At 46.0% G+C, this 259,879-nt stretch overlaps 1 protein-coding gene and 1 pseudogene across 1 annotated transcript; both read right to left on the bottom strand.

Moving 5' to 3' along the window:
- Positions 1-98,258: 98,258 nt before the first annotated feature.
- On the bottom strand, positions 98,259-231,135 carry LOC144148244 (uncharacterized; annotated as a pseudogene).
- Positions 231,136-236,622: 5,487 nt separating this feature from the next.
- On the bottom strand, positions 236,623-238,116 carry LOC144148243 (uncharacterized). Its single transcript, XM_077679812.1, has 2 exons — positions 237,372-238,116; positions 236,623-237,281 (listed from the first exon to the last, which is right to left on the bottom strand). The coding sequence occupies exons 1-2, from the start codon at positions 238,114-238,116 to the stop codon at positions 236,623-236,625; spliced, it is 1,404 nt and encodes a 467-aa protein (XP_077535938.1).
- Between the last annotated feature and the right edge of the window lie 21,763 nt (positions 238,117-259,879).

Below are 259,879 nucleotides of genomic sequence, written 5' to 3'. Positions count from 1 at the left end.
TTCCGTACAACACTGGTCTTGAGCGGCCTCAGTGAGGTAACTCCTACCCCGATCTTTCCCCCCAACCATCACGTTCTTCCTCCCTAATATCGCATCCCGCGTAATAAGGTTTGTTTATTGCAATTAAATTTTTTTTTGTCGTCGCAGTGTTTGCGCGCCAGCTGTAGTGTTAACAAGCATCTTTCTCGTGCTGCCTAAAACAGCAAGAGAGGTAGCTCCCTTCTTCTTGCGCTTGCGTTCATCTCGCATGAGCTGGAGCTCATAAGCACCATTTTAGCTAGGTATTTTTGAAGCAAAGCTTGTATAGAAGGACTTGTGTAGTCCAGCTGGCTCTGGTCTTTCACATAATCAAGCGCATCGAGAAAACAATGCTCCCGTGGTTGGAATCGAACCTGGGTAATCTTGCGTTGTGAAGCCGATGTCTATCGCGTTGCGTAATTCGAACACGGTATTCATATGCAAAGCTTTGGTGGCTATCCTTGCGCAGCAAATTTGCCGCGAATCTGCCGTTGCTATACCTCATGGAACTCCGGAGTTGAGCGGCTAATTTTGAAATAGGCGGCCTGAACACTCATGTCTCTCTTTACCCCAACGCTGTTGACACGGATGCTGCCGTTATTATGCCCCGCTGCATGCGGAACATGAGCGGCTGATTTGAAACTTGACAAGAGCTATAGCGTGACTGCAGATACGCCATCAGAAGTGAACCCAAGTGTGATGACGGTAATGGGTGACTCTTTGTGCGATCAGAGATTATTATTTATCTGCTGTACGTATGCGAAGTGTACATGCCGTTTGGGCGTGTGCGCGTGCGTGCGTGCGTGTACGCGTGCGGGTGTGTGTGACAGTGCGCGTGCGTGTGCGCGTTTGTGTGTGTGTGTGCATGTGTGGGCGTGCGTGCATGCGTGTGCGTGCGTGCGCGTGGTTGTCTGTGTGCGTGTGCGTGTGTGCGTGCGTGTGTGCGCGCGCGCGTGTGTGTATGTGTGTGTGTGTGTATGAGAGCGCGCGCGTGCACGTGCGTGGTTGTGTGTGCATGTGCATGATTGTAGATCCTCCGAGAGAAAAGATACTGAGTTACGACCTCGTAAAATGTTAGAAGGGGATCCCTGGACCACTCGGCTTCCCCCTCCTCCTCCGCAAATCCGCCGGGACCACCGCGGTCAGGCTCCGAGTTCGCGCTAGGGACACCGAGTTCACGAAGCCAGTTGCCGAGGTTTCTAGCGCGTGCTGACGCTGTCCACTTTGGGAGATACGGCAAAGGCTGCGCACAAAACAATCCCTGCTGGCCAGTCGTGGAGAACTTTCCTAGGCAAGATCGGCAATCCGTGCGATGTGCAACGGACATGTCTCAAACGACGGGAAAGGGGCCGCCTACCCCATTGTTTCTCCAGCCTTCCACCACTAGTGCAAGCTGCGATAGTTTTTTGTCACTTGTTATCGTAAAAACCTCCCCAACTTGTAACCTTTACTAAAGGATCGCGGAAACTGAGAGTTATGTATTTACATTTTGCCACAAGTGTGCATCGGGATTTCTTTGCGCAAACAACGTACGTGTATGGCTTCGTCCAGAAGTTTACTTTTTTAACGTTTCAGCTCATATACGCTTCAGTTTGTCTAACAATTGTGACTATTACACGGCACGCCGAAGAGAGACAGGCCAAAATATCCCTGTTTAAGTACTCTAAGAGAGGCTATCGGCTTAATTAGGGTGCGCTGCCTGCCCGGCCCGTGTCCAACGATCTGCCTCCTATTTAGCAAATAGTGAAATGAAGTTACTACCTCCAGTCAAGTACATCATTCCTTATATGTAGTGAACTGGATGAAAGGTACCGAATGCATACTCTAAATTCTGCATTGTTGGTATGCATTTAAAAATATTAGGCATAAAAGCCTAAAAAACACTAACAACTTTATAACTCTTTTTTGTAGAAAAAAATCTACTTACTAAACCTTGTGTGCATAAAATTTTTCCTTTCTATTTTCAAACTTCTGTACAATGACTTTTTTTTGTAATACAGGTTTAATTTATTATTGAAAATATGCTTTTAATGTTTTTTACAGCCAACTAAATTTTTAAAATTAAGAGGTGTTTAGATTTTTGTACGGTTTGTACGGTTTAATTAATTTTTAACAAAACCAAATTGGCGTCCAAAGCCTACAAATCAATCACTATACTTTTTTTTAATATCCAGAACAGTGTGCTGCGCCCTCAAAAAAAAACGTGCATCTTTACGAAGTGAATCAAGACTAGTAAGTAAAGCATTGGGACCTTTCTTATAGTAGATCACCCGTGATCGTGTTTACTTCTGTTAAAACGATTTCCAATCAAATACAATTCAGTTTATTCAATCCAACCAAATCCCAACACAGTTCAATCTAATCGAATCCAACCCAATGCTCCTCCGGCATGCGCGAGATGGCTCTCCAGAAGCACACTCTCTATCCCACTCTCTCCCTCTGTAAGATTTTGTGGACCTTTTATTAGGTTCTTGTTAACCTTTGTGAACCTTTTGTTCACAGATGTTTCGATTTACGTGGTGCTGTGCGTCTGTCTCTCTCTCTCTCTCTCTAACCTTTTGTGAACCTTTTATTTTGTTCTTATAATCTTTTGTGTATCTTTTGTTCACAGATGTTTCGATATACACGCTGTTGTTCGTACCTCTGTCTCTCTTTGTGAACCTTTTATTTTGTTCTTGTTCACCTTTTGTGACCCTTTTGTTCATAAATGTTCTGATTTACTCTGTGCTGTGCTGTGAGCACGGACGCCGGGCACCGGACAAGCCTCGGGCTTTTGGTGCTTCGCCCCTAAAATGGGGCGGAACAGACAACAAGGGGGGTTTTTAAATGCAGAGCCTTTCAGTAACTCACGATGTCACCCGCGTTGACGTCCGTAGTCGTAGTCCGCACCCCTCCCCCTACACTATATATATAAAAAAAAATACTATCCGGCGCCTGGTTTCCATCCCTCGACCCTGCGGGCGGAACGCAATGTCCATGGTGCTCTACCCACTGCGCCACAAAGCCGACACAGAATGGGAGGCTACGAACGCGCCTTATATCCTTGACTCATTCAAACTACGTCAAGAAGCTGCTGATACAACGCATTCCCCACCACCAACTCCCTAAACACTAAACGTTAACGCAATACACCCACCCCCTATGTGACGCATTTACTCGAGTCCCCCTCGCTGGGAGATGGGCCCAATTTTTGAACGACGCGGAGCATTTGCCACGAGTCGCCTGGTGTTAGTCGTACGCTGTCACGTTGGGTGTAATAGCTGGAAACACTGCCAAATAATTATGAAATCTCAGAAACGCGGTTTCAACGCAGAAATGATCAGTTATCTCAGCACCAGAGGATTCAGACATAGCGACCGGCAGCAATGCCTCTCTTTCTTTTTCTCTAAGTCTGCTTTGGCTGCTTCGTCTAAACGAAACTCTACCTAGGCGTTACTGAAGAGGAGAGAGACATGCGTAAATGATCCAATGCAACATTCGTCTTCATTACTATATTCAGTGTCCCTTTTTGTAGTTCCCGCGTTTCTCCGTATTCATCCTGAGTCGTCGCTTATTTATCCATAGTTGTCGTGCTGACACAATAACAGTGAGTTGCCACATTCGTTAATGGTTTCTGATTTGCCTTTGCGGAACGTTTCCCTAATGCACACGCAGCGATGGTGCTCCCACTGCTGTTGGTAATTACTCGCGCTGGAACATAGTAGACCGTGGCAGCCTGCATGAGGGGCACACACAGCCAGGACTTGATCACCGTTCTACGAAGCTCTTGGTTTTCTTCATCCATCCGTGTTCCTCGACTTTGGTTAGTGCTTCGTCGACATCAAGGTGAGCTCTTTTAAAAGGACACTGAAGTGATTTGTAAGCATTCCCGGATTACTAGCGCAAATTGTAGTCTGGAGTCCATAGTTCATGTTTCGACCACTCTGAACGTGTTTACGGGAATTTATTTATTAGAAAAATTCATTCGAAAATGTTGTTCTCCTCTCGCACCCTCGTCCATTTTCTGTGGCGTTTTCGTGTGACGTCGGGAGGAGATGAGCTGAAAATTGGCTGCGCTACTGCACTGCTCGCCGACCTCCCGACCGAGTCAGTCGGCCCAGCGTTCAGTCCGCCGGCTGCTGACGGGTCGTCGCCATTCGCTCGCTCAGTTGAAACTAAGCCACAACACGTTTGTGAATGGAAGAATGTGCCTTTCTTTACTTTGTTAGTTTGTACTCTGTAACAAGCTCCAAGTCAGGGTCGCTCCACACAAGCGCCGCACAAGTGCACATGCGACGCTTCGCTGACTTTACGCTAGTAGGAAAACCTAAGGCCACTTGAAGGCGAGAAAAGAGTCAACGAAGCCAATATGGGTGCTAAGGAAATAAAATTAACTGAAACTTTTACCGTACAGCGCAAAACTAGGTAGCAGGATGCACTTTTTTTCGCTGGTTGAACAAGCACAGCAGACAGCACCACGACCGCACATCTGCGAACGCTTTTCCGTCAAAGAAATGCAATTGCTAGACTTGAGATATTGTGGAAGTTTGGGGGACGCTTACTGCACGAGGTCTATACCACAAATGGGCACATAAAGTACTTGAAATGCTAAAACTTGATAAAAGTGTCAACTGGATATACAATATATACCATATATATCCCTTCCCGGCAGCGCCGGCTCGTGGCCGAGTGGTCTGAGGCGCTACGACTATTGTTTTGCAAGTCGCAAGTTAGAATATTGTTTTGAAGTTGCAAGTTTTGTAAGTTGATTTTTCCGTTTGCGGCCGATATTTTCCAAACTCAGTTCACCATTTGTGGGCCGTAAAATTCACTGCTCCGCGAGCGAGTTAGCAGAACGCGCGCCGACAGACAATGACGCGCTAGCTAGTTCTTGCTGGCGTGCTGTTGCCACAAGCATCGACTGCTTGCTGACAGTGGGCACAGGCCTGAATCAGCACACCCTTGGGCTGGTGCGAGCACTCCTTTTACGTTACAGGCATGCGGGAAAAAACGCGTGGCATTTGAGCGTCTGCGCTGACGCGGAGGGCGTTCATCCACTGCGTAGGCCTCGGCTGGTGATTTTTATGATTCCAAGCCGTCCTGGAAGGTTTATCTTAGGCTAAAGTGGCAAGTTTGTCTGATATTGTCACGGAGAGACGGTGACTTCGTCATGTCGCATACAAACTTTTGAATCGTGAACTGTGCACATTTTTACTCTAATTGCCTGCCGGGATTGAAGAATTCTACGTTTGCAACGCGGCCATGACTTCAGGACAGGACAACGACAAGTATACGCTGTGATGCGCCACGTGAAGGAGTGGCTGTTGACAATTTTTTCAAAAGTACCGATGAGACTGGATAGCACCCGTCTAAGTAATGAAGAATGCGCACGGTCTACGTCGTTGGCGGTAAACCATCCACGCATCAAATGTCGCTGTCTTATACGTCTACGATTTCAACGCCGGCCTACCGCATAATACCTACAATTACTGGAGAAAGACTGCCCTTATGAAAGTTCAGTCTGTTTCAACTTTTACTTATCAGTTGATTATTTTTATGTATGACAATCTCGTATGCTATTCCCCGCTGATAAAATGAGCAAGCGTCAACGTTACCTCCTTTTGTGTCTCTACTGCAAGGACTTTCTTCTTCCGGTCGGCGCGCATTTTTCTGTCACTCCAAGCCACCCTATTTATTGATTAGCAGTACGAAAAGTCGTATACTCGCAAAAGTTCACAACCAACAAACTCACCGTTGGTAAAAATTCGGTAAAAGAAAAATGAGCGTCCTAGTAGAGCAATCGTCAACCGTTTCGAGTTCGGTGACCGCGATCTGCTCCGTTCTTGTTTAGCGCGTTGAATAAATAATAAGGGCAGCCCTACTTCACACAATCAACAAACCAACACTTTCGTTGTTTTTGTTCTTGTAATTTAATATATCGATGCGGCGTATAAATACATAGCGCTGCAGAAAAAATCCGAAAGGAGCAGAGGCGGAGATAGAAGGCCCAGAAAATTTCGCAGTGTGTTCTGACACCAGACACCACCCCTGGCTGAGCCCCTGGTTAGAATACAGTTGTTTTCCGCGAAGCTTCCACGTGTGAGGCGTTTTTTGCCGAAAGTCAACAATAAACCACATGCCGTGCAGTGGACGTTTAGTTGGCATTACGTGCTTTAGAGGTATATTTATTCTGCCAACTTCAAGTATATATTGATCGGCAATTCTTCGCTTCGAATCGAATAGCAAAGACTGTTTGCGAAGTATTGGAAGTTTGGATTATTCGCGCACGCCAACGTTTTCCCCTCTGGATGGTTGGCTGGCACTAGATTTGCGTGCAATTAAGCAAGGAACTGAAGCCTGAGAAAAAAATAGGCAGTGCGAACGGCAAGCACGAAACAGCTAAAGGAGGCTGTTTCAGCACTTTAGCGTGTACGACGAAATTTGAACGCTTACACCTGTGAGAAGCAACGAGAAACCTAAACCCTGTGGTGTACTCTCAACTGGAACGCCTAAATAACACGGTATTCGGTTCTTTCAAGGGCATTTCCAGGCCAGGTAAGAATTTTTCTCGTTGATCATAATGCACAGATGACTGCTGAATTCGTGCTGGCGGTTTAATAGAATAAAATCACGTTCTTTCTTTTCAAATAAACTAGGCTCTTTCCCACGTAAAAAGACGCAGATAGGAACCGTTCATACTCGTGATACAAAGATGGCTGTGTTACTTGCGTCGATCGGTCGCCTAACCGTTTGCTAAATTACAAGGACACGGCTCTCAAGTGAGATAATAATTGGTTACTTTCGAAGAATAGTGACGGCGTAAGCCTCCTTGTTTACGCTTTACCCTTGACAATGCGGTACTGTGAACGGTCGCGCTCCTTGACACCTCGAAAACGTGCTTGCTGTGACAGTTTGACGCTCTTTTCTTCAGTGGAGCCAAAAAGAAATGGCTGAGGCTTAACTCAGCGAACCTTGGATATGCAAAGAAAAAGCTTGGCTTTGGCTGGTTGATTCTTGGTTTGACTTGGTTAACCATTGATATAGCTGTGTTGCCCACCACGGCTCAAAGCCGTTCGAACCAGTGCAACGCTCACAAAAGGAGGCCCGGTGAACGCGGCGAACCCAGCGTTCATTCACGGCGAACGCGTCTTTTCTTTTCGCCTTGTGCGAGACGAGTTACGTAGCCCGAGACGAACCAACAGCGCACCCATGGGAAGCTGCGGGGGTTGTCGGCGGCAGCCGCCGCTCATATGTGAACAACGACTGAATACGAGGTCTTGTGCACAGCGCCGAAAGCGGGCCGGTAAATCACGCGATGCGCTTCGAGGAGTGCGTGAGAAGGGGTGTGTCTCCGATCAAAAGGTTAACTTCCGCATCGTCCGCGAAACCACTGGATGAAAGTAGTAAAACTGCCCTTTAAAATCCGGGATCGTCGATACGGTGAAATCCAGCCGGTGGGAGTACACTGCTCGCCATGCCGAACGCCGGTACAGCTGACGGCTGGAGTCCCACTTCGGGACTCCAGAACGGCCGATGGTGGCGCTGACTAGGCGGAGCCGTGCGCCCTCTTTAGGTGTCGTACGCTCCCAATACGGATTCTGTTCCTGCTCTCGCCAAAACAATACCGCGCTTTTCAATGTTTCTGAAGGAAACATGTAAGACCAAACAATGTGGAGGGAAAAGGAGGAATGCCTTAAATGATGAGAAGTCAGCCTGGCAGAGAGCTTGGCTTGCTACTCCATATCAACATGAGAGGCGCGAAAGGTAAAGGAAGCGAAGACACAAAAAATCATATAGACACTACAAACACAAGCAAGAAAACCGAAACTGACAGACGCAGGTTCGCGCACACAGCACACGCACAGTAGAAAAATTAAAGCAAACTTTCACATAGTTTCGTCCAGGCCGGAGTCACAGAGAAATGTCACCAAGGCCCTTGTACTCCTTGATGCCGCCGCAGTTGAGTGCCATGCGCCAATGGCGTCTCAACGTTTTAGTGGTGCATCAGCACGCAGTGCTAAAGTCGTTTTCAAGGTTAGCCGTGGGGTGTCGTAACGGAGACACACACACAGTACATGTTAGATGTCCTCGCGAACACTGCATACGTGACTGTGAGGGGAGGCAACTCGGCGCTTCTTGTACAGGTAGTGGCCTGTAGAAGTAACGTTGAGGCGAATGCTGTGAACAGCTGCTTCTTCGCGCTTTCCCAGACCACACAACATTCGCAAACGGCAGGCGGGATCAATTCTGTACAACGGCTGATAATTGTTTGGTCCATGCATTCATATTCAGAGTTGTAACTGCCGCGCCACGTAGTACACAAGTGTCGCGGCGTCACCTCGAGAGAAAGGAATCGGGATGATGACAATAGATTGGGTGTGGGCCGTGCAAGCTGTTTTGTCGGCCACCACATTCCCATTCAACCCACAATGTCCAGGTAGCCACTGTAACACTACTTCATGAAGCAAGCTGGCAGCATGTTTATTCATCGTGTGTATTTCGAGGGCAAGTTGTTGGTGCGGAAATTATGTCAGTTGTTGAAGCGCCACCCTTGAACCTGTGAAAATCACCTACACAGAAGGTTCTCGGCCAATAACGTACTGCAAAGCGGAGTGCAAGGCTTGATGTTGTTTTGTGGCTTAACCTGGCCGCAATCGTGGTCCGCGTCGATGAAACCCAGATTCTAATCGCAGATGAAGTGGCTGCTACCGATGCATCTTCTGGTTACGGTAGCAATTCAACATGTGCTCTCGAGTGAAGTACTTAAGCGCTGAAATTGGCAACCTTGAATTATTGTTTATGCCCGGTACTGTGGTGGCAATTCGCCATGGGGAGTACATCCAGGGCGGGAGATAAAGAGGCGCAGGGTACTTCTGACAAAAGGGTGGTAGAGTGTCTTCTTTCTCTAAGGTGGAGCTAGAAACAAGGTAGCGCTGAACACCATGAATGAGTGGAGCGAGAACTCAGCGCATGTCCATGGGCCCTAGTCGCCAGCCGCAAAAGTGGGCGAAGTTGCTCCTCTTTGATCAGTACATTTGGTAAGAACTGCCTTGACTCTCGTATGGTTACTAGCGCAGACGTTGTCTTCGGAAGGCCTAAAAAAGCCACAGAGCGCCGGCCTGCTTACTTTCTAACAGCCTTGTGTTGACTTTGGAAAGAGGGCCGATTGCTAGGAAGCTGTATCGGAGCAATTTTTCGCAGAGTGCTCTGTAGAGACCTAGGAGGGGCCCAACAGAACATCCTCCTGAGCGGCTGGTCAGCATTCGCAACACCTGAGCAAAGGTGCCCAGCTACTCCTACAAGAGATGAACGTTAGGGGACAACGTCAGCGACCTGTCAAGTGTTACGCCCAGTAATCGGTGAGAGTCCACGAAGGGTATAGTCACTCCGGCCGCTGGAAGATAATAGAGGGAGACATCACGCCTGGTAAAGGCTATTGCCGCACATTTCCTAGCCGAGAGTTCAAGGCCGCATCTGGTCCCAAAGTCCGCTATTCAATTGATGGCTTTTTGAAGATGAGCTCGTGAAATTCGCTGTTTCGGCCAGAACTCCAGATACAGATATCATCGGCATAGAGTGATATTTCAACAGTGTGGGGCATGCAATTCTCAATTTCAATGAGGCTACAATAAATAGGGTTGTGCTTAAAATGATGCCCTCTTGCACACCTCGCATGACATTGTGAGAGGCAGTTTCACCGTCCTTCGTGGACATAAAGACACATCTGTCAGGCAAATCATCAGATATCCACGCATACATGCGACATCCGATGCCTTCCCACACTAATGCAGATCTTATTGCCTCATGTGCCACACAGTCAAATGCTGCTTTAAGTCAACGAACACTGTTAAGGTGACGCGACGCTGGGCTTTTGCACCCTTTATGTCATTGACAAGGGGAAGCATGTCGTTGATGCTGCTGCGAACCTTTCTGAATCCAGCCAACTTTTGGGCATACACTTAGGCTTCGTCAAGTTCCAGTTTAGGCGACCAAGGAACATTTTCTCCATCAACTTCTCTGCGCAGCTCAGGAGCGAAATGGGCCAGTAAGATTCAATTACCATAGGGATGTTGTGGGTATGAGTGCGGCAGCAAGGCGACCGCGTTTCCAGCCGGGTTCGAGGCGGCCCGTTTCCCAGCTGTGATTGTATGGGCTGAGAAGGAAGCGCTCTATGTCTCCAAGATGCGACAAAGATGCATAGCTGATACAATCTGGACCCGGGGCAGAAGCCTTCTTTACGGAAGACAAGGCCGCAAGTATATTGTTTTGCCATTGTGAATGGCTTGTCCGACGGTCAGATTTGTAGAGGGCAGAAAGACAGCTGTCACGCTGGGAGGTAAGATTAGAGCCGACAAAACAGTGCCGCATATTTCTTGGCGCATTAACCTTGGCGCATATTTCCTCAGCAACGACTAGATCACGGCTGTTCTGTGGAAAAGCGATTGAGTAGAAAGGCTGCAGAGCAGTAGGCGATGCCCGTAGGCTGCGTACTAAGCTCCAAATAATCGTTAGAGGTTTTCGCGGGTCTAGTTTTGAGCACAAAGACTGCCATTCCCGCTGTGGCAATTTATTCATATGTCTCTGCACGTGCCTCTGTGCGCGGCTAGCGGCTTGTATAACTTCAGACCTTCGCGTTTTGCGAGCACGCCTTTTAGCCCTGCGGCTCACTGCGAGGAGTCTTTGATACTTCGCATCGCCGACGGAGAGCCTCGGGGGTAAACAGAAAAACTTCATACGGGAACCTTTCGCCCATGTCATGGCGTTTATTAAGTCGCTGTAGGATTTCAAATTCCCATCCTGCTCCTCAATAAGAGCACAATATAGAGACCAGTCCGGGAAACGAATTTTTTTGTTGAATGGCCTTCCGCATAGACCATTAAGCAAGCTATGTGTAGGCAGGTGATCGCTTCCATGTGACTCGATGTCGATGTACCACTGGGCCCTGCATGACAGTCCGAGGGAGACCATGGCGACACTGTGTGTGCTAGATACTGCGCCCCGGCTAAATGTGGGTTCACCGGTATTAATCACAGTCAAACAGTTGCGGCAAACCGCGTTGAATAGGTGCCTGCCTCTCACTGTGGTCTTAATGCGGCCCCAGGAGGGATGGTGCGCTTTAAAATCTCCGGTTAACACGTGGCGGTATCGAGTGCGCGACTGGCTGGATACGATCCACGTTAAATGCAGCATCAGGTGTAATGTATGTCGCGATAAGGGTAGACTGCTTCGCATGAATTTTAATAGTCGCTTTGAGATACTCACTTGTGTCATCTGGAGGCAAAGTATTCTCCATGTACGTCACGTCATTCCTGATAGCGAGCACAACTCGTGGCAGAGCTTCACCTATTCCAGACTGCACAACAGTGTAGCCTGAGAGACGAATGTTTGCGCCTACCCGTGACTCTGATATTGCGATGATTGGAAACTAGGGCTGCTGTGTGAACCGTGGGAAGTCCGGAAGGCGGCTCCGAAGACGGCAAGCGTTGCATTAAAATACAGTGGCCTTGTTCCGTATCTCCAGAGTTTGTGGCGGCACAGCTCCTACCCCCATATTACAAGGTCAATGTTGGTGCCTATGCCCTTGGCCACCGGAGATGAGAGCAGAGCCCGGAAAACTCAATGGCTTCCACAACTGAAACGATGAGCGTACAAATGTTCGCAGAGTTTTGGTGAACACAGCGCCTGGGCCTGTTCTTATTTGCCTGCTAATTGGAAGACCCAGCTTGCGCTGTCACACTCGACGACGCAGCTGCAGGCGCTGTCACGCTTGAGTAAGCAGCTACTGGAGCACGCAATGACTCCACCGTCTCCATAGGTGCAGACTCAGTGGACGGCGTGGGTGTCCCTGTAGCAAGTGCCGCTACTTTCACTGGTCCGCAAGCAGGAAGGGGCGGGAAGTCATCGTCGAAGCTTGCATCTAAATTGCTGGAGACTGGCGCTTGCCTCTTGGCACCTTTCCGCCGCTGGTCATGCAGGGTCACCTTCGCTGACATGTAGTCAATGTTTCTGTCACCCTTAAGCTTGTGAATGTTCTTCTCTTTCCCAAGGACTTCACAGCGGCAAACGTCGACTCGTGACTGTTACAATGGTTAGGGCACCGAAGATTATCAGCATGACACGCAGAGCTTTCGTGACAGCCACCGCACCGAGCACAGCGCCTCGGAAGTCTGCATATTGTTGCCCCGTGGCCGAAACGCTGGAACTTGGTACATTACCTTGGCGTCTCAACACAAGGACATACGCGGTAACACGTGTAGCCTAGGAAAACAAGTTGAGGCGCTGTTTCAGTGGCAAATAGAATCCGCACGCTCTTAGATAACTTGCCTAGACGGCAGACAGATTTGACCGGTGTCTTCTGACCCAGAGCTACGAGGATTTCGGGGTCAGACATATCAACTGAAACATCCCTGATCACTCCTGCTGAGCACATACTCGAGTGAGGCTCGTATGCCTGGACAGGGATGCCCTGTATGGTTTTTATTTTAAGGAGACGTGCAGTATCGTCAGCGTTGCGCCTGTCCACTTCTAGAAGGTTCAGCCGATGGTTTGGTCTTACTTGAAGGACTTCATCTGGAGCCATACAGTTGTGTGCATGTATCCATAGCATTCCAAAAATTTTTTATGTTTTTTTATGTTTCTAGCGTTTCTTGTATCTATTCTGTACCTGTTTTTTGTACCTATTCTGTCTACAGAAATTAAATGGGCATGACAAAGGACACGAACGTCCCGCCCCCGTTCTTTTTAGCGCGTTTTTCTTTATCACGGCATACCAATGTGGCATGTCATTTTATAACATTTTCTTCAAGACCCTGTTGAACTGTTGTACTTAAGGGTGTATTGCATATGTGACAAAAGAGAAAGCAATAATTATTTAAACTACGAGGCAATTTTCACGGTGTTCAAAAGCTGTTGAAGGACTGATTATGGCGGTGACCTTGCTAGAAACCCATTCCAATCTGTTGCTGCCCCAAACAAGAATAAACCCGAAAAAGTAGCGGTGCCTGACATTTGGATATACTTGTACCATGCCACACGAGCACACCACACGTCACGCGATAAAGCGGGTGAACGGCTGAGTTGGTCAGTCCAAATTCATGGGTTGGATACCAGTGGCGGGGGCACGTTTTCTAATGGAGGCAAAAAGCGTAAATCGCCTGTGCCAAGAATTTGGCACGCGCCACTGCAGCTTACACGCGTGATAAAAGAGTCCAAAGGGCTTTTCACTGCATAGCAGCCTGCCCTTCTTCCTGCCGATTACAGACATGTAATGTTGGTGGCGTGTTTGTGCGCAAACCTTATGCGCCCCCTCCTGTGCTTCAACGGCGCCGTTGTACGTATTTGTTACCGAGTGAACGAAAGGGACAAAAATAAAGAATAGATAGAATGTTCAGGAGAAGCGGAGGAGTAAAATATGGCGATAGTGTTACGTGGGGGGTGGTATACCGAGACGGCACGAGACATTTTCACCGGTGGCCACCCCCTTCGAGATAACCGAGAGGACGAAGAGGCCGCCGAATATAGAGCGAGCAAAAAATCGGATAATCAAAGTATATTGAAGTACTCCGCGGTGAAGCGGTACGAGGCAACATCAGAGTTTATGGCGTCCCTTAATGTGTTTCCTGAGGTGGTGATCACATCCTGAGACACACCAGCTATGCGGAGTATTTAAGAAGACTGTATTTTGCCACGCTCTCAAATGTCGAATTAGCGAGTATCGTAATCATCAGCTTTTTTTTCTTGTTTTTGCCTCTCTACTCCGAAGTAGTTTGGTTTGCATACGACCTGTGCAAAGTTATCGAAACATTGAAATTCGCTACAGATTTGCGCCCTTTTACACCCCACTCCTTTAACCTATTTTAGCTCAAAAAAGCTTCCTCTCTCTCTTTCTCTCCACGTTTAGTAATCATAGGTCTCTCTCTACAGCGTTCACTGCGCCTTTGACCAAACACCGGCCTCGCCTTGTGTACACCGATTACAAAGTCATAATATATTGGCGTCGTTTAACTTCCCTTGGCCCCCTTCTCGTCAGGAGTCTGGTTTACAATCGGCAAGGAGATACGAATAGAAAGTTCTCGAAATATTGTTGCCTGCTACATGGTATACAAGCTTTGTCTCCGCGCAGGTCAGTACGTGGGAGGTCATTGGGCCTGCAACGCCTGGCTTTCTGACCTAACTTATCCGGCGCAGATGCGGAATATGCTGATCCAAAAACCGCATTGCTATAGACGCATGTGTTCTAAAAACCAACGGCTAGCACATAGACTCACAAATGCGTCTGAGAAATAGTAGGAGGTTCGCATGGATTTCTCGCTTTACATCTCTCTCTCCCGCGCCCGTCCGTTACACCGCCCCCGCTAAGTGAGCACTCCTGGGATCACGTTTTCGGTTGATCGCTATCGAAGGCAGAATAACAAGCAATCTCTCCCAATTGATGTAGTGTAATAGCGATTCCTGCAGCTCTCTTTGTCGCCAGTAGGCTTTGTGTGCAGACAATAGCATCGGCTGTGTCTGCTGTGTCTTACTTGCCATCTCTTACTAATTACTCGTACACTGAGACAGCTTGACATTTTAAAATGATATCAAGAATGCAATCCGCAAACGTTTATTCTTAAAGCCCGACCTTCTTCTTTAAGCAAGAGGCGCCGTTTTTCGCGCATAAGAGAGTGAAATGTACACTTCTCCCGGGTTAGAAGAAACCTGTCTTTTGCGCATTGGCGGCCGGCACAACTTCACCTACATTCTTCTTTATATGTTTATTTTTTTATTTTTGGGCTTTTTCTCCTTATTGCGTTTCCTTTCTTTTTCTACTTATTGCACTTTCTTATCTTGTCTTTCTCTTCCTCGCTCCAAGAACACACCCCATGCAGGTGATGAGTGTTGATATATCTATCAGTAACCGTCATCACGGACCGTTAGAAGGCCAAACTAGACAGGCGCAATCAGGTCAGGAAGGGTCTTTGTTCTGAAACAGCACTCCCACAGCACAAGAAGGCTTGGCCACCCTGGTGTACTAGCTGGTCCCCGCATCCAGTGACTGACCAATGCAACTATCGGTCCTCCGTCCCCAGCACCAGCTGAGCACCGGACCATGGCCACGGTCAGGCCGGTGATACTGCAGAGAGTGCTCTGAATCTCAGGGTCTGTAAAGGCTGAATTTGGAACTTACAACTTGCGACATTCCAAGCGCCAACGCTGTCTAGCGAGGTGAGCTTAGCTGCACTTCTAGAGGCACTCTCGTACATTAAATTAAATGTTATGAGGGTTAGTGACGTTAGGATAGCTGGAGAAGGCTTCATAAAATTAACCACCGGAAACATTTATGCTACCGAAGACCGCAACAAGACAAAGAGTGCGCGTAGGGTTTCTTAATCTACAGATAAATACCAAGGAACGTTAACGAATTCTTCACTACTAACGAAATAGAAGTCGTTCTGATCAAGCTAAACCAGCGATATAGTTTAACGACAGTACAAGCCTTGCGGCATCGCCTAAATACGATGATTATGCCATAGAAAATTTCTATACGAAAGAGACAATGTAGTCTAGACAGGCCCGTTGATAACCTAACAGGGGCAGTAACAGGATCAGAAGCATTTGTACTAGAGCAACACGTATGAAACAAACCTGAAGACCTCCTCTGGAACTAATTGCGAAACGTAAGAACGTGAAAGTGTACAGTAATGCGCACCGACCTGAACTAGCAGAGCTGTAGCATTTGAATAACAGATGTAAAACGGAAGACATTCGTGGGTACATCACCGCAGTGATTGAGGAAGCGCTGGTAACTTGGAGGGAGCATTAGAGTAACTAAGAAAAAGCTAGCTATCGGCAAAGACAGAGTCGGTCCAATCAGAGGCGAAAGAGTAATATAACACACAATCATGACGGAGGTAATAAAGGTAGATAAAAGATTCTACACCAGCTCTATGCCAGCGCCGTTACACCAGTACCAACTACTAATTATACAAGCTTAGTTTGCAATTTCTCTCCAGTAGCCAAAAGAAGTAGAGAAGGTTCTCAAATGCACGAAAAGAGACAAAGCTCCAGGTGGTGATGGCCTCATCGTAGATTTTTCAAAAAAGGTAGGAGGTAATGTACTGGAAATGCCGAATGCACTATACTCGGCGGGCTAAACATAATTCTTATTTCCAAAAAAGGAGATAGCCAAGACCTTAAGAATTACAGGCTCATCAAACTCTTCTCACTGTATACAGGGTGGTTACGAATTTTATAGTTAACCACTTAATTGTCAGTCTCGATCCCCAACAACCAAGATATATGGCTGAGGAAGGATACTCAAAAATCGATCAGATTCATGTCGTAAAACACGTAATGGAAAAATACGGAAAATATACTTAAGCCCAACACATGGCATTTATAAACGAGGAAAATTGTTTGATCTAGGGCAAACCGCAGCAGTGATGGAAGCATTATCACACCAGGGAAAAGAGGCGACCTTCAATAGAGTTCTACACGGCATATAGAAAGGGTGAAGGGGAAGTGTAATTCTTCAAAAGCAAAGTGACAAATTCCAGATTCCAAAGCGCGTTAGACAGGGAGGTACCATTGTGCCGAAACTATTGACAGCATGTCTGGAGGAGGTATTAGGAAGTTTGATTCGGAAAATATAGGACTATAAAGAAACTGCAAATAGTAGAGTGAGTTGAGGTTTACAGATGACATAGTATTGCTAGGTCTGTCTGTGCAACCACTGAAAAAATTGTTTCAGGCACTACAATCTGATTCCAAGACCGTGGAACAAAACATAATTATAAACAAAATTAAAGTGATTCCGCAGCAAAGTGCCAAGCGCGCCCTCTCAGCTAATGTAACGAAACGCTAAAACCACAAGAAGTGTATATAGATCTCGGCCACATTATCGGACCTGACTCCGATGACGAGAAAGTAACCCTGTACATAATAGATATTGGCTAGAGTGCTTTTGGCAATAATTCCACTATTGAAATTTAATGTACCTATATCACTCAAACAAAAATACAAGCAATCCATCCTGCCGGTGATTACGTACGAAGCAAAAATTGGACGCCTTATTAACAACTGGAACGCAAACTTAATTACGTCGGTTTAATTGTCCAGGTTACGAATAATAATAGGAGTATCACTTATGAACCGGAAACGCGCCTCCTGGATCAGAGAGCAAACTCGAGTAGACGATATCATAGCGCTAATTCAAATAGGACCAAAACGTCCTAATAGATCGCTCGCCAACAATCCGAACTCGGCAAAATTTAATCAGCAAACGCCTATTAGGTTTATTGGGCGAAGACCGAGATACAAGGGGGAAGCGTGAGAAGTGGTCGTTGAACAGAAAAGGGGTCAGTTATGTGGCAGGGACTAGAGAATACTGCCGTCGTTCCAAAATATTTGCAGCGAATAGAGAAGATACGCAGCCAAGTGTTGTTCAAGAGCAAACATTTTGCATGGAGTCCTCGCCATATGTGTTTGCTCACGACTCGGCAGGATACTTGATGCTTGAAAAATCTAAAAGTGAAGAAGTCTTCACCTCATGTGAAGAGCATTTAACTAATATTTTAGAAGACACTGCTTTAAAGGAAGATAATCGCCATAATATAGAGTACCGTAGCTCGTATTGCAATTCTGTTTAAAGGAACTGCCTTGCTTGTAACAAGCAAACGGTAATCTACTCATTTATAATTATCCTTTTCTATCCCACAAACTACATTTCACTTGGTGTGGAGTTTCTTAGCCATGTTAAGCCTAACATTAGTTTATACCCAATGAAGATACGGTTTGCGATAAATGGCAAACTTACAGGGTGATGCCCAAAATTTACCAAGTTTCAAACTTTGTAGTAACGCTCTTTTCTATAATGACAGCAAGATATCCAGGCATTACTGCAATGAATAAACCATAATAGCATAATCACCTTCCTGTTACCAAATAGAAAACGTTACGCGCGTGTTCATCATACACGCCACTGTGACATATAAGTGACACTTTTCCACAAGTTATATAGATGGTATGGGTGAATTAGCTTTTCACCTTATTAGAATACTAGCTTTGCATACAGAGCACACAACGCAGACGTTATTACCTCTCGCTCATATGCACGTTGGTATACCCCTCGGTGGAATACCGCGACCGCTTCTGTTTCCATTTATATCAATGCAACTGTACACTGAATGGGATCCGTGAATTGCGTTTTTATATTTGGACGAGCAAACCGTTTCCATCACGGGTAAAGCTAACGAATAGAATCTAGTGCAAACCAATAAATTATTAAGGGACTTAACGGTTTCGTCCGTAGCAAATTGTTTGGAACTAATACAGGGAAAACAAAAATTATATTCTCTACACCAACAGAGAAAACACAATCAGGGCGAATTTCCGTTTAGCTTGGCTAAGAACAGACTCACACTGTGGAATCAATAAAATCACTCGTAGCAATTATTTCCGGAAATCTGAAGTAGGAGGAACGCAGAATACCTCTCTTGAAGAATGTAATTTGACATTTTTAGGTGATGCACGATATAAAACGTTATTTCCACGCAACTAAAGATATTATTGTGTAAGTAATAATGTCTTCACTTATTCAGGACGGCAGTGTTGTATAGTGCACTGCGATATTTAATCCAAGAAAAAAATACGTTTTATCAAAAAGAGCTCCTTGATACTTGGCCAAACTACCCCTCGTTCATGCCACAAGTGATATTTTCTCAAAATTCATTATTCATATGTTTATACAGCTATAAATTTTACGAACACACAAGCTTTTTGTCACATGTAAAAATAAAATGATATTAGTTTTCTCTACTTTAGGAGACAAATACGACATAAAAAAGCTGGATACTACCGACTCACCCAAAGTAGTATGACAAAAAGTCCCCGAATTCACCTTGAAAGTTCTGTTATGCGAAATATTCAAGGGCAATTTGCCCCCGCTCCGAAAAGGCAGCTCTAGAATACGGGTGCTTCTGGAGCAACGTATTTCTTGCAGCACGCATTGACTTTCAAAAAAAAAAAGTCGGTGTGGTTATATTCTCGCTAGGTTGCGGATATTTTGCATAGCAGTTAGCGGTGTCATCATATTTTGTTATGGTTTTCTAAATTTTATGTGCCTATATAATTTTTATGCTCCTCTGTTTACAGAAAGGCTGTGTCTAGCGTTCCGTCCAGACAGAACGGCAGCTGTCACTAAAGTTCCGTCCAGAGGAAACGCAACTCGAGTTGAGAGCAGTCTCTCTTCATTTTTACCCAACCCGCCAAACCGCTACCGCTCATTGACTAGCCAGAATCACTGATAATTTTTAATCATTTTAATAATTACAGATGGTCGGACTAACTCTAGCTCTATCCGAACGGATCTCCAAGCCGCCACCCGACGCCCGCTTCACAATATTTGAGCGAGAGAAGTCGGTTTTGATTTTTACCTAACCGGCCAAACCGCTTCCGCTCACTCACTAGCCAGAGTCAACGTTAATTATTAATCACTGGTAATAATTACATGAGATCGGGAGTAACTGGCGATGGCTACTTCGGCCTTGCCTCCAGTGAGCGTGAGCGGTTCTGCCGCTTGAGTAAAAAACCAAGACCGACTGCTCTCACCGCGTGAATTGTAAAGAGGGCGTGAAGTTTTGCTGTTACAAAATGCTAACCACGCGGCCACACACACACACACACACACACACACACACACACACACACACACACACACACACACACACACACACACACACACACACACACACACACACACACACACACACACACACACACACACACACACACACACACACACACACACACACACACACACACACACACACACACACACACACACACACACACACACACACACACACACACACACACACACACACACACACACACACACACACACACACACACACACACACACACACACACACACACACACAACACACACACACACACACACACACACACACACACACACACACACACACACACACACACACACACACACACACACACACACACACACACACACACACACACACACACACACACACACACACACACACACACACACACACACACACACACACACACACACACACACACACACACACACACACACACACACACACACACACACACACACACACACACACACACACACACACACACACACACACACACACACACACACACACACACACACACACACACACACACACACACACACACACACACACACACACACACACACACACACACACACACACACACACACACACACACACACACACACACACACACACACACACACACACACACACACACACACACACACACACACACACACACACACACACACACACACACACACACACACACACACACACACACACACACACACACACACACACACACACACACACACACACACACACACACACACACACACACACACACACACACACACACACACACACACACACACACACACACACACACACACACACACACACACACACACACACACACACACACACACACACACACACACACACACACACACACACACACACACACACACACACACACACACACACACACACACACACACACACACACACACACACACACACACACACACACACACACACACACACACACACACACACACACACACACACACACACACACACACACACACACACACACACACACACACACACACACACACACACACACACACACACACACACACACACACACACACACACACACACACACACACACACACACACACACACACACACACACACACACACACACACACACACACACACACACACACACACACACACACACACACACACACACGGTGCGAGAATCGAACCACGGGCTACAACGACCGTAGTCCGCGGCAGAACCACTACAGCAAATCCCAGAACGAAAAATGGCGGCTAATCGGCTGCTTTTGATTTGCGTTCAGTCTGGACGGAACTTTAGGAGTTTTGGCGTTCCGTCTGGAAGGAACGCAAGACACTTCCTTAAAAAATGGGTAAACTACCATGTTTTTAATATATGCTAGTGGTCAGGCCATAGTGGAGGGCTCCGGAATAATTTTGACCACCTGGGAATAATTAACGTGTGCCGCAGCCTGGACACACGGGCGTTTCTGCTTTTCGCCTCCATCAGAAAAGCGGCCGACCCAGCCTGAAATCAAACCCGAGTACTTGCGGTCAGCATCACGACACCTTAGCCACTGAGCCACGTGAAAACGCGAGGCCATTATGTGGTACTGGTTTACTCCAGGGGGTAGATATCACGTGAAGCCTTCTTTGTAATGCGAAGGTTTCGATGCCTGACTTTCGGTGGTGCCCAAAAAGCGCACTGCATTAAAGCCAACTTTACAAATTGAGCTTCCACAAGTGCGACACTAGTTACATTCCCACACCGCATAAACCATTCGCTGTCTTTAAGTGAATAATTGGTTCAACTAGGAAAGCATTGTGACTTTTATCGTCATATTGTTGAGCGATTGTTTTAGATGCGACGCTGAGAGCATCTCTTGTCGCCGGCCCTTACCTCCCTGCGTTCGTCCGTCGTCGGCGTCCCCACTCTCCTCCGCTCACCCCTCTCTTCTCCGATAGCGAACACTCTCTCGCGAGGGGCATTGGATTGGATTCGATTGGATTGGCTTGGATTGCCTTATCTTGGCTGGGACTGGCTTGACCGGGATTGGACTGGATTGGATTAAGGTAGATTGTGTTGGATTGTGTGTCGTCATAGCCGCGGCAGACGCACTGGCGCCGGCGCGTGCCCAGGTGAGAGCGAACACTCTCTCTCAACACCTGCGGGTGTACGGCCCAGCGCGCTCTCACTCCACCGGTGGGCGGCGCTAGGCGCGGTGCTGCGCATCTGCAGTACTATCTCTCTCCGCGGTCTCCTCTCCTTCGGGCGCGCTGCGTATATAACCGGTGTGCCGCTCTCCGGCGGCCTTTCGGTAGACGGTTGCTCTCCGCTTGCGCTTGAACCCCCCTCAGCGTCACATCACACCAGGGTTCCCGCGAGGGGAGGTGGGCGTAATTGTTTTGGATTGCGCTGGTTGTAACACAGGATGGCCAAAAAATAAGGACACATACACTGGACGTAAACACTGCGCAGTCGTTTGACCACCTGGGGTTTCCGACATCGACGTTTCATGTCAAGTATTATTACTCTGGCTCAGTTTGGGCATTTTTGCGCGAAATTATGAAATTCAACAAGCAGGCGCGTTTAGGCTGAGGTCACTCTGTCGCACAGCGCATGAATCTTGCGACCTAATTTCTTCTGTATGGTGGCATCGGGAAAGAAGGAAAAATTATCCACGTAACCTGCAAGATGCTGAAAATGCGTTAGCTCATCTTCGCTCTCTGCATGCGCGACAAACACCAACTATCAATGTCGATGCGCGTGCATTTTAAGAAGTTGCGACCGCGTACGCAGCGTCAGAATGTGGAGATTTTGGTAAGGGGAAAGTACGTAAGAAAGGCGAAGTTGATTCTGCGTGGAAAATGGAAACGCGAAATGATATTGACCATGCTATATATACAGCCGGTGTTCAAACGGTTACGTAGTGAACCAGTTACCTTTATGAATTGATTTCGTTCAGTTACTGTTCGCGTGAACGTTGCTCAGAAATAACGGTATGAGTGCGGGTACACTTCTGAAAAAATGCAGATTCGGTTCCGCTCATCGTTTCTGGTTCAGTTCCTGTACGACACCCTGTTCAGCTAAACATTTCCTTGTTAGCGCCTGGTACAGCTCGTCCTATCCTGCGGTGTTCAGTCTAATGGCGTGATGCAGGGGAGGAGGATTGTGACAAATAAGTAGCGCTGTTTAAAAGCCATTACGAAATTAGACCAGGACGTGGGGACTGCGAAACTGTGATTGGTAGCAATGTCAGGGCCTCATCAAATTCTCACGACAAACTAAATTGCATTCGTAAAACTACATCCGTAAATAATTCCAATACAGCAATTATCTACCTTATTATACACGGTGTCGCTTTTTGTAGTTCCTGTGTTTCTACTTATAAGGACTCATTGGGAAACGCTACACGGGGCGCATCGAACTGATGTAGGACACTAACAATGATTCGTCGCACCGGATAGCGGAGTTTCCGGATTGGTCTTTAAGCAGTGTTCCTTCGAAGCACATGCCGCGACGGTGCTCTCGCAGCTGTTTGTAAAGAAAGGTACGGCAGATGGTAAGCCGTGCGATTCTACATCATGAGCGCACATACCCTGAGCCCATCCCTGTTCATGTCTAATGCAGCACTTGGTTGCATCCAGCCATCGGTGTTTTGTTGTTGGGTGATTCCCGCCACGTTGTAATACCCGGGAGCTTTTTGTTTTCGACGGTGTTTAATTTTATGCGTGTTGAATATGAACTGGGGAGTAACCGCTGCATCGCTGCCTGGTTCCACTAGAACACTACCATTTCCCATTTTTACTCTCCTTGTTCTTGGTAGGTGCCGGGTGATTTTATATCTCTTTGGCTTTGAAATTTCACCCTTCCCTTTCTCGCGGTTCCTATATTATCTTCTTTGCTAATCTTTTTCAGTAGACTAAGAACGGTATAGATATCATACAGTGTGATATTAAATTCTTGCGTGTGACGAGGAGGTGTACGGTTCTTTGGGATCTTTTTGTGGTGCTTGATTGCTCATTCGGTGAAGGGTCCAATGGCCGACCGCTATGCAGGAACCAAATCAAAGCGCTAAGCCGCATTTCCGGCAATTGTGTACGTAGTGTGCGTGGGGATCAATGCCAGCCTCCTCTCTTGTTACACTATTTTAGGCATGTGTTTGTCTACCTAACATATAAGGTAACCCTACTCTAATTTGTTTGCATTTCTTCCACTATTAAATACATTGGTAGCGCAGTCTACCAGCAGTATTTTCAGCATGTATATTAGGAGACCATAACTTACATCAGCGAAATTGAACCGGTCTGTGCTAATCTAATATCATAGAAACTGGTCCAAAAGATTTTCTTCATTCTTTAGGTCTGGGCATTGCCTGAACGCTTGCAAGCGTCCTTGTGCCGATATCGTGGCCGTTCGCTTGTTGTTTGTTAGTTGAAAGACCTGAAAAGATTCACCTCATTCTCCATTGTGGTTAAAATACACAAAACCTGCAAAAAGACGCTGTAAGCATAAAGACAACGCAAGAACAGTGACTGGAATACAACAAGTGTTTTTTGGAATAACTCTCGGAAATAGCTGTTACTTTGGTACGCCGCAGCAAGGAAAAGGGACTGCGATTCCTTTTGTTTTGCTCTACAGTTAAAAACCAGAAGACACAGGAAACAGCGAATTATTTCACTAAGTAGAGTACTTAATCGAATTGGGATGTTTTTACAAGCAGTTAATTCCATAAATTCAATGTTACAGGAATACCCATTCTTGCACCTACCATGACATCGTAATTACGGCGGCCGCCGTTCTCACTTCCGATAATTTAGGAATGATGGAAAAATCCCTGGTTAGAATAATAACAATAAAACCTAGTGGCACAATTTTATTTCCTCCCAAGAAAGGCCTGTGATTTTCTCCTGCATGCTCTTCCTTGGCATCGGGCAGACAGGCTTATCGTAGCACGCAAGCAATTTCAATACGTCCTCGCTTCCTTCGTGAGTCCAAGCAAAGCGCCTAAGCGAGTCAGTAGTGTCCGTAACCTGGCTTGGAGGTGGCAAAGAGTCTCAAGTTGTACCTAGGTCCCCAGCGTACCTCTTGAGCGTCCGAAACTAATTGTACGATTTCTTTTTTGTTCAAATCCTCCGTCGTGTCGGCTTCTGCGTCGGCGCATAGACAGTTGTGGGCGCATAAATCTGCTGTCAGCTCGTTAAGCGACGATGCTGTTCCCAGAACTGGTGCTACTTACTTTTTATTACTCGTGTTGAAAGCTTGCGGAACTCGAACTACTTTGGTAAATCGAGAATGACGTGAATCAATTTCGTTAGTCCAACCTCAGAAAATCATTTGCCCATACAGGCACCTGCGGGAAATTTAAATTTCTTGGTTATATCACAAAATTAGCAAGAATGGGTTTCGCTAGATCGCGTTTTGGCTGTATTAGTATTTTTATTCATGAGTGCACATCAAGGCAAAGAAGTCATTGGCTATTTTCAACAGTCATCAGCCCCTCCCCCTCCACTGGGAATCTTCAATTCGTTATCAATAAAACACAGGTGGTTGACTAACGCCATTTATCTCATCTTTTGTTATCAGAGGAGCTTCCAAAAATTCTCGCTCGCGGTTAGAGGCTCCACGCGTGTAGGCCAAATTGATGCCTGTACGATTCCTGGTATTAAAGCGGAGCTTTCAATGTCTCACTGGTGGAGCATATATGCCATGGAAAAAGTACTACAGGAAAGCCATCTTTCTGTTACAATGGGAATGATCGCGGGTGAAGTAAAAAAAACAACCGTTTTGGTGACCGGAATCGGAACTGGGTGCTATACGTTATGAAGCCGACGTCTATCCTGTTGTGGTATTCCGATTCTGTGGAAGCAGTTTCAATTTAAAAAGCGGTGCGTGAATGTGAAAAAAATAGCCAGAAAAATTGCGCACCCCTGCATTCAATGACGACGATAGCTGAGCGGGAATCTTTCGTCGTGCGAAATCAAATGGCAAAGGGTCAAAATCAGCGTCGCTGCAATAAAACTTCAAACTGCGTGCAAGTAAAAGCTAAACCCCAACAAGCCAGCCAAGAAGCTTCTCGTTAAAATATCATCGTCGTTAGCGGGCGGTGCGCATTATTTTTTACACGGTGCCAGAACTGTAAAACAGTTCTTGCAGAAATCGTACACACAGGCAAAACCTATCCAAACTACTGCAATTGGAAGAAAACTTCTGACTCGTGATCATTGCTCATCACACAACACGGTAGCAGTAATGGAGGCACAGGATAAATACACGTGGGATACTAGCATTTGTTCTTTCAATTAAAGTAGGCACAGATTTGTTAACCGCTCGCAGATTTTGAAAAGCGCGCCATGTTCTAACAGGAAAAAAACAGCTTGTGTTCGACCTCTATGCGACGCCTCAAGCTGAAAAGTAAACAAAGGTCCCAACAGATGGCGCGTGACAAGTCGAAGGCGGGAAAACTAAATTACATGAGCCCAACACTATTTCGTTTATCATGGGATGAGCGAGAATGAAAGCGAAGAATTGAGAAGTTGGCGGTACAAAGGGGAGAGTCAATTACGAGGCGTGGTGGATGGTAGACGACTGTTGTTTTTTGCCGACAATTGCAACTCAGCGAGTAAACACGCGGAAAGTTTCTTTTGTTTAGTTCTAGGTCGAATTTGGCATGGTAAAAGAATACCGTCTTAGGTTGAGGTTTTATCGCGGGCAAAGCATATATATATATATATATGCTTTTGTCCCGTTTTGTCCTGGTTTTGAATTCAGCTTCTTTCCCGGCTCTGCACCCTGTCTAAAATGCACGTAAGAAGTTGACGTGATGATGATTGCTTACCCAAATCGTCGGCCACAATAAGGACAATGTGGGGAGCCGGTGGCCTCGGCTCTTGCTTGGCGGAAGAGGCTAGGTGAATCAGGGCCAACTGTAGTAACACGAGCCCGCACGCTGCCATTGCGAGTTCTTCGCCACGTGGATTGTTGTTTCCCTCTGTGATATGATTCGGGCGTGAGCGATAGCCTTTCTCAGGAGTGTTTTATTTATTTATTTATTTATGTATTTATTTATTACAGCTACCTTCAGGGCCAATGGACACATCGGAAAGGAGTGGTGAAAGATAAGAAAACACTCGCGTATATATATATATATATATATATATATATATATATATATATATATATATATATATAATTTTTTTCTTTAAGAGGGTACTTATTAACAGCTCATTGCAAGGTTCAGTAACAAAATAGAGTGTGTGCCCTTACATAAATCTATCATACCGCCAAATGCTTTCGACAGTTCATTCTCGTAAGCTACACGAATACATTGTTAGAAGAGAAAAAAACTAAACTTCAAACATCTCGTCGGCGACGCTGTCACTGTCCTTTGCCTAAACCACGTATACCAGATAAGACACTCATTAACAGGTACCGGGATACGCTTATGATATTACCCAGCCCTACACCACGCTACCCAAAGAGCCAGTCGCCAAGCAAAGATGACCTAGATCGTTTCTTGCTATTCTCCACCACCTGACGGCCATCGCAATTTAAAATTTCCCCTCCCCCCCCCCCAAAGATCCTGTGATATTCATCAATCCTCACTTCATGGACACCCACACTATTCACCTTATTGCATAATTTTGTGGGTTCCAGTGCACCATCAGTCTTGAACGACTTGAATGTCCAAACGTAATCTCTTCATGGACAAAGAGCATTTAACCTATAGGCGTATCAATGAAGGTTTTTCTCACTCTAATTTGAGCGAGTTCCTAATAGCGGTAGGTCGCGATAACGCAATTACATAAGTGACCCTGGGTTTCTTAACCGGTGATACATTAAATGCTAAACCATCACATAATGAGTGTTTCTTAAATGTTAAATTGTCGAACTCGTTTGTATGTGATATGAAGAGCTCATTTACAGCCTCAGAAAAATGCAAGCAAAGTGTTCAAAATGAATTGTTTGGGTACTTCGGTTGAACGAATATATGTATACCTAGGTCCTAAATTAAACTGCAAGAATAATTAGCAGTGCCTTAGCTCTTAAGCACAATGCAGGTAGGACGCCGGTGTGCAATATCCTCTTAACGCTAAAATGTAATATGCTGCTGGAAGAGCACAAATGTATCGTTATGTTCCCGTTCTTTAAGCAACAAAATTGGAGCGGATGCAAGATGCAAGGTTTACGTCGTGCTATTCCAGATAATATAAGACCTCGGGGTTGGCATAATGCATGGAAAACAATCTCGTTAGTACTGGTTCCTGAAAGTCTTTTTTGTTCAATTAGTGCATGCAGCAATACCTTCTTTTACTTCAAGAAATATATTAGAGCTTGTGCCTAAGCTGGTGTGAGATCTACCGTTCGTGTTTCTGCCTGCTGGAAACAGCCATAGACTTTTTGGAGGGTTAGAGGTCCCATAAAAGTGACCGCCATAATTAACAATGTTCTGCTAAATCTGTATGTAGTTGATGGGAAACAGTAAATAAAAATGATATGAATTAGGAAAAACAACTCTCAGCTATACCTAATTATTAATGGTTTCTTCGGCTGTGCTCAACATTTCAAACTTAATTACCGGTTACTGTAGCGGTATTTCCTATGTACGCAAAACACACTAAACAGTCCCGGTAGTAGCTAACTATCTAAATAGCTAAATAAAAAAAACGGTAGAGATAAAGTTCTTCATTTTGCTTAAACTTATTTGCTGCCTTCAATTATGGGTCACCTGGTAGGCAAGATAGAGATCTGGTGTACGAAACCGCAACCTTCATTTCCGTCGAAAATTCCCTGCAGCTTCCCTTGGTTTTTGTGGTTTGTCGGCTTGGTTGGGAACATTTGATCGGTAGGACGAAATCACTTATAGTTTGACCGCAAACAAATGTCTTAAAACAACCAGCGCAGGACTTGTCGCAATCACAGCCTAAATTCAGAAACTAACAGGCCGACCTCGGGAATGCGATATCGCGTAGCGACAGAACTTACGAGCACGCTGGCGGCTCCACTTCCTTCTTCCTCGCGTGAACGGGGAGACGCTGCTGCTCGGTCTGATCGTACGCTGCGTCCAGTTGCGGGGCACTCACCCAATCAGTCGAGGGCGAGGGAAACAGCTCGCGGAAGAGGTCGATCGACGGGGCCCGCCAAGACCGCGCTGGCCTGCGATAGAGATGGAACGGACTCCCCCCTTCACCCTTTGCGTATGCTCTTTTCTGTATTCTTGTATAAAGCGACCGTGAGAGTCAAAGACGTCTTTCTCTAGTCTTCTGCGCTCAGTCTTGACATTCGTATTCGGATACGTAAGAGCGCGTTGGCTTTGTTTGAAACATCAGAGGAAGTGGTACATACTGGTAAAACGGAGAGCGTAAAATTTTTGGGGATTGCATTGCCTGACGGAAAAATGCGGCCCGAAACTGAAAGCAGTAAGACAGGTTGTTAGGTCCCGTAATACAATTCCGGGCCGGTTTCTTAGAAGGTAAAAGGCTTCTTGCTGTACTGCAGATGCGCAGATTGCGGATGCTTTTCGGCAAACGTTTTGTGCATTGCAGTGGAAAATTTTTTACTGCAACTAACCCCTCCTCCCCCTCAATTGTACGTATTGTCTTCACGCTGGCATAATAAAGCCAGGTTAGAAAGTTCGCCATATTCTGAATACGAACAAGGCTCTTTGAATGTGCAGGCTACAAGTTAAAACGTTACTTGGTGTGGTAACCAAACCATGTAATTGGCGCAGAGGAAGCAGTGCGAAGTTTCACTGAAACATTGAGGATATTTTCACTGTGTATTCCTAACAGATGGCCAAGGGAAATGGCCTAAAACAATCTCTTGCCATGTTTCAGGCCATACCTTAGTTGCGCGTGGTTTCTGTTTTATTGCTGAGCCCTTCTATTTTGTTTTGGCTTGTAGGGTGTAGCCACCATATCTTCATTTCTTGAAATTACGATGCGATGCAATGCTTCAATAATTGGGATTGCTCTGGTGTACGAGTTCTGTCACCGGCCACTAAATGACCGCCTTTTTGCACCCTTTAGAAGAAGTCGTGCTTACAATTTTGCGTCCTACGTGGTGGTCAGCGAGGATGGTGTCATGTAGCAAAGTACAGTAACGTTTTTTTATCATTCAGGGCGTTTATTTATTGAAGACTTCCGCCACGTTTTCGCCCGCGCACGCAACACGCCGCCTTATGGGCAGAGTGTTCGAGTAAAGGTGACAATGCAGAAAATCGGCGAGTTTTTAAGAATCTTACTTTTCAGAACTACTAGTGGTTTTTCCGCGCAGAGAGCTGCTGGCAATCAGTAATTTGCGTTATATGTAGGGGAGGGAGGCAACACAGGAGCGTTGACTTCATGATCTTTGCGAAATCCCCTTTCTTTGTTGTCCGTAGCAGAAGTCCGGTGCCGCAAGTTCTGGTAACATTAGGGTCACAGAAAGAAGGGTGCCCTTCATCACCTTATGTAGCCCTGGTTAGGGCTTGAAAACTGCAGGACTTTTTGTGTTCAGACCACGAACGAAGCACTCGGAGGGAAGATGCAACAACCGGACTTTTTAGTATACACAAATGTAATCCGAGAATCGCATGCGAGAAATGCATACGTGCACTACTATAGCTATACGAACTGCTAGAATTTCACTTGAACGTCGAGCTCCGTAAAGCACCTTGACATTTAGAACACGTTTCGGATATACCAGGAAGGCGAACACTTTTCTTCTTTTTCTCCGCCGCTTTATGTCCCTAAATGATTGAATTCCATTTGCAGAGTACAGGATCACTTTTGCGGGAGCTGTTTTCCCTCCCCGTGTTTGGTGAGTCACATTCCTCTCTGGATGTTTGGATGCGGAAATACATGGCTTTTTTTGTAAAATGCTCACAAACGCAATGTTCGGTGGCTTTTACTTTGGGGCTGTTATTATTGTCATCCTATGTACAAGCTAGTGTTCAGTTACTTTGTCACCAGCCTCTACACGTGCGCTTCCTCCCCACCCTCCAGTGCCTTCCCCCGCGCCTGAACGTCATCCTGTATAATTGATGTTATGGTAAAACGTACGCCTCAATATGGGAGCATGGATTCACAAAAAGGACGGGAGAGATAGAGAGAAGATTTAAATTGATGTGGAAGTGTATGTCCAAAGGCGATGGTGGTGACCTTTGAAAACGTACCGTTAAATAATGCGCAACAAAGAACGACCACTCAATGATCCTGTGTGCACTCAGTCTAGGACATGTAATGCATGTTTACCGACATGAACTATCAAGAAGCGTACAGCATGTATACAGCAATGTACTGTGTGTACGTACATTTTCTGCACCACAATAAATTTAACAAACCTTCGGCCAATTATTTAGCTCCTTAAATGCGAGGTTAAACTGTTCCTGTATCCTTTGGGTTGGTAGTAAACAGCTATTACAAGCAGAGAAACTTTTGTATGAAGAAACAGGCTCTGGTTCAAAGGCACCGAATTGTGCGAAGAACGCTCCTCCCCGAGCCAGGGCACCTTTAAATTGTGCACAAATTTTTGAGCGAAAATTGCCGCGTCATTTACGCTTGCATGTGGGCGGAAAACTGTTTTCAGGATGTTGCTTATTTGCATAGAAATTATGCAGTTGCGGTGCCCCAGAGGGGTTACAATAGAGTTCTAGAATAGCGTGCGCAGCCATAAGCAAACAGTTAGCGAACGCTATTTCCTTGCGTCGTTGGCACTCCGCATGCGCAGCACGCTAACCCGGTTTTGTGTTTAGCGGACGCACGACAAGCGGACGCAATTTCAGCGAAATCTGCGTACGCGAGACTCGGAGATAAATGCGTCGACACGCCCTCGCCTGCGCTCTCCGAAAAGGAATTGGTCTTATTTGCCGCCGCATTGCCGGTCGTGTAATCCCTGGTTATGCTTACGCAGACGCGATCGCCCTTTGTAAAGTTTATAAGGTTCACACAGTGGGACAATGAAATGTAGTTGGAAGTTTGCGCCGTGTCTGTGTGGCTTCACTTCGTCTGTGTCTCCGGCTTTTTTGCGCAAATATTTTATTTAGTTATGTAGTACCAACATGCGCAGGACGCTACCTTTACCAAAACCAAATTAAGTTTGTTTCTTTCATGTCCTTTCAAGCTGCACCCTGGTGAAGCCACTTTATGTTTGGGTTACGCCTTCTTACCGAGCAACACTCTGATGTCACTAACAGCGGCCACGAATTGGTCATAAAGGATCGCAAAGGCGCAATTAACAGAATTACCGCTCAAGGTGGTAAAGACGCACACGATTAACAGCGTCATCAACAGAGCACAGAAGAGCGCCCTATGGCCACTTAAATTCCCCCCAAATAAGAACAATTCGAGCCGTTGTGTGGACACAAAGCCCTCGAAAAACTAATCGAGAAGCAACGCACAGCGCATCTAGATCACTTCACCAGGACGGGTACCGGCACACGCCTACTAGATAGCCTGCGCATTTGTTACGAGGAGACCTTCCGTCACAACATCGCAGTCACCGCCCAACTCTGGAAGGGCATCTTCGTTCCGCCACTTAATCACACTCACCCGCTACACAAAGAGACGCGGAGAAGTCTGCAAGGCCGGGTGGTCGAGCAAAAACTTCGAGTGGATGCACAAGTTGTTTATACGGACGCAGCAACTTACAAACATTCCAGAACTATGGTTTCACTCGTTCCCTAATACTCGGGCAAAGGTCTCGGTAGCTGCCCCATCTAAAAGAACCAATCGCAGAGGACAAAGAACTCGCCATTGTGCTAGCCCTAGCGACAAATTATGCGGGGAAAATAATTAGCGATTGCCAGTCAGCCACCCGCTGCTTTGCACAAGAAATACTTTCTAACGTGGCACTCAGCATCCTTGGCAGCCGCGAGATGAACAAAAAACAAAAACCACCTCGGTGTGGACTCACGCACTCGCGGCACTAGAAGGCAATAAACGCGCCAAAGAGATGGCTTGAGGTGTCCCCGGCTAAATGCCCCTGCAACCCGCCGCATAATCTACTTACAACTCCAAAAGTCGCCACTGTACTTACTGAGCTGTGCTCTATCACTACAAAGAGGAAAGCCACCGCTACGCGGCTGCCAATCCTTTTCTCCTCGAGAACCACAAAGTCGCGTGCAGATGGCTCCAGGCGACCAGCTGTTGCATCGCAGAAATTTATCCGCAGTTACACTTGGAAATATACGACGGCGGATGTAAACACTGCCCCTAGCTTGCGAGCTTGCAAGCTTGGCTTGCATGCACACGTGCCCGTCGTTTTTTTCTCTCCCTTACAAGATGGATAGCCGGAGCCCCAAGATCCTGAAAGGTATGCCTAATACGACATGCAACGTCATACGTGAAGTGTTCAACCGAGATGGTGTACATGACCGAGCTCACATGCTGGCCCTTGTACATGGGGCAAACGGGCGGCCGTCTTAACGACCGTTGAGGGGAATAGCACTTGTAAATGCGCAATAAAACGGGCTCCCACTTTCCGCACCACTGCGAAGCTTCTTAAAGCAAGCCATGCGAGCAGATTCTGAACGTGGGAAGCAGAAGCCGAGACCGACGGCAAGGGAATTTATTGAGGCCTTCTTCATTCGAAAGAATGGAAATGAGTATTAATTTTTGAGACCTTCCATCATGTGATAAAGATGGTTACACAATTGCGCATGGGTTGGTATCGGTATATAAGCATGTTGAATTTTTCCATAAACTTTTTGTGAGTCTGTGCGCTCGTCAGGCCCCTTGTTTTCCCCGTCCCGTCCGTAGCGCCGTTTTACTCCTAGGCACTAGAGATCGCCCAGGAATACCTGTGCTCTCGATGCTTAGAATCCGCCCCAGGAAAATCCCCATACCTCTTGGTATGTAAACGAATTTACCAAAAACAGGATCACGCAATCCCGGATCCCAACCTACCGATCAATGGCCAAGCGGTACCCAAAATATCCCACCAACGAATTTTAGGCCTCAACATCCATAAGGACGGATCCATCTATTACACTATTTTTCCTCTACAACAAGCTCTGAGTCAGTTGGGTAGCATTACCCGACATATCTCTCGCCGGCAATACGGCCTTAAAAATAGCCAACACCGCAGGCGTAATCGCAGCTATCCTTATTAGTCGATTGACTTATGGTTCACGGTACGTAGGCCTAAAAAAAATCTGAAAAATAGAAGCTAAACATTATGACTAGGCAAGCCAACAAAACTGCACTGGCTCAACCCCCGAAATCAGCCACACGCAATTAATGGAAGTCTGACTTCACGACATGTGGGAATAATGTAAAAACCCACTATGTCACCAGCTTTCACGCCTCCAACTCACCAAAGCTGGAGGAAAAACCTTGCCCGCTTCGCATACACGGTCCCGCCACCAAAAAAGCCTAACAGCGCATTCGTTCTCCACATCCAGAAAACTGTCTGAGGGTTTCCAATACCTCGCAACGTTAATCCCATCTACATATCCAGGTACGTCGCATCGCCCGTTTCCGAGCCCTCAAAAATAAGTATGCTAGGCAATCGAACAACCGGTAGTGGGAGGCCTACCCGAACCCACACAAACGCGCTCATGCAGTTACCACAATTGACCGCCACGGGAAACACCTAGCAGCAACAACGATCCACACTATAAGCATAGAAACTGCAAAAGAACTAGCCATCGCATTAGCCGCAACTCCTGCTGCCACGGGGATGAAGATGAATTTCGTTCGATAATTACACTCTCACAGAGCATGCACAAATTTCACTATTGGCCAAATATTACTCTTCGTTCATCACATCATACGCTCTGCGAACACGCTATCCCAAAATCCAACTTGTCTGGACCCCGGCCACGAGTCCCTCGAGGGAACCGAAGCGACGCATGCCGTGGCCCGCGCATATACACTCTGGGCCATCTCTCAAGACGGCACATATTTAAAAACTGAACTGCTACTAAAATACTCCGACATTTTGTCTTACTACCACCGTGAGCGCATAAGATTCTGACCACCGATTCCCATACTAATTCGCACCGAGCCCATTAGTCTTAGCAAATCCCAAAGTCATGTGCGAGCAGCACCATTCTACACGCCATCCACCCCACCCTCTACCTCACTTCCTGGGATTTTCGCACCCAGCCCAGCACACTACACCGTATATTATAGGAGTGCTCACAAACCTCTAGCCTCTCCTCAAACCCCCACCCTAACTTCGAGCAGTTGGCGTCCCGGCGGCCCACGTATGTCCTTCAAGCCGCGAGACCTCGTACAAAGAGTTAGAGTAGTCTGCGAAGGCCTGGATTTTCCGGAGTATCGAAGACCCCCCATAGTGCACGTACCCCTAACATCAGCACGTAAACGTCCCACTAATTAAAGTCTATTCCACCTATCCCTCTATTCGCCGAAACGGTTGTCGACAGCGCTGGATTGTTTGTTATGTTTTGTTTTTATACCAAAGCTACTGCGGACGCAGAGGACTTGGAGGGCGCCACAAGGCACGCGTTCACGTGCACGAGGCATTTTTTCACTTCCCGGGGCTTTTACCGAACATTTTTTTGTTGTGGTTGCTGAAGTTATTGCACCTGCCGAGGACGCTCAGCGGAAACCTGAAGCACGCGCTCGCGAGCGCTCTGCCTTTTTCTGGGTATTTTTCCCGGCAACGACGAACTTGTGGTTTGTAAAGCAGCTCCACCCACCGCTGCCAGCATGTAGTGTTCGCGAAGCGGGAGAAACGTACAACCGGCACGTTCGGCGTTTAGTATGGGAGTGCCTTTATTTTTCGGTTCTCCTCCGCGGGTCGCGCCCTCGTGATTCCTTCGTCGCGCGGGTCGAGTCGCCGGCTGCGCTCCCTCGGCTCAGGTTTCCCCTCCGTCCCGACATAAACACACATCACACGTTTGAGTTATGTCATACAAGCGGTATACTTGCTATGGGCTGATTATCATGGCTAAGGCACTGCAGTCCGCCTGCTAAAGCTCCTGTACCCTCGCCCTGAAGAATTATTCTTGCAGCCTTTGATTATTCGGACGAGCACATCGGGTACTGCTAAAAAAATCAAGCGCTGGAAGAGGAAGCCATTGGTGGTTCCGCAAGAAGCGCTCTTCCAACTTGAATAAACTGCGCTCATAAGGTGGCTGAACACATGAAAAAGTCGATATATAGGTAAGGCGTGATTGATATTCTTTGCCCTAACCAAGTTGACCAGCCTAATGCCCCCCAGTTGACGGCAACCAGTGGAAGGAGGAATGTGGCAAAAAGCACACAAAACGTTATTGTGAGCAGTGTGATAATGTTATATATGAAGTCTCCGTAATGTTAAGCGAATCCTTCGTTGGAAAAACCTTAACGTGAACGTTAGGTATGTCAACAACCATCTAAAGAAGCATGCGCACCGCGTCAAGGATAATAGTTTTACGCACGTGCACCGCATTGTGGCGGCCTAACGGGTGAACCGCAATTCTGTGGAGCAGAAATATTAGGCTCAAGGTGGACCAGACACCACGAGAGCTTCAGATTTAGGCGTTTGTTTTGCAATGAAGAAGACCAGTGGGTGAGCCACACTCCTTTAAAACTGCGCATGACAGAGTGGTGTTTCCTTACACTGCTTTTAATGTTCCTCATGCTCATCTGCCCGTTCGTAGCAATATCCCGTCTTTTCCCGCTTTTATACTCGGGAGGGATCATTATTTAGATCAGTGCGCGACACGTGTGACCATAGCAGCTCTGTTTCTTTTGCGTCTGCGTCTATTTGTAGCAGATTGCAGGAAACATTTGGAAGTCAGCACCGGTCCTCCGTTCTCTCTCAGCCTTAGTCGACTTTGGCGCGTTAAAGTGACTGCCACCTCAGTTGCCACGTGCCCAACAACGTATTATTCTGACCCCATAATAATTTTCGCCTACCACAGAAACATTCATTTAATAAAGCGACAGCGTTTCTAGAGTTAATAAGGAAACTCTGCAGCACTTTATTGGATTTCTTCTAAATTTTATATGCTTGCTCAACTTAGTGAACGAACACATTCAGTACATGGATTACCGTGCTTGCAAAATATGTCAGCCATAAAATATCACCCTATGTCCACCAGATAAGCAAGGAACATCATGAAAAGTTTCTGTCCTGTTTCCCGGTCTTTTCCTTTTTTGACCGCTGCAATTACGTTATTGCTGCAGTATAGTAGCTATTGGTCGTATTTCCTTCACTTGCGGCAAAGGAGGCATTGGATAGCCACTTGAAAAGGAATTCCACAAAAGCAAAGAATAAACTGAAGGCGTATCTGCTGTGGCAAGCACGTCACGCGGTACCTTCCTGTGAGGCGACAACTGTTCTTTTTGCAGTATTTCGAGACGTGAAGAAAAAAGTGAAATCATTTTTTGCAAGTGTTGCAGAGTCCCTTTAAGCATTGCCACTGAGCAATAGCCGTTGCAGGAAACCCTGGCTATCAGTGTAGCTCTACAGACGTCTGAACAAGGCGTCATCAGAGCCAACCACAATTCGGCGAGGAAGCCACCAGAGAAAACCTCCCGCTTTCAAGGAACCTTGCACCACCTTTTTAATTTACCTAAATATAAACAATATAAGAACGTGGTTGACCCACACATCCAGTTCTTAGATTAGGACTCACAAAGTACTGAAGTCAATATTTACAGCTCTGTGCCCCTCAGACAAGACTTTCCAGGTCATGACGTTGTTCGGCCGGTCGAATTACGTAATAATGGAAATGTTGCGCCTATTAACTCGTTCCCTTTAAGTTGCCGCAACGAAGGAACATATTCCATCGGTACGTTTTTAAAAAGCCACAATATCAACGCAGAAATAAGAGGCACATATGCTGTGACGAGCACATCAGGCACTTCCACTACATTCTCGCGATAACTAAAGAATTCACAGTGGTTCAAGACTTCAATTAGAGAGTGAAAGCGTTTATGCAAAGCGTTGCAGATTCACTTCAACCTGAGCTGTGAAAATGATTGCTGGAGTGGGAAAGGTAGGCGGCCTAGCGAGAGGCTCACACAAACGGTAAATCAGCGAGGAAGCATATTACGGTGCTTAAACAATCTAGAATGCGCAGCAAAGCGACCACCGGCTCTCTCAATATCGATAGTGCCTTCGGATAGTCATCGTTTTCAATGGCGGCTGATGACGGGCGAGGTCGCTGTCAATATTTATTCGCTCTCGGTGGCCGCTAGCAAACGCTCTCATCGGAGCACCGATCTCCGTCATCAAAAATGTATTGAAAGGCTCACCTCATATGAAGATAAAAAAAATCTTGGCTTGCCCAAAGTGGATATACGCCAGAAACTGCGCAGGAGGCCGCCTGGTTCTTGCTGCGGCAGGAAACTAAACATCCCCCTCACGAGGGGCACGATCAAATGTAGAGCATTTCCGGGGGCGCACGACGTTAAGTAGTTTGCGTTACGTTAATGTTGTTGCACTTGTTGCTGTTGGTTGTTGTATTGTAATTAAATAAGGAGACGTAATTACGTGGTAACGTGACATCATTTATTAGCAGGTGGGTATGACATCATTATTAGCAGGTGGGTATGATTTTTGTGGCGCAGTGGGAAGACCACCCTGTACCTAGCGTTAATCACACAGGTAGCGATTGCGTTGTATCAGCAGCTTCTTGACGTAGTTTGAATGAGTCAAGGATATAAGGCGAGTTCGTAGCCCTCCATTGTGTGTCGGCTTTGTGGCGCAGTGGGTAGAGCACCATGTACCTTGCGTTCCGCACGCATGGTCGTGGGATCGAAACCAGGCGCCGCTAAGTATTATTTTTTTTATATAGTGTAGGGGGAGGGGTGCGGACAACGATGGACAACTAGAACGGGTGACATCATGAGTTAAAGAAATGCTCTGCATTTAAAAGCAAAATGCTATGTTCTGCTGAGAAAATAACCCTTCACGGCACCTCTAATGAAATCAGACAGCAATTGTGCTTCTCGTGGAACCACTGAGTGCTTCGGTAGCTGCAGCGGAAACGTGGCCTCAGTATCACCTTGTCTTCCAGCTTTGAGCACTTGAAAAGCATTGAGCATAATTGCACCAGCTCCATTTAAATATCGGCCGCGCGGACGAGCACGAAGTAACGCTATCAACTCTAGATCTGAAGACATAAATGTGGAATTCTGCTGTAGCTTGTATTTCTTTCATCGCTTTATCTAAGAAGAAATGTACAGCAACCCTATGACATGCCATGAAGTTATCCCGTGGTGAAACACCTTTAAATGTTTCACTAGGTTTATTAACTCACCCCAGCCTTCTTTTTCCCCTTTACCACGCCTGTTAATTGATTGATTGATTGATTGTAGGTTTTAACGCTCCTACGCAACGCAGACGATGAGGTGCGCCGTAGTGGAGGGCTCCGGAATAATTTTGACCACCTGGGTATCTTTAACGTGCGCCGAAATCTCGTACACACGGTCTTTTTTGCTTTTCGCCTCCGTCAGAAATGCGGCCGCCGCGGCCGGGAATCGAACCCGCGACGTTACCACGCCTGTTAGAATCTAATCAAAGCTTGGGCTCGACTCGCGGTGTTTTGCGGCTGCCTAATTAAGTCGCAAAACTGCATATCGCAGCCGAAGCAGCAGAAAACACGAGGTACGCTCTCATAAGCACCTGCATCATTAAATTCCCTACACTTCCGCGTAGAAAAATTTCAATAAGATATAAGGCCGGCACTATCGAACCCAGATAAATTTTTGCTATTCCCATGAAATATCTGCCATCAAATTTAAAAAAAAGTGAGCGAATAGTGCCTAATAGCTACAATTTTCTGCATTAGAGTTGTGCATGAATACAATATTGCGGAACGAACCCCCAGAAATAGTGAGAAAAAAAGACAAAAACCAAAACTTTCTCTTTTATCTCACAATTAGAGCAGCAGCGACACGAAGAAAGAAAAGAAAAGAAAACACGAAACAGGGTCATGGGTTATTTCCCCGTTGTGTTCGCTCAATATTGCAATGCTCCAGTTTTTAAAGAATATGCACAGACTAGGTTGTCCGAAGGCACAACAGTGTTCGTTCCTATCACGCTACAGTAAAAAGCTCAGTCAAACCACACCTGAAAAAAAACATTCTAGATCGTTCATGCTAGTTTTGAACCGCCTCCAGCTTTTTGCAAACTAATCGAAATGTTTTTCCTTCTTACCTACCCAGTATTCACAAATTTGCTCGGGTTTCAATTAAAGCCTAATACACTACAGTGAACACGGCGAAAAAACAATAAAAATTAAATTCGAAAAATTCTGACACGTATTCCTCATGATGAGAAACAGCGCAAAACAAAACTTGGACAAGAAAGATCACGGGTTGAAACACTACTGGCAACTCCGACCTTTACTGGTGACAATACTCAGCTAGATACACAACATCTAAGCCACCATCATCACAAAATGTACAGTATAATCTGTCCTCTTGCTCAGCCGCGGGGAACAACACCCAAAACACTGCATACAATCACACTGCACGTATTCAAACCCCGAAAGACCGACAGCACACTTTATCAAACTTTTTCCAAGAAAGCAAACTAAGCGTCTGGTAACAAGACCGATGGTTGGCTGACACAGGTGTCTCTTATTGTGCTCTTACGGCGTTTGTCAAGAAAGGTGGTGTATGGCAGGTCGGGAGGGCGTGCGCATTCCTTGCAGTTTTGGTCGCCATCAGTGAGCGTGAGTGGAAACTCCGGACGGCCCGTGCACTCCTTTCAATGAATGGCGAAAGGGGAACACGGTACCCTTTCAACGAGCTGTTATGCTCAGGAAGGTGAGAGTTCAGAGAGCGGCCAGTCTGGCCTATGTTCTTCTTTCCACAATTCAAAGGGATACTATAGACGACATGGCATGTCTTACCCACAACCATCCGTCCTTCTTTCTTTCTTATCTGCTAACCTTTGCACCGCAAGGCAAATCTTTGCCACTTTGATTTGGGCTCAAAAGAAGACGTCCATGCCATATCATGAAGCCACTTTCTTCAGCCAATGTGATGCATCGTGCAGGTAAGAAATGACGGCTATCTTATCGGGCACCGAACCAACTCTTTTTTCCCTGCCCGGGGCCACGCTTTCAGCCTTCTTAATTTCTTGGCGATTCCTTTCAAAATCCAAGACAACAATCACCTGGGTTCACGGCTGTCCTTAGCCTGTCTACTTGGGTGGCGACACTCCGTTCTATGAAATGTTCGCAGGATTGGACCAAAGCAGATTTAATGCATGAAATACGACACCGTTCTTCACCAGCTTCGAATAGGCTCAATCGTAACTTAGTAGCTCCTTGTAGACCTTGGGTGTACACTCAGCAAGAGTCGGTTGGCAGGAAAATAATTAATAAATCAAAATGCTGAAGTTCACGTTGCTTAGGTACTTCAAACGTGTACTCTAGAACAAAACTTACTCTTGAAGGTCTTCAAGACATCCACAAGCACGCTACAACCTTGGGCTTCTTTTACTAAAACATCAGGTTCGGGGCCATCAAGATAGGTCCTTCAATGACTGCGGGCGAGTGGCCTGCTACCGACAAGGTGTGAACGGGTACCGCCGCTACCAGGAGTAGACAGGGCTGTCGGAGAGCGCTACGGAAACCCTGTGGAACGAGCTGGGGCGGAACCTACCAAATAAAAGGGGACAAAAGGGAAACGAAGGCACGGTCCTTGTCCTGGGGGATATTGAACTGCCCGACCGACACAGGAAACGTCTGCTACATGGTGCCAAGTTCTGCGTGGAACTGGTTCTTGAACCCGCCGAAAATGTACAGCTCTCGAGGGCTTTGGCCCGCCAAGTGAAACACGACGAGAACCGAGGTGTGTTGCGGAATGCATTCAGGTTTTTGCATCTACCAATGCAAGACAGACTCGGTCTGATGGTTTCGGGCCTTTGATATGGAGTTTGGTGAATCGTGAGGCGGTTTTCGATAAATATATTTTTTTGTTGTGATGCGCGAAGAAGTTTTCCTTGAGAAGTCCGGAAAAGCTGTAACAATGAATTTTTGTGAGGTTCCAAAAAGGCCCCTTTAGTTGAGCGGTGCGCTCCCAAATCCCTTGATCATTTGAAGTTTTGGCGATTAATGTCGTTCGTTAAAAAATGAAAGGGGTGTTTTGTTAGCAGCGTTTTTCCCATTAAAAACGAAGAAGCCGGAATTTTCATGTCCCACCATTGTTTCTGAAAGGCGTTCATGACCCCACTTGGTGTCTGGGTATTTGCAGAAGAATCTGGAATCGCTTCGGTTATGTGATCCTTTTTTTGGTTCCTAACTCCATGGCAGTTGTAGATTACCGTATTTACCTGAGTTTAACGCGCACTTTTTTTCCGCAAAAATAGGCCGAAAAATCGCATGCGGGTTAGAATCGGATACAAAACCGAAACTGCCGAAACAGCGGAAATTTCGTCCGACCCATCGCCATCGCCATCTCCAGCTGGCGGCAAAGCTTTTACAAAGATTTTTCGGCCGGAGCAAGTCTAGGCGTTTCTTCCTCCATGGCCTAGGCGCCTAGGCCTTTCTATCGGCGCTCACACAAATCCTCATATCGTTTCACTTGCGCACTTGATAACAGCAATGTCAGCAGCGCCTCCCACGCGTTCAAAACGAGCGGTCGGCTAAAGAGTGCACCTCTGGAGAAGCTCTCGGGATGGGTGTGCAAGGGTTGGGCCACGATCCCATAGACCATGGTCGAACGTTCGTTCAGAAGTGTGGCATCACGAACGCGCTTGAAGGCACCAGGGCTGAGATTTTGTGGTCAACGGACAACCTCGAGGAGTGAGATGAGTGAGATTACGTCGGGAAATAAATCGCCCGTTTCTCTCACATTCGTTTGTCTAGGTCACAAAGTTCCGTGCGCGTTACAATCGAAGGTGCGAGGTTCTTCGGTTTTTTTGCCAGGAAAATCGGGGGCGCGTTAGAATCGGGTAAATACGGTAATTAACTGAGGACCGATGATGCGAAGGTCGGAGATACTTTAAGTGTGGATGTTGTTGACTTGTACTACTCCATCCCACATGCCCCTTTATTGCAATGTGTAAAGGCCTGCATTCTCGCAGATGACCATAAAATGATGTTTCGGAATGCCTGTGGGATTTCGGTCAAAGGTTTTTCAGAGTTGCTGGCACTCTATCTAAAGACTACTATGTTGGGGAGGGCGGCAAAGTGTACCTTGAGAAGGCAGGCATTTGCATTGGGTCTCGTGTTGCTCGGGTTCTTTCTAATATCTTTCTAAGCAGAGTTGACCGGTGTATTGACAATCAGCTGGAGGACATGAATCTAAAGTTTTTAGTTATGTTGATGCCTACCTTGTTTTAGTAAAAGAAGACCAATGTTGTAGCGTGCTTCTGGATGTCAGGAGCACCTTCAAGAAAAAACGTTTAGCCCCCTTAGAGTACACGTGTGAAGTACGTAAGCAACGTGAACTTCACTATTTCGATTTATTAATTACATTCCTGCCACTCCACACTTTCTGAATGTACCACCCAAGGTCTACCAAGGAGCTAATAAGTTACGGTTCCGTCCCAACACGGTAGGTAGCGCAGCAGGACTGGACTAAGCGGCGTTGGGCCGTAGCGAGCTTTGTTTGTTCAATCAGCTGGCGCCGCCAGTCACGCTAGTTACGAGCAGTGTACGTTCCGGTGAGAGCCCGCATTCAGGCCGCCGGCCGGTCCGGCTCCTCGTATTGTGAATGCCGGTGGAGCTTGAGAGCGCGATGTTTTCCTTGCTTCGAACATGAGAACATAGGGCGTTTGTGCAGTGTTCGCTTTTAATGTTGATTTTGACGCAACCAACGCTCGGGTGCTAAATAATATGCTTGAATTCGAGTAACCTCATTCCACAACGCAGAGTATTCAAGCTAGTACTTGATCTTGTATCTATACGGATTAATGCGACCGGTTCCTTCTGTGGGGATGCCATGTACCGTACGTATTCACCCCGAAGAGCGAGCAACGGTTTTGGCAGGACGATTCCTTTTTCCGAGCAGTTTCTCTGCCGCCTTAGGTAGGCGGAGCGCAGTGACGTTGACTTGCTTTGCAACGGGCGCTGGGGACATGACCAGCTTGTATTGCTGGTGGTTCCGGGGATGAGTGCTGCCCCAGACCGATTGGGGGCTCGTGGTGTAATGTATGGCCACCATCAATGAGTAACCGTTAAAGGCGGAAGTCCAGAAAAGACAGATATGCGTATTGTTGCGTTATTGTCTTGGCTCACCTTGGCCATACAGTCTGATAGGCTCGAAGATCTTGTAAATGATCAGCCTCAGTGTCACTGTCAGGTGCGATGTGGGACGTTCTAGTGTTTTTGCAAATGGGTTTCCCATTGTTGGGAGACACCTGGCCTCTAATGACCTTAGTCATGTGCCTTCACCATAATGTGGAGATTGTTCACCTGGATTATTCCTAGAGCACGTCGCAATACCACGCCCGGCTTATCCGTGGAGTGGCCCGAGCACTTTCGGTACGTACGACCGTTTGTACCGTTTCTGCCGACATCACCTTTGCGGAGTCGCCTGGTCTGGTAACGGTCGAAGCCGTATAATAACCCCGCACGCGTAGACCAGCCTGTCAACAATTCTCCCGAGATTTCTGGTGAGCCAGTTGACCCTTCCTCCTGCCCGCTATGTAAGTGTTTCTTAGTGTAAATTCTTTGCGGTGTTTTGTTAATGTTAGCGCGTTGTGTACATGCGTGACGCTGTTTATGTTGTTGTTCGTAAGGCAATGTTAGGAATTGTGCATTTCTATGTCTATAGTAACGGACATCCTGTGCAGAGCAGCCTAAAAGGATTTTAGTTTAGAAAACGAAAAGAAAAAAAAGGACGAGGCATGGCTGTTCCTTTGGGCGTAGAGGGGGAAGTTGGGGCTGTTGCTAGGCCGCCACTGTCCCCTGCTTTGGTTCTTGGAAATTCTGAGGGTGGTTTAGTTTGTATTTTGTTTTTGGTTTCTCCTCGGCAGCGAGACGTGGGTCAGAGCAGTAACGTTGGGTTAGAGAGGGTGATGGCCCCCTTACTTGGACATTTGTACTCCGTTTTCCCTCGGCTCCGCTCCTGGTTTCCTATCACCGCCGACGAGGGAGGGAAGATCGGGAGCGGCATTTTTCAGGGTATGGCGGTAGCATTTGTTGTCTCATTTGTTGTTGTGTGTGTGTTCATTTTGGGTGTGGAGTGAGTGATTTACTACCCGTCGGTTCGTCCAGCGCGAAGTCTTGGCCGTCAAGACGTTTGCCGCAGGTCAGGCGCGCAGGGGACTGTTTTCGTACTTTTATTATTCCGTATTCTCGGCCCGAACTGTGTGTGTGTGTGTGTGTGTGTGTGTGTGTGTGTGTGTGTGTGTGTGTGTGTGTGTGTGTGTGTGTGTGTGTGTGTGTGTGTGTGTGTGTGTGTGTGTGTGTGTGTGTGTGGGTGTGTGTGGGTGGGTGCGCGCGCTTTCTTTGGCGTCTGCTGTGAGCGAACTTTCATAGGAGGCCTCATCCGTTCGCCGCGTCTAGTCTTGTGCTTCTGCCACCTTGATGAATGTGACGTGTGTGCGCGCTTGCCGAGGGGGACCAGTGTGCTCCCCGTGGTTGTTACTACTCCCGCGTTCCAGTCTCGCCTACAACACCACAAGGCCAGCTTCATTCGGCCGAACTGTACACCCCGATGGAGGTGAGTGTTTGTGGAGCGTGCGCGAAGTCTTGTGGTGCGGCGGCATCGGGACCACTTCGGCTGGCTTCCAGCGGCCAGGGACCCCAACAACCGAGCGCGGAGGTGCCCTTCGTCTCCAGGAATGCGGGCGCTTGAATGGCGGTACTGACGTTGCGCGACCTTCCACACCCATCCCGCCGGGCTGAAGCTCGGGCCACTGCTCTCCTGGCGGGGCACCGTTAATCAGAAGAGTCCCAGACCCCCGTTTCCTACCGCAGGTGTCGGCACTCGCCTTGATGGCCCATTCTTGCAGGGCGACACGGCTCGACAGAGCGGTAAAATGGCTCCTGGGCATCCGCCCATTATCTGAGCGCCTCGAGAACTCTGCATTGAGAGACTCGATGCTAAATGTGGCTCCGTGATGTGACGCCCACGAACGCTGACTGCAGTAAAAACGTTTCGCCCCTTTATGATCCCCAATTGCCGAAGAATGTGGGAACCTCCGTGAACATTATTTGTACCCTGTGTAGTCTGTGTTTTCTTTCTATCCCAGGGTATGTAGGGTAATATCATTACAGGTATATCATTTAATTAGGTGTACCTAGTGTATTAAAATTAACCGTACGTTGTGTAATATATGTACGAGCTGTGTTAATGTGACATTGTGTACGTAGTGCTACCTTAGCTGACCTCGTGTACATAGCGTAACATAAGTTGCCTAACTAAGTAAGTAGAGTTTGGTTTATGGTGAACAGTTCTTGTTTCGCACCTTGTTCATAGTGTGTTTGTATATCTTAAGTATTTGTAGCGTTTGTGTGAATGCAGTGTTTGTTTAAGGGCTGGAGTAGAGGCTGGTGGGCACAAGCTTTGTTTTACTTACAGTACACATTTTTTTTTTGGATGAGTACCCGATGCCCGGCATTCCGACCGTCAGGGGTTATTTAAAGAGAGGGGGATGTGGGGGCCCAACTCCCATCGGGGCGAAGAGGCGCTAGCGACGTCCTCCTTCCTTGGTGGGGGCGAGAGCGATCCTCGCGCGCCTCCCTCTCTCCCTACGGGGCGACGGCGGATGCGCACTGGACACTCCCCGAGAGAGTCCACCTTTGGAACGCGCAGCGATTTCACGCTGCGCAAAATGCCTTTCGGCCACTTTTGGCCGTTTCTTGCATTGGCCGTTGTTTCCCACTTCAGTGGGTCACGTCACCCACAGCGTCGATTTGCGCATACCTTAAATTGTGTCAGTGGGTTTATACAGTATGTTCGGGGAGTCTCCGCGGGCATATTCCACTCCTTGGTGGGTTGCCCCCGCGTTCGCGATGTGACGGCTTGCGCCGTTTGAGGTCAGCAGACGAGCGCCGATGCCGCCCGGTCGAGTCCAGTGGCTTGAAATGTGTAGCGGCCACAGATAGCCCCCTTCCCCTATGTCAGCGAGCGTTGCGGCCGGCCAACGCCGGCGGACGCACACTGCTGCCGACTACGGGCTGGGCACACGCTGATGGGTGTATGCCCTAGGGGCTAGGTGCGTAGTGCAGTGTAATCGGGGTTGGCCGCGTAATAAACCCCTATACTATGAAAGGTATCGCTTCCATGTTGAGTGATTGACAACGTACACTCGCGGCGAGAGTCGTGGCTCGCTCTCGAAACCGTTGTGGGCAGAGTCTCTCGTCAGGGCAGTTCGGTGCTGCGCGCGAGCACTGAGAATAGCGACAGTGCGTTATTCTACTCTTCTATTCGGTTCATTATTGCTAATTGCAAGGATTACGGATAGGATAACGCCCACAAGTTCGAACGACGCCTTTCACTCCATGTGCACAGTCAGCCCCTGTTGCGTCTCCCCAACAATCTATGGTCTAATTAAAATCAACACTCCCCCATTTACACCACAGAATCGCACCTCAATTACATAACGAAAAACACTGCTTACTGCCGAATAAAGACAGTGGAATTATTCGCGTTTGAAATTTTTTAGAGAATAAATTTTATTATGGGTCTCAAAAAACAGTATATATATAATTTTCTTGTTTGGAATTAAAAAGTAGACAGTTTTTCAAATATTGTCAATTTAGATTTAAAACACGCAAACGTCTTTACACGGGTTTCCTTTTGAAATTACTAAGCCTATTTCTAAATGTTCTGAGTATCTTAGGCTTCTTCAAAGATTTAATTTTAAATTTTTGCGCGGTTAGTAAGATAGAAATAAATTTTAAGTACACGAATATTCTTCCAGCGGCTGAAACTCGCAGTATAGCTAATGTTATGGACCAGCATCTATACGGCTACTTGCCCAAAATAAATAGAGTGTAGCAAATAACAATAAGGGTTATCTAAATGAAGTAAAATAACTGTGTCTAACAGGCAAAATGGCGCGTCAGTAATAGCTCGTGTTCGCAAAAGTTCGTTTGTTTTGGTTCATTTGCCTGCCCGTGTCGGGACTAGCTACCGGTCTGTTAAGGAGCGCAGAGAAGCACTATAACTCACAGTCATGTTTTTTTACAGTGAAATACATCGTCCTTGCTAAGATAAATTATTAAACTGTTTTTTTATAATCTCTTAAACTAAGATAATTTATTAAACGTGGTAACATCTACTTTCCGCTGTAGTTAGGTACTAGACGGGTCGACGGGACACATGATATAATGATATATATAGTGTGCTAATAAAGAAAGTGAACAGTACACAAGTTCAGAAAGCACAAACACAAAAACCTCAGGGAACTGTGTAACATAACCGCAGCAAGTTATTCTCCCAGTTTACTTGTAAACCTCATTGAATTTGTATTTGAAGCTGTGCACAGTTAGCATGTACATCTTTGTACATGTTCTATTTTTCTTAGTAATTGCACTCCCAATGTAGGAAAAAACAAAAATAATTACATTTTTTTGCAAAGATACACTACATTCAAAAAAATTTTATGCGGTTTCGCACACACATAAAGGTGAAAAAAATAATGTAAATCGAATTTAATTCAATTGGCTTTTTTTCAATATTTCTGAAGTAATTTAAAAATGAATTTGTTAGTAGGCAATTCTGTTTTTCAATTGCAAGTTTTGCGAATATGGGTTGGTTTGTGGAAATACTTTTTCATTAAACGTGTATGAAACTAAGCGAGTTTTCTAAATGATGCGAAACAAAGCTCTTGGTTGTATGATACTATGTTCCCTGTAACGACGTTAGGCAGCGCCGAAAAATTTTCAGATTTGAGAGATGCGGTTGTAAAACCCAAAATTGTACTTACATCTACACGAGAGGTTTCGGAAATTGCAGTCCAAGCAATTATAGTCTGTTATGGAGCGCAGACTAGCACTATAAGCAACAGTCATATTTTGCAGTGAACTACATCGCACTTGCTAAAGATAATTTATTAAACATACTAACAGCTAATACCCGTTATAGTTAGGTACTAGACGGGCCGACAGGACACATGATTTATGCAGTGTGCTAATGAGGGAAATAAATTAACTGTACACAACTGCACCAAACATAAACCCGAGTGCAACACACAAGGATATGTACACAGTCTTCACAACTACTTAACTTATAACATAACACTCAGAACTCGCAACAACTCAGAAAAGGATAAATAACTTTATATAAGATTGTATATAATATAAATTCTGAGTAAAAAATGTAAGAAAAGACAAAAGTTGTTGCAACTTATTTTTTAGATAATACAGCATTTGCGAGTAGTTTTGAAATGAATTGGCATAAGCATTCAAGATTTCAAATTACTTTAAATAGGACTTATATATTTTTAAATGTCTAAAGTAATAAGATAGTTTAATGCAGGTATGAAATTATATTTTCTAATTACTATCAGTTGTGTTAATATGGGATTCTTTAGGTGTAATAATTTTTCACTCACATGTAGGTTTACTAAGGCTGGAAGCCACACGCTATCCAGTTATATTATCCAGCAGAGGTGCTGCGCCCTTTGACAATAAATGATGCTCAGACATGGAACAAAGCGATTTTTACAAATGATGCGAAGCAATGGTCTTTGTCGTCGTAGGATACGGTGTTCCCTGTACCGGCGAGAGACAGTGCCTAGGAATTATGGGATTTGAGAGACACGGTTACAATGTTACTTAAACACGAGAGGACTCAGAAATTGTTCTGGCGGCAATTTCACCGCACCGTAAAAATTTCAACAGGATCTTAGCATGACTGAAGCGTCCCGAAACTTGTGTAAATCATTCTAATTCGACCTTTATCTATATTACCATATACAGTGGCCCTTTTGTAGCCCTTGTGTTTCTCAGTATTTATCATGATTAATTGGGAATTCCTTCACGCGACGCAAAATAGTAAGGTGGCTGAGGTTCTGTAACGTCGAACCATAAGGATGCTTGTCACACACGTTACCAGAGCTTCCGACTAAGGTATTCTCTCAAGCTAGTTATAAAAGGCTAGAATAATTATTATTGTCTGGGTCAATAAAAAGTTCTCAGTTCCTAGTCAGCGCTTGTTGCTGGGCGTTCTTTCCTTGCTCATTTCTTAGCGCTTTTTTTGCCAGATTACACGAACTTGCCCATTCGTGTTTAAAGAATGTTTGCGCTCTCCGCGACAATACATATGACTGTACGTTAATGTTCTTGACGGGAGCATTCGACGTCTTCAATGCATATAGGCTGAACTTGATCATTATCCAACTGAGCCCCTGGTAACGTTTCTTTAATCCTGTGGTAATTCGCGATTGTACGACTCCAGTTCGTGGTAATAAGAAGGAACTTTTGCGTACCGGTGATTTTCAATATAACTCGCATTGTTCTGCATTCCGGGCTAGCTTTGGCGTTACTGCCTGGTTCCTCTACAATATTTAGTTTGTTCTAGTTTGTCGTATTCAGTTCCCGTATTCTTAGTGGAAGCCCCGACTTTCATTGTGCGTTCGACGATTCAGCACTGCTCTTGTCACGGTGCCCAAATGGTGTTCTTTAGGGACATTTTGCACTACATTGTAAAAATATTTGTAATTATTACCTACTGGGGTGACGAATTCTTGCCTGGGGTAAAATGCGTTGCGCTGTATGTAATCCTAAAGGGTTGTTGGACTGTTCATCCCGTGAACGTGCCTCAGGACGGAGGGCTAAACTAAATGTGTGCTCTGTCAAATAATAGATGCTGATCATATAGATCAATCAGCTGGCTAGTTTTTTTAGGGATGTGTGTATTAGCGAGGGAGGACCTTCCGAAACCACCCTTTTAGCACTGAAAGAGCGTATAGCCCAAAATATTGACTCTTTTTTTTTCTCTTGGCTTTTTCATCAATTTTATAAAAGTGTTCGATCGCCTTAATCACGATATTTTAATCAATAAACTGTCGTTTTATGGCTTACGCTGCAGCCCCCTAAGTTTGATGACATCCAACTTAAAATAGAAAACTGAATGCTTATGTACAGCCAATGAAAATTCATTGTCTCTCCAAGTACGGATCCATGTACCACATGGTAGTGGGCTGGGTCCGTTATTCTTTAACATTTACATTACTGGTGTAGTGAATATTCACCTCACTCCACATTACATTATATTTTCAGACGACATCACCCTGCTTTTTACTGCCAGTGACGCCGACTTCCTAATAATGCAATGCAATAACACTGCAGAAACTACAAAAATAGTCTGACTCCAGCTCTATTAAAATAAATCCACTAAAAACGCAGGCTACCTTTTTCAGGCCTAAAAATATGCTGTTCATCTTACATCCCAAAATATCGCTCTTTGACAAGGATATTAAAATTTTTGACGAACATAACGTAGTTTTAGTTACACTTTCTGGCAATCTGAGTTGAAATACTCATCTACAATCCTAATGTCGCGCCGGTCTATCGCGCGGCCGCATTGTCCTTCAGGAGAGCATTGCTGCCTGTTAATGTCAAAATTCCACTATACTATGGTCTCTTTGAATCTCACGCAAGCTACTGCAGCCTCATTTGGAGTTTGACTACAAAAAATAATATAGATAAAATTACTGCACTTCGGGAGGCACCTTTACGCCATGGAGCACGTGTTGACCGAACGTCTAGCACTCGAAAAGTAGTTCAAAAATTTAATATAATTCGATTTGAAACCACTATAGCTACAGACTTAAGCATTGATTCTTCTTCTCTCATTGTAAGAAAGATGATTTCTTAACACTGTTATCCTCTCTATGGAGACAAGATACAGCTGTCGACACTTGAGATTCTGAGCTTTGGTTCGTTCCTCGTTTTCGTACCAATATAAAATGTAATCGTCACATCATTTCATTTGTGGGAATGTGGTAGAGAATATTAGGCATTCAAAAAATACATGTCACAATATTCCTACTTGTATTTCTGTGGTTTGCTGGGCGCGTTACAACCCCTGTACTAGGTTTGATAGAAACAAAAGCGAATATGTCAACTTCAAGTAGGCAACAAACAAAAGGTTTTGCATTGTAGTACAAAAAGCTAGAGACGATTGGAAACCACCATGAACGGTGTGATATGAGTTTTAAGGCGTCTTTTGACTGAGCTGTTCCCAGTACCATGGCAGGAACTTACACTGCTCAGTATTTCGTCGAGGTATTTGGTGCATTTGTGCTAAATTGGCACGCAAAGCAATATTGAACGAACACAAAGCCAGAAAATTCCTATGAGCCTGTTTAGTGTTTTCTGCCCTCTTCATTACGGGCGGCTCCTCCTGTAGTTGCGAGAAAACTGTTAACGTTGGGGTTTCTGGTTTTTGCCTCAGTATTCATGAGGGTAGCCTCTCTGGTCCTCTAGTCTTGCACAAACCGAAGTCGAAAATTGTCGCTATCGGCCTCGTTTCACTGAGTACTGTTTTTCATTTTTGCTACATGTATTTCATAACGACACCAAGGAACTCCCTTGATTCTGTTATGCGGGCGTTATACCTTACGAAAAGTTTGCTCCGCAGAAACGATGTGGGTATCCAAAAAATATATAATTTCCTATTATGGCGGAAGTTTCCAACTGCTTCGCCAACAATAGGCAGTTCGGTGACGTAAGAAGACAACAGAAAAATACCGCAGGGCAAGGAAGATTAGATCCTCACAGGCGTGGTAGAGGGAGAAAGGCGGTTTGGGGCGAGTGAATAAGCCTACCTAATTATGTAACGGTGTGTCACCGCTGGATGATTTCATGTCCGATTATTGCGTGCTACAAAATCTGCAGTTAAAATGATGAAACTAATGAAAGCTGCTACATAATTCTACCTACATGTTTTCGATCTGACAGCTGATAGCATTACTTAGTTGTCGGCCTGGTGCACTCAGGCTCAATGGAGCTGGTGTACTCAGGCTCAATGCTTTTCAAGTGCTGAAAGCCAGCTCAGAAGGTGAGAATGGGGCCTCGTATCTGTTGCTGCGGCGAAGAATTCACTGGTCCCACAATAAGTGCAATTGGCAAATCCTTCTAATAATGTTGCCCTGACCTTTTGTTTGCTTGAAGGACACCAAAATTTGCTTTGGTACCTTTGTGTGATTAAGAGAGTGGTTTCAAGCATTTTCTATGACGGAAAGCGGCTGTCCGATGAAAGTTTGTAGGACCTGCCGAATACGACCTGCCGAAAAAGACACGCCGAATACGACGTAATTTTGAATTGTGATCGGCGTGCCCACCTCGTCCACCGTCTGCGTCGATCGAAAACAATGAGTCGCCCAAGCGACCACGAAATTGGAGGGCGTGTTGCTGCACATACAAAATGATGCACATAAATGATGAGCCGTGCCGTAGTGGAGAGTGCCAGATTACTTTTGACCACCTGGCCACAAGGTAGCGTACCTTTTGACCACAAGGTAGCGTACCTTGTTTTTCTTGGATGATTTTCATGGCCGGTGAGCATATCGCCACGCCACTACTTTCATACTCCAGTAGTCATTCTCTGGACTCGAGGTAAACGGACTCTGAAACACTTTGAATAAACGCTTTCACTCTCTTCTTGAATTTGAAGAACTGGGAAGGTTTTATTTATCGCATGCACGAGTGGCAGTGCCTGATTTCCTCGTCATAGAAGATCTGCCTTCCGTTTATGCTCTCATTTTATGACTTTTTAAAAAGCAGCTATCAAATGCGTTCCGTCATTGCTGTAACTTAAAACAAGCCAGAAAAAAGCCGCGTCATTTCCGAAAAGACATAGTTCGAGCGGTAGAACAACGCCATGGCCATGAAAGAGAGAAAGATTTTAGACCATGTGTGTAAGCTACTGATGGGAATACAGCGGTGAATTTTGACTGAAGTACTTTTTGACCGTTGGTTGAAATACTCGATACGTTGGTTGACTACGTTCTTAAGTCATTTAGGATTTATAAAGAAATGAAGAAGGTGTTGAAGGGTTTCTTTAAGGGGGTGTTCTTCTCTGGTAGATGACTCGCCATTTCAAATTGGGCACGATGACAACTTCCGCAGACGGCGGTTTTGCTGGGCTGATAACAAGGGCTGCAGCGGACGGTTATCGCTCACTAAAAACGACTAACGGGACTGTGAACACTTCCGATAAACATTTACACTCTTCTCATTGTGTGTGTAAGCACTGCAAAAGCAACAGTTGTCGCCTAGATGGGGCGGTACGTCGTGATTTGCTCGTCACAGCAGATAAACCTTCCATTTATGCTTTCCTTTTGAGCCATTCCTTTTAAAGTGGATATCAATTGCGTTGTTCTCCACAAATGGAGGAACGCTGACTAATACCCACTAAACCTCTCAAATGACGTAATCCCAGCGCTCAAAGAAAGCGAAGAACGGGACCGAGGAAAGAATTATTAAAGGAGGTATCTTAGTTATCTAATCAGCAGTAATTTCTGGAGAAATTTTTGGTAGATGCGTTATGCGACCCCCTACTCTGAGTACTGAATGTGTTTGTTGACTACGTTCTTGAAGCATACAAAATAAAAAAATCGAAATAGCGTTGCAGAGTTCCTCATTTATTAAGCTGTTCGTTTATTAAGAGAATGTTGCCGGAGTACATGAATAATGGTATTAGGGGTATGCATAATACGTTGTTTGGCAAGTTTAATCAGCTGCTAGATACCGTACAGCGCAAAAGCAAACGAAGGATGAGAAAGAACACGGGACCAGCGCTGATAATTATATAGTTTTTTGATGGCTAGCTGCCCTACATTATCGTGCAAATACACGCAGAAAAAAAAACAGACCTCGCAATGGCACTATGTCCCTCAATGTACAACCTTCTCATCTATACCCGAGTACACGAGCGGGAAATGCCCGCACAATACTAACAACCGAGCGAGAAGCATGAGTAACAGCTAAAGAAATGTAAATAAATACAACTCTGCCTCGTGCATTTTGTAGGAGTGCGGCTGAGCCACTGACCACATGCATTGAACAAAAAATATACAAAACGCTGCTAACAGCACCCGTGGTGTCTACAGAAGCTTCGCCACGGAGTCATTCTCCAGTGAATTGCAGTTTATACGTGCGGGCGACGCGTTGCGGGTGCATGTGTGCCAAACTATCATTCAGGACGCAGTTGGTATGCTTCCTCAGATGTCTGTTGACGATAAGCCCCGTGTGTCCAACAAAAGATTCGAGGCATGTCAGAGGGTCTTTATATACAATCCCTGTCATAGTGTCTACAATAGGGTTTTTTGTGCTTTTTCTGACGTTCCTCCTGCCGCTTGTTGCCGTCTTTATGCGGGTCATAACACGAGCCACTTTTTAATGCGGAGGATAAAACAGGGACGCTGTACCTATACGTCGCCTTTCTCAAGTGTTGGAGCTTCTTATGAATATTGTGCACTTGACATGGAATTTACAAAGGTTTCTCTTTAGAGCCGCTGAATGTTTGAGCTGTACCCGGTATGCTCTCCAAAGTCTGCAAGAAAACTTTCTGAGTGAACAGCAAAAGAGCTGTGCCAGAGCTCGCGGCTTAGCCATTTAAATCAGCCAAGAGTAACGACATAGCCTAAATGACGTCATACAAAAGAGCAAACAATGGTCAGACTGAAAAAAAAACACGTTTGAAGGTGCTGCAAATTCATCAGAGCGGCCTGAACAAGCCATGTTTGGCTACTTTACTTGTGGGTCACCGAACATACGTACTATGAGCGCTTCTTTGCTTCTTTACAACCGCATCTCTGAGTTTGGAAAATATTAAAAAAGCCTCTTACGATTTCTCTTGTCAGAGACATACATCTCTGAAAAACTTTAGTCAGCTGATTGATCTATTTCATCAGCATCTACAAATAGACCAAACGCATAATTGGCTTAGCCTTCGGTCCTGTGACACGTTCACAGGATGACCAATGCAAAAAGCCTCGATGATTACATAGAACGGAACCGCATTTAGTCCCAGTCAAGAATTCGTCTTCAGAGTTTGTAATACTGATAACCATTTTTACAATATAGTTGAAAATTCCCCGAACACGATTTTCGAACCGTGACCAGAGGAATGCTGAATCTCCGAAAGCAGAAGACGAAAAAGTCACGGCTCCCACTAACAATACTGGAAGTGAATCAGGCGAACTAAAACAAACTAAATGTTCTCTAGAAACGCGGAAGTAACATTAAAATTAAACCCGCAACGCAGGCCATAACGGGTTATATTGAAATTCACTGCTACAAAAGCGTTCCTTCTGATGACCATAGACTCGAGTCGTACATCGCGAATTACTGGTGGCGTGAAGCAACCAGGAGGTTAGTTGGATGGCCACAAAGTTCAGCATATATGCAGCAAAGATGCCGAATGCTACCGTCAACAACATGAACATGCATTCATACGTAACGTCGTGATGAGCACAATATTCTTTAAACTCGAATCACCAAGTTCGTGAAATGTGGCAAAAAAAACATCGCCTTGCAAGGACCAAGGAAACAATACACAACCGCGAGCGTTGTCAAGAACTGAGCACTTTTTTTTGAACCAGGCAATATTAATTATTTTAGCTCTTTTAACTAGCCCTAGTTAATACCGTACTCTGAAACTCCTTAAACGTGTGTGACCAATCATCGTTACGGTTTGATGTCAGAAAACCTCAGCCACATCACTTTGTTGCACCTCGTGCAGGTATTCCAAAATAATCTGAATAAATAAGGTAAAATATACGAGCTACAAACGGGACAGCGTATATAGTAATATAGATAAATGGCGCATTAGAATAATTTACACAGGTATCGGGAGACTTCTGTCACGCCGAGTTCCTGTGGAAATTTTTACGACGCGTTGACATTCCTGCCACCCCATTTTCTGAGTGCTCTCGTGCAGGTATGTGTAACACTTCTGGATTGTGACCGAGTCTCTCAAATCTCCCAATTCCTCGGCACAGTCTCTCGCCGTTAAAAATGAATACCGTATCATACGACTACTAAGACCATTGGTTGCATAATTTATGGAACTCGCTTAGTAGTTGCATGTCTCCACATTATTTATTTTGAAAGGGCGCAGCTAAGAATTCTGGATAATAAAACTGAAGGTATTTGGCTTAGACCACCTCCAAGCCTACATGCGTAGTCGGAAATTATTGCCACCGTACAAGTCCTATGATCGTAAATCTTGTGGCTGAGAAAATAAATAATTCCGATTAATAAACTTATAAAATATTACAAACTTTTAAAAAACTCTGCAAAAAATATCCTATTTACAGACATTTTTAGATAACGACTTGTAGTTAAGCACATTACAAATTGCAAAGCAGTAAAACAGTTAAAAAAAAAATTTTAGGACTAGTTTTTTTGAAGTTTTCTTCAACCCGTTTTCACATAAATTCAAACTGCTTTCAGAATACATGCCGTGAGATGTTCCTCACCCCACTGTTTTTTAAGAAAAAAAATTTAAGAAAGTTTTCCTGAATATTTCAGTAGAGTGTTGCAGTTGGCATTGTTTTTTCTGAGCTTTCCTAATTTCGTTTTCTCCGTTAGCGCATAGCATATATTACCTGTCCGATCGACCTGTCTAGTACCTACCTACAACGGGTCGTAGCGGTTACTAGATTTAATAATTATATTTAGCAAGTACAATGTAGTTTCCTGTAAAGAAATGGCTTTTGGTTGTAGTTCTATTCAGCACTCCATAACATACCGCTATACACGACATGGGCAGGCAGGGCTCTTTAGCAACAACGATAGTCTTCTGAGAGAGGCGAAAAGCGAAAACGCCCGTGTGTTAGAGATTTAACTCATGTTAAAGATTCCCAGGGGTTCAACGTTAATCGGCGCCCTGCCCTACAACGCGCCTCATCGCCTGTGTAGCTTCGGAGGCTAGTGTCTTATTAACAATGAATCGACAAAAACGGCAGTCTTCATCGCGCTACCTAAACTGGAGAACATTTGGTCTGCCCTCCTTTCTGCCTGTCTGTCTTTCGCTCGACTAAGCCTGCGGGCCAAAAATAAAACAATTAGTCAAAAAATGTATAAATTCGGAGACCCCTTCCAAACTACCAAAACTGCTCATCTGAGTCATACATGTTTATTTTTATTTTATTTTTTTTTCACAATACTGCAGACCAAGTAAATGTTCCAAGCAGGACGGGCAGAACAAAAAGAATTTTCAGGCACATACAATGCAATACAATGCAATAAAAGCAATGGGGTAACATCAACTCAGAATTCACTTGGAGACTACAAAATGAACAGGCGGCCACGGTGAAATTAAATTTTCGTACAAACATAACAGGATTTCCAATCGAAATAAAATAAAATAAAAATGAAGTGCTCGGAGTCACACTTAGATGCCGTCGCATTAAACTTGGACGCATGGCGTGAGTTAACTACTCCGGACTACCAGTGCTGCCAACTGTAGGAGTGTTATCATGCGTGTAGGCCGTTTTTGTAACTTTTCTCTCGTCGTAGGGACCTAGTGCCGTGGAACCGTTTTTTACCCGGCGTAGGGCGAATTTAATTTTTGTATATTTGAGATTGCAAGCTGAATGAATTCGTGAAGGTGTCAAATGGGTTGTAATACAAACATTGAATTCCTGCTTGTCGACCCCCAGGACGAAGAGCGACGAAAAATTAGGGTCATGAGATACGAATTGTGCGCGAGTGACATGCTTCAGGAGCGGAATGAAGTCAGTAGAGTGTAGTACGGTTATTACTAAATAGGCGGCAATAGGAATTTCCTTTGCTATCACCAATTTTTCCCTTTATCCGGACATTAAAACAGTGTAAGAATAAAGCAAAATGAGCAGAAAATGTTCTGTACACCTCTATGATAACGTGGTTGACAGTACCCTGCACGAATTTCGAGAGCACACGTTTCAAAACAGCGGCCTCAATATTTTCCAGGTGTGAGCCGACGCCCGCTTCTGAACTGAGGTACATACGCAACCTGTCGACGGGTGCAACAGCTGCTCCGGAAGTCACTGAATGAGGTGCGTCAGCGGCGTTACCTTCACTGTCTGAGGCGCTGTCATCGTCAATGGTTTCCTTTGCCGACACACCGCTGGGGAGTACATCAATCGAGAGTTCCCTTGTTGCCACTACGCCTTCATCCTTGATTTTGAAATCCACACTTCTCAAGGCGCGCGTCACAAGATTTGTAGCGCTAGCAGTTTCTCAAAGCTGCCTATGCTAATTGCAGCCGCGGCACCACCTCATGCGCCTCCGAATCACCTGGTACTGCTTCGTTCTCCGCAGCGCTGCCACACCTGGAGAAACCTGCTTTGCGGAAGCAGTGAAGCATCGTTTGCGACATCACGTCCCTCTAGTCTCCGCTTGCAAAAAAATATTCCCTTCAGGATCGGCACCTTTCGGTCTTCTAAGTTTTCAGCGCTCCGTATGCCGATGAGGAGACGCTCGATGACACGGAGGCGATAGTGGACTTTTAAGTTTTCTATCACACCCTGGTCCATGGGATGTAGCTTAGAGTTTGTGTATGGAGGAAAGAAAAGAGGCTCCACAGTGCTTAAATGTGCGTTGACAAGGTGTGCACTGCAATTGTCGAGCAACTACCGTATTTTGCGCTTCTCCGGGCTCATCTTCTTGTCGAAGTCAACCACCCACTGGCTGATGTACCTTATCATTCATGCCTTTAAGATGTGTGTGTCAGCTACTGGCATTGGCAGCACCTTTGCAAAACCGGGCAGGTCCTTAGAGATGGAAATGAGTAAAAGGTTCCGGTTGTTTTAATCGTACATACCTGCGCACACCAATAGCGTGAGGCGATTCTTGCTGTTTCATTTCCGCCGACACACTTGTCCGTCTTCGCTGCGATAGTTTTCTTTGGAAGTAACTGTAAGAAAAACAGCCTCGTTTTAACAGTACTGTATATGTCCCAGTCAGCTAAGCATCACCGACGCGGTCGCTGTTTTTCTCTATCCGACGCTGGAGGCCCTCCTCGACGCAGGACGCAGCTTCACCGACAATGCTTTCGCATGGGACGCCGTGGCGCTGTTTGAACCACTGCTGCCATCTGTTGCCTGTCTTGAAGCTGTCGTGACCAAGAACAGACCGCAAATTACTGGCCTTTTGCAGCAGGATCGACTCACGCAGCCGGACATTCTTCATATCAGGTATCTACAAACCCTTTGTAGAGGGCCTCTTCCCCGCCGGTATTACTCGCAGCGCAAATTCGTTTCGCTGACTGCTGCCAACGTCGCTATCCAGAATGGCGTATAATGTTTTATAAAGGTCACCAAAGTCGACTGGGCAATGTCATACTTGCGCGAAGTGTCCGCCTTCTTGAGCTTTTGCCGAACTTTATCTAAATGGCGCGTTTCTCTTTAAAAGGCAGCACCTTCGTTTTCACCGTAGACGTTTCGGCTGTCACTGGACTCGAATTTGCGCTTCGCCATATATATCACAAAGAAGAAAAAGTCTAACAATGCCAGGAGAATGCCTTAGAATCTCAACCACGAGTCCGTCAGTCCTAGCAACGATGACAGCCTAGTATGACTCACACGATGTGCCAGAGCCACTGAAGCACTGAGCGAGCGTGGTCAGAGTCGTCAGCGCTGGAAGTAGGCTGGGTGACTGGTCACAACGTTACTAAAAAGCTGTTCTAGTTGGCAGGCATCTTCATCCCAGCTTATCGGTTTGTTAAGCTGGTGGCGGCGCAAGTTAGAATAAACGCAATTTAAGAAAGAAGCTGCGCACCTGCATGTTTTGATTTTTGCCCGCGAAGTGCACCAGAAGCGGCGACTGGGGGCTCGGAAACATTTTGAAGATCCGTTAACCGGCGCTTATTATTGAAACAACGGTTTTCTTCCCTCCTTGTTTCAAATAAAGAAAGCGTACTCTACAGCGCGGGTACAAACTCGAAGGTTTTGCAAGCCAGAAACCGCACAGCCAGTGGTCGGCCGGCAGGAACAAAAAACGGAAGCGCTCGCTTGGTTTAAGACGGCGGTTCAGCAAAGCTGTCTGGGAGATTCGGGGCAATGAGATTTCGCGAAAGGTGCCGAGATGGACCTAAGGACAAACGGTGCTGCCGGAGGCGCCCGGTAGTAACGAGTTGGCGGTTTCTTAAGCTTTTATTCAGCAGGAGCCTAGAAACGGTATTTAAAGATAGTATTGTTGTTCCTTCCGCGAACAAAAATACTTCGCGATATCTGCGAATTTGCATTTTTTATTTCGTTAAAACTGGACCGAAATGGCATTGTAAGTGTTCAAATGGGAACGGGAATTCAAAATAATTTCGTTATAACCACTATTTCGCTATGTCGGCTTGTTGTAAGTGTTCTGCACTGTATTACGAATTACACACTTGGCTTCTTTTATTTGCCACTTCGGGCTGCTCAGAACTGCTTCAAAGCCGCTAAGTGCACTGGTAGTTCATCAAAATTTGCGCCAACATATATTGCAATACAACAAGGCACATTAACATGTATATATATGGTAATTTGTGATCTCGCTTTTTTTAATCATTCTGTCCTGCATCGAAATACCGCAATATAAAAACTGTTTGCCAGAGCGAAATTCGGTTCTTATTTCAGTTCTTAGTTCTTATTCGGTTGTTATTTGAGTTTTATTGCTTTAATCGCGAAATTGTGACCAGATTACCTAAATAACACAATTTCACAGAAAAGAGAGAAACGGAGGGAGTGGATACCGACACAAACAGCGCAAACTTCCAAATACGTTTTATTGTGCCACATTGAGAACCTTATAAACTTCAGAAAGGACCATCGCGCAAGCGTTACCATGAAGGCGGATTAAGCGCCCGGTGATGCTGCGACCAAGAAAACCAATCCTATTTCGGTTAGCGCAAGCGAGGGGGTGCTGACACATTTATCTCCGAGTCTTGCTATTGCCTCAGCTTCCGTAATTTCTCGCAACAGTGGCGCCCGGCAAAGGGGTAAAATAGTGCACTTTTGAAAAATAGTTTTACAGCCGCATTTAACAAATATGCAGCGAAGAACCCACCTGTGCCAGATTTAATGTTATTGCAGTGTTCGCGTAACCGGTCATTAAGGCAACGCCCGCTGTGTCCAATGTACTGCCTCTTACAGTTGATCGGGAGTCTGTAAACCACCCGGCCTGCACGGGTAACAAACCTTCTTCGTACCTCCTATTGCACTCCTGAGGATTGGGGCTATAGGGGTTCGTTAGTTTACTCAGCTCGCAAATGTTGGGGATCCAGCAAAACCACCTTAATGTTGTCTTGCTGCCCAATCTTGCAGAGGGGATGGGATATCCAGTGCATGTAGGGCACTAAACCAACGTTTGAGCGATTGCCGGATGCTACATCTTGAGCTGTTTGTTGAGCGCTGGATCTCGTCTCCCTCCACATTATTTACGCTACCGATATCAGCACTGGCCTAGAATACTCTGCCGAAGAACGACGCTCACTTTGCGGCTCAAAGCTTGAGCCCTTTGAGTGGAAGCAAGACTTTTTTAGAGCATTCTTATTGCCCAAAATGACGACTACCAGCTTTACAAGTCTAGAATGGGCCGATGTATATGGGAAAGGTGCCTTATTGGCTCGGCGCTCATAGGACCAGCGTTTACGGCTATTACTGAAGGTGAGGCGAAGGTCAAGTAACCGGATTGACCCTTCCGCTGGCAACTCGTTGTTAACATGAAGCGTGAGTAACATGTGTAACACCTTGTCTGTACATTGTTCAAGATGCAGCTTTGTATCTATTTTTGAAGAGTGTACGATTTTATCCTGTGGCCGACGGAACTTTTCTGAGAAATTACGAAAGCTGAGGCGGTAGCAGTGCTCGGCGATAAATGTGTCAGCAGGGCTTCGCTTGCGCTCACAGAAAAGAAATTGGTTTTCTTGGTCACCGCATAGGCGGGCGTTTAATCCCTCGCTATACTTACGCATGCGCGATCGCCCTTTGGAAAGTTTATAAGGATCAGAGAGGGGATCAATAAAATGTAGTTGGAAGTTTTTTCCGTGTCTGGAAGTCTTCAGTTCGTCCGTGTCTCCCGTTTTTTGCGCAATTATTTTATTTAGTTCTGGAGTGCCAACGTGCCCGGGACGGTATCCTTATTACGACCAAAAGGTATGTCACAACCTTTTTCAAAAATTTTTTTTTAATTTTAACACCAAAACTTTTATTTACATTGGCCTTATGAAAGACTGTTATAAGTGGTATTTAAAATAAAAAAAGAGTGAAAAAGTATATTGGCACTTGTTAGTGACGAAAAATTGCTCAACCTTAGTTGTTACGCGAACACTCATAACTTACAAAAGCTGTGCAGAAATTGTAAACTATTCGGCAAAGGGGTACCCAACTATGTAGGCTGTGCAACTAACTAGGATCTTTGCGATCCGATAAATGGGAATCAAGTTACAGCAAAAATTCCGAAGAAAGCGAAAAAATTCGGCTTTTTTTAGTGGATTCTGTAAAAAAAAACTTTATTACATAAAAACTTACCATTAGTTTTCAGTTATCCTAGTTCAATGCATACGTTGGTAATAAAGAAATGAGTAGGGAAAGTTTCATTGAAACTTCTGTATTTATTTAGAAGTTACGACTGTTTGCGTAGAAAGTAAGTACAAAAAATCACGTTTTGAGAAAAACAAGAATAAAGTTTTCCAGTCCATGAACAAACAAGAGAATCACATCGTAGAAAGTTAAAATCCACCAGGTTCATAGCTAGGGCCCTCGTTAGCTGCCACACACTCTCGTTTTGCTTTTGTAGCTGCCCGTCTTTTTTTGCAGAGTTGTTTTTCCTCATTCGTTGAGTGACGCTGGGCCTTCTTCACATGGTACAAGTCACTAGTACGACATGCTAAGAGAGTATGGTGGCCAGGTTCGATGCCTGCTTCTCTCAAAATATCAGCTGTGCTTCTGCTGACATTATTGAAGTTGCACACAGCGTCATATAAACCAAAAAGTAGGACAGGCAAGCCCACGTGGAAGTCTTTGGGTACCCGTTGCCAAATCAAACTGTTGAAACTCTCATTGGCATTTTGGGTTTTTCCGTGCAGGCACTTGCTTAGGAGCTCCTCCTTACAAAGGTAAGGCTACACTGGCTTCACTTGGTTGAGTACCTCGTCGGAAAGGCCTCCCTTGTGCTTGTAGCGTCAACCACCGAGTGCTTTCTGTCAATTAAACCCGCACAATCTCTCGGGACCCAGGGAACACAGACCATGCATTGGTGCTACATCTTTGGAACTGCAATGGAACAGGCTTGCTAATGTTGCTTGCTTCATTGCGTGCAGGTCTCCCACATTCGCTCTGATGGCAATACCATAGTAGTTCTGCAGCCGGTCGATGAGAACGTCGGTTAGCTTTCCTTTGCCTCCTAGTCCACGAACAGTTTTTTTTTCAACTTTCGTAGGCGGCACCCTACTCCTTCCGTACATGTCCAATGCACTCCAGTTTCCGCACGCTATTTGGGCCATATATGTCCTCTACTGCCGCGTGGCTCTTGGAGTCGCCATCTCCACAGAAGTCTACATACTTTAATTCACAACTTCTTTCTGCACGCTCGAACATACGGTAAAGCCCTACGGCCTCCATGCCACCAGCACTACCGGTGTAGTTCGCCTGGCACTGGGCATGGTTTGCCTTCCATTCCATAAATTCAGCACTTCTTGGGTTCAACTTGCGTTTCAAATGACATGCCCTACATTTACTTGACATACATTCTACGTCAATAACTTTGCCAGTATCAACAGATATCAAGGAGACGCAGCCGTTCAATCAAGAATGTCCACGCCTTTGCCAAGTGCCATCCCCTGATACACCACAGTCAGTAGTTTGCACAACACAACGCCCTTGAGCACCGGCATTTGCCATTGACTCAGACGCAACAGTCTCTGCCGCTTTACAGAGCTTGGTAGATATCTTTTGGTAGGCAGAATGTCAAGGCGGTGGTGGCATTTTCATTACTTTCGCCAGCGTTACAGCTCCAGAATAACCCTTGCCAAGCTGCGGCATAGCGAAGACAAGACGCAGGTTATTCTCAATAGCACTTCCAGCCTTTATTGATGATTGAAAAGAATGTCCAAATGCGCAGGCGTCACAAACAACGACGTTGAAAAAGATATTCTCTGCTGCGAGGATTCTTCCAATCGGAGTGACGTCGTCTTGCATTCTGGGCAGGCCAATTTTGCAAAAACAGACGACAGAATCTCCACATCAATAATCCTATTACCTTGCAGTAAAGGGTCTTGTAGGAGCACTTCACAGTTGTTGTCCACGTCCCTAAGCTTTGCAGCACTCACCGAAACATTGACGTCCGCATGGTCTTTGGTCGGAGCATTCACCCTGTGCCGAGTTCCACGAAACGTTCGTTTCAGTCGCCTTTATACCGGAACTTGGCCTTAACTTCTTATAAAAACGTTCCGCCAAAGCTTTACTTTCGCTAGTAAAGAGAATGCCGATCAACAGGATGACCCCGAAGCTCTCACAGCAGTAGCATGAAGCGCGCGCAAAGTGAGCACCTGAGACGCCTCTAGCGTCATGCGTCCCCCTTACGGAAGTTTAAAGCGATGTTTACAAAACGGAAAGCATCGCAAATTTATTCTGGATTATCTTATGTATTAGACCAGAACCTAACAGAAAAAATTGAATATACACCGCTGATTTTCACTGAGTTGTCAATTTTTGCTACCACACCACATTAGTTTCGGTTTCGGAACGGTTCACGGGCTGTTAGAAATTTGGCGGTAACTTTTTAACCAAAAAGGATAGAAACATAATTCTTTCTGCACAGCATTTTTCAATCTTTGGGTATTCTGGAAATCTAAAAAAGAAAAAAAAGACATTTTTATAAGAATATGCCTTTTCAAAGGTGGTGTGACATACCTTATTAAGTTTGTTTCTTGGATGTCTTTTCAAGCAGCACCCTAGTGAAGCCACCTTATGTTTGGGTTACGACTTCTCATTGGAATGATTCCACAGTAGCACTCTTTTGTCACTAACAGCGGCCACGAATCGGAAGTAAAGGGCCGGAAGAATCCAAAAGCAAAATTACCCCTCAAGAACGTAAAGACGCAGAATATTAACAGCCTATCAATAGAGCGTACAAGAGCGTCCTAGGAATACATAAACGCGCCCTAAAAAATGCGACGCCTTGTGTATACACAAAGACCTCGAAAAAGTAATTGAAAAGCAACGCACAGCACATCTAGATCGCTTCACCAGGACGGTTACCGGCAGACGCCTACTCGACAGCGTGAACTTTTGTTACGAGGACACCTTCGGCGACAACATCGCAGTCACCGCCCAACTATATAAAGGCATCTTTGTTCCGCCACTTAATCACATTCACCCGCTACACACACAGAAGTGGACAAGTCTTCTAGGCTAGGTGCTGGATCAAAAACCTCGAGTGGATGCACAAGTTGTTTATACAGACGCAGCAACTCACAAACATTGCAGAACAATGATTTCGCTCGTTCTCTAATACTCGGACATAGGTCCCGGTAGCTGCCCCATCCAAAAGAACCAATCGCAGAGGACCAAGAACTGTCCATTGCATAGCCCTAGCGACAAAATATTCGCGGAAATAATTAGCGATTCGCAGTCAGCCGCCGGCTACTTTGCACAAGAAAGACTTTCTAACCTGGCACTCGCATCCTTGACAGCTTCGAGATGAACAAAAAACAAATACCACATTGATATGGAGTCACGCACTCGCGGCACTAGAAGGCAACGAACGGGCTAAAGCGGTTGCTTGAGGTGTCACCGGCTGAATGGCCCTGCAACCCACTGCACAATCTACTGACAACTCCAAAAGTCGCCACTGTACTTACTGAGATGTGCTCTATCACTACATAGGAGAAAGCCACCGCTACGTGGCGGCCAATCGCTTGCTCCTCAAGAACCACAAAGTCGCGTGGAGATGCCTCCAGGCTATCTCCTGTTGCATCGAAGAAATTGATCGGCAGTTACAGTTGGAAATATACGACGGTGGATGTAAACACTGACCCTAGCTTCCGAGCTTCCAAGCTTGGCTTACATGCACAAGCACCCGTCGATTTTTCTGTCCCTTACAAGTTGGCTAGCCAAAGACCCAAGATCCTGAAAGGTATGCCTAATACGACACACAAGGCCATACGTGAAGTGAGCAACCGGGATGGTGTACTTGATCCAGCTCACATGCTGGCCGTTGTACATCGGGCAAACGGGCTGCCGTGTTAACGACCCTGTAGGGGAATACCACTTGTAAATGCGCAATAAAACGGGCTCCCACCCTCCGCACCACTGCGAAGCTTGTTAAAGCAAGCCATGCGAGCAGGTTCTGAACGTGGTAAGCAGAAGCCGGGAACAGGTGGCAAGGGAATCAATAGAGGCCTTCTTGTTTTCAAAGAATGGAAATCAGTATTCATTTTTGAGACCTTCCATAATGTGTTAAAGATGGTTGCTGAAGTGCGCATGGGTTGGTATCGGTACATCAGCATGTTGGATTTTTTAATAAGGTATTTGTGAGTCTGCGCTTGTCAGGCCTCTTCTTTCCCCGTCGCGTCCGTAGCGCAGATTTATCCTAAGCAATAGAGATCGCGCAGGAATACCTGTGCTCTCGTTGTTTAGAATGCGCCTTAGGAAAATGCCTATTCCTCTTGGTATGTAAACGACTCACCAAAAACAGAATCAAGCAATTCCGGACCCTGGCCTACAAATAAATGTCCAACCTGTACCCAAAATATCCCACCTCCAAATTTTAGGCCTCAACATACCGAAGGATAGACCCGTCTATTACACTATTTTTCCTCTACAACAAGCTCTGAGTCAGTTGGGTAGCATTACTCGACATAACTGTCACCGCCAATACTGCCTCAAAAGAGCGAACACCGCACGCGTAGTCGAAGCTATCCTGATTAGTCGATTGACTTATGGTTCATAATACGTAGCCCTAAAAAATCTGAAAAAGAGAAGCTAAACGTTATGATTAGGCAAGCCTACAAAACTGCGCTGGCTCTACCCCCGAAGTCAGCCACACGCAATTAATGGAAGTCGGAATTCACGACATGTGGGAATAATATAAAAAAGCCCACTATGTCGCCAGCTTTCACGCCTCAAACTCACTAAAGCTGCACGAAAAACCCTTCCCCGCTCGGCATACACGGTCCCGCCACCAAAAAAGCCTAAGAGCGCATTCTTTCTCCACATCCGCAAAACCGTCTGAGGGTTTCTAATACCTCGCAACGTGAATCCCATCTACATCCAGGCACGTCGCATCGCGCGTTTCCGAGCCCTCAAAAATAGGTATGCTAGGCAATCGAACAACTGGTAGTGGTAGGCCTACCTGAACCCACACAAACCCGATCATGCAGTTAGCATAATGGACCACCACAGGAAAGACCTAACACCAACAACGATCCACACTATAAGCAGAGAAACGGCGAAAAAACAAGCCATTGAATTGGCCGCAACTCCTGCTGCCACGAAGATGAAGACGAATTTCTTTCGATAATTACACCCTCATGGAGCATGCACAAATTTTACTACTGGCCGAATATTCCTGTTCGTTCACCACATCGTACGCTCTGCGAACACGATATCCCAAAATCCAACTTGTCCGGCCCCGGCCACGAGTCGATCGAGGGAACCGAAGCGACGCATGCCGTGGTCCACGCATATACACTCTGGGCCATCTCTCAAGACGGCAAATATTTAAAAACTAAACTGCTACTAAAATACACCGACATTTTGTCTTACTACCGCCGTGAGCGCATAAGATTCCGACCACCGATTCCCATACTAATTCGCACCGAACCCAGTATTCTTAGCAAATCCCAAAGTCATGCGCGAGCAGCACCATTCTACACGCCATCCACCCCACCCTCTACCCCACATCCTGGGAATTTCGCACCCAGCCCAGCACACTACACCGTATATTATGGGAGTGCTCACAAACCTCTAGCCTCTCCTCAAACCTCCCCCTAACTTCGAGCAGTTGGCGTCCCGGCTGCCCACGTATGTCCTTCAAGCCACGAGACCTCGTACAAAGATTTAGAGGAGTCTGCGAGGGCCTGGATTTTCCGGAGTATCGAAGACCCCCCATAGTGCACGTACCCCTAACATCAGCACGAAAACGTCCCGCTAATTAAAGTCTATTCCACCAGGCATTATTTCACTTCCCGGGGCTTTTACCGGGGATTTTTTTGTTGTTGTTGCTGAAGTTATTGCACCTGCCGAGGACGCTCAGCGGAAACATGAAGCACGCGCTCGCGAGCGCTCTGCCTTTTCTGGGTATTTTTCCCGGCAACGACGAACTTGTGGTTTGTAAAGCAGTTCCACCCACCGCTGCCAGCATGTAGTGTTCGCGAACCGGGAGAAACGTACAACCGGCAGGTTTGGCGTTCAGTATGGTAGTGTCTTTATTTTTCGGTTCTCCTCCGCGGGTCGCGCCCTCGTATTTCCTTTGTCGCGCGGGCCGAGCCGCCGGCTGCGCGCCGTTGGCTCAGGTTTCCCCTTCGTCCCGGCATAAACACACAGCACACGTTTGAGTGATGTCATACAAGCGGTATACTTGCTATGGGCTGATTATCATGGCTAAGGCACTGCAGTCCGCCTGGTACAGCTCCTGTACCCACGCCCTGAAGAATTATTCTTGCAGCTTTTGATTATTCGGAGGAGCACATCGGGTACTGCTAAAAAAATCAAGCGCTGGAAGAGGTAGCCATTGGTGCTTCCGAAAGAAGCGCTCTTCCAACTTGATTAAACTGCGCTCATAAAGTGGCCCAACACATGAAAAAGTCGACATGTAGGTAAGGCGTGATCGATATTCTTTGCCCTAACCAAGTTGACCAGCCTAATGCCCCCCAGATAGACGGAAACCAGTGGAAGGAGGAACGTGGCAAGAAGCTCAGAAAACGTTATTGTGAGCAGTGTGATAATGGTCTATATGAAGTCTCTGTAATGTTAAGCGAATCCTTCGCTTGAAAAACCATAACGTGAACGTTAGGTATGTCAGCGACCATCTGAAGAAGCATGCGCACCGCGTCAAGGATAATAGTTTTACGCACGTGCACCGCATTGTGGCGCCCTAACGTGTGAACCGCAATTTTGTGGAGCAGAAATAGTAGGCTGAAGGTGGACCAGATACCACGAGCGCTTAAGAATTAGGCGTTTGTTTTGCAATAAAGAAGACCAGTGGGTGAGACGCCCTCCTTTAAAACTGCGCATAACAGAGTGGTGTTTCCTTACACTGCTTTTAATGTTCCTCATGTTCATCTGCCCGTTCGTAGCAATATCCCGTCTTTTCCGGCTTTTATACTCGGGAGGGGATCATTATTTAGATCAGTGCGCGACACGTGTGACCATGGCAGCTCTGTTTCTTTTGCGACTGCGTCTATTTGTAGCAGATTGCAGGAAACATTTGGAAGTCAGCACCAGTCCTGTGTTCTCTCTCAGCCTTAGTCAGCTTTGGCGCGTTAAAGTGACTGCCACCTGAGTTGCCACGTGCCCAACAACGTATTATTCTGACCCCATAATAACTTTCGTCTACCACACAAACATTCATTTAATAAAGCCACAGCGTTTGTTCAGTTAATAAGGAAACTCTGCAGCACTTTATTGTCTTTCTTCGAAATTTTATATGCTTGCTAAACTTAGTGAACGAAGACATTCAGTACATGGATTACCGTGCTTGCAAAATACTTCAGCCATAAAATATCGCCCTATGCCCACCAGATAACCAAGGAACTTCCTGAAAAGATTATGTCCTGTTTCCCGGTCTTTTCCTTTTTTGACCGCTGGAATTACGTTATTGCTGCAGAATAGTAGCTATTGGTCGTATTTCCTTCACTTGCGGCAGTGGAGGCATTGGATTGCCACTTGAAAAGGAATTCCACAAAAGCAAAGAATACACCGAAGGCGTATCTGCTGTGGCAAGCGCGTCACGCGGTACCATCCTGTGAGGCGACAACTGTTCTTTTCGCAGTATTTCGAGACGTGAATGAAAAAGTGAAATCCTTTGTTGCAAGTGTTGCAGAGTTTCTAAGCATTGTCACTGAGCAATAGCCGTTACCAGAAACCCTGGCTATCAGTGTAGCTCAACAGACGTCTGAAGAAGGTGTCATCAGAGCCAACCACAATTCGGCGAGGAAGCCACCAGAGAAAACCTCCCGCTTTCAAAGAACCTTGCACCACTTTTTAATTTACCTAAATATAAACAATATAAGAACGTGGTTGACCCACACATCCAGTTCATAGATTAGGACTCACAAAGTACTGAAGTCAATATTTACAGCTCTGTGCCCATCAGACAAGCCTTTCCAGGTCATCACGTTGTTCGGCCGGTCGAATTACTTAAAAATGGAAATGTTGCGCCTATTAACTGGTTCCCTTTAAGTTGCCGCAACGAAGGAACTTATTCCATTGGTACGTTTTTAAAAAGCCACAATATCAGCGCAGAAATGAAAGGCACATATGCTGTGACGAGCACATCAGGCACTTCCACTACATGCTCGCGATGACTAAAGAATTCACAGTGGTTCAAGACTTTATTTACAGATTGAAAGCGTTTATGCAAAGCGTTGCAGATTCACTTCAACCTGAGCTGTGAAAATGATTGCTGGAGTGGAAAAGGTAGGCGGCCTACCGATAGGCTCACACAAACGGTAAATCAGCGAGGAAAAATATTACGCTGCTTAAACAATCTAGAATGCGCAGCAAAGCGACCACCGGCTCTCTCAATATCGATAGTGCCTTCGGATAGTCATCGTTTTCAATCACCGCTGATGACGGGCGAGGACGCCGTCACAATGTATTCGCTCTCGGTGGCCGCTAGCAAAACGCTGCCATCGGAGCACCGATCTCCGTCATCAAAAATGTATTGAAAGGCTGACCTCACATTAAGATAAAAAAAATCCTGGGTTCCCCAAAGTGGGTATGCGCCAGAAACTGCGCAGGAGGCCGCCTGGTTCTTGCTGCGGCAGGAAACTAAACATCCCCCTCACGAGGGGCACGATCAAATGCAGAGCATTTCCGGGGGCGCACGATGTTAAGTAGTTTGCGTTACGTTAATGTTGTGGCACTTGTTGCTGTTGGTTGTTGTATTGTAATTAAATGAGGAGACGTTATTACGTTGTCACGTGACATCATTTATTAGCAGGCGGGTATGACATTTATTAGCAGGTGGGTATGATTTTTGTGGCGCAGTGGCAAGACCACCATGTACCTCGCTTTAAGCCCACAGGTAGTGAATGTGTTGTATCAGCAGCTTCTTGATGTAGTTTGAATGAGTCAAGGATATAAGGCACGTTCGTAGCCCTCTGTTCTGTGTCGGCTTTGCGGCGCAGTGGGTAGAGCATCATGTAGCTTGCGTTCCGCCCGCACGGTCGTGGCATCGAAACCAGGCGCCGGTAAGTATTATTTTTTTATATAGGTTAGGGGGAGGGTTGCGGACTACGATGAACAACTAGGACGGGTGACATCGTGAGTTAATGAAATGCTCTGCATTTGAAAGCAGAATGCTATGTTCTGCCGAGAAAATAACCCTTCGCTGCACCTCTAATGATAGACAGCAATTCTGCTTCTCGTGGAACTACCAAGTGCTTCGGTAGCTGCAGCGGAAACGTGGCCTCAGTATCACCTTGTCTTCCAGCTTTCACCACTTGAAAAGCATTGAGCATGATTGCACGAGCGCCATTTAAATATCGGCCGCGCGGACGAGCACGAAGTAACGCTATCAACTATAGATCTGAAGACATAAAGGTGGAATTATGCTGTAGCTTGTATTTCTTTCATCGCTTTATCTAAGAAGAAATGTACAGCAACCCTATGACATGCCATGAAGTTATCCCGTGGTGAAACACCTTTAAATGTTTCACTAGGTTTATTCACTCACCCCAGCCTTCTTTTTCCCCTTTACCACGCCTGTTAATTGACTGATTGATTGTAGGGTTTAACGCGCCGACGCAACGCAGGCGATGAGGTGCGCCGTAGGGGAGGGCTCCGGATTAATTTTGACCACCTGGGGATGTTTAACGTGCGCCGAAATATCGTACACACGGGCGTTTTTGCTTTTCGCCTCCGTCAGAAATGCGGCCGCAGCGGCCGGGAATCGAACCCGCGACCTTACCACGCCTGTTAGAATCTCATCAAAGCTTGGGATCGACTCACGGTGTTTTGCGGCTGCCTAATTAAGACGCAAAACTGCATATCGCAGCAGAAGCAGCAGAAAACATGAGTAACGCTCTCATAAGCACCTGCATCATTAAACCCCCTACGCTTCCGTCTAGAAAAATTTCAATAAGATATAAGGCCGGCACTATCGAACCGAGATAAATTTTTGCTATTCCCATGAAATAGCTGCCATCAAATTTAAAACAATTGAGCGAATAGGGCCTAATAGCTACCATTTTCTGCTTTAGATTTGTGCACGAATAGAATATTGCGGAACGAACCCCCAGAAATAGTGAGAAAAAAAGACAAAAACGAAAACTGTCACTTTTATCTCACAATTAGAGCAGCAGCGACACGAAGAAAGAAAAGAAAAGAAAACACGAAACAGGGTCATGGGTTATTTCCCCGTTGTGTTCGCTCGATATTGCAATGCTCGAGTTTTTAAGGAAGATGCACAGACTAGGTTGTCCGAAGACACAGCCGTGTTCGTTCCTATCACGCTACAGTAAACAGCTCAGTCAAACCACACCTGAAAAAAAAACGTTCTAGATCGTTCATGCTAGTTTTGAAGCGCCTCCAGCTTTTTGCAAACTAATGGAAATGTTCTTCCTTCTTACCTACCCACTATTCACAAATTTGTTTGGGTTTCAATGAAAGCTAAATACACTACAGTGAACACGGCGAAAAAACAATAAAAATTACATTCGCAAAATTCTGACACGTATTCCTCATGATGAGAAACAGCGCAAAACAAAACTTGGACAAGAAAGACCACGGGTTGAATCACTACTGGCAACTCCGACGTTTACTGGTGACAATACTCAGCTAGATACACAACATCTAAGCCACCGTCATCACAAAATGTACAGTATAATCTATCCTCTTGCACAGCCACGGGGAACAACACCCAAAACACTGCATACAATAACACTGCACGTATTGAAACCCCGAAAGACCGACGGCACACTTTATCAAACTTTTTCTAAGAAAGCAAACTAAGCGTCTGATAACAAGACAGATCGTTGGCTGACACAGGTGTCTCTTATTGTGAGCTTACGGCGTTTTGTCAAGAAAGGTGGTGTGTGGCAGGTCGGGATGGCGTGCACATTCCTTGCAGTTTTGGTTGCTATCAGTGAGCGTGAGTGGAAACTCCGGACGGCCCATGCACTCCTTTCAATTCATGGCGAAAGGGGAACACGGTACCCTTCGACGAGCTGTTATGCTCAGGAAGGTGAACGTTCAGGGAGCGGCCAGTCTGACCTATTTTCTTCTTTCCACACTTCAAAGGGATACTATAGACAGCATGCCATGTCTTATCCACAGCCATCCGTCCTTCTTTCTTTCTTGTCTGCTAACCTTTGCACCGCAAGGCAAATCTTTGCCACTTTGATTTGGGCTCAAAAGAAGACGTCCATGCCATATCTTGAAGCCACTTTCTTCAGCCAATGTGATACATCGTGCAGATAAGAAATGAGAGCTATCTTATCGGGCACCGAACCAACTCCATTTTCCCTGCCCGGGGCCACGCTTTCAGCCTTCTTAATTTCTTGGCGATTCCTTTCACAAGCCAAGAAAACACTCATCTGGGTTCACGGCTGCCCTTAGCCTGTCTACCTGGGTGGCGACACTCCGTTCTATGAAATGTTCGCAGGATTGGACCAAAGCAGATTTAATGCATGAAATACGACACCGTTCTTCACCAGCTTCGAATAGGCTCAATCGTAACTTAGTAGCTCCTTGTAGACCTTGGGTGTACACTCAGCAAGAGTCGGTTGGCAGGAAAATAATTAATAAATCAAAATGCTGAAGTTCACGTTGCTTAGGTACTTCAAACGTGTACTCTAGAACAAAACTTACTCTTGAAGGTCTTCAAGACATCCACAAGCACGCTACAACCTTGGGCTTCTTTTACTAAAACATCAGGTTCGGGGCCATCAAGATAGGTCCTTCAATGACTGCGGGCGAGTGGCCTGCTACCGACAAGGTGTGAACGGGTACCGCCGCTACCAGGAGTAGACAGGGCTGTCGGAGAGCGCTACGGAAACCCTGTGGAACGAGCTGGGGCGGAACCTACCAAATAAAAGGGGACAAAAGGGAAACGAAGGCACGGTCCTTGTCCTGGGGGATATTGAACTGCCCGACCGACACAGGAAACGTCTGCTACATGGTGCCAAGTTCTGCGTGGAACTGGTTCTTGAACCCGCCGAAAATGTACAGCTCTCGAGGGCTTTGGCCCGCCAAGTGAAACACGACGAGAACCGAGGTGTGTTGCGGAATGCATTCAGGTTTCTGCATCTACCAATGCAAAACAGACTCGGTCTGATGGTTTCGTGCTTATGTAACGGTTTTTGGTGAATCGTGTGGCCGTTTTCGATAAATATATTTTTTGTTGTGATGCGCGAAGACGTTTTGCTTGAGAAGTCCGGAAAAGCTGTAACAAAGAATTTTCGTGAGGTTCTTAAAAAGGCCCCTTCAGTTAAGCGGTGCGCTCCCGAGTCCCTTGGTAATTTGAATTTTTGACGATTAATGTCGTGCATAAAATGAAATGGCTGTTTTGTTAGCAGCGTTTTTCCCATTAAAAACGAAGAAGCCGGAATTGTCATTTCCCACAATTGTTTCTGAAAGACGTTCATGACCACACTTGGTGTCCGGGTATTTGCAGAACAATCTGGAATGGCTTCGGCTATGTGATCCTTTGTTTGGTTCCTAACTCCATGGGAGTTGTAGATTACCGTATTTACCGGATTCTAACGCGCACTTTTTTTCCGAAAAAATAGGCCGAAAAATCGCATGCGCATTAGAATCGGATACAAAACCGAAACTGCCGAAACAGCGGAAATTTCGTCCGACCCATCGCCATCGCCATTTCTAGCTGGCGCAAAGCTCATAGCAAAGATTTTTCGGACTTAGCAAGTCAAGGCGTTTCTTCCTCCATGGCCTAGGCGCCTAGGCCTTTCTATTGCCGTTCACACAAATCGTCAAATCGTTTCACTTGCGCACTTGATAACAGCAATGGCAGCAGCGGCTCCCACGCGTTCTAAAAGAGCGGTCGGCTGAAGAGTGCACCACTGGAGAAGCTCTCGCGATGGGCGTGCGAGGGGTGGGCCACGATCCCATAGACCATGGTTGAACGTTCGTTCAGAAGTGTGGCATCGCGAACGCGCTTGAAGGCACCAAGGCTGTTGTGGTCAGCGGACAACGCCGAGGAGTGAGATGAGTGAGATTACTTCGGGGAATAAATCGCCCGTTTCTCTCGCATTCGTTTGTCTGGGTCACAAAGTCCCGTGCGCGTTACAATCGGAGGTGCAAGGTTCTTCGGTTTTTTTTTTTCGGGAAAATCGGGTGCGCGTTAAAATCGGGGGCGCGTTAGAATCGGGTAAATACGGTAATTAACTTAGGACCGATGATGCGAAGGTCGGAGGTGCTTTAAGTGTGGATGTTGTTGACTTGTACTACTCCATCCCAAATGCCCCTTCATTGCAATGTGTAAAGGCCTGCATCCTCGCAGATAACCATAAAATGATGTTTCGGAATGCCTGAGGGATTTCGGTCGAAGGTTTTTCAGAGTTGCTGGCACTCCATTTAAAAACTACTATGTTGGGAAGGGCAGCAAAGTGTACGTTGAGAAAGCAGGCATTTGCATTGGGTCTCGTGTTGCTCGGGTTCTTCCTAATATCTTTCTAAGCAGAGTTGACCGGTGTAATGACAATCAGCTTGAGGACATGAATCTAAAGTTTTAAGTTATGTTGAAGCCTACCTTGTTTTAGTAAGAGAAGACCAATGTTGTAGCGTACTTCTGGATGTCATGAGGACCTTCAAGAAAAAACGTTTAGCCCTAGAGTACACGTGTGAAGTACGTAAGCAACGTGAACTTCACTATTTCGATTTATTAATTACTTTCCTGCCAATACACCCTTTCTGAATGTACCACCCAAGGTCTACCAAGGAGCTACTAAGTTACGTTTGCGTCCCAACACGGTAGGTAGCGCAGCAGGACTGGACTAAGCGGCGTAGGGTCTTGGTAGTGCAGAGGGGAAAAATCACGAGACAGGAATGGGCGGCCTATAACAGTGTGGCCTTAAAGGACCTTGCTTCGGGAGCAGCGCATGGACGCAGCGGTGTTGCGCGCCGTATTTCACTGTACAGCCGCATTTGGAGCTGACTGCTTGAGAACCAATGGGCCGCCCCTATACGAAGGACGAGGTCGTCATCTGTTCAGATGTTCTTTGATGTTCGCCGTTAGTTCTCGCATGTAGACTTTCATTATAGTGCACATATATTGTGACATTGAATTCGTCTGCCCTGCACTGCACCTAATAGACAGTTTAAACCTGTCACTTGATTTAATGCCCATTTTTTTCATTTTCAAATTTCTCGCGTCCCACAAGGTGTTTCCGGCGTCTAGGCGGATTACAGCTACCCTGTGGCGCAGAATACTTTTCCACCTTGTTAAGAGAGTACCCATGCGCCCATTTGCCAGTAACGTCATGTACTCTGTTGGTAGTTAGTTTATGTGCTCTATTACTGGGTTTTGCTACGAAACTCTCATTACTTGGTGTTTTGGGTTAATTGCGCCGTACTTGGCAGGTGGAAATTGAAAGGGAGCTGCCCATGTGCTGAGTCTTCAAGCCTTACCTTGTCCCTAGACCTTCTACATCGTTTATATGTGTACGCGCCCACGAATTCCAGAGGTTGTGGGGGCCAAACACCGATGGGAGAGGAGGCGCAAGCGACGTCCTCTCCTTGGTGGGGCGACGGCGAACCTGGCGCGCCTCCCTCCTCTCCCTTCGATGTGACGGGGGATGCGCGCTGGAGTCTCACCGGGAGCCCCCACTTGGGACGGGCAGCAATCGCACGGTACGTAAAGCCTTTCGGCAACTTTTGGCTGTTTCTTGCATTGGCCATTGCTTCCCTCTTCCATGGGTCTCGACACCCGCCGCGTCGATTTGCGCATGCCTTGATTTACGTCAGTGCGTTTATCTAGGATGTCCGGCGAGTTTCCGCGGGCATATTCCACTCCTTGGTGGGTTTCCCCCGTGTTCGCGATGTGACGGCTTGCGCCGTCTGAGGTCAGCAGACGAGCGCCGATGCCGCCCGGTCGATTCCAGTGGCTTGAAATGTGTAGCGGCCACAGAGATCCCCGTTCCCCTATATAAACGAGCGTTGCGGCTGGCCAACGCCGGCGGACGCTAACTGCTGCCCGACTGCGGGCTGGGCATATGCTGACGGGTGTATATCCCCCAGGGGCTAGGTGCGTAGTGCAGTGTAGTGTTTGTATCGTGGTTGTCAGCGTAATAAACCCCAGTACTATGGAAGGTATCGCTTCCCTGTGAAGTGACTTACAACGTACACGCGCGGTGAGAGTCGTGGCTCGCTCTCGAACCCGTTGTGGGCAGAGTCTCTCGGCAGGCCCGTTCGGTGCTGCGCGAGAGCACTGAGAATAACGACGGTGCGTTATTCTATTCTATTCTTCAATAGCAAGGATTAAGAATATAGGATGATGTTGACATTTCTGGCGCCCAACGAGAGGCACCGTTTGATTGTTCATTTGCTGCCGTACCGTAGCGAGCTTTGTTTGTTCAATCAGCTGGCGCCGCCAGTCGCGCTAGTTTCGAGCAGTGTACGTTCCGGTGAGAGCCCGCATTCAGGCCGCCGGCCGGTCCGGCTCCTCGTATTGTGAATGCAGGTGGAGCTTGAGAGCGCGAGGTTTTCCTTGCTTCGAACATGAGAACATAGGGCGTTTGTGCAGTGTTCGCTTTTAAGGTTGATTTTGACGCAACCAACGCTCAGGTGCTAAATGAGATGCTTGAATTCGAGTAACCTCATTCCACAACGCAGAGTATTCAAGCTAGTACTTGATCTCGTATCTATACGGATTAATGCGACCGGTTCCTTCTGTGGGGATGCCATGTACCGTACGTATTCAGCCCGAAGAGCGAGCAACGGTTTTGGCAGGATGATTTCTTTTTCCGGGCAGTTTCTCTGTCGCCTTAGGTAGGCGGAGCGCCATGACGTTGACTTGCTTTGCAACGGGCGCTGGGGACAGGGACCAGCTTGTATTGCTGGTGGTTCCGGGGATGAGTGCTGCGCTAGACCGATTGGGGGCTCACGGTGTAATATATCGCCACCTTCAATGAGTAACCGTTAAAGGCGGAAGTCCCGAAAAGTCAGATATGCGTATTGTTGCGTTATTGTCGTGGCTCACCTTGGCCATACAGTCTCATAGGCTCGAAGATCTTGTACATGATCAGCCTCAGTGTGACTGTCACGTGCAAAATGGGACGTTCTAGTATTTTTGCAAATGAGTTTCCTATTGTTGGGGGACACCTGGCATCTAATGACCTTAGTCATGTGCTTCCAGCATAATGTGGAAATTGTGCACCTGGATTATCCCTAAAGCACGTCGCAATACCGCGCCCGACTTATCCGTGGAGTGCCCCGAGCACCTTCGGTACGTCCAACCATTTTGGGCGGTTACATTGTACCGTTTCTTCCGACATCCCCTTTCTGGAGTCGCCTGGTCTCATAACGGTCATAGCCGATTGATGACCCCGCACGCGCACACCAGCCTGTCAACAATCCTCCCGAGATTTCTGGTGAGCCAGTTGACCCTTCCTCCAGCCCGCTATGTAAGTGAGAGAACGCATGTTTGTGATTGTAAATTCTTTGCGGTGTTTTGCTAATGTTAGCGCGTTGTGTACACGCGTGACGCTGTTAATCTTGTTGTTCGTAAGGCAATGTTAGGAATTGTAAATTTCTATGTCTATATCAACGGACATCCTGTGCAGAGCAAAGTAAAAGCATTTTAGTTTTGAAAACAAAAAGAAAAAAAAAGGACGAGGCATGGCTGATTCATTGGGCGTAGAGGGGGAAGTCGGGGCTGTTGCTAGGCCGCCACTGTCCCCTGCTTTGGTTCTTGGAAATTCTGAGGGTGGTTTAGTTTGTATTTTGTTTTTGGTTTCTCGGCAGCGAGACGTGGGTCAGAGCAATAACGTTGGGTTAGAGAGGGTGATGGCCCCCTTTCTTGGACATTTGTACTCCGTTTTTCTTCGGCTCCGCTCCTGGTTTCCTATCGCCGCCGACGAGGGAGGGGAGATCGGGAGCGGCATTTTTCAGGGTATGGCGGTAGCATTTGTTGTCTCATTTGTTGTTGTGTGTGTGTTCATTTTGGGTGTGGAGTGAGTGATTTACTACCCGTCGGTTCGTCCAGCGCGAAGTCTTGGCTGTCAAGACGTTTTCCGCCGGTCAGGCGCGCAGGGGACTGTTTTCGTACTTTTATTATTCCGTAATCTCGGCCCGAACAGTGTGTGTGTGTGTGTGTGTGTGTGTGTGTGTGTGTGTGTGTGTGTGTGTGTGTGTGTGTGTGTGTGTGTGTGTGTGTGTGTGTGTGTGTGTGTGTGTGTGTGTGTGTGTGTGTGTGTGTGTGTGTGTGTGTGTGTGTGTGTGTGTGTGTGTGTGTGTGTGTGTGTGTGTGTGGGCGCGCGCGCTTTCTTTGGCGTCTGCTGTGAGCGAACTTTCATCGGAGGCCTCATCCGTTCGCCGCCTCTAGTCTTGTGCTTCTGCCGCCTTGATGAATGTGACGTGTGTGTGTGCTTGCCGAGGGGGACCAATGTGCTTCCCGTGGTTGTTACAACCCCCGCGTTCCAGTCTCGCGTACAACACCACAAGGCCTGCTTCATTCGGCCGAACTGTACACCCCGCTGGAGGTGCGTGTTTGTGGAGCGTGCGCGAAGTCTTGTCGTGCGCCGGCATCGCGAACACTTCGGCTGGCTTCCAGCGGCCAGGGACCCCAACATGTGAGCGCGGAGGTGCCCTTCGTCTCCGGGAATGCGGGCGCTTGAATGGCGGTACTGACGTTGGGCCACCTTCAACACCCATCCCGCCACCCTTTCGCCGGGCTGAAGCTCGGGCCGCTGCTCTCCTGGCGGGACTCCGTTATTCAGGGGAGACCCAGACCCCCGTTTCCTCCCGCAGGTGTCGGCACTCGCCTTGCCGGCCCATTCTTGCAGGGCGACACGGCTCGACAGAACGGTAAAATGGCTCCTGGGCGTCCGCCCATTATCTGAGCGCCTCGAGAACTTTGCATTGAGAGACTCGATGCTAAATGTGGCTCCGCCATGTGACACCCACGAACGCTGACTGCAGTAAAAACGTTCCGCCCCTTTATGATCCCCAATTGCCGAAGAATGTGGGAACCTCCGTGAACATTATTTATACCCTGTGTTGTCTGTGTTTTCTTTCCATCCCAGTGTATGTAGGGTAATATCATTACTGGTATATCATTTAATTAGGTGTACCTAGTGTATTAAAATTAACCGTACGTTGTGTAATATAAGTACCAGCTGTGTTAATGTGACATTGTGTACGTAGTGCAACCTTAGCTGACCTTGTGTAAATAGCGTAACATAAGTTGCCTCACTAAGTGAGTAGAGTTTTGTTTGTGGTGTTGAGTAGAGTTTTGTTTGTGGTGTACAGTTCTTGTTTCTCACCTTGTTCATAGTGTGTATGTATATCTTAAGTATTTGTAGCGTTTGTGTGAATGCAGTGTTTGTTTTAGGGCTGGAGTAGAGGCTGGTGGGCACTAGCTTTGTTTTACTTACATTAACATTGTTTTTTTTGGATGAGTACCCGATGCCCAGCTTTCCGACCGTCAGGGGTAATTTAAGGAGAGGGGGATGTGGGGGCCAAACTCCGATATGGGCGAAGAGGCGCTAGCGACGTCCTCATTCCTTGGTGGGGGCGAGAACGATCCTCGCGCGCCTCCCTCCTCTCCCTACGGGGCGACGGCGGATGCGCGCTGGACACCTCCCGAGAGAGACCGCCTTTGTAACGCGCAGCGATCGCACGCTACGTAAATGCATCTCGGCCACTTTTGGCCGTTTCTTGCATTGGCCGTTGTTTCCCACTTCAGTGGTCACGTCACCCACCGTGTCGATTTGCGCATGCCTTAAATTGCGTCAGTGGGTTTATCCAGGATGTCCGGGGTGTCTCCGCGGGCATATTCCACTCCTTGGTGGGTTGCCCCCGTGTTCGCGATGTGACGGCTTGCGCCGTCTGAGGTCAGCAGACGAGCGCCGATGCCGCCCGGTCGAGTCCAGTGGCTTGAAATGTGTAGCGGCCACAGACAGCCCCCTTCCCCTATTTCAGCGAGCATTGCGGCCGGCCAATGCCTGCGGACGCACACTGCTGCCCGACTACGGGCTGGGCACATGCTGATGGGTTTATGCCCTAGGGGCTAGGTGCGTAGTGCAGTGTAATAGGGGTTCGCCGCGTAATAAACCCCTGTACTATGAAAGGTATCGCTTCCATGTTAAGTGATTGACAACGTACACTCGCGGTGGGAGTCGTGGCTCGCTCTCGAAGCCGTTGTGGACAGAGTCTCTCGTCAGGGCAGTTCGGGGCTGGGCGAGAGCAGTGAGAATAGCGACAGTGCGTTATTCTACTGTTCTATTCGGTTCATTATTGCTAATTGCAAGGATTAAGGATACGATAATGCCCACAAGTTCGAACGACGCCATTGACTCCATGAGCACAGTCAGCCCCTGTTGTGTCTCCCCAACAATCTCGTGTTATTAAAATCAACACTTCCCCATTTACACCACAGAATTGCACCTCAATTACAAAACGAAAAACACTGCTTACTGCCGAATAGAGACAGTGGAATTATTTGCATATGAAATTTTTTAGAGAATAAATTTTAACATGGGTCTCAAAAAACAGTAAATATATAATTTTCTTGTTTGGAATTAACAAGTGCTACAGTTTTTCAAATATTGTCAATTTAGATTTAAAACAAGCAAACGTCTTTACACGGGTTTTCTTTTGAAATAACTAAGCTAATACTATATGTTCTGAGTAGCTAATGTTTCTTCAGAGATTTAATTTTAAATATTTGCGCGGTTAGTAAGATAGAAATAAATTTTAAGTACACGAATATTCTTCCAGCGGCTGAAACTCGCAGTATAGCTAATGTTATTGTCCAGCATCTATACGGCTGCTTGTCCAAAATAAATAGACTGTAGCAAATAACAATGGGGGTTATCTAAATGAAGTAAAATAACTGTGTCTAACAGGAAAAATGGCGCGTCAGTAATAGCTCGTGTTCGCAAAAGGTCGTTTGTTTTGGTTCATTTGCCTGCCCGCGTCGTAACTAGCTACCGGTCTGTTAAGGAGCGCATACAAGCACTATAACACACAGTCATGTTTTTTTACAGTGAACTACGTCGTCCTTGCTAAGGTAATTGATTAAACTATGTTTTTTTATAATTTCTTAAACTAAGATAATTTATTAAACGTGGTAACAGCTACTTTCCGCTGTAGTTAGGTACTAGACGAGTCGACAGGACACATGATATATGTAGTGCGCTAATAAGGAACGTGAACTGTACACAAGTTCAAAATGCAGAAACACAAAAAATCCTCAGGGAACTGTGTAACTTAACCGCAGCTAGTTATTCTCCCAGTTTACTTCTAAACCTTATGTAATCTGTATTTGAAGCTGTGCACAGTTAGCATGTACATCTTTGTACATGTTCTATTTTTCTGACTAATTGCACTCCCAATGTAGGAAAAAACAAAAATAATTACATTTATTTTGCAAAAATACACTACATGCAAAAAAATTTTCAGCGGTTTCGCACACACATAAAGGTTTAAAAAGTAATGTAAATCGAATTTATTTCAATTGACTTTTTTTCAAGATTTCTGAAGTAATTTAAAAATGAATTTGTTAGTAGGCAATTTTGTTTTTCAATTGCCAGTTTTGCGAATATGGGTTGGCTTGTGGAAATAATTTTTCACAACATGTGTATGAATGTATGAAACTAAGCGAGTTTTCTAAATGATGCGAAACAAAGCTCTTGGTTGTATGATACGGTGTTCCCTGTAACGACGATAGGCAGCGCCGAGAAATTTTCAGATTTGAGAGATGCGGTTATAAAACCCGACATTGTCCTTATATCTACACGAGAGATTTCGGAAATTGCAGTCCAAGCAATTATGGTCTGTTATGGAGCGCAGACTAGCACTATAAGCAACAGTCATATTTTGCAGGGAACTACATCGCACTTGCTAAAGATAATTTATTAAACATAGTAACAGCTAATACCCGTTATTGTTAGGTACTATACGGGTCGACAGGACACATGATTTATGCAGTATGCTAATGAGGGAAATAAATTAACTGTACACAATTTCAGCAAACAAAACCCGGAGTGCAACCCACAACAATGAGCATATAATATAATTAACTACTTAACATATAAACATATAAGCAAATTTCGGAGTACCAAATGTAAGGAAAGACAAATATTGTTGCAATTTGTTTTTAAAATACAGCAACTGCAAGTTGTTTTGAAATAGACGAACATAAACACATGAGATTTCAAATTACTTTATATAACAGTTTTGTTTTTTTTAATGTGTAGAGTAATAAGATAATATCTTGCTGGTACGCAGTTATATTTTCTAATTACTACTAGTTGTGATAATATGGGATTTGTTAGGTGTAATAATGTTTCACTCACATGTAGGTTTACAAAGGCTGGAAGCCACATGATATCCATTTATATTTTCCAGCAGAGGCGCTGCGCCCTTTGAAAATAAATGATGCTTAGACATGGAACTAAGAAAATTTTAAAAATGATGCGAAGCAATGGTTTTAGTCGTCGTATGATACGGTGTTCCCTCTAACGGCGAGAGACAGTGCCTAGGAATTCTGGGATTTGAGAGACACGGTTACGAACCCGAAATGGTACTTAAACACAAGAGGACTCAGAGAAATTGCTCTGGCGGCACGTTCACCGCATCGTAAAAATTCCAACATAAACTTAGCGTGAGTGAAGCTCCCCAAAACTTGCGTAAATCATTCTAATCCGACCTTTATCTATATTACCATATACAGTGGCCATTTTGTAGCCCTTGTGTTTCTCAGTATTTATCCTGATTAATTGAGAATTCCTTCACGCGACGCAAAACAGTAACGTGGCTGAGGTTCTGTAACGGCGAACCATAAGGATACTTGTTACACGCGTTACAAGAGCTTCAGACTAAGGTATTTTCTCGAGCTAGTTATAAAAGGCTACAAGAATTAATATTGTCTGGGTCAATAAAAAGATCTCAGTTCCTAGTCAGCGCTTGTTGCTGGGCGTTCTTTCCTTGCTCATTTATTAACGCTGTTTTTTGCCAGATTACACGAACTTGTCCATTCGAGTTTAAAGAATGTTTGTGCTCTCCGCGATAATACATATGACTGTATGTTCATGTTGTTGACGGTAGCATTCGGCGTCTTCAATGCATATAGGCTGAACTTGATCGTCATCCAACTGAGCCCCTGTTAATGGTTTCTTTAATCCTGCGGTAATTCGCGATTGTACGACTCCAGTTCGTGGTCATAAGAAGGAACTTTTGCGTAGCGGTGATTTTCAATATAACGCGCATTGTTCTGCATTGCGGACTATCTTTGGCGTTACTGCCTGGTTCCTCTACAATATTTTGTTTGTTCCAGTTCGTCGTATTCAGTTCCCGTATTGTTAGTGGAAGCCCCGACTTTCGTTGTGCGTTCGACGATTGAGCACTGCTCCTGTCACGGCGCCGAAATGGTGTTCTTTAGGGACATTTTGCACTACATTGTAAAAATATTTGTAAATATTACCCACTGTCATGACGAATTCTTGCCTGGGATAAAATGCGTTACCATTGTATGTAATCATAAAAGGTTGTTGGACTGTTCATCCCTTGAACGTGCCTCAGGACGGAGGGCTTAAACTAAATGTGTGCTCTGTCAAATAGTAGATGCTGATCATATAGATCAATCAGATGGCTAGTTTTTTTAGGGATGTGTGTATTCGCGAGGGAGGACCTTCCGAAACCGCCCTTTTAGCACTGACAGAGCGTATAGCCCAAAATATTGAATCTTGGTTATTTTCTTTTGGCTTTTTCGTCAATTTTATAAAAGTGTTCGATTGCCTTAATCACGATATTTTAATCAATAAACTGTCGTTTTATGGCTTACGCTGCAGCCCCCTAAGTTTGATGACATCCAACTTAAAATATAGAACTCAATGCTTATGTACAGCCAATCAAAAGACATTGTCTCTCCAAGTACGGATCCATGTACCACATGGTAGTGGGCTGGGTCCGTTATTCTTCAACATTTACATTACTGGTGTAGTGAATATTGACCTCACTCCACATTGCATTATATTTGGAGACGACATCACATGCTTTTTACTGCCAGTGACGCCGACTTCCTAATAATGCAATGCAATAACACTGCAGAAACTACAGAAATAGTCTGACTCCAGCTCTATTAAAATCAATCCACTAAAAACGAAGGCTACCTTTTTCAGGACTAATAATAAGGTATTCATCTTACATTACAAAATATCGCTCTTTGACTGGGACATTGAACATTTTGACAAACATAACGTATTTTTAGTTACACTTTCTGGCAATCTGAGTTGAAATACTCATGTACAATCCTAATGTCGCGCCGGTCTATCACGCGGCCGCATTGTCCTTCAGGAGAGCATTGCTGCCTGTTAATGTCAAAATTCCACTATACTATGGTCTCTTTGAGTCTCACGCAAGCTACTGCAGCCTCATTTGGAGTTCGACTACAAAAAATAATATAGATAAAATTACTGCACTTCAGAAGGCAGCTCTATGCCATGTAGCACGTGTTGACCGAACGTCTAGCACTCGAAAAGTACTTCAAAAATTTAATATCATTCGATTTGAAGACCAATATAACTACAGACTTAAGCACTGATTCTTCTTCTCTCATTGTAAGAAAGATGATTTCTTAACACTGTTATCCTCTCTATGGCCACACGATACAGCTGTCGGCACTAGAGATTCTGAGCTTTGGTTCGTTTCTCGTTTTCGTACACAATATGAAATGTAATCATTACATCATTTCATTTGTGGGAATGTGGTAGAGAATATTAGGCATTCAAAAAATACATGTCAGAAATTTCCTACTTGCATTTCTATGGTTTGCTGGGCGCGTTACAACCCCTGTACTAGCTTTGATAGAAACAAAAGCGAATTTGTCAACTTCAAGTAGGCAACAAACAAAAGGTTTTGTGTTGTGGTACAAAAAGCTAGAGACGATTGGAAACCACCATGAACGGTGTGATATGAGTTTTAAGGCGTCTTTTGACTGAGCTGTTCCCAGTACCATGGCAGGAACTTACACTGCTCAGTATTTCGTCGAGCTGTTTGGTGCATTTGCGCTAAATTGGCACGCAAAGCAATTTTGAACGAACACAAAGCCCGAAAAATCCTCTGAGCTTGTTCAGTGTTTTCTGCCCTCTTCTTTACGTGCGGCTCCTCCTGTAGTTGCGAGAAAACTGTTAACGTTGGGGTTTCTGGTTTTTGCCTCAGTATTCATGAGGGTAGCCTCTCCCGTCCTCTGGTCTTGCAGAAACCGAAATTCGAGAATTGTACGTATCGGCCTCTTTTCACTCAGTACTGTTTTTAAGTTTTGCTACATGTATTTCATTACGACACCAAGGAACTTTCTTGATTCTGTTATGCGGGCGTTATACCTTACGAGAAGTTTGCTCAGCAGAAACGATGTGGGTGTCCAAAAGATATATAATTTCCTATTATTGCGGATTTTAAAATTCCAACTGCTTCGCCAACAATAGGCAGTTCGGTGACGTAAGAAGACAACAGAAAAATACCGCAGGGCAAGGAAGATTAGATCCTCACAGGCGTGGTAGAGGGAGAAAGGCGGTTTGGGGCGAGTGAATAAGCCTACCTTATTATGTAAAGGTGTGTCCCCGCGGGATGACTTCATGTCCTGTTATAGCGTTGCTACAAAATCTGTAGTTGAAATGATGAAACTAATGAAAGCTGCTACATAATTCTACCTTCATGTTTTCGATCTGACAACTGATAGCATTACTTAGTTGTCGGCCTGGTGCACTCAGGCTCAATGGAGCTGGTGTACTCAGTCTCAATGCTTTTCAAGTGCTGAAAGCCAGCTCAGAAGGTGAGAATGGGGCCTCGTATCTGTTGCTGCGGCGAAGAATTCACTGGTCCCACAATATGTGCAATTGGCAAATCCTTATAATAATGTTGCCCTGACCATTTGTTTGCTTGAAGGACACCGAAATTTGCTTTGGTACCTTAGTGTGTTTAAGAGAGTGTGTTCAAATATTTTCTATGACGGAAATCGGCTGTCCGATGAAAGTTTGTAGGACCTGCCGAATACGACCTGCCGAATAAGACACGCCGAATACGACGTAATTTTGAATTGTGATCGGCGTGCCCACCTAGTCCACAGTCTCCGTCGATCGAAAACAATGAGTCGCACAAGCGACCACTAAATTGGAGGGCGTGTTGCTGCACATACAAAATGATGCACATAAATGATTAGGCGTGCCGTAGTGGAGGGGTCCGGATTACTTTTGACAATCTGGGGATCTTCAACCTGTGATTTCTTAATTAGGGTACCTTGTTTTTCTTAGATGATTTTCATTACCGGTGGGCCTATCGCCACGCCGCAACTTTTCACACTCCAGTAGTCATTCTCTGGACTCGAGATAAACGGACTCTGAAACACTTTGGATAAACGCTTTCACTCTCGTCTTGAATTTGAAAACTGGGAAAGTGTTATTTATCGCATGCACGAGTGGCAGTGCCTGATTTGCTCGTCATAGAAGATCTGCCTTCAGTTTCTGCTCTCATTTTATGACTTTTTTAAAAGCAGCTATGAAATGCGTTCCTTTAGTGCTGCAACTTAAAACAAGCCAGGAAAGAGCCGCTTCATTTCTGAAAAGACATAGTTCGAGCGGGAGAACAACGCCATGGCCATGAAAGACAGGAAGATTTTAGACCAAGTGTGTAAGCTACTGATGGGCATACAGCAGTGAATTTTGACTGAAGTACTCTTTTATTGTTGGTCGAAATACTCGATACGTTGGTTGACTACGTTCCTAAGTCGTTTGGGATTTATAAAGAAATGAAGAAGATGTTGAAGTTTTTCTTTAAGGGGGTGTTCTTCTCTGGTAGATGACTCGCCGTTTTAAATTGGCTACGATGTCAACTTCCGCAGACGGCGGTTTTGCTGGGCTGATAACAAGGGCTGCAACGGACGGTTATCGCTCACTAAAAACCACAAACGGGACTGTGAACACTTCCGATAAACATTTACACTCTTCTCTTTGTGTCTGTAAGCACTGCAAAAGCAACAGTTGTCGCCTGGATGGGGCAGTACGTCGTGATTTGCTCGTCACAGCAGATAGACCTTCCAGTTATGCTTTCCTTTTGAGCCATTCCTTTAAAGTGGATGTCAATTGCGTTGTTTTTCACAAATGAAGGAACGCTGACTAATTCCCACTAAACCTCTGAAATGACGTAATCCCACCGCTCAAAGAAAGCGAACAACGGGGCCGAGGAAAGAATTATTAAAGGAGGTATCTTAGCTATCTGATCAGCAGCAATTTCTGGAGAAATTTTTGGTGAATGCGTTATGCGACCCCCTACTCTGAGTACTTAATGTGTTTGTTGGCTACGTTCTTGAAGCATACAAAATAAAAAAAAATATTTCGAAACAGCGTTGCAGAGTTCCTTTATTAAGCCTAGAAATGCTGCTCGTTTATTAAGAGAATGTTGCGGGAGTACATGAATAATGGTATTAGGGGTATGCATAATACGTTGTTTGGCAAGTTTAATCAGCTGCTAGATACCGTACAGCGCAAAAGCAAACGAAGGATGACAAAGAACACGGGACCAGCGCTGATAATTATATAGTTTTTTGATGGGTAGCTGCCGTACATTATCGTGCAGATACACGCAGAAAAAAAACAGACCTCGCAATGGCACTATGTCCCTCAATGTACAGCCTTCTCATCTATACCCGAGTACACGAGCGGGAAATGCCCGCACAATACTAACAACCCAGCGACAAACATGAGTAACAGCTAAATAAATGTAAATAAATACAACTCTGCCTCGTGCATTTTTGTAGGAGTGCGGCTGAGCCACTGACCACATGCATTGAACAAAAAATATACAAAACGCTGCTAACAGCACCCGTGGTGTCTACAGAAGCTTCGCCACGGAGTCATTCTCCAGTGAATTGCAGTTTATACGTGCGGGCGACGCGTTGCGGGTGCATGTGTGCCAGACTATCATTCAGGACGCAGTTGGTATGCTTCCTCAGATGTCTGTTGACGCTAAGCCCCGTGTGTCCAACAAAAGATTCGACGCATGTCAGAGGGTCTTTATATACAATCCCTGTCATAGTGTCTAGAATAGGGTTTTTTTGTGCTTTTTCTGACGTTCCTCCTCCCGCTTGTTGCAGTCTTTATGCGGGTCATAAGACGAGCCACTTTTTAAAGCGGAGGATAAAACAGGGACGCTGTACTTATATGTCGCCTTTCTCAAGTGTTGGAGCTTGTTATGAATATTATGCACTCGACATGGAATTTACAAAGGTTTCTCTTTGCAGCCGCTGACATTTTGAGCTGTACCTGGTGTGCTCTCCAAAGTCTGCAACAAATCTCTTTGAGGATGACAGCAAATGAGCTGTGCCAGAGCGAGTGTTGTCCCTTAGCCATTTGAATAAGCTTAGAGTAACGACACCGCTTTAACGACGTCATACAAATGCGCAAACAACGGTCAGACTGAAAAAAAACAAGTTTGAAGGTGCTGCATATCCATCGGAGCAGGCTGAACAAGCCATGTTTGGCTACTTTACTTGTGGGCCACCGAACATACGTACTGTAAGGGCTTCTTTCCTTCTTTACAACCGCATCTCAGAATTTGGAAAATATTAAAAATCCTCTTACGATTCCTCTTGTCAGAGACACACATCTCTGAAAAACTTTAGCAGCTGATTGATCTATTTCATCAGCATCTACAAATAGACCAAACGCATAATTGGCTTAGCCTTCGGTCTTGTGACACGTTCACAGGATGAGCAATGCAACCAGCCTCGAAGATTACTTAGAACGGAACCGCATTTAGTCCCAGTCAAGAATTCGTCATCAGAGTTTGTAACACTAATAACCATTTTTACAATATACTTAAAAATTCCCCGAAGGACACGATTTCCGCACCGTGACAAAAGAAATGCTGAATCTCCGAAAGCAGAAGACGAAAAAGTCACGGCGCCCACCAACAATACGTGAAGTGAATCAGGCGAACTGGAATACACTAAATGTTCTATAGAAACCAGGATGTAAAGCCAAAGCTAAATCCGCAACGCAAGCCAATGCGGGTTGTATTGAAATTCAAAGCTACGAAAGAGTTCTTTCTGATGACCATAGACTGGAGTCGTACATCGCGAATTACTGGTGGCGTGAAGCAACCAGGAGGTCAGTTGGATGACGATAAAGTTCAGCATATATGCAGCAAAGACGCCGAATGCTACCGTCAACAACATGAACATGCCTTCATACATAGCGCCGCGATGAGCACAATATTCTTTAAACTCGAATCGCCAAGTTCATGAAATGTGGCAAAAAGCAGCGCTAAGCAAGGACCAAGGAAAGAATGCACAGCCTCGAGCGCTGACAAGAACTGAGGTCTTTTATTGAACCAGGCAATAATAATAATTTTAGCTCTTTGTAACTAGCCCTAGTTAATACCGTACTCTGAAACTCTTGAAACGTGTGTGACAAATCATCGTTACGGTTTGATGTCAGAAAACCTCAGCCACATCACTTTGTTGCGCCCCGCGCAGGTATTCCAAAATAATCTGAATAAATGAGGTAAAATATACGAGCTACATAAGAGACAGCGTATATAGTAATATAGATAAATGGCGCATTCGAATAATTTACACAGGTATCGGGAGACTTCAGTCACGCCGAGTTTCTGTTGAAATTTTTACGACGCGTTGACATTCCTACCACCCCAATTTCTGAGTCCTTTTGTGCAGGTATGTGTAACACTTCTGGATTGTGACCGCGTCTCTCAAATGTCCAAATTCCTCGGCACAGTAGCCTCTCGCTGTTAGAATGAATACCGTATCATACGACTACTAAGAGCATTGTTTGCATAATTTATGGAACTCGCTTAGTAGTTCCATGTCTCCACATCATTTATTTTTAAAGGGCGCAGCCAAAAATTCTGCATAATAAAACTGAAGGTATTTGGCTTAGAGCAAACTCCAAGCCTACATGCGTAATCGAAAATTTTTGCCACCGTACAAGTCCTGTGATCGTAAATCTTGTGGCTGGGAAAATAAATAATTCTGATTATTAAACTTATAAAATATTACAAACTTTTAAAAACTCTGCAAAAAATATGCCTTTACAGACATTTTTAGATAACGACTTGCAGTTAAGCGCTTTACAAATTCCAAAGCAGTATAACAGTTAAAAAACAAATATTATAAGAACTAGTTTTTTTGAAGTTTCCTTCAACCAGTTTTCACATAAATTGAAACTGCTTTCAGAATAGATGCCGTGAGATATTCCTCAGCCCACTGTTTCGTAAGAAAAAAAATTTAAGAGGGTTTTCCGGGGTATTTCAGTAGAGTGTTGCAGTTGGCATTGTATTTTCTGAGCTTTCCTAATTTCGTTTTCTCCGTTAGCGCATAGCATATGTTACCTGTCCGATCGACCTGTCTAGTACCTACCTACAGCGGGTCGTAGCGGTTACTAGATTTAATAATTATATTTAGCAAGTACAATGTAGTTTCCTGTAAAGAAATGGCTTTTGGTTGTAGTTCTATTCAGCACTCCATAACATACCGCTTGACACGACATGGGCAGGCAGGGCTCTTTAGCAACAACGATAGTCTTCTGAGAGAGGCGAAAAGCGAAAACGCTCGTGTGTTAGAGGTTTAACTCATGTTAAAGATTCCCAGGGGGTCAACGTTAATCGGCGCCCTGCCCTACAACGCGCCTCATCGCCTGTGTAGCTTCGGAGGCTAGTGTCTTATTAACAATGAATCGACAAAAACGGCAGTCTTCATCGCGCTACCTAAACTGGAGAACATTTGGTCTGCCCTCCTTTCTGCCTGTCTGTCCTTCGCTCGACTAAGCCTGCGGGCCAAAAATAAAACAATTAGTCAAAAACTGTATAAATTCGGAGACCCCTTCCAAACTACCAAAACTGCTCATCTGAGTCATACATGTTTATTTTTATTTTATTTTTTTCACAATACTGCAGACCAAGTAAATGGTCCAAGCAGGACGGGCAGAACAAAAAGTATTTTCAGGCACATACAATGCAATACAATGCAATAAAAACAATAGGGTAACATCAACTCAGAATTCACTTGGAGACTACAAAATGAACAGGCGGCCACGGTGAAATTAAATTTTCGTACAAACATAACAGGATTTCCAATCGAAATAAAATAAAATAAAAATGAAGTGCTCGGAGTCACACTTAGATGCCGTCGCATTAAACTTGGACGCATGGCGTGAGTTAACTACTCCGGACTACCAGTGCTGCCAACTGTAGGAGTGTTACCGTGCGTGTAGGCCGTTTTTGTAACTTTTCTCTCGTCGTAGGGACCTAGTGCTGTGGAACCGTTTTTTACCCGGCGTAGGGCGAATTTAATTTTTGTATATTTGAGATTGCAAGCTGAATGAATTCGTGAAGGTGTCAAATGGGTTGTAATACAAACATTGAATTCCTGCTTGTCGACTCCCCGGACGAAGAGCGACGAAAAATCAGGGTCATGAGATACGAATTGTGCGCGAGTGACATGATTCAGGAGCGGAATGAAGTCAGTAGAGTGTAACACGGTTTTTACTAAATAGGCGGCAATAGGAATTTCCTTTGCTATCACCAATTTTTTCCTTTATCCGGACATTAACGCAGTGTAAGAATAAAGTAAAATGAGCAGAAAATGTTCTGTACACCTCTTCGATAACGTGGTTGACAGTACCTTGCACGAATTTCGAGAGCACACGTTTCAAAACAGCGGCCTCAATACTTTCCAGGTGTGAGCCGACGCCCGCTTCTGAACTGAGGTACATACGCAACCTGTCGACGGGTGCAACAGCTGCTCCGGAAGTCACTGAAAGAGGTGCGTCAGCGGCGTCACCTTCAGTGTCTGAGGCGCTGTCATCGGCAATGGTTTCCCTTGCCGACACACCGCTGGGGAGTACATCAATCGAGAGTTCCCCTGTTGCCACTACGCCTTCATCCTTGATTTTGAAATCCACACTTCTCAAGGCGCGCGTCACAAGATTTGTAGCGCTAGCAGTTTCTCAAAGCTGCCTATGCTCATTGCAGCCGCGGCACCACCTCATGCGCCTCCGAATCACCTGCTACTGCTTCGTTCTCAGCAGCGCTGCTACACCTGGAGAAACCTGCTTTGCGGAAGCAGTGAAGCATCGTTTGCGACATCACGTCCCTCTAGTCCCCGCTTGCAAAAAAATATTCCCTTCAGGATCGGCACCTTTCGGTCTTCTAAGTTTGCAGCGCTCCGTATGCCGATGAGGAGACGCTCGATGACACGGAGGCGATAGTGGACGTTTAAGTTTTCTATCACACCCTGGTCCATGGGATGTAGCTTAGAGTTTGTGTTTGGAGGAAAGAAAAGAGGCTCCACAGTGCTTAATGTGCGGTGACAAGGTGTGCACTGCAATTGTCGAGCAACTACAGTATTTTGCGCTTCTCCGGGCTCATCTTCTCGTCGAAGTCAACCACCCACTGGCAGATGTACCTCATCATTTATGCCTTGAAGATGTGTGTGTAAGCTACTGGCATTGGCAGCACCTTTGCAAAACCGGGAAGGTCCTTAGAGATGGAAATGAGTAAAAGGTTCCGGTTGTTTTAGCCGTACATACCTGCGCACACCAATACCGTGATGCGATTCTTGCTGTTCATTTCCGCCGACACACTTGTCCGTCTTCGCCGCGATAGTTTTCTTTGGAATTAACTGTAAAAAAACAGCCTCGTTTTATCAGTACTGTATATGTCCTAGTCAGCTAAGCGTCACCGACGCGGTCGCTGTTTTTCTCTATCCGACGCTGGAGGCCCTCCTCGTCGACGGACGCAGCTTCACCGACAATGCTATCGCATGGGACGCCGTGGCGCTGTTTGAACCGCTGCTGCCATCTGTTGCCTGTCTTGAAGCTGTCGTGACCAAGAACAGACCGAAAATTACTGGCCTTTTGCAGCAGGATCGACTCACTCAGCAAGACATTCTTCATATCAGGAATCTACAAACCCTTTGTAGAGGGCCTCTTCCCCGCCGGCATTACTCGCAGCGCAAATTCGTTTCGCTGACCGCTGCCAACTTCGCTATCCAGAACGGCGTCCAATGTTTTACAAAGGTCACCAAAGTCGACTGGGCAATGTCATACTTGCGCGAAGTGTCCGCCTTCTTGAGCTTTTGCCGAACTTTATCTAAATGGGCGTTTCTCTTTAAAAGGCAGCACCTTAATTTTCACCGTAGACGTTTCGGCTGTCACTGGACTCGAATTTGCGCTTCGCCATATATATCACACAGAAGAAAAAGTCTAACAATGCCAGGAGAATGCCTTAGAATCTCAACCACGAGTCCGTCAGTCGTAGCAACGATGACAGCCTAGTATGACTCACACGATGTGCCAGAGCCACTGAAGCACTGAGCGAGCGTGGTCAGAGTCCTCAGCGCTGGAAGTAGGTTGGGTGTCTGGGCACAACGTTACTAGAAAGCTGTTCTAGTTGGCAGGCACCTTCATCCCAGCTATCGGTTTGTTAAGCTGGTGGCGGCGCAAGTTAGAATAAACGCAATTTAGGAAAGAAGCTGCGCACCTGCATGTTTTGATTTTTGCCCGCGAAGTGCCACCAGAAGCGGCAACAAGGGGCTCGGAAACATTTTGAGGAACCGTTAACTGGCGTTAATTATTAAAACCAGTGTTTTCTTTCTCCTTGCTTCAAATAAAGAAAGCGTAGTCTACAGCGCGGGTACAAACTCGAAGGTTTTGCGAGCCAGAAACCGCACAGCCAGTGGTCGGCCGGCAGGAACAAAAAACGGAGGCGCTCGCTTGGTTTAAGACGGCGGTTCAGCAAAGCTGTCTTCGAGATTCGGGCAAATGAGATTTCGCGAAAGGTGCCGAGATGGACAAAAGGACAAACGGTGCTGCCGGAGGCGCCCGGTAGTAACGAGTTTGCGGTTTCTTAAGCTTTTATTCAGCAGGAGCCTAGAAACGGTATTTAAAGATAGTATTGTTGTTCCTTCCGCGAAAAAAATACTTCGCGATATCTGCGAATTTGCATTTTTTTATTTCGTTAAAACTAGACCAAAATGGCATTGTAAGTGTTCCAATGGGAACGGGAATTCAAAATTATTTCGTTATAACCACTATTTCGCTATGTCGTCTTGTTGTAAGTGTTCTGCACTGTATTAAGAATTACACACATGGCTTCTTTTATTTGCCATTTCGGACTGCTCACAACTGCTTCAAAGCCGCTAAGTACACTGCTAGTTCATCAAACTTTGCGCCAACATATTTTGCAATACAACAAGGCACATTAACATGATATGGTAATTAGCGATCTCGCTTTTTTTAATCATGCCGTGCTGCATCGAAATACCGCAATATGAAAACTGTTTGGCAGAGCGAAATTCGGTTTTCATTTCAGTTCTTAGTTCTTATTCGGTTGTTATTTGAGCTTTATTGCTTTAATCGCGAAATTGTGACCAGATTACCTAAATAACACAATTGCACAAGAAAAGAGAGACACGGAGGGAGTGGATACCGACACACACGGCGCAATCTTCCAAATACGTATTATTGTGCCACTTTGAGAACCTTATAAACTTCAGAAAGGACGATCGCGCAAGCGTTACCATAAAGGCGGATTAAGCGCCCGGTGATGCTGCGACCAAGAAACCCATTTCTATTTCGGTTAGCGCAAGCGAGGGGGTGCTGACACATTTATCTCCGAGTCTTGCTATTGCCTCAGTTTCCGTAATTTCTCGCAACAGTTGCGCCCGCCCAAGGGGTAAAATTGTGCACTTCTGAAAAATAGTTTTACAGCCGCATTTAACAAATATGCAGGGAAGAACCCACCTGTGCCAGATTTAATGTTATTGCAGTGTTCGCGTAACCGGTCATTCAGGCAACGCTCGGTGTGTCCAATGTACTGCCTCTTACAGTTGATCCGGAGTCTGTACACCACCCGGCCTGACAGGCAACAAACCTTCTCCGTACCTCCTATTGCACTCCTCAGGATTGGGGCGATTGGGGTTCGTTAGTTTATTCAGCTCCCAATGCTTGCGGGGATCCGACAAAACCACCTTAATGTTATCTTGCTGTCCAATCTTCCAGAGGAGATGGGATATTCGGTGCATGTAGGGCACTAAACCAACGTTTGAGCGATTGCCGGATGCTACATCTTGAGCTGTTTGCTGAGCGCTGGATCTCGCCTCCCTCCACATTATTTACGCTACCGATATCAGCACTGGCCTAGGATACTCTGCCGAAGACCGACGCTCACTTTGCGGCTCAAAGCTTGCACCCTTTGAGTGGAAGCAAGACTTTTTTAGAGCATTCTTAAAACCCAAAATGACGACTGCCCACTTTACAAGTCTAGAATGGGCCGATGTATATGGGAAAGGTGCCTTATTGGCTCGGCGCTCATAGGACCAGCGTTTACGGCTATTACTGAAGGTGTGGCGAAGGTCAAGTAACCGGATTGACCCTTCCGCCGGAAACTCGTTGGTAACATGAAGCGTGAGTAACATGGGTAACACCTTGGCTGTACATTGTCCAAGATGCAGCTTTGTATCTATTTTTGAAGAGTGTACGGTTTGATCCCGTGGCCGTCGGAACTTTTCTGAGAAATTACGGAAGCTGAGGCGTTAGCAATGCTCGGAGATAAATGTGTCAGTAGGGCTTCGCTCGCGCTCACCGAAAAGAAATTGGTTTTCTTGGTCACCGCATAGGCGGGCGTTTAATCCCTCGCTATGCTTACGCATGCGCGATCGCCCTTTGGGAAGTTTATAAGGATCAGAGAGGGGATCAATAAAATGTAGTTGGAAGTTTTTTCCGTGTCTGGAAGTCTTCACTTCGTCCGTGTCTCCCGTTTTTTGCGCAATTATTTTATTAGTTCTGGAGTGCCAACGTGCCCGGGACGCTATCCTTATTAGGATCAAAAGGTATGTCACCACCATTTTGAAAAATGTTTTTTTAATTTTAACACCAAAACTTTTATTTTACATTGACCTTATGAAAGACCGTTATAAGTGGTATTTAAAATAAAAAAAAAAGTGAAAAAGTATATTGGCACTTGTTAGTGACGGAAAATTGCTCAACCTTAGTTGTTGCGCGAACATTCATAAGTTACGAAAGCTGCGCAGAAATTGTAAACTTTTCGACACAGGGGTACCCAACTATGCAGGCTGTGCAACTAACTAGGATCTTTGCGATCCGATATTTGGGAATCAAGTTACAGCAAAAATTCCGAAGAAAGCGAAAAAATTCGGCTTTTTTTACTGGATTCTGTAAAACAAAACTTGATTACATAAAAACTTACCATTAGTTTTCAGTTATCCTAGTTGAAAGCATACGTTTGTAATAAAGAAATGAGTAGGGAAAGTTTCATTGAAAATCGTGTATTTATTTAGAAGTTACGACTGTTTGCGTAGCAAGAAAGTACAAAAAATCAAGTTTTGAGAAAAACAAGAGAAACGTTTTCCAGTCCATAAACAAACAAGAGAATCACATCGTAGAAAGTTAAAATCCACCAGGTTCATAGCTAGGATCCTCGTTAGCTGCCACACACTCTCGTTTGGCTTTTGTAGCTGCCCGTCTTTTTTTGCGGAGTTGTTTTTCCTCATTCGTTGAGTGACGCTGGGCCTTGTTCACATGGTACCGGTCACTAGTGCGACATGCTAAGAGAGTGTGGTGGCCAGGTTCGATGCCTGCTTCTCTCAAAATATCAGCTGTGCTTCCGCTGCCGTTATTGAAGGGGCACACAGCGTCATATAAGCCAAAAATAGGACAGGCAAGCACACGTGGACGTCTTTGGGAACCCGTTGCCAAATCATACTGTTGAAATTCTCATTGGCATTTTGGGTTTTTCCGTGCAGGCACTTGCTTAGGAGCTCCTCCTTACAAAGGTAAGCATACACTGGCTTCACTTGGTTGAGTAACTCGTCGGAAAGGCCTCCCTTGTGCTTGTAGCGTCAACCACCGAGTGCTTTCTGTCGATTAAACCCACACCAACTCTCGTGACCCAGGGAACACAGACCATGCATTGGTGCTTCATCTTTTGAACTGCAATGGAACAGGCTTGCTAATGTTGCTTGCTTCATTGCGTGCAGGTCTCCCACATTCGATCTTATGGCAATACCATAGTAGTTCACCAGCCGGTCGATAAGAACGCCGGTTAGCTTTCCTTTCCCTCCTAGTCCACGAACAGTTTTTTTAACTTTCGTAGGCGGCACCCTACTCCTTCCGTACATGTCCAATGCACTCCAGTTTCCGCACGCTATTTGGGCCATATATGTCCTTTACTGCCGCGTGGCTCTTGGAGTCGCCATCTCCATAGAAGTCTACATACTTTAATTGACGACTTCTTTCTGCACGCTCGAACATAAGGTAAAGCCCTACGGCCTCCATGCCACCAGCACTACCGGTATAGTTCGCCTGGCACCGGGTATGGTTTGCCTTCCATTCCATAAATTCAGCACTTGTTGTGTTCAACTTGCGTTTCAAATGGCATGCCCTACATTTACTCGACATACCTTCTACGTCAATAACTTTGCCAGTATCAAGAGATATCAAGAAGACGCAGCCGTTCAATGAAGAATGTCCACGCCTTTGCCAAGTGCCATCCCCTGGTACACCACAGTCAGTAGTTTGCACAACACAATGCACTTGAGCAGCGGCATTTGCCATTGACTCAGACGCAACAGTCTCTGCCGCTTTACAGAGCTTGGTAGATATCTTTTGGTAGGCAGAATGCCAAGGCGGTGGTGGCATGTTCATTACTTTCGCCAGCGTTACAGCTCCAGAATAACCCTTGCCAAGCTGCCGCATAGCGTAGACAAGACGCAGGTTATTCTCAATAGCACTTCCAGCCTTTATTGATGATTGAAAAGAATGTCCAAATGCGCAGGCGTCACAAACAACGACGTATGCAAAAGATATTTTCTGCTGCGAGGATTCTTCCAATCGGAGCGACGTCGTCTTGCATTCTGAGCAGGCCCAATTTTTCAAAAACAGACGACAGAATCTCCACATCAATGATTAATCATATTACCTTGCAGTAAAGGGTCTTGTAGGGGCACTTCACAGTTGTTGTCCACGTCCCCAAGCTTTGCAGCACTCACCGAAACATTGACGTCCGCATGGTCTTTGGTCGGAGCATTCACCGTGTGCCGATTTCCACGAAACGTTCGTTTCAGTCGCCTTTATACCCGGAACTTGGCCATAACTTCTTATAAAAACGTTCCGCCAATGCTTTACTTTCGCTAGTAAAGAGAATCCCGATCAACAGGACGGCCCCGAAGCTCTCACAGCAGTAGCATAACGCGCGCGCAATGTGAGCACCTGAGACGCCTCTAGCGTCATGCGTCCCCCTTACGGAAATTTAAAGCGATGTTTACAAAACAGAAAGCATCGCAAATTTATTTTGAATTATCTTTATGTATTAGACCAGAACCTAACAGAAATATTTCAATATACACCGCTGATTTTCACTCAGTTGTCAATTTTTGCTACCACACCACATTAGTTTCGGTTTCGGAACGGTTCACGAGCTGTTAAAAATTTGGCTGCAACTTTTTAACCAAAAAGGATTGAAACATAATTCTTTCTGCACAACATTTTTGAATATTTGGGCATTCTGGAAATCTAAAAAAGAAAAAAAGTCATTTTTATAAAAATATGCCTTTTCAAAGGTGGTGACATACCTTATTGAGTTTGTTTCTTGGATGTCTTTTCAAGCAGCGCCCTAGTGAAGCCACCTTATGTTTGGGTTACGCCTTCTTATTGGAATGATTACACAGTAGCACTCTGTTGTCACTAACAGCGGCCACTAATCCAAAGTAAAGAGTCGGAAGAATCCAAAAGCAAAATTACCCCTCAAGAACGTAAAGACGCACAATGTTAGCAGCCTCATCAATACAGCACAAAAGAGCGTCCTAGGAATACATAAACGCGCCCTAAAAAATGCGACGCCTTGTGTATACACAAAGAACTCGAAAAACTAATCGAAAAGCAACGCACAGCAAATCTAGATCGCTTCACCAGGACGGTTACCGGCAGACGCCTACTCGACAGCCTGAACTTTTGTTACGAGGACACCTTCGGCGACAACATCGCAGTCACCACCCAACTATAGAAAGGCATCTTTATTCCGCCACTTAATCACATTCACCCGCTACACACACAGAAGTGGACAAGTCTTCTAGGCCAGGGGCTCGATCAAAAACTTCGAGTGGATGCACAAGTTATTTATACAGATGCAGTAACTTACAAACATTGCAGAACTATGATTTCGCTCGTTCCCTAATACTCGGACATAGGTCCCAGTAGCTGCCCCATCCAAAAGAACCAATCGCAGAGGACCAAGAACTGTCCATTGCGCTAGCCCTAGCGACGAAATATTCGGGGAAAATAATTAGCGATTCGCAGTCAGCCACCGGCTACTTTGCACATGATAGACTTTCTAACCTGGCACTCTAGTCCTTGACAGCTTTGAGATGAACAAAAAACAAAAATCACCTTGATAAGGAGTCACGCACTCGCGGCACTAGAAGGCAACGAACGGGCCAAAGCGGTTGCTTGAGGTGTCACCGACTGAATGCCTCTGTAACCCACCGCACAATCTACTGACAACTCCAAAATTCGCAACTGTACTTACTGAGATGTGCTCTATCACTACAAAGGGGAAAGCCACCGCTACGTGGCGGCCAATCGCTTGCTCCTCAAGAACCAAAAAGTCGCGTGGAGATGCGTCCAGGCGATCTCCTGGGGCCGAATTCTCTAAAAAACAGGCGTCGCTTTGAAACGACGTGGCAGCGCCATGCAAATGCATGTGTTCTGGGTTTGGGGCCGTCGCTTTGGGGCGGCGGGCTGGGGCAATCACCGCAGAAAAGCGCTGTGGCAAGGGCGCGAAGCGACAAGTGAAGCGACGGGGGGGCAGTGGGTGTCACTTCGCGCCCTTGCCACGGCGCTTTTCTGCGGTGATTGCCCCAGCCCGCCGCCCCAAAGCGACGGCCCCAAACCCAGAACACATGCATTTGCATGGCGCTGCCACGTCGTTTCAAAGCGACGCCCCGTCGTTTTAGAGAATTCGGCCCCTGTTGCATCGAAGAAATTGATTGGCAGTTCCACTTGGAAATATACGACGGCGGACGTAAACACTGACCCTAGCTTGCGAGCTTCCAAGCTTGGCTTACATACACAAGCGCCCGTCGATTTTTCTGTCCCTTACAAGGTGTCTAGCCGGAGCCCCAAGATCCTGAAAGGTATGCCTTATACGACATGCAACGCCATACGTGAAGTGTGCAACCGGGATGGTGTACTTGATCCAGCTCACATGCTGGCCGTTGTACATCGGGCAAACGGCTGCCGTGTTAACGACCGTTTAGGGGAATAGCACTTGTCATTGCGCAATAAAACGGGCTCCCACTTTTCGCACCACTGCGAAGCTTGTTAAAGCAAGCCATGCGAGCAGGTTCTGAACGTGGTAAGCAGAAGCCGGGAACAGGTGGCAAGGGAATCAATAGAGGCCTTCTTGATTTCAAAGAATGGAAATGAGCATTCATTTTTGAGACCATCCATAATGTGATAAAGATGGTTGCTCAAGTGCGCATGGGTTGGTATCGGTACATCAGCATGTTGGATTTTTCAATAAGGTATTTGTGAGTCTGCGCTTGTCAGGCCTCTTTTTTTCCCGTCGCGTCCGTAGCGCAGATTTACTCCTAAGCAATAGAGATCGCCCTGGAACACCTGTGCTCTCGTTGCTCGGAATGCGCCACAGGAAAATGCCTATTCCTCTTGGTATGTAAACAAACTCACCAAAAACAGGATCAAGCAATTCCCGACCCTGACCTTCAAATAAATGTCCAACCTGTACCCAAAATATCCCACCTCCAAATTTTAGGCCTCAACATACCGATGGACAGATGCGTCTATTACACTATTTTTCCTCTACAACAAGCTCTGAGTCAGTTGGGTAGCATTACTCGACATATCTGTCACCGCCAATACTGCCTCAAAAGAGCGAACACCGCACGCGTAGTCGAAGCTATCCTGATAAGTCAATTGACTTATGGTTGATAATACGTAGCCCTAAAAAAATCTGAAAAAGAGAAGCTAAACGTTATGATTAGGCAAGCCTACAAAACTGCACTGGCTCTACCCCCGAAGTAAGCCACATGCAATTAATTGAAGTCGGACTTCACGACATGTGGGAATAATTAAAAAAGCCCACTATATCACCAGCTTTCACGCCTCAAACTCACTAAAGCTGGACGAAAAACCCTTGCCTGCTTCGCATACACGGTCCCGCCACCAAAAAAGCCTAACAGCGCATTCGTTCTCCACATCCAGAAAACCGTCTGAGGGTTTCCAATACCTCGCAACGTTAATCCCATCTACATATCCAGGCACGTCGCATCGCCCGTTTCCGAGCCCTCAAAAATAAGTATGCTAGGCAATCGAACAACTGGTAGTGGGAGGCCTACCTGAACCCACACAAACCCGCTCATGCAGTTAGCATAATTGACCGCCACGGGAAAGACCTAACAGCAACAACGATCCACACTATAAGCAGAGAAACTGCGAAAGAACCAGCCATTGCATTGGCCGCAACTCCTGCTGCCACGAAGATGAAGACGAATTTCTTTCGATAATTACACCCTCATGGAGCATGCACAAATTTCACTACTTGCCGAATATTCCTCTTCGTTCATCACATCGTACGCTCTGCGAACACGCTATACCAAAATCCAACTTTTCCGGACCCCGGCCACTAGTCCCTCGAGGGAACCGAAGTGACGCATGCCGTGGCCCGCGCATATACACTCGGGGCCATCTCTCAAGACGGCAAATATTTAAAAACTGAACTGCTACTAAAATACACCGACATTTTGTCTTACTACCACCGTGAGCGCTTAAGATTCCGACCACCGGTTCCCGAACTAATTCGCACCAAACCCATTATTCTTAGCCAATCCGAAACTCATACGCGCACAGCACCATTCTACACGCCATCCACCCCACCCTTTACCCCACTTCCTGGGAATTCTGCACCCAGCCCAGCACACTACACCGTATATTATTCGCGTGCTCACATACCTCTAGCCTCTCCTCAGACCCGCCCCCCCCCCCCCCCACATAACTTCGAGCAGTTGGCGGCTCGGCTGACCAGGTATGTCCTTCAGGCCGCGAGATCTTGTACAAAAAGTTAGAGGAGTCCGCGAGGGCCTGAATTTTCCAGAGTATGGAAGACCCCCAATAGTGCACGTACCCCTAACATCAGCACGTAAACGTCCCACTAATTAAACTCTACTCCACCTATCCATCTATCCGCCGAAACGTTGTCGACAGCGCTGGATTTTTTGTTATGTTTTGTTTTTATCCCAAAGCTACTGCGGAAGCAGAGGACTTGCTGTCGCCAGAAGGCACGTGCTCACGTGCACCAGTCATTTTTTCGCTTCAAGGGGCTGTTACCGGAAATTTTTTTGTTGTTGTTACTGAAGTTATTGTGCCTGCCGAGGACGCTCGGCGGAAACATGAAGTACGCGCTCGCGAGCGCTCCGCCTTTTCTGGGTATTTTTCCCGGCAACAACGAACTTGTGGTTTTAAATGCGAATGCATTTATTAGTCGGGGGTTGTCTTGCGTATATCGAGCGGCGTGCGCCTGCATTCCTCCAGCGCGAGCGCACGTGAGCGCGCGCCTCGTAGTTCTGCCTTCGTCGTCGTCGTCATCGTAAATCCGAATGCATTTCTTAGTCGGGGGTTGTCGTGCTCCGTCGGCGTGCGCCCGCAGGTGTTATCTCTCCGCGCTCAATGCCGAACGCATGGGCTTGAAGCGAGCTGTACTAGTTTGCTCGAAGCGGCAAGGACGGTGAGTACTGCGGTGTTAGGCTTGTGTCTAACCTGTATGGGAACTTGATATCGCACGCCGTTGCCATGTCTCCCGTTCGAGACACGTCTCCGTACAAGGACTTCTACACCCTTGCCTACACCGGAGACGGAGTCTTTGTGGTGACCATGTACCTCGCGCCCAACCTCGCTCGAGACGCCGTTGCCGCGCAGCTGGACGCGGCTATGAAATGTGTGCGCGTGCGCTCCAAACCCTCTGACCCCATAGTCTTGGTTGGCGACTTCAACTTTGACGTGCGCAAGAAGAGTGGCGAGTGGCTGGTCGAGTACATGCAGACCAGGCACTCTATGCATTGTGTCTCTGCCGTCTTCGACACGTGCCCCACTACTATTCACGGGAGTTGCATTGATCTGGTCTTACGCGAAACTGTGACGTGCGTATGCTTCTCAAAGACCCTTTCCCCGTGCAGTTTAGCGATCAGAAGGCAGTGATTGTGGCCGTCAGGTACAACGATAACACAAACAGGTGCTGATGAATAAATGATTACGTTCACACTCTCGTCAATTATTACGCCATTACTCGCAACACACTCATCGGTGCACCCAATGCATTCGCATTTCTGCACGATTCCCTTCGGGGAGGGGCGGGGGAATTTTTTTGAAGCAGCTCCACCCACCGCTGCCAGCATGTAGTGTACTCGGAGCGGGAGAAACGTACAACCGGCACGTTTGGCGTTCAGTCTGAGAGTGCCTTTATTTTTCGGTTCTCCTCTGCGGGTCGCGCCTTCGTAATTCCTTCGTCGCGCGGGCCGAGCCGCCGGCTGCGCGCAGTCGGCGCAGGTGTGCCCTCCGTTTTGGCATAAACACACAGCACACGTTGGAGTGACGTCACACAAGCGGAATACTTTCTATTGGCTGATTATCGTGACTAAGGCACTGTACTCCGCCTGGTACAGCTCCTGTGCCCTCGCCCTGAAGAATTATTCTTGGAGCCTTTGATTATTCGGATGAGCACATCGGGTACTGCTAAAAAAATCAAGCGCTGAAAGAAAAGCCATTGGCGCTTCTGCAAGAAGCGCTCTTCAACTTAAGTAAATTGCGCTCATAAGGTGGCCGAACACGAAAAAGTCGACAGATAGGTAAGGCGTGATTGATATTCTTCGCACTAACTAAGTTGACGAGCCTAATGCCCCCCAGATAGACGGCAACTAGTGGAAGGAGGAATGTGGTAAAAAGCACACAAAACGTTATTGTGAGCAGCGTGATAATGGTCTATATGAAGTCTCTGTTGTGTTAAGAGAATCCTTCGTTGGAAAATCCATTACGTGAACGTTATGTTCGTCAACGACCCTCTGAAGACGCATGCGCACCGCGTCAAGGATAATAGTTTTACGCACGCGCACCGCATTGTGGCGCAGAAACAGTACGCTGAAGGTGGACCAGATACGACGAGAGCTACAGAATTAAGCGTTTGTTTTGCCATAAAGAAGACCAGTGGGTGAGCCACCCTCCTTTAAAACTGCGCGTGACAGAGTGGTGTTTCCTTACACTGCTTTTAATGTTCCTCATGCTCATCTGCCCGTCCGTAGCAATTTTCTGACTTTCCGGCTTTTATACTCGGCAGTGGATCATTTTTTAAATTAGTGTGCCATATGTCTCACAATGGCAGCTCTGTTTCTTTTTTGTCTGCGTCTATTTGTAGCAGATTGCAGGAAACATTTGGTAATCAACACCGTTCCTGTGTTTTCTCTCAGCCTTAGTCTGCTGTGGCGCGATAAAGTGACTGCGACCTGAGTTGCACGTCCCAACAACCTATTATTCTGACCCCATCATAACTTCCGTCGACCACACAAATATCCATTTCTTAAAGCGACAGCGTTTCTAGAGTTAATAAAAAAACTCTGCAGCACTTTATTGGATTTTTCCTAACCTTCATGTGCTTGTACAACTTAGTGAACGGACACATTCAGTACATGGATTAGCAGAGTTGCAAAATACGCCAGCCAAAAATTACCGCCCTATGCCCACCAGATAACCAAGCAACTTCCTGGTCCTCTTTCCTGGTCTTCACTTTTTTCGACCGGTGGAATTACTTTATTGCTGCAGTAGAGTAGCTTTTGTTCGTATTTCCTTCAGTTGCGGCAAAGGAGGCATTCGATAGACGCTTTAAAAGGAATTCCATGAAAGCAAAGATCACACTGAAGGCGCATCTGCTGTGGAAAGCATGTCACGCTGTACCTCCCTGTGCAGGCGACAACTGTTCCTTTCGCAGTACTTCGAGACGCGCAGAAAAAAGTGAAAGCCTTTATTGCAGGTGTTGTAGAGTCCCTTTAGGCATTGCCACTGAGCGGTAGCCTTCCCCAGAAACTGTGGCTGTCAGTGTAGCTTAACAGACGTCTGAAGAAGGCGTCTTCACAGCCAACCACAATTCCGCGAGAAAGCCGCCAGAGCAAACCCCCCCTTTCAAGGAACCTTGCACCACCTTTATAATTTACTTAAATATAAACGATTCAAGAACTTGGTTGACCCACACATGCAGTTCTTAGATCAGGACTCACAAAGTACTTAAGTCAATATTTACAGCTGTGTGACCATCAGACAACTTACACTACTTGCTGTAAAGACTTTCCAGGTCATGACGTTGTTCGGCCGGTCGAATTACGTAAAAACCGAAATTCTGCGCCTATCAACTGGTTCCCTTTCAGTTGACGCAACGAAGGAACTTATTCAATGGGTACTTTTTAAATAGCCACAATATCAAAGCAGAAATGAAAGGCACATGTGCTATGACGAGCGCATCAGGCACTTCCACTGCATGCTCGCGATAACTAACGAATTCACAGTGGTTCAAGACTTTAATTAAAGAGCGAAAGCGTTTGTGCAAAGGGTTGCAGAGTCACTTCAACCTGAGTCAGGAAAATGACTGCTGGAGTTGGAAAAGTAGGCGGCCCACCGATAGGCACACACACTGCAAATCAGCGAGGAAAAAAATTACGCTGCTTAAATAATCTAGAATGCGCAGCAAAGCGACCACCGACTCTCTCAATATCGGTGGTGCCTTCGGCGACTCATCGTTTTCAATAGCCGCTGATGACGAGCGAGGCCGCCGTCACAATTTATTCGCGTTCGGTGGCCACTAGAAAAACGCTCTCATCGGAGCACCGATCTCCGTCATCAAAAATGTATTGAAAGTCTGACCTCACATGAAGATAAAAAGCAAAATGCCATGCCTCTAATAAGAAAATAACTGGTCACGGCACCTCTAAGGAAACAGACACCAATTGTGCTTCTTGTGGAACCACTGCGTGCTTCGATAGCTGCTCCGCAAACGAGGCCTCAGTATCACCTTGTCTGCTAACATAAAAGAACATAAAAGATAACACTAAACAGGGTCATGGGATATTTCCCCAATGCGTTCGTTTGATATGGCGTTGCTTGTATTTTTAACGAGTATGCACCGACTAGGTTGTCGGAAGACACACCAGTGTTCGTTCCTGTGACGCTAGAGAAAACAGCTCACTCAAAACACACCTGAAAAAGTCATTCTAGATCGTGCATTCTCGTTTTGATGCGCCTCCAGCAAACTAATCCAAATGTTTTTCCTTCTTAACTACACGCTATTCACACATTCGCTTGGGTTTCTTTCAACATCTAATACAGAAGCGTTAACACGGCGGTGACAATACAATAAAAAAGAAATTCAGAAAATTCTGACACGTATTTCTTGTGACGGGAAACAGCGGAAAAGAAAACGTGGACAAGAAAGACTACGGTACGAAACGCTACTAGCAACTGAAAGTTTTGATCGTCACAACACTCACCTATATACACAACATCTAAGCCACCGTCATCACAAAATGTACAGTGGAATCTACCCTCCTGCACAGTCGCGGAGAACAACAATCAAAACACTGCATACAATAAAACTGCACGTATGCAATCCCCGAAAAACCCACGGAACACTTTATCAACCTTTTTCCATGAAAGCAAACATCACCGTCTGATAACCAGCACATGTGTTTTCGTCTTTTTTATGTAAAATGCATCAATTATCTCTCCTATTGCACGCTTACGGCGTTTGTCAAGAAAGATGGTGTGTGGCAGCTCCGGATGGCACCCGCATTTCTCGTGGTTTGGGTTGTCATCAGTGAGCGAGAGTGGCAACACCGGACGCCCCGTGCACTCATTTCAATGAATGGCGAAACGGGAACACGGTACCGCTTTCAACGAGCTGTTATGCTCATCAAGGTGAACGTTTAGGCAGCGGCCAGTCTGACCTATGTTTTTCATTCGAACCTTCAAAGTGATACTATAAGCGACGAGTCATGTCTTACCCCACAACCATCCGTCCTTTTTCTTTCTTGTCTCCTTACCTTTGCAACACAAGCCAAATCTCAGCAGCTTTGTTTTGGGCTGAGAAGCGACGCGCACGCCATATCTTGAAGCCACTTTTTTCAGCCGATGTGATACACCGTGTTGGTAAGAAATGACAGTGTCTTATCGGGCACCAAACCCACTCCTTTTTCTCTGTCCCGGGCCCCGCTTCCAGCCTTCTTAATTTCTTGGGGATTCCTTTCAGAAGCCAAGAGAACAAATTCCCCTGGGTTCACGGCTGCCCTTAACCTGTTTATTTGGGCGGCGACACTCCGTTCTATGAAATGTTCGCAGGATTTCTTCACAGCCAATATACTGCATGAAAAACGACACCGTTCTTCACCAGCTTAGAATGGGCTGAATCGTAACTCAGTAGCTCCTTGGTAGACCTTGGGTGTGCATCAGCTAGAGTGGGTATGTAGGAAAGTAATTAATAAATCAAAATACTGAAGTCCACCTTGCTTAGGTACTTCAAACGTGTACTGTAGGACCAAACCGTTTTTATGAAGCTCTTCAAGATATCCACAAGCACGCTACAACCTTGGGCTTCTTTTACTAAAACATCAGGTTTGGGGCCATCAAGATAGGTCCTTCAATGATTTCGGGCGAGTGGCCTGCTACCGACAAGGTGGGAACGGGTACCGCCTCTAACAGAAGTGGGCAAGGCTGTCGGAGAGCGCTACGGAAACCCTGTGGAACGAGCTGGGGCCGAACCTACAAAATACAAGGAAAAAAAAGGGAAAGGAAGGCACGGTCGTTGTCCTCGGCGATAATGAACTGCCCGACCGGCACAGGAAGCTTCTGCAACTTGGTGCCAAGTTCTGCGTCGAACTAGTTCTTGAACCCACCGAAAAGGTGCAGCTGTCGAGGACTTTGGCCCGCCAAGTGAAGCAGGACGAGAACCGAGGGGTGTTGAGGAATTTATTCAGGTTTTTGCACCTACCAATGCAAGACTGACTCGGTCTGATGGTTTCAGGCCTTTGATATGGCTTTTGGTGAATAGTATACATCGTGTGGCGGTTTCCGATAAATAGATTTTTTGTGTGATGCGCGAAGGAGTTTTCCTTGAGAAGTCCGGAAAAGCTGTAACAAAGAATTTTCGTGAGGTTCTTAAAAAGGCCTCTTTATTTGAGCGGCGCGCTCTCGAGTTGCTTGGGGATTTGAATTTGGGCCAATTAATGTCGTGCGGAAAAAATGAAACGGGTGTTTTGTTAGCAGCGTTTTTCACAATAAAAAACAAGATGCCGGACTTGTCATTTCCCACCGTTGTTTCTGAGAGGCGTTCATGACCGCACTTGGAATCCGGGTATTTGCAGAAGAATCTGGAATCTATTCGGCTTTGTGATCCTTTTTTGGTTCCTAACTCCATGGAAGTTGTAGATTAACTGAGGAGCGCTGATGCGAAGGTCCGAGATGCTTTAGGTATGGATGTTGTTGACTTGTACTACTCCATTCCACATGCCCCTTTATTGCAATGTGTAAAGGCCTGCATCCTCGCCGATAACCATTAAATGATGTTTCGGAATGCCTGTGGGATTTGGGTCGGAGGTTTTTTAGACTTGCTGGCACTCTAAAATATAGTGGTGCGTAAAAAATTGAAACGGGTGTCTTGTTAGCAGCGTTTTTCACATTAAAAACCAAGAAGCCGGACTTTTCATTTCCCATCATTGTTTCGGAAAGGCGTTTATGACCTTGTAAGTGTACTATGTTGGGGAGGGGTGGCAAAGTGTACGTTCAGAAAGCAGACATTTGCATTGGGTCTCGTGTTGCTCGGGTTCTTTCTAATATCTTTCTAAGCAGACTTGACTGGTCTATTGACAATCAGCTGGAGGACATGAATATAATGTTTTTAGTTATGTTGATGACCTCCTTGTTTTACTAAAAGAAGACCAATGTTGTAACGTGCTTGTGGATGTCATGAAGACCTTAAAGAAAAAAAAAACGTTTGGCCCTAGAGTACACGTTTGAAGTACCTAAGCAACGTGAACTTCAGTATTTCGATTTATTAAATACTTTCCTGCCACCCCACACTTTCTGAATGTACCAACCAAGGTCTCCCAAGGAGCTACTAAGTTACGGTTGCGTCAAAAATGTTGGGTATCGAAGCAGGACCGGACTAAGTGGCGTTGGGTCTTGGTAGCGCACAGGGAAAAAACCAGGAAGCCAGGAATGGGCGGCCTATAGCTGTGTGGCCTAAAAGACCTTGCTTCCGGAACAGCGCATGGCCGCAGCGGTGTTTCGCGCCGTTTTTCATTGTAGCGGCGCATTTGGAGCTGAATGCTGGAGTACCAATGGGCCGCCCCCCCTACGAAGGACGAGGTCGTCATCTGTACAGATAAACTTTGATGTCTCGCAATTAGTTCTCGCAAGCAGACTTTCATTATAGTGCACATATATTGAGACATTGAAATCGTCTGTCCTGTACCGCATCTAATAGACTGTTTAAACCTGCCACTTGATTTAATGCAAATTTTTTTCATTTTCAAATTTCTCGCGTCCCACAAGGTGGTTCCTGCTTCTAGGCGGATTACAGCTACTCTGTGGCGCGAAGTTACTTTTGCACCTTCTTAAACGAGTATACATGCGCCCATTTGCCAGCATACTCAGCTTTCTCGATCAAAACTAATACCTTTCGGGAACCTAGAAAATCCACTTTAGGAAAATGATATAAGGCATAAAGCTAGAAGTTAACGTGAAGATTAAAACGTTAAAAGAATATTTCAGGTTTCTGAATATTTGTTTGTGTAATTTTCTGTCAAATCTAACTCCCCATGCATTTCTATGGGATAGTTCCCATGGCTCAGGAACCAAGTCGCTCTGCACAAAGCAATTATTCACCCCAAATATTAGCTGTGCAAACGAACTTTTCATTTAGCTAAAAAATGGCAGAGTAACACTGTTGAAAGGACTGCCATGAGCGGGAAAGCTGCACATGGTAACGTAATGCACTCCGTTGCTAGTTCGTTTCTGTGCTCTATTACTGGGGATACGAGACTGTTATTACTTGGTGTTTTGGGTTAATTGCGCCGTACTTGGATAGTGGAAATTGAAAGGGAGCTGTTCATGTGCTGAGTCCGTAAGCCTTACCTTGTCGCTACATCTTCTCCATCGTTTATATGTGTACGCGCCCATGAATTCCAGAGTTTGTGGGGCCAAACACCAATCGGGCGAGGAGGCGCAAGCGACGTCCTCTCCTTGGTGGGGTGAGGGCGATCTTCCCGCGCCTCCCTCCTCTCCTCTCCCTGCGAGTCGACGGGGGATGCGCGCTGGAGTGTCCCCGGGGAGCGCACCCTTGCGACGCGCAGCGATCGCACGGTACGTAAATGCCTTTCGGCCACTTTTGGCTGTTTCTAGCATTGGCCGTTGTTTCACACTTCCGTGGGTCGCGGCACCCGCCGCGTCGATTCCCGCATAGCTTGATTTGCGTCACTGCGTTTACCTAGGATGTCCGGCGAGTCTCCGCGGGCATATTCCACTCCTTGGTGGGTTGCCCCCGCGTGCGCGCTGACAGCTTGCGCCGTCTAAGGTCAGCGGACGAGCGCCGATGCCGCCCGGTCTAGTCCAGTGGCTTGAAATGTGTAGCGGCCAGAGAGCCCCCTTTTCCTTTATCAGCGAGCGTTGCGGCCGGCCAACGCCGGCGGACGCTAACTGCTGCCCAGTTGCGGGCTGGGCACACGCTGACTGGTGTATATGCCCCAAAGGCTAGATGCGTAGTGCAGTGTAGTGGTTGTATCATGGTTGTCCGCATAATAAACCCTGTACTATGGAAGGTATCGCTTCCCTGTGGAGTGACTGACAATGTACACGCGCGGCGAGAGTCGTGGCTTGCTCTCGAACACGTTGTGGGCAGAGTCTCTCGGCAGGGCAGTTCGGTGCTGCGGGAGAGCAGTGAGAATAATGACGGTGCGTTATTCTATTCTATTCTTCAATAGCAATATTTAAGGATATAGGATGATGTCCACATTTCTATCGCCTAACGTGAGGCAGCGTTTGATTGTTCATTTGCTGCCATACCGTATCGAGCTTTGCTCGTTCAATCAGATGGCCCCGCCAGTCGCGCTAGTTGCTTGCAGTGTACGTTCCGGTGAGAGCCCGCATTCGGGCCGCCGGCCGGACCGGCTCATCGTTTCGTAAATGCCGGCGGAGCTCCAGAGCGCGAGGTTTTCCTTGCTTCGATCATGAGGACATAGGGCTATTGTTCTGTGTTCGCTTTTAAGGTTGATTTTGACGCAACCCATGCTCGGGTGCTAAAGAAGATGCTTGAAGTGGAGTAATATCATTCCACAACACACAGTATTCAAGCTAGTGATTGATCTCGTATCTATACGGATTAATGCGACCGGTTCCTTCTGTGGGGATGCCATGTATCGTACGTATTCACACCGAAGAGCTAGCCACGGTTTTGGCAGGACGATTCCTTTTTCCGAGCAGTTCTCGGCCGCCTTAGGTGGGCGGAGCGCCGTAACGTTGACTTGCTTTGCAACGGGCGCTGGGGACAGGTACCAGCTTGTATTGCTGGTCGTTCCGGAGATGAGTGCTTCGCTGGGCCGATTGGGGGCTTGTCGTGTAATATATAGCCACCGTCAATGATTAACCGTTAAAGCGGAAGTACCGAAAAGTCAGATATGCGTATTGTTGCTATATTGTCTTGGCTCACCTTGGCCATACAGTATGATAGGCTCGAAGATCTTCTAAATGATCAGTCTCAGTGTCACTGGCAGGTGCGAAGTGGGACGTTTTAGTGTTTTTGCAAATGGCTTTCCCATTTTTGGGAGACACCTGACCTGTAATGACCTTAGTCATGTGCCTCCAGCATAATGGATTATTCCTAGAGCACGTCACTACACCGCGCCCGGATTATCCGTGGAGTGGCTTGAGCACCTTCGGTACGTCCGACTGTTTTGGGTGGTTACATTGTACCGTTTCTGGCGACATCACCTTTGTGGAGTCGCCTTGTCGAATAACGGTCATAGCAGATTGATGACCCCGCACACGCACACCAGCCTGTGAACAATCTTCCCAAGATTCCTGGTGAGCCAGTTGACCCTTTCTCCAGCCTGCTATGTTAGTGAGAGAACGCATGTTTCTTACCGTAAATTCTTTGCTGTGTTTTGCTAATGTTTGCGCGTTGTGTACACGCGTGACGCTGTTTATATTGTTGTTCGTACGGCTGTGTTAGGAATTGTGCATTTCTATGTCTATAGTAACGGACATTCTGTGCAGAGCAGCGTAAAAGGATTTTAGTTTTGAAAGCGAAAAAAAAAGGACGAGGCATGGCTGTTCCGTTGGGCGTAGAGGGGGAACTCGGGGCTGTTGCTAGGCCGCCTCTGTCCCCCCCTTATGTTCTAGGAAATTCTGAGGGTGGCTTAGTTTGTATTTTGTTTTGGCTTTCTCCACGGCAGCGAGACGCGGCTCAGAGCAGTAACGTTGGGTTAGAGAGGGTGATAGCCCCCTTACTTGGACATCTGTACCCCGTTTTCCCTCGGCTCCGCTCCTGGTTTCTTGTCGCCGCCGAGGAGGGAGAGGAGATCGGGAGCGGCGTTTTGCAGGGGTTGGCGGTAGCTTTTGTTGTCTCATTTGTTGTTGTGTGTGTGTTCATTTTGTGTGTGGAGTGACTGAGTTCCTACCCGTCGGTTCGTCCACCGCGAATTCTGGGCCGTTCAGACGTTTTCCGCCAGCCAGGCGCGCAGGGGACCGTTTTCGTACTTTTTTGTTCCGTATTCTCGGCCCGAACAGTGGTATTCTGTGTGTGTGTGTTGCTGTGTGTCTGTGTGTGTGTGTGTGTGTGTGTGTGTGTGTGTGTGTGTGTGTGTGTGTGTGTGTGTGTGTGTGTGTGTGTGTGTGCGCGCGCGTATGTGCGTGTGAGAGCGCGCGTGAGCGTTTGTGTGTATGTGTGTGTGCGCGCGGGCTCGTGTGAGCGCTTGTGCGTGCGTGTGTGTGTGTGCGTGTGTGCGTGTGTGCATGTGTGTGTGTGTGCGTGTGCGTGTGCGTGTGCGGGTGCGGGTGCGGGTGCGTGTGCGTGTGCGCGCGCGTGCGCGCTTTCGTCAGCGTCTGCTGTGAGCGAACTTTCATCGGAGGCCTCGTCCGTTCGCCGCGGCTAGTCTTGTGGTTCTGCTGCCTTGATGAATGTGACTTGTGCGCGCGCATGCCGAATGGGACAAGTGTGCTTCGGGTGGTTGTTACCAGCCCCGCGTTCCATTCTCGCGTACAACACCGCAGGGCAAGCTTCATTCGGCTGAATTGTACACCGCGCTTGAGGTGCGTGTTTGTGGAGCGTGCGTGAAGTCTTGTGGTGCGCCGGCATCGCGACCTCTTCGGCTGGCTTCCTGCGCCAGGGACCCCGACAACCGAGCGCGGAGGTGCCCTTCGCCTCCAGGAATGCGGGCGCCTTGAATGGCCGTACTGACCTTGGGCCACCTTCGACACCCATCCCGCCACCCTTTCGCCGGGCTGAAGCTTTGGCCGCTGCTCTCCGGGCGGGACATCGTTAATCAGGGGAGACCCAGACCCTCTTTCCTCCCGCAGGCGTCCGCTCTCGCATTGCTGGCCCATCAAAGCATGGCGACATGGCTCGACAGAATGGTGAAATGGCTCCTCGGCGTCCGCCTATTATCTGCGCGCCTCAAGAACTCTCTATTGAGAGACTCGATGCTGAATGTAGCTCCCCGATGCGACGCCCACGAACGCTGACTGCAGGGAAAACTTTTCGCCCCTTTATGATCCCCAAGTGCCGAAGAATGCGGGAACCTCCGTGAACATTATTTATACCCTGTGTAGGCGGTATTTTCTTTCCATCCCGGTGTATGTAGGGAAATAACTTTACAGGTGTGTAATTTTATTAGGTTTACCTAGTGTATTATAATTAACCGTACGTTGTGTAATATAAGTACCAGCTGTGTTAATGTGACATTGTGTACGTAGTGCAACCTTAGTTGACCTCGTGTACGTAGCGTAACATTAGTTGCCTCACCAAGTGAGTAGAGTTTTGTTTCTAGTGTACAGTTTTTGTCTCGCACCTTGTTCATAGTGTGTATGTATATCTGAAGTATTTGGAGCGTGCGTTGTGAATGCAGTGTTTGTTTAAGGGCTGGAGTAGAGGCTGGTGGGCACTATCATTGTTTTACTTACATTAACTTTGTTCTTTTTGGATGAGTACCCGATGCCCGGCTTTCCGACCGTCAGGGGGCATTTAGGGAGAAGGAATGTGGGGGCCAAACTTCGATCGGAGCGAGGAGGTGCTAGCGACGTCCTCCTTCCTTGGTGGGGGCGAGAGCGATCCTCGCGCACCTCCCTCCTCTCCGCACGGAACGACAGGGGATGCGCGCCGGAGACTCCCTGAGAGAGACCGCCCTTGGGACGCGCAGCGATCGCGCGGTACGTAAATGCCTTTCGGCCACTTTTGGCCATTTCTTGCAATGGCCGTTGTTTCCCACTTCAGGGGATCACGGCACCCACGGTGTCGATTTGCGCATGCTTTGATTTGCGTCAGTGTGTTTTTCCAGAATGTCCGGCGAGTCTCCGAAGCATATTCCACTCCTTGGTGGGTTGCCTCTGCGTCCGCGATGTGACGGATTGCGCCGTCTGAGGTCAGCGGACGAGCTCCCATGCCGCCCGGTCGAGTCCAGTGGCTTGAAATGTGTAACGGCGACAGACAGCCCCCTTCCGCTATGTCAGCGAGCGTTGCGGACGGCCGACGCTGGCGGACGCAAACTGCTGCGCGACCACGGGCTGGGCACACGCTGATGGGTGTATGCCCCAGGGGCTAGGTACGTAGTGCAATGTAATGTTTGTATCGTGGTTGTCCCCGTAATAAACCCCTGTACTATGAAAGGTATTGCTTCCATGTGAAGTGATTGACAACGTACACTCGCGGCGAGAGTCGTGGCTTGCTCTCGAACCCGTTGTGGGCAGAGTCTCTCGGCAGGGCAGTTCGGTGCTGTGCGAGAGTAGTGAAAATGAGCGACAGTGCGTTATTCTATTATTCTATTCTATTCATTAATGCTACTGGCAAGGATTGAGGATAGGAAAATGCCCACAAGTTCGAACGACGTCTTTCACACCACGAGAACAGTCAGCCCCTGTTGCGCCTCCCCAACAATCTCGTGTTTAGACTATGGTCTTATTAACATCAACACTCCACCATTTACACCACAGAATTCCACCTCAATTACAAAACGAAAAACACTGCTTACTTCCGAATAGGGACAGTGGAATTATTCGCGTTTCAAAATTTTTAGAGAATAAATTTAAATATGGGTCTAAAAAAACAGTAAATATATGATTTTCTTGTTTGGAATTAAAAAGTTCTACAGTTTGTCAAACATTGTCAATTAGGATTTAAAACACGCAAACACTGGTTTCCTTTTGAAATTACTAAGTTTAATACTAAATGTTCTTATTAGCTAAAGCTTCTTCAGAGATTTAATTTAAAATGTTTGCGTGGTTAGTAAGATAGAAATAAATTTTAAGTACACGAATATTATTCCAGCGGCTGAAACTCGCCGTATAGCTAATGTTATTGACCAGCATCTATACTGCTGCTTGTCCAAAATAAATAGACTGTATCAAATAACAATCGGTGTTATCTAAATGAAGTAAAATAACTGTGTCAAACAGGCAAAATGTCGCGTCAGTAATAGCTCGTGTTCGCAAAAAGTTCTTTTGTTTTGGTTCATTCGCCTGCCGGTGTCGTGACTAGCTACCGGTCTGTTAAGAAGCGCAGACAAGCACAATAGCACACAGTTATCTTTTTACAGTGCACTACATCGTCCTTGCTAACATAATTTATTAAACTGATTTTTTTTCTTAAACTAAGACTAATTATTAAACGTGGTAACAGCTACTTTCCTCTGTAGTTAGGTACTAGACGGGTCGACGGGAAGCATGATATATGTAGGGCAATAATGAAGAAAGTTAACTGTACACAAGTTCAGGAAGCACAAACACAAAAACCGCAGGGAACTGTGTAACATAACCGCAGCAAGTTAATTTCCCAGTTTACTTGTAAACCGCATGTTATTTTGCATTTGAAGCTGTGCACAGTTAGCCTACACATCTTTGTACATGTTGTATTTATTACTAATTGCACTCCCGATGTAGGAAAAAAAATAATTACATTTTTTTGCAAAAATACAGCACCTGCGAAATTTTTTATGTGGTTTCGCACACACACAAAAGTTTAAAAAGTAATGTAAATAGAATTTAATTCAATTGGCTTTTTTTTAATATTTGTGAAGTCATTTAAAAATGAATTTGTTAGTAGGCAATTCTGTTTTTCAATTGCAAGTTTTGTGAATATGGGTTGATTTGCGGTAATAATTTTTCGCTACACGTGTATGCTTACAAAGGCTGCAAGCATCACGCTATAAGTTTTTATTATCCAGCGTAAGTGTTGCGCTCTTTGAAAATAATGCGTACGGAGGAAACAAAGCGAGTTTTTAAATGATGCCAAACAAAGCTCTTAGTTGTATGATACGGTGTTCTCTGTAACGACGACAGGCAGTGCCGAGAAATTTTTAGATTTGAGAGACGCGGTTATAGAACCCGAAATGGTACTTATATATACACGAGAGTTATCGGAAATTGCAGTCGAAGCAATTAGGGTCTGATATGGGGCGCAGACTAGCACTATAACCAACAGTCATGTTTTTTTCAGTGAACTACATCGCACTTGCTAAAGATAATTTATTAAACATAGTAACAGCTAATACCCGCTATAGTTAGGTACTAGTCGGGCCGACAGGACACATAAATTATGCAGTGCGCTAATGAGGGAAATAAATTACCTGTAGACAAGGTCAGCAAACAAAAACCTAATTGCAGAAAGCAAGGAAGTGTACACAACATTAGCAACTGTACTAGAAAATTTTTACAAATGCCTACTGACATATGCACGGATGTTCTTGAAGTTCCCGTACGTGTAAAATTAATGTGATTTAGGGGGTTTAAAATGTAAGCAAAGACAAAAATTCTTGCAATATTTTAAGTAAGTACAGCACTTGCGAAACGCTTATAGGTGCGTTGACAGGGAAAGCGGGGTTTATAAGCTACTGTAAATAGTAATTATTTTTTTAAAACGTGCAAAGTAATGTAATACTTTATTGCAGGTACGCAATTATATTTTCTACAGTCAACTAGTTTCGCGAGTACGGGATTCGTTTGGTGGAATAATATTTCACTCACATGTAGGTTAAGTAAGGCTGGAAGCCACACTCTATTGGTTTGCATTATCGAGCAGAGGTGCTGCGCCCTTTGGAAATAAATGATGCGTAGATATGCAACTAAGCGAATTTTTCAAATGATGCGAAGCAATGGTCTTAGTCGTCGTATAATACGGTGTTCCCTGTAACGGCGAGAGACAGTGCCTAGGAATTCTGAGATTTGAGAAACATGGGTATGCACCCGAAATGGTACTTAAACCGACACGAGAGGACTCAGAAATTGCTTTGGCGGCAATTTCACCGCACAGTAAAAATTTCAACAGGAACTCAGCGTGAGTGAAGTGTCCTGAAACTTGTGTAAATCATTCTAATCCGACCTTTATCTATATTACCATATACAGTGGCCCTTTTGTAGCCCTTGTTTTTCTCAGTATTTATCCTGAATAATTGGGAATTCTTTCACGCGACGCAAAACAGTAATGTGGCTGAGGTATCGTAACCTCGAACCATAAGGATGCTCTTCACACACGTTACAAGAGCTTCCGACTAAGGTATTCACTCGAGCTAGTTATAAAAGGCTAGATTAAATAATATTGTCTGGGTCAATAAAAAGTGCTCTGTTCCTAGTCAGCGCTCGTGGGTGTGCGTTCTATCCTTGGTCCATGCTTAGTGCTGTTTTTTTCCACATTACATGAACTTGCTGATTCCGAGTTTAAATAATGTTTGTGGTATCCGCAACAATACATATGACTGTATGTTGATGTTGTTGACGGTAGCATTGGGCGTCTTGACTGCATATAGGCTGAACTTGATCATCATCCAACTAAGCTCCTGCTTTCTTTATTCCACCGGTACTTCGCGCTTGTACGACTCGAGTTCGTGGTCATAAGAAGGAACTCTTTCGTAGCGGTGATTGTCAATATAACGCGCCTTGTTCTGCATTGTGGACTAGCTTAGGCGTTACTGCCTGGTTCCTCTACAACATTTAGTTTCTTCCAGTTCGTCTTATTCAGTTCCCATATTGTTGCTGGAAGCCCCAACTTTCGTTGTGCGTTCGAGGATTCAGCACTGCTCTTGTCACGGTGCCGAAATGGTGTTCTTCAGGGACATTTTGCACTACATTGGAAAATATTTGGAAATATTACGTACTCGGATAATGAATTCTTGCCTGGAACAAAATGCCTTGCCTTTGTATGTAATCCTATAGGCTGGTTGGATTGTTCATCCCGTGAACGTGCCGCAGGACGTAGGGCTAAGCTAAATGTGTGCTGGGTCAAATAGTAGATGCTGATCATATAGATCAATCGGCTGGCTACAGTTTTTTCAGGGATGTGTGTCTTCGCGAGGGAGGATCTTCCGAAACCGCCCTTTTAGCACTGAAAGAGCGTGTAGCTCAAAATATTGACTCTGGATTATTTTCCCTGGGCTTTTTCGTCGATTTTATAAAAGTGTTCGATTGCCTTAATCAGGATATTTTAATCAATGAACTGTCGTTTTCTGGCTTACGCCGCAGCCCCCTAATTTCTTTGACGTCCAACTTAAAATATAGAACTCAATGCTTATGTATAGCCAATCAAAAGTCATTGTCTCTCCAAGTACGGATCCATGTACCACATGGCAGTGGGCTGGGTCCGTTATTCTTTAACATTTATATTACTGGTGTAGTGAATATTGACCTCACTCCACATTACGTTATATTTGCAGATGACAGCACCCTGCTTTTTTCTGCCAGTGACGCCGACTTCCTAATAATACAATGTAATAACACTGCAGAAACTACACAAATAATCTGACTTCAGCTCTATTAAAATAAAGCCACTAAAAATGAACTCTACCTTTTTCAGGCCTAAAAATAAGGTATTCATCTTACATCACAAAATATCTCTCTTTGACAGGGACATTGAACATTTTGACGAACATAACCTACTTTTAGTTACACTTTCTGGCAATCTGAGTTGAAATAGTCATGTGCAATCCTTATGTCGACGCCGGTCTATCGCGGCGGCGTCATTATCGTGTAGTAGAGCATTGCTGCCGGTTAATGTCAAAATTCCCCTTTACTATGGTCTCTTTCTATCTCACACCAGCTACTGCAGCCTCGTTTGGAGTTGTACTAAAAAACATAATATAGATAAAATTACTGCACTTCAGAAGGCAGCTTTACGCCATGTAGCACGTGTTGGCCGAACGTCTAGCACTCGAAAACTAGTTCAAAAATTTAATATCATTAGATTTGAACACCACTATAACTACAGACTTAAGCACTGATTCTTCTTCTCTCATTGTAAGAACGAGCATTTCTTAACACTGTTGTCATCCGAATGGCTACATGATACAGCTGTCGACACCAGAGATTCTGAGCCTTGGTTCGTTCCCCGTTTTCGTACACAATATAAACTGTAATCGTTAAAACACAACCTATCTGTGCTAATTAATAAATATGAAATGTAAGTATCGTTATTTGCCTATTTTTACGCCAGTATTTTATTAACTTACCATATATATCTTAGTGTGTTTGTGTCATAAAATTTCATTGTTTTTGACATTGCTCGCAGAGGGATGTCGCAGCCGTGCTAGGCAGTCGAGAGAAGTTCGCGGAAATACGGTGAGATTTGGCTTGTTTAAACTATCGGCACTCTGCAATGATGCCGTTTATGATGGTGCAGTCCTTGCGAACAAGCAGGTTGGAAGCGTCGTCTGCAATTCATTTTACAACATCTTCTAGCTATTTCGCTTATTTGAGGGGCGTTTGCGAATAAAGCTGTGTCGATGTTACTGTAACGAGGCAATCTTTTGGATGAACCAATGTTGCATTTTGTCTGCGTAGTCCCTTTAAAAGTACAACTGCACGACTATTTCCCAAAAGGTCTTGTGGTAGCAAACTCCTCGCGACACGTTTCGTCAAGCACTGTACACTAATTACTACGAAGAAACAAAAAAAACTTTTTTTTTCAGTTTGAGCCTTCTTTGCACCTTTCAGTGACGTCATTCAAGCGCTGTGGTTAGTCTTGGCTGATTTACATGGCAAAGGCACACCTTTCGACCTGGTACAGCTCTTTTGCTATCTCCCTCAACGCGTTTTATTGCAGACTTTGGAGAGCATACTGGGTACAGCTCCAAAAGTCAACGACTGCAAACAGAAGACTTTGGAGCTTCCATGTCGAGTACATAACGTTCATAATGTACCTCAACACTTGAGAAAGACGAGAAATAGGTACGGCGTGCCTGTCATATCCTCCGCCATAAAAATGTGGCTTTGGTGATGCTCTGCATAAAGACGCCCACAAGCGGAATGAGGAACGTGAGAAAAAGCACTAAAAACCCTATTGTGGACACTGTGACAGGGATTCTATATAAAGGCCCTCTGAGAGGCGCTGAATTCTTTGTTGGACACACCGGTCGTTGTGTCAACAGCCTACTGAGGAAGCATTTGACAGAGTCAAGAATGATCATTTGGCACACATGCACCCGCAATTCGACGCCCGCATGTGTTAAATGCAATTCATTGGAAAAACATTCTAGGGCAAAGCTGGTGAAGACACCACGAGAGCTGTTTGAAGCGTTTGCTTTACTCTCTTTTTTAATATATCTCTCCAGTGGCTCAGCCACCCTCCTACAGAATTGCAGGAGAGGGGTGGTTTCTGTTTACATTTTTTTACTGTTTCTCGTGCTTGTCGCTCAGTTGTTAGTATAATGCGTGCTCCTCCCTCACTTGTCCTATGGATTGGATGCGAAGGTTGTACATTGTGGAACATAGCACCATTGTGAGGTCTGTTTTTTGCGTCTACGTGTATTTGCATGATAATGTACGGGAGCTACCCGTCAAAAAATAACATCATTATCACTGCTGGTCCCTTGTTGTCCCTCAGCCCATCGTGTGCTTTTGCGCAGTAAGGTGTCTTGCAGCTCAGTTGTAACTTTCCCAACTACATATTATTCGTAACATATTACCATCATTCATCTACCCTAAAAACATTCTTTTAATGAAAGGCAGCGTCTCTCGGCTTAATAAAGGAACTCTGCAATACTCTTTCTAACTTTTTAAAAATCCTCTATGCTTGAAGGAAGTCGTCAACCAGCATATCTAGTACTCAGATTAGAGGGTAGAAAAAAACATCCGCCAAAACTTGCTCTCTATATACCCATCAAATAACTAAGAAAGGTACGCAAATATTTTCTTCTTTCCCGTTTACCACTTTCTTCGAGCGCTGAAATTACGTCATTTGAGCGATTGAGTGGGTATTTGTGAGCGTGCCTCCAGTTGCGAAAAAGAACAAAGTTGATAGCCACTTTAAAAGGAATGGCACAAAAGCAAAGCAGAAACGGAAGGCGATATGCTGTGACGAGCAAATCACGCAGTACCTCCCCGTGCACGCGCCAACTATTGGTTTCGCAGTGCTTCCAGACACAAAGAAAAGAGTGGAAATGTTCATCGGAAGGGTTGCATAGTCCCTTTAATCGTTTCGGTGAGCGATAATCGTACGCTGGACCAATGGTTATCAGCCTAGCTCAACAGCCGTCTGCGGAAGGTGTCATCGTAGATAGGGATAAGGCTTAAACGAGTTGGTGCATGATTAGAAATTACGTCTGTGTTTCTTGTATTTGGTCTGTGTTGCGCTGTTCCCCTAATTGTAGTCATCGTAGCCAATTTAACATGGCGAGGCTGATACAAGGGAAAAGTACCCTCTTAAAAGCTCTTCAACGCCTTTTCATTTTTTTTCTAAATTCTAAATGACTTACGAACGTAGTCAACCAACACATTGAGTATTTAGACCAGCGGTCAGAAAGTACTTCTGTCAAACCGTACTGCTCAATTCCCCTCAGACAACTTACACAACATGCTCTAAAAATCTCTTTGTCTGTCCTGGTCTTGGGGTTGCTCGGCCTCTCGAGATATGTCATAACGGAAATGAAGCGGCTTTTTGCTAGCTTCTTTAAGTAGTAATGAAGGAACGCATTCCAAGCTGCTCTTAAAAAAGTCACAAAATTAAAGCAGAAAAGAAAGGCCCAAATGCTGTGACGAGCACATCAGGCACTGACACTCCGTGAATGTGATAAATAAAGTATTCCCAGTTCTTCAAGCCGAAGAAGAGAGTGAAAGCATTTATTGAAATCATTTCAGAGTCCGTTTACCTCCTGTCCTGAGAATGACTAGTGGAGCATGAAAAGAAGGCGGTGTGCCGAGAGCTCACCGGCAATGGAAATCATCCAAGAAAAACAAGGTACGCTACTTAAATCACGCTACTTAAGGTGCGCTACCTAAATCGCACGTTAAAGATCCCCAGGGGGTCAAAATATATCCAGAACCCTGAACTCCTACGCGACTCATCGCCTGCGTTCCGTCGGGGCGTGAAACCCTAAAATCATTCAATACTTAAACGATCATGAATACGCAGCAACATACTCTCCGATTCGGTGGTCGCTTGGGCGAGTCATGGATTTTGATCACCGCTGAATGCGGACGAAGTGGGCAAGCCCATACCGATTCAAAATTATGCCTTATTCGGCATATGCGTATAGAGCAGCTCGGTCTGTCGTGTATATGTATTTCATGTACCTCTTCCTCACCTGCTATCTCTCTAGTTTAGACAGCAGTATTTGTAAATAAAATTACGAAAATAAATGGACTGAAGTTAGCTGAAGACTTGAAATTGCTTAGGCTGATAGTGTGTGGACTGCGTATATAGCACACCATCTCCCATTACGGGGGGGGAGGAGGCGAGGAGGTGACACCTCTATGGACAGCGTACCAAAGAAACGACCTCCAACATGACAACATGAACCAAGTTGTCTTCTCAAAACAGCTTCCTTTCATGCTTGAGTAAGGTTTTATTTGTAGCCTTGTGTACATTTTTAAATACGCGCGCAAACATTTAAAATAGCCTGTACACATCTTTAGCCTAATAATAATCCTGCACTGGCGCTGTCATTCTGGATTTTTCATAGGTACAATGCGGTAATTTCCAAACAAACTGGTTATTCCCATACAAAAATGCCTTGTTGGCGTCTATGGAAATATGTATGGGGAGCTATGGCCGCCTATGAGCTATGAGACCCCATGGTCAGTCATAAAAGGGCATAAATTCGGCTATAGCCAGCTGTAGAAGTTTTTATGCATTCTGAACTAAAGAATGTAAACCATGCAATTCTCTTTAAATGACTATACAACATCCTAGTGTGCTTAGCCTATAGAGTCACAGTTACTCAGATTACTGTAGCCATCTAAGGAAAAATGTATGGCTTTATTTATATAGACCAGCCGCGACGAAGCGCTTTTTGCTGGCTTTAGAACATTGTTTAGCTTTAAGTCTACAGACTTGAAACCATTCCGCTGTCTTTTGACAGCTATTGAATAGCGTTCGTCCTAAAGCTAAAGCGAAAATCCATAAAGCTCATTTGGCTGACTATAGACCGTTGTTTAGCTTTAGGTCTACAGACTTGAAACTCTTCTGCTGTCGTTTGCCAGCTATTGAAAATAATTCATTATAAAGCTAAAGAGAGGCAGCCATAAAAGCTCATTGAGCTGGATATAGGCCGTCGTTTAGTTCTAACTCCACAGACTCAAAACCTTTCAGCTGTCTTTTGCCAGCTATTGAACAGAATTCATCCTAGAGCTAAAGAGAGAAAGCCATAAAAGCTCATGTGGCTGGAATAGGCTGTTGTCAAGCTCTAAGTCTACATACTTGAAACCATTCAGCTGTCTTCTGCCAGCTATTGGAGAGAATCCTCCCTAAAGCTAAAGAGAAGCACCAATAAAAGCTTTGGCAGCTGGCTATAGCTCAATATCTAACTGTAAACCTTTAGACGTGTGACAATTAAGCAACATTTAGCCAGATTTAGCAAAGTGTTTGGCATAAAATTTGCAGGCCTGCATCCATAAAAGCTTCTTTAGCTACGTACATAGTGACATTAGGCTCCAAGTATCCAACCATTAATAAAAAAGTGTTAGCCTATCAAGGTATAATTCGAGAAACCATTAAATCCTATTCCGCTTGTTTCATTATGACTTATCACGCGTAATTCATATGCGGATGATTTACCTAGCAACATCCACAACACAGACTGAATAACAATGATGAGGTTTATCGCCCGGTTATATATAAGTTTTTGTTCAATACATTAGGTACTTGTTATACCAACAATACGGGAAAAGTGCAATTAAAGGCAGCTACAGATAAACGCTCAAATTCAGGTTGCAAGTTTGGATGCTGCGCGTCGGCAAAGCTTCCAAACGAACGTTGACCGAAATACGTATATGTTCGAAGAATTCTTCCTGTGCGGCCCTTCGCTGCCGCGGTCAAGTAAAAACGGGCTTCTCTGAACTTTCGCGGCCCACGGTACGTGCGGGCACAGTCAGAAATATGGTGGCATCTGTGAACAACCACATTCCTTCTCCCGTGGATCCCACCTTGAAATTAGTCATTGAGAAAGAGGTAGAGGGGACCACGACGGGCTAGTCGGTCTTGGAGGGGACACCCTTGCTTCCTGCTTTATTTTCGGTTGTTTTTTTGGCACACCGGGCGATGGGTAACGAATGACACGGTCGGGAAGGGGCGGCGTGGGTTCAACGCGCGTGGACGCTGTAGCGCGGCCGTTTGAAGGAAAGTTTTTGTTGAAAAGAGGGTTAGGCGTTCCGCGCTCTGTTAGTATTCGTGCGCGCAGCAATGATAGTGACGGACTATTTTCCCTGAGTACTGACAACTGATACAGTTTTAAATGCAGAGCATTTCTTTAGCTCACGATGTCACCCATTCTAGGCGTCCGTAGTAGTCCGCATCGCTCGCAGGTTCGCCCTCTCTCCCGCTCCTTCTCGCCTACTCTCCGCTCGCATCGCGTGCTCTCTCCGCCGTTGGTTCGCGCCTAACAGGTGGGGGCGCACGCGTCGCGGGATCAACAACATCTGTGGCGTGATCGTGACGTCAGCATCGCGCGCGCGTGGCGCAATCGTGGCGTGATAAAGGCGGGTGTCGGCGAGGCTGGAACGCACTCATCGCCGCGCTCTCTCGTCAGCAGTTGCCACAAATGCAACAACATTAACGTAACGCAAACAACGTAACGTCGTGCGCACCCGGAAATGCTCTGCATTTGATCGTGCCCATCACGAGGGGGATGTTTCACTGCATTTTTTTCGGATGAAGAAAGCAAAACGTTAAGCGATGTTGTATTTACTAAATAAAATAATTACCAGCGAACAAGCCATAAAACGGTCGAAAGATGGGCACGTATCTCCGCAGTATTTGCTAGCGAAATGGACCTGCTTATACCAGGATGTACTCAGTCAGCCACATCTCGTCTCCTTGCTCATGTGCGCTGGCATGGCTCGTGATGCCTGTTGCTGGGAATTTACATGGTGTGACGAAAGCAAATCTGCCGCGTTTAGCTGTGGGAAATTTCGGTGTTTACGGGGACAGTGTTACGATTATTTCAACAGCAACTTGAAATCATGCGAAAATGGATACCTGCAATACCACGACGGGAATTTCATCGTACGCAAAACTCCAGGGTTAGTGATCTTACGAACTGAAGAGGCTGTATAGTGCGAGAAAAACAGGACTTTTTTGATGTTCAAGAATACGTTTCAAACTACCCTGCACCACAAGGGCATTGCAACATACACAGAAGTAAAGATTTGGCCGCGGTGATGAGACAAAGATAAATATTTTTTCACGAACTGAGAAAACTTACAAGGAACTAATTGAGCGTACTTGGAAAACATTTTTTATTAATGCATTGTGTGCGACCGTCTTCATTGTTTTATTAAGAGTGCATTTCCATTTTAGCCACCATAATTGCAGCTTTGTGCATTGAGCACTGAGTGAAATGGATGACTTCTGAGTGCTCTGTTTTCTGTGGACTACCCAGCACCTGTAGGTATATGTGTTTCCATGGCCGTTCGCGGAAAATGTGCCGCGTATTGTGGATGTGGAGCGAATAACGTAAGCGTGAACCAGAGTGTTGGAATGCGTGTGCTTTGTGTTTCGATCGGCGTAGGTGAACAACTGTTTACTGGCGGCGAAGTGCATAAGTAGCGTAATAGTAGCGTAATAGTAGCCCTTATATAATGAATGGGGTGAATAAACGTGTTGGTTTTGCTTTCCTTGTTTGTCTGTGTTTAAGCCTTTTATGAAGGAAAACTGGTGAAGTGTTTGCAATCACGACCTTGCACTCCCCCTACATTGCTGAAGTGTTCAGGAAGCATATATTACAGAATCCAGATAGGCACACAACCTAAGTGCCACAGGAGAAGTTGGAGAGGTCCGCAAGGCTATATGCCGGCATGGCAGAGTGTTAATAATTTCTCAGCGGCTGCTGCTGTCACTGTGTTTGAAGTAGTGGTGATTCTCTTCTGGCTGCAACCCATGCAAAAATATCATATGGTCGGTTACTGAAAACCCTTCTTATGGTTGTCTTTGGCTATTTGGCCCCATTTTTTTAGACATTTCTATAGCTGTCTTAAACCATTCCTACGGATATTTCTATGGGTGTCTTTAGCTTCTTCTATAGCATAGCGATATCGAAAGAAGAGCTAAAGACACCCATAGAACCGGCGTTAGAAGAAGCTAAAGACACCCATAGGAAAGTCGATACGAATAGCTAAAGACCAGCACAGAACGGGCTATAGAAGACGCTAAAGACACCCTTAACAATGTCGACGCGAATATGTAAAGACAGCCATAAAACCAGCTATAGAAAAAGGTAAAGACACCAATAGAAAGGCCGATACAAATAGCTAAAGACAACCATACAACCAGCTATAAAAGAAGCTAAAGACACCCATAGGAATGTCGATACGAATAGCTAAAGACAGCCTATGAACCGGTTATAGAAGAAGCTAAAGACACCCAAAGAAGCGTCTAAGAAATATTGGGCCTAATAGCTAAAGACGACCATAAAAAGATCTTTCTATAGCCGACCATACAATATTTTTGTATGGGTTCGCTTCAAAATTGTTCGGTCAAATAAATTACTGTTCGAAGAACCTCTGTCAAGTAAAGCTTGTTGTAATCCCTTCGCATTTCGCCTCTTCCACTTTGTGCCTTATTATCGCGCCTTTTTCGCGTTATCGTGCAGCGTGCTGGTCGTAGAGTTGTGGGACAGAGTTAAACCTGTGAGCCAAGGCGTCCTTTATATGCAGACTCTGACCTATGGTGCATATGCTGCGATAGCCATCGATGGCCTGGGCATTCGTGTGAATAGGCCTTCGTTCAGCCTGGTACCTCCACTCGCGAGTTTTATACAACGCGCAGTGCAAATATAAAATATTATGCAATAGCAAAGGAAAAGGGGTCATACCGCTAGGAGCAGGAACCACAGATGCTTTGAGGAGGGTGACTTTTTTTGGCTACAGCAGCCCGCCCTTTCCGAAATTAAATAATGCCGAACCGCAAGGCAGGATATTTGATAAATCTGAGTTCCCAGAAACAAAACACTGCTAACACACACAAAAACGAAGCTGAAGAGACGGGCTCGGCATAAAACAAGACCATTTCTTCTTCGTGTTTCCACTACGTTTGAGTTGCCTTTTTACGAAGAAATGTGTAGAGCTTGTGATTTCTAGGAATATAGTTTATTGCAAAACACTAAAATTGCGCGCCTTAAGTTGACTGCGCTTCGCACTTAAGCAATGTACTCATCTTCACAGCGCCTCAATGGATGGGACAAAGCAAAATAAAAAAAAGGCAAACAACGCGCTTAATACTTAGTGCTTTTCTGGTGTTTGGTCGTTTCGCATTGTCCCGTCCATTTCATCACTGAGAAGGCAATCGTCCACCAACTGCTCGCGTTCCTACTTTACTACCGTTCATCAAAGTATCTTTTCGGTTTATAATCGTTATTTTTATTTGTCGTGCCTAAAAATGATCGCGTCTCGATGAAAAATGTTTTACAGATACATAAAAATGTTCCTAACATCCTGGTTTGATTATTTTAGAAATAAGTCATTTCTCTGCCGAAACAAGAAGTAAACACCATACACAATAAAGTTTATGCACTTTTCGTACGGTGGCGCTATCTCCATAGCACGCTAGAGATTTAATTCTTTATTTCAGTACAGAAGTGGAAAACTTTCCAAAGGAGGAAACTAGGCCGCTTGGGGCATTCTTTTGTGAGTGTAAATCTTTTTGAATGAGCACCCGATGATTTTAATTCAGTGAGCCGTGATGTAGTACGTCGCACAGGAATGTTACCAGGTAAGTGCCACTTAAGAACTGTGACTTTACTCCAACCGTTGGAGTAGCACCCACGGAGCCGCTGTATTCGCAGTGACGATACGTATAATAGGTAGTTTGTGGTAGAAGTAGATCCCAGTGCAAAACGCCTATAATGAGTATGAAGTAGATAATTGTAAAAAATTAGCAGTGGCTTAGCTCGACTATGCCAGGATATACGTAGCGTGAGCTAAGGTTCATCTGGTTATTCTTGGGTTTCCTGGTTGTCTAGGATTAGCTGATTATCTTGCTTACTGCTACTAAAACGATTTCGAATCCAATCCAATTCAATCCAGTCCAGTCCAGTCACTGCTCTTCGAGCATGCGCAGCAAGGCTATCAGGAGCTGCACGAAAAAGCTATCAGGCGGCTCCGGCGCAGCGTCAGACTTGGCTACTCCGCAACGGAAGCGCACAGCTAGGCACGCGCCGGTGCCAGTGTGTCTGCCGCGGCTATGACGTCCCTGTTCTGGAATGCGCAGACCGGCGAATGTGCAGACCCAATTCTCTACACACCCGTACTCCTATTGTGTTGGATTTCAATCCAACACAATCCAATTTATCCCAATCTGATCCAAACCAAGGCAAGCGAATCCAATCCGACCCGGTCCGATCCAAACCAATCCAATGCTCCTCGCACTTGCGCTGAACGGCCCTCCAAGGCACATGCGAAACTACTCAACCTCGGCCAGTGTAGCTTCCCCTACAAAAAGCTGCTCGATCTAGGAAGGTACATAGAGCGGTCTCAGGACAAATTAAATGATTGGTGCGCAGAATCAGGGGGTCCATATATATGCGGCTTAAAACGGAAAGTTGAAATTTAATCTACGGGATTCACGATACAATAAAAGAGCGCCGGAATACCCACTCAACCGCAGTGGTATTACCAAGAACACACCTAAATCAACCCATTGTACACCACAGTTAAGCGGTAACAGAAAATTACCTTGTATGACTACTTCAGCAGTGTATCTGTGCAGCTGTCAAAAAGTACTAGCCGACTGACAGGTCATAATATTTCTTCAGGCATATAACAAGCACTACGCCTCCCCTGACAACATCAATTGCTGCTTTACTTAAACAGGAATCCATAAAAACAAGGGCAACCTTTGGAGCCCCGTCACGGGAACAAAATTCTGAACTTCAAATTTCAAATTTATTTAGTTTTTACTTATTTTTATTTATTTATTTATTTATTTATTTATTTATTTATTTATTTATTTATGAATTCATTTGTTTTTATTTATGTATTTATTTTTTATTTCATTTGCAGGGTACTGGGAACTTCATGTAGGAAGCCCTAGGCAGGAGCGAACAAACATAAGCGATACAAAAAAAATCCCGCCATCTTCACGAAGTGAATGATGATGAGAGGGGCGAGGCTAAAATGCTTATCAGTAAACCCGTGAAACATTCGCCCGCACATCATATAAAGACTCAACACGTCAAGCTTTCCAGCGCTTCGTTGACAAGCCCGTCGACGACGTCGATGTTTGTTGTGCTTATGTAGGGCTTGTTTGGGATGATGAGAATCTCCATGGGTAAGTTGGCGAATTCGGTGTGAGACATTTTAGCAACCTTGACGGTTGCCTTCTGCAGAGCGTCTTGTGTCGCGTACCCTAGATACATGTCTTGAGCTCGCAGGCTATGAATGACAATCTCTTCTACTTCCCCTTCTCCTTGTTGCGTTGCAAGGAACGCGTTGAACGTTTTGTCCTCTTCGGCCAATCTTTGGTTGGCCAATCCCCAGGGGGATCCTGCCACAATCATCATTATTTTACCCTGCCACATACAGCAGCAACGAGGGACGGGACAGGGCCCCAGCAAGAGGAGCTTCACCACTAATAAGGCTTCGCCCCTAATAAGGTTGGAGTTGCGGTTCCGGCTAAAGAAGCACAGAATTGGATGGCAGACGAAACTGCAGCTGATGGTCCTACCTTTTCAACTGCCTTTCGTGGTGCTTGGATCATAAATACGCCGTTACCCGTTGGCACAGATTAAAATACTTCATTGACTTTGGGGAAGCAGTGAGTTTCTAACCAAATGACACCTTGGCAGCCGTAACGCTCTGCTGAATGTCGTAATCATTATATAGTTTACGATAGCGGGAGCCACCACTTAGCGCGCTATTCCTTGTGCATGCCGTAGTGCGCATACACAGTACGCAAAAAAAAAAAGAATTTGTGTTTTGCCGACGCACGCAATTTTCTAGAGTGTGCGGGTGGTGCGTTGGGCGGAGATTGGGGTCCCAGCAGCGGGTGGCGATGGTTTTGCGAGATCTGTTTGCAGGAAAGAACATCCCAAAAGTTTCCGTCGCCAGCCCGATGGCTCTGTGCGCACGCGCTTCTTCCCCGACAATATTGCGTTTGTGACAGTGAGAAGTACCTACGCTCACTGCCCGCGGCCGCACAAAATAATTGACGGCTTTTTTATGCATCGCTGTGCCAAGAAGTACTGAACACAACCAGTGCGAGGGGTACCACCGTTGGCCTCGACGGTTGCCTAACCATGTTATAATTGCCTGTTCATTTACTAGATGGTGCTCCTAGTATTGGGAGAAGCACCACGGTATTGGCGACACCATGTGTGTGCTCGGCACCTAGCGGCCGTCGCGAGAATAGCCCTAATCAGGTCCGCTTGCGGGCTTCCCCATGACACACTGCACTTGTTTTTAGTTTTGACTTCGTAGCTGGCGTGCTACCATCGAAGGAAGACCGCAAGACGATAAAGCAGATGTGTAAGGAACTTTGTTGCGTCACCTTCGATGTGTCTGCACGATGGAACTACAGCAGCGGATACTGTTACAGCGTCCTGCGAGAAGCAGACGACGTGCCTTGCGAGGCTTTGTGGAGACGGAACCTGCGCATTGGAAAAAGGGACGGACGCCATGCATGTTGGCTCAAAGCACTTCGCTCAAGACGACTCTAACCTTCCAGGTCAGAACCCACTTGCTTTTTCATTATAGTGGAGCTCCAGTGCATGCACGCGGCATACTTTATGTCAGCACGCTTCCCCGTGTGCTCTGCTTGAGCATGTACTAGCCCTTTTCAGACAATTGATAGGCGCTAAGGATATCTGTTAGGCACTAATTATGTCAAGACACTTGTTTGAAATGAATCCTTGACTGCAATTAGCTGGAAAAATATATTTTATCCACGCTTGAAGCGGGCCTCAAATGCGAATCTGCGCGGCCGCCCGGCGTGCAGCTCGACGTTCTTGACGCTCAACTCAGTGACCCGTAAGTGAGTGAATGGCCACACTTTCAGGGCTTCGACAGCTCCAAGGATCGAGTGCACGACGTTATCTTATCGGCGCACGCCGTGTCGCCTTTTACTGCAAAGCAGTATATGTCTACCTCCAGCCCCCCCCCCCCCCCCCCCACCCAGTTTTCGTTCCGTCTCATCGATTTACTCGGGGCCGCTCCGGGGCTCCTCTCGGCCTGCTAGCACCTCTTTCACAACTATCTGCCACCTCGCCTCCACCTATGCCCCTTTCGCAATTTGCGCATTCGGCAGCTAACGGCGGTAGTGCGGTTATCGGATGATTGCGAAAAATAAGCAGAAGCACGGATGGGCGTAAAAAATGCGCTGACGATTACTAACTCTCTATTATGAAATTTGTGCAAAGCGCGAGCTGGAGTCTTGCGGTCACGGAGCATTTCTGCTGCATCTGAGGAAGTGTTCGCGTGGTCAGCAACCGTACGGCGGCGTACGATACTGTGCTTTTACCGTCTAGTGCACCGCAGCCGCCGGCCAGCATGTTGCAAATCGTGTTTGAACCTCCCGAGAAAATGTCAAGCGGTTAGCATCAACCCCTCACAAGGGAGCAGCGAGCATGTTGTTGCATATCGTGTTTCAACCTCCCGCGCTAACATTGCGTGGTTTCGATTCGCGGAGAATGGAACAGCGTCTGGGGAACGTTTCAGGGGTAGGGCGCTCCTTGGAAGCGACAAATCAAACATGTGTGAGGGAAAGGTAGCGAGAGAGGGGACGCCGTAGCCGCACGCGTAGTTCTCCACTTCCGGGAACCCTTCGCTAGACGCTCCTCTCCGTTTTCTTTCTTTCGTAGCCGCCGCGTTCACTCCCTCGGTTACGCGGATATAAAAAGACCCCAATCCCGCGAAGCCCATGTAACGGCTACCAAAGGGCCGCCCCCTAAAACGACCGAAGCCCGCCGTCTCTATTTACACTCAAATTCACGTCGCCAAGTAGCTGCGAATCCCTTTCGGTAGGAGAGAATCTTCCCCATTTGGAACGCCGGCTTGAGCGCATATTTCTTTTTCAGCTTGGAAAGCCTTCCGCAAAACATTTTCGCCGGTGCCTTTCACGCCTAAGTATGCGCCATCAGCGGTTTCCTGTTTATACGTGCACGGTTTGCAGGTAGAAAAATTCGGGCGTGTATGCGCAGCCAGGGTTATTGCCTCTACCTAGTAAATGCCGGTTGTGGTGGTTGGGGATTTTAATAAGGAAATTACATGGCTCAATGCGGTTAATCGGCTGTCCTCCTTATTGGAGAGGTTTAGGTTGATGCGTTACTAAGGTACCTTAAACACACTGTAAGATGCATACAAGGGGGAAGGAAAACGGATGGCTACATGTTTGTACGTGAGAATAGAGCTCAATGGCGTCCATGTTTTTATGATTTTTGCATGTTTAATGTTTACGTTACCGAAAACAACCATTCTGTTGCTGGCAAGGATGCCTGTCGGTACATTACTGCCAAATGCCCTGAAACCATATTTTTAAGTCCGACAGATGTTCAATAATTGACAGCTTTCTTTACTCGATTAAGCAACAGCTCAGCATGTGATGCTGATAACCTGCAAATTAAGTCCACTAAAATGTCTTTGACATAATTGCACTTATATTAACGTATATATATATAACCTTTCTCTCTCCGCAGGTGATTTCGCACTCAAAATACAAAAAGTGAATGTACTGGCAGTGTTCCAAAAGGGAGACAGAACACAGCTGTCGAATTGGAGACCCGATGTCTATCTTACCGGTATTCTCCACAGGTCTCAAAAGAAATATTTTTGTCACCTCTCTGATATCTTTGGTTAATTACAATATAATCACATAACTAGTATGCTTTCCGTAAGCACCTGTCAACTCAGTCGGCGGTTTTTGAAATAGAAGAATCTGTCTTAAAAATCCGAGATGAACGCTCATTAACGCTTGGTGTTGTCCTCAACCTCAGCAAGGCATTTTATTCCATTAGTCATGCACTGTTTCTTAAAAAGGAAGCTTTTTATGGTGCTGGCGGCGTTGTCATGAAACTAATAACTTCATATTTAGCAAGCAGAACCCAGTATGTACAGTTCAACAACCCCTCCAAAATTAAATCGGGGAAAATTGGAGCTCCGCAAGAAAGTGTAATAGGCCCTCTTTTTTTAACATATACATGAATTACATAGTTAATGTACATTATGAGAGTAAATACGTTATTTATGCCGATAATGCTAATCTGCTATTTAAATCAAACAATGTGATGACCCTAATACAAAATGCTAACTCGGTTTTAAAAAGCACCCATGAGTGGTTTGTTGAAAATGTCCTGAAAATCTTTGGTTTCCTCAAAATCTGAAATCGTGAGTTCAATGTAAACATGAAGCGTGTAGTTTGATTTGACCTGGAGCCGTGACGTACACTCTCTTGCTTGCAAACTTTCAGAAATCGTAGGTACACTTTTTCGTCATACGCACCTTCCTCGTAAAATCAAGTAACTGATTTACAATGTTTTATTTTTCTGTTCACTTAGGTACTGCAATTTCGTATGGGGCACAAAATCAGCAACAATTTTAAATTCTCACTTCCTACTTCAGAAAAAAGCAATTCCATTTATTTGAAATAAACAGTACGATATTCATACAGAACAACTTTTCAGTGAGCTCAGGGTATTAAAACTTGTACACTTATTTGTTTGTCGTTTGGTATAACTGTACAATAGGGAACAGAAAAATAACCTAAAATATACCTGTAATGTAACTTCTCTAGAGCGTCATAATATTTCCTACAACACAGGATCTTCTGATTTCTGGGAATACTCCAATCAAGAACTACCCATGGAGTATATATGCTACGCCACAAATTACCAACCTTATTATATTATCTTATTGATCAAAACGTAAATCCTGGATTTCCATAACCGTATGGCATTTTACCTTCAGCAGTGATTTATTATTCGTCTGTGGTTGTATCTCTTCCTAGGTATTTCTTGAAATCTAATTTCTCCAACGTTTTTCCTGGTGCTATGTGGTGACAAAGAAGTAAATTTTTTAAGTGCAGTACGCTGCTGATTCTTGTTTGTATTTTTTTTCTATGGTTACAAAGACGCCAATTTGTTTTGATTACATTGTACTGGTGATTTCTTGTTAGTAGTTTATTTTTTTTCTCTTCTCTTTTTCATGGTTTTTTCTCGTTTCGCTGTTTTGGTGCCCTGTGTGTCTACCGGGCATTTCGGCTGGTCAAGTTGTCTGCGAGCAACGTTTTCCCAAATCGTCAGTCGTACTGTTTTTCTAAAGTTTGCGAGAAACAAAGTCATTCATTCATTCATTCATTCATAATTCATTATGGGACGAATACATGCCGTTTGTTTGGAGGAAGAAAAGCAAGAAATAAAGCGTTGGCCCGACACAAACGCGAATCGGTGCCAAAAACAACAGAAAGCTCCTGGCAATGCGCTTACCACCGCAATGTCAGCTCGTCGAGTAGCACCGAATCTCTCCCAGATAAACAGCGAGTTGCCCGCTTGGAACGACGGCGTGAGCCAATATCATTTCTTCAGAGGGCTTTCAGATAGTATTTTAGACGGCGTCTGTCACTTTTAATCACACGCACATGACCGGTTACAGGTTTATGCTTGCGGAGATTTGTAGTGGAGAATAGTGGGAGGGAAGGGGTAAGGCGTGGACGCGTAGCTATACGTTTGATGTGATGGATGTCATGTCCGTTGTGCTGGTCGAGGTTGAAACGCTTGCGTTAAACGGGCATTAGGAGCTGTACGGAGTCCTTTAGTTGTAGAGGGGAATAAGTTTGTGTGTAAGGCTATGATTAGATTACCGGCGCAAAACTCGTATCACTATCTATGAACGTAAAAAAATGTCATTTAACAAAACTCATTGGTGAGCTTGTTGGTCCGTACTTAAAGAAACGATTGCACAGGACGGAAGCTAAACGTGCACGAAGAAGACAGGGTGAGACCGATACAGGGACTATATCTGTCTCTCCCCGTCTTCTTCTTCCGCGTCTACTTTGCGCCATGCTTTATAGTTTTTTGAAAAGGTCATGTCACGCAGTTGGGTTGACTGAGAGGTGAAAATTAAGGCATACTTTCAAGTTATTACGACAGTTACGGCAACAGTCTGAACCCGGCCTCACACGAACAGTAAGATGCTTACGACACGGGAGGGACACAGGGTGTTATATGTTCATCTGCAAGAACAAAGCTTGGATCCTTCAAGAGATTCATTAAGCTAATTGGCCAGGTATTAGGCTCCATTGAAAATTACAATAAATGTCTTTTTTTCGTGCACTGGTGGACAGCGTCCAGCTTTCCAGGTCATCCTTTTTCCCAGAGTGGAAGGGCAGTAATTTTTTTCTTTACTCTTTTCGCACGTAAGTACTAGTTTAGTAGTCGTCCGGAAGCACGTTGTTCATGTTGGAAACGCCAGCAGCGATCCCCGCCTCTGTTAAACCTACTTCGAATTTGTACTTATTGGTTAGCGAACGTCGCGGGCGCCTGCGAATAAAAATAGTCTAACTTGGGTCTCAAAGCGCAATATGAAAAATTTGCGAGAGACAAAATGTGCAGGAAATTTAACGTGCACCCTGAATCTCGAGCCATTTAAAGCGTATCCCGGTTGCACAGAATATGACTTCACCGGCAGCAACCCATCACCCTAGGCAATTACGCCGAGGCGTAAGATCTTCGGTTCATATGTTTATCCATCACCTCTAAGCTGCGCGCTGTAATCGTTGACACAACAAGCCACAGATTTTTAGCAAAAATATTTACAATTCAATATAAGCTACGTTGTCCTAAATCAACCTTTTTCAGCATTGGGCAGATAAGTGCAATGGTTTGAATTTGAATTTGCCTGATGCTGATCTGGGATTTCATGCTACGAACCGAAAAGGAAGGTTCATTCATAAGTATATGCGAAGCTCTATCACCGCCCGAACATTGGAGGATAAATCTGTACGTCTTACCTGTAGCAATTGATGAAAGCCGCAGCAAGGTGCTTGCACTTCTCTGCGAGCCATGGTGCTCGTGAGCACCGCCCGTCCTCGATTTTTTCACCCTAGAGAGGCAGCTCATCGTGAGCGAAATGCGATGCAGCGCCTTGGCCGCCCCCAAAGTTTGCCGCAGATAGCGACGATCTCGCCATTTTATCGCTCCGATCATTGACCCGGCCCGATGAGGATAAGGTCATCGGCTGAAATAATGCGCTCATCCTTGACAAAACAACGTTAATCAAAGCTGCAGTCTAAGAATCTCAGTACGGTAGTAAGGGAAACTGCGACGGAAGACCTGTATTGCGACGCCATATTGATTGTTTTGATTGGTGTTGCCAGTATGCGTCGCGGAACTTGGAGTTGCCAATTAGCGGAACGTTGCTTGTGCTTTACCAAAAGCGGGGTTGTGAGGAAACGTTTGCGGCACGCAAGCTCAATATTTTGTGCGCGAAATGCTAGCTCGCCATGTTGGCTGTGAGCACAACTACGGGCGGTGGTGAGGAACATTTCTCTGTGACGTCGGCTTAGGGATTTTCGCATTTGCAGCCTGCTTCACTTGGGCTCGCTCTTCCTGATCTTTCTTATCGCCCGCTTAATGTTTGATGCTTGTCCGTACCAGACTTTGCGAGTGCCTAACTTCTTATCACAGTAAAATTCCAGCTGAATGCGTCATTTCAAGTACAGTTTTTGATACCGCTAGAGAAATATCGCCGGCTACGCTCCAATCCTGTTTAGCCGGTACGTTGTAGAGCGCAATGATTAGGAGCTAGGTATCAGCTTCTGTATTCAGCAAGCTTTCCAAAAACGGGAACATCCAACTGCTAATAACCCACCGCAGCGAAAATGCGAGACCAAAGCAAACTTCCCGCCTTCGGGGCTGTCGGATTCGCCAGGAAGGCTTTACGATTCCCGCTAGTTGTATGTAAGATAAAACAGTTTTACGTAAGATATGTGAGATAAAACAAACCTCCTAATCAGACGTTTGCGACGGTGGAGAACGGTTAATGGGTTGAGCACAAAAAAAACGCATTCATCTCGTAAATGTCAACAACAATGAAAGAAATGGAAGACATCCTTTTTATTTTCTGCTGTGCGATGCGCCTGTGGTGACCCAATCCTAAGTGTGTAGCATTAGACTGTTGTGTCTTCATACGAGCATCTAAAAATACTTCAGGAAAGCGTACGCTTTGCGAATACTTATCGAGGCGAACGGATCACTAATCCTTGAAATACGCTGTACATGACGAGAATCAGACTGATGCTCTGAAGAAAGTGGTTCTCCCTATCCTCGCGTGTTGTAATCCTGTTGTAGCCGAAGGCTATCCACTTTTGAGTCTATTTGCACAGAAGAGCAGATACGCCTTCAATTTTTAACGCGTTAATTATTTCTCTTGCTATCATAAAAACATGCCCATCATGTATCCTTTGCTAAACGACCGACGAGAGCATCATCATCCTCCTCCTCCTGAACAGCCTACTCAGGCCTATCGCCGGGTGACGGCCTCCGCCGTTGTCTGGCGCCGCTCCAGTATCCTGTTGGCAAATGTTTTGCCGTATCTGAACCATCCACCGTGTCATTCGCCGTCCTCTTCTTCTAGACCCATCTATTTGTATCCACTATGCTACCAAAATTTCCCACCGATTTTCGGTTCGTCTCACTTCATGGCCAGTGCAGGTCCTTTGCCTGCTCTACTTGAACTACGATATCTTATACTCGAGTTTTGTCGCTGATGCAGAATGATCATTTCGTGTGCATAAGTGATACTTCCATCAATATTCATTCCGTCGCTCCTTGAGTTGATCTGAGTTTGCTTTCCAGTTGTTCAGTAAGGCGCCGAGTGGCATATCCTTTATACACCACCGGTAATATGCAATGGTTATGTATTTCGCTGTGGTGTGATATAGGTATCTGATTTTTTATTATTTGTGACTGCTCGCCAAGGACTCGCCGACCCATACCTTCTGCCCCGGAATACTCATTCGTGGTTGGGTTTAGCAGATATATTCTATCCGGGGTAGTTCCGTTATTTTACATTATCGAGCGTTTGCTTTCATAATCAAAAGGGGGCTTTTTTCAATGCTTGTTCCTCATAACTTTAGGCATATTAATTTTAATCTTACTCCAATGGCCTTGCCTTCTCGTTGTAGTTTTCTAAGCATTTTACTGCAAAGCAGTATATGTCTAGCCTCCCGAATTTTCATTCCGGTGTCATTCATTTAGTCGGCGCAGCTTCGTGGCCTCTCTCTCACCACCGCTGACACGCCTTTCACAGCTATTTTTCCCTCGCCTCCACCGATGCCCCTTTGGAAAGCCTCGCAGTCAGCAGCTAAGACGGTAGTGCGGTTATCAGATGATTAAGAAAAATAAACAGAGGCTGGGATGGGCGTAAAAATGCACCGACGATTACTATACTCCCTAATATGAAATTTGTGCTCACCGCGAACTGCAGCCTTTTCGGTCACGAGGCGTTGCTTGTGCGTCTCAGGGAGTGGTCCCGTGATCAGCGAGTGCTCGGCGGCGTGCGCAACTCTGCTGCTACCCAACAGCGTGCCCCTTCCGATGGCAAGGATGTTGAAAATTATGTTTGAATCTCCCGCACAACGTTCACGTGGTTTAGATTAGCGGAGAATGGCACAGGGTCTGGAGAAAGTGTCGGGGGTCGGTGCTCCTTGGTAGCGAAGCATGAACATGTATGATGGAAAGGCACTGAGATAGATTACGCCGCGGCCGCACGTGTCGTACTCCACGTGACCCTTCGCTAGATGCTTCTTCGTCGCAGCTGCGTTCGCTCACTCGATTACGCGGACATAAACAGACAGGGCTCCCAGGTAACGGCTGCCAAAGGGCTGCCTCCTTACACTTCCTAAACCAACTGTCCCCTTTTCCGCTCCAGTTCTACTTCAGGAAGTAGCAGCGAATCCCTCCCGGTTGAAGCGAAACTTGCCAAATTGAACGCAGGCGTGAGCCCATGTTTCGTATTCATCTTGGAACGCCTTCTAAGCGACATTTTCGCTGGTGTCTGCCACGAATAAGTATGCGCCGTCACCTGTTCCCGCTTTATGCGTGCACGGTTTGCGGGTGAAAAGGGGGGCGTGCACAGAGAGTAGGCTTCATGCCGCTACCGATGAAATGCCGGTTGTACTCATGGGAGATTTAGATGTCGAAATTACATGGCTCAATGTGCTTACTGCCATCCTTAATACAGTGGTTCGGATGTGGGTTGACGTGTTACAGAAATATCTTACAGAGACAGTAAATCCGTACGGGGGGAACGGAAACGGACAGCCACTTGTTTGCATGCGAGAAGGAAGCTCAAGGGCTTCCAGGTTTTAAATCCTTATGGGACGGATGCATGCCGTTCGTCAGGAGCAAGAAGACCAAGAACTGAGGCGTTCGCCCAAACAGAAGCGTGAGCAGCAGCGAAAACAAAGGAAAGCTGCTGGCACCACCGTTACCGCATTAAGTTCAGCTCGTCGAGTAGCGGCGAATCCCTCCCGGATGGACAGGAATTTGCCCGCTTGGAACTCCAGCGTGTGCCAGTATCACTTGTTCTGAGGGCTTTCAGAGGATAGTTTCGACCGCGCCTGTCACTTCTAAGCAAGCGCACATGAACGGTTGCCGGGTTAGGCGTGCGCAGGTTTGTAATGACGAATAGTGGAGGACAGTGGGGCGTGCACAAGAAGCTATAGGTTTCATGCCCGTTCTGTTGGATGGCATGTTTGTTGTGCTGGTGCGAGGTTTAAACGAGGACGCTAAACGGCCAAACTGAACCTTTTCGGAGTCCTTAGTGGTACAGCGTAATGAGTTTGTGTGTTACACAGAGAGTAAGATACCCACGACGCGGTTGGGGGGTTGGGGGCACGCGCAGCTCTATGTTTGTCTCGAATAACAAAGCTTTGATTCTTCAGAGGTTCATTCAGCTGATTGGCTAGCAAGTATGCTCCATCGGCAATTGTAACAAACGTGCTTTCTTTCTTGCACTCCGTTGACTGTGTCCTTCTTTGGAGGTCATCCTTCTTCCCAGGCTGGAAGAGGAATAATTTTTGCAGTTCTGCTGTCTCACTCAACTTTTCTGTGTCGTCTGCAAACCTAAAAAAAAACTGAAGTATTCTGCGATTATTCCTAATCATGTGTTTCCTCTTCGAACTGTCTGCACCCCCTTCAGACATGCCTTGAACCGTTTTGGCAAGATGGTGCCTGATTGTCTCATTCCATTTGGGTCGGAAATTTATCGCTTTGTTTTTTACGTGCTACCCTGCCAGTGCATCCGTTATATATGTGGTCTTAAAGACTTATGAAGGCATTTTCTATTCTTTGGTCTCTTGACCCTTTATACGGCAGTCGTTAGTACTGAGTCAAACGCTTTCTCATAGTCTAAGAATGCTGTGTAAACGGCCTTAGTGTGTTCTGCAGATTGTTTTATCCCTTTATTACAACTTGAGTTGGATCAATGCGTGAATACCGTTTGCTATAACTACCCTGCTCACTGGGTGATTTGGAACCTAGGTTGTCTCCAATGCGGTTTACTATATATTCGGTAAACCGCTGTGACCTACGGGTATTCTGAAGGGTCAGTAGCCCTTAAAGTGCTTAGTTGCTCCAAATTTATGAATAACAATATTATTGGCATTTTTCCGTGCTGTGTGTACTTTTGGGGTGCTTAAGCATTCCGAAAATAGTGCCGCAAGCTTTTGCAGTACTATAACTCCTCCCTCCTTTACAAGACTCACTGTTATGCCGTGGTAGACGCAGCTTTACCTCTTTTCATATTCTTGACAGCCTATCTTACTTCCTTTTTGGTGACAAGACGGACATCGTTAAACTTGTACTCTCAGTAGTTTTGTCTTATCTAACGTCGCTGGCATACAGTGTGCTGTAGAATCGTTTTGCTAACGTTATTATGTCGTTAATTTGTGCGGAATGTTACCCGGCCGGTCTTTGAGTACGTACACTCTGTCTGTGCAAATGGCGAGGGTCCTATTAACGCCTTCCTGCTTCCGCCTTTTTGCAGCGTTTTATCGATCAGTGTGATGTTAAATGCACCAAAGCCTTTTGTTTTACTTCTGCCTAATCAACTTAGGCAGCTCTGCTGATTCCATTTTATCCACCACACTTGACACCGTCATGTTTTTCTATTTCGAAATTAGTTGTCTGGTTTCCTTATTCACTTTTTCAGTTTATTTCCTACATTTTGCTTCTCCAAGAGCTGCTGCATATTATGCGATTCCCGTTGTTATGTTGTAATTTACCTTGTCTACACTACCTTCCGTCTCCTCATCTATAAGCGCATATTTGTTTTCAAGAGTTATTTTAAACCATCCGTCCTAGCTCTGACTGACTCCATGCTGGGTTTCTTACTTTTCACGAGTTTCCTTCTTTCACAATTTAGATTCAAGCTCGCCTTGCGTCTAATCATCTTATGAGCGCTGCTTCGACACTAGCCTAGCAGATCTACGGCCTAATTGGTTATCATTTAAAAGGAAGTAAATTTCCGTTTTTGAGTTACGATAAGGACATTTTCCATGTTCATCTCCTATTCATTCCTTTGTAGAAGAATAGGACATCAAGTGCAGGTTATTTGTGTTCATAATCCAACCCGTGTATATCCCCGAATGTTGAAACTATTCATTTCAAAGTTTTCCAGTGAAGTTTCTCCCATCTCCCATTTGCTTCTTACCCACTTTTGCATTAAAGGTACCATCATAATCGTGAAGTGAGTTGTTCCCTTCTTCATTGATGATTCGACATCGTCGTATCAGATGTCGAGGTGTTCATTATCGTAGCTAGTTTTTGGCGCATAGGCCTGTACTATCTTTAACCTGTAACGCTTATTTAGCCTGAACACAACGGCTGCGGCCTTTTTGTTAAAGCTGAACAAATATTGCAGGTTGGCTGCTAATTCTTCAGGGAGTAAGAATATCTTACTCATTGTTGTTTGTTCTCACTCAGTCCTCTGTAGCGCAAAATGTGCTCGCTAGTCACTTCTATGAAGCCCTATACTGTTCTTCGAGCTTCGCTTAACCCTACAATATTCCATTTTATGCCAAGGGGGTGCTGTAGTAGTAGAGGTAAGCTTCCCCTGTAAGACAGGGTTCGTGTTTTGAACGTTTACAAAGTCAAGTGCCAGAGGCGTCCCATCCGGACCCAGGGATTCTTAACACCCTCTGCTTTAGCATAGCCCTGACCACCGCCATGGTTGGGTGCTCTACAGCTTCACAATACTGACGGCCGAAATTTGCTTTGAAAAGCCATAGGAGGTGTTGGCCAACTACTGCACCATCATGGCCAGACATTTTTCTGGTGAGGGAGTGCTGTTGTGTACCAGAGGGCCTTCCCAGCATGGTTACACCTATCTAGCTTAGCCTCTCGGTAATTCGGAATAAGCGTTACTTCCTGAGCAGGCAGCACTCCATACTCGCGGGTTCAGGATAAGAAAATCAGACGAAGAGCGAAGAAAGAGGAAAGATAGAGGGAGAGGGAGAAAGAGAGGTAATTTGAAGCTCTGTTGACCTGTGTGCGGTCCCTTATTCTGGATTGTACGTTGTGCATCTCTCTGTTCTGAATAGGTCGATCAGGTAAGGAAATTGAACCCCCTCTAATGTACCTCTTTCGACACCACTGCGCATATAGTAAAAAGAAACTGCGTGTTCTAACGAACGTTCGGTAATTAAATAAATGCTCAATGCATAAACACATCTGCTGTAAGGCGACGCTACGTTGACCGATGTGCATTGCGATGTTCGGCCGCCGCCGCTGATTCTCGCGTGTAATTTGTCCATCTCTCTGCTCTCAAAATGCTATTGGTAATGCTATACCTGGGAGCGCTTGAATCTCACGCGGCGGCCGCAGCCGTTTGGGACGAAACACATGGCGCCCTGCTGTCTGCGTCTGGAAGCGCATTCGAACTTGGGAACAGCGTTTTTATTTACATTTCGCCTGAAATGTGTGTCAGAAATTGTTTGCGGTAAGTAATTACGACATGTATAACTCAGATCAGCAATTTTGGTAGTTTGAAAGGGGTCTGCGAATTTATACATTTTTTGACTAATTGTTTTATTTTTGGCCGCCAGGCTCAGTCGAGCGGAAGACAGACTCACAGTAAGGAGGGCAGACAAAACGTCTCCCGTTTAGGTAGCGCAATCAGGACTGCCGTTTTCGATCGATTCATTGATAATAAGACTTTAGCCTCCGAAGCTACACAGGCGATGAGGCGCGTTGTAGTGCAGTGCTTCTAATTAAGGTAGACCACATGGGAATCATTAACATGAGTGAAATCTCGAACACACGGGCGTTTTCTCTTTTCGTCTCTCTCAGAAGACTATCGTCGTTACTAAAGAGCCCTGCCTGCCCATATCGTGTCAAGCAGTATGTTATGGAGGGCAGAATAGGACTACAACCAAAATTCATTTCTTTACAGGAAACTACATCGTACTTGCTAAATATAATTTATTAAATCTAGTACCCACTACGACCCGCTGTAGTTAGGTACTACACAGGTCGACAGGTCAGATAATATATGCTAAGGGCTAACGAAGAAAGGAAACGAAACGCAGAAAAGCTCAGAAAAAAACAATGCCGCCTGCAACACGTACCCATCTCATCTTATAGTACTTTTTATGGTTACCAAAGAGTGTTTGATAAAATACATGACGGCGTGTGATTTAAAAACACATTTTGAATTTACGTAAAACGCAGTTCTAAGAAATTAGAAAAAAACTAGAGTTAATACTATTTTTTGCGTAAATATAATATTGTTCTTTAATTTTTAAAATCCTCAAATAAACTTCAACATTTAAAAAGCCCTGTAAATAGAATGTGATTTTTTTTGCTTAGTTCTTGTGAACATTTGTATACTTTAGGAAGTTCATTGGTTGGGAATTTTATTTTAGCATCAACAAGTTGTTTGGGGATGGGATTTGTACGGTAGCAAGAAGTTCTGACTACGCATGTGGGCTTGCAGGGGCTCTAAGCCAAACACCTTCACTTTTTATTATGAAGCCTAGATAGCTGCGCCCTTAAAAATAAGTGATGTGGACACATGCAACTACTAAGCGAGTTCCATAAATTATGCAAACGATTGGTCTTAGTAGTCGTGTGATACGGTATTCATTCAAACGGCGAGAGACTGTGCCGAGGAATTTTGAGATTTGAGAGACGCGGTTACAATCCAGAAGTGTTACACACACCTGCACGAGAGGACTCAGAAATTGGGGGGGGCAGGAATGTCAAGGCATTGTAAAAATTTCAACAGGAAATCGGCGTGACTGAAGTCTCCCGATACTTGTGTAAATTATTCTATTGCGCCATTTATCTATATTACTATATACAGTGTCCTTTTTGTAGCCCTTATATTTAACCTTATTTATTCAGTATATTTTGGAATTTCTGCACGGGGCGCAACGAAGGGCTTTGGCTGAGGTTTTCTGACATCATACCGTAACGATGATTTGTCGCACATGTTACAAGAGCTTCAGAGTAAGGTATTAACTAGGGCTAGTTATAAAGGGCTAAAATATTTAATATTGCCTGGTTCAATAAAAAGTGCTCAGGTCTTGTCAGCGCTCGCGGCTGTACATTCTTTCCTTGGTCCTTGCTTAGCGATGTTTTTTGCCACATTTCACGAACTTGGTGATTCGAGTTTAAAGAATATTGTGCTCATCGCGACGTTACGTATGAATGCATGTTCATGTTGTTGATGGTAGCATTCGGCATCTTTGTTGCATAGATGCTGAACTTGATCGTCATCAACTAAGCTCCTGGTTGCTTTACGCCACCGGTAATTGGCGATGTACGACTCGAGTCTATGGTCATAAGAAGGAACTCTTTCGTAGCGGTGATTTTCAATATAACCCGCAATGGCCTGCGTTACGGGTTTAGCTTTAGCGTTACTTCCTTGTTTCTCTAGAACATTTGTTCGTTCCAGTTCTTCGGATTCAGTTTTCGTATTGTTCGTGGAAGCCGCGACTTTTTCGTCTTCTGCCTTCGGCGATTCGGCATTCCTCTGGTCACGGTGCGGAAATTGTGTTCTTCGGGGAATTTTTACTATATGGTAAAAATGGTTATCAGTATTATAAACTCTGATGACGAATTCTTGACTGGGACTAAATGCGGTTCCGTTCTATGTAATCATCGAGGCTGGTTGCATTGCTCATCCTGTGAACGTGTCACAGGACCGAAGGCTAAGCCAATTATGTGTTTTGTCTTTTTCAAGATGCTGGTGAAATAGATCAATCAGCTGGCTAAAGTTTTTCAAACATGTATGTCTCTGACAAGAGGAATCGTAAGAGGTTTTTTAATATTTTCCAAACTCAGAGATGCGGTTGTAAAGAAGCAAAGAAGCGCTCACAGTACGTATGTTCGGTGACCCACAAGTAAAGTAGCCAAACATTGCTTGTTCAGGTCGCTCTGATGGATTTGCAGCAGCTTCAAACTTGTTTTTCTTTCAGTCTGTCCATTGTTTGCGCATTTGTATGATGTCATTCAAGCGGTGTCGTTACTCTTGGCTGATTTAAATGGCTAAGCCACAACACTCGCTCTGCCACAGCTCTTTTGCTGTCGCAGTGAAAGAGTTTTCTTGCAGACTTTGGAGAGCGTACCGGGTACAGCTAAAAAATTCAGCGGCTGCAAACAGAAACCTTTGGAGATTCCATTTCAAGTGCATAATATTCATAAGAAGCTCCAACTCTTGAGAAAGGCGACATATAGGTACAGCGTCCCTGTTTTATCCTCCGCTTTAAAAAGTAGCTCGTCTTATGACCCCTATAAACACGACAACAAGCGGGAGCAGGAACATCAGAAAAAGCCCAAAAAACCCTATAGTAGACACTCTGACAGGGATTGTATATAAAGACCCTCTGATATGCGTCGAATGTTTTGTTGGACACATGGGGCTTTGCGTCAACAGCCATCTGAGGAAGCATAACGACTGCGTCAAGAATGATAGTTTGGCACACATGCACCCGCAGTGCGTCGCCCGCACGTGTGACATGCAATTCGCTGGAGAATCACTCCATGGCGAAGCTTCTGCAGACACCACGGATGCTGTTAGCAGCGTTTTCTTTATTTCTGTTCATTATATTTGGCCAGTGGCTGAGCCGCACTCCTACAAAAATGGACGAGGCCGAGTTTTATTTGTTTACATTTCTTTAACTGTTACTCATGCTTGTAGCTCGGTTGTTCGTATTATGCGCGCATTTCCCGCTCGTGTACTCGAGCATAGATGAGAAGGTTGTACATTGAGGGACATAGTGACATTGCGGGGTCTCTTTTTTTCGTCTGCGTGTATTTGCATGATAATGTACGGGAGCTAGCCATCAAAAAACTATCTGATTATCAGCGCTGGTCTCGTGTTCTCTCTCTGCCTTCGTTTGCTTTTGCCCTGTACGGAATCTAGCAGCTGAGTAGAACTTGACAAACAACGTATTATGCATACCCCTAATACCATTGTTCATCTACCCCGCCAACATACTCCTAATAAACGGTCAGCATTTCTAGGCTTATTAAAGGAAATCTGCAACGCTGTTTCGATTTTTTTTATTTTGTATGCTTGGAGAACGTGGTCAACAAACACATTCAGTACTCAGATTAGGGGGTCGCATATTGCATCCGCCGAAAATTTCTCCAGAAATTACTGCTGATCAGATAACTAAGATACCTCCATAAATAATTCTTTCCTCGGTCCCGTTCTTCGCTTTCTTTGAGCGCTGGGATTACGTCATTTCAGAGGTTTAGTGGGTATTGGTCAGCGTTCCTCCATTTGTGGAAAAGAACGCAATTGATGTCCACTTTAAAAGGAATGGCTCAAACGCCAAGCAGAAACGGAAGGCCTATCTGCTGTGACCAGCAAATCACGACGTACCGCCCCGTTCAGGCGACAACTGTTGCTTTTGCAGTGCTTGCAGACACAAAGAGAAAAGTTTAAATGTTTATCAGAAGTGTTAACATTCCCTTTAGTCGTACTCAGTGAGCGATAACCGTTCGCTGCAGCCCTTGTTATCAGCCCAGCGAAACCACCGTCTGCAGAAGGTGTCATCGTAGCCAATTTAAAACGGCGAGTCAGGTACACGGGAAGAACACCCCCTTAAAGAAACCCTTCAACACGTTCTTCACTTTTTTATAAATCCTAAATGACTTAAGAACGTAGCAACCAACGTATCAAGTATTTCGACCGACGGTCAAAAAGTACTTCAGTGAAAATTCACTGCTGTATGCCCATCAGATAGCTTACACAACTTGCTCTAAAACTCTTTCTCTCTTTCATGGCCATGGCGTTGTTCGGACGCTCAACTATGTCATTTTGGAAATGAAGTGGCTTTTTGCTTGCTTGTTTTAAGTTGCAGCAATGAAGGAGCGGATTTCATAGCTGCTTTTAAAAAGTCATAAAATGAGAGCAGAAACGGAAGGCAGATCTTCTATGACGAGCAAATCAGGCACTGCTGCTCGTGCATGCGATAAATAAAACTTTCCCAGTTCTTCAAATTGAAGAAGAGAGTGAAGGTATTTATCTAGTGTTTCAGAGTCCGTTTACCTCTAGTCAAGAGAATCACTACTGTATTGTGAAAAGTAGCGGCGTGGCCATAGGCTCACCGGCAATGCAAATCATCCAAGAAAAACAAGGTACGCTACTTAAACAATCACACGTTCAAGATCCCCAGGTGGTCAAAAGTAATCCGGAACCCTACACTACGGCATGCCTCATCATTTATGTGCATCATTTTGTATTTGCAGCAACGCGCCCTGAAATTTCGTGGTCGCTTGGGCGACTCATTGTTCTCGATCGAAGCAGACTGCTGACAAGGTGGGCACGCCTATCACAATTTAAAATTACGACGTATTCGGCGTATCTTATTCGGCATGTCGTATTCGGCAGGTCCTACAAACTTTCATCGGACAGCCGATTTCCGTCATGGAAAATATTTGAACAGACTCCCTTAATCACACGAAAGTACCAAAGCAAATTTCGGTTTCCTTCAAGCAAACAAACCTTCAGGGCAACATTATTAGAAGGATTTGCCAATTGCGCTTCTTGTGGGACCAGTGTATTCTTCGCCGCAGCAACGGATACGAGGCCCCATTCTCACCTTCTGAGCTGGCTTTCAGCGCTTGAGAAACATTAAGCCTGAGTACACCAGCCTCATTGAGCCAGAGTGCACCAGGCCGACAACTAAGTAATGCTATTACTGGTCAGATCGAAAACATGAAGGTAGAATTATGTAGTAACTTTCATTAGTTTCATCATTTTAACTACGGATTTTGTAGCAACGCTGTAACCGGACATGAAGTCATCCCGCGGTGACACACCTTTACATAATTAGGTAGGCTTATTCACTCGCCCTAAACCGCCTTTCTCCCTCTACCGCGCCTTTGAGGATCTAATCTTTCTTGCCCTGCGGTATATTTCTGTTGTCTTCTTACGTCACCGAACTGCTATTGTTGGCGAAGCAGTTGGAAACCTAAAATCCGCCATTATAGGAAATTATACATCTTTTGGACGCCCACAGCGTTTGTGCTGAGCAAAATTTCAGTAAGGTATAACGCCCGCATAACAGAATCAAGGTTTTTCCTTGGTGTCGTCATGAAATACATGTAGCAAAAATTAAAAACAGTACTGAGTGAGAAGGGGCTGGTAGCTACAATTTTCGACTTTCGGTTTGAGCCAGATCAGAGGACCGGAGAGGCTGCCCTCATGAATACTGAGGTAAAAACCAGAAACCAAAACGTTAACATTTTTCTCGCAAATACAGCAGGAGCCGCACGTAAAGAAGAGGGCAGAAAACACTAAACATGCTCACAAGATTTTTGTGGCTTTGTGTTCGTTGAATATTGCTTTGCGTGCCAATTTATCGCAAATGCACCAAACAGCTCGACGAAATACTGAGCAGTGTAAGTTCCTGCCATGGTACTGTAAACAGCTCAGTCAAAAGACGCCTTAAAACTCATCTTACACCCACGTTCATTGTGGTTTCCATTCGTCTCTAGCTTTTTGTACCACAATACAAAACCTTTTGTCTGTTGCCTATTTGAAGTGGACAAGTTCGTTTTTGTTTCCATCAAACCTAGTACAGGGGATGTAACACGCCCAGCAAACCATAGAAATGCAAGTACGAACATTCTGGCATGTATTTTTTGAATGCCTAATATTCTCTACCACATTCCCACAAATGAAATGATGTAACGATTACATTTTATATTGTGTACGAAAACGAGGAACGAACCAAGGCTCAGAATCTCTAGTGTCGACAGCTGTATCTTGTCTCCATAGAGAGGATAACAGTGTTAAGAAATCCTCTTTCTTACAATGCGTGAAGAAGAATCAGTGCTTAAGTGTGTAGTTATAGTGGTGTTCAAATCGAATGATATCAAATTTTTGAACTATTTTTCGAGTGCTAGACGTTCGGTCAACACGTCCTACATGGCGTATAGCTGCCTTCTGAAGTGCAGTAATTTTATCTATATTATTTTTGTAGTCAAATTCCAAATGAGGCTACAGTAGATTGCGTGAGATTCAAAGAGACCATAGTATAGTGGAATTTTGACATTAATAGGCAGCAATGCTCTCCTGCAGGATAATGCGGCCGCCGCGATCGACCGGCGCGACATAACGATTGTACATGACTATTTAAAGTCAGAGTGCCAGAAAGTGTAACTAAAAATGCGTTATGTTCGTCAAAAAGTTCAATATCCCTGTAAAAGAGAGATATTTGTTAGGGATGTAAGATGAATACCTTATTTTTAGGCCTGCAAAAGGTAGCCTTCGTTTTTAGTGGATTTATTTTAACAGAGCTGGAGTAAGACAATTTCTGTTGTTTCTGCAGTGTTAATACATTGCATTATTAGGAAGTCGGCGTCACTGGCAGTAAAAAGCAGGCTGCTGTCATCTGCAAATATAATGTAATTTGGAGTGAGGTCAATATTCACTACACCAGTAGTATAAATGTAAAGAATAACGGAGCCAGCCCACAACCATGTGGTACGTGAATCCCTACATGGAGAGACAATGACTTTTGATTAGCTATACATAAGCATTGAGTTTAATATTTCAAGTTGGATGTCATCAAACTTAGGGGGCTGCAGCGTAAGCCATAAAACGACAGTTGATTGATTAAAATATTGTGATTAATGCAATCAAACACGTTTATAAAATCGACGAAAAAGCCAAGAGAATATAACGAAGAGTCAATATTTTGGGCTATACGTTGTTACAGTGGTAAAAGGGCAGTTTCGGAAGGTCTTCCCTCGCGAAGACACACATCCTTAAAAAAACTAGCCAGATGATTGATCTATATAATCTGCACCTACTATGTGATATGGCACAAATTAAGCTTAGCCCTCCGTCCTGAGGCACGTTCACGAGATGTACAATTCAACAATTCCATAGGATTATATACAATGGCAACGAATTTTATTCAAGGCAAGATTTCGTCTTCAGAGTACGTAATATTTACAAATATTTTTACAATGTCGTGCAAAATGTGCCTGAAGAACACCATTTCGGCACCGTGAGACGAGAGCAGTGCTGAATCGTCGAACGCACAACGAAAGTCGGGGCTTCCACTAACAATACGGGAACTGAATAAGACGAACTGGAACAAACTAAATGTGTTAGAGGAACCAGGCAGTAACGCCAAAGCTAGCCCGCAATGCAGAACAAAGCGCGTTATATTGAAAATCACCGCTACGAAAAAGTTGCTTCTTATGACCATAAACTCGAGTCTTACAATCGCGAATTACCGGTGGATTAAAGAAACCAAAAGCTCAGTTGGATGATGATCAAGTTCAGCCTATATGCAGTCAAGACGCCGAATGCTACCGCCAACAACATTAACATACACTCATATGTATTGTCGCGGAGAGCACAAACATTCTTTAAACTGGAATGGGCAAGTTCATGTATTCTGGCAAGAGACAGCGCTAAGAAAAGACCAAGGAAAGAACGCCCAGCCACGAGCGCTGACTAGGGACTGAGCACTTTTTATTGACCCAGACAATATTAATTCCTCTAGCCTTTTATAACTAGCTCGAGTGAATACCTTAGTCGGAAGCTCTTGTAATGTGTGTGACAAGCATCCTTATGGTTCGACGTTACAGTACCTTAGCCACATTACTGTTTTGCGTCGCGTGAAGGAATTTTCAATTAATCAGGATAAATACTGAGAAAAACAAGGGCTACAAGAGGGCCAACGTATATGGTAATATAGATAAAGGTCGAATTAGAATGATTTACACAAGTTTCGGGACGCTTCACTTACGCTCTGTTCCTGTTAAAATTTTTACGGTGCGGTGAAATTGCCGACAGAGCAATTTCTGAGTCCTCTCGTGTCGGTTTAAGTACCATTTCGGGTGCATACCCATGTTTCTCAAATCTCAGAATTCCTAGGCACTGTCTCTCGCCGTTACAGGGAACACCGTATCATACGACGACTAAGAGCATTGCTTCGTATCATTTGAAAAATTCGCTTAGTTGCATATCTACGCATCATTTATTGTCAAAGGGCGCAGCACCTGTGCTGAAAAATATAAATGGATAGCGTGTGGTTTCCAGCCTTTGTAAACCTACATGTGAGTGAAAAGTTAATACACCTAACAAATCCTATATTAGCACAACTGGTAGTGATTAGAAAATATAAATGCGTACCTGCATTATACTACGTCATTACTCTATTCGTTTAAGAAAATGCAATTTTTCTTGAAAGTACCTTATGCGCTTTTATACCTCAAACAATTATACCTCAGGCGCTTATTCCAACATATTTCAAAACTACTCGGTAGTGCTGTATTTAAAGAAAAAATTGTAACAACTCTTGTCTTTTCTTACATTTTCACCCCGGAATTTACATTAAATCAAATTCGAAGTAAATAGCGTGTACATCTCTGAGTGTAGTGATCAGTTTTTTGTACAAACGTATAAGTAATGTAGTTGTGAATATTGAATACATATCCTTGTGTGTTGCACTCGGGTTTTTGTTTGCTGAAGTTTTGTACAGTTAATTTATTTCCCTCATTAGCACACTGCATAAATCATGTGTCCGGTCGGCCCGTCTAGTACCTAACTATAATGGGTATTAGCTGTTACTATGTTTAATAAATTATCTTTAGCAAGTGCGATGTAGTTCACTGCAAAATATGACTGTTGCGTATAGTGCTAGTCTGCGCTCAATAACAGACCATAATTGCTTAGACTGTAATTTCCGAAACCTCTCGTGTAGATATAAGTAAATTTCGGGTGTTATAACCGCTTCTCTCAAATCTGAAAATTTCTCGGCGCTGCCTCTCGTCGTTACAGGGAACACCGTATCACAAAACTAAGAGCTTTGTTTCGCATCATTTAGAATTCGCTTAGTTTCCTGTGTACACATTATTTTAAAAGAGCGCAGCACTTACGCTGGATAATAAAAACTGATAGCGTGTTGCTTCCAGCCTTTGTAAGCATACACGTGTAGTGAAAAATTATTACCACAATCCAACCCATATTCACAAAACTTGCAATTGAAAACAAAATTGCCTACTAACAAAATTCATTTTCAAATGACTTCACAAATCTTTAAAAAAGAAACCTATTGAATTAAATTCTATTTATGTTACTTTTTAAACCATTATGTGCGTACGAAACCATATAAAACAATTTGTATGTGCTGTATTTTTGCAAAAAAATGGTAATTATTTTTGTTTTTTCCTACATTGGTAGTGCAACTAGTAGGAGAAATAGAACATGTACAAAGATGTATTTTAACTGTGCACAGCTTCAAATACAAAACACCTGAGGTTTACAAGTAAACTGCGAAATTAACTTGCTGTGGGTTAGTTACACAGTTCCCTGTGGTTTTTTTGTTTGTGCTTTCTGAAATTGTTTACCGTTCACGTTCTTTATTAGCGCACTACATATATCATGTGTGCCGTCGACCCGTCTAGTATCTAACTACAGCGAAAGTAGCTGTTACCACGTTTATTAAATTATCTTAGTTTAAAAATTATAAAAAAAACAGTTTAATAAATTATCTTATCAAGGACGATGTAGTTCACTAAAAAAAACATGACTGTGTGTTATAGTGCTTGTCTGCACTCCTTAACAAACCGGTAGCTAGTCACCACACGGGCAGGCAAATGAACCAAACCAAAAGAACTTTTTGCGAGCACGAGCTATTACTGACGCGCCATTTTGCCTGTTTGACACAGTGATTTTACTTCATTTAGATAACCCCCATTGTTATTTGCTACACTTTATTTAGCAGCAGCAGTATAGATGCTGGAAAAGCAGCAGTATAGATGCTGGACAATAACATTAGCTATACTGCGAGTTTGAGCCGCTGGAAGAATACTCGTGTAATAAAATATATTTCTATCTTACCAACCACGCAAAATTTAAATATAAATCTCTGAAAAAAGTTTAGCTGCTCAGAACCTTTAGTATTGAGCTTAGTAATTTCTAAAGGAAACCCGTGTAAAGAAGTTTGCGTGTTTTAAATTTGAATTAACAATATTTGCCAAACTGTAGAAGTTCTTAATTCTAAACAAGAAAAATATAATGTTCTGTTTTTGAGACCCATATATAATTTATTCTCTAAAAAATTTCAAACGCGAACAATTCCACTGTTTCTATTCGGCAGTAAGCAGTGTTTTTCATTTTGTAATTGAGGTGCAATTCTGTGGTGTAAATTGTGGAGTGTTGATGTTAGTTAGACGATAGTCTAAACACGAGATTTTTTGGGAGACGCAACAGGGGCTGATTGGGCTCATGGTGTGAAAGGCGTCGTTCGAACTTGTGGGCATTATCCTATCCTTAATTCTTGCATTAGGAATATTGAACAGAATAGAATAGTAGAATAACGCACATTCGCTATTCTCACTGCTCCTGCGCAGCACCGAACTTCCTTGCCGAGAGACTCTGGCCACAACGGGTTCGAGAGCGAGCCGCGACTCTCGCCGCGAGTGTGCGTTGTCAATCACATCACATGGAAGCGATACCTTTCATAATACAGGGGTTTATTACTCGGCCAACCACGATACAAGCATTACACTGCACTACGCAACTAGCCCATGAGGCATACATCCATCATCATGTGCCCAGCTGGAAGTCCAGCAGCAGTTTGCGTCCGCCGGCGTTCGCCGGCCGCAACGCTCGCTGACATAGGGGAAGGGGGCTGGCTGTCGCCGCTACACATTTCAAGCCACTGTACTTGACCGGGCGGCATCGGCGCTCGTACGCTGACCTTAGACGGCGCAAGCCGTCACATCGCGGACGCGGGGGCAACCCACCAAGGAGTGGAATATGCCCGCGGAGACTCGCCGGACATCCTGGATAAACTCACTGACGCAAATCAAGGCATGCGCAAATCGACACGGTGGGTGCCGTGACCCATGAAGTTGGAAACAACGGCAAATGCAAGAAAGGGCCAAAAGTTGCCGAAAGGCATTTACGTACCGTGCGATCGCTGCGCGTCCCAAGGGCGGTCTCTCTCGGGGAGTCTCCGGCGCGCATCCCCCGACGCCCCGTAGGGAGACGAGGGAGGCACGCGAGGATCGCTCTCGCCCTCACCAAGGAAGGAGGACGCCGCTAGCGCCTCTTCGCCCCGATCGGAGTTTGGCCCCCCATCCTCCTATCCTTAAATGCCCCCCTGACGGTTGGAAAGCCGGGCATCGGGTACTCATCCAAAAAGAACAATGTTAACGTAACTAAACAAACCTAGTGCCCACCAGCCTCTACTCCAGCTTTTAAAAAACACTGTATTCACAACGCACGATACAAATACTTACGATATACATACACACTATGAACGAGGTTCGAAACAAGAACTGTACACTATAAAAAAACTCTACTCACTTGTTGAGGCAACTATTGTTACGCTATGTACACGGGGTCAACTAAGGTTGCACTACGTACACAATGTCACATTAACACAGATGCTACTTATATTACACAACGTACGGTTAATATTATTACCCTAGGTACACCTGATTAAATTACATACCTGTAATGATGTTACCCTACTTACATCGGGATGGAAAGAAAACACAGACTACAAAGGGTATAAATAATGTTCACGGAGGTTACCGCATTTTTCGGCACTTGGGGATCATAAAGGGTCGAAAAGTTTTTCCTGCAGTCAACGTTCCTGGGCGTCACATCGGGGAGCCACATTCAGCATCGAGTCACCCAATGCAGAGTTATCGAGGAGCACCGATAATAGGCGGACGCCCAGGAGCCATTTCATCGTTCTGTCGACCGGGTCGCCCTGCAAGGAAGGGCCAGCAATGCGACAGGTGACTCCTGCGAGAGGAAAGGGGGGTCTTGGTCTCCCCTGAATAATGGTGTCCCGCCAGGAGAGCAGCGGCCCGAGCTTCAGCCCGCCGAAAGGGTGGCGGGATGGGTGCCGAAAGTGGCCCAAGGTGAGTACGGCCATTCAAGGCGCCCGCATTCCTGGAGATGAAGGGCACCTCCGCGGTCGATTGTCGGGGTTCCTGGACGCAGGAAGCCAGCCGAAGAGGTCGCGATTCCGGCGCACCACAAGTCTTCGCGCACGCTCCACAAACACGCACCTCCAGCGGGGTGTACAGTTCGGCTGAATGAAGCTGGCCCTGCGTTGTGGTGTTCTAGAATTGAACGCGGGGCTGGTAACAACCACCGGAAGCACACTTGTTCCCCTCGGCAGGGGCGTGCACACGTCCCTCTCATCAAGGCGGCATAAGGACAAGACTAGCCGCGGCGAATGGACGAGGCCTCCGATGAAAGTTCGCTCACAGCAGACGCCAAAGAAAGCGGGCGCGCGCACGCACGCACACGAACACGCACACACGAACACACGAACACACGAACACGCGCGCACGCTCTCACGAATGCGCACGCCCACGCACACGCACACGCACACGCACACGTACACGCACACGCACACGCACACGCACACACACACCACTGTTCGGGCCTAGAATACGGAACAAGAAAGTACGAAAACAGTCCCCTGCGCGCCTGGCTGGCGGAAAACGTCTCGACGACACAGAATTCGCGGTGGAAGAACCGACGGGTAGTAACTCACTCACTCCACACACAAAATGAACACACACACAACAACAAATGAGACAACAAAAGCTCCCGCCAACCTTTGCAAAACGCCGCTCCCGATGTTCCCTCCGTCTTCGGCGGCGACAAGAAACCAGGAGCGGAGGCGAGGGAAAACGGAGTAGAGATGTCCAAGTAAGGGGGCCATCACCCTCTATAACGAAACGATACTGCTCTGACCCACGTGTCACTGCCGCGGAGAAACCCACAACAAAATACAAACTAAATCACCCTCAGAATTTCCAAGAACCAAAATAAGGGACAGAGGCGGCCTAGCAACAGCCCCTAGTTCCCCCTCTACGCCCAACGGAACAGCCATGCCTCGTCCTTTTTTTTCTTTTCGTTTTCAAAACTAAAATCTTTTTACGCTGCTCTGCACAGGATGTCCGTTACAATAGACATCATCATCATCACCAGCCTATCTACGCCCACTGCAGGGCAAAGGCCTCTCCCATTATTCTCCAATTGCCTCGGTCCTGTGCCAACTGTGACCAATTTATCCCCGTAAACTTCTTGATCCCATCTGCCCATCTAACTTTCTGCCGCCTCCTGCAACGCTTGCCTTCTCTAGGCATCCACTCTGTTACACTTAATGACCACCGGTTATCTTGCCTTCGCACTACATGCCTTGCCCACGTCCATTTCGTCTTCTTAATTTCTACTAATATGTCTTTAATACCAGTTTGCTCCCTGACCCACTCCGCTCTCTTCTTGTCCCGTAATGTTACACCTATCATTTTCCGCTCCATTGCCCGCTGAGTCATTCTCAAATAAAGTTAAACCCTCTTAGTGAGCCTCCAAGTTTCTGCCCCGTAGGTGAGTACCAGTAAGATGCAGCTGTCATACACTCTCTTCTTCAGCGACAATGGTAGGCTGCTATTCATTATCTGAGAATGTCTGCCATATGCACCCCACCCTATTCTGATCCTTCTAATTATTTCTGCCTCATGGTTGGGATCTGGGGTCACAACTTGGCCTAAGTAGATATATTCGCTTACCACTTCCACTGCCTCGCCACCTATTTCAAACAGCTGTACTCTCCCGAGGTTATTGATCATTACTTTAGTTTTCTGCATATTAATTTTCAGGCCCATGGTTCTACTCTGTTCGCCCTTCTGCGGAAAGCATGCTTTGCAATTCGTCCCCCGAGTTACTTAGCAAGGCAACGTCATCAGCAAATACGAGGTTACTGAGGTATTCTCCCTTAACCCTTACGCCCACCTGTTCCCATAGAAATGCACATAAAAATACCATAGACATAGAAATGCACAATATAAAAAGCGTCACGCATGTACACATCGCGCAAACATCAGCAAAACACAGCAAAGAATTCACAATACCTAACATGCGTTCTCTCACTTATATAGCGGGCTGGAGAAAGGGTCAAATGCCTCACCAGGAATCTCGGGAAGATTGGTCGCACGCTGGTGTGCGCGTGCGGGGTCATCAATTAGCTTTGGCCGTTATCAGATCAGGCGACTCCACAAAGGTGATGTCTGCAGAAACGGTACAATGTAACCGCCCAAAACGGTCGGACGTACCGAAGGTGCTCGGGCCACTCCACGGATAAGCCGGGCGCGGTATTGCGACGTGCTCTAGGAATAATCCAGGTGCACAATTTCCACATTATGGTGGAGGCACATGACTAAGGTTATTACAGGCCAGGTGTCTCCCTACATTGGGAAACCCATTTGCAAAAACACTAAAATGTCCCACTTGGCACCTGCCAGTGACACTGAGGCTGATCATTTACAAGATCTTCCAGCCTATTATACTGTATGGCCAAGGTGAACCAAGACAATAATGCAACTATACGCTCATATGTCTTTCGGGACTTCCAACTTTACCGGTTACTCATTGACGGTGGCGATATATTACACCACGAGCCCCCAATCGGCCTAGCGACGCACTCATCCCCGGAACCACCAGCATTACAAGCTGGTACCTGTCCCCAGCGCCCGTTGCAAAGCAAGTCAACGTCACGGCGATCCGCCTACCTTAGGAGGCCGAGAAACTACTCGGAAAAAGGAGTCATCCTGAAAAACCCGTGTCTAGCTCTTCGGGGTGAATACGTACGATACATGGTTTCCCCACAGAAGGAACCGGTCGCATTAATCCGTATAGATACGAGATCAAGCACTAGCTTGAATACTCTGCGTTGTGGAAAAAGGTTACTCGAATTCAAGTCTCTCCTTTAGCACCCGAGCATGGGTTGCGTCAAAATCAACCTTAAAAGCGAACACAGCACAAACGCCCTATGTTCTCATGCTCAAAGCAAGGAAAACCTCGCGCTCTCAAGCTCCGCCGGCATTCACCAAACGAGGAGCCGGTCCGGCCGGCAGCCCGATTGCGGGCTCTCACGGGAACGTACACTACACGCAACTAGCGCGACTGGCGGGGCCAACCGATTGAACAAGCAAATCTCGCTACGGTATGGCAGCAAATGAACAATCAAACGCTGCCTCACGTTGGGCGCCAGAAATGTGGACATCATCCTACATCCTTAATTATTGCCATTGAGGAATAGAATAGAATAAAGCACCGTCGTTATTCTCACTGCTCTGGCGCAGCACCGAACTGCCCTGCCGAGAGACTCTGCCCACAACGGGTTCGAGAGCGAGCCACGACTCTCGCCGCGCGTGTACGTTGTCAGTCACTTCACAGGGCAGCGATACCTTCCATAGTACAGCGGTTTATTACGCGGACAACCACGATACAAACACTACGCTGCACTACGCACCTAGCCCGTCTGGCTTATGCACCCGTCAGCGTGTGCCCAGCCCGCAGTCGGGCAGTAGTTAGCGTCCGCCGGCGTTGGCCGGCCGCAACGCTCGCTGATATAGGGGAAGGGGGCTCTCTGCCGCTACACATTTTAAGCCACTGGGCTAGACTGGACGGCATCGGCGCTCGTCCGCTTACGTTAGACGGTGCAAGCTGTCACAGCGCGAAGGGGGGGGGCGGCAACCCACCAAGGAGTGGAATATGCCCGCGGAGACTCGCCCGACATCCTAGTCAAGGCATTGCCAAATCCACACGGCGGGTGCCGTTACCCACGAAAGTGGGAAACAACGGCCTATGGAAGAAACAGCCAAAATTGGCCTAAAGGCATTTAGGTACCGTGCGATCGCTGCGCTTCCCAATAGCGGGCTCCCTGCGGAGACTCCAGCGCGCATCCCCCGTCGACTCGTAGGGAGAGGAGGGAGACAGTCCAGGATCGGCCTCGCCCCACCAAGGAGAGGACGTCGCTTGCGCCTTCTCGTCCGATCGGTGTTTGGCCCCCACAAACTCTGGAATTCGTGGGTGCGTACACATATAAACGATGGATAAAATGTAGCGACAAGGTAAGGCTTAAGGAATCAGCACATGGGCAGCTCCCTTTCAATTTTCACTATCCACGTACGGCGCAATTAACCCAAAACACCAAGTAATAACACTTTCGTATGAAAACCCAGTAATAGAGCACATAACAGAACTAGCAACGGAGCACATGACGTTACCGGCAAATGGGCGCATGTATACTCTTTTAACAAGGTGCAAAAGTAACTTCGCGCCACAGGGTAGCTGTAATCCGCCTAGAAGCAGGAAACACCTTGTGGGACGCGAGAAATTTGAAAATGGAAAAAATTGCATTAAATCAAGTGGCAGGTTTAAACAGTATATTAGATGCGGTGCAGGACAGACGAATTCAATGTCACAATATATGTGCACTATAATGAAAGTCGACTTGCGAGAACTAATTGCGAGTCATCAAAGTTTATCTAAACAGATGACGACCTCGACCTTCGTAGGGGGCGGCCCATTGGTTGTCCAGCAGTCAGCTCCAAATGCGGCGGTACAATGAAAACCGGCGCGCAACACCGCTGCGACCATGCGCTGCTCCCGAAGCAAGGTCTTTCAGGCCACACTGTTATGGACCACCTATTCCTGGCTTCCTTGTTTTTTCCCTCAGCACTACCAAGACCCAACGCCGCTTAGTCCGCTTCGCTGCGATACCCACCGTGTCTGGACGGAACCGTAACTTAGTAGCTACTTGGGAGACTTTGGGTGGTACATTCAGAAAGTGTGGGTCGGGAGGAAAGTATTTATTAAATCGAAACACTGAACTTCACGTTGCTTAGGTACTTCAAACGTGTACTCTAGGCCAAACGTTTTTTTTTTTTCTTTAAGGTCCTGATGACATCCACAAGCATGCTACAACATTTGTCTTCTTTTATTAAAACAAGGTAGTCATCAACATAACTAAAACTTTAGATTCATGTCCTCAAGCTGATTGTCATTACACCGGTCAACTCTGCTTAGAAAGATATTAGAAAGAACCCGAGCAACACGAGACCCAATGCAAATGCCTGCTTTCTGAACGTACACTGTGCAACCCCTCCCCAACATAGTACACTTACAAGGTCATGAACGCCTTTCAGAAACAATGATGGGAAATGACAAGTCTGGCTTCTTGGTTTTAGATGCGACCGCATTTCATTCACCTGCCTAAGTCCCACTATCCGGCGTCGTCGGCGTCCGCCCCTCCACTATTCTCCTTGCCGCGACCGCTGTGCTCTCCGGCGCTCACCCCCTCTCCTCTCCGATAGCGAACCTCTCTCGCGGGGGGCATTCGATTGGATTCGATTGCATTGGCTTCACTTGGCTTGGATTGGCTTGGCTTGGATTGGATTGGATTTAATTTGGATTTGATTGGATTAAAGAGAATTGTGTTGCGTCATAGCCGCGGCTGACGCACTGGCTCCGGCACGTCCCCTCACCGTTATGCGCGCTATAAAACGCGTTGCCTGCGCCACCCCACTCCATCGTTTCAGCGCCGTTCCTCCGCTGTCCAACGCTGCAACGTGAACTCCCTATGCGTCGAATCTACACAGGGGTTCCCGCGAGGGGAGGTGAGATTTTTTTAAGGTGAAACACGCTGCTAACAAAACACCCGTTTCATTTTTTTTACGCACCACATTAATTCTAGAGTGCCAGCAACTCTAACAGACATTCCACCGAAATCCCACAGGCATTCCGAAATATCATTTAATGGTTATCTGGGAGGATGCAGGCCTTTACACATTGCAATTAAGGGGCATGTGGGATGGAGTAGTACAAGTCAACAACATCCATACCTAAACCATCTCGGACCTTCGGATCATCGGTCCTCAGTAATGTACAACTTCCATTGAGTTAGGAACCAAAAAAGGATCACAAAGCCGAAGCGATTCCAGATTCTTCTGCAAATACCCGGATACCAAGTGCGGTCATGAACGCCTTTCAGAAACAATGGTGGGAAATAACAATTCCGGCTTCTTGGATTTTATTTTGAAAACGCTGCTAACAAAACACCTGTTTCATTTTTTACGCACGACATTATTCGGCCCAAATTCAAATCACCAAGCAACTCGAGAGCGCGCCGCTCAGCTAAAGAAGCCTTTTTAGGAACCTTACGAAAATTTTGTTACAGCTTTTCCAGACCTCTCAAGGAAAACTTCGCGCATCACACACAAAAAATGTATTTATCGAAAACCGCCACACCATGTATTCTATTCACCAAAAACCATATCAAAGGCCCGAAACCATCAGACCGAGTCTGTCTTGCATTGGTAGATGAAAAAACCTGAATGCATTTCGCCACACACTTCGGTTGTCGTCCTGTTTCACTTGGCGGGCCAAAGTCCTCGACAGCCGCACCTTTTAGGTGGGTTCAAGAACCATTTACACGCAGAACTTGGCATGACGTTACAGAAGCTTCCTGTTCCGGTCAGGCAGTTCATTATCCCAAAGGACAAGGACCGTGCCTTCCTTTCCCTTTTGTCCCCTTTTATTTGGTAGGTTCGGCCCCAGCTCGTTCCACAGGGTCTCCGTAGCGCTCTCCAACAGCCTTGTCCGCTCCTGGTAGCGGCGGTACCCGTTCCCACCTTGTCGGTGGCAGGCCACTCGCCCGCAATCATTGAAGGTCCCATTTTGATGGCCCCCAACCTGATGTTTTAGTAAAAGAAGGCCAAGGTTGTAGCGTGCTTGTGGATGTCTTCAAGACCTTCAAGAAAACGGTTTTGTCCTACAGTACACGTTTGAAGTACCTAAGCAAGGTGACCTTCAGTATTTTGATTTATTAATTACTTTTCTGTATACACACTCTTTCTGAGGTACACCCAAGGTCTACCAAGGAGCTACTACATTACGATTGAGCCCATTCGAAGCTGGTGAAGAACGGTGTCGTTTTTCATGCAGTAAATCGGCTGTGAACAAATCCTGCGAACATTTCATAGAACGGAGTGTTGCCGCCCAGGTAGAGAGGCTAAGGGCAGCCGTGAACCCAGGTGACTCTGTTCTCTGGGCTTGTGAAAGGAATCCCCAAGAAATTAAGAAGACTGGAAGCGGGGCCCGGGACAGAGAAAACGGAGTGGGTAAGGTGCCCGATACGACACTGTCATTTCTTACCAACACGGTGTATCACATCGGCGGAAGAAATTGGCTTCAAGATATGGCATGCGAGTCGCTTCTCAGCCCAAATCAAAGCGGCTAAGATTTAGCTTGTGGTGCAAAGGTGAGGAGACAAGAAAGAAAAAGGACGGATGGTTGTTGGATAAGACATGACTCGTCGTTTATAGTATCACTTTGAAGTTTCTAAAGAAAAACATATGTCAGACTTGCCGCTGCCTGAACATTCACCCCGATGAGCACAACAGCTCGTTGTAAGGGGTACCGTGTTCCCGTTTCGCCATTCATTGAAAGGAGTGCACGGGCCGTCTGGTGTTGCCACTCTTGCTCACTGATGGCAACCAAAAACCAAAACCACGAGAAATGCGGGTGCCATCCGGACCTGCCACACACCACCTTTCTTGACAAAAGCCGTAAGCGCGCAATAAGAGAGATAATTGATGCATTTTACATAAAAAAGACGAAAACACCTGTGTCAGCCAACCATCTATCTGGTTGTCAGACGCTGACGTTCGCTTTCTTGGAAAAAGGATGATAAATTGTGCCGTGCGTCTAACGGGGATTTCATACGTGCAGTTTTATTGTGTGCAGTGTTTTGGTTGTTGTTCCCCGCGATTGTGCAAGAGGGTAGATTCTACTGTACATTTTCTGATGACGCTGGCTTAGATGTTGTGTATCTAGCTGAGTGTTGTGAAGATTAAACCTTTCAGTTGCTAGTAGCATTTCGTCCCGTGGTCTTTTTTGTCCGCGTTTTGTTTTGCGCTGTTTTTCGTCATGAGAAATACGTTTCAGAATTTTCTGAATTTCTTTTTTATTGTATTGTCACCGTGTTAACACTACTGTATTAGATGTTGATATAAACCCAAGCGAATGTGTGAATAGCGTGAAGTTAAGAAGGAAAAACATTTGGATTAGTTTGCTGGAGGCGCTTCAAAACCAGAATGAACGATCTAGAATAATTTTTTCAGGTGTGTTTTTGTGAGCTGTTTACTCTAGCATGACAGATCAAACACTGCTGTGTCTTCCGACAACCTAGTCTGTGCAGACTCGTGAAAAATGCAAGCAACGCAATATCGAACGAACGCACTGGGTAAATATCCCATGACCCTGTTTAGTGTTATCTTTTATGTGCTTTTATGTTAGCAGACAAGGTGATACTGAGGCCTCACCCGCCGCGGTGGCTCAGTGGCTAAGGCGTTGCGCTGCTGAGCACGAGGTCGCGGGTTCGATTCCCGGCCGCGGTGGCCGCTCTGATGGAGGCGAAAAGCAAAAACGCCCGTGTGTTCGAGATTTCGGCGCACGTTAAAGATCCCCAGGTGGTCAAAATTAATCCGGAGCCCTCCACTACGGCGCGCCTCATCGCCTGCGTTGCGTCGGCGCGTTAAACCCTACAATCAATCAATGATACTGAGGCTTCGTTTGCGGAGCAGCTATCGAAGCACGCAGTGGTTCCACAAGAACCACAATTGGTGTCTGTTTTCATTAGAGGTGCAGTGACCAGTAACTTTCTTGGCAGGGGCATAGGATTTTGCTTTTTTATCTTCATGTGAGGTCAGTCTTTCAATAGATTTTTGATGACGGAGATCGGTGCTCCGATGAGAGCGTTTTACTAGCGGCCACCGAACACTAATAAATTGTGAATGGTGGATAGATTGTGACGGCGACCTCGCCCGTCATCAGCGGTGATTGAAAAGGACGAGTATCCGAAGGCACCATCGATATTGAGAGAGCCGGTCATCGCTTTGCTGCTCATTCTAGATTGTTTAGGCAGCGTAATTTTTTTCTCGCTGATTTACAGTGTGTGTGCCTATCGGTGGGCCGCCTACTTTTCCCACTCCAGCAGTCATTTTTCTGACACAGGTTGAAGTGACTCTGCAACCCTTTGCATAAACGCTTTCGCTCTTAAATTGAAGTCTTGAACCACTGTGAATTCTTTCGTTATCGCGAGCATGCAGTGGAAGTGCCTGATGTGCTCGTAATAGCGCATGTGCCTTTCATTTATGCTTTAATATTGTGGCTATTTAAAAAGTACCCATTGAATAGGTTGCTTCGTTGCGTCAACCGAAAGGGAACCAGTTAATAGGCGCAGAATTTCCGTTTTTACGTAATTCTACCGGCCGAACAACGTCATGACGTGGAAAGTCTTTATAGCAAGTAGTGTAAGTTGTCTGATGGCCACACAGCTGTAAATATTGACTTCCGTACTTTGTGAGTCCTGATCTAAGAACTGGATGTGTGGGTCAACCAAGATCTTGAATCGTTTATATTTAAGTAAATTAAAAAGGTGGTGCAAGGTCCCTTGAAAGGGAAGTTTTCTCTGGCGGCTTCCTCACCGAATTGTGGTTGGCTCTGATGACGCCTTTTTCATACATCTGTTGAGCTACACTGATAGCTAGGGTTTCTGGGGACGGCTATTGCTCAGTGGCAATGCCTAAAGGGACTCTGCAAAACTTGCAAAAAAAGCTCTAACTTTTTTCTTGGCGTCTCGAAATACGGCGAAAGGAACAGTTGTCGCTTGCACTGGGAGGTACCGCGTGACTTGCTTGCCACAGCAGGTACGCCTTCAGTTTCTTCTTTGCTTTTGTGGAATTTCTTTTAAAGCGTCTATCGAATACCTCCTTTGCGGCAACTAAAAGAAATACGACCAATAGCTACTATACTGCAGCAATAACGTAATTCCAGCGGTCAAAAAAAGAGAAGACCGGGAAAGAGGACAGAATCATTTCAGAAAGTTGCTTGGTTATCTGGTGGGCATAGGGCGATAGTTTTTGCCTGACGTATTTTGCAACTCCGGTAATCCATGTACTGAAGATGTCCGTTCACTAAGTTGTGCAAGCACATGAAGTTAGAAAATGTCCAATAAAGTGCTGCAGAGTTTCTTTATTACCTGTAGAAACGCTGTCGCTTTATTAAATGGGTATTTGTGTGGTCAATGGAAGTTATTAAGGGGTCACAATAATATGTTGTTGGGACGGGCAACTCAGGTCGCAGTCACATTAACCCGCCACAGCAGACTAAGGCTGAGAGAGAACACAGGACGGGCCTGATTACCAAATGTTTTCTGCAATCTGCTACAAATAGACGCAGACGAAAAAGAAACAGCTGCCATTCTCAGAAATATGGCGCACTGATCTAAATAATGATCCACTCCCGAGAAGAAAACCAGGGAAAGACCGAATATTGCTACGAACGGGCCGATGAGCATGAGGAGCATTACAAGCAGTGTAAGGAAACACAACTCTGTTACGCGCAGTTTTAAAGGAGTGTGGCTCACCCACTGGTCTTCTTTATTGCAAAATAAACGCCTAATTCTGAAGCTCTCGTGGTATCTGGTCCACCTTCAGCCTACTATTTCTGCTCCACAGAATTGCGGTTCACACGTTAGGGCGCCACAATGCGGTGCACGTGTGTAAAACTATTATTCTTGACGCGGTGCGCATGCATCTTCAGATGGCTGTTGACAAACATAACGTACACGTTATGGTTTTTCCAACAAAGGATTCGATTAATATTACAGAGACTTCATATAGACCATTATCACACTGCTCACATTAACGTTTTGTGTGCTTTTTACCACATTCCTCCTTCCACTAGTTGCCGTATATCTGGGAGGCATTAGGCTCGTCAACTTGGTTAGGGCGAAGAATATCAATCACGCCTTACCAATCTGTCGACTTTTTCGTGTGTTTGGCCACCTTATGAGCGCAATTTACTCAAGTTGGAAGAGCTCTTCTTGCGGAAGCGCCAATGGCTTCCTCTTTCAGCGCTTTATTTTTTTAGCAGTACCCGATGTGCTCTCCGAATAATCAAAGAATGATTCTTCAGGGCGAGGGTACAGGAGCTGTACCAGGCGGAGTGCAGTGCCTTAGCCACTTTAATCAGCCAATAGCAAGTATACCGCTTGTATGACATCACTGAAACGTGTGCTGCGTGTTTATGCCGAGACGTAGGGGAAACCTGAGCCGACGGCGCGCAGCTGGCGGCTCGGCCCGCTCGACGAAGGAATTACGAAGGCGCGACCCGCGGAGGAGAACCGAAATATTAAGGCACTGCCATACTGAACGCCAAACGTTGTGGTTGTACGTTTCTCCCGATTCGTGAACACTACATGCTAGGCGGTGGGTGGAGCTGCCTTACAAACCACAAGTTCGTCGTTCAACGCAAATATACCCAGAAAAGGCAGAGCGCTCGCGAGCGTGTGCATCATGTTTCCGCCGAGCGTCCTCGACAGGCACAATAATTTCACCAAGCACAATAAAAAAAACCCGTAAAACCCCGGGGAAGCGACAAAATGCCTGGTGCAAGTTACCGCTTGCCTTGTGGCGACCGCCAGGTTCCCTGCTTCCGCAGTAGCTTTGGGATAAAAACAATGATGATGATGATGGTTGGGTTTTTATGGCGCAAGGCCGACTAAGGGCAAAGAGCGCCAGACTGGTGTAAAGGGCCAGGTTGTCAACATGCATGATAAGAAATGAGTTGTAAAAATGTTACGTCAGTAAGAAACTCGAAAACGCGTTTGATTGAAAACATGGCTTCATCTCCTAAGAAGTATGACGGGTGTGGTGGAGAATGTCGCGTGTGTAGTTGTGGGAAGTATTTGTGTCGTGTTGTGTCAAGTGCCTTACATTGTGTAAGGATGTGGATCACAGATAGGGCCTCTCCGCACCTGCAGCACAGAGGTCTTGGAGACCCCGTGAGAAGGTGCGAGTGCGTTGCATGAGTGTGCCCTATCCGCAATCTAGCCAAGGCGACTTCAGTGTATCTATTACGTGTGTCGGTGGTGTATGGTCCCAAGTGTGGTTTTATTACATGTAACTTGTCTGTTTGTTCACTCCAGTGTGTTTGCCATGTTTTGCGAAGTTGTTGTCTGATGTGTGGTTTCACGTCTGTGTAGGGTAATGTGGTTATGTCTACTGTATGTCTAGTTATGTCTAGTGTAGGTTATGTCTAGTGTAGCAGCAGCAGCCATTCGGTCCGCTGCTTCATTCCCGGCTATACCACAGTGGCCAGGGACCCAGCAAAGAACCAGTTCAAATTTGCGTACATACACAGACATAATACCCTTGACGATCAGATTGACAACGTGGTTTTTCGAAGGCATTGTTGACGACAGTGCCCGCACAACACTGAGGGAATATGTATGGATAATGAATTGTGGGATAGGGCTTTGAAGACTATGATTGACATCAAGAAGTACACCGTAAGCCTCTGCCGTAAAGATACTAGTATGACTATTCAGAGTTTTGGTGACACTAAGGCCGGGCCCATGCGCCGCTCAGGACACAGAGGTGGAAGTCTTAGAGGCATCCGTATAAAATTCAGAGCACTCATACTTCTGCTGCAAATACAAGAAATGCTGCAGAATTGCACAAGTGGGAGCTCGGTTTTTATCTACATGTGTGAATTATGTGTCGCATGAGACAGGGCGGAGATGCCATGGTGCTATGAAATCTGTTCCAGAACTTTGGATGGTATCTAAAAAGGAGACAGCAAGCTCTGACGCTTCCTCTCTAACTCTGTAATAAAAGGGCGCAGAGAACGATGGTCAATTTAGAAGGAGTTCAGTCATGGAGGTATCATAAAAAACTGATTTGAAAGGACGGTGAGGCATGGATGAAATTTTAAAAGCATAAAGGAGGTCTTTGTATGCTCGCTGACGTTGTAGGTTCAATTTGTTGCACTCTACATATAGGCTTTCGACTGGACTAGTCCGAAAGGCGCCACACGACAAGCGGAGCCCTAGATGAAGCACAGGGTCCAGCATTCTGAGGCATGTTTTATGGGATAAAAACAAAACATTACAAAAATCCAGCGCTGTCGACAACCGCTTCGGCAGACAGATTGTTAGTTGGAATAGGCTTTAATTAGTGGGACGTTTACGAGGTGATGTTAGAGGTACGTGCACTATGGGGGTCTTTGATAAGGTGGAAAATCCAGGCCCTCGTAGACTCCTCTAACTCTTTGTACAAGATCTCGCGGCTGGAAGCACATACCTGGTCAGCCGGGCCGCCAACTGCTCGAAGTTAGGGGGGGATTTCAGGAGAGGCTAGAGGTTTGTGAGCACTCCCTTAATATATGGTGTGCTGTGCTGGGCTGGGTGCAGAATTCCCAGGAAGTGGGGTAGAGGGTGGGGTGGATGGCGTGTAGAATGGTGCTGTGCGCGCATGAGTTTGGGATTGGCTAAGAATAATGGGTTCAGTGCGAATTAGTTCCGGAACCGCTGGTCGAAATCTTATGCGATCACGGCGGTAGTAAGACAAACTGTCGGTGTAATTTAGTAGCAGTTCAGTTTTTAAACATTTGCCTCTTGAGAGACAGCTCGGAGTGTATATGCACGGGCCACGGCATGCGTCGCTTCATTCCTCTCGAGGGACTCGTGGCCGGGGTCCAGACAAGTTGGATATTGGGATTTCGTGTTCGCAGAACGTACGATGTGATGAACGAAGAGGAATATTCGGCCAGTAGTGGAATTTCTGCATGATCCGTGAGAGTGTAATTATCAAAAGAAATTTGTCTTCATTCTCGTGGTAGCAGGAGTTGCGGCCAATGCGATGGCTAGTTCTTTCGCAGTTTCTGTGCGTATAGTGCGGATCGTTGTTTCTGTTAGGTCTTTTCCATGGCGCTCAATTATGCTAACTGCAAGGGCGGGTTTGTGTGGGTTCAGGTTCAGGTTGTTGGGTTCAGGTTGTTCGATTGCCAGTCCAGGTGGGTGGGTTCAGGTTGTTCGATTGCCTAACATACTTATTTTTGAGGATTCGGAAACAGGCGATGCAACGTGCCTGGATGTAGATGGGATTCACGTTGCGTGGTATTAGAACAACTCTGATGGTTTTGCGGATGTGAAGAAAGAATGCGCTGTGTTTAGGCTTTTTTGGTGGCGGGACCGTGTATGCCAAGCGGGCCAGGGTTTTTCGTCCAGCTTTGGTGAGTTTGAGGCGGAAAAGCTGGGCGACATGGTGGCCTTTTTGTAATTATTCCAACATGTCGAGAAATCCGACTTCATTATTTGCGTGTGGCTGATTTGGGGGGTAGAGGCAGTGCAGTTTTGTAGGCTTGCCTAATCAGAATGTTTAGCTTCACTTTTTCAGATTTTTTATGGCTACGTACCGTGAACCATAAGTCAATCGACTAATCAGGATAGCTTCGATTACGCGTGCGATGGTGGCTCTTTTGAGGCCGTATTGGCGGTGAGAGATATGCCGAGTAATGCTACCCAACTGACTCAGACCTTGTTGTAGAAGAAAAAAAGTGTAATAGACGGATCCGTCCTTAGGGATGTTGAGTCCTAAAATTCGTTGGTGGGATATTTTGGGTAGAGGTTGGCAATTGATGGGTAGGTCAGGATCCTGCATTGCTTGACCCTGTGTTTGGGGAGTTCGTTTACATATCAAGAGGAATGGGGATTTTCCTGGGGCGCATTCTAAGCAACGAGAGCACAGGTATTCCTGGGCGATCTTTAGTGCTTAGGATTAAAACGGCGCTACGGACGGGACGGGGAAAAGGCCTCGCGAGCGCAGACCCACAAATAGTTTATTGAAAAATTCAACATGCTTATATACCAATACCACCCATGCGCACTTGTCTAACCATCTTTATCACATGATGGAAGGTCTCAAAAATGAATACTCATTTCTATTCTTTCGAATGAAGAAGCCCTCAAATAATTCCCTTGCCATCGGTTCTGGGCTTCTGCTTCCCACGTTCAGAACCTGCTCGCATGGCTTGCTTTAACAAGCTTCGCAGTGGTGCGAAAAGTGGGAGCCCGTTTTATTGCGCAATGACAAGTGCTGTTCCCCTGAACGGTCGTTAAGACGGCAGCCCGTTTGCCCGATGTACAACGGCCAGCATGTGAGCTCGATCAGGTACACCATCTCGGTTGCACACTTCACGTATGGCGTTGCATATCGTAATGGGCATACCTTTCAGGATCTTGGTGCTCCAGCTAGCCATCTTGTAAGGGACAGGAAAAACGAAAGGCACGTGTGCATGCATGCCAAGCTTGCAAGTTCGCAAGCTAGGGGCAGTATTTACATCCACCGTCGTATATTACCAAGTGTAACTGCCGATAAATTTCTATGATGCAACAGGTGGTAGCCTGGAGGCATCTCTACGCGACTTTGTGGTTCTCGAGGAGCAAGGCATTGGCAGCCGCGTAGCGGTAGCTTTCTTCTTTGTAGTGATAGAGCACAGCTCAGTAAGTACAGTGGTGACTTTTGGAGTTATAAGTAGATTGTGCGGCGGGTTGCAGGGGCATTCAGCCGGTGACTCTCAAGCCACCTCTTTGGCCCGTTCGTTGCCTTCTAGTGCAGCGAGTGCGCGAGTCGATATCAAGGTAGTTTTTGTTTTTGCTCATCTTGCGGCTGTGAAGGACACTGAGTGCCACGTTAGAAAGTCTTTCGTGTGCAAAGTAGCGGGTGGCTGACTGGGAATCTCTAATTATTTTCCCCGCGCAATTCATCGCTAGGGCTACGCAATGGACAGTTCTTTGTCCTCTTCGATTGGTTCTTTTAGATGGGGCAGCCACCGAGACCTTTGCCCGAGTATTAGGGAACGAGCGAAACCGTAGTTCTGGAATGTTTATAAGTTGCTGCGTCCGCATAAACAACTTTTGCATCCACTCAAAGTTTTTGCTCGAGCGCCTGGCCTTGCAGACTTCTCCGCTTCCCTTTGTGTAGCGGGTGAATGTATAAGTGTCGAAACAAAGATGCCTTTCCGTATAAGTGTCGAAACAAAGATGCCTTTCCAGAGTTGGGCGGTGACTGCGATGTTGTGACAGAAGGTCTCATCATAACAAATGCGCAGGCTGTCTAGTAGGCCTCTGCCGGAAACCGTCCTGGTGAAGCGATCTAGATGCGCTGTGCATTGCTTCTCCATTAGTTTTTCGAGGGCTTTGTGTCCACACAATGCGTCGAATTGTTTTAGGGCGCATTTATGTATTCCTAGGACGCTCTTGTGAGCTCTACTGATGAGGCTCTTAATCTTCTGCGTCTTTACCTTCTTCAGGGGTAATTCTGCTATTTGGATTCTTCCGACCATTTATTGCCGATTCGTGGCCGCTGTTAGTGACAACAGAGTGCTACTTTGTAACCATCGAAATAAGAAGGTGTAACCCAAACAAAACTTGGCTTCACTAGGGTGCTCCTTGAAAAGACATCAAAGAACCAACCTAATTTGGTCGTAATAAGGGGGGCGTCCTGGGCACGTTGGCACTCCAGAACTAAATAAAATAATTGCGCAAAAAAAAAGAGACACGGTCGAAGTAAACACTTCCAGAGACAGCGCAAACTTCTAACTACATTTTGTTGATCCTCTCGCTGAACCTTATAAACTTCCCAAAGGGCGATCGCGAATGCGTAAGCATAACGAGGATTAAACACCCGCCGATGCGGTGACATAGCATTGCTACCGCCTCAGCTTCCGTAATTTCTCAGAGAAGTTGCGTCGGCCACGGGATAAAATCGTACACTCATCAAAAATAGATACACAGCGGCATCTTGAACAATGTACAGCCAAGGTGTTACCCATGTTACCCACGATTTATGTTACCAACGAGTTGCCGGCGGAAGGGTCAATCCGGTTCCTTGACCTTCGGCTCGCCTTCACTAAGAGCCGTGAATTTTGGTCCTATGAGGGGCGAGACAATAAGGCACTTTTGCCATATACATCGGCCCATTCTAAGCTTTTAAAGCGGGGCGTCGTCATTTTGGGCTATAAGAATGCTCTAAGAAAGTCTTGCTTTGAGCCGCAAAGTGAGCGTCTGTCTTCGGCAGTGTATCCTAGGTCACTTCTGATGTCGGTAGCGTAAATAATTTTGAGGGAGGCGAGATCCAGCGCTAAACAAACAGCTCAAGATGTGGCCTTCTCCAATCGCTCAAAAGTTGGTGTTGTGCCCTACATGCACCGGATATCCCATCCCCACAAGAAGATTGGACACCAAGATAACATTAAGGTGGTTTTGTCGGAGCCCCGCAAGCTTGGAAAACTGAGTAAACTCACGAACCCCAATCGCTCCACTAATTTGGAGTGCAATAGGAGACACCGGAGGTTTGTTCCCTGTGCAGGCCGGGTGGTGTACAGCCTCCCGCTCAACTGTTAAAGGCACTACATTGGACAAACCGGGCGTTGCCTGAATGACTGGTTACGCGAATACAGCAATAACATTAGGTCTGGCACTGGTGGGTCCTTCACTGCGTATTTTTTAACATGCAGCTGTACAACTATTTTTCAGAGATGTAAAATTTTATCCCGTGGCCGGTCGCAACTGTTGCGAGAAATTACGGAACTGAGGCGATAGCAAGATTCAGAGATAAATGTGTCAGCGCGCCCTCGCTTGCGCTACGTGAAAAGGAATAGAGCTCAATGGCGTCCAGAGGTTTATGATGGTGACATGTTTAATGATCACTTTACCTAAAACAACCATTCTGTTGCTGGCATAGATGCCTGTCGGTATATTACTGCCGAATGCCCTGAAACCACATTTTTACGTCCGACAGATGTTCAATAATTGACACCTCTCTTTACTCGATTCAGCAACAGCTCAGCATGTGGTGCTTAAAACCTGCAAATTAAGTCCACGAATATGTCTTTAATATAATTGCACTTATATTAACGTATATATATATATAACCTTTCTCTCTCCGCAGGTGTTGTCGCACTCAAAATGCGAAAAGCGAATGTACTGGCAGCGTTCCAAAAGGGAGACAGAACACCGCTGTCGAATTACACACTCGATATCTATCTTACCGCTATTATCCACAGGTCTCAAAAAAATATTTTTGTCGCCTCTCGGATTTCTTTGAAAATGAAAATATAATCACACATAACCAGTATGCTTTCTGTAAGCACCTGTCAACTTTTTGAAATAGAAGAATCGGTCTTAAACATCCGAGATGAAGGCTTATTAATGTTTGGTGTTTTCCTCGACCTCAGCAAAACATTTTATTCTATTAGTCATGTACTGTTGTTTAAAAAGCTAGCTTTTTATTGTGTTGGCGGTGTGGTTATGAAACTAATAACTCCATATTTGGCAATCAGGACCCAGTATGTACCATTCTACACCCCCTCCAAAATTAAATCGGTGAAAATTGGCGCTCCGCAAGGAAGTGTAATAGGCCCTCTTTTTTTAACATATACATTAATTACATAGTTAATGTACATTATGAGAGTAAATACGTTATTTATGCCGATAATGCTAATCTCCTATTTAAATCAAACAATGTGATGACCCTAATACAAAATGCTAACTCGGTGATAAAAAGAACCCATGAGTGGTTTGTTGAAAATGTCCTGAAAATCTTTGGTTTCCTCAAAATCTGAAATCGTGAGTTCAATGTAAACATGAAGCGTGTAGTTTGATTTGACCTGGAGCCGTGACGTACACTCTCTTGCTTGCAAACTTTCAAAAATCGTAGGTACACTTTTTCATCTAACGTACCTTCCTCGCAAAATCAAATAACTGATTTACAATGCCTTATATTTCAGTTCACTAAGAGACTGCAATTTTGTATGGTGCACAATATCAGAAACAATTTTAAATTCTCTCTTCCTCCTTCAGAAAAAAGCAATTCCGATCATTTGATATAAACAGGACGATATTCATAACAACATTTCAGTGAGCTCAGGGTAATAAAACTTGTACACCTATTTTTTTTCACGTTTGTCATTACTGTACAATAGGGAACAGAAGAAAAACCTAAACTATATTTGCAATGTAGCTTGTCTGGAGCGTCATAATATTTGCTACAACACAGGATCTTCTGATTTCTGGGAATACCCCAATCAAGAACTAACAATGGAGTATATACGCTACGCAACAGATTACCAACCTTGTTAAATTATCTTATTGATCAAAACGTAAATCCTCGATCTCCATCAAACCTACTGGCATTTTATCTTCAGCAGTGATTTATTATTCGTCTGTTGTTGGATCTCTTCCTACGTATTTTTTGAAATCTAATTTCTCCAACGTTTTTCCTAGTGCTATGTATTGACAAAGATGTCAATTTTTTAACTGCACTACACTGGTGATTCTTGTTTGTATTCTATTTGCGTGGTAACAAAGACGTGAATTTGTTTTGATTACATTGTACTGGTGATTTCTTTTTAGAGGTTTATTTTATTTTGTCTACAATTTTGCATGTTTGTTTCTTGTTTCGCTGTCTTGGTGCTATGGGTGTCTACCGGGCATTTCGGCTGGTCAAGTTGTCTGCGAGCCACGTTTCCCAAAATCGTCAGTCGTACTGTTTTTCTTAAGTTTACGCGCAACAAAGTCAGTCAGTCATTCATTCATAAATCATTATGGGACGGATACATGCCTTTCGTTTCTAGGAAGAAGAGCAAGAACTAAAGCGTTGGCCCGAACACAAACCCGTATCGGTGCAAAAAACCACAGAAAGCTCCTGGCACCGCCGTTACCGCCTCAATGTCAGCTCGTCGAGTAGCGGCGAATCTCTCCCGGATAAACAGCGAGTTGCCCGCTTGGAACGCCGGTGTGAGGCAATATCATTTGTTCAGGGGGCTTTCATATAATAATTTCGGAGGCGTCTGTCACTTCTAAGCACGCGCGTATGACCGGTTGCAGGTTTATGCGTGCGGAGGTTTGTAGTGGAGAATAGTTGGAGGGAAGGGGGAAGGCGTGGACACGCAGCTATACGTTTTATGTGATGGATGTCATGTCCATTGTGCTGGTGCGAGGTTGAAACACTTACGTTAAACACGCATTAAGAGCTGTACGGAGTCCTTAGTTGTTGAGGGGAATAAGTTTGTGTGGAAGGCTATGATTAGATTACCGACGCAAAACTCGTATCATTATCCATGGACGTAAAAAATGTCATTTAACAAAACTCATGGTGAGCTAGTTGGTCCGTACCTAAAGAAACGATCGCATGTGGCCGAAGCTAGACGTGCACGAAGAAGACAGGGTGAGACCGATACAGGGACTGTATCTGTCTCTCCGCGTCTTCTTAGTCAACATCTCCTTTGCGCCATGTTTTATACTTTCTTTGAAAATGTCGTGTCACGCAGTTGGGTTGTCTAAGAGGTGAAAATTAGGGCATTCTTTAAAGTTATTACGACAGTTTCGGCAACAGTCTAAACCCGGCCTCACACGAACAGTAAGAAGCTTACGACGCGGGAGGGGTACAGGCAGTTATATATTTATCTGCAAGGGGGTTGGAGCTTTGTCAAGCTGCAGTACTGCAGCTTTTCTCCAACCCCCTGATGTACTTGTACATGAAATAAACTGAATCTGAATCTGAAAAAAAAAACAACGCTTAGATCCTTCAAGATCCAAGCTTCAAGATTAAGCTAATTGGCTAGGAATTAGGCGCCATTGAAATTACAATAAACATCTTTTTTTTTCCACTCGTGGACTGCGTCCAGCCTTCCAGGTGATCCTTCTTCCCAGAGTGGAAGGGCAGTAATTTTTTTCTTTACTCTTATCGCACGTTAGTTCTAGTTTTGTACTCGTCCGGACGCACGTTGTGAATGTTGCAAACGCCAGCAGCGATCTGCGCTTGTGTTAAACAACTAGTACGAATTTGTACTCATTGGTTAGCGAACGTCGAGGGCGCCTGCGAATCAAAATAGTCTAACTTGGGTCTCAAAGCGCAATATAAAGAATTCGCGCGAGACAAAATGTGCAGGAAATTTCACGTGCACCCTGAATCTCGAGCCATTTAAAGTGTATCCCGGTTGCATTGAATATGACTTCACCGGCAGCAACCCATCACCCCAGGCAATTAAGCCCCGGCGTAAGATCTTCGGTTCATAAGTTTATCCATCACCTGTAAGCTGCACGCTGTAATCGTTGACACAACAAGCCACATATGTTTAGCACAAACATTTACAACAATTCCATATAAGCTACATTGTCTTAAATCAACCTTTTTCAGTATTGGACAGATAAGTGCAATGGTTTGCATTTGAATTTGCGTGATGCTGATCTGGGTTTTTATGCTACGAACCGAAAAGGAAGGTTCATTCATAAGTATATGCGAACCTCTAGCACCGCCCGAACAGTGGAGGATAACTCTGTACGTCTTACCTGTAGCAATTGATGAAAGCCGCAGCAAGGTGCTTGCACTTCTCTGAGAGCCGTGGTGCTCGTGAGCACCGCCCGTCCTCGATTTTTGGCAGCCCACCCGCCGCGGTGGCTCAGTGGCTAAGGCCTTGCGCCACTGAGCACGAGGTCGCGGGTTCGACTCCCGGCTGCGGCGGCCGCTTTTCTGAAGGAGGCGAAAACCAAAAACGCCTTTGTGTACGAGATTTCGGCGCACGATCAAGATCCACAGGTGGTCAAAATTAATCCGGAGCCTTCCACTACGGCGCGCCTCATCGCCTGCGTTGCGTCGGCGCGTTAAACCCAACAATAAATCAATCAGTCAATTTTTGGCAGCCTAGAGAGGCAGCTCATATTGAGCGAAATTCGATGCAGCGCCTTGGTCGCCCCCAACGTTTGCCGCAGATAGCAACGATCTCACCATTCTATCGCTCCGATCATTGACCCGGCCCGATCAGGATAAGGTCACCGGCTGAAATAATGCGCTCTTCCTTGCCAAGACAACGTGAATGAACGCTGCAGTGTTAGAATGTGACGGAGGAGCTGTATTGCGACGCCATATTGATTATTTTGTCTGGTGTTACCAGTATGCGTCGCGGAACTTGGAGTTGCCAATTAGCGGAACGTTGCTTGTGCTGTACCAAAAGCGGGGTTGTGAGGAAACGTTTGCCGCACGCAAGCTTAACCCAGTAAACCAATAACATCTCTGCGACGTCATAAAAAGATCCGAACGTCTATGCCCCAGCAGTATCTGTTAGACATCCGTAGAACGTGCATTATTTTAATGAAAATTTTTGGTTGTTGAGATAACGTTGCTGGTACCTTAATGTCGGACGTTCTTTCAATTTTGCTAAAGACGTACTCTCGATGTTGCTGCTGCTTCATTTGAGGACAATATTTAGACATATTTTGCTGACTTTGTTCAGATGTTGCTGGTATGCCCATTTTTTACTTCAAACATGTCTATCGCAGTTAGATTTATTTTAGCTATATCTGCCATACTTTATTTTCAAACTCTCCGCATGCGTACTGTACTGAAGTTACCGAGGGGTTTTGTATGTGTTTTGTAAGCGTTTTGTACTGAGGGGTTTTGTCAAGTATTGTAATCTACCACTATTGCTTTGAACCGTTGACCTTAAAAACAGTAGCCCAATACCAAACCTCACGGAGAGAGGCAGGGACTTACTACAGAATTCGTTTACAAGCGACGTTGCCAACGAGCCTTGTAAGCTTTTTTTTCGGTGGGGGGAACGAGCGGGGGTCATTGCCGTCAAATCTGAACAAAATAAGATAGGATGATGAACGAAGACGCCATTAGCACAACTTTACTTGCTACTTAATTTAACTTTGATGTTACGTACTGATGCCGATTCAATAATTCAAAGTGTGAGCAAAGCAAATTTCGGGGCTGCCTTGATACTGAGGTTACCGTCAAACGTCACTTGTAGAATAAACGGCAAGGTACTTTGCCTTTTTTTGCCTTGAAAAAAAAGTCGATGACACCCTGATTGCAAAAAAAAAACTAAAAAAACCCGTGGGGGTTTTGCCAAGATTAGAACCATAGACATTCAAAACACAACACCAGCACCTAAGCTCCCATCCACTCTTCCACGCCGGAAAACAATGCGTGTACCCACGAACTTAGTACCCTAATAGGGGCTGCACAAAGTTATTGTCGGGTGATTCGTCTTGGTCGTATTTGACAAAATCGGCGGTGCTAGCGCTTGTTTCTTCCGCACCGATCTTGGAGGCAAGGTCAATTATGCTAATACTGCAAGTGATGTAACAAAGACGCCCTTATTTAAGTCATGAAAAGCTATCGCGCTTCATCATTCCTCCCATGCAAGCTACGGTAGCCGCGAATGAAATTGAATGCACCGCTAGATTTCTGGCGTTGATAAACTTTGTTCGTTATGCACCGATCTTGGAGACAAGCCCTTTATGCTAACACTACAAGCGATGCAGCAGAGCTCCCGTATTTAACTCGCAAAAAGCTCTCCCAATCCCCCGATCTCCGACAAGATATTTCGAAAAGAAATAGCTTGTAATTTTACTCAAGGCACTAAATTACTGCACGTTAAAAAAATGATTGTTTTCTGCGAACGTAATGACCCTAAACCAGGAGATGTACATGGAATCCGGCCGACGTCGCCTGCTTGCGGATGCTTTCTGGCGCGGCGTCGACGCTGATATCTGGCGAACAGCATAGACATCGGCGTAACTGCATAGGAGCAGTGGGAGAGTGAACTTGCCAGCTCGGACCTAAGTAAGCAGCTTTGGCTCGCTGAAAGGGCGAAGACGGCAGGCCGCACCAACGGAGTCCTGGACTGAGGACCCCGCCACTTCTAAGCTCGATCTACCTGTTCAATAAAGTTTTCTTCTCCTCTTCCTCCCGCGTCAGCTCACGTCACCGTGTATTTTGCCGACGCCGTCAACGCGGGCCGATGTCGACGCACGAAATTGCGGAAAATACGCTGCAAGAGGTTGCGGCCTCACAACAAACCGTAAAATTACGGCACCCACAACCCCACGGCAGCTGTACTTCCACCGAAGACCCTAAAATTGCCTTAAATGCCGTAATCTAGATTGTAGGTACCATTACTGTTTTCGTTAAAAGATACCCACGCTCAAGCTTTTCTTGTATATAATTGGCAACTAATATCTGCACTTACCAATACATTGGGCATACATTTCGCAACGCGTTTTTATCAAGGTGGGTGTCTTTCAGGAACTAGTTTTTCCCTCGGACGAACATGAGCCAGGAAGTCGCTGGGCGGTGAGCCCAATCGTCCGACCGTGTATTAACTGCACTCCGTATCAATACGTGTGCTACAGGCCGGTGACGGCAGTGGTGTGCACGCCTTCAACTTTCGTTATTTCGGTGATTGGACTACCATAGATTTATCTACCGGACGAAGAAATCCTGCCAAGTAGTGGAGGTAAGTGAGTACTAGTGAACTTGTTTTCTTGTCATATGTATTTAACGTAGCAGAGTTGCCCTCGAACTTCGGTACGCGTAAGCGGTTAGCCCTAACGATTTGAGGGACTCGCTTTGTGCGTTGCGGAGATTTGTCGGTATACCTTTGTACCTGGCTGCTGCGTTTGTAAACAGAATCAATTCTAGTGCAATTTCTAGCCCAGTGTTTGTGTTCTGTTTGTGTTCTGTCCTGTTTTGATAGGCGAATGTTTTGATATGAAATGAAATAAGGGAAGGTGGAGAGTGCGAATATAAGTGCGTGTGCGAATATAGGCGTGTATGCGTTACACGCACATCGTGTACTTTTAGGGTGATGTTGGTTTTTGTTTCGTTTCTGCAGATACAGTTTTTTTCGTCATATTACTTTTCGGTTAAAAAACGTGCACAATAAATTGAATAATTACCGTTCGTGTAGCATTAAAATAAATGATTAATCCAGTGAATCCCGAGAGTACAGCATTAGATTAAAATGCCATCTGGATGATTTTTTTGCGTTTCTACTAAATGTTCAATCTTTCCGAACAAAGAGCAGTTTTGGGCGAGTTGGTTATCCATCATTACTAAACAGCGCAACAAAAACACGGACTTTAGCTGAGGTACACAGGACCAGCGGTGACTTCAACTGAGCTTTTATTGAAAAAACACATATTTATACCCAATACACCAACACACACGTGCTATAAATGCACACAACAAAACAAGCGATTCATCATAGCGGTGCTATGACGCGCCACACACGCTCTACGAATTCCCATTAAGAACACATGCCCTTGGAATGATAATAAGCCCTCTCAAGCCATGGCACACGTGTTGCGCCCGCAGATTACATTCTATGTTGCGTTCCTTCCCCCTTGTAGAAAATCAAGTTCCTTGGCTGGCAGAGCAACCGAGGGTACGCTGACGCAATTTTCCCCCAACCTAGCAATTTTCGCTGCCTCTTCTATCTCCCTTGTCATCTGGTCACTATGGCGCTGAATGACTTCGCATTTGTCGAACATGGGAATGCACTTTCCGGAGGTGCCTTTGCAATCTCGGCAGTGAGTTCCTAACTGCCCTTCGAATTTCCGTTTTCGAACGCTCAGTTTGGTCGTGAAATGTTGTAAGGTACAACGTGTATGCAACCCGAATTTATTTGTAACGTCAGAACTATACGCATGTCGTAACTGGTACAGTAGTATGAGCAGCGCTGGTTGTGCTTCTTACTCTTACTGCAGCATTGCAAACGTAAATTAACCTTTCAGAACCTAGTAAAAATATTCAAGAATGGCTGTTAAATTTCCGTCACTTATGGAATTTTCAGCTTAACGAATTTAGTGTATAACACCCCTTGGTGCTCACAGTAACACAGCGTTTGGGATTTCGCAGGTTTAAGGCAGAGTATGATTCTGGTGTCTGGCCTGTCCTTTAATTGCTAATAACTTACGTGTTACAGGCTGCTGACTGGTGCAACTTAGACTATGTGTGAATGTGATTGTGCTTTAAAAATGTCTTGCCCTACTTTGGTGCTTCTCGCTGTACAACGTATACTTCAACTAACAATGTAGGCCTAACTGGACAAGCGAACAGGACAACATGACGAGTGTTTCAGTGATGTGCTTTTTGAAGGTTAGTTATGCATATATACCAACTAGCCCACGTCGCCATTCTGCTGCACGAAGTATACCTCCATGGCAGTGACGCTGTCCGGGTTTGTGCATGTTTCCTTTTGCCACATTTTGTGGACATGGCTTCATCCGTCTATATATTGTCACTTCAATCCACCAAGCGGTTAGGATAGACACAGAAAAATATTTTTCAAGTTCAGATGGGACCTGTAGCTGGGCTAAAATATCCTCACGAGATATAGATCTTATATTTAGTGGTACCTCACATTAGCTGTCATAATTAGTGTTAAGGTTGCCTTAGTAGTGCCAATGCTGCATTAAAGTATATCCACTCCGCTCTCTTCCTGTCCCTTAATGTTACACCCATCTTCTAGCCTTCTATTGACTGCTAAGTCGTCCTTAATTTAAGTGAGGCCCTTTTAGTTAGCCTGAAAATTGCTGCCCCGTAGGCGAGTACCAGTAGGATGCAGCTGTCATACACTGTATTTTTCAGGGACAATGTAAGCGGCCATTTTGTATTATACCATTCTTAAAAATCTGTATTAACAACACAGATTTTGCTGTACCCATGCTTAGAATGATTAACTGGTTTGCAAGGGAGATGCTACTGCAACAGTCTGCACAAGGCGCCTGCTCAAGCTACTGTTGACGGTCAATTTGGCGCAGGACTTCTCCTAGATTGCGAAATAGGGAACACGATTTTTTCCACCTGCAAGTGGCATCCTGCATTGTGTGTAATTAGATATCTTCGTGTTGTTACAGCCATCAAATTCTGTCACCAAATAATGTATATTGCCCAGATTTTTATTGTCAGTCACATCCTGCGCAAATATCATCTTTGTCGATTACCTGGGGCTTCTGAGTTTTTATTTCTAGAAGCGGTAGGAAATTTCTTACAGCCTTTGGACCATGAAATTTTTACCCACTTTCCAACCAATCCGGTCTGAAACAATTTTGGCAGTTTCTGGCCCCTCAACGAAGAACGCAAACTGTTGAAGAATCCCTGCCATAACTGATGATGGAGGCATGCACCATTGAACCACAATTGAATCATTTCCGTGCTTCCATGCGTTTTTATTTTGTGTGATTGTTCTTTGAGCGTATCACTTGGTGTGAATCACGTAGTCAAGTAAATCTGTCTTCTTGTAATTATTATTCAATCATTTCCGTGTTCCCAGTTTTTTCGTTTGTTCCCAAATCATATCACTTTGTGTGAAATATTGAAATAGTGTAACTTTTTGTTTTCCTAACAACTCAATGATTTGTTTCTAAAGTTTTTTGTTGTTTTATTGTTGTCCTGCCATTTCACTAAGTGTGAATCATTACATCACGTAAATTTCTACTGCTCTTGTAACCGCCGTACAGTAATTTATTTATACACACCTTTTCTACGGATCATAATAATTTTCCCAGATATTGGTTAGTTTAAAGTAGCTTAAATTTGTATGGCACTTACAACCACCACTCAACACCACTTCTGTGTTTCCTAGGTGCTTTTGTTTTGTTGTTCCACAAACTTTTCACTACATGCTAACTATTTAGTTCCGCAAATTTGCTGTGTTTTTATAACCACCATTCAATCATTTCTTTGTTTTCACACTTTTCTTGCGTCGATTTTCGACCAATTGATTTTAATGCGCGATATTTCAAGTTGCATAACTATCTTGTGATTGTGCCCTAGGTTTACATGTTCTTTTTCCTATTTTTTGTCAACCTTTCTCCTGTGTGTGACTTATAGTCATGAATATCTATACTATTTTTGTAATTGTACAATGCTTATCCTGTGGGCCAGGGCAGATAGGAATGAAAATTAAAGTGGTTGTGTTGCGAAAGCATATTACATAATTTGGAAGTCAATATAAAGTGTTTTACCTGAACTCTTTTGTGTTTTATGGGTACTTTGAAAGCGTTCTTACTACTCAGCTGCAGGTACTTACTGATAGGATGGGAGACTTTCATTTTAATTAGTTTAATTTTTGAATTGATTCGGCAATAGTTCATTTGCAGAAGGCCTGTACAGCCGTGCTGTAGGGTACAATTCGATGACGCTACTGTGGTTGCCTTAGTGTCCAGGGCGCTTGTGCTGATCAGGACTGGTTTGCTGTTACTTACTGCCTCTTGTTTTCGATGTGACATTTCTTGTTTAGAGCTGCGCTTCGTGTGCTTCTGCGAGAGTGTGTTCAGCTTGGCACTTCACATAAGAGAATTCTTGCAGTATGCAGCACTTCAAAAGTGGAAACACATTAATCTAGAAACCAGGTGACAAGTAACAGCAAACAGTGCTGAGTAGCTAGTAGCATGTATTTGATGAATAAATGCCCACAACACGTAGGAAACCTTGGAAAGGGGGCTGGCCAACCTTCCAAATAATGTATAAAGAATGCAAATTTCAGGCAAACAGGTTCATCTCCACAATATCATACTAACGTACACAAGTCATAAATATATAAAACTAATGCTTGCGCCGAAGACAGAAAACCAATGTAGAACAGACATCTATATACGTCTTGCACGCGTACCACGACAATATCCATAAGACGTACCACTAAGGTAACGTCCCGTAAACAGCGTATAAAAATACCATGAGACGTTTATTGTATGTTTTTTTTGTGTGATTTGGACAGGTTTTTTGCAGTTGTAGCAACATTGAATATACGTAACTTTGATCCCAACGGTACGTCTCCTGGACATCTGCAATATCGATTGCTGACGTCTCCGGGATATCTGCTCGACGTAACGTGGTTTGCTGGGAATATTTTGCGCGCGAAATGCTAGCTCGCCGTATTGGCGGTGAGCACAACCACGGGCGGCGGTGAGAAGCACTTCTCTGTGACGTAGGCGTAGGGATTCTCGCATTTGTCGTCTGCTTCACTTGGGCTCGCTCTTCCTGATCTTTCTTATTGCCCGGTTGATGTTTGATGCTTGTTCGTACCAGATTTTGTGTGTGCCTAACTTCTTATCACAGTAAAATTCCAGCTGAATGCGTCCTTTCAAGTACAGTTTTTGATACCGCTACAGAAATATCGCCGGCGTCGCTCCAATCATGCAAAGCCTCTATCCCCTTGTAGAGCGCAATAATTCGGAGCTAGGTGCCAGCTTCTGTATTCAGCAATCTTTCCAACAACGGATACATCCAAATGCTAATAACCCACAGCACCGAAAATGCGAGACCAAAGCAAACACCCGCCTTCGGGGCTGTCGGATTTGTGAGAAGGCTTTACGACTCCAGGTAATTGTATGTAAGGTAAAACAGTTTCACGTAAGATATGTGAGATAAAACAAACCTTCTTATCAGACGTTTGTGACTGTGCAGAACGGTTAATGCGTTGAGCACAAACAAGCATTCATCTCGTAAAAGCCAACAACAATGAAAGAAATAGAAGATATCTGTTTTATTTTCTGCTGTGCGATGCGCGTGCGGGAACCCAATCCTAGGTGCGTAGCATTAGACTTTTGTGTCTTCATAAGAGCATCTAAAAATACTTCATGGAAGCCTACGCATTGCGAATACTTATGGAGGCAAAAAGATAACTGATCCTCGCAAATACGCTATACATGACGAGTTAGACACTGATGCTTTGAAGAAAGTGCATGGTTCTCTCTATTCCCGCGTGTTGCAATCCTGTTGTAGCCGAAGACTATCCACTTTTGAGTCTATTTGAACAGAAGAGGAGATACGCCTTCAATTTGTAACGCGTTAATTATTTCTCTTGCTATCATAAAAGATGCCCAGCATGTATCCTTTGCTAAACGAGCGAAGGGATCATCCTCTTTCTCCTCAACAGCCTACTCAGGCCCACCGCAGGGTGAAGGCCTCCTCCGTTGCAAATGTTGCAAATGTTTTACCGTATCTGAACCATCCATCGTGTCATTCGCCTTCCTCTTTTTCTAGACCCATCTATTTGTATCCACTATGCTACCAAAATTTCCCACCGATTTTCGGTTCGTCTCACTTCATGGCCAGTGGAGGTTCGTTGCCTTCTCTTTACTTGAGCTACGATATAATCTACTCGAGTTTAGTCTCTGATGCAGAAAGGTCATTTGCTGTGCACAAGTGATACTTTTATGAATATTCATTCCGTGGCTCCTTGAGTTGATCTACGTTTGCTTTCCAGTTGTTCAGTAAGGCGCCGAGTGGCAACTTGTTTATACAGCACCGGTAATATGCACTTGTTGTGTATTTCTCTGTGGAGTGACATAGGTATCTTATTTTTTATTATTAGTGAGTGCTCGCCAAGAACTCGCCGACCGATACCTTCTGCCCGGAATACTCATTCGTGGTTGGGGTTAGGTCAAACAATCTATTCGGGTTAGGTGCATTATTTTACTTATCGCGCGTTTGGTTTCATAAGCAAAAGGGGGCTTTTTTGAATGCTTGTTCACCATACCTTAATACATATGAATTTTATTTTTACTCCAATGGCCATGCCTTCTCGTTGTAGTTCTCTAAGCATTTTACTGCAAAGCAGCATATGTCTAGCCCCGAGAGATTTCATTCCGGTGTCATCGATTTATACGCCGCAGCTTCGGGGCCCCTCCTCACCACCGTTGACACGTTTTTCACAGCTATTTTTCCCCTCGCCTCCCCCGAGCCCCTTTGGAAAGCCTCGCAGTCGGCAGCTAAGACGGTAGTGCGGTTATCAGCTGAATAAGAAAAATAAACAGTGGAAAGGATGGGCGTAAAAAATGCACTGATGGTTACTGTACTCCCTAATATGAAATTTGTCCGCAGAGCGAGCTGCAGTCTTTTCGGTCATGAGGCTTTGCTGGTGCGCCTCAGGAAGTGGTCCCTTGATCAGCGAGTGCTGGGCAAGTACGCAACTTTGCTGCTACACCACAGCGTACCCCCGAAACCGGCAAGGATGTTGAGAATCGTGTTTGAGTCTCCCGCACAAAGTTCACGTGGTTTGCATTAGCGGAGAATGGAAGAGCGTCCGGAGAAAGTGTCAGGGGGACGCCGCTCCTTGGTAGCGACGCATGAACATGTGTAATGGAAAGCAGTGAGATAGATTACGCCGCAGCCGCGCGTGCCGTACTCCATCTGACGCTTCGCTAGACGCTTTTTCGTCGCTGCGGCGTTCGCTCACTCGGTTATGCGGACATAAACAGACACCGCTCCCGCGAAGATCAGGTAACGGCTGCCAAAGGGCGGCCCCCTAGAACTTCCCAAACCAACCGTCCCCGTTTCCGCTCGAGTTCCACTTCGCCAAGTAGCGGCGAATCCCTCCCGGTTGAAGCGAAACTTGCCAAGTTTAACGCAGGCGTCAGCCCATATTTCGTAGTTCGCTTGGAAGGCCTTCCAAGCAACATTTTCGCTGGTGTCTGCCGCGAGTAAGTATGCGCCGTCACCTGTTGCCGGTTTATGCGTATACGGTTTGCGGGTGGAAAAGGAGGACGTGCACCGAGAGCTAGGCTTCATGCCGCTACCGATGAAATGCCGATGGTGCTGGTGGGAGATTTAGATGTCGAAATTACATGGTTCAATACGGTTAGTCGGCCGCCCTCCTTAATCGAATGGTTCGGATGTGGGTTGTCGTGTTACAGGGACATCTTACAAAGACAGTAAGATACGTACGACGGGGAACGGAAACGGACAACCACTTGTTTGCATGCGAGAATGGTGCTCAAGGGCTTCCAGGTTTTCAATCGTTATAGGACGGATGCATGCCGTTCTTCTGGATGAAAAATAGCAAGAACTGAAGCGTTGGCCGGAACAGATGCGCGAACAGCAGCAAAAACAAAGGCAAGCTGTTGGCGCCACCGTTACCGCATTAAGTTCAGCTCGTAGAGTAGCGGCGAATCCCTCCCGGATAGACACCTTGGAACTCCGGCGTGTGCCAATATCACTTGTTCAGATGGTTTTCAGGGGATATTTTCTACCGCGCCTGTCACTTCTAAGCAAGCGCACATGAACGGTTGCCGAGTTAGGCGTGCGCAGATTTGTAATGGAGAATAGTGGAAGAGAGGGGGGCGTGCACAATCAGCTATATGTTTCATGCCCGTTCTGATGGATAGCATGTCTTTTGTGCTGTGCGAGGTTTAAACGAGAACGCTAAACGGCCACATGGGACCTTTCCGGAGTCATTAGTGGTACAGCGTAATGGGTTTGTGTGTTACACAAACAGTAAAAAAGCTACGACGGGGTTGGGGGGGGACGCGCATTTCCATGTTTGTCTCCAATAACAAAGCTTTAAATCTTCAGATGTTCATTCAGCTAGTTGTCTAGCAAGTATGCTCCATCGTCATTTTTAACAAATGTGCTTTCTTTCTTGCACTCCGTGGACTGCGTCCTGCTTTGCAGGTCATCCTTCTTCGCAGACTGGGAGAGCGCTAATTTTTTGCAGTTCTGCTGTCGCACTCGACTATTCTTTGTCGTCTGCAAACCTCAACAAACTGAAATATTCTCCGTTTATCCTTAATCATGTGTTTTCCTTGTCGGACGGTCTGCACCCCCTTCAGACATGCTTTGAACCGTTATGGCAAGATGGTGCCTGATTGTCTCATTCCATTTGGGTCGGAAATTTATCGCTTTGCATGTAACGTGCTCCCTGCAACTACATCCGTTATACATGTCGTCTAAAAGACTTGCGAAGGCATTTTCTATTCATTGGTCTTTTGACCCTTTAGTACGGCGGTCGTTAGTTCTTAGTCAAACGCGTTTTAATAGTCTATTAATGCTGTGTAAACGGCCTTAGTGTGTTCTGCGATTGTTTTATCCCTTTATTGGCAGCATGAATGGGATCAATAGTTGATACACTTTATTATACTTACCCTTCTCACTGGGTTGTTTGGAACCCTGGTTGTCTCCAATACGATTATCTATAACTTTGGTTAACAGCTGTGAACTAAAGGTAGGCCAAAGTGTCCGTAGCTCTTAAAGTACTTAGTATATAAAATTTTAATATGAACAATTATATTGGTGGTTTTCCATTGTATGTGTACTTTTTGAGTCCTCAAGCAATCCGAAAATAGTGGCACAAGCTTTTGCAGTGCTATATCTCTTCCCTCCTTTAAAATATCCACTGTTATTCCATAGATGATGCAGCTTTTCCTCTTTTCATGTTCTTGAGAGCCTATGTTACTTAATTTTTGCTGACTAGAGGGACATCGTAGGTTAAACTTGTACTCTCAGTAGTTTTCTCTGATCTAACGTCACTGGCTTGCAGTCTGCTGTAGAATCGTTTCGCTATCGTTAGTATGTCGTCGATTTGTGCGTAATGTTACCCTGCCGGTCTTTGAGTACGTACATTCTGTCTTTGCCAAAGGTGAGCTTCCTCTTATACGCCTTCAAGCTTCCCCCTTTTTGCAGCGGTTCGACGATCAGTGTTATGTTAAATGCACAAAAGCCTTTTGTTTTACATCTTTTTAATCAACTTAGACAGCTCTGCTGATTCCATTCCATCCACCACACTTGACACCGTCATGTTCTTCTCATTTCGAAATTAGTTCCTTGGTTTTCTTAGTGAGTTATTCAGTTTCTTTCCTACATCTTGCTTCTCAAAGAGCTGCTGCATATTCTGCGATTCCCGTTGTTATATTGTCATTTACCCTGTCTACACCACCTTCGGTCTCCTCATCTATACGCGCATATGTGTTTTCAAGAGATATTTCAAACCATTCGTCCTAGCTCTGACTGACTCCATACTGGGTTTCTTACTTTTCACGAGTTTCCTTCTTTCACATTTGAGATTCAAGCTCGCCTTGCGTCTAACCACCTTCTGAGCGCTGCTCCGACCCTAGCCTAGCATATCTACGACCTGTATGGTTATCATGTAAAAGGAAGCAAATTTCCTTTTTTGAGGTACCATAAGGACTTTTCTATGTTCATTTCCTATTTATTCCTGTGTAGAAGTATGGTACATCAACTGCAGGTGATTTGTGTTCACAATTCAACCCGTGTATATCTTTGAATGTTGCGATTATCTATTCCAAAGTTTTCCACTGTAGTTTCTCCCTTCTCCCATTTGCTTGTAACCCACTTTTGCATTAAAGTTACCATCATAATCGTGAAGGGAGTTGTTCCCTTCTTCATTGATGATTCGACGTCCTCGTATAAGATGTCGAGGTGTTCATTATCGTAGCTAGTTTTTGGTGCATATGCCTGTACTATCTTAAACCTGTAATGCTTATTTAGCTTGAGTACAACGGCTGCGGCCTTTTTGTTAAAGCTGAAGAAATATTGCAGTTTGGCTGCTAATTCTTCACGGATTAAGAATATCTTACTCCTTGTTGTTTCTTCTCACTCAGTCCTCTGTAGCGAGAAATGTGTTCGCTAGTCACCTCTATGAAGTCCTCTACTGTTCTTCGAACTTCGCTTAACCCTACAATATCCCATTTTATGTCAGGGGGTTGCTGTAGTAGTAGAGCTAACCTTCCCCTGTAAGACAGGGTTTGTGTTTTTAACGTTGACAGGGTCAAGTGTCAGAGGCGTTCCATCCGGACCCAGGGATTCTTAACACCATCTGCTGTAGCAATGCCCTGACTGCCGCCATGGTTGCGTGCTCTACAGCTTCACAGTACTGAGGACCTAAATTTGCTTTGACAAGCCGTAGGAGGTGTTGGCCAACTACTACATCATCATGACCAGGTCCTTTTCTGTCGAGGGAGTGCTGTCGTGTACAAGAGGGCCTTCCCAGCATGGTTGCACCTATCTCACTTAGCCTTTCAGTAATTGAGAATAAGCGTTACTTCCTGAGCAGGCAGCACTACATACTCGCGTGTTCGGGATCATAGAACCAGACGAAGAGCGAAGAAAAAGTAAAGATAGAGGGAGAGGGGTAAGCGAGGTAATTTGAAGCTCTATTGACCTGTGTGCGGTCCGCAGACGGGCCGGCTTCGCTGATTCTCGATTGTATGTTGTGCATCTCTCCGTTCTGAATAGGTCTATCAGGTAAGGAAATTGAGCCCCCTTTAATGTACCTCTTTCGCCACGACGGCGCTTATAGTAAAAAGAAACTGCGCCTTCTGCCGAACGTTCGGCAATTAAATAAATGCTGAATGCATAAACACATCTGCTGTAAGGCGATGGTACGTTAATCGATGTTTATTCTGATGTTCGGCCGCTTCCGCTGAATCTCTCGTGTAATTTGTCCATCTCTCTGCCCTCAAAATGTTATTGGTAATGCTATACCTGCGAGCGCTTGAATATCACACGGCGGCTGCAGCCGTTCGGGACGAAACACGTGGTGCCCTGCTGTCTGCGTCTGGAAGCGCATTTCCACTTGGGAACAGCGTTTTTATTGAAAATTCGAATCAAATGTGTTTCAGGAGTTGTTTGCGGTAAGTAATTACGAAATGTATGAATCAGATCAGCAGTTTTGGCAGTTTGGAAGGGGTCTGCGAATTTATACATTTTTTGAATAATTGTTTGATTTTTGGCCGGCAGGCTTAGTCGAGCGGAAGACCGACGGTCAGAAAGGAGGGCAGACCAAACGTCTCCCGTTTAGGTAGCGTAATCAGGACTGCCGTTTTTGATCGATTCATTGATAATAAGACTTTAGCCTCCGAAGCTACACAGGCGATCTTTAACATGAGTGAAATCTGTAACACACGGGAGTTTTCGCTTTTCGACTCTCTCAGAAGAGTATCGTCGTTACAAAGGAGCCCTGCCTGCCCATGTCGTGTCAAGCGGTATGTTATGGAGTGCATAATGGCACTACAACCAAAAGCCATTTCTTTGTAGGAAACTACATTGTACTTGCTAAATATAATTTATAAAATCTTGTAACCGCTACGACCCGCTATAGTTAGGTACTAGACAGGTCGACAGGACAGATAATATATGCTATGCGCTAACGAAGAAAGAAAACGAAACGTAGAAAAGCTCAGAAAAAAACAATGCCTCTTGCAACACGTACACTACCCTACCAATACATCCACAAAATTCCCATTGAATAATTTTGTTTACCAGAGAGTATTGAATGCACTGTCCCACAGTGTGTCTACCGAAAACAAATTGTGAATTTATGTAAAAAGCAATTGTAAGAAATTAGAAAAAAAACTGGAGTTAATAGTATTTTTTTGCCCATATGTAATAGTGTTCTATACTTTTCTTAATCCTCAAATAGAGCTCAAAATTTTAAAAGCTCTGTAAATAGAATAAATTTTTTTTTGCATAGTTCTTGTGAACATTTGTTTAATTTAACAAAATTATTATTTGGCACATATTTATTTTAACATCAACAAGTTGTGCGATGATGAGACTTTTACGGTGGGAAGAAGTTTTGACTACGCATATAGGCTTGCAGGGGCTCTGAGCAAAACACCTTCCGTTTTTATTATGCAGCCGAGATAGCTGCGCCCTTTAAAAATAAGTAATTTGGAGACATGCAACTACTAAGCGAGTTCCATAAATTATGCAAACAATGGTCTTAGTAGTCGTGTGATACGGTATTCATTCGAACGGCGAGAGACTGTGCTGAGGAATTTGGAGATTTGAGAGACGCAGTCACAATCCAGAAGTGTTACACATACCTTTACGAGAGGACTCAAAAATTGGGGTGGAATGTCAATGCATCGTAAAAATTTCAACAGGAACTCGGCGTGACTGAAGTTTCTCGATACTTGAGTAAATTATTCTAATGCGCCATTTATTTATATTATTATATACAATGTCCCTTTTTAAAGCTCTTATATTTTACCTTATTTATTCATTATATTTTGGAATTTCTGCACGGGGCGCAATGAAGGGCTGTGGCTGACGTTTTCTGATATCAAACCGTAACGATGATTTGTCACACATGCTACAAGAGCATCAGAGTAAGGTATTACTAGGGCTAGTTATAAAGAGCTAAAATATTTAATATTGCCTGGTTCAATAAAAAATGCTCAGTTCTTGACAACGCTCGCGGTTGTGCATTCTTTCCTTGGTCCTTGCAAGGCGCTGTTTTTTCGCCACAGTTCACGAACTTGGTAATTCGAGTTTAAAGAATATTGTGCTCATCGCGACGTTACGTATGAATGCATGTTCATGTTGTTTACGGTAGCATTCGGAGGCTTTGCTGCATATATGCTGAACTTGATCGTCATCAACTGAGCTCCTGGCTGCTTTACGCCACCGGTAATTCGAGATGTACGACTCGAGTCTCTGGTGATCAGAAGGAACTCTTTCGTAGCGGTGATGATCAATATAACCCGCAATGGCCTGCGTAGCGGGTTTACCTTTAACGTTACTTCCTGGTTTCTGTAGAACATTTATTGTTTCAGTTCGCCTGATTCACTTCCCGTATTGTTGGTTGGAGCCGTGACTTTTTCGTCTTCTGCTTTCGGCTATTCAGCATTCTTCTTGTCACGGTGCGGAAATCGTGTTCTTCGGGGAATTTTCAACTATATTGTAAATATGGTTATCAGTAATACAAACTCTGATGACGAATTCTTGACTGGGACTAAATTCGGTTCCGTTCTATGTATTCATCGAGGCTGGTTGCATTGCTCATCCTGTGAACGTGTCAGAGAACCGAAGCCTAAGCCAATTATGTGTTTGGTCTATTTGTAGATGCTGATGAAATAGATCAATCAGCTGGCTAAAGTTTTTCAGAGATGCATGTCTCTGACAAGAGGAATCGTAAGAGGCTTTTCTAATATTTTCCAAACTCAGAGATGCAGTTGTAAAGAAGCAAAGATGCGCTCACAGTACGTATGTTCGGTGACCCACAAGTAAAGTCGCAAAACATGGCTTGTTGAGGCCGCTCTGATGGATTTTCAGCACCTTCAAACTTGTTTTTTTTTCAGTCTGACCATTGTTTGCGCCTTTGTATGACGTCATTCAAGCGACGTCGTTACTCTTGGCTGATTGCAATGGCTTAGTCGCGAGCTCTGGCACAGCTCTTTTGCTGTCGCGCTCAAAACGTTTCCTTGCAGACTTTGGAGAGCATACCGGGAACCACTCAAAAATTCAGCGGCTGCAAACAGATACCTTTGGAGATTCCATTTCAAGTGCATAATATTCATAAGAAGCTCCAACACTTGAGAAAGGTGACAAGGTTTAAACAGCTTTAAACTGTGGCTCGTCTTATGACCGCATAATGACGCCAACAAGCAGGAGGAGGAACGTCAGAAAAAGCACAAAAAACCCTATAGTAGACAATGTGGCAGGGATTGTATATAAAGACTCTAGTGCCATTGCGAGGTGTATTCTTTTTCGTCTGCGTGTATTTGCATGATAATGTACGGGAGCTACCCATCGAAAAACCATTCTCACAGCCTTCCTTTGCTTTTGCGCTGTACGGTATTTGGCAGCTGAGTAAAAGTTGCCAAACAACGTATTATGCATACCCCTAATAGCATTATTCACCTACCCCGCCAACATTCCTTTAAATAGGGGCAGCATTTCTAGACCTAATAAAGGAACTCTGCAACTCTGTTTCGAAATTTTTTTTTTATTTTGTATGCTTGCGGAGCGTAGTCAACAAACACATTCAGTACTCAGATGAGGGGGTCGCATAACGCATCCGCCAAACATTTCTCCAGAAATTTCTGCTGATCAGATAACTAAGATACCTCCTTAAATAATTCTTTCCTCTGCCCTGTTCTTCGCTTTCTTTGAGCGCTGGGATTACATCATTTCAGAGGTTTAGTGGGTATTGGTCAGCGTTCCTCCATTTGTGGAAAAGAACGCAATTGATATCCACTTTAAAAGGAATGGCTCAAACGCAAAGCAGAAACGGAAGGCCTATCTGCTGTGACGAGCAAATCACGACCTACTGCCCCGTTCAGGCGACAACTGTTGCTTTTGCAGTGCTTACAGACACAAATCGAAGAGTGTAAATGTTTATCAGAAGTGTTCACAGTCCCTTTAGTCGTCCTCAGTGAGCGTTAACAAACCGCTGCTGCCCTTGTTATCAGCCCAGCTAAACAGCAGTTCGGAAGGTGTCATCGTAGCCAATTTAAAACGGCGTCAGGTACCAGGGAAGAACACCCCCTTAAAGCAACCCTTCAACGTCTTCTTCATTTTTTATGAATTTTAAATGACTTAAGAACGTAGTCAATCAACGTATTGAGAATTTTGACCAACGGTCAAAAAGTACTTTACTCAGAATTCACTGCTGTATGCCCATCAGATAGCTTACACAACTTGCTCTAAAAATCTTTCTTTCTTTAATGGTCATGGCGTCGTTCGGCCGCTCGAAATATGTCATGTCTCAAACAGAGCGCCTTTTTGTGGCTTGTTTTAGGTTGCAGCAATGAAGGAACGCATTTCATCGCTGCTTTTGAAAAGTCACAAAATGAGAGCAGAAATGAAAGACAGATCTTCTGTGACGAGCAAATCCGGCACTGCCACTCGTGCACGCGATAAATAAAGCATTCCCAGTTCTTCAAATCGAAGAAGAGAGTGAAAGCATTTATCCAAAGTGTTTCAGAGTCCGTTTACCTCGAGTTCGGAGAATGACTACTGGAGTGTAAAAAGTAGCGGCGTGCCTGGCCCTGAAAAGCATCCAAGAAAATATGCGCTACTTAAACAATCACATGTTGAAGATCCCCAAGTGGTCAAAAGTAATCCGGAACCCTCCACTACGGCACGCCTCATCATGTATGTGCATCATTTTGTATGTCCAGCAACGTGCTCTCCAATTTTGTGGTCACTTGAGAGACTCGTCGTTTTCGATCGACGCTGACTGCGGACGAGGTGGGCACGCCGTTCACAATTCAAAATTACGTCTTATTCGGCATGTCGTGTTCGGCAGGTCCTACAAACTTTCATCGCACAGCCAATTTCTGTCATAGAAAATGTTTGAAAAGACTGCCTTAATCACACGAAGGTAGAAAAGCCAATTTCGGACTCCTTGCAAGCAAACAAACGGTCAGGGCAACATTGTTAGAAGAATTTGCCAATTGCGCTTGTTGTGAGACCAGTGTATTCTTAACCGCATCAACGAATACGAGGCCCCATTCTCCCTTTTTGAGCCGGCTTTGAGCACTTGAAAAGCATTGAGCCTCAGTACACCAGCCCCATTGAGCCTGAGTGAACCAGGCCGACAACGAAGTAATGCGATCAGCTGTCAGATCGAAAACATGCAGGTAGAATTTGTAGCAGCTCTCATTAGTTCCGTCATTTTAACTACTAATTTTGTAGCAAGGCTATAACCGGACATGAAGTCATCCCGCGGTGACACACCTTTACATAATTAGGTAGGCTTATTCACTCGCCCCAAACCGCCTTTCCCCCTCACCACGCCTGTGTGGATCTAACCAGTCCTTGACCTGCGGTATTTTTCTGTTGTCTACTTACGTCGCCAAACTGCCTATTGTTGGCGAAGCAGTTGGAAACTTAAAATCCGCCATAATAAGAAATTATATATCTTTTGGACGCCCACAACGTTTCTGCCAAGCCAAATTTTAGTAAGTTATAACGCCCGCATATCAGAATGAAGGTATTTCCTTGGTGTTGTCTTGAAATACATTTAGCAAAAATGAGAAACAGTACTGAGTGAAAAGAGGCCGATAGTTACAATTTTCAACTTTCGGTTTGTGCCGGAACAGAGGACCGGAAAGGCTACCCTCGTGAATACTGAGCCAAAAAACAGAAACCCAAACGTTAACATTTTTCTCGCAACTAAAGGAGGAGCCGCACGTAACGAAGAGGGCAGAAAGCACTAAACAGGGTCACAGGAGTTTTCTGGCTTTGTGTTTATTCAATATTGCTTTGCGTGCCAATTTAGCGCAAGGCACCAAACAGCTCGACGAAATAATGAGCAGTGTAAGTTCCTGCCATGGTACTATGAACGGCTCAGTCATAAGACGCCTTAAAACTCATCTTAATCTTACACTGTTCATGCTGGTTTCCAAGTGCCTTCAGCTTTTTGTACAAGAATCCAAAACCTTTTGTTTGTATCCTACTTGAAGTTGACAAATTCGTTTTCGTTTGTATCAAACCTAGTACAGGAGATGTAACACGCCCAGAAAACAATATAAATGCAAGTAGGAACATTCTGACATGTATTTTTGAATGCTTAATATTATCTACCACATTCCCACAAATGAAATGATGTAAACAATAAACTAAACCAGTTCCTTCTCCATCGTTATCATCATCAGCAGGATGAAGGCCACTCCCAAAGATTTCTAGCAACGTGTATTGATTGCTAAGCAGACTCCACCCTTTTCCACCACACTTTCATAGTTCATGCCTACATGGAGTACTTGTACGTACGCTTGCAAAATGCTGAAAGTAAATATATGTCTGCTAAATTTGCGTCATAATAGCATACTACCAATAAAAGCGCTATTTCACTATAACTTAGAAATGTTGTTTTTACAAATTGCTGCATTGCAACCTTTCATATAATCTTATCGATGTCACTATTTTGCGCGGCAAAAGCGCAATTAGGTTTTCAAGAAATAACAATTTCTTACTACTGACTGTTCACCCTAATTATGGGAAGAAAACCACTTGTTTTGCAGTTGTCACATTTTGGAATAATTTTCCAATGGCGAATAAATCATGCCCGTCCCTAGCTTGCTGTAAAAAAACCGCAGGGAATTTCTTTTGCTGAAGTAAACTTTTTTGTTCTTAACTATTGCGCATTTTTCTGGTCTTCTCATGTGACTTTGTTTCCGATTTTCTTATTCAGGAATTGATTTAACTGGTTCGTTTATTTGATTCGGCCACCTTTTTGAGTGTATGTATTTTTGTTTGTATTTTCTTGTGGAGTTTTGTATGTATCATTTTGCACTGCGTACTTATCCGATGGGCCCTTGTGCCCATTTGCTGGTTTCATGCAATTATCGTATGTATTCAAAATCGAGGTTCCCATTTCAGTCTTCTGACTCTGGGACCCTCGTCGGTATGCCAATATGTCTGTATTTCTTTCACGAAATAAACTCACGGTAAAAAAAAATTCCGCAGACCTATACTACAAATACGCAGTTGACTTCACCGGCCACCTTGAGTAAAATAAGAGGGCTAACAGCTGCACACTTTGCAAAAACTCCGGTACGAGACTGCCGTTAAATGTGCAGAATTTTAGTAGACACTAATTCGGATACAATACTTATTGTGCTTTGTCGGCTGCGCCAAAAAACACGCTATTGCAAAACCCAGATGCAAGTGTTGGTAATAGATTAATTATTGCAAAATCAGTGTCGAACCGTAACCATCTCGGTTCGCTTAGAGTGTGGGTGGCACCTCTTTGTTCCGTGCTTCGCTCCATGTCCTGCTCTGTTAACTAACATCAATAATCGGCGTGTCAGAGCGCCGGTTCGAACGCCTTGCATTGGTAGGCGAAACGATAGAATAACTTAAAATACTACCCAGGCCTATAACAAATGAAAGCGTGAGGTTTAATGTCTCAAGCAGACTGTGTAAATAGGCGTCACGCATAAATATCTCCGACTAGGGACTGCGGCGCTTGCGCCATGGAGGTGCCATTCACTACCACTGCGAGGGTTAACTGCTGTACTCAGGACCAACAATGAACAATGAAGGTTCCACATTAAACAAAGACACACACATGCATGCACGCGGATGCACTAGCATAAAGGAAGGCATTCGCTATGAAAGCGAGGAGTGCAATTCCTGATGAGAAATTTTCCGCGCAGCAGACCGAGTATGCAGACAGTATCGGCCGCGTTCGCTCTGCGTAACGCTTCAAAGCTACAGATTGAATCTCGGGAGCTCGGGCAGGGTCATTCCATGATCATGTGGCAAAGCCAGGTACACAAAATGCGGTTGATAGAAGCAGTCCCGAATGATGCTCTATCAAGTGAACTAATCGATCCTCTCGAGGGAGCAAAACTTGTGTACACGGTTTGTTGAGACACAATTTTTTCCCTACAAGTGTACTAAAAGCCCATATTGACGACCTATAAAATTGCTCAGGCTGATAGGTCGTGAACTGCGCATATACCATGCCTTCCCCCATTATTCGTGTTTTAAAAAGCCGCTTCCGTTCAGAAGTGAGAACTAGTCGGGTTTTCCTTCTTTTTGCCTTGTTTTCCTTTTTGCAACGCTGGCAAAGCGTTTGAAATAGCCTGTAAACATCGTAGCCTAAATGTCTTCTCGAATGGCGCTGTCATTCTGCTTCGTTCGAACGCACAGCGAGGTAATTTCCAAACAAAGTGCTTTTTCGCTTCGTATTCGTTAATAACTAATTGGTTAGTTAATAACTGCGTTTTTGCAGGCGCCCGTTTCCATAGGGGTGATTTCCCATGCAAGCCCGGGGAACTTCCAAAGCGTCGTAGTCGCACACTAGGGCCGAGCTCCAGGCCGGGGAGTCGCTTGTACCTATTTTAGCGGTACATACCCGGCGCCACCAAGGCACACGAATGCACATGATGCCTTCCACAGTCACGGTGGACGCTCAACTCGCCACCTCCTGTGGCGGGACATGCTGCCAGACTGTCTCACTCCCTGCAATGGCGCAACGCGCCGTGATGGCCGGGAGTAACAACAGATGGATAAGTGTAAGGGTCCCCTCGCAAAGATAAAGGCAGCTTTCCTGACAGGAATTCCCCCTTCAAGGGTCCGCACTCGAGCAGGGACGCCTGTACCCATTAAAGAAACCGGTGAGTTCGCGGTGGTATACGGATTAGAAACGGTATCTCCCGCATATGAGGCGAGTGCTATACCTCTGGGACGCTCCCGCTGGCGCAGTTTCTAGGCAGGGGGCGCCCGAGCACTGCGAAGGCGGGAAATTTGAATTGTATTGAAGAACCACCTGTTCTATTTATATAGCGATGAGACGTGACGGGAAAGAGTGTGAGGTGTGGTAGAAGCGACCGGACAACGGGGCTACAGCCCAGAATGGAGAATCACTGCTCTGCACTTCTGACACCCTTCTTATTGACTGGAACGGCTTTAATTTTTTTGTGCTTGGTTTTCCTCCTCCACGTGCCCGCGTTGCACAGCCACATTTTTTTCGCTTACCATCTTAAAAGACAACACAATGAGCGTTCCTTACTAAATGAACGCAGTGCTGGCGGTTAAATACGTACATTTTGCCTCAAAAGTACCTGCAGTTCTGTTTGTGGTGAACAACGGGGATATGTATGACAAGCGTCAGCGGTTCACCGAATTCGAGATCAGAATGATGGGCTCCTGCTAAAACGCGTGATATTTCTGGTTGCCCAGTACCTAGTTCGCTGGCAATATTACGAATCCTTTGCTAACGACGTCCGCCATCGATTGGGCCCACCCACGACCACGCCGGACCAGGAGTTGAGACGCAAGGGCTACCGGCTGCCCGAGTGCGCCGGTGGCGCGGCTAAGCCTTGCTCAGCTGGGATTAGCACCGCCGTGAGTGACGGGCTCCGGCCCAATTTCTAGATTTCCGAAACATGCCGACACCACCGCAGGGTTCTTCCACGACTATGGAGTTTGACCAGCTCAGCGGCAGCACTCTCCTCAAACCCGGCCCATGGAAACAAATCCTACGGGAGAGGCAAAATCGTAAGCAGCATGCACTTTCGCCCGCATCTTTCCACAGGCCCACCCCCCGAGTGATGTAAAGCCACGTCTTCCCGCCAACGATTTCAAGATCGTATATCGTCCTCAGGCCTGACTCCGCGTTGCTTCTTGGAGTGAGCGGCAGTTCGCACAAGCCATCTGCCAAGCAAGGAAACTTCCTGAACGGACATTCTTCTCCACCATAATTATCCAAACCAAAGTTACGCAGATTGTGATCGTTGCTAGCACCCCCGACGAAACACTAGCTCTAACACTCTGCAAAGTGACGACCATCCAACTCGGGGCAACGACCCGAGAGCTCACCCCCCACCTCAAACCACTACCCGTCACGACTAGAGGAGTCATCACCGGCCGAGACGTGGGGACTAGGAATGAACAACTGCAGCACATACTGGCCAACAATGGGCCGCGTATTTTACAAGCGAGACTACAAGGTGCGTCGATCGCCGCCGTAATTACCTTTGAAGGCACCCGTGTGCTATACTACATAAAATCATGCGGCATCCTCACACGCTGTCGACCATACCGTGAAACTATCCAGTGGTGTTCTCTCTGCGGGGAGATGGGACATCGGCAGAACATCTGCCCGAACCCCGGGGTCACCATCTTCCAAACCTGCCACTCACGTGATCCCCCCATCGGACATCCATGCACCCCGACTTGCCAATTTTATGGACTCGACCACCTTACGACCAGCCGTAAATGCCGTAAGAAATAAAAACCACTGCCACCACTTCTTCGCCTAACGCCTCAGAGGAACGTCCGCACCAACCAAGGACCGGCCCTGCCAACAGCTGGGCTTCCCTGAACGAGATCACCCGACTTTCACCACTCAAGAAGCCCACCAACAAGGTAAGCTGGTCAGCCGTTGCACTTGCTTCACCCACTGCACACCCCCACCTTTCTTAACCACCCTAATTCCGCCAACCCTCCGTGACCAACGCATCCACCAACTTGAACAGGAAAATGCAAGCTTAAAACAGCAACTCGAGGCCACCAAAGAACGTACCGTTGCCCTAGAATCATGTATTGAGCAATTGCGGGCTGAAGTCGACAAACTGATCCACCTCACGCTTCTGCAACGCCCATGAACACACTGCCTGATTAACAGAGCACTCCCCGCGTGCTCACCTGAGCCCCCACGGACCTTTCTTGCATTGAGCGACTTATTTACGATATGGGCAAACACATTAATGGCCGTCTTAACAGCCTTGACAAACGCCTTGAAGCCCTCGAGGACAACACGCGCATTATTAAAGCACACAAAAAGCCTAAGATCCATCAGTAGCCCCGGAATCAGAAGACACATGCTCGGCCGTCCTATCTGATCAAGGGGAGTCCGAAGACACGCTAGATACCCAACAACAACAAACCACCTCCGTCCAAGCTACACCTCGACTATCATCCCACCTAAATCTCCGGCTCTCACCATCTTGCAATGAAACTGTCGTTTCTACTGCAACAAACGCCCCTCATTATTAGCATACGCACAACAAAATGCCCCAGGTATTATAGCCCTGCAAGAAGTGGACGCGGCGCCAATCACCCATCCGGGTTACAAATCTCAACAGGCTGAACCCACCTCCTGCACCTCCATCCTCATTCGTACTGCACACGCGGTACAGACCCATTTCTTACCAACAGACCTTGACTGCACCATTGCGGAACTTTTACGTCCGATGAAAACGCAACGCAGCTTATGCATATTAAATATCTACAGCACCCCCGACCACCCCTTCATGGCATCCAAGCCCTACTACAAACATTATGGCACCCGTGGCCACCGATCCATTTTTCTTAATGATTTAATGCCCCCCGCACTGCGTTGGGATACCGCTACGACACTCCTAAGGGCGAACGTATTTTCCATGCTCTCCAACAACAGCATTTTCACCTGTGCAATATACTTGGTCTCCCCACCCGTATTGGCACAAGAGTTACCAGGGACACTAATCCGGACCTCACGCTTGCCCACAACGTCCCGTATGCATTATGGTCCCGCCCCGATGAAACCATGGGCAGGGACCATCACGTCATTCAAGTGACGATATCGCACTACCGCCCCAAAGCACCCCAATTGCACGGCCCGTACACCAATTGGAGAGGGTTCTGCAAACAAACAGCGGCTCAGAAAATTGATTGCATCCACACATGGACAACTACATTACTGGACCTCTGTCGGCAACACACTACCAGTGTCAACCTAATGCAAGAATCCCCTGCGGCCGACTCTCACCTCCTCCACGTATGGGAAGCTCACCGAAGCCTCACCAAACGGTGGAAGCGCAACCGCACTAACCGTAACCTTGAGCTCCGCATCGCAAAGTTGACGGAAGAGGCAGAGAACTACGCTCGCCAACTCAGCCGGCCGAACTGGGCAGAATTCGGTGTGAGACTTCAAGGTACCTAGGGCACGTGCCGTACCAGGCACCAGATCCACTCCCGTATGGGCAAGACAGAAAGAAAGGCTACCACACACCATCCCATCAAGCGCCTCATCCACCCCTACCCCGCTACAGACGACCACCTGTTGAGTAGTCTCCAGCAGTCCCTCCAGGAAGACCCGACGCAACCACCATGCCGCTACCCGCCCTACTAGAAAACTCCTTATTCCTCTCTCGACGCCCCATTCACGCTGCAGGAGCTGAAATCTGCATTTTTAAAGCTCACACAAAACACCACCCGAGCATTGAAGAAATCCCAGGAAGCTTCTCCGGAACCTTGATCACGCGGAAATTCACCATCTCTTAGATTACTATGACCACCATTGGGCTGCTGGCACCCTTCCCCGGCAGTGGCGTCATGCGGACAATACGCTTGTCCCTTAACCAAAGAAACCCATAACCACCGCAAACCTTCGTCCCATCTCCCTCACGTCCTCTGTTGGAAAGCTTTAAGAACACATGGTGCTTAACCAGCCACACTCATTACATAGAGGACAACGTTTGCCTCCACACAACGATGTTTTAATTCCGCCCGCACCTTTCTACTCAGGACATCCTCTTACAAATGAAAGCGGACATCATCGAACACCTCACCACGTCGAGCAAAAAGTATATCCTTGCCCTTGACATTAAAGGTGTGTTCGACAACGTCAGACACGTAGCCATCCTAAAGGAACTAGCAACCACAAGCTGCGGTCCGTGAATGCACGCCTATTTCACTGAACTTCTCCAAAACCACACGGCCACCATCTGCCTCGGATATCTCCGATCCACGACTTTCACTCTCCGCTCCAGGGGGACACCGCAAGGATCAGTGGTGTCTACGCTACCATTCAACCTAGCGATGCGTCGGTTGCCACTATTACTTAGCGCAATCTCCACGGTCAATCATGCTCTGTATGTTGACGACCTCACACTGTGGCTTGCATAGGGCTCCATTGGCGAGCAGCAGGATTCGTTCCAAACTGCTAGTGATGTCATTCAGGAGTACTTGCAGGAGAGGGGCATCAAATGCGCCCCAGAAAAATCTGCGCCCATGACACTGTGCGCTCCCACATACAAGAAAAGCACCGACCCAATCTCAGATCCTGACCTCTTCATCGACGACCACCCCGTACCCAATGTCACCTCACTAAGATTGCTCGGACTAAACATCTCTAAGAACGGTAGCGGCTCTAGCACCATCCCCCAACTCCAGTGGACGCTCAGCGAACTTACTCAACTACTCCGCCGTGTTGCCCACCGTCGGTTCGGCCTTCAAGAACACGATGCGGTTCGCATCATCCAGGCATTACTGACCAGTCGCATTATGCACGGGACCCTATACCTGGCCATCAGAATTTCGGAGCGAGACAAGCTCAACGTGATCAATCGCCAGGCTTGTAAGACCGTGCGCGCCCTTCCGCCCACTAAATCCGCCCGCAAGTTGCTACAATCAGGAATCCACAACACCTTGGAAGAACTTCTAGAAGCGCACAAGCTATCACAGCAACGACGCCTTCTCCTTACATATGCGAGGCGCTGCACATTTCAACGCTCTGGTTATGCCGCTGCCCCACCCGCCTGATATCCGGAATAGAATCACGGTTGCTGTTATCCCCAGAAATATGCATACGGAATACAACGTCACCCGCCGAGCCACTCATGCGACCGCGTTGCACCGGCTACATTCCACTAGCTCCATCACTCGGTATACGGACGCTGCCCACTCATCCACCCAGCGAGCTTACGCCGTTGCCGTTGTCGACCACCGCTTTCAACAGCTTTCGGCAGCCACTCTCCCAACCACCACTGCCACAACGGCCGAAGATGCAGCCATTCCGTTAGCAGCCACTACAGCTAAAGACTACGTCACCGTACTTAGTGACTCGCAAGAAGAATGCCGCCGATATCTTCGCGGCCACATTACTCCCACAGATCTCCGCATCCTTCAGGCTGATTCAGAACTACCCGAACATCTAACTCATCTGGGCTACCGGCCACGCTCACCTCCCCGTAAACGATGCGGCACATGCCACTGCCTGCGAGTATGCCCTCCAGGCCGTCTCCGACCGCCAGCCTCCTTGCCCATTTACCCCTCTCACCCCCGTGATCTCCTCACCCACTACCGCCTCAGCCGCCGGAGTTATCATCCCCCTCACCCTAGCCTTAGTCATCTCGATACCCTCCGAAGGTTACAAACTAACTTTTAACCCCACTGTACCCTCCTCCACAAAATGTACCCTACCCAATACTACACAAATAGAATCAGAGACTGCAGCTCAGGCGTCGTCTTAGCGTCTGTAAGTAACTTGCGCTTTTCTTCTTTACTGCCGGTTTTGGACATTCAGATGAACAAAAAGGCATCAACAACAAGGGTAAAACCGCTAACGCTATGGTTGCTAGCGTAGCCTAATAAAAAACGGAGCATGTTAAATATTTTTTCCATATCCGAAATCCAGTCTGGTACACACGGCTGGGCCTTCTGACGCTCTCGCAGAAGTACTGCCTCGTGGACCTGGCATCGATATCATTGTTGTGGAAAGTCATGCGAGAACTCCGTATTCAGTGCAACACCAAATACATTAAAAAATCATAAGGTACACCATTACTGTCTTCTACACGCAGGAACCGCACACTGTAACAATGAAGAGGGAAGTCCTTTTCCAGGGTACGCTGGAGCCCTTCCCACAAAAAGACCACTCCCCCATAATCCAGGAACACATCTTCGATTGTTTCGGGCTTGAAAGCAGTAATGCTCCAATGAATGTCGTAATCATTGGATAGTTTAACTATACCGGGAGATAGCGATTAGCGCGCGCTTTTCCATGCGTGCTCGCATTTGCGCATGCGCAGCTCGCAAACGAAGAGGTTGCGTTTTGCGGTCGCATCCAATTTTTGAGACTATGCGGGCTGTGCCTTGCGGGGATTTGGCCGAGGGCGGTCGTCGCTGATCTCGCGAGACCGGTTTGCAAAAGTGGTCGTCCCGAAATGTGCCGCCGATCTCCCGTTGCTGACAGTGAGATGCACCTGCGGTTGCTGCCTGTGGTTGCACACAATAGCGGGCGGTTCTTCACTGTATTGCTTTGCCCATCCGCACCGAACAGAAGCGCGAGGGGTACCCCCGTTTGCCTTATCTTGTGCTCCTAATGTCTTGCTGGTTTGCTGAGCATGTAATAATAACCTGTTAATTTACAAGATGTCGCTGCGATAAATTTGAGCAGCAACACATTGCTGGCGCTGTACTAATAGCGGGGTTGGTAGGAAATATTTGAGAGTGTGTTCAATACGATAAGGATAGTTATGATAGAAATTAGCTTCACAAAAGCCGCCATCGAGTACTCGGGTTAACGTTGTCTATGCCGTTTCGCTATGGCATAGCACAATTCTTCGCGTTGCATTTGCATGCGAATAAACAAGGCACACTGCGATGTGCACCTACTTTCACGCAGCCATTACTAAAGTCAATTTGTGAAGAGGGTACTGTATGCCTCACAACCTGAAAAAAATATCCACATGAAAATTGTGAGCCTTCCAAAGTATCCCCAAACATTGTAATAACAACTTTGTGACTGTGCAGAAACGTTAACGCATTTGTTTACTGGTGTACGATGCGCGTGCAGAGGCCCGATTCTTGGTGCGTTGAATTAGCCTGTTGAGTCTCCAAACAGTTTCTCAAAAATACTTACACCTGCTACCGCCCCTCGACCTTGTATCTTTGTTCTTCATTATGGCTTAATATAGCTATTTTAAATAGTTTTGTCAGTTCCCGAATTCGCTAACGGTTCTCAAAGGCCTTTGTTGAATTTAAAAAAAACAATGCTCCAAGACCATGTAATCGTCACGGAAGGGCGAATAAGTTCCACTCAAATAAATGTAAAAAATCTACATTCTATTCACGGTGAGCGCTAGAACGGGCGGCGCTGCGAAGCCCGAAATAGTAGCACTTGGGTAAAGATTCTCGTCTGGGGCTCGGCTTGCTGTTTCTTCGAGCTCGGTTGACATTTATGCATGAACGCACCAGAGGTTTCGTGTGAGTAACTTTATACCACAATAAAAGGCTTAAATTCACACTACGTCAAGGCGTCATATAAAGTACAGTTTTTGATACCGCTCCTGACAATAGCTTAAAATTGCAGTCCGTTTTCCTCATGCGTGTGTGTTTCGCGAGAAAAAAATTGCAAAGGTGGGGCGGGCGACGCGGAATTTACGGCGACTATAGTTTTTTCCAAATTTGGTGGCTCGCGCACATCAACCTTTCATCGTTCCGGCTAAAATTTGTTTGAGAACAAAAACTATACCGAAGTAACAAACACGTCAAAACGAAGTTTGCATTCGGCCATGAACAAAAGAAACCTGAAAAACATTGTGCATTCCCGCTAGACTCAAGATAGGCGCTAACTTCGACGCCGCATATATCCGTTTCTTTATTTCTGACGCAGTCACACGTGGTACGTAATGTTGGCCAGATATTTGAAAACATATCGGAAAAATATCGGTATTCTAAAAAGAATACAAACATACACAAAAAAATATATTGACTGCTGTGCTTTTTCTAAAAAGGCGTAACTTTAAAAATCACCATATAAAAACGTGGTGTCGATGTACTTCAAAGTTGAGGAAAACAGACTCCTCAATGGGGGTGATGACGACGGCGACGATGATGATGATGATGCCTTTTGTACAAGTTCGTTGCAATGTAATTCATGTACAACTTTGGGTTGAATTTGGCAAGCGCACTCGATCAATGGTAAATCGGGCAATTTATTCTAAATTTTAAAAAAGCAATACAAAGGGGTATCTTCTATTTGCTTCTAACTGTCCCAAATCGAGGCCAGGGTTGTTTTTCATGAGATGCCTCAAACACTTCTTGCATTGTGTGCATAATTTGGTAGCTACAAGTCACGAAATTAAACATCTTTATTGCATTGCTGTGGTTTGTTGCAAACAGAGGTTTGTAACGATCGTGCGACCCCAGGATAAGACGAGAAAGGCTCAGTAGAAATTTGCCAGCTCTGACAGTTTTGGGAAACTAAGAATCAAATAATGCACCACAGCGCTCTCTACAGTTACAGGGGTGAGGAGTTGTGTGTTGTGAAAGGTCGGGCAAAGGACGGGGCGTCTCTTCCTCTTGGTTCGTGCTTTTTTTATTCCAGGATGCTGCGAATATATTCGTGTTTGTGCTCGGCGCCAATTTAAAAACCGTTATATTTAGACTGGATTTACACTGGATTTAATCAACTGCGTTTAAACCAGAATCTGCCGCTTCTTCTGTCACTCTTCTGTTATTCACTCATTGCTCTGATGCGTCTTCTCTCCAATTTAGGCACTCTTCTTTAAATTAAAATTTCGCACGTATAAAGTATACGTGCCATGTACAATGGCCATCGTACAATGGCCATCGCGTGGTTTTGAATTGGAAATATACTTCTCAAAATATGTTGGGCCGTTTATTTGTCCAAATATTTGTCTGTTTTATTGGGTGTACCTTATGTTAGAGGGCTTTCGAAAACTTGCACCTTTCAACATTAGCGACACATACGTTTTCGCTTTTTATCTGCATCAGAAAACCAACTCCGGAGACGGTGATCGCCCAAAAAACAATGCACTATCGGAGCCACTGAACCACTCTTGCGAAAGACACTTGTCAAGAATTAACGATTTCCAGGTTTGCGAGATTTTCAACCGAAATTATTAAATGCCACAAGGAGGCATGTTTAGGGTGTCGTTTCTGGTTGTCGAACGGTGCAGCAATCTTGCGACATTATTTCTCCTATGGGAGGGAAGGCCAGTGACAGCGAGGGAAGGCCAATAACGATAAATCACATAGCCTGCAGAATGCCGAAAGTGTGAGCTGAGCCTCGCACTGTGTATGTGCGACTAGCAGCAACATATCATTGCAAGACTGCTGCGCATTTCCCCATCTTGTGACCGTTTGCAGAGCGTGAGAGCGTTGTGATTTCCCTGAAGGCAGAAAGCGCGCAAGAGGTCAAAGTGTAGATCTTGCATAGAAAATAAAGAACTCGGATAGATATTGACCGCCATTATAAGCAACGGATGGTAGAAGGGGTGCGTCGTGACCCGAAAAATGTTACTCAATTTTTTGTTCGGTTCAAGTTTGGGTTCACTGTGCTCAAAAATAGCTATTCGGCTTCTGGTGCACTTCTGGCGGAATTCCCAGTTCGATTCTGATTATCAGTTCGGGCTCGGTTCCAGTTCGACGCTCTGTGTAGTTAAACATGTGCTAGTTGTCCCCTGGTGTATCTCCTATGATGCCATGTTCGCCACCATGCAACAAACACTGCAAAAGAATTGTTGGAACTCAGAAACGCCATTACAACACCGTGAAATAATTATGCTTACGCGTGAAGGCTAAGAGATTCTATTGATAGAAATGCCAACGCATCATCACCAATTTCAGAGGGACTATGTGGGGGTCAAGTGGAGGGATACATATGGTAATTAACCAGATAAAACATTCATCTATAACATAACAAAGCGTGTCATTTTGTAGTTATTTTTTTATTATTTCCTGAGCGGTTGAGAAATGCTTCCCATGGCACGTTGACGGGATGTTCCTGCGCTTTTGTAACTTCGGACAGCCTCTGTAAGTTATCACACGCGTTTGATTAGTTTCCATATTCGTCTTCGAGGAACTATTCTTCATAGCACCGGTATGGTGGAATTCTCAGTACTGCTTCAGATGACTATTTGGGCACACAGTAGACCGTGGAATTCTTTGTCCTGAACGTATAGAACCACGAATTGATCACCGTCCAACGGAGCTCTTGGTTTTTCTGAGCCATCCGTGTTTCCAGATTGTACGACTACTACTTCGTCGTCATTCAAGGGAGCTCTTTTTTCACGCTGAAGTTCTATATAACTTTTATTATATGCATGGCGGAACACTGACAGCTTTTCCTCGAACACCTTAGTTTCTCTTCCTTTGCTTCATTTCTGTTGGCCACAGCGGTGACATTTTATGCCTTTGGCCTTAACCGATTGATCACTTATTCGGTCAACGTGGTGATATTGTGTTCTTTAGAGACGTTCAGCAGTTTACTCTAAGAAGGGCATAGACATCATACGCTGTGATATTTATATTGTTGCCTATGACCGAAAGTAGTGCTATTTTATAGGAGCTTTTTTGTGCCGATTGGATTGTTCATCCCGCGGACACCTCGCATGATAAAATACTATGCAGGATCAAACTCGAAGCACCGAGGCGAATTTCCGCTAATAACGGGCGAAGTGAAGGGCACCTGCAGCTGAATTAGTGCTTCCAACTGGTTACACAGTCTTCAGGAATGTGTCTATCTTCCTCACTTGTTAGGTAACTCTACCATACTTTTTTAAACTATTCTGTAATGATTTCACAACGCCGTCAAGAAGCATGGGCGCGGACGCGAAAATGGGACTTCCCTTCCCGCCCACCTCCAATTGTTTCATTTCTATTGCTTTGTTCAATACACATGCCCACGGAAGCCAAAGCAGTCTCAATCACGTCTCAGAAGCGGAATACGAAAACGTGATATTTTATTTATTAAAACAAATGTGGTTGACATACAGAATTTTCCTCCAATTTATTTATCAGATGAGCCTCCCGAAGCTCTCGCTCGTGGTTCAAGGAACCACTCTATTCAATGGTCACACTTCTGAAATACGAATGAACCTCCACTGACACAGGTGAAATACCAAATTCCTGCATGTGTCATCTTTGATATTTCCGCTGTTCTCGCGGTATGTTAAAACAATTTTTACGCTTAACTTATACCGAGGTAATACCTTTCTAAACTACTAATATTGTAGACCGCTTCACAAAATCAGAGTTGTTTTAATTAAAAATACATAATCATGATTTTGCGCTTGGACATTTAAAACGCTCAATGATTTTTGACGGAAAAGAACAGCTTGCAGTCGAGTTCGAGTTGGCCTCCCGAGCTCAACAGTGACAGATGGTCTCAACAAATCTTGACCTAGAATTCGAAGGTGCGAAAATTGAATTGTATTCAGCACGAAAATATTGCGTGACATCGAGAATAATGCCGAAGAGTATGTGAGGTTGGCGAAAAAGAGAGGAGAGAGAACACAATTTTTTTTCGTTGACATTTGCATCCAACGCAGGGAATTCTTTTTTCGGGGGGTGGGAGAGGTGGATATAACGGCGCAGCTGATTTAGCATGCTAAAAGTAACACTTCTCCGGTTCAGGTTCAGTTACGGTAAAAGGACGGGTTCTTCTGTGGTTTTCATTTGGGGTTTATCCCTGGCTCTGCACGCTGTGTATATTGTTTTTGGGACGTCGACATGACGGTGACCGCTCACCCAAGTCGCCGGCAAAAATGACAACGTGTAGAGGACGTAGCCTAGGGTCTATCTTTAAGGGAGATGCCAGCTCAGTCCGTGACAACTGTAGTAGCGTGTTCGTGCACTCTTCAAGTGAAATGATTCGTCACGTGGAATGTTGTTTCGTACTAAGAAAGAATGGGGGCGTACGGTACCTGCTCTAAGGAATGCTTTGTTACAAAAAGGAGGAATTAGTCCCATTTTTTTTTTGCTGCGTTGCAATCCAAACTCCGCGGTAAATGGCCTAACTCAAGATTTTCCGCGCTAAATCATGTTTTGAGAGCTGTTGCGTCGCAATCTTTTATTACGGGGGGCAAATGTTTACATCTTTGCCTCATGAATGTGAAGATCTTCGACATAACTCTGTATGGTAGGGTTAAACTTGAGGAAAAGGCAAATACACCAACCAAGGGCGTTTATTCAAAGCAGTCCGAACATTTGGGAGCCTACTCGTGTGCAGGGAGAAATGGTTTCGGAGCAAATGGTTTCTGAACGAATAGCCTCGAAACTTATTGTCGAGGAACAAATCATCCAAACTTCAAAGAAAACACAAATGTTGTCGGAACTTTTCGCCAGAAACAAATGGTCCCAGATCAAATGATCCGAACTTCAGAGTTGAAACAAATGGCCGCGGGACATCTGGCCAGGAACAAATGGTCCTGGAACAAATGGTCGTGGGCATTTCTTCACGCAAACATAATACCAAAAAACCTTAGTTTGCAATATGTTTAAATTTGTTGCTTTTGTTGGAGAGTTGTATCAGGTTCTCTAACAAAAACTGACAGTAAACGATCGGCTCATTTTAGTGTGCATTTTTGTGCGAATGCATGGCGTAACACAGTTGGTCTGTTTTTGGTGTTTTTTACTTGTGTTTCAGCCCTTATTTTTCGGCTTTTAATTTCATTCTTTTTGTGTTGTAGGTGCTTGAAGATGCATTTTTAATTCTTAAGTTGTTTGTAATATTTTTATTTATTCCGTATGGTATTTATCAAAATTTTGCACCACACTCTATTTACGCAATTATAACTAATAAACCGTTGCAGCCGCCAATTACATATATATTTCTGCGAATGCAGTGCGTTACAAGGTCCCAGTTATTGTGGTACTTGGCGAATATTCAAATAATAATAATAAAGTTTAGTTCCTCCTAACCGGGTAAAAGAGCAATTGTTCTTAATATGTGTTTGAATATGCAGATGGCAACGCAGGCGTAGGTCATGAATCATGAGTAGTTTACCATATTGCTTTCATCATTAAAAGATATTTGCGCGACATTTCTACCCGACCATCTTCCCTTCTTCCAGTTATTTACCGTGCTTTCAACTTTTTTTATTTAACCGTTCGTCACGGCATGCAAAGGGGGAAACCAAAAGCAAAACAGGAAGAAAAAAGAAGCAAGTGATAAGCAGGAGGGTGTATCATCTACAGAATATTTACGGCGTGCCTGAATAAGAAGGTTCATCAGTTTCTTATCAGCAAGCACTTCAATACTAGTCGGCGTTAGTCACGGGTGCGTGCGCATGGGAGTTCTTCCCACCACCCTCGGACGTTTTCCCGGCCACCGCCACTAATTCCAGGCAGGGCCACACTGCAGGAAGGGAGGCTGGATGAAAGGCGCATTCATCCATCGGCGCTGCTCCAGGCATCTTCCTGCTCAGGAAGATAGTTTGAGTCCACCCCTGTTCCGAGAAGGCGCACATGTCGCGAGACGCCGCGAGTAAGAGAGGTTGGTGACAGGCAGAGATTCGAAAAATGGGCACGCCTTAGCGCGACTATCTCCGTCAGCATGGGCTGGCCAGCTGGTCCAACGTCGCTGGCGCGATATTCAGCACCACGAAATATTACATCCAAAATTTCAAAATGACAAAATGAAAATTTCAGAACGGCAAATTTCAAAATGACAAATGTGAGTAACGACGGCCACCTCAAGCAATAGAAATTTTCTACTGAAACGAGCAAGCCACACTCTCGACCGCCCCCTTCCAGTTTGTCCTTTGCTTGTTAAGGGGCGTCGCAAAAGGGCTAGTCTGGAGGCGGCGGTGCATCAACTGCAATCAATTGTGGCTCTTCATTGAATTTCTGGGAAAGTCAAGCCGTGAGAAAGGAACGCGAAAACATCTTTGTGTATTTTCGCGAATAAACTGCATATATTTCTAGGCATATTCAGTTCCGAGCAATTTAAATTTGTTGTTGATTGTGGGTGACCTATTTTTATGAGCTCACCTGCGGCTCTCAGCAGTTGTTACGCTCCCGCAAGACGCTGGCAAAATTAACAAAGCAAGTTAGCCAGCAGTCTTCTAAACTTTTCCGAACGATAAGAGACGTAATAATAGCTGCATTGCATATTTTCGGGGAAAAACAAAAGTAATTAAGCTGCCAGCTACAAAATTACCAAACTCCAAAAACTTGATTAGTTCCGTTTCGCTTGATCCGAACAGTGAATATATTTCAAATAGAGAGCACCGCAACGCTGCTAAGCATACACAATAAACCATCCATCGGCGAGTAAGATTGGCTAGTACAGCTCTACGTGGTCAGGTATTCGGCTGTACCGGCCCACTTACATTTTTGATACTTCACATAACCTAAACACTTCACTGTAAATAGGCTCACCGCACACGTCAAGTCGGACTCGCCTCTTTAACGTGAATAAACAAAACAACACAAGCAAAGGAAACACGGCCTAACATACACCTACGATGAAAAGTTTGTATGCAGCATTTAACTCAAGTATGTTCAGCCTGAGCAAATATATTTATATAGACAGATGCAAAATACATTCAAATCAAATCAAATCAAGTTATTTATTTGCCATCATACATGGTAGATGGGTAGGCGGTGGGAAAAAAGCTGCTCACAGGCAGCTTGACGAGCCCAGAGCCCTTATTAATTTCGTTCAGCGCAGCATCACAGTAGCACATCAGTATATAGCATGTAAGTGGCATTATAAATGAACTGAACACACTTAAAAAAACCTGTCCATTCCTTATGCACACATCGTGCACAAATACTAATGTTTAATATAAATACACTGGCCTCTGCATCCTTTCCTCATAAAGGCATCAATGCATAGGTGCAGTTGTCGTGGGACCATTTTTTCCTACTTTGAAAGTGGGACGATTTGTTCTGGGACAATTAATTCTGGAGCTATGTATTCCAGGACCATTTGTTCCGGGACCATTTTGCGCGACCGAGCATACTCGCCTGTTTCATCAGGGATGACTGTGCACGACAAGAAGCAGCGATTATATAAGGTGTCCTCATCTTTTTCTTTTTTTCTTTTTACTAGAATCTTGCCCTTGCGCGTCGGAGGCCGTTGGCGTATATGGTGGGAAGGGGTTCGAGGGGTCTATTCTGGCCTTGCCGGTTCCCTTGTATGTGCCAGGACTCAAGGAGTACTCTTTGTGATTAACTGGATTCGGTGCCAATCACCTGCGCGCCGTCAAAGTTAATCTTGTGGTCAGCTTCCACAGCGGTCCTTTCTGTTTTTCCAGTCTCGTAATGGAAAAAACTGAAAGGACCACCCTAGAAAATTTTCCAAAAAAGACCAAGGTGTTTCTCCGGTACGTGGACGATTGCTTTTTCATCATCAAAGAAACAACAGCAGACAACTTCCTTTCGCAGATAAATTCTATGGAACCAGCCATCCATTTCACCACGGAAAAAGAAACGAACAGCACCGTTCCATTCGTCGACGTTTTGATAAAAAGACAGCCAGATCGACTACATTTCACAGTGTACAGAAAGCCCACCAATACCGGCCGCTACCTGCAATCCGATTCCTGCCCACCAAATTCCCACGAATCATCTGTAGTCTGACCTCTCCTACTTCAGCCAGAACTGTATGCTCAAGGAAAGAGAACCGGAAGAAAGAAAGAAAGCCGTAGTCCCTGAACTGAAGACTAATGGAAACACTAGCAACTTCATACCACGCGTCAAACGCCGTCTCCCTCAATCTGGCTGCAACCAAGAAAATTCCACTGTATTGACGCCGCCGTTCAACAACGCGCGTCCTGTCTCCAAAGTCTGCCCCCCCCTCCCCCAACCCTTATCGCACGGCGACCCAACCGTATTTCCCTCCCCTATGTTAAAGAAACGAGTGAAACAATATCCCGTATACTTCGTAAGGAAGGTTTTGTCATCTCCCACAAGCCAGTGTCTACTCTGGCACTTCTCATACCTCGACCTAAAGAGCGGCCGCCAAAAGACACCGCCCAAAGGGTTGTCTACAAAATTGCTTGCACACAATGCCCCGCTGGTTACGTTGGGAAGACCAGGAACTTCCCGGAACGCCTCCGCCAACACGAAAACAACGTTCTGAAGTCGAACACTCAGCGCTGTGCATTGGCCGAGCACTGACAAAAACTTGACCACACGATTAAATTTGATGGCGCGCAGGTGATTGGCTCCGAAACCAATTACTCACAAAGAATACTCCTTGAGTCCTGGCACATACAAGGGCACCGGCAAGGCCTGAATAGATCCCCCGGAGCCCTTCCCTCCATCTACACCCGCGGCCTCCGACGCGCAAGGGCAAGATTCCAGTAAAAATAAAAAAATAAAAAGAAGACACCTTATTTAACTGCTGCTTCTTGTCGTACACAGTCACCTCTGCTGAAAGAGCCGAGTACGCTCCGAATTGTTGGGAACGCTTTGAATAGATGGCCTTGGTTGGTGTATTTGTCGTTGTCCCATATTTGTTTCATGTTTCCGTCATTACTTGCTGCGAAGACCTTCTTTATTTTATTAGTTTTCTTATATGTACAGTAGTTTCTAAGCTGTATGTTGGGGGCTACGTCCTCTATTTTCAACAAAAACCCCACAGCAAAGCTGAGATAAATTTTCAAACAGTTGCGAGGTTGGTATCGTTGGTGCAACATTCTTCTATTTTCTCCCTTATGTGCAAGCTTCGATACCCCGAAAATGAAATCACTATGCGTAGTTTCTGCAAACCTTTTAAGAATACACTCTTGCCTCATAATGACTTCTTATGCTTTATCGCGGCATTGACTGCATAGCAACAGCGGTAGGTATGGTAACTATTACACTACGCGAAGCTACTGCGTCCATGGAGAATCAGAGTGGCTTTGTTGTACTGCTGAGTTTTGAAGGATTTCTCGGCACCTGCCTTTTTCTTCGGCTTTCGCACACTCGACCAGCTGTACTCGCCTACAAGGTTGTTCTGGAGAAGGGAATTAGGAACAGTACAGAAGCACACGACAAGGTAACGGGCTCCGAGGACGTCAAAATGTGGGCGAGCGGATTCGCAAAAAGTAATGGCCTGAGCATTATGTTTTGCGGCGTGGTGGCATAAAGCATGGGAATGTCTGTGCTTGCATATTGTCACGAAGCCAAAGCCTGCGCACTTGTCTTGAAGAAAAGACACGTTTATTGGAGTGAACATGGGCTCATCTAACAACTCAAAGAATACAGAGGCAGCAGAGCATCAGACAACAAAGTGACTTGCGCAGGCAATTGTTGACAAATCGAATGCCGCGGAGTCTGCTCTGAGGGCATTTATCTCTCGCCGGGAGGGTTTCTCGAAATGTTGACTTACATCGAGAACACTTGTAGATCAAAAATGATTGTTCTAGTCTGTTAACGTCAGTTCGAAACACTCTCTCTATCAAAGGCGATGACAGGTGCGGCATAATGATTAGAACATGCGCTTCACTTGGCCCACGGATAACGATAACACAGCCCGACAGAGCCGGTCGGCGAAAACCAAACATAAGAAAACAAACAAACCCAAAGCGTGGTTTGTGGCAATATATTCTGCCTGTCTCCCGCTCTGGCTCTTGCATTGATCACTTAATCCTGGCCCGAGACAAAAAACTACCCCTTAAATAACTCCCCACCTGTGCTAACTCGTTTGTCTACGTAAAACCTGTCGAGCCGCTCAGTTGTTTATTAACGTGTACGGAAAATCCGAGTCACCCGCCAGCCCTTACGAAGATGTTAGGGAACAACACACGACGCAATCAACAGTGATCCTCTCTCGAAAGATGATATATATATCAGCTTGTTTGTTTCTTCCCATGAAGTACAGAAACTTAAGAAAATCCCCGCTGGCATCCGGCACAATACGAGAAGTGGTACGTAAATCACGCGGGTTTTCTCGTTCGCAGGCGTCCACAGGAAACAGCACCAAAGCAACGTCGGTGATAGTGTGGTTTCCCCTCCATCATGGGGCAAAAGAGAGTGTATCCAATTGTTAACAAGCGCAAATGGCCCAGATGACACAGGAACAGAAACTGAACATACATAGAACAGACAGAGAAACTAGATACACTGCAGACCTCCTCAAATCGCGCTTCGGGCTTTGCTTGACGTGAATTCAGGGCATGTCGAAATCCACCGGCAATCGAAATTTCTAACCTATCCCTTCCCTCCAAAGACCCAAAATATTCCCCAATGCTCGCTGTGTGCACACTCGCCCACTTCCCAGGCGGCACAGAAAGTGTGTCCCAAGACCGGCCCGTCTACGGCCGCTTTCTGGCATGTCCGGCCAGCATCCAGGTTGTGGCAGCCACTGATCCTACGGTGAACGGCCAACATTCGGCAACCAGCGCTTCGGTATTTCTCCGGTCGCCCGAGTTCAGATGCACAACGGCAGCTACCCGGCTTTCAGATATACAGTTGCCTTTCGGCTGCCGATGTTGAGAAAGAAAACGGCCGAAGTACGGCCTTAGGAATCTGTTTTTCCTTTTGGAAGCCGTGTTCAGACCAAACACGGCAAGTGACCGGCCACTCAATATTGGTATTTTTGGGGCAGTTGGTGTTCGAAAGGAGACCGGCCGGAGCGCGGCTGCCGCGCATTCGCGCCCTTAACGGTGAACCACGCGTCCGTTGGCAGAATATTCGTTTTCTTCGAGCAACCGGTGTTACACAGGACACCGGCCGGCTTACGGCCCCAGAATGTACGTTTTTCATTCGGTTAGCGGTCCTCGGCCGAATTACGGCAAGCGAATGGCTGCAGAATTTTTGACAACCGCTGTTCAAGAGGAGACCAGCCTACATAAGGTCTCTGGTTATACGTCATTCGGTCGGTAAGCGGCATACAGCCGAACAACGGTACGCGTCTGGGCGCCGAGAATTCATGCACAGACGTGTTTGAAAGAAGACCCGCCGGTGTAGGAGCGTTTTTTTACTTGGTGAAGAAAGAGCCGTTAGGGAGCCGAATGACGCAGACGCGTGTTTCACCGGCTCGGTGCGTTTTAAATGAACGTACGTCGTTTGTTAAACACTAATAAGTGCTCTAGGTGAACGGGCAAGGTGCACAGACTCACTGGACTTTGCCAGGGAACCTTTTAGACCATCGGAATGCCATTTCTTGCAACAACAAGACTGTGCAACACCGACGGTGAGCTAAGCCTCGCCACTCATAGCCGTTACCACGCCTCGCCCGCCGGCTTCGTCGACGCATCAGCTCGAGGCTATTCGCCCACTCAAGAAATGGAGACCATTAGAGACATCGACCTGTCAGAGATGTCGGACACGAGATGGCGGTGGTTCACCAAATTAAATGGCCTTAAAGGGAGTCGAGCGAGCGGCTGCCACGCAGGAGCTCAATCGCCACCATGTCAAGGACTCCCCACCAAAGAAAGGCAAGAGCGCGCAGAACCGGAAGTTTTTTTGCTATTCTTGTTACAATAATACTGCTAAAATCAATGTTGCACTTTTTTGTTGGTGCTAAACGTAGAAGAGGCTAAGCTCGTGGATTGGTAGGCTGAACTTCGTGCTCTGCACTATGTTACTTCATGGGATTTTATAGAGCCTATGTAGAACCAAGTGTTATTTTAAATTTGCCGTAACCACAGAGCCTTGTGAATGACGAAACCCGGATGTTATTTAGTTGCGGTGTTTGAAGGTGACCTTAGCTACCCTTGAGATATGACTCATTTTGGTTAAAAATAATCGCCAGCGTCCTAGCAAACACAAACTTCGTCAGGTTTTTCTCGCTCAATGCAGCTTGGTGAGTTCACCCACGGTTTGGCTCTAGCTAGAGATAAGCTTAAAGTAGTTGACTGTATTTCCTTCTACTGCAAAAAAGCATTTGACGGTGTTCCATTTCACCTTCTTGTAAGTACATTACGGGCAATAATCTGAATGAATCGGTTTGTTGCATGGATAGCCGAGTATATCTCTCTGAGACAGCAGTCGGTCGCTCTCAATGGTTCATCGTCCGGATTATGTTCCCGTGACCTCAGGAATTCCCCAAGGTCCAGTTGCGGGCCCTCTTTTGCTTCTGTTATATATAAATGTTATTACTACTGCCGTCAAATCTTTGTTCGAAATGGTCGCGAATGACTGTGTAGTTTACAGTACTATAGTGAATGAACGTGATTCCAAATACCTGCAGCATGACTCAAATTTAACATTCAGGTGTGCTGATACAGAAAAGTAGTTGAATGTAAAAAGTGCGTTAATGTCAACGTTACAAGAAAATCTTCGTTCTAATTTATTACGTATATCGTAAATTATGCAGCTTTAAGAACAGCCGCGGATTATAAATAACTAGAAGTTTTTTTAAAGAGTTAATATGCACGTTCAAAACATAAAAAATACGGCTGCACGTGTTTTTGGCTTTCTGAGGTAAACTTTCAGCGACCCTCCACCTAACTTAAAAGAACCACCGTATTTCACACATGTGCGCTCAATGTTGGAGCAGGCATGTGTTTTCTGGGATCCCTGCACCAAAGAGCTGGTTGATACACTCGAAAACATACAGAATGCGGCAGTGCAATTCGTATTAGGTAATTGGCACAGTCAATTTAGCATGAGGGAAAGTAAAAGTAAACTTAAATGGCAAGACGGCAACGATCACAGACGAAACCTCAGGTTGACATTTTTTCGTAATATCTATCATTCGAAAACTGGAATAGATGGGGAGAAGTATATCCAAGCGCCATTCTATATCCCAAAGTGGGACCGCTAGCTTGAAGCAAATTATTATTTTTCCTTTAAAGGCGACGCCTTGCGCGTTGATTCATTTTTATCTTAGAATAATACGAGAGTGTAATTATCTTCCACGTATTATTGTATCCAGTTTATATAATGACGATTTTCTCCGCGCTTTGTAGAATTATTTGGTTTTTTGGTCTCATATTTGATGCTTAGTGTTATGTATCCCCTGCTGTAAAGCATTCAAAGGGAAAAAGGCATAAAATAAATAAATAAATAAATAAATAAATAAATAAATAAACTTGCGGAGCCGCAAGGTAGCCTCCGAAGGGGTGAGAACCTTACGCATTCAAACTAGACCAATGAAATATTCATTGTTTTATTCGGTGCAGTATGCAAGGATTTTTGTGTGAGTATTGCCATCGCTATGTTATTGTTTTGAAACAAATTATGAAACTTTAGTTCTACGCCCTCCCTTGCGTGAACACCGAAGAATACAACTGCATCCACCTGAAGCAGGGCGTCAATCGCAGTGCGTCTAGAAGTTCTATAACGTAGTACGACTTCGGAGGGAAATTAAGGTCTTTTGGAATATTAAGTGGTGTGCACGTAACTCATGAAAACAACATAAACATCGATTGACAATGAAAGCGCTTCTTTATCTCTCCTAGGATCACCCGTGTGAAAGATCATCAGGAAAGTTGATCGAGTAGAAAATTTCTTTGCAATAATAATACGCAAATAGTGGACATACTTGTTGCTTGAAGGAAACTATATTGAATGCTGCTGAGTGTTTTCTGGAGTACCATAACGCTTAGTAAAGACATTCGCTCCGGTTTTATATACAACAGAACGGTTCAAACTGCTGTTGTAAAAATAGTTGATTTAGTCAGAGCAAGAAAGGACTCAGGAAGACTGTCTTCAAAGAAATTGCCTAAAAGCGGTACTTTGATCTTTGTGAAATTCAACCCATTAAAGTATGTGCCTTCCGACCCTCCCCTTTCATTCCTTGTTTAATACAGGTAAGCCTCCCCACAGAAGATAAAAGGATCCGGACAATACATATATTCCAGCTCTGCAAATAAATGAATATTATCGGTATTCTACAGCAAAACAGGCACAGCAATTGAAGGAACGACCGTTTGTAATCACGGTTTTATAAATTAGTTTTGGTGTCAACTGGCGCTGATTATTAAGCAAGGCTGCGCTGAAGGATAGACGGCTGGTGGTTGCGCGAGGGCTAACTCTGATGTGGGTGCAGTGGACCCAAAACGGTGGTTTGGTGCTGCTGCACAGCGCGACTGAGTTATCTGCAGGCGCTGCACGCAGTGGCCGTCCACCGGCCTCAGTACAGTTAACGTACTGTGGCTGAACTCCAATGCCCATAGCACGGCCGTATTTCCGGGAGCTTTAGTCCAGCTGGAGTCCGACGACCGCATCTCGGCTGTCCTCCGGTGGCCATACTTCGGCCGTACACGGGTGGCTTTGTAATGGCCGGAGACATACGGCTGGAATCTCGCCGCATGAACGTAAGACGGTCGACTGGCCGACAGACACGGCCGTTGGACAGCGATGGGAGTACGGCCGTACATGGCCAAAATGCCACACTTGGGGACGGGCCGAACATGGTTTCCGGAAAAATGCCTGGCGGAAAATCACCGTCCAAAGTGCGGGTGGAAGAAATCACCGTCCAAAGTGCGGACTCCGAAGAGCGGGTGGAAGATATTTTTTATTTTTCTCCACTTGCTGAGCTGCCGTTGACAGCTAAAGACATTGATCGCTAAACAGGCAGAGGCAAGCTGTTAAGAGTGGTTCGAGACACGATATGGCATGATTGGCCCAAGACCATCTTGGGTTTGACGGTTTGAACTTTCCGTCGATGATGGATGTGTTGTATGGACAAACAGGGTTGTGATTCCTGAGTGTTTGCGTAATGTGGCCCTGGAACTGTTGCACGAACGACACCTGGGAATAACCAGGATGAAAGAGCTAGCCCGTTCAATGATATGGTGGCCAGGGATGGATGAAGCTCTCGAGCAAACAGTGCGCAAGTGCAAAATATGCCAGAGTGTGCTTCCTGCGGCACCACCAGCAACACTTTCGCCTTGGCAGTTGTGTGAGAACCCGTCGGAGAGGGTGCGTTTGAATTTTGCAGAGAGGGAAGGTCCGATGTTGCTGATAGCGATTGACGCCTACTCAAAGTGGTTAGAAGTGATACTCATGACCCCCACAACTGCAACAAAAACTGTCGATGTTGTACGCTCTTTGTTTGCAGCGCATGGTTTGCCAGTTGCTGTGGTAACTGATAACGGGCCTCAGTTCCGCGCGGCAGAATTTGAAACTTTCCTAACCGCAAATGGCGTCAGGCATTTTCTTACGCCTCCCTATCACCCGCAATCGAATGGGGCTGCCGAGCGCGCTGTACAAACCACAAAAAAGGCTCTGCTAAAAGTTACTTGAAGAGAAAGCAAAAGCAACCACGAGGTCTTTGCAACACAGGATCGATAATTTCATGTTTTGTTATCGAACAACGCCCCATACGTTCACAGGGAAAACGCCCGCAGAACTGTCCCTGCGCCGGAAACTGAGGACTCTGTTATCATTACTACACCCAAATGTGGCGAGCACCATGTCACAAAAGGTGGAAACAGTGAAAATGTCGGTCCATAAGCGCCGAGCGGGGCCACGATCGATTGCAGTTGGTGATCGAGTACTTGTGCGTTCTGTGAGGGGGGAAGTTGTGAAATGGTTCCCTGGTAAAGTGACGCAAGTGAAGTGTTCTTGCACGCATTTGGTATGTGATGGCAACAAAGTACGATATGTGCACGCAGACCGTTTGCGACGTTCTTGTTTAGATCAGCCACAGGAGCCACAAGTCATTCCAGAAATTTACCTGCCACATGCATCGGAGGTTCTGTTCCCGGTAACCCCGGTTTCCCAGCCGGATGACCAACCGGAACGGGACAGACCTACAACCCAAGTTGAGCCCCGAGACCACGCACAAACTATACGACGGAGTGCCCGGGATAGGCGACCTCCAGAGCGCTGGGGCTATGATTGTGTTTAAATAAGTGGGAGGGAATGTCATGTCGCGCTCGCGCCGCGATATCATTATTGATGTTGACTGGAAGCCCCGACGTACTGGTGCTGATGCGCATGCGTCACTGATGCATCAGGTGTAGATAAGCGCATGCATTGTACGCGGCTGGGGTTGTTGTTGCGTTGAGGATGCCAGTGTGCGCCTCGGAATAAAGGCTGTTCCTGAAAGAAACCGGCTCGGCTGATGCTAGAACAGAAGCGATTGCACATGTTCGAATTGATTATGTGCTCTATAATTTTGCAGCATATGCAGGTTAAATATATCGGTCTACATTTGTCAGGCGAGTAAATATCGCGAGTTTTGTAAATTGGTTTTATTTTTGCTACTAATCAGTCAGCAGGTAACTTTCCAAGTGCTACGGATTCTTGACATATATACCATAAGATCTTGCTTGTTAAAGCGAGGGTGTTCTTCAATTGTTTCGAAATAAGGTTATCGAAACCGGCTGATGTAAATAGTTTGAGGTTCCTGAGTGAATCAGGATTTTTAAAAGTGATAGTAACAAGTTCCATATATGCGGCGCCAAGTTCGGAAAAGGTTGGAACAATGGAATAGTCCTACCGAGTGAAAACAGGTGAACACACCCTTCTTTGTTGGCGAAGTCACTGCATCCTGCATGGAAAAGCCGCTTTTCGATCTAGTCATTGGAAACGTACCTGGCGTGAGAGAACCCCACGATCCTCACCCATGCTGGGAACCCTCCTCAAGCACGAACATGGGACTTGGAGCACCTCGAGAACTCTGCCGAGCTTCCATTGCAGTGCTGGCACGTTGTCGTCCTTGGCAATATATAAGTCGCCAACTCGCAGTCCCGACGGTGACGAGAGGAGACAGCGATGAGCCGAGCGGAGAAGAAAACATTCTTCCTTCCAGCGTTTCCATAGTCTGCGCAGAAGGTCGTCTCTGTATTTCATAAGCTGTCGCAAGTCATGCCCGGCGGAATGAGGCAGACAGTCTGCAGTTTGTGCCGGTAGTTCCACGGAGCGCTTTCCAATCGGTAGTGTTAAGGCGTTAGTGCCACTGCATCAGTACTCTCTACGCACAGTGGCGTTAGAGGGCGGCAGTTGATAATACCTTCTACGTCAGCCAGCACAGTGATCAGCTGTTGCTAGCCGAGACTATTTTGTCGAAGGCAGCGCTTCAACGCATCCTTCATAGTCCGAATGACGCCTCCTCAGAGACCACCCCAACAAGGAGCGCGTTCAGCGATGAATTTCCAGTTTATGCGGTGAGCACTGGCGTAGTCATGGATGGTCTCCGTGAGCAACCGGCGCAAGTGTTTTGAACAGCTTCGGAAGGCCGTGGCGGTACTGGAATAAACTGTTGATGGGATGCCCCGTCTGGACGTGAAACGACGAAAGGCGAAGATGAATGCTCGTGCTGTCATGTCGGTGGTTAGTGCAAGGTGGACAGCGCGTGTCGCTGTACAGAAGAAAACGGCAACGTAGAACTTCGCAGAATGTTGTGTAGAGCGGCAGTAAAGAGGTCCGCAGAAGTCCACTCCTACGACGTCGAAAGGTGACGACTCTGCTATGCGGTATTTTTGTAATGGGGCCACCACTACCGTCGAGGGAATCAAACGACGGCGGTGACAAGGCAGGCAGGACCGAAGAAGCCTCTTGACTATTCTTCTCCCCTTCAAGTTCCAAAATCTTGACCGGAGGTCAACAAGCGTTACTTGAACTCCGGCGTGCAGAACACGGAATTGCGCTGCGTTTACCAAAAGCTGTGTAAATAAGTGTTCACTTGGCAACAGGTTTGGATGTTGAAGTTACTCTGGCCGGCCAAGTTCCTGTAGGTGGCCTCCAACTCTGAGCAAGTCATCGTCATCAATATCATCAATATCGTCATCAATATCTGGCCACAAAGTCAGCACACTCGAGCCTGATGAAAACGGCCGGCCAGCGTGACGTGCGGTGATCTCCAATGAGAACGCGGTTTTCTGCACCAGGTGGAGCATACCCCTCAGCCTTATCAACTTCTAGCGACTGCACCGGTCGAGAAGATATTGTCTGGATTTGGGAAGCATTGCGAATAAGCTTCATAATCCAGGCTGTTACTCGTACTAGTCTGGATAGTGAGCGGTAGTTCTCGAAGTTGAGCAGTGGGGTAGGTGGATGGGCCGTTTACTGTGAGACGGCGCTTTGGTACACGGACGACATCTCGCTGGTCAAATGCTCATGCTGGTTTATTCCAGCGTACGCATTCAGAGGCCAGTTGTGTTCTGGTTCGGCCAACCTTACAGTCCCAGTCCGCCATATTTTCGCTTGTGTCAGAACTATTGCTGCCACTCAGCGCATTAAAAGGTCCACCGTAATGTCTGCGCTCGAGCAGTGCAGTTAGCGCGGCTCTCGTAAAGGTCAGCTAGTTAATTTTACGAACAGGGTTCCTTACGAATGTCTTCCAGCGGTTCTCATCCTCAGTAATCCAATGCAACCCTATAATTTGGTGAGTCCAGAAGGATGTGGTACAGGAAGAGAACTCTGGCATTTTGCAGATGTAATGGCCTAATCTTGCGCTAAAAGGCACAGGAGGAGCTCTAAATGTGTTAGATAAATAGTCTAGTCTTCAACGGTGCAATGCGTGACCTGGACTGTAAAGGAGTGCATTAAAAGGCGTCATCGGAAGGCTGCCAGCTTCATTGCAGCAGTGGTTGCGGTCACGGAAAGATCGCTAAGCGTCTTCTCGTATTTGCACAGGTTTCCTGGGCACCAGATCGCACCTGCGCAGTACTGCCTGGCCAGCCGCCGAATCTACCCGGTGTGGCTAAGTGATCATCGACTAATTCTTCGCAACGCCCTTCTTCGCCCCGTGTTGCCCCTGCGACTCTGCTGGGACTGTCCACGAGAGCCTTAAAGGGCGTCATTGGAAGGCAGCAAGCTTCATTGCAGCAGTGGTTGCGGTCACGGAAAGATCGCTAAGCGTCCTCGTATTTGCACAGGTTGGTACTCTGTATCAGTTTTTTCTCGGATCTTAAAACGGCCTAACCTGTACGCAACCACTACCGCTGCAGTGCTTTTGAGATTTGTTGTGCTCTGCCGAAGTGTTCCCTTGCTACGCCGACCAATGCTGAATTAGTTAAAAACAATTAGGTACTTGAGGCGCGATTTAGGAAAGATTGGACACGCTAGTTGCAAAACTATTTCAAAGCGTCAAAGTTAAACTTCTTGGCGCGGCTCTCGACCCCTGTGCCTCCAACACTAAAATGTCTGAAATGGAGGAGAGCATGGGCCTTGTAAATGAGTTGGTCGAAGGCATACGCACTAAGCAAGTGGAGCTTCTTTAATTTAACAAGGCTCTGAAACTTGAAAACGCCGCCTTGAAAACCAGGGTTTTTAAGATGCTTGTATTATGCTTGAATTACAGGAGGTCCCCCTGCAATCTTTGACTTTGGAACCTCCTCCTGTATATACCCAATGTATGTTCTTTCTTTGTGATGAATAAAGCACCATCGAATCGAATCAAGATCGAGGAGCCAGATGGCAAAGCTGCCATCAGCCACTGGGTTACGTACAAAGACTGCAACTCCGTATGCATGACGGGTGCTGTCAGCCAACAAATGTATTGTCGTGCTTGTGGGGTCATGCGATGCCAGTGGCAAGCAACGTTGAAAGCGGAGGGTAGATAGGACCGGGAGCTATGACACCCATTTTGTCAACAAATCCCCCATCTCTGCTGGAAGAGGTTCGTCCTGGGCGGTGCCTATCGCCAGAGCCGTTAAAACAGAAGTCTTGCTCGCCCCTAGAACTGCGCTATAAAGCCCAATGGGTCGAAAAGCCGGGCGAAAGCTTGTAAACCTGTTCGGTTCGTCTATGGTTCAGTTCAGATGTACGACAGTACTCCTTGCGGATACAGGATGATGTGATCTAATAAGCGGTCCCAAAGCAGGCCAAGCACGTTGGATTTGAAGCTTTGATTCCAAACGTTTTCAACTGAAATGCCGTCCTTCAAGTATTGATTCAAGAGCACGCGTGAGTTCGATCACCATTTTCTCAGTTCCATTCCTGCGTTGGTAATAATGCCGTTCGCTTGCCGGCAAATTTCCAGTGCTTCCTTTTCACCAGACGCCCCTTTGACCAAGTCATCCACGTGGAATGACCGTTGTAGGTGAGCTGCAATGTGAGGATGTGTTTCTCCCACGTTTCCAGGTGGTGCTGCAAAGTTGCAGATAGCAAGAACCGGCTTGAAGACGCTCCGAAAGGTACTCGGGTCACGCGCCATTCGACGATTGTGGGTTTGGGACGATCACATGTTGGTAATCTGTCAATCCACAAAAAACGGGGATCGTATGTGTCCTCCGGTGTAATGCTAATCTGGAGAAAGGCCATCCGGATATCAGCAGTAAGAACAATCTTGCTGCACCTAAACTGCAAGAGAAGCTGGAGAAGATCAGGCCCTAGAATTTTTTCGCATTTCGTTCAAAGAGGGTGCACCGAATTTGTGCGACGAGGCACCGAACACGACGTGGACCTACGTAGTAACAGCTTCACTTCGGACGACCACGTGATGAGTCAAGTAGTAGACAGTCTGTCTGTCCAGGAGATTTCAGATGGTAGTACTCTCTCCGCTTGACCTTCCGTAAAGTACTCGCGGATAATGGCCTCGTATTCCGGCAGCAGTTCTGGCTGGTTCTCAAAACGGTGAGCTGTTGGTTTATTCTACCTTTTGCAACAGTCCTGTTAGTGCGGGACTTGATCCCAGGTGAATTGATCATAGGCGGCACTACGAAGCGGCCTGCACTCACTGTGAAACTGGATGAAAGCCGGGTGTTTATTGACTACACGACCCTAGCGCGAATCGCTTATTCCCACTGCGTCTAACCGCCACACCTCCGATGGGTCCCCATGATGGACTTCAGTGCGCCAGTCATCAGTACAGACCAGGAGCAGAGTGTTGCCGCGGTGTTACGAGCTGGCAGAGGATAGCACATGTCATCGTATGTTCCCTGGACGACCCTGCCGAAGATTGTCACTGCAGCACACAGATTGTCCTTGAAACGCTCGACACGCCTGGTTACAACTCTCCAGTAATTGTCGCATCCGATTAACACACTCACAGTCGAGTTTTGAAGTTGGCCTTTTTGGGGCTCGTCAGCCAAGGCTGAATTGCGGTACCGTAACATAGTAATCACGGTACCGTCAATTGCCGCAATCCTAAAGGTACACACCCCTGGAACTTCCAGAGATTAAAGGGCGAGTTTCGTCGATTCAACGCGGCCACTGCGCGTGAGGTCGATCATTCTGCATTGATACTGGGGTGGACTGCGGTACTTGCCGAATGTGAATACTGCGAAATCCTCTGTTCTAATACACGGAAAAGAAAGCTGCTGCAAGACGTCTTGATGCACAAAGGTCCGTTGGCTACCGGTGTCAAGCAGTATCTATATCGGCACGCGGCCGTGGGTTCCACACGCCCACACTGGAGCAACACCGGAGCAACACCGGTAACGAAGACATGCTGCTCGCATGAGCCGTTGTTTCTTCCCTTGCTCGTTGTGTTGCCGCCTCTTGGTTTTCAGCTGCTATAGAAGTAGGTAGTCTCGGAATGTCAGTTGCTGCTCTCTTTCAAATATCGCACAGTAGTGAAATATGCCGCCCTAAGCAGTGGTCACACTTGATCCATGCTTCGGTTTGGCCGTTGCAGGCAGTGTGGCCCTGCTTCCCCCATTGAAAGCAGCAATCCTTTCAGGTAAGCCGCCGGCGCTTTTCTTCTGCTGGTATTGCGGCATGGCAGTCGCGCGTCACGTATCATGGAATGTCGCCGAGGGGGCACGTAGTCTGCCCATGCGTGTACTAATTCGCACCTGCCGAGAAAGATCCTGGGGTGGTATCACGTTGTTGGTTGCTGTCAACCTTCTTGAAGTACGTTTCTCGCGTAACAGACGACCCTCCTCTCTGCTTTCGACTTCCACTTGCAGAAAGTTCAGGATTGCAATAAATTGACCCTGTCGGGATACTACTGCACAGTCCGCTCCGGCCATGTCCGTCTTCGTGCGCTTACGGTAGAGGATTGCCAGGTCTTCCAGCAATGAGCGCATCAGCACCAAGCGCAGAACGACCGCGTACTCTGCAGATGGCATGGCAAGGATACCCAAACTACCTTTGCTGAACTGGATCTGCTCGTAGAGGTCTCGCAGCTGCGATATGTGAGATGACGACTGGATCACTTCGTTGGAGAGCAGGCTCTCTACGTGGTCGTTGATGGGATCTTTCCTGCAATAACGCTCCCTGTTTACCTTGACGGCGACCTTGTAATTAACATCGGTCGATCGTATCCCTTCCATTGCACGCTTCGCAGGGCCGGTCAAGTAAGTCTTCAGATATTGAAACCTTTCAAGATCTGTGTGATCGGGATGAGTGTGTATTGTCGCCTCGAGGTGCTCCCAAAACCCTTGCCACGCGCGGCTCTCACCACTGAAGACAGATATTTTACGTTTAGGCAAGACGACGCCTACACTCGGTGTACGCGTCGTATGGCTTGTTCCTCCAGCGCTTTTTTTACCTTGATAGTGATGTTACTGCGGAAAGAGATTTGCTTTGGTTACGCTGCTCGTACATCGCGATGAACTGCTTTAATGTGCATGTCGAGGCATGTCGAGGTATAGCCCTTCGTAGCACGGGTCCAGTGCTTATGGCTAGGTAATGCAGTTCGGGATTCTTCGGTTGGAGGACGGTCATAGAAGTACTCTCGCAGTCTAGTATTCCTGGCGAAGTTATCAAAGTCCTTAAAAAATTCAAATTCCCCCAAACCGCCAGTTACCGGGCAAGAGTTCAGACCTTTTGACTGGGAGCTTTTCTGATCGGGTGAGTGGGTAATACTACAGAGGTTGATCCCATTTTGTTACAAGTGTGTGGCGCCCCCCATCCCTGATATTCGTTGGCCGCTAAGTTGAGTGGCCCCACCAGGCTCGGTGGGCCACATTGTGTGTGGCCGGGCAATAAACGCCGCCGAGCACGGCTGCTCGGGGGTCAGTTACCGTCACCACCAGCACGCTGCAGGTAGTCTCTCGGCTGGAGGGAACCCCTACCCTCCCAGGTTCACGAACGCGGGTCTAGATCGTCACACTGGCGACGGGGGAAGAAGCCCGCGGAGCGACCGAAGCCACCGTGAACGCCGCCACCGAGAACGCCGAGACACCGCCCCCCCAAGCCAGCCGCCATTACGCCATGCCGCTGTACGGGAGGATCGAGCCGTTCGAGGGTGAAGGGTCCACCTGGCCGGTCTACGAGGAACAAGTCGGCGTGTTTTTCAGGGCTAACGACACACCCGAAGCAAAACAGCGCGACATCTTCCTGGCCAGCTGCGGGACCCGCGTCTTCGCTCTCCTGCTCGACCTGCTCAAGCCGGCCACGCCGCAGGAGAAGCCGGCCACGCCGTCGCTACCACTGCTGATGTCATGAAACGGTAGGGGACGGCTTCCGCCGTAAGAAATATTTTTTTTTGCCGTTAAAGTTGAGGGAGATGGGCTTCCTCAATCGAGGATACTTCGGATGGAGGTGAATAGATGTAGTAGTAGCAGAAAAGGCAGCGTTCAATTTTGGAAATTCAGCTTCATATAGCAGTAAAAAGTTCGTTCCAGTGTCCTTGAACCACCTAAAGATAGCATTAAGTACAAGTTGTAGACCACTGACGTTACAGGGGCCATGAAGACAAAATGCAAGTTTGGTTCATTCAAAAGATTGCCTCGTTAGAATCATGCCGACACCACTTTTAATGTACATTTCGCTCAAATAAGCTGTATAATTATGACAAAGAAAAGTGAATCGCCATGCGACCCACTAGCTTATTTTCACAACAGAACCTATGATATTGTCACGGATGACAAGACGACAGATGGATAGAGTAAGGCAAAGCAACTGTTTTAATTAGGCGAACTTGTGCCCACCGAACTGAAGAAACGCGAACAGGGAGGCCGCCGTCGAGAAAGAGAGAGCGCTCTTGCACGGCGATTGCGTTCCTCGTCGAGTCCTCCCCACGTGCGTCCGCGAGCTGTGCGCTGGACGCCATTCGGCACACTTGCGCGTCCTACCCGGCGCAGAATCTTCTCGAACGCGGCCGCATGACGCGGCGCTGTTCCGGTGGTCGCTGGCACTCCCCGCTCTCACTAAAAATGGAACGCTTTGTCGGAGCGTGTGGCACTATCCCCCCTCAGAAAAGCTGCATTGTCCCGATGCTGCCTGGTACAAAAAAACACACAACAAAGCGTTCAATACACTCAGTGCACTAGCGAGAGCAGTATGGTTTCAGCCACACAACGTGCACCACCTCCGGACGAAGCGGCCGCCTGTTGGATGACGCTTGATTGTCGTCGGGTAATACTTCGTAGGTCAATTCACTGACACGGCGCGTTATTTTGTATGGACCAAAATAGCGTTTCAAGAGCTTTTCGCTGAGGCCGCGGCGTCTTATCGGTGTCCATATCCATACTTTGTCACCAGGGTTGAACCGTACGTCTCGTCGGCGGAAATTGTACCGATGGGAATCGGTGCGCTGCTGGTCGCGTATTCGAGTTCTTGCTAGTTGACGGGCTTCTTCAGCACGCTGGCACACGAGTTGGCAATCGACGTCTGTGATTGCGTCCAGTTGGTGAGGCAACATGGCATCCAGCATGGTAGTTACCTTTCTACCGTGAACAAGTTGAAATGGTGACGTTCCGGTAGTTTCTTGCACGGCCGTGTTGTATGCGAAGGTTACGTACGGAAGCACCTCATCCCATCTTCTGTGTTCCACGTCTACGTACATAGCAATCATGTCAGAAATCGTCTTATTTAGCCATTCGGTTAACCCATTTGTTTGTGGGTGGTACGCAGTTGATTTGCGGTGACTAGTGCCACTTAAACGTAAGATTTCTTCGGTAAGTTGTGCAGTAAATGCTGATCCTCGGTCAGTAATGATTACCTCGGGAGCGCCGTGCCGTAGTAAAATACATTCGATAAAAAACTTCGCCACTTCCGTCGCAGTTCCTGTCGGTAGGGCTTTCGTCTCGGCATAGCGGCTCAGGTAATCACTCGCTACAATAATCCACCGATTTCCTGACTCTGACCTAGGAAATGGGCCAAGTCCATTCCGATTTGTTGGAATGGCACCCTTGGCGGTGGAATCGGATGCAGAAAGCCGGCATGGCGTAAGGGCGGTGTCTTCCGTCTTTGGCACTGGTGGCAAGTCTTAGTGTACCAGCGTATGGTCTTCGCGAGTCGCGGCCAGTAGTAACTTTCTCGTACTCTTGAAAGCGTGCGCGTATAGCCGAGGGGTCCAGAGGTGGGGTCATCATGACAGGCCTCAATAATTTTTCCTCGCTGGTCACTGGGTGCAACAAGAAGCCATGATTTTCCCCCAGGTTCGAAGTTTTTCTTGTATAGGACGCCGTTCCGAATGCTCAGTGAGGGTAAAACGCGAACGAAATCAGGGGGAACTACGTTTCCTTTTCCATCCAAGTGTTCCATCACGTGCCGTAGTTCTGGGTCACGTCGCTGCCGCACTGCCATATCCGTTGCGTTCACTGCTCCGAGGAAGCTCTCCTCGTCATCAGTCTTGTCCACCGGCGCTAATTCTGCGGGATTTCGTGACAGGCAGTCTGCGTCCTTGTGCCTTCGACCTGACTTGTGTGTCACCGTAATGTCAAATTCTTGCAATCGGAGGCTCCATCGAGCAAGTCGCCCAGCAGGGTCTTTCAAATTCGCCAGCCAGCACAGTGAATGATGGTCGGTGACAACTCGGAATGGGCGTCCGTACAATTATGGACGGAACTTCGTCACCGCCCACACCACCACAAGGCACTCTTTCTCAGTCGCCGAATAATTGGTTTCGGCCCGGGAAAGTGTTCGACTTGCATACGCAATAACTTGCTCAGCCCCGTTTTGTTTCTGAACGAGGACTGCTCTAAGGCCTTTGTTACTAGCGTCGGTGTGTATTTCTGTTTCGGCGTCCTGGTCAAAATGCCCTAGCAACGGAGGCGTTTGTAGTGCTCGTTTCAGTTCGTCGAACGCACTTTGCTGTCCTTCCTTCCACTCGAAGGCGACGCTTTCTTTTGTCAGGTAGGTAAGTGGGGCAGCTACACGAGAGAAGTTCCGAATGAAACGCCTGTAGTACGCACACAAACCGAGGAACTGCCTGATGGTCTTCTTGTCGGTTGGAGTTGGAAAGGCAGCCACAGCGGCTGTCTTCTGTGGGTCGGGGCGAATCCCTTCACTGCAAATGATGTGCCCGAGAAACTTCAACTCCCGGTAACCGAAGCGACATTTTATCGGTTTAAGCGTCAGACCCGCGTTCCTGATTGCCTGTAGAACTGCTCTGAGACGCTGGAGGTGTTCGTCAAATGTGTTCGAGAAAATTACAGCATCGTCAAGATAAACAAGACACGTCTGCCATTTCAGACCAGCAATAACAGTATCCATCACCCTCTGTAAGGTGGCAGTCGCAGTGCAAAGTCCGAACGGCATCCTTTTAAATTCATACAGGCCGTCAGGTGTAATGAACGCCGTTTTTTCTCTGTCCCGTTCGTCAATTTCGATTTGCCAATAGCCACTCTTCAGATCTACTGATGAGAAGTAACGAGCACACCGTAGTCGATCATACGTGTCGTCCACACGGGGTAGAGGATACACATCTTTCTTAGTTACGCGGTTCAATCGCCTGTAATCGACAGAGAATCGTAGTGTTCCGTCCTCCTTCCTCACCAGCACTACTGGCGCAGCCCAGGGGCTGTTTGAGGGCTGGATGATGTCATCTCGTAACATTTCTTGTACTTGTTTCTGTATAGCTTCTCGCTCCTTGAAAGATACTCTGTATGGCGATTGATGAATGGGATGCGTGGAATCTTCAGTGATTATTCTGCGCTTGGCAATGGCAGTTCGATTGACACCTTCTGCAGTCGAAAAACAGTCTTGAAACTCATCTAGTAGCCTGGTCAAATCGTCTTTCTGTTGCGACGAAAGCATTGGGTTTACGTCGAGCCCCACGAGTCCAGTCGAGCTTGCTCCTGGTGAACCTGCCTCTCCTATCACTGCTGAAACGTCCGAGAAATCACTGATGTCTTCGACGTAGCCAATTGCCATACCTTTCGTGAGGTGCTGCGGTTCGTCCCGAAAGTTCGTCACAAGAACTGTGGCACGACCATCTTGCAGTTGTGTGACACCTCTTGCGACGCCAATGCCTTTTTCCAGGAGAAGCTGAGTATTGCATTCAACCAGGGCTTCGTGGCAAGTACTTGCATCAGTGCCAATGAGCAAGAAAAGTCCCGAACGTGGAGGTACCCTCACATGGTCATCTAGAACTCGTGCCGTCGTGAATATCGGCCGCCGGTCTTCGGATGGCGCGGCAGGTTTTCGAAGCGTCAGGCTGCTCTCACCAAGATCGATTATAGCACCGTAATCACACAGAAAGTCCATTCCGAGTATGACGTCTCTAGAACAGTTCTGCAGAACGGCGAAATTCACGGGGCATGCCTCGCCATTAATTATAACACGAGCGGTACACTTTCCGATAGGTGCTATGAGATGTCCCCCGGCAGTCCGTATTTCAGGGCCATCCCACACAGTCGTCACTTTCCTAAGACGGCGTGAGAAGCTCCCGCTAAGGACGGAATAATCTGCTCCAGTGTCGACGAGCGCAATGGCGTCGTAGCCGACAATCATCACACTGACGTTATTTGACACGGAAAAACGCATGCCGTGTTGAAGACCACCTTTACTTGACTCACTGCGTCCCACCGCCGCTGGAGGCTCTTCGCTAACTTTGCCGGCGGCAACCCCACCTCCCGGGGTTGCCGTGCCTAGTTTTCCCGCCGGGGCAGGGGAGAGGGGCTCTCACGGCGAAGTTGGCGAGCAGGAGACGCTGGGCGACGGGGTGACGGCGAACGGGATTCTCGGCGCTGAATCAGTGGCGGAGACGCCGGGCGGCGCAAATACTCGGCGATGTCCCGTGGATGCTGGCCGTATCTTGGACACGGGTCGTTCGGCCGATATCCGCGGAGTCCAAGTTCGCGGTAGGGGCAGTGGCGGTAGACATGATTGGCCTGTCCACAGTGGAAACACAAAGGTTGGTTGTCGGCCATCCTCCACACGTCGCTTTTCCGGGGGCCGCGATGGGTTGTGGGTGCGTATTGTTGCGATGGAGGTTCCCGTCGTGTTGGAGCCAGGTATTGGCGAGGAATTGCGGGAGGCGAATTTTGGACTACGGCTGCATACGTCAAGGCTGGCTGCTCAGGGACAACCTGGACAGCGGGTTCTCGCACAAGGGAGCGTCGCACTTCCTGCCGAACGACTTCCGCGATGGAAACGGATGCTGCGCGTTCAGAGGATGGAAGCATCTTCGTCAATTCTTCCCGGATGACGTCGCGAATTGTGTCTCTAGTGCGTTCGGTGCCGCCAGTGGTCACGTCCAGTCGACTATCGGCCACGGAAGCCACGCAGAGGACGGCGGCGTTAAGTTCTTCCCGGATGATGCTACGAATAATGTCGCGAAGATTTCCGGGCTCGGCGGCAAGCGTTTCACGGTAGTTGTGCGCCAGTGTAGTGACACTAGGGCCGCCAGTGAGCCTGTGATAGTGGCTAGCTCTTGCCTGTAGCGCCCTTTCAATGTTTGTTGCCTCAGTAACAAACTCACTCACTGTCGTTGGGGGATTACGAATGAGGCCACCAAAGATGTCACTCTTCACACCTTTCATAAGAGTTTGCAATTTCTTTTCTTCGCTGGCCCGCGGGTCGGCGCGGACAATCAGGCGGAGCACTCCTTCCACGAAGCTGGTGACGGTTTCATTTGGACCTTGGACCCTTGTCTGAAGGAGATCCTCGGCACGCTGTCGTCGGTACGGGTTCGCAAATGCCCGCTTTACGTCGTCTTTGCAGATTTCCCACGATGCAAGTGAAGCTTCGTGGTTTTCGTACCAAGACTTGGCAGTCTCTTCTAGTGAAAAGTAGACGTTCTCCAGGCATTGCTTCGGGGTCCATCCGTTGTGGCGGGCGACCCGTTCGTAATACTGGATCCAGTCTTCCACGTCTTCAAATGGCTCCCCACGGAAGGGCATCGGCGCCCGAGGGGCGATGGGCATGTAGATGATTTGCGGTGCACTGGCTTCCGTCTGCTGGCCTTGGGAAGTCATGACGAATTTGGCCTTCGTCCTCGTTCCGTCGTGCAAGAGTCCAAATTCGGGCGGTTGATTTTGTAGACGTCGGCTTGTACGTGGCTGGTCCTGATCCAGGAAGACGCGCCGTCCGGGGCTCAGAATTGGGCTTGCTGCACGGCGTGTCGGAGGGGTACGCTGCATGGGTTATGATTACCCCGCACCTCCACCATTTTTGTCACGGATGACAAGACGACAGATGGATAGAGTAAGGCAAAACAACTGTTTCAATTAGGCTAACTTGTGCCCCCCGAACTGAAGAAACGCGAACAGGGAGGCCGCCGTTGAGAAAGAGAGAGCGCTCTTGCACGGCGAACGCGTTCCTCGTCGAATCCTCCCCACGTGCGTCCGCGAGCTGTGCGCTGGACGCCACTCGGCACACTTGCGCGTCCTACCCGGCGCAGAATCTTCTCGAACGCGGTCGCATGACGCGGCGCTGTTCCGGTGGTTGCTGGCACTCCCCGCTCTCACTAAAAATGGAACGCTTTGTCGGAGCGTGTGGCACTGAACCTATGATATCATACCAGCCAGCTCTCCGATTGGCGGAGGCCGGAAAAAACAGACGCAAATTACGCAGAGCGTACAAGCTTGCCTAACAATCTATTTGCGCTTTGATTTAAGGTCCATTCTTTTTATATCATAATAATGGGGGGACAAACAATGTAAGTTAAGGAAGCACACGTAAACATAGAAGTAGCGATGCGTAGTGCTGGTGGTAGTGCGCGCACTATGCTCTGTTTAGATGCACAGCACTGCGAGGCTTTCGGGTTGTCTCAGACAAAACTAGCCTATTGAGGCAAGCGATAGTGTCTTACGTGATCATATTTGTCGCGCGAGCACTATGTTTCACGAAACAATTATTTTCTCCATCAACAAAAACAATGCAGGTTTAAATACGGTCACAAACAAACCGAAGGCAGAAAACGGCAGAAAGTGGCGCTATCTGGGTTGACTAACACTAAACAAGTCTCAGCTCGAACCTAAGTTTGGCTGAAAGGCCTATTCTTATGATTCCGCTGCAAACGGAGTTCAAACACACACTTTGTCACGCGAATCAAAATTTTAGCCTAAATTGAATACCTTCCTAGTGAAAAAGCCATCGTTTGCTTCTAGACAAGCGCTGCGGGCACTATAAAACGAAATATTTCGAAAAAAATAACCATTTATTTTGTCTATAATTCCCATTTAAGAAATTATGTTGCGTTCTGCGTAATGCATATATATTTGTTTTTTTTTAATTTAAACGCCAGGTAACGTGTTTAACAAAGTCTTTTTGAAACAAACTTGTGCACTTTAATGGAAACTGTCACACAAGAAGAAACTCTGTACTTTTACAAGTAATTAAACAGCAATTTTAATCTATCTGCAAATATTTTACCTTTCGGTGCGCAACTTCCGGTATAAAGCAAAATAATTTTTTTTCAATATTGGTACACAATATTCGTGCTACAATATGGTGTACTAAACACTATAAATTTGGCGGAATGGGATCGCGCTCAACGTATGCGCCACACATATGGCACCAAAATTACCTGTGCGAATAATGGCGAATTTATTGGTTTGGTGCAGATAGCCTGAACAGCAGCCAAGTGCTCAACGGTGCCCTTTCACAAAGGAACAAGAATTGGGCTATGGATAAGCGCAATAAACGAGGGAAAATATATCTCAATAAAAGGACAGTTGTCAGCATATACACCGATGTATAAAATTAGTCAGCAGCATGCGCGTTGGCCAGTGCACTTGGCGGCAAGTCTGTAGAACCAGTACACGCGGAGGAGAGCTCTCACTACGTGGAACCTGCAGCACGAAGTGCGAGCAGGTAAGGTCTCATGGAGAAATTCGCGCCTAATTATATAAGAAGTAAATATTTCCTTTGAAACGGCAATGCGCACGTCTTTTTAAAACGCTGAACACAGGCTTAACGAATGTTGCAACGAATGTGTCATTCCTAATTCAGAAGCAGGAAAACGTCACAACAAATTTAATGACAATGCATGTGGGAACGATTGATCTTTTTCTGGCTTTTGTTTGTGTGAGTACCCTGCACTCCTATACATCAATATAAGTGTAGAAAAAAAAGTTTTTGGCGGTTTTGCAAAGTTATCCACACGGTCCCCGAGGTCGCCCTTTCCTTGTTCCTTGGGAACGGTTTCTTAAACTACTCTTCTATTTGTTTATCTAGTTGCAGTTTTTATGTTCCAGCCTAATAAGAACACCTGATGTTCTTACTATCCTAGCCCAACAAACCACTGAAAAGTTTGGTGTATTGCCTTGACAGCTCCGCCCACCAACTTATCCGTGTCGCTGACGTGACCCGAATCATGACAATTTGGCAAGTAAGATGGTCCATCATATTTACAGGTGTTTACCTACAGCTAATGTGAGTGGCAAAGCTTGAGCACATGTACAGCCGCTTGATCAGGCAAATACCAAGCAATGCACGTTGAATTGTGCTGCCTCAACAGGCGGAATATTTTGGGCGCTGACCGACATTTCGGTTCTCGCTAGCAGAGTTATTCACTCCCTCTGATACGTTCACTTACATCTATTACTTACAAAACAACCGACGTTGAGTAGCAACATTGTCTCTTGGCTGCATCTAGTAGCCACCACCGACGTACGCTTATGAACGTATAGATACCTATAAACGTTTATTTTTTCATTTGCGCGAGCATCTCTGGTTGAAATGCTTTCCACATACGCCCGGAAGGCAAGTTTTGAAATCGCAGACGCGAAGAATCGGATTTACATGCGTTGGCTGGGAAACCTTATGAATACTTCAAACATTATAAATTGCCATGTGAAATGGCCTTGCCATCCTGCAAAGCCGGAGGCGTGTGTTTAAGGAAATGTGTAAATAAAAATTCACTGACAAAGAAGGAAGCGTAATTAAGCGCCCGCAAATTTCAACCATCATATATTCTACTTCAATAAATCATTCGGCTCTCTAGCTCGAAACCGTGAATATTAGTTTCCAAGTCCAAGTTTTCCGGGTTCTGTGCAGCGAAGGTATGCAGAGGTTATGCACCTCAACGTAGAGAACCCCTAGTAATTCATTTGGACACAGTTAGATCTTGTTAGAATCTAGAAACACGTAAGGGGGGGCGCTATCTTTCTAAGCAAATCTGGAAGGAAGGGCTACCGACAGGCGCCTTTGACGCACCTTTGGGGGGACACCCGAACCCTGGCTGCTGTGTGGGTATGGGATGGTTGAGAGATTGATCGACAGAACCGACAAATACAAAAAAAGGTAGAACAGAAAAAGAGAACGGCCCTTTCTGGACGAAACTTTGATCGAAACGTCAAGCTTTTTCTGATACAAATCTACCATCCAACCTACGGCAATGCTTGTTCTGCCCAATTCGATTTTACAATTCTGTATCTTTTATTTTGTTATCGGGACATGGGAATGTGCTGATTCGGTTAGCTCAGCGTCGTCATTGACTGAGGCTTTGGTAGACCGGATTGTGGCCATTGCAGTTGTGTCAGAGCCATCTCCGCATCTCACCATCGTCTTAATCATGTGCCCTCTCAGTAAGTAAAGTTGGCTTTCCTGCCGTATCTCTTAATCAACATCATCATTTGCGCGTCTATTGCGTAAATGTGCCTTTCTGCATTCCGCTTTGGCGTACCACCAGCATAGGTGACGCATAAAAGTATTTCATTTAAAAAACACCATGTGGAGAAGTTTAGAAACACTGACGTTAACTGGTAAGCTGTTTACCGAATAATTTGCATGCCGCAGTTACAAATACCAAGAAACTGTCGAGCGGACGCCACAGCATGCCTTGCAGCGATGACCCTGCAATGAGAAAACCCAAGAACATGCCGAGTACAAGTGTGTGCGGGCCACGCAGTGACCCCCCGCGGGTTTCCGAACGCTTCGCTGCTGAGAGCATCCACGCGACATGTGTGTTGTCGCTGAACGCGCTAATTGTTCCTGCTAAAACTAGCCCACTGTTCGGGCTTTGTATCGTTGATGTAGAGCACTGATGTTCTTTTCGTTCGTTGATGTTCGTTTCTCTTTGTTCGTTTTTTTGTTCCATTGGGTATTTTTTTAAGGTAGTGGTTTTTTGGCTAAACTTAAACTTCGCGTTCTTTTGTTAATAATGGTGTTTTGATGAGCTCGGGGTAGCTTTATGTTGCGGGCGCAGCCAAAGGCCCCGTTAGATTACCTTTCTCCATCGCACGAACAGACGTTTCACGTGGGTGCACTGTGCAGCGAAGGGTCGGGAAATACACGGACAGCCCAGGGTCCGCTGCGCGAGTTTGTCAAGATAAGCATACCGACTTAGGGAACCGGCCAAGATTACGGCGATCGCCCGGCTGTAAAAAAACAATAATATGGTCGGTGCTTGTGTCTGTAGGCCTGGCCGCCACCACCCAGCGTCCCAGGTGCACGTTTCTCATGCCAAGGCATGGAGGAAAAAAAACGCTTAGGAGAGGCCCTGACGTCACACCCAGCGCAGCCGGAAACGCCATTTTTGTAAGTCGAATGGCGGACTCTTTTTCCCTCTATCTCGGTGCACCTTCTCCGCCTCCTCCGTCCTGTATCGCCTCTCTTGTCGTCTGCATCTGCCAGCGCCGAGCCGGCGGAAATCAGCTGATAGGCAGGTAGAAGGCCGTTTTGCAGCGCGTGCCCGTGAACCTAAACGCGGGGTTACACCGTTACACGGCCTTCAGTGTGGCCGCAGCAGTTTGCGAAGCGGCTCGCTCTAATAATGCCGCAATGCTCGGTGCCAGGCTGCAAGTCGCGATCGGTACCCAAGGAATTGCGCGTCACTTTCGACCGGTTAGTGCTTCATTCGGCTGACTAGTATTGCTGTACATTGGTGTGCATTCATCCATTGTTTGCAATCGCCGCCGTTTATAGGTTCCCAAGCGATGGAGAACGCCGCAAACAGTGGGCGAACGCCGTGCGGCTACCAGACTGGAAAGTGCCCCAAGTTGGCGTTGCAGTTTCACTGGCAATCCCAGAGATGACTAGTCAATTAAACGGCCGTTCTATATATATATAGGTAAGCAGCACTTCATGCAGATTTCAAGCTAAAAAATTGTGGAATGTTCTTACCGTTGTTCGCGTGCCTTCGATAGAATTTTTTGCGAAGGATGAGGGGGAGGAGGCAAGACGTTTTATTTAGCAAAAAAAAGGAGAGGGTGGGTGGCGTCACTAACTTTTTTTCACCAAAGTTTCCACTTGTCTCAGTGTCAATAAATTCAAGGTGATATCAGTTGAAAACGTTCATACACTAACCTCGCAGTCTGAAGCGTTGAAAAGCGAAATCCAGAGCGAGACCACAAAAAGATCCAGATTCCAGATCCAACACTCTTCCAGTCAACAGAGGGACACCTACTAAGGTAATAGGACGATGGAATTATATCAACTGGGAATCTACCTTGTAACAATTGCAAAGGCACTGCCGCGCATTGCCGGCCTAGCAAACTACATGCAGCGGCGATAACCAAAAAATTGAGTTGCGAATCGTTCGGTTGCAAGTCGCCTACGTACTGCATACCGTGTATCACTTCCCGAAAATCTATTTGACGGGTGTTCGCGCGTACGACGGGATGGCGCGTTCACGATATCTGCACTTCAGTAGGCGCGTCGTGATCGCGACCGCAGCAAAAGCTTGACGCGGTACAAGGTGCACTTGCAAGAAGAAATTAAATGACATGTTCACATCGGCGCAGCTGTCGCAACTCGCAGTATCCTTTTCGAGTTCCGCAAGACCGCAGTGCAGCAAAGCGAAGCAGCAATCTTCGCAATCGGAAGACAAGGCAGGCGCTGCCTTTCCTCCATGACTGGCGGACGGCGGGCGGGCCGTTGCTAGGACGCCGTTGCTAACGCGACTTCCAATGGCCGCCGAAAACACGCGACTTCCTCCACACTTTTGCCAATGCGCGGGGATAGCTGGGGGCCTCTCCTAAGCTTTTTTTTCCTCCATGTGCCAAGGATACCCGCTTAGAGCGATTGTCCAAGATTGGTGAAAAAAGGAACTTGCGCGTTCACCGTTACTGTTATAACAATTGCTCGGAACGAGAAAGACTCCTGCGACGCCATAATTCTGGCCAGACTTACTCGGAACGAGAACAACGTGTCATAGCGCATGCCAATTAAAGGTGATCTCCAATAATTATAACTTCCAAAACAATGAAGGAAGCGTACACTTGTAGCAACAACGATGGAGTTACTGTCATTGCGGCAGCGAAGAAGCAAATCCGCTGCAATTCCAGACTTCAACGGTCGGTATGGCCGTGAAGTTCGCATAAAGCTTATCTACCTTCAAGCCTTAGGCGTTAGTGTGAGCTTTGATTATTTTTTTTATTTTTAGTCTTCTGTGCAAACAGACCACCGCGGGCGGGAGCGAGGGTACCGCAATCAATATAACAGTTTATTTGACATCCACAAACGCGCAGGTGCCAGGAGCCGGGAGAGAAAGACAACAGAAATGACTTGACGGTGTCTGTGCCTGGTAAATTAGAACTCTAAAACGTATACATAAAGATAGCAGTTCAGAGTACGCATGCATGAATTTAGCATTTACACGTCAATACGACTAGCAATACCACGGGTCATTTTCCTGTTTTCCTATATTTTGCGAATAATATACGTTTACCCGGCGGTATGCATAACAATCTGTTAACTTCACCAATGATACACATCTGTCCAGCCAAACAGTGTTCTTGTAGGTGACCTGAGCTTTTTTCTTGCTCTCTTTATTATGACGTGGTTGTTTGCCGTAATCGCGTGAGTGTTTTCATTAACCCCAGCTTATTTATTTGCTTTGACCAGATAAGCGTAAGGTTCATTTTGGCGCCCTGTATTTTCTAGTTAAATTTATAGCCACAGGTAATCTACACTTGCCTTAAGTTATGAAGAATCAATTACTTAATTTGCGCAAACATGCGTTTCTGCGAACATAACATGCCAAGAAGGCGGTACAGGGAAAGCTAGAACCTGCTGTGAGGGAGCCCGAAAGGATCGTCATTTCCCCCAAGAAAGGACGAACAGCTCGGCGTATGGAACGAAGGGGAGGCATGCACCGAGGTGACGCACCGAGCGTAAAGTACGGAAGGCAACAGCCATACTTACGTGCTCAAAGACGGGCCAGTTCACTCCAGTCAGAAAGCAGGGTGCATGGAAAAAACAGCACGTTGCACATAGCGTTCTAATAATTGCTGGAGATTCCAACATTACGAAGACAGCGCTGCACAAATGGATAGGGTAGAGGGGGATAAGCATATTTAGGTATATAAGCACTCGCCGACGCACACCGCTGCCGATGACGATGAAACGTCGAAGGCGTGTGAAGCGTGCTTGTCTCGTTCCGAGCCAGGAAGACACTGGCAACACTGTCGCTCCAGGAGCCATTACAGGGTAAGACACCACCGGGCGTTCAGCAAGACGAGCATGCGCAGTGGGAGTGTGGACGGCGCAACAACGACAAGGGAGCGACATAGCTCCGGCCACAAGATGCTTCGCATCCTATAACTAAATAAATAAATAAATAACATAAGAAAACTTTATTGCCGAAGGAGTAAACGTCGGTCGGCATGGGGAATAAAGGAAAGTGGGGGGTGGGAGTTTAAAGGTTACATTCGGCAGTCGACGCCTGAGGAGCGCGTGTACTCCCACAGAGAGAGTAGCGTCTGCCGTGTAGTGACGGGTTGAACCGGCGTTCTCCAATCCACAAGCCGTTGGGCGCCGGGCGGGAGATACCTTTATCGGAGCGCTTAAAGGCCGGGACACTCTCACATGTGGTGTACAGTGAGCGTGGGTCCTGTACAGCAGGAAGGAAGGAAGGAAGTAAACTTTATTTTCCTGAGCACCCTTAGTCCAGGGCGCCGTCTTGGGAAGCCGTGGCCATGGCTTCCTCCGCTCTGTACGTCAGCAGGAGCTGTGTCGCAGCGCTGGGGTCAGCCAGACTTGCCTCCCAGGATGCTAGAGTTGGATTCGGGATGGGGGTCAACTTTGGATGTCGATCACAGGCCCATATTGTGTGGAATATGTTTGGATAACCTCCGCAGAACGAGCAAGTAGGGGTGCCGGGTAAATTTCGAAAGCGATGTGTGAGATGTTCAGTGGGTAATGTGTTTGTCTGAATCTGTCGGAGGAGGACGGACTGCCGCCTTGTGAGTGTACGATGGGGGGAGGGATGTACCTTGCGCTGCGCTCGAAAAGACTCGAGGTATTCGCGCGGGTTAAAAGACGGCTGTGCATCACTTAAGGACGGCTGTGTACCGCTTGAGGTTGATGAGAGCCTTTCAGGTGCCCGGTAAATAGTTGCTCGGGCGAGCGTATGTGCCCGCTCATTTCCTGCCAAACCCTCGTGCCCAGGAGTCCAAATAATGTGGAACTTGTACGGTTTGTAGTCGAGCGCGTCTTTGATGAGGCGGGCTGTGCGGTGGTGCAGATCATTTCTGATCAATTGTCTGCAGGCGGCTTGCGAATCGGTGACGATGATGATGGGCGTTTCCGGACGAACTATATGGGTGCTGGCGGCGTATATGGCTCGTGCAATAGATCGAGTTTCTAGGTCGTTTATATCATGTACATCTAGTTCAAGCGTGACTAGTTCGTAGTTGAGGGGTCCGACGACAGCCGTGATGCCTCCCTCATCTTCCCCAGGATGTGCGTCAACGTAGTAAACGTGCTTGACGGGGCCGAGGCGCTGCAGCGTTTTCGAGAGGACGTTGGTCCTGATGTGGCGCCGTTCAGCATGCCGGTCGGGGTCCATGTTCTTTGGCAGGGGAGCAGGAGGTGCAGGCTAGTGCGGCCACAGGTTGCTGATCCCGGACAGCATGCTGGTGATCTTTTGGCACATAGGCACGCCACTTCCCCAAAACATTATAGCTTACCGCGGCACCAGGCCGTACCTTCTGCAGAAGCACTTGTACGCCCGTGGGCAATCCAATGGGCAGGAGAGCAGGATCTGGTGGAACCAAATTCAGCAACGACTCCTTGGACGTGTTCCTGGCTGCAGCCTTTGTTTCTGAAGGGTCGGGGACATATTCTGCGAATGGGACGGGTAACGCTGGGCTGGAGCGAAGTTCAAAGTGCTCGCTCACACACGCATAAGCGGTCTCGATGCCGATCCCGCTTGTGTGTGCGGGACGCAGTCTACCCGAACAACTATATTGCGGGTGTCCCTGCAGTCTGCGACATATCGTCTTGATGAGATCCCAGGTGGTGCGACATATGATCTTGATGAGATCCCAGGCCTACCTGATCGAGAGTTTCATGGCTGTCCATAAATATTGTAAATTCGTGGTTATCACCGGCACCATAAGTTGCGGCGATGGGCTCCGCAGCCAGAAGGACTGCCTCGAGGCGTGCCTGACATGAGCTTGGCGGGCGAAGAAACTGAATTGTGTGGGAAATGCGCATTTGGCCGTCGATACACCACAGTGAAGCGAGAAATGCCGTCTTATGTAAGACTGCTGTAGTAAAGATGGCGCCGGCTCGGAGGCCAACGCGTGCAGCAGCTGCTGCGCGCTGATGGTGGTGATGGTTACGGCCATTTAGGCGAAATATAGGCTTTTGCAAACGAACCAAGACATCTTTCCGAGGGACTCGAACAGGCGGCACTTGCGGGGAAAGCGAGTCGCTCTGACCAGAAGCCAATTTTTGCAGGAGCTGGCCCGCGCGGGTGTCTGCGCGTCTCCTGTTATTGCCTTGGACCCTCTCCATTATAATAGCCAGGAGAGGGGGCAGCGCTGACTAGCGGTTGAGTTCTCCCGTGCGGGTGTGCCGAGGTAAACCAGTAAAACTCTTAGGCTTTCGCGGTGTAATGTCTCAAATCGCTCATATTGTGTTTTCGTACGGCAAAGCATGGAGCACCGTAGAACGCCTTGGAAGTAAGGACGGCCTGTGTAAGTGTGCGCAGGACCTGCGTTATTGCCGTCCGAAGCGGCCTCCAATTCTCTCCAGGATATGAAGCTGCTGTTTTCGAACATATGGGATCTGCCGGATCCGTTCGCTAGCCGCTCCGTCTTCGTGGAGTGGCACGCCAAGTATCCAGAGACACCTGTCGGCAGCACGCTCGTTGCGTTGACCATTCAGCGTTAAGTGTAATTGTTCCTGAAGGTGGTTCAGCTCCCCAATGACGAAGCATTTTGTCTTTTCTTTGTGATTTCTGGAGAAGGGCTCATTGCAGTCAGAGGCAGGAACCTGTCAACGGTATCAAGCCCGAGCTGAATTGTGTCCATGACGTGCTGCCTGTGGAGCTTAGTACGTCGAGGGTCAACCCAGATGAATCCAGATTAACCCAAAGGCAAGACTAGATGTGCAGGAAATGCGGCGGGCAATGATCCAGAAAAAAGAAAAAAAAAATGACAGGCAGAATAACGAAATCACGAAAAAAGCGCTTCTACAAAGTTTTGAAACCAAGTAAATCACTAATCTTAAAAACCGAACTCCACCAAATTTTCTTGATTGGTACGGGGGGTAACAATTCTGAAGAAGAGCAGGCGTGGGCGCATATTTGTCGAGGGATTAGTAAGAAGTTTAGGGAAATGCACTAGGGGACGCATGCAAAGATACCATCAGCGCCACTGAAAACTGAGAAAAGGGGAATAAATTGGAGCAGCCTTGATTGCAAAGAAGCAGACCTAAAGGTCCCCTCCAAGAAGCAGTGGGCATGGACGGAATATCAATGCAGCTGATAAACCTGCTGGACCAAAAAGTAAACCATCGTTCATCAGATCAATACACAAGATGATACACACCAAGCAAATACCGGAGGATTGGCTACTATGTAGGATAAATCTGTTATATAAAGGCAAAATCAACAAACCGAGTATGACTTCATGCCCACTCATAGTAACGTCAGTTATGCATAGTTTCGTGTTGCAGTGGATAGAATGAGACATTCAAGCATGAAAGGAGGAAAATAAAATCCTTGGGGCACGACATAACCAATTTAGACAAGACAGGCGCTTGGATGACAATTTGTGCATGATAACACATCACTTTGAAAATGCTAAAGCTAAGGAAAGACCATATCGGATTACGTTTTGGACATTCAAAGCAGCACATGACAGGTTAAACACAGAACTGCCGTGGAGGGTCGTGAAACTCGAAGGCTTAGATGACGAGTAAGTACAGTTCCTTAGGCAATTTATAAAGTATATAGAGTGCACCTAACATGGGAAGGGGAGAAATGCGCAGAGCCGGTCAATACTCATCGAGGACTTAAACATGGATGCCCACTGAGCCTACTACTGCTTATGCGTTTCATTTGAAGGTTATAAAAGAAACTGGAATAAATTCATAAGGTTAAACCTAAAACATAAGTCACAAGAACAAGTGGTACAACTGCGGATTCTCGGAATGCTTATACGCACACCACATTGGACTTGTAGCTCATAACCAGGGCGGTATGCGACGTCTTATAAACATTTGTAGCCACGAAGACACACACTACGGGTTAAACTTTAGCAGAGCAAAATCACGCGTAATAGTTTTCAATGACAGTAGCACTGACGCACGGTCACTCCAGCATGGCGCATTACCCAGCGTCAAGGAATAAAAATATTTGGGAGTGTGGATAAACAAAGGGGACAACTACGCGGAGCAACTGACCAATAAACGAAAGCGAAACGCGCCTGTAATGAAGAATACAGCTCTGTGGGGGTATAAAGGATAAGAAGTAGTTAAAAGAATTTAGAAAGGCGTAATGATTCCGGGCATCACATTTGCTTATGTTGTAGTCTGCTAAATTCAGATATCAAAGCACTCTGATGGCCTTGGGGGACTGACATCATGGAAATAAAATTGCTCTAAAAGGACAGGACGCACAAGAAGACACACCGCACAGGACACCCTAACAACATTGCTCTGAGCCACAACATGTATCGCGCATGTGCATATCGCTCGACGTATCATGTATCGCGTATGCCTATCATGTGTATCGCTCGATGCGCAGGGGCGCATGTGTTTTTTTCTGCACTCGACAAGCTTGCAAAGCTTTGTCGCCTGGTAAACCGCACTCGAAAAGAAGAGAATGTGTGCCGCCCGAAGCACCAAAGCAGGTTCGTTGCCCGCACACAGGGAGTGGTTCACTTGATTCCGTTTTCCTGCAAAAAGGTATACATAGACCAAACTGGTAGATGTATGATTGATAGACACCGGGGGCACAATAATATTGTTAGTAACGCTATAAGCCGGCCTCTTCTCATTTATTACGGCTATTGTAAGTGTTCGTAATTTTTTGAAAGAACTAAGGTGCTACCTACAAGCCGTGACTTGCTCAAGCAGGCAATAATAAAGGCGTGTGAAAATATGCGCGCGGGTGATGTTTGCATTAGCGTTGCTTCACTACCGTTGTTGGGCAAGGTAATCACGTTCCTTGATGGGGTGTGACCAGTTGGAGACGGCAGGAGTGTTACGGTGAAAGTGTGCGGTTTTTATTGTTTTTATTTGCATTATGCGATTTTAGTTTTGTACTGTAAACTCCTCTTTGTTCCCCGTGTCTACTGGATACTAGCATATATGTGCATGGAAATCAACGCAGTTTCTTAGTCAGCGCTCTGTAGTCTGCCTTCTTCGGTCGTCCTGTCCTATTAGCGCAATTTTATTTCCATTAAAATCAGACCCTCTATCATTCCTTGAAGTGCACCAGAGTACGATCGGCCATTTGGCCTTAGGAATGCATGATAAAACTACTAATTTAGCAGTGCAGGGAAATATCGGCTGGGTGTCGTTTGAAGCTTCGATAAAATACGAGAACTGTGTGGAAACAGGCAGTCATGGTGTCAAAAGGCAGATGTAAACAAATAAATGGAGAGAAAAAATTGAAGCTAAAAGTTCGTTACAGGTGTACAAGGAATTGAATTTGGACATCAGAAAGGAACATTTCTACGATACTTCCAAGGGCACTGCTTCACTTTTCGAGATTGAAGCAAATTGCTTAAGAGCTTACCGCTTTGTGGGGAAGTATACACAACATGATAGGGTATGCGTAGTCTGCGCAAATTAAACCAAAACAATGCAGCGCATATTGTTGAATTGGGACTTTATACGTCTCAACCTGCATGAGAGAAACATTCTTCTTTAAGAAGCCCTAGGATTATAGGGTCGCACTGAGGAATGTCGGCGAGGGTTTTGCGTTTTGATTTTCGCGCAAACGGAGTCGTTTCTGTTTTCGCTAAGGCCTAACTTAACCTGGGGCCCTGTTTCCTGGTGGAAGGGGTATGTTAATTTCTTTATCATTTTCTCCACTGAGCAATACTCCTCATAGCGACTTCAGGCAGCCATGTGCGATAAAGGTCGTCACGGCTATTGTACCAACGGCTAAAGATAAGGCACGTGCACGTCGTAGGGCGCAGATTCTTGTGTCGGCGTTCTCGGAAATCGTACCCCATAAAAGGAACCCCATATATTCCAGGAACAAAGGCTCAAAAGAGGCCCCTACATTTGTGAACGACTTTCTGTGGCAATACAGCCAAGGAAACATACCCGGACGAGGAAGTTTTTCTTCGCAGCTGGTAGACGTTCACCAAAAATAATTTGCTGGGTGTGACCTAAGCAATCGCAAAAATTTGTAGTTATTTATTGTCTTGGATTGAAAATCCCCCTAAATTATTTGCAGAATATGTAGCGCGAGATGAATAATGTGTACATTTCGGGCGTTTTCGGTTTCGACGTTCGCCAACTCCATCGAATAGGTTCTCTTCAGAAAAGTAGGCATGGCGTCCTGGTCGACGACTAATGTTATGGACGGCACCTTCCTTTCCCTACTGTAGGTCGCCAATTCATTTATTCGCGCTTGGCATTTTCCAAAAGGTTTACCAACTTGAGACGTTATTGACGGTAGGGGGAGGCGGTGTAAAACGCACAAATCGGGGGGTGGAATGTGGGGAAGAGTTGACGGCAGATTGTTCAACACCGCCTTTCGCAAGAGTAAGACCACCGGGGAAGACCTACGCGCGTTCCTTTCTGTGCAACAAGACAATGCTCACGGACAATGCGATGTTTGCGATTGCAGCGAGGAAAGAAGCATTGGAAAAATATATCCTTGTAGCAGGCTTTGTTCCGCATCAGCAACTTCAAACAAATATTTTAGGCCAGAGGCAGAAGTGCCTTATTATGCGAAAACCCAGCGTTGTTTTCCATTGTCCGGTACAGGAAATGCATGTCACGGTAAAGAGTCAATAAATGCATTTGAGTTATATGGGAACTGAGCCCGGCCTTCAGAGTACAAGCTTAGTGCGCTACCAGGGAGCGTTTAGAGTGGTGGTACAAGGGTCCCCCCAGTGCGTGCGGAGCTGACGCCATATTGCGGGTCAGCTTAACGTGATGCCCGTAAATAGAACAGCTGCATGGCAGTAACGGGACCTTGATTCTGGTGAAGTTGTGGCACAAAGTGTTTCTATAGTGTGCTTCTCGGTGAATTCGCACCAAAGGATGAAGGAACGAAACCAAATGGGCGCGAATATAATCGAGCACTAAAGATGTATTTGATAACCTTCGCTCGGGTAAGGCAAAATGCTTTTGCGGTGAAAACCCGCAAGCAGAGTTCTCCGAGCAATTTTTCAGCAGAGCTGCTCCCCAGCAGACAGCAGTGATTGGTTTGTTTTCGTGACCCGATATTCGGACACATATTGCCAGGACCAACTCGCCCGGAAGGACCGAATTACCCGAAGCGCCGTATAAGAGCTATACACAACTTTTTACGCAGTATTCTTTGTAAAGATATTGTCATTCGTGCATGCAGTGTGAGGTTACTGGTATAAATCACAGCAAACTCTCAATGCCGCGGCTGCTCGGGCGCGCACGATTACACTTACCGGGCAGGAGCTAGCCAGGTCGCACACCTACTTATGCGGGGATGGAGAAGGGAGGGGTGGTATGCGATGACACGATGACACACGAGGTGGTATGCGATGCATAAGATTCGCAAGAGGGGCAGTTGTAGGGGTATCGGCTAGGAGCCATGTGGAATGTGGCGGAGAAGGGGGGTCTTAAAATGAGTTCCGGTTGAGAGTCTACGTAAAAAGCGCGCTTCGTGAAGGTTAGGGACGAGAAAGGTGGATGATAGTGAAACGGGAATAGCTTTCCCAGCCTTTTCCGGTGTGCCGAAGAAAACCTCAATGACGTGGATGAACTGGCTATGAAACGGAAACACCAGGCTGTTTAAATTTGGAGAACTAGGCATCAGGGCTTTGCCGAGCTCCATTTAAAGCACGAGAGGCGGGTCTTCAACCCGGAATCCCCAAAAACTGCTGCAGATGTTTAATCTTCTCGCTGCAGTGACATGAAATGAGTTTAAGCGACGTACTCTCGGCAAGCTAAAAACCGAATTATGACTGTATAACTGCCAGGCGGTATTCAAGTGATACGACCAAACAAATTAGGAGGACCCCCACAATTTTCCAGGAAGGTTTCTTGGGCTCGGTTTAGTTCGGAGGCCCCCAATCAAAATAAGGCTCTGTGACGGCATAGAAACGTTTCCGTAAAGTGGCGAGGAGTCACCATAGCTTCACATGTTTTCCTTATTACCTTCGTTATTTGAACGATACCTGCTGTAAAACTGGTGTCATTGTTATCGCACAAAGCAGTCTTTTCAATACCCCTACTCGTCTTTTGTCTCTGGCACCATTTAGGCTTTGTATTACATTAGGGTTGGGAAATGTCTTCCGGGCTCTCGAGGCCATTTTAGCGCTTTTCCCAGTTTTGTATTTCAATCTCATTGTTCTCAATATCAATATTTTTTTTCTTTATCGTTTTATTTATTCACGGTTTGTTCACCACTTTGCAGACTCTTCCCTCTTGTCTCCTCACCAAGTTCACAGTTCACGGCCGTGTGAAGTAGCACACCCTGGCATCAATCTTGGGCTGTCCCTCGTTACTTTTTTGAGTAACTTGTAATTGTAACTAGTTACTTTTAAATCGGAGAAACTTGTAACGGTAACAGTGTTACTTTCTTACATAGTAACTGTAACTTGAGATACCATTACAGTTACTTCCTTTCTAATAACAACTGCTCCGACAGCAACAATCGTTAAAGGCGACGTACCTTTTCCACTTTTTGGTATTTTCTTGTTTGGCTTATTATCCCGAACTCTCCTTTCTCCAAAAGACGGCTCGCAGTCAAGCAGAGGACATCACTATACAAGGAACAAGTTAAGAACGACAATGGATTAAGTACGGTATCACTCCGCCGAAGCGCCGAACCGGGCTATCAAAGCGCGCGCTTTTTGAAAGGGCATTGCTATGAATGCGGGATATCGTCTGCCCTGTTCTCACGTAGTGTGTTTGTCGTTATTGCTATAGTTTATAAGCATATTTGGTCCAAAAACATCACAGAAATGGTTCGTGACATGTTAAAAATATTCCTTTGGTGCACTACCTCCGCCTTGCGGAGTAACATCCGTCTGCGGTGAAGAGGCGCAGGGGCAACACCCGTTGCCGTTTTTAACTTGCACCCGCGTATAACAGGATCATCTTCCCTGCATATACCAAGGTCAGAGATGAATCTTTAAGGTGATTTCTCAAAACTTTTTTCGTCTTGTGTGGATCGGAAACAAGATACAAACACTGGTGCTTAGTACTCCGCCGATGACGAAACTAGACCGCCCTAGTAAAGAAAGATTACAGCAGAGGGGCCCACCAATAACCGGCCCCATAAAAACACTAACGGTGCAGCAACAAAAAAAGTTGATGCAAAAAAATGGGGCGTCCTGCAACGATTGTTGGTGTCGGGCTCGGCAGTGCTCCTTTTAGTGGTAAAGCTCCTTCAGGGATCTGGCTGTCGGCGTCTTATGTCGTCGTCTCATGTCAATGTCGGTTTAGTCACGGTACTAAAACACCGTGACAGTCTCTCAAACCTCACGCTAGTCAGGGTACTAAAACACCGGGCCACTCGTTTTCCAACGCCTCACACTGGAACGTAACACGTACTTAACACACCGCGACGATCGTTTTCCAAAGGTTGGCGCTAGAGTGCTTCGTGCTTCAAAAACATAAGAATTTTACAGCAAAGTTGTGTACCACACAACGATTTGTTCTCCGTTTGCAAAAAATCCATGCTGCCAAGAATAGACCTACACACTGCATGCTTCGCCCCTCCCCGGGTTTAACGTTAGTAGAGATGGCCCGGAATTTTTCTTTCCTTGATGTGCGCATCATACGAGTGCTAGGGGCAGCACGAAGCTGCCTCCCTTATCTACGCATTGAGTATGAAGTGGTAATCTTCATATTTGCGCTTTATTTCGGTCAGATGGGTAGCTCAATGATACCAAGCACTTGGGAGCTACCGTGGGCTGCCTCGGTCGTACGGGCGCCCACCACTACGTGGGCTTTTTTCTGTACATGAAGCAATGTGTTACGTACTATGTAGAGTAGAGCCAGAAGGAATGTGTTGCGGTGACTGTAACTGAGTAGAACTACACGTTATGTACTAAGCACGCCGTCACGAGTATCATTCACTGGTATGGCCTGTTTATAGCGAAGCTGTCAGCCTCTGATTGGTCGAAATGTTACGATTCTCCCACTACCGGGATGCATTCGTAGTTTCCCATAATATAAACTCGATCATTTTTGTGATTTATTGCCAAGTGTTGTACATTAACGGAAAAGTGGCGACGTTACTTTATTCACGGTAAATGTAACTGTAACAAGTTACTTTTGGAAACTCTGAAGCTGTAATTGTAACAGCGTTACTTTTTCGGCTTAGGTAACTGTAACTATAACACTCACTTTTCACTGCTAACGTGCCCATGAATGCCTGACATTTTTGTGGCTAACGTCTGCAGCATTCAATAAATTTTCACTCCCTTCCTCCCGACTTTCTTTCGGCCCCAGCACGCTGTGGGGCTTCCAAATTTGTCTAGTAGTTTTTTTCGGTGCGATATTACGCTTCGTATTCGTGGCGGTACAATAAAATAGGACATCACCATTTTAATATGTCGTTGAGCACGCTTGGTGAAGATATGAACAACCACTGTACTTTTTGAGCGGACAGAACAACGAAAACTGAAATGCAGTTTTAGGCCATCGAAAAACGGTGTTTCATCACAGTTCTCTTGCAGCTAAGCTCAAGCAAAACCATCGCTTCCGACTCACGTTCGCAATGTGGCTTCCTGCCCCGGTTACCACCAACCCTCCCGTGTACAATCGTGATAACGAGAACCACAAACTCGCCGTAAGCTTTCCTTATGGTTTTTCACTAGCCCGCCATTGCCTGCTAGTTTAAAAAGCCTGCTAGATAAATCTCAGTAAATACAGTAAATGTCCGGATATGATATTATACTTCAACGCGTTTTTAGAATGAACATTTTAGAGCGTGTCTGGGCAAATACAAGATCGACGTTGCCTAGGTTAAATGAATTGTCTGTATCTTTGCTGTTTCGTTTACACTGACTACGACTATTATGGTGTGTGTTTCCTTCTATTTGTCTTGCATGCGCATTGTATATGTATCAAAGGATTCCAAAAAAGGCGAGTTTATGGAAACAACAAACGGTTCAGGAATCAGGATAGAGACTGTATCCCAAATACGCGTTATCACTATTTCATAGCCCTGAAACCACTGCAGAGCATGTCTTGCCGTTTCACGCTTCTCGGTCTGCTACAGCCAGGTACTTGTTCACGCATCCGCGCAAATTAGGGTTTTTAAATCTTTGAAAAAACAATTGGGAGCCATTCCCTTCTTGCACTCCGGTGGTATGTTTCCTTTGGAACACCTGGTGGCCTCAGTTATCAGCAGTGCCATTTCTAACCTGTTTAAAGTTTTATTTTTAATCCTATATACAGGCAGCCACAGAGAACGCAGGTATCTCCGAGGAACGAAGTTTATTGGATCTAACTCGAGGTCCGCTAAAAATAAAAAATAGAACGACGTAGAAACCGTCAGCGAAGTAACGTTCTCCTGTTCCCATCGGCGATTTCATTGCTGCAGTGTTTGCCTTGTGAGAATTTATGGTTTGGCGCTAGTTTTTCGGGAACCCTCTAAGCCGATCTATAAATTTCGCGTTCTAAGGCCAAAATTCTACATACTGACGACAGGCGATACAGTCTTCCCATCAACGGCATAGTAAATCCGGAGAAAAACGCGCGCATTACTTCTAACAAAGATGAGAAAGCTAGGCGCGGCAAGAAGCAGGGTAACACCACACGCAAATAAGCAACATATTTGGAGTGGTTAGCGGCAATACATTTGATAAAGGGTTAAATCTCGGTGGAATTTTTGACCACAATTGCTGGTGTCGGGTATCTTCCATGCAATACATTTCGAACTTCGCTCATTTTGCTTTGTGCAAAAGCGGGCGCCTTCTTAGACGTTTAGCCATTCTGGTCACTGGAAATGTCATGACATGCCCTTTTTACAGTGGCCGCCAAATGCCTGATATCGGCGTACGTGCTGACCGCTTTCTTCGTCAGCCCTGACTGGTAAAGCGAGCGGCCACTTGTGGAAAGAGCAGCATGTACGGTGCTTACCGCTAGCCCGTTGCCCTTCTGTATAATATATTTATAATTAGTTTTATATTATATAAATATAATAGTTTTATATTAGAGTTTTATATTACTATATACAACAGGGAAATCTGTCGCTACAGTGGCAATTCGTCATGGGCACCGCAGTAGCGGCGAGCGACGTTAGCTTCATACGTTATATGGCTGCCCACATTACTTATTTTTGTTCTTAAAGCCGGACGGACCAACTAGTGTAATATTTTGTTGTTGTTCGCCCTGCATAAAGTTTCTAAATTATTGTTGACAAATAAATCTTGTTGCGACGTTATTTTTATTATAGTACGCTTTAGTTTCCCTTCTGTCATAGAGTTAATACTAGTGACCCTAGAGGAAAAGCTGCCTGGCCATCCCGTGTATTGAAACCGTGCTACACCCGTACGCAACCATAATGCCACACTCACAGAGTCTACCGCTATCTTTTTGCCTTCTAGAGTTGGTGCCAGTAGTGGGTATTCACCTAGCAACCAACGAATTTCATCATGGCAGCCTCCGTTGCAGTGAATGCGCCGTGAAAACATTGGTGTGTAAAAACATCGTGTGAAGTTTTCCTGTGGCAGGTAGGTAACGAACTTTTGTGCCATGCTAACGCGTTAGACGCAGTGTTGAATGCTCCGCAACTCAGAAGGGTAGCGCGTAGATTAGCGGTACTTCGTACGCTGCGAGAGGTAGCTTTTGCGGATGCGTCACGGGAATTCGGTCGTCGCTTCGGAGGTGAGCGGACGTGTTTTTTCGCGCTCCTCTGCTTTGGAGGGACTTTAATTCGGCGGCCCGTTGTATTTCGACGTCACCCGGCTTCGCGCTGCTGGTGTGGGCGGTCGAATGCCTGAACCGCCTTCCCATACCAGTTGGTCGGCTGCACTCCAATCTAGCGAACGCCAAAGCGGTTGGGACCACAGCAGACGTCGCTCCTCCTCACAGCAAGCTCGCCTCCGCGCTTCACCGTACCCTTCGAAGCTTCTCGTCTCCACGACGCAGCATTACGCCAGCCAACAGCATTCGTGTGGTGTGTTGTGTTCGACGCAATCGAACACAGTGGAACTAGTTTTTTCTACGTTTCCTCACCTTCCTAATCTTATCTTTTCTCTCTTCTATCCTATTTCGTCTACTATTCCCGTTACCGGTCTGTGTTAAATACAGGTGAGCTTCCATGAGAGGTCAATAATTTACCCAGTCCATTTTTTTCTTCCTTCCTTTAAAAACAAATCACTTCCCACTGATTGCTTCATACCTCTGATTTTTTTTCTTGGTTGCTTTCCCAGTGTGCGCGCATGCGCGGTTTCTGTATATATTCTCTTTATGGGTTGTAAAAACATTCAGTTGATATCTAGCGCTAGTCCTGTGAAGTCTTTTCTTTGTTGTCCCATCTTCCGTTTCTTTGTTGTCCAGCGCTATTTTAACATGTTTCACACGCCTGCACCTTGCCGCCCTCTCCCCTTGTTGCGACAGCAGATTGGCTTCGCGATCTGTTGAGGTGCTCTTTACAACTGCTTACTTTTCTAGCGAAAGAAAGTTCGAACTGGACAATGCTTCCAAGAAATTCGTTTAAATGGAAATCGCATTTGTTACGGCAATTTTGCTAAACACACATGCTTTCTGAGATTGTGTAAGTTCCTAGCATTGATGTATTTGCACCACGTGCGTCAACTTTTTGTCTCCAATAGAAGTGCTTTTAGGTAGTGGCCCTTGCACTAGCTTAGATTGGAAAACCATGAAATACCCAAGCCTAATATTATTATGTCATGTGCACCGAGAAACTCATTCAAGAGATTTTTGGTTTTCCTACGTAAGCTTAGAAGATTGGGCATTGGTTGATTTGGTTGGGGACGTAACACAAGTAATATTATTAATGTTTCCAGGTTCCATTAGTTACCAGTTAATCTTCTTAATAGCAGATTAAACACAGTCTCAACAAAAGTAAACCAGAAACTGGAAGGGTATCATGCAAAACAGGCATTGCCATTCTGGATTGGTGGTAGCAATAGCTTTCAGTACTTACAAACACAAAGACAGTAGTGCAAGTGTTCCTAAGTATCAACGCAGGACTCTTTGCCGTTCAAAATTCCATGTCCCCCTCTATCAATGAGGAAAGAAGGAAGCAATGTGGGGAACTGACTTACTCCAGCAAAGCCATGGCGGGTTTAAAGCTTTAAAGCCAATAAACAGACAGGGCTAGAAGCAAAAACCTTTTGGAAGGAAGACCAGTTTGAATGTGAAACATTCTGCAGTTCAGAAGAGTAGAAGAACGAAATAAACTAGTACAGATAGAGGCAGCATAAATGAAATGAGACACAGAATGAATAAAAGGCATAAATAGGAGGCAGCATGAAGAAAAGTGAAAATCTAAGAGTTGGGTTGGCACAAGAGCCTGCCAGAAAGGGTAGCTTCACCTCAGGTAAAATTAAAAGTTATGTACAGTGTTTACATCATGCA

Source organism: Haemaphysalis longicornis, unplaced genomic scaffold (genome assembly GCF_048455015.1).
Source record: "Haemaphysalis longicornis isolate Haplotype H1 unplaced genomic scaffold, Haemaphysalis longicornis Haplotype H1 scaffold_8, whole genome shotgun sequence".
NCBI lineage: Eukaryota > Metazoa > Arthropoda > Arachnida > Ixodida > Ixodidae > Haemaphysalis > Haemaphysalis longicornis.
Note: the sequence above shows the minus strand (reverse complement) of the source record. Positions and strands in the feature narration are given on the sequence as shown.

What these genes read in the sequence shown, in the direction of transcription:
- LOC144148243 (XM_077679812.1), bottom strand. Translation starts at nt 238,116, where the DNA reads ATGCAGCGTACCCCTCCGACACGCCGTGCAGCAAGCCCAATTCTGAGC. An exon ending in CAGGCTCACTGGCGGCCCTA is followed by an intron (nt 237,282 to 237,371) that starts GTGTCACTACAC and finishes TCATCCGGGAAG; the next exon opens with AACTTAACGCCGCCGTCCTC.